The 288,358-nt window shown below is 43.0% G+C and overlaps 10 protein-coding genes, 1 long non-coding RNA gene, 1 other non-coding gene and 4 pseudogenes across 42 annotated transcripts; 1 reads left to right on the top strand and 15 right to left on the bottom strand.

The window, feature by feature from the left end:
• Positions 1-13,133: 13,133 nt before the first annotated feature.
• Positions 13,134-15,108, top strand: LOC106568124 (complement C1q-like protein 2). Its single transcript, XM_014138153.2, has 5 exons — positions 13,134-13,440; positions 13,540-13,602; positions 14,135-14,212; positions 14,363-14,491; positions 14,753-15,108. Exons 1-5 carry the CDS (start codon positions 13,191-13,193, stop codon positions 15,034-15,036), a joined length of 804 nt encoding a protein of 267 aa, XP_013993628.2. The 5' UTR covers positions 13,134-13,190; the 3' UTR covers positions 15,037-15,108.
• Positions 15,109-46,441: 31,333 nt separating this feature from the next.
• LOC123726250 (U7 small nuclear RNA) lies at positions 46,442-46,498 on the bottom strand. The gene has a single exon (XR_006758642.1). It is a non-coding gene; the product is annotated as a U7 small nuclear RNA (small nuclear RNA).
• Positions 46,499-62,001: 15,503 nt separating this feature from the next.
• On the bottom strand, positions 62,002-143,730 carry LOC106594404 (protocadherin gamma-C5). Of its 28 annotated transcripts, none has more exons than XM_045692385.1 (5): positions 143,112-143,730; positions 76,031-76,092; positions 74,999-75,055; positions 73,832-73,941; positions 62,002-64,339 (listed from the first exon to the last, which is right to left on the bottom strand). In XM_045692385.1, the coding sequence occupies exons 1-5, from the start codon at positions 143,187-143,189 to the stop codon at positions 64,092-64,094; spliced, it is 555 nt and encodes a 184-aa protein (XP_045548341.1). In that variant the 5' UTR covers positions 143,190-143,730; the 3' UTR covers positions 62,002-64,091. The 28 variants fall into 28 exon arrangements, 27 of the variants coding, with proteins under 27 accessions (XP_045548341.1, XP_045548340.1, XP_045548321.1 ...); XM_045692384.1 differs by lacking the exon at positions 143,112-143,730 and adding an exon at positions 137,622-139,381; XM_045692365.1 differs by lacking the exon at positions 143,112-143,730 and adding an exon at positions 134,435-137,512.
• LOC123726093 (protocadherin gamma-A10-like) lies at positions 76,706-81,453 on the bottom strand. Its single transcript, XM_045692397.1, has one exon. It carries the CDS (start codon positions 79,577-79,579, stop codon positions 79,064-79,066), a length of 516 nt encoding a protein of 171 aa, XP_045548353.1. The 5' UTR covers positions 79,580-81,453; the 3' UTR covers positions 76,706-79,063.
• Positions 93,612-96,202, bottom strand: LOC106568129 (protocadherin gamma-C5). The gene is given in 2 exon segments (XM_045692713.1): positions 93,612-94,970; positions 94,972-96,202. Coding segments are annotated over 2 exon segments (2,421 nt in total). The 5' UTR covers positions 96,034-96,202.
• LOC106594405 (protocadherin gamma-C5-like) lies at positions 96,972-99,627 on the bottom strand. Its single transcript, XM_014185771.2, has one exon. The coding sequence runs from the start codon at positions 99,447-99,449 to the stop codon at positions 96,987-96,989; it is 2,463 nt and encodes an 820-aa protein (XP_014041246.2). The 5' UTR covers positions 99,450-99,627; the 3' UTR covers positions 96,972-96,986.
• On the bottom strand, positions 126,657-128,777 carry LOC106568104 (protocadherin gamma-C3-like; annotated as a pseudogene).
• On the bottom strand, positions 139,556-142,139 carry LOC106568114 (protocadherin beta-1-like; annotated as a pseudogene).
• A 4,631-nt stretch (positions 143,731-148,361) lies between the features above and the next one.
• On the bottom strand, positions 148,362-148,924 carry LOC123726094 (uncharacterized). Its single transcript, XR_006758388.1, has 2 exons — positions 148,597-148,924; positions 148,362-148,434 (listed from the first exon to the last, which is right to left on the bottom strand). It is a non-coding gene; the product is annotated as an uncharacterized lncRNA (long non-coding RNA).
• A 20,461-nt stretch (positions 148,925-169,385) lies between these two features.
• Positions 169,386-231,780, bottom strand: LOC106568101 (protocadherin alpha-C2). Of its 4 annotated transcripts, none has more exons than XM_045692362.1 (4): positions 229,228-231,780; positions 191,283-191,341; positions 181,479-181,564; positions 169,386-172,339 (listed from the first exon to the last, which is right to left on the bottom strand). In XM_045692362.1, the coding sequence occupies exons 1-4, from the start codon at positions 231,598-231,600 to the stop codon at positions 172,032-172,034; spliced, it is 2,826 nt and encodes a 941-aa protein (XP_045548318.1). In that variant the 5' UTR covers positions 231,601-231,780; the 3' UTR covers positions 169,386-172,031. The 4 variants fall into 4 exon arrangements, with proteins under 4 accessions (XP_045548318.1, XP_045548319.1, XP_045548317.1 ...); XM_045692363.1 differs by lacking the exon at positions 229,228-231,780 and adding an exon at positions 226,194-228,162; XM_045692361.1 differs by lacking the exon at positions 229,228-231,780 and adding an exon at positions 212,120-214,734.
• On the bottom strand, positions 217,948-221,233 carry LOC106568103 (protocadherin alpha-8). Its single transcript, XM_014138137.2, has one exon. The coding sequence runs from the start codon at positions 220,925-220,927 to the stop codon at positions 218,531-218,533; it is 2,397 nt and encodes a 798-aa protein (XP_013993612.2). The 5' UTR covers positions 220,928-221,233; the 3' UTR covers positions 217,948-218,530.
• A 786-nt stretch (positions 231,781-232,566) lies between the features above and the next one.
• LOC106568113 (protocadherin alpha-3-like) lies at positions 232,567-234,715 on the bottom strand. The gene has a single exon (XM_045692395.1). The coding sequence runs from the start codon at positions 233,931-233,933 to the stop codon at positions 233,103-233,105; it is 831 nt and encodes a 276-aa protein (XP_045548351.1). The 5' UTR covers positions 233,934-234,715; the 3' UTR covers positions 232,567-233,102.
• Positions 234,716-238,768: 4,053 nt separating this feature from the next.
• LOC123726170 (protocadherin alpha-7) lies at positions 238,769-239,807 on the bottom strand. The gene is given in 1 exon segment (XM_074112231.1): positions 238,769-239,807. A coding segment is annotated over 1 exon segment (864 nt). The 5' UTR covers positions 239,633-239,807.
• A 904-nt stretch (positions 239,808-240,711) lies between these two features.
• LOC123726169 (protocadherin alpha-3-like) lies at positions 240,712-243,862 on the bottom strand (annotated as a pseudogene).
• A 13,212-nt stretch (positions 243,863-257,074) lies between these two features.
• On the bottom strand, positions 257,075-259,716 carry LOC123726168 (protocadherin alpha-3-like; annotated as a pseudogene).
• A 5,987-nt stretch (positions 259,717-265,703) lies between these two features.
• Positions 265,704-269,918, bottom strand: LOC123726092 (protocadherin alpha-8). The gene has a single exon (XM_045692394.1). The coding sequence runs from the start codon at positions 268,128-268,130 to the stop codon at positions 265,719-265,721; it is 2,412 nt and encodes an 803-aa protein (XP_045548350.1). The 5' UTR covers positions 268,131-269,918; the 3' UTR covers positions 265,704-265,718.
• Positions 269,919-288,358: the final 18,440 nt, after the last annotated feature.

Genomic DNA, 288,358 nt, shown 5'->3' with positions numbered 1-288,358 from the left:
GGTATGATGCTACAAGCTTGGCACACCTGTATTTGGGGAGTTTCTCCCATTCTTCTCTGCAGATCCTCACAAGCTCTGTCAGGTTGGATGGAGAGTGTCAATGCACAGCTATTTTCAGATCTCTCCAGAGATGTTCGATCGGGTTAAAGTCCGGGCTCTGGCTGGGCCACTCAAGAACATTCAGAGACTTGTCCCAAAGCCACTACTGTGTCGTGTTGGCTGTGTGCTTAGGGTCGTTGTCCTGTTGGAAGGTGAACCTTCGCCCCAGTCTGAGGTCCTGAGCGCACTGGAGCAGGTTTTCATCAAGGATCTCTCTGTACTTTGCTCCGTTCATCTTTCCCTGGATCCTGACTAGTCTCCCAGTCTCTGCCGCTGAAAAACATCCCCACAGCATGATGCGGCCACCACCATGCTTCACTATAGGGATGGTGCTAGGTTTCCTCCACACGTGATGCTTGGGCCAAAGAGTTCAATCTTAGTTTTATCAGACCAGAGAATCTTGTTTCTCATGGTCTGAGAGTCCTTTAGATGCCTTTTGGCAAATTCCAAGCGGACTGTCATGTGCCTTTTATCGAGGAGTGGCTTCCGTCTGGCCACTGTGTTCTTTGGGACCTTCAATGCTGCAGAAACGTTTTGGTACCCCTCCCCCGATCTGTGCCTCGACACAATCCTGTCTCAAAGCTATGGACAATTCCTTTGACCTCATGGCTTGGTTTTTGCTCTGGCAAGCACAGTCAACTGTGGGACCTTTTATCACAGGTGGACTCCAATCAAGTTGTAGAAACATCTCAAGGATGATCAATGGAAACAGGATGCATCTGAGCTCAATTTCAAGTCTCATAACAAAGGGTCTGAACATTTCTAAAGACCTGTTTTCACTTTGTCATTGTGGGGTATTTTGTGTAGATTGATGAGGAACATTTTTTTTATCCATTTTAGAATAAGGCTGTAACGTAACAAAATGTGGAAAAAGTCAAGGGGTCTGAACACTTTCCGAATGCACTGTATATCTGTTGTTACAATGCACATTCCCTGTTTTGTATTTCATGATGATTTTGTGGTAATAGCTTCCACCAGGGTAGAGTAAGACTTTCATTAAGTTTCACTTTAGCACGGACCTATTCAGTTATAACCGTGAAGGACTGTGACCTGTCATGGAACACCATCTTCATAAAGGCAGGGGTAGTCTTGTGGAAGCCTTATGTTCCACATTTGAATAAAGAGGACTAAGTAAGTCAGTAGGTTTTCAGTTATACAGTACCAGTCACAAGTTTGAACACACCTACTCATTCAAGGGTTTTTATTTTATTTTGACTATTTTCTACATTGTAGAATATTAGTGAAGACATCAAAACTGAGTAACAAAAAAAGTGTTAAACAAATCAAAACATGTTTTATATTTGAGAGTCTTCAAAGTAGCCACCTTTGCCATGATGGCAGCTTTGCTCACTCTCACCTGGGATACTTTTCCAACAGTCTTGAAGGATTTCCCACACATGCTGAGCACTTTTTTGGTTACAACATGATTCCATGTGTGTTATTTTATAGTTTTGATGTCTTCACTATTATTCTATAATGTAAAAAATAGTAAAAAAGAAAGAAAAACCCTGGAATGAGTAGTTGTGTCCAAACTTTTGACTGGTACTGTACATGCTTTCCTAATTCCTAGTTGCTCGTTATACAGGTGTGTAATCGCACTGATATGGAGAGAATGTGATTTAGAAATCATCCTAACATAAAAAATTATTATATTTGTGACAAGTAATGGACCTAACCTTATTATCCCAAATTATGCAAATAACTGTTGATAAGGTTTTGAATGTATTGTGGTTTTGGGGATGAGCCGCATCCTTTTTTATTTTTTACATGAGTTGTCCCTTTTCAGATAGTCCACTTCCTTCTCAATAGCTATCAACCTGGCCTCCACAGCAGATACAATGGGGAGAACAAGTATTTGATACACTGACGATTTTGCAGGTTTTCCTACTTACAAAGCATGTAGAGGTCTGTCATTTTTATCATAGGTACACTTCAACTGTGAGAGACGGAATCTAAAGCAAAAATCCAGAAAATCCCATTGTATGATTTTTAAGTAATTAATTTGCATTTTATTGCATGACATAAGTATTTGATACATCAGAAAAGCAGAACTTAATATTTGGTACAGAAACCTTTGTTTGCAATTACAGAGATCATACGTCTCCTGTAGTTCTTGACCAGGTTTGCACACACTGCAGCAGGGATTTTGGCCCACTCCTCCATACAGACCATCTCCAGATCCTTCAGGTTTCGGGGCTGTCGCTGGGCAATATGGACTTTCAGGTCCCTCCAAAGATTTTGTATTGGGTTCAGGTCTGGAGACTGGGTAGGCCACTCCAGGACCTTGAGATGCTTCTTACAGAGCCACTCCTTAGTTGCCCTGGCTGTGTGTTTCGGGTCGTTGTCATGCTGGAAGACCCAGCCACGACCCATCTTCAATGCTCTTACTGAGGGAAGGAGGTTGTTGGCCAAGATCTCGCGATACATGGGAAAACCACACTACAGGCTGATCCAACCTTGATGTAATGTCCTTAAAACAAGTCAAAATGAGGCTCAAAATGAGTGTGTGTGGCCTCCACGTGCCTGTATGACCTCCCTACAACGCCTGGGCATGCTCCTGATGAGGTGGCAGATGGTCTCCTGAGGGATCTCCTCCCAGACCTGGACTAAAGCATCCGCCAACTCCTGGGCAGTCTGTGGTGCAACGATGGCGTTGGATGGAGCGAGACATGATGTCCCAGATGTGCTCAATTGGATTCAGGTCTGGGGAACGGGCGGGCCAGTCCATAGCATCAATGCCTTCCTCTTGCAGGAACTGCTGACACACTCCAGCCACATGAGGTCTAGCATTGTCTTGCATTAGGAGGAACCCAGGGCCAACCGCACCAGCATATGGTCTCACAAGGGGTCTGAGGATCTCATCTCGGTACCTAATGGCAGTCAGGCTACCTCTGGCGAGCACATGGAGGGCTGTGCGGCCCCCCAAAGAAATGCCACCCCACACCATGACTGACCCACCGCCAAACCGGTCATGCTGGAGGATGTTGCAGGCAGCAGAACATTCTCCACGGCGTCTCCAGACTCTGTCACGTCTGTCACGTGCTCAGTGTGAACCTGCTTTCATCTGTGAACAGCACAGGGCGCCAGTGGCGAATTTGCCAATTTTGGTGTTCTCTGGCAAATGCCAAACGTCCTGCACGGTGTTGGGCTGTAAGCACAACCCCCACCTGTGGACGTCGGGCCCTCATACCACCCTCATGGAGTCTGTTTCTGACCGTTTGAGCAGACACATGCACATTTGTGGCCTGCTGGAGGTCATTTTGCAGGGCTCTGGCAGTGCTTCTCCTGCTCCTCCTTGCACAAAGGCGGAGGTAGCGGTCCTGCTGCTGGGTTGTTGCCCTCCTACGGCCTCCTCCACGTCTCCTGATGTACTGGCCTGTCTCCTGGTAGCGCCTCCATGCTCTGGACACTACGCTGACAGACACAGAAAACCTTCTTGCCACAGCTCGCATTGATGTGCCATCCTGGATGAGCTGCACTACCTGAGCCACTTGTGTGGGTTGTAGACTCCGTCTCATGCTACCACTAGAGTGAAAGCACCACCAGCATTCAAAAGTGACCAAAACATCAGCCAGGAAGCATAGGAACTGAGAAGTGGTCTGTGGTCCCCACCTGCAGAACCACTCCTTTATTGGGGGTGTCTTGCTAATTGCCTATAATTTCCACCTGTTGTCTATTCCATTTGCACAACAGCATGTGAAATGTATGAGTTACATTGTGTTGTTTAAGTGTTCCCTTTATTTTTTTGAGCAGTGTACTTATGTCATGCAATAAAATGCAAATTAATTACTTAAAAATCATACAATGTGATTTTCTGGATTTTTGTTTTAGATTCTGTCTCTCACAGTTGAAGTGTACCTATGATAAAAATGACAGACCTCTACATGCTTTGTAAGTAGGAAAACCTGCAAAATCGGCAGTGTATCAAATACTTGTTCTCCCCACTGTATATGCATTGATTGTGCTGAAATGAATTACATTACTGTCTGAGTATAGACAATTGCCAAGGGATAGGCTAAGAAGAATAGTCATCAGCAGCCTATTTCAGCTTCTTTCTTTCTCTTTTGATCTTCCACCTGGCACTCACTGCTTCTCAGCCTAGCCTCCATGGCTGAGAGTAAACATACATTGTAATAATATCTTGAGGTTATGTTGACAAAGAAAAGCATCATCACAAAATCATACACTTCTGGAAAGTGGAAAGTATTATTTATTTGCACCTGCTTTGTCTTTCTCCAGCTTCTCTAAGTAACCCTCCGTGGCTCTTATTTTGGTCTCGATCACTATAAGATACATAAATGAAAATGAATAATAAAACAACACCACCAACGTCATAAATAGAATAAGAATAAAATGTGAGGTTGGGTTGAATATTCATGCAAGAGCACCTGACAATAATTTTTCACTACGCAGTTCCTCTAATTTACCATCACTGGCACTGAGTCTGGTCTTCAGCAACATATATGGTATTGTTGTGAATTCATGTGATCATTGATTTCGGAATTGTTCATCAAAGTGATCTTTATATTTTACCTGCATTGCTAGTCCTCAGTTCTTGTCACGACGTCTACTGAGGGTGACTCCTCTCCCTGTTCGGGCGGCGCTCGGCGGTCGTCGGCCTACTAGCTGCCACCGATCCCTTTTTCCTTTTCGTTTGGTTTTGTCTGTCTTGTGTTACACCTGTTTTGAGTTGAGTTCATTAGAGGGGTATTTAGTCTTGCTTTCTAGGTTGAGGTTTTGTGTGGGATTGTTTGTTGTTTCCTGTCGTGGGGTTTTGGGGTAGTTTTGTTTTTCTTGTGTATTTTCTGGAAGGACGTTTTTCCTGGACTGTGTCCCGACCCTGTTGAGGTGGACTTTATGGTCTGTTTGTTTTCCTTGTTTCATGCCTGGGTATGGTATTTTTGGACTCAAGAAATAAAATGTTCTACTATGCATATTTGGTCTCCTGCGCCTGACTTCACCCCATCACTACTAGTGAGTTCTGACAGTTCTACCACTCAGCTCTCACTGTTTTTCAGTCTGGCCTCTGTATCTAAATCTAAATCGACAGTTAAATTATAGCAAAACATGCATACATTTTCCCTAAAAATAAATCACATTGGATACAATAATTAATATTGGCTACAGTAATTCATAATAATTCATATGCCAAATACGGATGCTTATATTTGTCCTGTTTACAAAAGTGTGTTACCTGTACAAGTGTGAAATGGAAATACAGTCGCAAGTTTACAAACACTTACGTTTTTCAACCACTCCACAAATTTCTTGTTAACAAACTATAGTTTTGGCAAGTCGGTTAGGACACCTACTTTGTGCATGACACAAGTAATTTTTCAAACAATTGTTAACAGACAGATTTTTTCACTTATAACTCACTCTATCACAATTCCAGTGGGTCAGAAGTTTACATACACTAAGTTGACTGTGCCTTTAAACAAATTCCAGAAAATGATGTCATGGCTTTAGAAGCTTCTGATGGGCTAATTGACATCATTTGAGACAATTGGAGGTGTACCTGTGGATACATTTCAAGGCCTACCTTCAAACTCAGTGCCTCATGGGAAAATCTAAAGAAATCAGCCAAGACCTCAGAAAATAAATTGTAGACCTCCACAAGTCTGTTTCATCATTGGGAGCAATTTCCAAATGCCTGAAGGTACCACGTTCATCTGTACAAAAAATTGTACACAAGTATAAACACCATGGGACCACGCAACCGGCATACTGCTCAGGAAGGAGACGCATTCTGTCTCCTAGAGATGAACGTACTTTGGTGTGAAAAGTGCAAATCAATCCCAGAACAACAGCAAAGGACCTTGTGAAGATGCTAGAGGAAACAGGTACAAAAGTATCTATATCCACAGTAAAACAAGTCCTATATCGTCTTAACCTTAAAGGCCGCTCAGCAAGGAAGAAGCCACTGCTCCAAAACCGCAATAAAAAAGCCAGACTACGGTTTGCAACTTCACATGGGGACAAAGATCATACTTTTTGGAGAATTGTCCTCTGGTCTGATGAAACAAAAATAGAACTGTTTGGCCATAATGACCATTGTTATGTTTGGAGGAAAAAGGAGGATGCTTGCAAGCCGAAGAACACCATCCCAACCGTGAAGCACGGGGGTGGCAGCATCATGTTGTGGGGGTGCTTTGCTGCAGGAGGGACTGGTGCACGTCACAAAATAGATGGCATCATGAGGAAGGGAAATCATGTGGATATATTGAAGCAGAATCTCAAGACAGCAGTCAGGAAGTTAGGTCGCAAATGGGTCTCCCAAATGAACAATGACCCCAAGCATGCTTCCAAAGTTGTGGCAAAATGACTTAAGGACAACAAAGTCAAGGTATTGGAGTGGCCATCACAAAGCCCTGACCTCAATCCTATAGAAAATGTGTGAGCAGAGCTGAAAAAGCATGTGCAAGCAAGGAGTCCTACGAACCTGACTCAGTTATACCAACTCAGGTTTGTTTTATTACCTTTTTTTAACCCGGTAGGCAAGTTGAGAACAAGTTCTCATTTACAATTGCGACCTTGCCAAGATAAAGCAAGCAGTTTGACACATACAACAACACAGAGTTACACATGGAGTAAAACAAACATACAGTCAATAATATAGTAGAAAAGTAAGTCTATATACAAAGTGAGCAAATGAAGTGAGATAAGGGAGTTAAAGGCAAAAAAGACCATGGTGGCGAAGTAAATACAATATAGCAAGTAAAACACTGGAATGGTAGATTTGCAGTGGAAGAAAGTGCAAAGAAGAAATAGAAATAATGGGGTGCAAAGGAGCAAAATAAATAAATAAATACAGTAGGGGAAGAGGTAGTTGTTTGGGCTAAATTATAGATGGGCTATGTACAGGTGCAGTAATCTGTGAGCTGCTCTGACAGCTGGTGCTTAAAGATAGTGAGGGAGATAAGTGTTTCTAGTTTTAGAGATTTTTGTAGTTCGTTCCAGTCATTGGCAGCAGAGAACTGGAAGGAGTGGCGGCCGACGGAGGAATTGGCTTTGGGGGTGACCAGAGAGATATACCTGCTGGAGCGCGTGCTACAGGTGGGTGCTGCTATGGTGACCAGCGAGCTGAGATAAGGGGGAACTTTACCTAGCAGGGTCTTGTAGATGACCTGGAGCCAGTGGGATTGGCGACGAGTATGAAGCGAGGGCCAGCCAACGAGAGCCTACAGGTCGCAGTGGTGGGTAGTATATGGGGCTTTGGTGACAAAACGGATGGCACTGTGATAGACTGCATCCATTTTATTGAGTAGGGTATTGGAGGCTATTTTGGAAATGACATCGCCGAAGTCGAGGATCGGTAGAATGGTCAGTTTTACGAGGGTATGTTTGGCAGCATGAGTGAAAGATGCTTTGTTGCGAAATAGGAAGCTGATTCTAGATTTAACTTTGGATTGAAGATGTTTGATGTGAGTCTGGAAGGAGAGTTTACAGTCTAACCAGACACCTAGGTATTTGTAGTTGTCCACATATTCTAAGTCAGAACCATCCAGAGTAGTGATGCTGGGCGGGCGGGCAGTTGCGGTCAGCGATCGGTTGAAGAGCATACAATTAGTTTTACTTGCATTTAAGAGCAGTTGGAGGCCACAGAAGGAGAGTTGTATGGCATTGAAGCTCATCTGGAGGGTAGTTAGCACAGTGTCCAAAGAAGGGCCAGAAGTATACAGAATGGTGTCATCTGCGTAGAGGTGGATCAGAGACTCACCAGCAGCAAGAGCAACATCATTGATGTATACAGAGAAAAGAGTCGGCCCAAGAATTGAACCCTGTGGCACCCCCATAGAGACTGCCAGAGGCCCGGACAACAGGCCCTCCGATTTGACACACTGAACTCTATCAGAGACGTAGTTGGTGAACCAGGCGAGGCAATCCTTAGAAAAACCAAGGCTATTGAGTCTGCCGATGAGGATGTGGTGATTGACAGAGTCAAAAGCCTTGGCCAGGTCAATGAATACGGCTGCACAGTATTGTTTCTTATCGATGGCGGTTAAGATATCGTTTAGGACCTTGAGCGTGGCTGAGGTGCACCCATGACCAGCTCTGAAACCAAATTGCATAGCGGAGAAGGTGCGGTGGGATTCGAAAAGGTCGGTAATCTGTTTGTTGACTTGGCTTTCGAAGACTTTAGAGAGGCAGGGTAGGATAGATATAGGTCTTTAGCAGTTTGGGTCAAGAGTGTCCCCCCCTTTGAAGAGGGGGATGACCGCAGCTGCTTTCCAATCTTTGGGAATCTCAGATGACACAAAAGAGAGGTTGAACAGGCTAGTAATAGGGGTTGCAACAATTTCGGCAGATAATTTTAGAAAGAAAGGTCCAGATTGTCTAGCCCGGCTGATTTGTAGGGGTCCAGATTTTGCAGCTCTTTCAGAACATCAGCTGACTGGATTTGGGAGAAGGAGAAAGGTTGGAAGGCTTGGGCGAGTTGCTGTGGGGGGTGCAGTGCTGTTGACTGCGGTAGGGGTAGCCAGGTGGAAAGCATGGCCAGCCGTAGAAAAATGCTTATTGAAAATCTTAGTTATAGTGGATTTATCGGTGGTGACAGAGTTTCCTATCCTCAGTGCAGTGGGCAGCTGGGAGGAGGTGCTCTTATTCTCCAAGGACTTTACAGTGTCCCAGAACTTTTTTGAGTTTGTGTTGCAGGAAGCAAATTTCTGCTTGAAAAATCTAGCTTTGGCTTTTCTAACTGCCTGTGTATATTGGTTTCTAACTTCCCTGAAAATTTGCATATCACGGGGGCTGTTCGATGCTAATGCAGAACGCCACAGGATGTTTTTGTGTTGGTTAAGGGCAGTCAGGTCTGGAGAGAACCAAGGGCTATATTTGTTCCTGGTTTTACATTTCTTGAATGAGGCATGCTTATTTAAGATGGTGAGGAAGGCATTTAAAAAAAATAACCAGGCGTCCTCTACTGAAGGGATGAGGTCAATATCCTTCCAGGATAACCTGGCCAGGTCGATTAGAAAGGCCTGCTCGCTGAAGTGTTTCAGGGAGCGTTTGACAGTGATGAGTGGAGGTCGTTTGACCGCTGACCCATTACGGATGCAGGCAATGAGGCAATGATCGATGAGATCTTGGTCGAAAACAGCAGAGGTGTATTTAGAGGGCAAGTTGGTTAGGATGATATCTATGAGTTTGCCCGTGTTTACAGCTATGGGGTGGTACCTCTTTTCCTCTTTTCCTCTTTAAGGAATACCTAGGATAGGATAAAGTAATCCTTCTAACCCCCCCCCCCCCCTTAAAATATTTAGATGCACTATTGTAAAGTGGTTGTTCCACTGGATATCATAAGGTGAATGCACCAATTTGTAAGTCGCTCTGGATAAGAGCGTCTGCTAAATGACTTAAATGTAATGTAAATGTACCTGGTAGGTTCATTGATCATTTGTGTGAGATTGAGGGTATCACGCTTAGATTGTAGGATGGCTGGGGTGTTAAGCATGTCCCAGTTTAGGTCACCTAGCAGCATGAGCTCTGAAGATAGATGGGGGGCAATCCGTTCACATATGGTGTCCAGAGCACAGCTGGGGGCAGAGGGTGGTCTATAGCAGGCGGCAACGGTGAGAGACTTATTTTTAGAGAGGTGGATTTTTAAAAGAAGAAGTTCAAATTGTTTGGGTACAGACCTGGATAGTAGGACAGAACTCTGCAGGCTATCTCTGCAGTAGATTGCAACACCGGCCCCTTTGGCTGTTCTATCTTGTCTGAAAATGTTGTAGTTAGGTATGGAGATTTCAGAGTTTTTGGTGGTCTTCCTAAGCCAGGATTCAGACATGGCTAGGACATCCGGGTTGGCAGAGTGTGCTAAAGCAGTGAATAAAACAATCTTAGGGAGGAGTCTTCTAATGTTACCATGCATGAAACCAAGGCTATTACGGTTACAGAAGTCATCAAGAGCGCCTGGGGAATAGGAGTAGATCTAGGCACTGCAGGGCCTGGATTCACCTCTACATCGCCAGAGGAGGAGTAGGATAAGGGTACGGCTAAAAGCTATGAGTATTGGTTGTCTAGGACGTCCGGAACAGAGAGTAAAAGGAGCAGGTTTCTGGGGTTGCTAAAATAGCTTCAAGGTATAATGTACAGACAAAGGTATGGTAGGATGTGAATACAGTGGAGGTAAACGTAGGCATTGAGTGATGATGAGAGAGATATTGTCTCTAGAAACATCATTGAAACCAGGTGATGTCATCGCATGTGTGGGTGGTGGAACTGAGAAGTTGGATGAGGTATAATGAGCAGGGCTAGAGGCTCTACAGTGAAATAAGCCAATAAACACTAACCAGAACAGCAATGGACAAGGCATATTGACATTAAGGAGACGCATGCTTAGCCAAGTGATCAAAGGGGTCCAGTGAGTAGTGAGGTTGGTTGCGGTCACGGCGATTCAGACAGCTAGCCGGGCCATGGGCAGCAAGTTGGCAGAAGATGGTCTGCTACTAGCCACCTCGTGCGTTTCCGTCGGTAGACCAGTGGGGCTCCGTGTGGTAGAGGGGACCAATCCAACTGGCAAAATAGTTATAGTTATAGTGGCCCAAGAAAATTGGCCGATAGACCCATTCAGATAGCAGCCGATAAGACAGCTAACGATTAGCTGGCAGATGATGGGCGTTCAGGTTACGTCGCGACAGAGGGGCCAGTTGGATAACTCCCTCGGGCAGATAATGTTGGTAGTCTAGTCGTGAAGGCCCGATAGGGCTCCGCATCGGCAGTAAAACGGGTCCGGATAGGTGATTGTAGCCCAGGAGTGGCTGATGGCTCCGGAATAATTGATGTTAGCTCCGGGACCAACGTTTGCCAATAGTCACTCGGAAAGCAGCTAGCTAGCTGCAAGATCCAGGTGTAAATGTCCAGAGCTTGCGGTAGAAATACGGGGATATGGAGAGAAAATAGGTCCGGTATGCTCTGGTCTGAGTCGCATTGTACAAAACTGGGGATAGCTTTTCGAGCTAAGGGATAGCTGATGACCGCCAACCGTGGTTAGCTGAATTCTAACGTTAGCTAGTGAACTGGCTAACGTCTGGCTAGCTTCTGTTGTGGATTTCAGATTTGAGGTAAATAATACTTTTTTTTTTAATTGGTGAGGCGGGTTGCAGGAGAGCATTTTGAAGTTGAGTTTTCAGAAGAAAAAAAAAAAATATATATATATATATAAAAAGATATGCGAAGAAAAGATGTAAATATATACACTGCTCAAAAAAATAAAGGGAACACTTAAACAACACAATGTAACTCCAAGTTAATCACACTTCTGTGAAATCAAACTGTCCACTTAGGAAGCAACACTGATTGACAATACATTTCACATGCTGTTGTGCAAATGGAATAGACAACAGGTGGAAATTATAGGCAATTAGCAAGACACCCCCAATAAAGGAGTGGTTCAGCAGGTGGGGACCACAGACTACTTCTCAGTTCCTATGCTTCCTGGCTGATGTTTTGGTCACTTTTGAATGCTGGCGGTGCTTTCACTCTAGTGGTAGCATGAGACGGAGTCTACAACTCACACAAGTGGCTCAGGTAGTGCAGCTCATCCAGGATGGCACATCATTGGGAGCTGTGGCAAGAAGGTTTGCTGTGTCTGTCAGCGTAGTGTCCAGAGCATGGAGGCGCTACCAGGAGACAGGCCAGTACATCAGGAGACGTGGAGGAGGCTGTAGAAGGGCAACAACCCAGCAGCAGGACCGCTACCTCCGCCTTTGTGCAAGGAGGAGCAGGAGGAGCACTGCCAGAGCCCTGCAAAATAACCTCCAGCAGGACACAAATGTGCATGTGTCTGCTCAAACGGTCAGAAACAGACTCCATGAGGGTGGTATGAGGGCCCGGCGTCCACAGGTGGGGGTTGTGCTTACAGCCCAACACCGTGCAGGACGTTTGGCATTTGCCAGAGAACACCAAGATTGGCAAATTCGCCACTGGCACCCTGTGCTCTTCACAGATGAAAGCAGGTTCACACTGAGCATGTGACAGACGTGACCGAGTCTGGAGACGCCGTGGAGAACGTTCTGCTGCCTGCAACATCCTCCAGCATGACCGGTTTGGCGGTGGGTCAGTCATGGTGTGGGGTGGCATTTCTTTGGGGGGCCGCACAGCCCTCCATGTGCTCGCCAGAGGTAGCCTGACTGCCATTAGGTACCGAGATGAGATCTTCAGACCCCTTGTGAGACCATATGCTGGTGCGGTTGGCCCTGGGTTCCTCCTATTGCAAGACAATGCTAGACCTCATGTGGCTGGAGTGTGTCAGCAGTTCCTGCAAGAGGAAGGCATTGATGCTATGGACTGGCCCGCCCGTTCCCCAGACCTGAATCCAATCGAGCACATCTGGGACATCATGTCTCGCTCCATCCACCAACGCCACGTTGCACCACAGACTGCCCAGGAGTTGGCGGATGCTTTAGTCCAGGTCTGGGAGGAGATCCCTCAGGAGACCATCCGCCACCTCATCAGGAGCATGCCCAGGCGTTGTAGGGAGGTCATACAGGCACGTGGAGGCCACACACACTACTGAGCCTCATTTTGACTTGTTTTAAGGACATTACATCAAGGTTGGATCAGCCTGTAGTGTGGTTTTCCACTTTAATTTTGAGTTTGACTCCAAATCCAGACCTCCATGGGTTGATAAATTGGATTTCCATTGATTATTTTTGTGTGATTTTGTTGTCAGCACATTCAACTATGTAAAGAAAAAAGTATTTAATAACATTATTTCTTTCATTCAGATCTAGGATGTGTTGTTTAAGTGTTCCCTTTATTTTTTTGAGCAGTATATTTGATCACCTATCAACCATGATGTAACCACCACTGGGCTTTTAACCCAGTTTAAACCTTACAGAAAGATAACAGGTGGACAAAGGGCTAATGACCGAGTTTAAATCTTACAGAAAAATAACAGGTGGACGAAGGGCTAATGACCTAGTTTAAATCTTACAGAAAGATAACAGGTTGACAAAGGGCTTACGGCCCAGTTGAATCCTTTTATGGGTGTACCAGAAGATTGCTAAATACTCCAAGTTAATGGTTAAGCACAAGGTGATTTTAAAAGAGACTGATGTTTGGAGTATATTGTATTCTGAACTAGCTCCATGCATGTTTTCCCAATGAGAGCTTTTCTAGTTCCACTGGTGTTGCTGATCTGTCATTTGGGAGAAGCTAAGAACATTCCAAGTGAAGATGAATCCTCTCACTTACAGACAGCCCTTCACTTTGACATCAAGTCTGAGCTGAGAGATCTGAGAGACATGATGGTGCTGCAAAGAGCAGAGCTGAGCCACACCATGACTGAACTACGAGACACTAAGACTGAGGTGGAGGGGCTGAAAACAGAGATCTCAGGTGATAGCAGAATACTAAGCCCACTATCAGTTGACTGAGTAATGTTATACTCTGGTTCATTTCCATTGTTGACATGAAAATTATTTAATTTTGTTTTAGTCATGGAGTCCAGGCTGATGAGTTCTGAAAGACAACTTGAGGCAATGAAGACAGAGAATGCAGGTAAAATGTACAGTTAAATATCAGTTTGTTTAGTTGTAACGCTCGTCGTTAGAAGGAGACGTGGACCAAGGCGCACCGTGGTAAGTGTTCATGATACTTTATTCCAAGAAACACTCAAACAAGAATAACCAAAAGCAACAAACCGAAAGCGAACAGTTCCGTCAGGCATAGACAATAAACAGAAAATAACCTCCCACAAACACAGGTGGAAAACAGGCTGCCTAAGTATGATTCACAATCAGAGACAACGATAGACAGCTGCCTGTGATTGGGAACCACACTCACCCAAAAACAAAGAAACAAAAAACATTGACTTTCCCACCCGAGTCACACCCTGACCTAACCAAACATAGAGAATAATAAGGATCTCTACGGTCAGGGCGTGACATTGGTCATCAAATTAACTATTGTTAATGTAGCCATAGAAACCAGGCAGAATATACGTACCTAATTATCTTGTCATTATGATTGCTATTGATAAAGACACTAATTTCGTGTTCTCCGGGGTATTTTCCTGTAAATGTTTGTGTAGTTTTTGTAACTCCAGCCGTACTGAGCAGGGTAACATCCACTGAGAGGGAGGTTGAGAAACTGCAGAGGGAGAATGCAGGTAAAACATAAATGGAATTATGGTACTTTTAAATAACATGTAATGTAATTTGGGAATAATTCCTTCCCCTTCCATTTCTGAGTCTGAAAAAGGTAAAATGTTAATCATTGTCATCATCAAATCATTCTCTTTATTCTCCTGCACTCACAGAGAGACCCAAGGTGGCATTTTCAACCTCTTTGGGAAAAACTGGACACCTAGGACAATTCAACACTGCCACCACCGTAGTCTACAAGAACATCTTCACAAACACTGGTGGCCACTACAACCAAGCTACAGGTACTGTACTGTCTTCATCAACATCAGTCAACGGTTAGTGTAGACTATAGCCTACCTAGTCAAATACAAGTGCATCAGAGGTTTTTTAAAAAGCAGCACAACTAGTAAAAACTGCTTGATGTTGGTGGCAGGTTGCGTTTGATGCCCCATGATTTTGTTTAGTGCAATCAAGATCATACATTTATGTCAATGTGCTACAGGTACGGTCATGTACTGTGCAGCACAAGTCTTGATGATCTCTATGATTTCCCTCACATCCAGGTATCTTCACAGCACCTGTGAGAGGGGTCTACCACTTCAGCTTCACAATCGGTGATTTTCTCCAGTCAACTGTTATGGGCCTATCCCTGTTCAAGAATGAACAACAAATAATTCATTCAGGGGAAGTAGGTGACCATCAGCAGTTTAGGTATGCATCCAATGCAGTCATACTACAGCTGGAAGTGGGAGATGTCATTTTTATGCAACTCCCTGCAAACTACAGGATTTATGATGATTCAAATCACCGTAACACTTTTAATGGCATTCTACTCTTCCCTGTTTGAGAAAGTTTTAAATGTGTTGTGATGATGAACATCAATGAAGTGCTTTTGATCAATGAAGTGCTTTTTGACCAATCTTGTTTCATTTAATTATTGCTGCACAGAGACATTATACACAAGCACCTGCACTCCCACGTGCACACAAACCCACACTTCTGATCCACAACACATGCTGCATTATTCACTTAGACCAGTAGGAGGTAGTAAATGCCTATATTTGGTTGTGTGGTCTTTCAAGTGAGATGGAGACAGACAACACAGACCTCTTATGTGAATGGATTGATGGATGGAAATTATTCAACCTCTCCATGACAACACATGCATTTGCTATGTATGGAGGTCAGTAAGGATATCTTATTGCAAGGTGTACATTTATATACAATGTGCAATATGATATGCAACTTTTCAGGGAAGTTAGGAACAGGGAAGGTAGGGAAGTTAGGGAAGTTAGCAACTTGCCCAAGCCTCCCTCATTTCTCCTTCACCCCTATCCAGATAGCTGATGTTCTGAAAGAGCTACAAAATCTGGACCCCTACAAATCAGCTGGGCTAGACAATCTGGACCCTCTCCTTCTAAAATTATAAAAATGTTAAATTAAAATTACCCCTATTACTAGCCTGTTCAACCTCTCTTTTGTACCGTCTGAGATTGGAAAGCTGCCGCGATCATCACCCTCTTCAAAGGGGGAGACAATCTACACCCAAACTGTTACAGACCTATATCTATCCTACCCTGCCTTTCTAAAGTCTTCGACAGCCAAGTTAACAAACAGATCACCGACCATTTCGAATCCCACCGTACCTTCTCCGCTATGCAATCTGGTTTCCGAGCTGGTCATGGGTGCACCTCAGCCACGTTCAAGGTCCTAAACCCTATCATAACCGCATCGATAAAAGACAATACTGTGCAGCCGTCTTCATCGACCTGGCCAGGCTTTCGACTCTGTCAATCACTGCATTCTTATCGGCAGACTCAACAGCCTTGCTTTCTCAAATGACTGCCTCGCCTGATTCACCAACTAGTTCTCAAATAGAGTTCAGTGTGTCAAATCGGAGGGCCTGTTGTCCGGACCTCTGGCAGTCTCTATGGGGGTGCCACAGGGTTCAATTCTCGGGCCGACTCTTTTCTCTGTATATATCAATGATGTCGCTCTTGCTGCTGGTGATTCTCTGATCCACCTCTATGCAGATGACACCATTCTGTATTCATCTGGCCCCTCTTTGGACACTGTTAACAATCCTTCAGACGATCTTCAATGCCATACAACACTCCTCCCGTGGCCTCCAACTGCTCTTAAATGCAAGTAAAACTAAACGCATGCTCTTCAACCGATCGCTTGAAGAGCACGCACCCGCCCGCACATCTAGCATCACTACTCTGGACAGTTCTGACTTAGAATATGTGAACAACTACAAATACCTAGGTGTCCGGTTAGACTGTAAACTCTCCTTACAGACTCACATTAAGCATCTCCAAACCAAAATTAAATCTAGAATTGACTTCCTATTTTGCAACAAAGCATCCTCCACTCATGCTGCCAAACATACCCTCGTAAAACTGACTATCCTACCGATCCTTGACTTCGTCAATGTCATTTACAAAATAGCCTCCAACACTCTACTCAGCAAATTGGATGTAGTCTATCACAGTGCCATCCGTTTTGTCACCAAAGCCCCATATACTACCCACCACTGCGACCTGTACGCTCTCGTTGGCTGGCCCTCGCTTCTTATTCGTCACCAAACCCACTGGCTCCAGGTCATCTATCAGTCTTTGCTAGGTAAAGCCCCGCCTTATCTCAGCTCACTGGTCACCATAGCAGCACACACCCGTAGCACGCGCTCCAGCAGGTATATTTCACTGGTCATCCCCAAAGCCAACTCCTCTTTGGCTGCCTTTCCTTCCAGTTCTCTGCTGCCAATGATTGGAACAAATTGCAAAAATCACTGAAGCTGGAGTCTTATATCTCCCTCACTAACTTTAAGCATCAGCTGTCAGAGCAGCTTACCGATCATTGCACCTGTACACAGCCCATCTGTAAATAGCCCACCCAACTACCTCATCCCCATATTGTTATTTATTTTTTGTTTCTTTGCACCTCAGTATCTCTACTTGCACATTCATCTTTTGCACATCTATCACTCCAGTGTTCAATTGCTAAATTGTAATTATTTTGCCTCTATGGACTATTTTGTGCTTTACCTCCCTAATCTTACTACATTTGCACACACTGTATATAGATTTTTCTATTGTGTTATTGACTGTACATTTGTTTATCCCATGTGTAACTCTGTGTTGTTTGTGTTGCACTGGTTTGCTTTATCTTGGCCAGGTCGCAGTGGTAAATGAGAACTTGTTCTCAACTAGCCTGCCCACCTGGTTAGATAAAGGTGAAATTAAAAAATATAAAATTAGTTATGATATAGCCTCTCACAACAAAATAACATCACTCAGTTTCACAGTTTCACTTGCACACTAAAACCACAATTTCAAAATGTTTAGGCTTATACCTTATTCTATATTTTCCTATGTCCAAACTAGAAGTCTACAAACAAATTAAAGACATACATTTTTTGCATCCAAACCAGATCTATTTTTAGATAATAATTACATTTTTTTTATTTGTATCTTAACATGAATATATCTGACTTTAAAGTTTAAAAATATAATTTTGAAGGATTCCAGCCTGCAGTTGCATCAAACAGACACCAGATGTGCGCAAGTGAGCAGCTCCTAAATCCCGCCCCTAACCCCTCCCCTCCCACCTGGCCCTCCCATTTCCTGTCAGAACCCGCCCATGCTGCTAGTCCCCCTCTCCCTGGCCTCACCCAGCCATCTGCCAGTGAGTCAGACATTTCCTGCTTCCAAGCTGCCTCCATTTTATTCCTGCCTTTCTCTAGAAAACAGAGACAAGAGGCCATTCAGTGACTCAGCCCCAACCCCTTATTTTCCTTTGTGCAGTCATCCCTAGTAATCAGCACCATAGTACCCTGTAAACATGACAACCTCCAACTGAAAAAGACAAAAACCCCCACCGACCCCCAAATACGCCAAGCCCCCGCATGCACTTTGTTATTGTGAGGGGTTTTAAAGTTTAAAGGGACAGGGCGGCACAGATTTAGAGATGAACAGGTTAAACTTAGAGTATGAACAATAAGCATTCACATCTGCTGTCTCACACAAGCATTCATAGTCCCTCACACACAGTGGATAAGAATAACAACTTCTGTTCAATATCTCCATTATATTACTGAAGTAAAAAAAGGCATCTGTGCTGTTTTACATTTGTTTAACTCTTGTCTAATTGTTCATAGTTAAAATTCTACAGAGTATAATTTGATGTGAGGGGCAGCCCTGCAGTTCTTCTTTGTGGCCAATAGAGAACACTCTTGAGTCATGCTTGGCTGCTGTGGGAACAATGGAGGGAGCACACGTGGTGTCCCTCTACTCAGAGAGAGATCTAACCACATGAGAGGAGAGCAGTGGTAGGATTCAGAGAGAGAGAGGAGAAGACCCTTAAGAGTTATCTCTGTATGTGTAGTCAGAGAACATGTGGAGATGAGGTTAAACATAGCAGCATTGCAAAAAACATTCATTTGGTCATAAAATGCAAGTCAGTCCAGGACAACTCCCCCTCACTCCGTCGCTCCCTCCCTCCCTCCCTCTCCTCCCTCTCCACCCTTGGCTCACTGTCCTGGCTCACTGCTTCAGGCCTTTTAAGGAAAGAACCAAGGACGGAGGGAATCAAGGGAGGAGCAAGGGAGGAGGGATCGGTCTAACGTTGTCTGAATGTGGAATGTGTGAGTGTTCAGCATATGAGTTATTGTGTGACTGTTTTATCTCATAGCACAGCTGTGTTGTGCGTACAAGTGTGTTTGTCTGTGTGCGCATATGTGTATGTGTGTCCATGCATGTTTGTTTGTTTGTGTGTTAAATGTTTTTTTTACTTTGTGAAACTCAGTTACAGTGATTATGTCGACTAAACTAGAATAGAAGACTAATCCTGGTTAGGGACTAGTCCTGGTCAGAGGCAGATTTACACTAACACATAGAGAATCAGACAAAGGATTCTCACATTCTTGATCCATTGGATTCATTAGCAGAAGTTTTATCATAGACCTTGTGTCTATCCTTCTGTCTGAGATCTGAGCCAGTCACACAGAGGCCCATTCAGTGAGTGCATCTAGGAGCAGAGAGCAGAGGATCAGCTTAGTGGTCATCACGAGGACCATCATGGGTCTCGTCTGCCCCTAGCATGACTGAATATAACCTCTCTGTTTCTCTCTGGTCGGTGTCAGTTCCAGAAGAATGCAGTAGGGGGTAATGTTGAACCATAAATGACAGAGTCTACCGCTGAGAGAGTGGCCATTTTACCACCCCCATACCAAACCCATTTTATGACTTATGATTTACTACAGTTTGTTTTTAAGCATCTACACATGCAAGTATCTACTACATCTATAAAGGAATTAATGCACATACTCACACAAACGCTCTCTCTCGCTCTCTCAATTCAATTTAAGTGCTTTATTGGCATGGGAAACATATGTTAACATTGCCAAAGCAAGTGAAGTAGAAATGAAACAAAAGTGAAATACAATAAAATAACCAGAAAACATTACACTCACAAAAGTTCCAAAATAATAAAGACATTTCAAATGTCATATAAATGTCAATTACAAAAGGGAAAATAAATAAATATAAATATGGGTTGTATTTACAATGGTGTTTGTTCTTCACCGGTTGCCCTTTTTTTGTGGCAACAGGTCACAAACAGGTCTCACACACACACACACACACACACACACACACACACACACACACACACACACACACACACACACACACACACACACACACACACACACACACACACACGCACAAACACACAGAGATTGCGGTCAGGCGAGGAGGGGGGATGGGAAGATTTAAAGGGCCGGCCCTGCTCTTTGACTCAGAGTGGGGAGAGCAACTCTGGATCAATGAAATCTCCCATCTGTCTCTCCTCTCCCTGTGTGAGCTCTCTCCACTTCCTTCCATTGCAGGGCAAAGACATTTGCACCACAGTTAGCCCTCTCATTTTTTTATTTTTTTTATTTCACCTTTATTTAACCAGGTAGGCTAGTTGAGAACAAGTTCTCATTTACAACTGCGACATGGCCAAGATAAAGCAAAGCAGTTCAACACATACAACAACACAGAGTTACACAGGGAATAAACAAACAAATCATACTTACTGTATCATCAATCCACAGGCAAATGATGCTCCTGACTTTTTCTGTGCTGAGGATGTCATACCATCACGCAACACGCAACACAAACATAGACATGTTCACAGTGTATGTAACACTGTAACCAAAAATATAATACTTTTTGGCTTAGCTTTCGGTATTTAAACCGACACTGCTTGCACCATTGCAAACACTGCTCACATGTATACACACATGCAAGCCCCTCCATGCACATACAGTACACACACCAAAACACATGGACGCACACACACACACACACACACACACACACACACACACACACACACACACACACACACACACACACACACACACACACACACACACACACACACACATAAATAGACAGTCTCATCCAAGGCCAGGAGGGAGCTGCATCAGTCACATGGTTTCATGAGGGTGCACAGGCCTGAGGTTTTGACCTTGATTCTCATAAAGGATGCTGTCATACACAACAAACATGTGATATATACTAGCCCACAAGAGTTTATTACTATCACAATAATAGTAATAAACTCAGTACAGCCTACAGTGCAACAACACAATTATAAATTGCAGCATACACAGCCACTTGTTTTTAGCCTTCACTATGCTAATATGAAGGACACAGCTCTTTACAGGGTCCTGTAGTCTGAGCAACAGCTGCTCCCTCCATTCAGGGCATTCCAATGCTCTCAGATAATTGAGTGCTCTCTGTGTCTGTCTGTGGACCCATTAAAGAGTCCCAGCTGCAGGTGTCACCCCCGCTCACCAACATGATAAAACCCTGGCCAGCTGCCAGAGAGTATGCATATCCATAAGAAACTGAGAAGACATGTTGCGCTGAGATGAGGAGTTTAAACTTAATAGTGTAGTTACAATGAGTGCACAAAATATTAGGAACATAACGAAAGCATTCCATAAGGATGCTGGCCCATGTTGACTCCAATGCTTCCCACACTTGTGGCAAGTTGGCTGGATGTCCTTTGGGTGGTTGCAGATCTTGATACAAACTAGGTGCGCCTGGCAGAAGATACTCTTCCTAGGGTCCAGCAAAATGAAGGCAGTTATACTTTTATTGTGTGTTTGTATGCATGTGTCTGTGCTTATATTTATGTTTCTGTTCCATAAGGTGTATTTTTATCTGTTTTTTTATCTAATTTTACTGCTCGCTTGAGTTACTTGATGTGGAATAGAGTTCCGTGTAGTCATGGCTCTATGTAGTACTGTGCGCCTCTCATAGTCTGGACTTAGGGACTGTGAAGAGACCTCTGGTGGCATGTCTTGTGGGGTATGCATGGGTGTCCGAGCTGTGTGCTAGTAGTTCAAACAGACAGCTCGGTGCATTCAACAGGTTAAAACCTCTCACAAATACAAGTAGTGATGAAGTCAATCTCTCCTTCACTTTGAGCCAGGAGAGATTGACATATTACAGTTTTTCTCGATTGTTTACACACATTTTCTGAAAGCATGCCTCATATTCTCAGAACTCTACACATAAATCAAAAAACACACACACAATGGGTAAAACCCCTCAATTCTCCAGCAAAATTAAACTTTACATTCAAAACAAAGTTATTTCTTATCAAAATGGTATTTTGTTTTCAATGACACACACAAACCATCATATGAATAGACATTTATAAGAACCAGTTGAACACTGATGTGCTCAATGTAAAACACTATGATGAATGGAAAACACTTCTTCTCCATTCATCATAATGACTTAGGCCTTTTTTTGGTTCAGTGTTGCCATTACTACAGACAGTACATACATAAGTGTGTTGTAAAATATTTCAGAATATTGTTTTTATACTCAGAACACACAAATACACGGTAACAAATATATTTGATTTTTCCCACAAAAACAATGTACACAGTGTACATCCCATTCCCAACCAACACAAAGTTGCACATACAGTGGTCTACATACAAAACAGAAGAATTTAATGTATACAGTTACAGTAAAAAAAAATTTTTTAAAGTAAAACCTTGGGAGACCTTGGGAGACCTTGGTTAATCCTTTGACGTCATCTGTTGACCTCTGTTGACCTCTGACCTAACGTGAGGGTAATTCTGTAGCTTCTAATACCTTTGTATGTTTACACAAACAAATCCTTATTTTCTAAGTGTTTATTTTCTGCATTTTCTGCAACCACACTCTAACCTTGATTGATTTTAGAGCTGTAATTTAATGTATTTACTGTTGCGGTCTGGCCACAGCACCTCATCCACATCACAAGCAATGTTTTCCCTGGCCAAGCAGCGGGGGAAATATGGCCTAGCATGGCGATTCCAGCCATGAAAAGCATCAGCTGCTATATCTCCACATGCGTCTTCCATAGCTTGGAGAAGAGGTATACGCGTTTGTGGATTTCGGTCATACACTTTCCATCTCCAGGCAGAAACAAATGTCTCAATAGGATTGAGGACTGGAGAATATGGAGGGAGATAAACAACTAAAAAGCGTGGGTGGGCAGTGAACCAGTTACGAACCAGAGCAGCTTACGTTGTCCCAAATGACAACGTACCTGAGCTGCTCTGGGCCATCTACCTGATCTGGTGGAATGAGTGTGTTGTGTAGGGTGTCCAGGAATGTGATCAGATGGGCGGTGTTGTAGGGGCCAAGGGTAGCATGGTGATGGATGACGCCGTGGTGGGTAATCGCTGCACACATTGTGATGTTCCCTCCGCGCTGGCCAGGGACTTGAACAATGGCACGCTGGCCGATGATATTCCTTCCCCTCTTTCGTCTTTTTGCGAGGTTGTCACGTCCTGACCAGCAGAGGGAGCAATTGTATTAGTTTTGGTCAGGACGTGGCAGAGATTTTGTGTTATGTGTGAGTTGGTTGTTGGACTCCCAATTGAAGGCAGGTGTGTTGAGTTGCCTTTGATTGGGAGTCCTATATAGTAGTGTGTGTTTCTCCTTGTGGCTGTGGGTAATTGTTTCTGTTCAGTTGTGCTGCAGCTGTCAGTGCTGTTGAGCTGTCGAGCTGTCAGTGTTTTCTTGTTTTGTAGTGTTCCAGTGTTCTTTTTGAATTAAATCATGAACACTAACTCCACTGCACCTTGGACTTCTTCTCTCCATGACGACAGCCCTTACAGAGGTTGAATCCAACCTCTTCAATGAAGATGAACTTGTGCTCCACTGCAGCCACCTCTAGCTCAAGGACTCTCTGAAACACACATGGCAATATCAGAAATAGACATGGAGTGGTCACTATTGTGAAGCACAATCATTATGATTACAATACTGAAATATGTATAATTTATACAGTGTTGAGAGTATGCATCAATTGTGGGATTGTATAGGACTCACTTGAACATAGTTATATCGCAATTCTTTGACTCTTTCTGAATTGCGTTCAAATGGCACCCTGTAGACCTGCTTCACCCTGAGATTATTTCTGTGCAAGACACGTTCCAGTGTTGATAAGCTTACCCTATCAATATTTTGAAATATCTCATTGTTTTCTATTATTTTTCTTTGTATTTGCCGTAATGTTATGGCGTTATTTTCTAGGACTATGTTCATGATTTCAGTTTCCTGTTCAGGAGACAGAACACGTCCCCGACCACCTTGTGTTGGTAATCTTTCAGTTCTGCCAAACAAATAGTAAAATACTGTAAATACAAAGTAGGAATACATTTCCCAAATACTTGAAACATACTTTATTTTTACAGTCCTACAGAACAGTCCACAGGCAATACTGTACTACTGTACTCATTGAGTACTGTATTGATATGCAGTACTGCAATTTTCTAGTGAGAGTAGATTTCTTACCTATTATCATTTCGGAATGTCCGGATGATGGATGCTACAGTGTACCTGCTCAAATTTGGCTGTACTCTTTGCCCAGCCTCCCTCATTGTTAGACCATGGTTGACCACATGACAACCAAAGTGGCTCGGATCTCATCAGAGATTACGGTCCTTGGCCTTCCTCGTCCTCATCCTCGTCCTCGTCCTCGTCCTCGTCCTCCCCGTCCTCCTCCTCTTACTCTCACTCCTCTGGCTCTGCCTCTGTTTCCAATGTTGGCATCCACTGCTCCAAAACAGAAGAGCTCACCTGTTGCCCTTTTATGCTAAAGCTCTGATTGCAAATTGTAAAACTGTGTGACGGGTGTTTGCCCATGTGATGAGTCAGTGTGCATATTTGAATGGCAGTGTGTTCATTGTGAAAACAAGAGATTTTCTGCATGAAAATTGTGCCAAATGCATAGAATTGTGTGTAGTGTTTTGAAAAAAGTGTGTTTTAGAACTGCCATTTGAGTGTAAAGCAGGAATTGTGCTTGTAGTTTAGCAGAATTGGTTCAGGGGGTTGGTGCATGAGTTACATGTTGTGGTCATTGTGTCTCAAGTACCAGTATTTGTGTGCAAACAATTGAGAAAAACTGTAATAATGTTCCTGCTCTGTGTACATCCAAGGGCCAGCTGTGCTGCCTTGTTTTGAGCCAATTGCAAGTCCCTCTTTGTGGCACCTGACCACACGACTGAACAGTAGTCCAGGTGCGACAAAACTAGGGCCTGTAGGACCTGCCTTGTTGATAGTGTTGTTAAGAATGCAGAGGAGCACTTTATTATGGACAGACTTTTCCCCATCCTAGCTACTGTTGTATCAATATGTTTTGGCCATGACAGTTTACAATACAGGGTTACTTCAAGCAGTTTAGTCTCCTTAACTTGCTCAATTACCACATTATTCATTACAAGATTTAGTTGAGACTTAGTTTTTAGTGAATGATTTGTCCCAAATACAATGCTTTTAGTTTTTTCTCTATATATTTAAGACTATTTTATTCCTTGCCGCCTATTCTGAAACTAACTACAGCTCTTTGTTAAGTGTTGCAGTCATTTCAGTCGCTGTGGTAGCTGACTTGTATAGTGTTGAGTCATCCGCATACATAGACACACTGGCTTTACTCAAAGCCGGTGGCATGTCGTTAGTAAAGATTGAAAAAAGTAAGAGGCCTAGACAGCTGCCCTGGGGAATTCCTGATTCGACCTGGATTTTCATTCAAAGGCACTTACATTTTTTGTCTTACCCATTCACCCTCTGAATGGCACACACACAATCCATGTCTCAATTGTCTCAAGGCTTAGAAATCATTCTTTAACTACTTGTTACTTTTATTTCTTATTCTTATTCATATTTTTTTAACTGCATTGTTGGATAGGGTTTTGTAAGTAAGCATTTCACTGTAAGGTTGTTGTATTGTTGTATTCGGCGCATGTGACTAATACAATTTGATTTGATTTGTGACGTTCATAATGTTTTGTGCACTCAGTGTATAGTGTTATCTGAAGACAAATTGAAGGGGTCATTTGGACAGAAAATAGCTCAATGGCCCAGAATCATGTTTCTATGGAGATGGATGACTGAGGTAACAGGTGGTAGCTCCATTAAAGCGGAAGTGTGTAATTTGATTATGGAAGTACTTTACAATTTCACGGTACAATTTTGTAATTTGTAGCCCCACGAGAGTATCAGACCTGGAATAAAATACAAGTGCCTGTACATTGAAAAAGTATTTGTAGGTGTGTGTTCTCTCACACTGTTTCCCTGTCTACTCTGCCACCGTTGGTAACAACACTGAGTCACCTAGCTATGTCTATTCATGGAGTTCTCCCTGCGCGCTCTCTCTCCCACTGTTCACCAGACATAACCTAACACTAGGGTTTCCTCTCTTTCCTCTCTCACTCCCCAACCAGGGATACTGTAGCTGTCAGTCCTGTCCCTGCATCCTTACACCCCCTCCCTCCCCCTCTCCCACACTCCATGTTCTGAACCTTATGGAGTGATTACTTCACATACAAACCAGCCTGTGTATGGCAGATGATAAACAAATGTTGAGGTGGCTTCACACAACTATATATCTCACTCATTACTTCACTTCACACAACTATATATCTCACTCATTACTTCACTTCACACAACTATATACTTCACTTCACACAACTATATATCTCACTCATTACTTCACTTCACACAACTATATATCTCACTCATTACTTCACTTCACACAACTATATATCTCACTCATTACTTCACTTCACACAACTATATATCTCACTCATTACTTCACCTCACACAACTATATAGCTCACTCATTACTTCACTTCACACAACTATATATCTCACTCATTACTTCACTTCACAGAACTATATAGCTCACTCATTACTTCACTTCACACAACTATATATCTCACTCATGAGTCCCGTGTGGCTCAGTTGGTAGAGCATGGTGTTTGCAATGCCAGGGTTGTGGGTTTGATTCCCATGGGGGACCAGCATGGAAGAAAAAAAATGTATCATATGTATGCATTCACTACTGTAAGTTGCTCTGGATAAGATTGTCTGCTAAATGACTAAAATCTATTTGAATTACTTCACACAACTATATATCTCACTCTTCACTTCACAAAACTTTATAGCTCACTCATTACTTCACTTCACACACATTCTACTCTACTTAACCTTTAAAATATGGTAACTCTCGTTTGAGATTAGAAGGGACATACTCTTTGTAAACTTCAGGTCTAATTCTCTGTCCACTGTACTCAGTGTGTGACTCGCATGCTCAGTGATCATGGGAAAGTCACTGGGGGACAATCAGGGACATCCACTCTGTTGACTTCATTGACAAATGTCAAAGACAAGGTCACTCTTGTATCCTGAGATAACAAAGACTAAATTGTAGCCCAGAGTCTATTTTAGCCATCCAGCAGTCTGAGTCATATACCAGAGTCTGACCCCTGTATTCAACATCACACACACATACTGCACAGAGCACACAACACACACACACACACACACACACACACACACACACACACACACACACACACACACACACACACACACACACACACACACACACACACACACACACACACACACACACACACACACCTCCCCTTTCCTTTTGTCTCAACCCTTTCATGTGGGAGTGCATCATTTCCATTAGAGATGAGACACTTTACCAAGTTGCAAATCAAAAGGGAATATATTTGTTTATACTTTAAACAGCCCTTTGTCTGCGTGTTTTGAATCTGTGTAAGTAAGGTGTGTGTTTGTTATTCATTGTCAGCAAAAACCTGTGCTTTTTATGAAAGTATTTAACCTGGTTTCTAATGGGCCTTTCCTCAGGCCTGCATGGTCTCTGTAGAAGCCAGTTGGGGGAGCTCCAAGCCCACATTACACCTCCTCTACCCACACTGCAGGCTTACTGATGGAATGCAGCATGCTGGGAAGAGCCTTGAAGTAAGCTGATTCCTTATCTTCAACAGTACTCATTCAACACAGTTTCCACACAAATACCAGCACACTGGCCACAATCCACATGATAAGAAACATCTTTAGACACAAAAATACGTACGTGTCATCTGTGGAAGGGTTTTATGGAGAGCTAAGTGATGTGGGGTTTATAAAGAGAGAGCTAGAGAGAGAAATTAAGGGAGAGAGAGAGGGAGGGAGATAGTAAATCCTCTTATCAGAGTAGGAGACAGTGGTGAGGACAGGGATGTAAGGTTTGGGGATGTTGAGGCTGGGGGTCCCCCTGCGATTACAACCCTCGTACTGCTGCTCTGCTGGGATAGTGGGCACACACCAAGGAGGGGTTAATCTGCTCTCATCCTCATGCACCGTTCAGTGTGTGTGTGTGTGTGGATTGGGGGGTGGGGGGTATTTTGGGCGTATGGGGAGATAATCTTCGGGACATGGTCTCTGAGTACTAGCTATAAACCCGGGAGTGAAAGGAAGGTTATTTCTGTGAAATCTCTTCAGAGGGATGAAAAAGAGAGTGGAAACTCTGTCCCCCAAGGGAGGTGGTATAAAGTGAGAATTTAAACACATTAGTGAGCTGGGGGACATGTAACCAAGGAGAGACGGTAGTAGCACATGAGTGAGTTGAAAGGTAGGAAGAGAGGGAGATGACTCCTGTTCCTCTGTGTAACCCTGTAATCCTGAAGGAGTGGTAGGACTACACACCGAATCTGACACTAACTGTCTGGCCTCTTGAGGCCCCCGCAACATCACACCATCATACTGGTCCTGACTGTATATTTACATATCTGTGTAGTAGAGAGACAGAGAGCGAGAGCAGTTTAAGGTTGGTCTCATTATGCAGCCTATCAGAGAGCCTGCTCCATTTTGACTCCAGTTGCATGACACTGCACATTTGTTTCTAATCATAGGCTACTACATTCAACTCAACTCAGTTCAGTCTCCCCTGCTGCTGCCTCTCCCTGGGATGGACAATCAGCTTTTGTCTGTGTGTGTATGAGTGTGTATACATGAGCTCACCGTGTTTACTATGTTGAGACAATGAATATAAGAAGAATAACACACTTATTCACCCAATCTCTCTCTCTCTCCCGCTGCCTGTAACCCACTCCTCCACATCCCCCAAATTCCAGAATCCATGTCATTTGACACCCTCATCTTGAGTAGCCTCTGTATGTGTACTATGGAGAGAAAAGCAAAGGTGGGGGAGGGTCGTATTTCTCTTCCAGTAGTGAAGTAGGGGTCTTTTTCACAGAGTACTATTTGGTCTCTGGTTACAGAAAAACAAGGGGAGGGGGGAAGTGGATTGTTAGTGTTTCAGTACATGAAAAGCCTGGATTGCAACCCATAACATGGAAAAGATAACCATGTGAGGAGAAGAAGAGAAAGAGAGTTGAGAAATGATAAAAAGAGGAACGGGGTTGATGGATAGAGTAAGCTAAAGGGGTTGTTGGATAGAGAAAGCTAAAGGGGTTGTTGGATAGAGTAAGCTAAAGGGGTTGATGGATAGAGTAAGGTAAGGGGGTTGTTGGATAGAGTAAGGTAAAGGGGTTGATGGATAGAGTAAGGTAAGGAGGTTGTTGGATAGAGTAAGGTAAGGGGGTTGTTGGATAGAGAAAGCTAAAGGGGTTGTTGGATAGAGTAAGCTAAAGGGGATGTTGGATAGAGTAAGCTAAAGGGGTTGATGGATAGAGTAAGGTAAGGGGGTTGTTGGATAGAGTAAGGTAAAGGGGTTGATGGATAGAGTAAGGTAAGGGGGTTGTTGGATAGAGAAAGCTAAAGGGGTTGTTGGATAGAGTAAGCTAAAGGGGTTGATGGATAGAGTAAGGTAAAGGGGTTGTTGGATAGAGTAAGGTAAGGGGGTTGTTGGATAGAGAAAGCTAAAGGGGTTGTTGGATAAAGCTAAAGGAGTTGTTGGATAGAGAAAGCTAAAGGGGTTGATGGATAGAGTAAGGTAAGGGGGTTGTTGGATAGAGAAAGCTAAAAGTGTTGTTGGATAGAGTAAGCTAAAGGGGTTGATGGATAGAGTAAGGTAAGGGGGTTGTTGGATAGAGTAAGGTAAAGGGGTTGTTGGATAGAGTAAGCTAAAGGGGTTGTTGGATAGAGTAATTAAAAGGGTTGTTGGATAGAGTAAGCTAAAGGGGTTGTTGGATAGAGAAAGCTAAAGGGGTTGTTGGATAAAGCTAAAGGAGTTGTTGGATAGAGTAAGCTAAAGGGGTTGTTGGATAGAGTAAGGTAAGGGGGTTGTTGGATAGAGAAAGCTAAAGGGGTTGTTGGATAAAGCTAAAGGAGTTGTTGGATAGAGTAAGCTAAAGGGGTTGTTGGATAGAGTAAGCTAAAGGGGTTGTTGGATAGAGTAAGCTAAAGGGGTTGTTGGATAGAGTAAGCTAAAGGGGTTGTTGGATAGAGTAAGCTAAAGGGGTTGTTGGATAGAGTAAGCTAAAGGAGTTGTTGGATAGAGTAAGCTAAAGGGGTTGTTGGATAAAGCTAAAGGAGTTGTTGGATAGAGTAAGCTAAAGGGGTTGTTGGATAGAGTAAGCTAAAGGGGTTGTTGGATAGAGTAAGCTAAAGGAGTTGTTGGATAGAGTAAGCTAAAGGGGTTGTTGGATAGAGTAAGCTAAAGGGGTTGTTGGATAGAGTAAGGTAAGGGGGTTGTTGGATAGAGAAAGCTAAAGGGGTTGTTGGATAAAGCTAAAGGAGTTGTTGGATAGAGTAAGCTAAAGGGGTTGTTAGATAGAGTAAGGTAAGGGGGTTGTTGGATAGAGAAAGCTAAAGGGGTTGTTGGATAAAGCTAAAGGAGTTGTTGGATAGAGTAAGCTAAAGGGGTTGTTGGATAGAGTAAGGTAAGGGGGTTGTTGGATAGAGTAAGCTAAAGGGGTTGTTGGATAGAGTAAGGTAAAGGGGTTGATGGATAGAGTAAGGTAAAGGGGTTGATGGATAGAGTAAGCTAAAGGGGTTGTTGGATAGAGTAAGGTAAGGGGGTTGTTGGATAGAGTAAGCTAAAGGGGTTGATGGATAGAGTAAGGTAAGGGGGTTGTTGGATAGAGTAAGGTAAAGGGGTTGATGGATAGAGTAAGGTAAGGGGGTTGTTGGATAGAGTAAGGTAAGGGGGTTGTTGGATAGAGTAAGGTAAGGGGGTTGTTGGATAGAGAAAGCTAAAGGGGTTGTTGGATAAAGCTAAAGGAGTTGTTGGATAGAGTAAGCTAAAGGGGTTGTTGGATAGAGTAAGGTAAGGGGGTTGTTGGATAGAGAAAGCTAAAGGGGTTGTTGGATAAAGCTAAAGGAGTTGTTGGATAGAGTAAGCTAAAGGGGTTGTTGGATAGAGTAAGGTAAGGGGGTTGTTGGATAGAGTAAGCTAAAGGGGTTGTTGGATAGAGTAAGGTAAAGGGGTTGATGGATAGAGTAAGGTAAAGGGGTTGATGGATAGAGTAAGCTAAAGGGGTTGTTGGATAGAGTAAGGTAAGGGGGTTGTTGGATAGAGTAAGCTAAAGGGGTTGTTGGATAGAGTAAGGTAAGGGGGTTGTTGGATAGAGTAAGGTAAGGGGGTTGTTGGATAGAGTAAGGTAAGGGGGTTGTTGGATAGAGTAAGGTAAGGGGGTTGTTGGATAGAGTAAGGTAAAGGGGTTGATGGATAGAGTAAGGTAAAGGGGTTGTTGGATAGAGTAAGCTAAAGGGGTTGTTAGATAGAGTAAGGTAAAGGGGTTGTTGGATAGAGAAAGCTAATTGCATGATAATCATAATTTTCATAATCTTTCTTCTTCTCCTTCCTCCAACTCCTTCTACTCATCGTCATCATCATCACATTCACATTCAGATAGATTAGAAAATAATACCTTTGCTCTATGTTGAGTAGTTGAACAGTTCTTTGAAGTGCCATAAACAGATAGAGACACTCTGTTTCGGCTCACAACACAGCTGTGTGATGTGTATGTGAATTGGGTGTGAAGCTGTACCCAACCATAATAAAGTCAAATTGTTTGTGATGTCATACTCCTATCAAAGCATCCCAGTATTACATGCATCCATCTCCTGCAGTACTCTGTCTTAGACAGCAGGGAACACTGTTGTGAATGTGTGTGTCTTTGTTTGAGGGAGTTTGTGCGCAAGTGTGTGGATGTGACGCAGAACTCTGACTTAAAGGGATATTACATCTCTTTTTGGCAAATTTGGGTCTGATGCAGCTCCTGTCCTGGGCCTGCAGGGGGCAGTGTTGCTGGAGGGGGAGGCTGTCTGTCAGAGAGGAGAGAGGGTAGGGGACTGACGTCTGAATAGGATTATCAGGCTGTTACTCTCCCACCAGATGGAGCCGTGACTCAGGAGAAGAGCTGAAGGCACAGACACACTGACCCAGTCAGCTCTGCTTGGGGAAAACAACACATCACAACTGTGTGTGTGTGTGTGTGTGTGTGTGTGTGTGTGTGTGTGTGTGTGTGTCAACTGATGTTTTTTTGTGGAACTGGTCATTGTATTGATCCAGTCATACAATGCCTCGTGGTTCACAAACACACATGTTCTACAGACAGTAGAGTAGCAGTAGTTCATAGTCAGTACAGGGGATATTTGGGGGGGGTTGATCTTTAGCAGTGGGTCATCTCTGAAATGTAAATATATAGATAATATAACAGTATACCTGTTTCCTCAGGTATTTTAAATGCCAAAGTTGTTTTCATGAAATGTTCAACACAAATGTTCAATTTCACACTGCAGTGAGAAGGAATCAGCTGCAGTTTCATAGTTCAGCCATAGTGTGGCATAGTTCAGCCATAGTTCAGTCATAGTTCAGCCATAGTTCAGTCATAGTGTGGCATAGTTCAGCCATAGTGTGGCATAGTTCAGTCATAATGTGGCACAGTTAAGCCATAGTGTGGCATTGTTCAGCCATAGTGTGGTATAGCTCAGCCATAGTGTGGCATAGTTCAGCCATAGTTCAGTCATAGTTCAGCCTTAGTTCAGTCATAGTTCAGCCATAGCTCAGCCATAGTGTGGCATAGTTCAGTCATAATGTGGCACAGTTAAGCCATAGTGTGGCATTGTTCAGCCATAATGTGGCATAGTTCAGCCATAGTTCAGCCATAGTGTGTCATAGTTCAGCCATAGTTCAGTCATAGTGTGGCATAGTTCAGCCATAGTTCAGCCATTGTGTGGCATAGTTCAGCCATAGTGTGGCATAGTTCAGCCATAGTTCAGCCATAGTGTGGCATAGTTCAGCCATAGTTCAGTCATAGTGTGGCATAGTTCAGCCATAGTTCAGTCATAGTGTGGCATAGTTCAGCCATAGTTCAGTCATAGTGTGGCATAGTTCAGCCATAGTTCAGCCATAGTGTGGCATAGTTCAGCCATAGTTCAGTCATAGTGTGGCATAGTTCAGTCATAGTGTGGCATTGTTCAGCCATAGTGTGGCATAGTTCAGCCACAGTGTGGCATAGTTCAGCCATAGTGTGGCATTGTTCTGCCATAGCTCAGCCATAGCGTGGCATAGTTCAGCCATAGTTCAGCCATAGTGTGGCATAGTTCAGCCATAGTTCAGTCATAGTGTGGCATAGTTCAGCCATAGTGTGGCATAGTTCAGCCATAGTGTGGCATAGTTCAGCCATAGCAGTGGTGTAAAGTACTTAAGTAAAAATACTTTGAAGTGCTACTTAAGTAGTTTTCTGGGGGTATCTGTACTTTACTATTTATATTTTTGACTACTTTTACTTTTACTTCACTACATTCCTAAAGAAAATCATGTACTTTTTACTCCATACATTTTCCCTGACACCCAAAAGTACTCGTTACATTTTGAACGCTAAGCAGGATAGAAAAGGGTCCGATTCACACACTTATCAGGAGAACATCCCTGGTCGTCCCTACTGCCTCTAATCTGGCGGACTCACTAAACACAAATGCTTTTTTGTAAATGATGTCTGAGTGTTGGAGTGTGACCCTGGCTAAACCGTCTGGTTTGCTTAATTAATATAAGGAATTTTTAATTATTCATACTTTTACTTTGATACTTAAGTATATTTTAGCAACTTCATTTACTTTTGATACTTAAGTATATTTAAAACCAAATACTCTTAGACTTTTACTCAAGTAGTATTTTACTGGGTGACTTTCACTTTTACTTGAGTCATTTTCTCTTAAGGTATCTTTACTTTTACACAAGTATGACAATTTAATACTTTTTCCACCACTGAGCCATAGTGTGGCATAGTTCAGCCATAGTGTGGCATAGTTCAGCCATAGTGTGGCATAGTTCAGCCATAGGGTGGCATAGTTCAGCCATAGTGTGGCATAGTTCAGCCATAGTGTGGCATAGTTCAGCCATAGTGTGGCATAGTTCAGCCATAGTGTGGCATAGTTCCGCCATAGTGTGGCATAGTTCAGCCATAGTGTGGCATAGTTCAGCCATAGTGTGGCATAGTTCAGCCATAGTGTGGCATAGTTCAGCCATAGTGTGGCATAGTTCAGCCATAGTGTGGCATAGTTCAGCCATAGTGTGGCATATGAGGGCCAAAGGAATGTGTGTGTGTCTGTGAGATCAGTAGGCTCTATGACAAAGGCGATCTTCTATGTACCAAGGCACATAGGATAGAATGGTGTCAGTGGAGGGAGGGGATTGACTGACTGATAGAGTTAAAGGGATGTGTTGACTACAGTAAGCACCTGACCCTTTAATCTGATGGATTATTAGACATAGCCACTTGCCTGGGTTATGCCTGATGCCAATCATCAGTAGCCTACGTTTGAATACATTTTTTTTCGTGACTTTAGAGGTTGTAATCTTTATAACATTGTTGAAGACTCACAAGAGATGTACAGAAGATGGTATGTATGTGTTGTGTGTCTCTGTGAGAAAAAGAACAGCTAGTCCTTTCCTTCTGGACAGGGGAGGCGCTATCATTTCTGTGGTCTATCTCATATTGTGGAAAAGGCTAAATGTTTACTAACCTTCAACAGAGAAAGCATGATCTCAGGATGAAGTGTAATTCAGTGCTTTAATTCTATCAGCAACCCCCTGTGTGTGTGGGAGCGTGTGTGTGTGCATCCGTGCTTGTGAGTGCATAAACAGGAAGTATCCATTTCCTTGTTTATCTGTCATGCTACATGTTGTTGTGTTTTATGTGTAATAGGCTCTATGCATTATACCGCCTCCCACATTCTATTTTGCTTCCTACCAGGTTGCTGACTTCCGGAGTGATTTCCGCTGTTGTTTTTATCATTAGCTTACTAGCTAGCTAACTGTCGTCGATGCATTTCTGACTGAAATAGTTCACAATGACTATGTTTAAATTACAGCCCGCTGTTAAGGGAATTTTTAATCCCAACAATGCATTTAAACTTTAACCAATTCAACAAGGTTTGTAAGACCCTTGATTCACTAATAATTGGGCGAAGTCTCAGATTTTATAAAAAAGGTTCAAAGATTTATTCATGAGTGCTCTAAAGTGAAAAATGAGGACTCAGTCCTTTTATAATACACACATACATTCCTATCTTTAGACCACTCCCTTCTCAAACAACCAGTACTTTTCCACTAACCACAAAGAACCATAAAAGTTGTCACATTCTTCAAGGCTTTCACCTCCCCTCCCCTGTTGGGACCCTCTTGGTTTGAAACCCTCTAATGATTTTCTATTATCTACTCTACAACTTCACTCGGTTTACATCCCTACTAAAGAATATACTAACAGATCTACCCCATCCTGGTTTTATCTTCTCATAATTATCAAACTTTTCCCCCTATCCTACAATTTCAGAGTGGAACACTTAAGTCATTATCCTAACACATACAAATTATTCTAACACCCGCGAAGGAGGTGCTAATGAACATTGTTCATTGCCTCTGTGTTCAGTTACTTCCAAATGTAATGGTTTTGTGAGCTTCCATAGCTTCCCAGTCAATGTAGAGCTCAGAAAAAAGTGGTTGGTGGCAGTACTTCGTGATAACTTTACTGTCACCAAACACACAAAGGTGTGTAGTACACATTTTGTCGAGAGTGACTTTGTTGAGGGGAAAATTGGGGGGCGACAATACCTAAAAAGAGGTGTGGTTCCTACAGTCTTTGCGTGGAACTGGAACATTCAAAAGAGACCTGGTGTTTGGGAAAGAAGACTGAAACCTCCTGCCCTGACTGAGGAGGATGAAGAACAAGGTGTGCCTATGGACTGTGCCGTCTCTGATCCGGTCCAGACACATGATTACTGTGAAATCCCTGAATCCGCAGCCCTGGACATGGCCCTAATGGCAAATCATGAACACGTAAGAGAAATTGAGGAGCTTCGAGCCAAGCTGGAGAAACTGACCACACAACACGGCGTTGGTCTACAGCGATTTGCTGGTTCTGACGAGGATATACGTTTTTACACAAGGTACAGTAATTATTTATTATTATCCAGCATTACTATTGTTTATTATTTACTATGAATTATTATTATTATTATCACAAAGTCCATCTTACCTTTAAGAACATGTTCATTGTTATTTCAAATCAAATCAAATCACATTGTATTAATCACGTGCTGAATACAACAGGTGAAAATGCTTACTTACGAGCCCCTAACCAACTGTGCAGTTTAAAAAAATAATCCCCAAAAATGCTCCCAGATTGTTGCTGCAATAATATTTGGTTCTTAGTCCACTTCCCAGGATAAATAACAGAACATTTTAAACAAATCCACTGCTGTGATGATAGTTGTTGTGAATTACAATACGAATTTCAGTAACAAAACAAAACAGGCTACAATAGCAGCTAGGTCATGTCTAGTGCTATTTGATGCTTAGAGAAGATGAGCAATAAGAGTAATGAGCTTTTTTGGTATTCAAATACTCTAAGTCCATCTTTAGATTTTCAAGCTACACCCACCTGATGGCCTTCTGGCACTTGATGATACCACAAAACTTGACACCCATGCAGGGGATCCTTTCAGGTGTGAGATAGACACTTCTGCAAGTAGTGGTAAAATGAGTGGTCAACCTTCTCTCATAGTTTTTGAAACCTGTAGATCTTTATATATCCTTTCAACTAGGATGTCCTCCTGTGCACAGATGACAATGCCACACCAGTTACAACCTGTGAGAAGGATTTGACGTTGCACCTGCCAGTAGTAAGCATGAGATCTCTTCAACTTCAGCTCTCCGTTCTGTATTTTCAGGTAAGGGCAGTCATCACAACTTGGTACATTTGGGCACTTGACCTCTAAGAGTCCAAAGTGTGATCTCACACTGGGATCAAATATGATGCAATCTGGAGAGCATCATAACCATGGGGCATCTGGGTGCACTACGAAGCCACACAGAAAGAAGTTAACATTTTTCAGTGTGCAGTACTGCTGTACAGCCACTGGCTCCATGGCTAGCCCCCTCTTCATATCCATGCTCTGCATACCAGATCCCTTGAACATCCGCTCAGCTAGGTGGTCAGCTGAAGTCTCTCCCTGGACATGGCAAACCTCTCAGAAACGAGAGGATGTTATTCTCATTTTCCTGAGCTGATGCCATTCCGGGCTGCTGCTCTGCTCCCTTGTAGCAACCTTGACTTTGTGTGACATCTCGTAGGTTGTCTCTAATGCCTTGACGTGGAACTGCTCCTGATGGTTAAGGACGTCAGCATACTGAGAAGACTGAAGCCTGTAGCCATCTAATGGAAGGATTGGTAAAGAAGGGCCACCAGATGATTAGACATAGCACTTCCTGCAACACAGGAGCAGTGGCTTTGGACCTCTATCACTGGTACGGAGTGCTTTAACACCATCTGCGAAGTGAAGAAAAGATAAGACTGAAGTGAGAAATAAGAATGATGTGGCCAATAAATAACAATAAACATAGTCTTCTTAACTAGGGGCTGATTTAACTATACAGGAATACATTGTGTCTCGGTAACACAATTATCGAACACCGCATCAACAGATCTTTACCAAATAACCTGTTAAGTGGACAATTCTAAATTGGGATTGATCATTAATATCTATTTTTTGATAAGATTAAACCATGATGACAGTGTCTCACAGGAGATGTTTAACAAGGTCCCTAGTAGCTATCTATAACCTTTCCCTACTCTCATGCTGTGCAGCTTTTCACTCTTCCTCATGAACCTGTGACAGGCAGCCCTCACCGTGATATAACCTTTATTTATTTAACTAGGCAATTCAATTAAGAACAAATTCTTATTTGCAATGACAGCCTACCGGGGAACAGTGGGTTAACTGCCTTGTTCAGGGGCAGAACGACAGATTTTTACCTTGTCAGCTCAGGGATTAAAACGAGCAACCTTTCGGTTACTGGAACAATGCTCTAACCACTAGGCTACCTGCCGCCTCAAAGTGTTATGTGTGATCTCCCCTGTCAATGTATCTTTGTTACATACTGTGTAGAAGACATGAATAACAATTATTTTTAGCAAATATATCTAGCAAGCATAATTTTTAAGTAAGCTAACGAAAATACACACATTCTCAGGTAGAGTCTGTCAACGTTACATAATTTTACGAAGTAACTACGAAGTAACTAGAAACTAGTAACTAGCTACAGTTACTAGTTAAATTAGCTAGCTAGCTAATATGATTGTAGCTAGCTAACATTATATCTGTCACTGACTTGGTACTCCCCTTCATAGTTGTCTATGTAGCTTCCTATATCTTGAACGCCTTTTCGTTCTTGCTAGCTGGAGTCTTAGAGGCAGGTTTAACAATTCGATGTACATCATTAATATTAATTTGAGGCAATTCCTGAAGACACCTAGTGAAAAACTGTGACATAGTGGTAGTAATGTTATACCATCGATAACAACTAGACTCACTTCCGTTATATACTATGCGCCACCGGAAATTGCCTGTCACGACTTCCGCCGAAGTCGGTCCCTCTCCTTGTTCGGGCGGCATTCGGCGGTCGACGTCACCGGCCTTCTAGCCATCGCCGATCCACTTTTCATTTTCCATTTGTTTTGTCTTTGTCTTACACACCTGGTTTCAATCCCCCAATTACTTGTTCATTACTTAACCCTCTGTTCCCCCATGTTTGTTTGTGAGTAATTGTTCGTTCTATATCGGTCCGTTTTTGTGGGCTCGCTATCTTGCTTTGTATTTGTGTATTTTGAGTAAAATAAGTTGATTACCGTAAATTCCGGACTATAAGCCGCAACTTTTTTCCCAGCTTTGAACCTCGCGGCTTAAACATTGACGCGGCTAATATATGGATTTTTCCCGCTTTCAATTTTTTTTTCTCCAAAAAAACACATTCTGTGACGTGTTCAGTTTTTTGGCGGCATGAAGCTTTCATTAGACCAATGAAATTGCCAAACGGGTTAAGGTCAAACAACTTTTTGGTTTACTGTTTAGATTAAATCGAGCGCTCTCAAACTTCCCATCATTCTGATTACGGTAGTCATTTTGTCACCCTCATCATGGCAAAGACACGGAGAAATGCATATGCTGCAGCTTTCAAGTTGAAGGCGATTGATCTGGCTGTTGGAAAAGAAATAGAGCTGCTGCACGGGAGCTTGGTCTTAATGAGTCGATGATAAGACATTGGAAACAGCAGCGTGAGGAATTGACTCAGTGCAAAAAGACAACTAAAGCTTACTGCTAATTTTTTATTTTTTGTTACAAGCCCGGTTTCGTTAAAGCCTGTGTAAAGTTCATTTGTTTCAATGTACCGGTAGGCACCTGCGGCTTATAGACATGTGCGGCTTATTTATGTTCAAAATAAAAAAAAAATTTAATTCAGTGGGTGCGGCTTATATTCAGGTGCGCTTAATAGTCTGGAAATTACGGTACTCATATCTGCTGTCCTGCGCCTGACTCTCTACACCAGCTATACACAGGACCATTACATTGCCAGACCGGTAGGAAGTGTGCTTAGAATGTTCGTTCATGGAATGTGCATAAGGGCTATTAGTCTTACTGTATCTTTCCACTGTCCCCTGGCCCTAGGTCTGTGTGTATCCGATAAAAGTAACAGACCACTTAAACTGAGTGTATGGTAATATTCCCTGTGGGAGGGACATAGTCTCTGCGGAAATGTTACAGCCATTCTAGAAGCATTGTGCCTACTCTTATTTAATTGTTTGAGTTCAGTGGATCCTGGGGTTGTCAGTGAACTGCGTGTACAGTAAGTCAACAGGTGTAACTTCTACTTTGCTGGTAGAGTTTTCTGTGTAACCATCTGATTCTCTTTACTGTCCTCGTTGATATAATCTAGGGATTTCATGTCCTTCCTCTGAGGTTGTTTCTCACATCAGCTTGATTCTTTGGTTGGGTAATCCCTTAGTCGGCCACCATTGTACCATTATATACCAGGCAGTAGTGTATCTGTACTTTCTGTCTGTACTCTTCAGTCTCAAGTGTATAAACAGATATTTATATCTTTAGTGTGAGGTTTCAAAATCAGCACGCACAGTCTCACTGAGAGGTCTGTAACTTCCAACAAGAGATGGGGATTGCTTCTGTATCATGCACGTGTACAGCGCGTGATGGCATAAGCGTGTTGGAAAGTGATACTATCTGTCTATTTGATTACAGAGACTCTGTCACAGTGTAATGAAGTCTTGTTAAATGTCTCAGTATGAACATCGATTGGGGACTAATTGTCTCCTGAGAAAGAGAGAGAGAGGAGATGGAGAGAAAAAGAGAGAGTAAGAGAGATAGAGAAACAGTGTATATGTGTGTGTGTGAGAGAGAGTAGTGAAAGAGAATGCTAACCCCAATCAACCCTAACCCTAAACCTAGCTTGTCCGCACCCCAGCTCAACCCTAATGGGAATGATAGCTTTGTAGTTAACAGTCTCAACAGCAAATTATTCCTGGATATCCGAGGACCCTGGATTCACTGCCAGGGCCGTGTGTTGGCATCCAGGGCACTGCCATCTGTCCCTCCACCTCCTCCTCCTTCTCCTCTTCCTCCCCCTTCTTCTCCTCCTCTTCCTATTCCTCCTCCTCTTCCTCCTCCCCCTCCTCCTTCTCCTCCTCCTCTTCCTCCTTCTCCTCCTTTTTCTTCTTCTCCTCCTCCTCCTCATCTTCTTTTTGATCCTCCTCCTTTCGTTGGCGTTGGGTCATGTCAAAGTTAATCACTGTGTTTGTGTGCAGCAGCGGGTGGCTGCGTACCCTCCTGTAGCATCTGGACCACAGGCCCAGCTAAACGATTCAACATGCATAAGCCAGTTTACAGCCTGTTTATGTGATTAATAGAGCAGGCCAAATGATTGGCAAGATTGGAGTGCTTGGGGGATAACTGACCCAGCTAGGCAATTACACTGTTTGACCTGAATGGGATTGGCTGACAGACTCGGAGAAGAGTACTGATCAGGGTCTGTTGGATCTGTGTCATGGCCTATTGATAAATGAGCGCAGATATTTGAGGGGAAAAAAATTAATTGTAGAGGGATTTATGAACAACTATCTCAGATTCACCATGATTCTAACCTTTATGAATAAAACCCATTAATCAGTCATCCACAAACCCCAAACACACACACATACACGCATTCATGCAAGCGCACACACACACACACACACGCACACATGTACACACTTCTAAGATCAATGTTACCTTCAAGTAGGTTTCAGTTTTGCTAGGGCGTTGTGGACGGGGCTGGCGGATGGGCGCAAGCATCCAGCGATAGAAAGTTGTTTTTGAGATTTTTGTTTTACGCCTATCCCAACCTCAACCATTACCTTAACCATTCGGAGTTAATGCCTAACCTTAAAAAATCTGAGTTAATACCTAAACGTTACCTTACACACTTGAAATTTGACATTTGGAACAACTTTGATATTTGATGTTTGTGAAACATGGATAAAAACGTCTAATTCTGGTGTGAGATTGTGAGAGCTGGTAGCCCAGCCCCTCGGCCCATCCTTCGTGTCCCCAGCCTCCTCGGCCCTCCCTACTGCCCCCAGCCTCTAGGCCCTCGGCTCTCATCCTGCCCCCAGCCTCCTCGGCCCTCCATCCTACCACCAGCCTCTAGCCTCTCGGCCCTCCCTCCTGCCCCCAGCCTCTGGCCCCTCAGCCCTCCCTCCTGCCCCTCGCCTCTAGCCTCTCGGCCCTCCCTCCTGCCCCTCGCGTCTAGGCCCTTGGCGTGTATGTGCCTGCTTGTGTGTTTGAGGACACATGCTGCTGCTACTACCTCCTCCTCCATTCCAACACATCAGCAGGACTGGCTTTCTTCTGCCCCCAGCCTCTAACTCCTCGAACCTCCCCCCTGCCCCAGCCTCTAGCCCCGCGGACATCGCTCCTGCCCCCAGCCCCCTTGGCCCTTCTTCCTTAGCCTTTGAGCAGGGGGACAATGGAGGAGCGTGTAGTGCATGCAGAAGAAAGCCAGTCCTGCTGATGTGTTGGAATGGAGGAGGAGGTAGTAGCAGCAGCATGTGTCCTCAAACACACAAGCAGGCACATACACGCAAGCACATTCATTTTAGTTTAGGCTCATATGCAACAAAGGCCCCATCTGCAGGCTCATAGTTAGTCAATAAAAGGTCATAGTTACTCAATCAGTAAGGGGTCATAGTTACTCAGTCAGTAAGGGGTCATAGTTACTCAGTCAGTAAGGGGTCATAGTTATTCAGTCAGTAAGGGGTCATAGTTATTCAGTCAGTAAGGGGTCATAGTTACTCAGTCAGTAAGGGGGTCATAGTTACTCAGTCAGTAAGGGGTCATAGTTATTCAGTCAGTAAGGGGTCATAGTTATTCAGTCAGTAAGGGGTCATAGTTACTCAGTCAGTAAGGGGTCATAGTTATTCAGTCAGTAAGGGGTCATAGTTACTCAGTCAGTAAGGGGTCATAGTTATTCAGTCAGTAAGGGGTCATAGTTACTCAGTCAGTAAGGGGTCATAGTTACTCAGTCAGTAAGGGGTCATAGTTATTCAGTCAGTAAGGGGTCATAGTTATTCAGTCAGTAAGGGGGTCATAGTTACTCAGTCAGTAAGGGGTCATAGTTATTCAGTCAGTAAGGGGTCATAGTTACTCAGTCAGTAAGGGGTCATAGTTACTCAGTCAATAAAGGGTCATAGTTACTCAGTCAGTAAGGGGTCATAGTTATTCAGTCAGTAAGGGGTCATAGTTATTCAGTCAGTAAGGGGTCATAGTTACTCAGTCAGTAAGGGGTCATAGTTACTCAGTCAGTAAGGGGTCATAGTTACTCAGTCAGTAAGGGGTCATAGTTATTCAGTCAGTAAGGGGTCATAGTTACTCAGTCAGTAAGGGGTCATAGTTACTCAGTCAATAAAGGGTCATAGTTACTCAGTCAGTAAGGGGTCATAGTTACTCAGTCAGTAAGGGGTCATAGTTACTCAGTCAGTAAGGGGTCATAGTTACTCAATCAGTAAGGGGTCATAGTAATTCAATCAGTAAGGGGTCATAGTTACTCAGTCAGTAAGGGGTCATAGTTACTCAGTCAGTAAGGGGTCATAGTTACTCAGTCAGTAAGGGGTCATAGTTACTCAGTCAGTAAGGGGTCATAGTTACTCAGTCAGTAAGGGGTCATAGTTATTCAGTCAGTAAGGGGTCATAGTTACTCAGTCAGTAAGGGGTCATAGTTACTCAGTCAATAAAGGGTCATAGTTACTCAGTCAGTAAGGGGTCATAGTTATTCAGTCAGTAAAGGGTCATAGTTATTCAGTCAGTAAAGTGTCATATTGCCTTTTTTCCCCACTTTATTCCACGTTTCCAAGCTGTGATTCTCTTTTGCAATCCTCCTTTTCTCATTTTGTTTGTATATTTTCATCTGCATGGGCGTGAGTCTGTGTTTGTCTGGTGAAGCCCCTAAATCAATGTAGGAAAGTTGACTTGATCTCAGCTAAAGTCAGGTTGGCCTTTGACTCGGCTGTGTGGGTGTGTAATGGATGTTATATACATATATTTTTTATTTCACCTTTATTTAACCAGGTAGGCCAGTTGAGAAAATGTTCTCATTTACAACTGCGACCTGGCCAAGATAGAGAAATGCAGTGCGACACAAACAACACGTACAGTCAACACGGATAAACAAACGTACAGTTAATAACACAAGAGAAAAATCAATATACCATTTTTTACCTTTATTTAACTAGGCAAGTCAGTTAAGAACAAATTCTCTTTTTCAATTTTGGCCTAGGAACAGTGGGTTAACTGCCTTGTTCAGGAGCAGAACAACAGATTTTTACCTTGTCAGCTCGGGGATTCAATCTTGCAACCATTCGGTTACAAGTCCAATGCTCTAACCACTAGGCTACCTGCCATGTGTGCAATTGTTGTAAGATTAGAGAGGTAAGGCAATAAATAGGCCATAGTGGCGAAATTACAATTTAGCATTAACACTGGAGTGATAGATGTGCAGAAGATGAATGTGCAAGTTGAGATACAGGGGTGCAAAGGAGCAAAAACAGAAATAACAATATGGGGATGAGGTAGTTGGGGGGGTTAGTTACAGATGGGCTATGTACAGGTGCAGTGATTGGTAAGTTAAAGTTAGTGAGGGAGGTATAAGACTCCAGCTTCAGTGATTTTTGCAATTCGTTCCAGTCATTGGCAGCAGAGAACTAGAAGGAAAGGCGAAGAAATGAGGAATTGGCTTTGGGGGTGACCAGTGAAATATACCTGCTGGAGTGCGTGCTACGGGTGTGTGCTGCTATGGTGACCAGTGAGTTGAGATAAGGCGGGGCTTTACCTAGCAAAGACTTATAGATGACCTGGAGCCAGTGGGTTTAGCGACGAATATGAAGCGAGGGCCAGCCAATGAGAGCATACAGGATGCAGTGGTGGGTAGTATATGGGGCTTTGGTGACAAAACGGATGGCACTGTGATAGACTACATCCAATTTGCTGAGTAGACTCCTGCTGAGTCTGGCAGGAGAGTTTACAGTCTAACCAGACACCTAGGTATTTGTAGTTGTCCACATATTCTAAGACAGAACCGTCCAGAGTAGTGATGCTAGTCGGGCAGGCGGGTGTGGGCAGTGATTGGTTGAAGAGCATGCATTTAGTTTTGCTTGCATTTAAGAGCAGTTGGAGGCCATGGAAGGAGTGTTGCATGGCATGGAAGCTCGTCTGGAGGTTTGTTAACACAGTGTCCAAAGAAGGGCCAGAAGAAAACGGAATGGTGTCGTCTGCGTAGAGGTGGATCAGATAATCACCAGCAGCAAGAGCGACATCATTGATTTATACAGAGAAAAGAGTCGGCCCGAGAATTGAACCCTGTGGCACCCCCATAGAGACTGCCACAGGTCCGGACAACAGGCCCTCCGATTTGACACACTGAACTCTATCTGTGAAGTAGTTGGTGAACCAGGCGAGGCAGTCATTTTGAAACCAATTCTGTTGAGTCTGTTGATAAGAATGCGGTGATTGACAGAGTTGAAAGCCTTCAGGTCCTCCCAGTCCACCCAGTAAAAACATCTTAAACCAGTTTAATTAAAGCGCTTACACCCCCAGCGGGACCGACATCTGGCCTGATGGTAATTATCATTAAAGCACAACGCAGCTCTTCAGCAGGAAGAGGTACATATGCCTCCTCCCTCCCAACAAGACTCTTCATTAAAACCAGTCCAGATTCCAACACTCCTCACTGACAGTTCAGGACCAGGGATGAACACTGTTCCCACTTCACTGGTAGCTCTCTGCTCTTAATACAGTCGACGAACAAATAGTACATGATCCATCATGAAATTAGATTATTACCAAGACACATACGCAAAAATGCACACACCCACACACCTGTATTCCAATTACAGGTCAATGTCATACATAACTACAGTAGTGTGTCAGTGTGTTTGTCTATGTATACTGTACATCTATATGAGCAATACACTGAGTGTACAAAGCATTAAGAACACCTTCTCTTTCCATGACATAGATTGACCAGGTGAATCCAGGTGAAAGCTATTATCTCTTATTGATGTCTCTTGTTAAATCCACTTCAGTCAGTTTAGATGAAGGGGAGGAGACAGATTAAAGAGGGATTTTTAAGCCTTGAGACAATTGAGATATGGATTGTGCATGTGTGCCATTCAGAGGATGAATGGGCAAGACAACATATTTTTACGTACCTTTGCATGGGGTATGGTAGTAGGTGCCAGGCGCTCCGGTTTGTGTCAAGAACTTCAGCGCTGCTTGGTTTTTCACGCTCAACAGTTTCCCGTGTGTATCAAGAAAGGTCCACCACCCAAATGGCATCCAGCCAACTTGACACAACTGTTGGAAGCATTTGAGTCAACATGTGCGAGCATCCCTGTGGGATGCCTTCGACACCTTGTATAGTCTATGCCCCAAAGAATTGACGCTGTTTGAAATGATCAGTATAGCCACACTTGTTCTAAAGGGGTTAGGCCCCACCCTCTCAGAATCTCCCAGTGACCTACATAATCCAACATGGCTGTCATAATGCTACAACACACTGGGTGGAGACTCCTCTCTCATTTTCTCCCTCTCGTCTTCTTGTGCCCTCACTCTCTGAGAAAATACTGTTAGATATATACATTTACAGCTATGTTTGTAGATGTATACAGGATATCATGGAATATAAAGGATTTTTGCAATGAGACCCATTGACAATATTTTATCGAAAATACATTTCTATTTGTTATATGGGTCTATGGAGCAACAGTTCTACTGTAAGTGAGATCCAGTGTGTGTGTAGCTGTGAGTGAGCGTATTATAAAGTAGCTGTTATCAGTGACTTATTATGTGTTGCTATGTCCATATCTGCAATGTGTGAACTTTGAGTGTGTAGAGCTGCCTGTCATCACCCACATGAAAAAATATTATAGTATACCATGGTATAAATTCTGTAGTATTACTGCGTTTATATACTGTACTATTCACTGTATTGTTTTTGTGCACTTTACTGTACTGTTTATTGTAGTGTGTTTGCAGACATTACTGTAGTATATTGAAGTTTTAACTATAGTGTTTTAGTTATATTATCTTTGACAGAGAAGTGAAGGCTTTCTCCTTGAGGAAACCTACTGGACAAATACTGAAAGAGCAAATGATCCATAACCTGAATGTAGGTAGGACTAGCATCTGAATGGATAGTACAGAGCTTTTCTATAACATGTAGGGAACACAACATATGGTCTATACATGGCATGTAGGTTTCTCACTCATGGGTGGCACAAATTGGGTTATGGGACACCCATTCAAAGGAGTGGATTCGGCTATTTCAGCCACACCCGTTGCTGACAGGTGTATAATATCGAGCACACGGCCATGCAATCTCCATAGACAAACACTGGCTGTAGAATGGCCTTACTGAAGAGCTCAGTGACTTTCAACGTGGCACAGTCATAAGATGCCACCTTTCCAACAAGTCAGTTTGTACAATTTCTGACCTGCTAGAAACATAAGCTACACAAGTTCACAGAATGAAGTTCACAAGTTCACAGGACTCTGGAGCAGTGGAAACGCGTTCTCTGGAGTGATGAATCACACTGGCAGTCCGACGGAATCGCCCAACATCAGCTTCCGACCTCACTAATGCTCTTGTGGCTGAAAGGAAGCAAGTCCCCACAGCAATGTTCTAACATCTAGTGGAAAGCCTTCCCAGAAGAGTGGAGGCTATTATAGTAGCAATGGGGGGACCAACTGCATATTAATGCCCATGATTTTGGAGTGAGATATTTGACGAGGAGGTGTCCACATACTTTTGGTCATGTAATGTATGCAAGTATGCATACATTATGCAAGTATGCAAGTCACGGAGGCTCTCCGCACTGCTAAAGCTAACTCTCTCTCCTCTCATCCTTCTAGACCTATCTGCTGCCTTTGATACTGTGAACCATCAGATCCTCCTCTCCACCCTCTCCGAGTTGGGCATCTCCGGCGCGGCTCACTCTTGGATTGCGTCTTACCTGACAGGTCGCTCCTACCAGGTGGCGTGGCGAGAATCCGTCTCCGCACCACGTGCTCTCACCACTGGTGTCCCCCAGGGCTCAGTTCTAGTCCCTCTCCTATTCTCGCTACACAACAAGTCACTTGGCTCTGTCATATCCTCACATGGTCTCTCCTATCATTGCTACGCAGACGAGACACAATTAATCTTCTCCTTTCCCCCTTCGAGTAACCAGGTGGCAAATCGCATCTCTGCATGTCTGGCAGACATATCAGTGTGGATGACGGATCACCACCTCAAGCTGAACCTCGGCAAGACGGAGCTGCTCTTCCTCCCGGGGAAGGACTGCCCGTTCAATGATCTCGCCATCACGGTTGACAACTCCCTTGTGTCCTCCTCCCAGAGTGCTAAGAACCTTGGCGTGATCCACTAACATCAAGGCGGTGACCCGATCCTGTAGGTTCATGCTCCACAACATTCGCAGAGTACAACCCTGCCTTACACAGGAAGCGGCGCAGGTCCTAATCCAGGCACTTGTCATCTCCCGTCTGGATTACTGCAACTCGCTGTTGGCGGGGCTCCCTGCCTGTGCCATTAAACCCCTACAACTCATCCAGAACGCCGCAGCCCGTCTGGTGTTCAACCTTCCCAAGTTCTCTCACGTCACCCCGCTCCTCCGCACACTCCACTGGCTTCCAGTTGAAGCTCGCATCTGCTACAAGACCATGGTGCTTGCCTACGGAGCTGTGAGGGGAACGGCACTTCCATACCCGCAGGCTCTGATCAGTCCCTACACCCAAAAAAGGGCACTGCATTCATCCACCTCTGGCCTGCTCACCTCCCTACCTCTGCAGAAGCACAGTTCCCGCTCAGCCCAGTCAAAACTGTTCGCTGCTCTGGCACCCCAATGGTGGAACAAGCTCCCTCACGACGCCAGGACAGCGGAGTCAATCACCACCTTCCGGAGACACCTGAAACCCCACCTCTTTAAGGAATACCTGGGATAGGATTAAGTAATCCTTCTAACCCTCCCCCCTACCCTCCCCCCCCAAAAAAGATATAGATGTACTATTGTAAAGTGGTTGTTCCACTGGATATCATAAGGTGAATGCACCAATTTGTAAGTCGCTCTGGATAAGAGCGTCTGCTAAATGACGTAAATGTAAATGTAAATGGAAGTTAAATACTGTAGTATTACTATTGTTAAAAACTGGAGTGTTTTTGCGGTCATTAATGTAATATTTACAACAGTGTGTTTTGGTGGATATTACTGTAGTATTCTACAGTATACTATAAAACTCTATCGTAATTGCTACACATGATCGAGGGATACTACAATATGTAGTGCAGGGGTATGCAACTAGATTCAGAGACGGGCTGATTTTTGTCAGAGAGGATGGTTAGGGTCCGGAACATAATTATAATAGAATTTGTACACTGCAAATTGACCACAACTATGCCCAAAAATAAATATTTGTATTTGAAAATAACAATAATTTGTTATCTTGATTACACTGAGAAAGAAACTGGTCTATTTTTTATTTGTGGGAATACTTGGGAACAAATTTCCAAAATAAACTAATTTTAAGATGAATTCCTGGTGATTTTACAGTCTTTTTTGACAGATGTGTACCATGCAGACCCAGACCTCCAGTTCTCTACCACACAGACCTCCAGTTCTCTACCCTGTGCTACCCAGCCAGCATGACCCTGACACACTCAATCCTCTCAGCTTCATGGACTCACTGGGCATCATTATGATAATGCAATATAAAAGTCACTTCAGGCAAAACAGACTGCATTGCAGGGGTGGCGCCAATTCGAATTGAAGTTAGTCAAGTCAGTTAGTAAACTTAAATAACAATTAAAAATGTGAAAAAAAAACATTTTTCAATGACTTCTCAATAAACTGAGTAGAAACATTTTTTTTAATCACTGCCTTCTATTCAATTTGACTCCAGCCCTGCTGCCTTGCTCCCAATATGTGTAGTGGCTTTAATGTATCATATTTTTCCCTTGTTTATTTATCTTTCTCTCAGATGATCCTAGATACTGTATGTATAGTATTACATTGCCTATGTTTCCCATCTCCGTTTACAATAATAAGACAGGTAATATTCAAACTTGCACTAATTTACATGTAATGTAATTTCCAGAGCCTGTTGAAATCATTTGGAGGCTGTTCACCAGACAATAGCATGCCTGGAACTGAAACAGGGTCAGTGGCCACATACTCTCTTTATGACATCCTGAGGTCAGTAGGAGCATGGTGCCTGCCTGTCCCTGATCCAAGACCCAGTGAAGATGTTCTATTAAATACATTGATGCGTCTATATTTAGGCATCATTCAGTTATGGCTGAATAAAGCTCTCTGATGGACCCATCTGTTCCAACAGGGATGGAGTGGTGAGTAACAGAGCCCAGCAAAAGAATGGAGAGGGAGAAGGAGCTAAAATGGATCCTTGTTCACAGAAGGGATAGAGAGAATAGTTTTTTTTGCTAAGTGCCATATTTTAATTATTGAATAGATATTGCTTAAACTTCTCTTATAGATTTTTTTGTCTGTGACTGTCTATGTGCAGGTGTTCGTGAGTGTGTGTGTCTGACCCTGTGCCTGGTAGATGAGAGGCAGGGCCAGCTCTAGTCTTTTGGGAGCCTTAAGTGAGATTTGGTTGGGGGGCCCCCCCACAACGGGGCAAAACATTTTAGTGGCCCCCCTCTTGACAGCGTAGAGAAAATTTTACGGAGAGAACATTTTGCAATTAGATGATATCTGTGGAAGAATGATTAACAAAATCATTCGGGGCCCCCTGGAGATTAGGGCCCATGGGCACGTGCCCTGCATGCCCTGCCGGTATTTGGCCATGATTACTACAAGTTTAGATAGCTGGCTAACTACCAATCTAAACATTGACATGGCTAATTGTCAGCTAATTGAGTGACTGACATAGCAAGAGAAAAACTGCTGATGCACAACAAAAGTTTGAAATTGCACCTGGTGTATTCTATTATTCTTGCTATCAATAGTAGACTGCTTATGTCGCTTAGGCATGCGAGCTGACCCTGCTGGAAGGTCACTGAGGTGTGACATTGTGTCAGTGTGATTTGGAAGATGTCGCTGCTTCTCTGAGATGAACATGATTTACTCCGACAGGGGGAGTGCTACATTCCGTTCTGCTTGGTACCTGGGTTCCGTTGGAAACCCTGGGGGGATGAGGCGGGGTGGGTCCCAGGTGTCAGGTGCATACATAAAGACCATGATGTGAAATTAAATGGTAAAACTCTGAAAATGTTGAATCGGATAACTCACATCCCTGGCCGGGCAGAGAGAGAGAGGGCTGATTGAAAATCACTGCGACAGACAGACAGACAGACAGACAGACAGACAGACAGACAGACAGACAGACAGACAGACAGACAGACAGACAGACAGACAGACAGACAGACAGACAGACAGACAGACAGACAGACAGACAGACAGACAGACAGACAGACAGACAGACAGACAGACAGACAGACAGACAGAATTGTATTGAGTCCATCATATTCAACAAAAAAGTTTTCACAGACAAAAAATAGGACTTGTTTTATTGAGTCAGTTATATTCTGTTGAACAGTCTGCATAAAGACTTCTCTCCATCTGTCTGCTGGGTTACAGTAGGCTGCTCAAGTGTCTGTAGAGGAGGCAATATGCCTGAAATGGTTTGTAGCCCTCTCTGAATACAGACCAGACCCAGAACCAATCATGCTGGAGGCTATTGTCTAGCTATTGTATCAGTAAATAACAAGTTAACTATTGTCTAGCTATTGTATCAGTAAATAACAAGTTAACTATTGTCTAGCTATTGTATCAGTAAATAACAAGTTAACTATTGTCTAGCTATTGTATCAGTAAATAACAAGTTAACTATTGTCTAGCTATTGTATCAGTAAATAACAAGTTAACTATTGTCTAGCTATTGTATCAGTAAATAACAAGTTAATTGGTTCTTATTACTAAAAGACAGGTCAGATTCGAATCAGACAGACAGCTACCCACCTACCCCCACCCTCTGTCCCCCAAACAGACACACACATACGCTCCTTCCCTCCACCCCTGCCCCCATCGCTAACCCACCCATCAATACTGTAATGAGCCAGGGGGCTGTGTGGACCTATCGGGGAAGGGCTGCATTCCATTGTCCTCTGATTGGAGGAGGGTGTGTTATGTCTCCAGGTAGAACAAGTTACCCCTGAAGGAGTCACAATCTACATTTTACCCCTCTGTCTGTAAGATAGCCTCAATTAAAGGAAGTCAATAGAAAACAATGACAACCCTAGACTGAAAGAGCCTGAGCAGGGCGATGCTGTGCTAATATGGAGGACAACACCTACCAGTTAACCTTCATCCCCGTTTCCCGAAATAAAACATAATAATCATAACAATCTTTATCAAATATAATCTTGTAACTATTGTACAGGATATTTTTGCATGTTTTTAATATTGATAGGAGCACAGTAACCTTTCAGATAGCACAGCCTCTCTCCTCAGCTATCCCTGAGTATAGTTCTGATGCTCTGAGGATGCCCTCACCTCAAACCCAGACAACTGTCAGTCTCTGTCTCCTGCTCATTAGTGGCGGAGACTGTAATCGTGTACATATGCTAGTGATGAGAGATTTCACGGTAGCATGTAAAACACACCGCGTGGAATCACAGGGCCACGCTCATTAACACGGAGACTTACCAGGGTGCCAGCTAATCTTAGCAAGCTGTCACTCTCCTGTCAGCATGACACCTCAATTACGCCATTGGCTGATCCTGAGAACACACCGTACAGCACCATCAGAACCCTCAACACCTCACAGACACATCTCCAGATAAGCAACATATCTTTATTTTATTTATTTAACCTTTATTTCACTTGGCAAGTCAGTTGAGAACAAATTCTTATGTACAATGACGGCCTACCAAAAGGCAAAAGGCCTCCTGCGGGGACGGGGTCCTGGGATTAAAAATAGAAAATAAAGAGAAAATAAATATAGGACAAAACACACATCACAACATGAGAGACAACACAACAATACATAAAGAGAGACCTAAGACAACAACATAGCAAGCCAGCAACACATAACACAGCATGGTAGCAACACAACATGACAACAACATGGTAGCAACACAACATGATAGCAGCACAAAACATGGTACAAACATTTTTTGGGCACCGACAACAGCACAAAGGGCAAGAAGGTAGAGATAACAATACATCACACAAAGCAGCCACAACTGTCAGTAAGAGTACCTAGTGGATACAGTTGTTTACCTGTATCCTGGATATGTGTGCATATGTGTCTGTCTGTCTGTATTTTGTATTTACTCATTGTGTCTCTTTTTTGTCTGCATGTGTGTTTAACAAGAATGTGTCTACTTATCTGTTTTCTTTTTCTCATGTGCTCTGTCCCCTCAACCCTCCCTCCATCCCTCATCCCTCCCTACCCCCCTCTCTCTACCTCTAGGAATCCAGCTGTCACGGCTGTTTAAAGGATCGGACCAAAGTGCAGAATGGTTGTAGTTTCACATATTTATTATACCGTGAAACGTTGCAATAACCAAATACTTGAAACAACAAAACAACAAAACCGTGACGCAGAGAGAAATACACACTACTCAAATTTAACAACCCACACCCACAAGTGGAAAAACACCCTACTTAAATATGATCTCCAAATGGAGACAACGAGGACCGGCTGCCTCTAATTGGAGATCATCCCAACAACCCCAACATAGAAATAGAAACCTAGAAAACCCACATAGAAACAGAATAACAACAAAACCACCCAAAAACACCCCCTGTCACGCCGTGGCCACTCTACTATAGAAAATGACATCTTACAAGGGTCAGGACGTGACACCAGCTCTGTCAACTCTATATGCATGTGCGTATTTGGGGCATTTCTCATGTCTCTCTGATGCCCTGGTTGATGTTATTGATGTGACAGACACTGGCATGGGTCACAGTGCTGCCTGGACTACAGACTCCCCTCAGACCTCCAGGCAGTGAGTCTCCCTGCCTCACTGGAAATGTGTGTCTGTATGTTTACTACACTGTACAGTGTCTGCATGCACGTATGTGAGAGCCCAGGGCAGTGATCATGTCTTCCCCTGCATCACTCTGTCTGCCCTGGCTGAGCCCCTACCAGTCAGCCCACCCTGATGAGTGGAGATGGATCTGAAGCTTTAAAGACAGGGTGGGAATCCGGTGAGGGTGGAGATAAACAGGACTGGAGCCTGGGACAAACAACAGCTCATTTCTCCTGGGACTGAATGATTATCTAGTAAATTACTGACTACTCATCCTCTTACTGACCCCCACCCTGCCAACCTACATCTGTTCAGTTCAGAGAAAACACTGCACAACCTATATAAAACAAACTCACAAATTGCTCATGCACATTGACCTAATACACAGCTCACAGAATTTACTAAAATTACTAAAGAAGCAAACAACAAAATGCTCATAATATAAACAACACTACATAATATAGAATAGTGAAAAAATATGTAAAAATGGAAAAAGAAACAGCATAATTTACTCTAAAGCTTAAGGACGTACGGTCTGCATTGTTAATGGGAGATGACCTTAACCTGAGTTACAATCTGCTCATTGAACCCCTAGAAATAAAACAGCCTGTTTGTGATGTATTACTTCATTAGTATTTTATTCATCTTGAGGCTTAACCCCCATGAGATGCAGAGGAAAAGCATGGTGGACATATTGTTTTTTCAATGTGGTTCCATCAAAGAGCAAAACAAAATGTATGTTTGTAAAATACCAACACTATTTGCACAGTGAATTTGCAGAAACCCCCTTCCCCCATTTACCCTGCAAATGGTTTAATAGGCCATCAGGAAGCATGACATCTCCTCACTGTGTCTGTTGCTATAGTTACCTGGCTCTGACTAGTCTAGCCTCCCCAGCGCACTGTGCTTCAGGGCGTGTGCTTGTGTTCACGTTCATGACTATGAATACAAACACAACGAGTGATTCATGGCTCTCATTGTGAGTTGTATGTGTCTGTGTGTCTGTGTGTTCATGTAAGTGTGAATGTATGCTTGTGTGTGGAGTCCACTGATTCAAATAAAATGACGGAATCATAGGACAAAGACAGCGGGGAGAAGACAGAGGCAGAGTGGACCTAGACAATAGAGCAGGGTCATGAAGAAAGGTGAAGAAGCCAAGTGAGGCAGTAATCTTCTTACTGTGTGAGACGTTGCACTGTTGTGATGTATTCCTTCCTGGGGAACAGGGAAAAGAATGCTAGACAGCAGGGTTAAAGAAGAGGGAGAGACGGATGGAATTTGACAATCTTTATTCATTTAGATGAAGAGGGAGTTGGTAGGTGATCAGGATGATAGCGGAGGGTTTTTCAGATGCAGAGGCATGTTGTTTCACAGGTGGAGCTTACACAACAGGTCAACCCTTCTTTCCTCCCTCTCTCCTCCGTAGCTGTATCGTTCAGAACAAAGGCAGCACACAGTCTAGGTCATTGATAACAAATCCGAATGTAGGTTGAGGAATGATGGGGTTGCCGTGGCAACGGTGGAGCGGGAGTGGGGGGATGCGGATGTTGGATGAACTACATCTTTCCCCCTTCTTTCTGCAGAACCACCATGCTTCATAAATATTAGAGGGGGATGAAGACTCAGACCAGGGAGAAGGAGAAAGGGGAAGGAAATGAAGAGAGAGAATGGTAGAGGAGAGGTAGTAACGATTACGTATAAAGCAATGACACAGTGAGCAGGAGGAGGTGGTAACGACAGAAAAGGGTTAAATCGAGGTATAGAGAGTGGGAGGCTGTTTGGTTTACTTAGGCCAAGAGAGCTGGTGGTACTGGTAGGCAACAGCATTCTAGTGTGAAGCAGAGCTGATGTAACACTGACACAATTATTACACTTTCTGTGTACACTCACACAAACACAGCCTCGGTGTAGGATTTTGTTGGTCTGTGTTTAAACTCTGACCCGGATTCTGCAGGATGATCAATCCTGTTATCCTCAGCTGGTGGGAGACCTAAGTCGACAGCCCTGTTTCCATGACAACTGCAGCTGCAGTGGGGTTTTTCACATCCTTGCAGGGAAGGCTGTGCTTCTGTGTTTACTGTGTGACTGGGGCTAGAAGGGAAGGGGGGGGGGGGGGGCTGCCTCCCTCCCAGAACAAGGAGCCACAGCAACACTGTGTGTGTTGGCAAACACTGCTTCTATTCCAGCACCAGGAGCGTACACAAGCCCATGCCTCAGTCTGTCTAATGGGATAGACCTCAGGCATTCTAGGTGTCAACCTGTGTTTGTGCATTACGATGCTTTTTGTCCCATGCTTTCACGGACCAGTCTCTTTCTAATATTATAGTCATTGAGACTGGATGCAAAACAACAGTATATGAAGCCTGATATATAACGTATACCATTGAATAATCTTTTGGTGAAAGTGGAGGTATATAAATGCATTGTCTATTAAGACAGAAATAAAACTAGTCCATAGTTTGTTGGGGACAGATGAAGATTGTATTGTGGATATGGCAGGACTGTCCTCTGGAGCATGGTCATTCTAAACCAATGACCACACCAAGTGTTATTGGTCAGCTGGCCTTTCCTCACCATAATGACCAGAGGAAACGGAATAGTTTACCTTTTCTAAGGAGGGTGACCAATGGCACGAGACTGTGGTCTGAACAGGACATCTGCCCTGTGAAATTTGTATGGGTGTTGCCGGGTTGGGGAAGACATTACTAAGCTGTTGCCAAGGACACCAGGCAATGACCAATGAAGTCACACGACTTTGTTGACAAAAGAAGTGTAAGTCTGCCTGGTAACAGACAGATTACTGGGCACACTCCTAAATGAGGGGTGGAAGAGGGGGGAGCCCCATGATAGAAAGGAAGGGTAAAATGAAGGGCATTGGGAGTGGCTCTTCCTCTCAATGTTTGTCAGTGACTGATGTAACCACCACATGGAAACTCTTTAGAAGCATGCACCAAAATATCCACGAGGGGGTTCTTCAGTGAGGAATTAGACTACGCATACTAAATTACAGTTGTTGTGGAGATGGGTGGAGGGTGTTGTAGTGTGCATTATAGACAACCCCCCATCTAAACCCCTCAACAAAAAGATGTCCTTCATTATCCATACATTTTATCAGAGCATCAGCATATTTGATTGCCAGATTAATGGCCCCGACAGTGTGTAAATGGAAGGATTAGCACTGCAGCAGCTGCTGGCTGTGTTAATTATCTGTCTGCCCTGATCCTTTAATGCAGTCCCAGTCTCAGTCTCAGTCTTACTCTCTGTAAGGTGCTTAGGAGGAGCAGGGAATGGGATTTTCCCTGGGAGAGGGTGACCTCCCAGCAGGGTGCTTAGGAGGAGCAGGGAATGGGATTTTCCCTGGGAGAGGGTGACCTCCCAGCAGGGTGCTTAGGAGGAGCAGGGAATAGGATTTTCCCTGGGAGAGGGTGACCTCCCAGCAGGGTTGTCACGTTCTGACCAGTAAAGGGGTCATTTGTTATTGTAGTTTGGTCAGGACGTGGCAGGGGGGTATTTGTTTTATGTGGTTCGGGGTGTGTGTTTATGTAGAGGGGTATTTGGTTAGAGTATTCCGGGGTTTTTGGGTTATGTTCTATGTGTCGTATTCTAGGTTCTATCTATGTTGTGTATTTCTTTGTGTTGGCCTGGTATGGCTCTCAATCAGGAACAGCTGTGCACCGTTGTTGCTGATTGAGAGTCATACTTAGGTAGCTTGTTTTCACCTGTCCCTTTGTGGGAAGTTGTATTCGTGCACAGCTATGTCTAGCCTGCAGAACTGTTAGCTGTCGTTCGTTTTTTTGTTTTGTTGTTTTTGTGTGGTGTTTGTAATAAAATAAATATAAGCATTCACGTACCCGCTGCATTTTGGTCCACTTCCTACGACAACCGTTACAAGGGTGCATAGGAGGTGCAGGGAATGGGATTTTCCCTGGGAGAGGGTGACCTCCCAGCAGGGTGCGTTGGCCTTCCCTGTGGCTCAGTTGGTAGAGCATGGTGTGTGCAACGCCAGGGTTGTGGGTTTGATTCCCACGGGAGGCCAGTACAAAAAATCAACAACAACAAAAAAAAATGCATGAAATGAAAATGAAATGTATGTACTCACTACTGTAAGTCGCTCTGGATAAGAGCGTCTGCTAAATGACATGTAATGTAGGAGGAGCAGGGAATGGGATTTTCCCTGGGAGAGGGTGACCTCCCAGCAGGGTGCGTAGGAGGAGCAGGGGATGGGATTTTTCCTGGGAGAGGGTGACCTCCCAGCAGGGTGCTTAGGAGGAGCAGGGAATGGGATTTTTCCTGGGAGAGGGTGACCTCCCAGCAGGGTGCTTAGGAGGAGCAGGGGATGGGATTTTCCCTGGGAGAGGGTGACCTCCCAGCAGCAGCACCAGTAGTCCTCATTCAGGCCTTAACACCCTCCCCTCACTGACCACTCATGTTAAAGCTGCTTAAGGGATGTACTCTTGAATGCTGCTGCTGAAAGACTTGCCAGAAACAGGAACAACTTAGGGATAGTTCAACTTCTTTGTTTAATTTACTTAAGCATATGTAGAGTACTGCAATCAAAATAATTGCTACGGTGTTTTTTCACAACCTAGTAATTATCATACCAAAGCCTTGCAATGATTAACTTTTGTCTTTTGTACTTTCCCTTGATCTTTTTTACAGTCACTACAGTATCTTCAATATACTGATGCAACTTTCCTTCTGTCTGTCTCTTGTTGACTCAACCATATTATTACCACGTCATTTCACTCATAAGCCCTTTGTAGTCCACAAGAGTAGCTCCTATCTCTCATATATGCATAGTCACTTTAACCATATCTACATGTACATACTACCTCAATCAGCCTGTCTGTATGTAGCCTTGCTACTTTTATAGCCTCGCTACTGTATATAGCCTCGCTACTGTTTTTCACTGTCTTTTTACCGTTGTTTTTATTTCTTTACTTACCTATTGTTCACCTAATACCTTTTTTGCACTATTTTTTTAGAACCTGTAAGTAAGCATTTCACTGTAAGGTCTACCTACACCTGTTGTATTCGGCGCACGTGACAAATAAACTTTGATTTGATTAACTTCACCCCACTGTGTTTGTGGGGTTGGTTCACTCAGCCCCTACAACAACAACCCCTCCAGTCCTCCGATGAGGGGAATGTTTCTCAATTTGTATACACGGGACCCGGATTTAAGGGTTTCTGGGGAAAGAACACCGTCCTGCTGTTTGACATTGCTTTTCTGTGGTGTTTATGGTGAGACTGTGGAGGAGGAAGAGAGAGAGAGGAACAAAGATGACTGCAAACTCTATTCTATTAGTCTATAACTGTAGTTCAGTTTGGTTCTGAGTTGATAGAGATAGACTTTCCCTCATCTATGGTACATATAGTTGCAAGGAACTTAACATTAGTTTAGCCTACTATACAGTCTTACATTCATATAAAAAATAAATTGCAGATGTTTTTCTCGATTTACCTTATTGTGTTCTTCTCTCCATTAAACCATTCAATCCCCTTACTTTCCATAGAAACTCTGATTTAACCCCTGTGCATGTATTTAGGGCTGATGTCAACACAGTCTTTCATGTGCTCTACCCCCTCTCTATTCCCAGCCTCATGAGCAGCTGAGGAAATAGTGATCTGCATCATCAAATCCCAGTCTTTCTCTCATTACCTTGGCAACCACTGCAGCACTGAAGTGATTGTAGTGTGTCAGGTGGCAGACATTTTGTGTCCGCAGCAGGAGAGTCAGGAACATCTGATTTAAGAACATGGAGGCATTCTTTTCTTCAAGGTATAGAATATTCAAAATATAGTTTTTTGTAGGATTATTGCTAATTTTATGTCGTACAACTGTAATAAAAATGTTGTTGAAATATCACGTGGTATTCATCCTTGTTGTTGTATTAAGATAGATGTGCTCTGCTTACTTCATCGGCCAGATAAAGTGGAATAGTATGGGAATTGATGACTTGCATGAAAGCAATGCTCTGAAATTAATGTTACTGCTTTACTAAAGACAGAGGTGTATTGCATTGTTTTCTAAATAATATTTCACAATAGTTGAAAATAATATAATAATAATAAAAATTGCTTTTATAAGAGCATGTTTGTATCTAATTGTGTATCACCAACCTGTGTTAAATAATTGTTAACACCTTCCCATACTGTATATCGTTGGGAGAGTGGGTTCTGTTATGTCAGTGACTCAGTGAGTGTGTGTCTGCCATTGCAGCAGTTCCTGTAGCTATATATAGACAGGCCAGTGTTAATGTGGGACCTACAGTGAGATGCCTGCGTCCTCTGTGTCCACTGATGTAGAATTCATTACACAATGAAAGTTTATAGGTTGTGCTGTAAAGGAGGTTGCCATTGTCATAAAATGTGTCCTTAAGAAGTCCTTAATCTCACGTCTTTATGATAGAATCAAATTACCTGATTGGATTAGCTTGCTGGCTGAGCACCCAAAACAAGGTCACTGTATTTGATCCTAAATCAAGCAACATATTATTGTATATATCAAGGCATTATGTATGTATCTCATATTTTAAAAGCATATGTAAGTTGTTGAAAGATGTCATTAGGATATAATTCATTATAATTGCATTATAAAGTGTCCACAGTTTAGGGTATGTCCTTCCCCTGCAGGTCTTCTGAAGACAAAATAACTATAAATGGCTTTGAGTTTATATCCTACTTCCAAACTCTCTGTAGAGCCCTGTTCTGTTCCATGTCTCTCTGACGTTTTTCTGCCTTCACATTCCCCAGTTGACTAAATGTGGGCTGAAAATGGGTCAGGTCTGATTCAGAGCGCTATGGATTTAAAGAGCCCACAGAACTGCTGATCTGGGTGGAACAGTGATTTCTGAGTATAGAGGGGGAAATTGACTAGGATCCATCACTCAGACAGCAGTTCATCCACACACGTGTCATTCTATGCTGTTGATATGTGAGCTGCAGAGACACACTTACTTTGATGGTCTTGCTACATGCTGAGTTTGCAAGGTACCTTATTAACTCTAATGGTATGTGAGAGGTTTAGAATGTTATAAAGGGGGAAAGACAAGGCACTTGAGGTTAAGAATGTTATAAAAGGGGGAAAGACAAGGCACTTGAGGTTAAGAATGTTATAAAAGTGGAAAGACAAGGCACTTGAGGTTAAGAATGTTATAAAAGGGGAAAGACTAGGCACTTGAGGTTAAGAATGTTATAAAGGGGAAAGACAAGGCACTTGAGGTTAAGAATGTTTTTTTTCCTGAAAAATATTCGAAGTATTCCAGTACTAGCCAGCTGTGTGGCTGTGGTGAGAAAGTGATGTCTCTCTCTCTCAGATTGGCTATGTGTCTTATTTACATGGGGGTAGAGTGTCACAGGACTCTATGAGCCTTAGAGAGGGCCACAGTGCAGAGCCAATCACACTGGGCCAGCTCGGCATAACACTAATACAACGTTACAACAACGCTGATACAATATAGAAATAATGCTGGTTCTAAGTTTATAAAACACTGATCCATCACCTTTACACTGTTACATTATTTAAACAAAGTTTTAACGCAGTACAGGATTCTACCAATAATGATGGAAAAAGGTTACAATCATGTATAAAATTATTTAAGTTACCACAGAGGTTTAGAATGTTATAAAAAGGGAAAAACTAGGTATTTGAGGTTTAGAATGTTATAAAGAGGGAAAGACTAGGCGTTTCAGGTTTAGACTGTTATAAAGAGGGAAAAACTAGGTATTTGAGGTTTAGAATGTTATAAAGGGGGAAAGACTAGGCGTTTCAGGTTTAGACTGTTATAAAGGGGGAAAAACTAGGTATTTGAGGTTTAGAATGTTATACAGGGGGAAAGACTAGGCGTTTCAGGTTTAGACTGTTATAAAGAGGGAAAAACTAGGTATTTGAGGTTTAGAATGTTATAAAGAGGGAAAGACTAGGTATTTGAGGTTTAGAATGTTATAAAGGGGGAAAGACTAGGCGTTTCAGGATTAGAATGTTATAAAGAGGGAAAAACTAGGCATTTGAGGTTTAGAATGTTATAAAGGGGGAAAGACTAGGCGTTTCAGGATTAGAATGTTATAAAGAGGGAAAAACTAGGCATTTGAGGTTTAGAATGTTATAAAGAGGGGAAAAACTAGGCATTTGAGGTTTAGAATGTTATAAAGGGGGAAAGACTAGGCGTTTCAGGTTTAGAATGTTATAAAGAGGGAAAGACTAGGCATTTGAGGTTTAGAATGTTATAAAGGGGGAGAGACTAGGCGTTTCAGGTTTAGAATGTTATAAAGAGGGAAAGACTAGGCGTTTGAGGTTTAGAATGTTATAAAGGGGGAAAGACTAGGCGTTTCAGGTTTAGAATGTTATAAAGGGGGAAAGACTAGGCGTGTGTGAGGTACAGGATTAGGGTCCCGCTCCACTCCATCATTTCTGGCTGAACTGTGCTGAACAAAGAGCGGATTACTTCTAACAGAGCCTTGGCTCCAGTTCAGTCAACTCCAACAGACAGGCTCCAATAAGGACGCTGCTATTAGCTATGATAATCCCTTGCCTCTTACCAGCTACCAAAGCATCATTCATCAGTAAAAAAAACACCAATACTAAAGAGACGGCCACACACAGACATCATTTCAGAAGAGATTTTTATTTGGAAATGTCAGTGAACAGAGAATAAACAAAAACCATAAAGAAATAAACAGCGATATAAATTTTAGCATATAAAATAAGAGTGTAACAGGGAGAAGCGCTAAGCATTTTAATACGGAGGATAATACAATAGAATAAAAAGGATTAGAAGACACACATTTATATTCATATGAGCAAGGGTGGCATTCCAGTAGCATAAACAATTGATCAAAATCACAAACACAGGAGGTGCAGGGAAATGGAATCACACTTTAAAAGGCATGTAGGTGTTGTGTGTTAAGATTTAAAGTTTGGTGTGACCAAAGAAAGAAAGTGATACAGAGAAAACACCAAAATATGTACGAAAAATTTCACAAGCCACTAACTACGACTGTCTTTTGAAAGTTTTAGTTTTATTTACAGCTTGGTAGAGTCAATTTGCTCAACTCTTAGTCACTACACCAATACATTTCATATGAATCACTTCTTTTTTTTCTTCTCTTTTTTCATCAGATTTTTTCCCTGAAAAATATTCAAAACATTCCAGTACTAGCCAGCTGTGTGGCTGTGGTGAGAGAGTGATGTCTCTCTCTCAGATTGGCTGTGTCTTATTTACATGGGGGCAGAGTGTCAGTGCAGCTGAGGATTTGGCAGGGTAAAGAATGGGCTGGAAACATTCTATGTGCCCCAGACTGCTTCTAAGAGAGGAGAGGGAGGTGGTCTCTGTCCATGGTCCTGATATTGCCCTGGACTCACAACAAGGCTTCTACAGAGGCTCCTGTAAACTGTCCATTACAGAACGTCCTACAGTGCCTGGAGTTGTAGTGTACTGAACCTGTGGTCTAGGCTGAAGAAGTGATTAGAGCACATTTACAGGCTGTCATAGCCGGAGAGATACTGTACATGTGGCAAGAGGACAGAGACTGTCCACCCTTTCCCCTCTTTATGCCTTTACCACACACCCAAACCTGGGGTCACAGGACTCTGTCTAACCCTAACACTAACCCTAACCCACAACCCTGGGGTCGTGGTCACAGGACTCTGTCTATGAGCCTTAGAGAGGGCCACAGTGCAGAGCCAATCACACTGGGCCAGCTCGGCATAACCCTAATACAACGTTACAACAACGCTGATACAATATCGAAATAATGCTGGTTCTAAGTTTATAAAACACTGATCCATCACCTTTACACTGTTACATTATTTAAACAAAAGTTTTAACGCAGTACAGGATTCTACCAATAATGATGGAAAAAGGTTACAATCGTGGATAAATGATCTAAGTTACCACAGAATCCTGCTTGGACAAGATTTTAAAAAGCAGCTGGATATACATTGATGGTGACCATTATAAGTAACACAAAATCAGAATCTGTTCGTATGCTTACTGGTCGTATAACTACAATGAACCTTACATTTTAAAATGTTAATGCCACGGTATGCATTCTCACATTAAATTTGTATTTTTGTGACGAAGTTGAGCTAGCCTCTTTCTTCAAATGTATATTAGTGTAGGCTTATCTTCAGTGGTTCTTCATCTTTAGGATGAATCATGCAACACGTCTTGTCTACTTCATTCCTTAAAGAGCTAAAGCAAGTTCTCTAAATAAACAAGAAGGTAGTGTAATTCATGTCATCATAAGAAGCAACTACTTGGCATTTTAGAGAAACATTAAAAGTTTCAATGAAAACAAACAATCAGATGTTTTTTTCTTTAGAATGCTATAATGCAGAGCTAGATCACATTATGAATTCCAGGTACCTGAAATCCATCTGAATCCAAAATACATCTCATGCCCTCTTCTTTTCTCTGCTCTTCCTCCCCCTACCACCCCACATACACCACAAACCAATAACCTCTGCTGAAGTGAGCTGTGATGACCATAGGAGTAAGAAGTACAGCAATAGCCCACTACCAACATTTTGACATATGCTCACTACATCCACAACGCTGGGACTATCAGATTGAACTATCAGATTGAATGGCATAAGAAAAAGAAAGATCAAGGCTTCTATTGAGGGAGGATGCTCTGCAGTATGGGGGTAAAGGGTCTTGGTGTCGTGGCGATTGGGTTTGGTGTTAGTTTGGCTTACTTCTTGTCCTTCTTGGTGGACTTCTTCTTACTGGCGGGGGTCTGGGCAGCGTTGTGGATATCGACCTGGGGCATGGCCTGTGGCGGGCCCTGCAGGGCCTGCTGGGGCATCATCTGCTGGGGGTTGGCTGTCAGGGTGGCCGTGCTGCCGGGGATGTAGACATTCTGGCGGTAGTCGGGCACATGCTGCATGGGGAACTGGGCGTTGTAGCGGGGGCCAAGGGTCGCAGTCGCCTCGCTCACCTCTGAGAGAGAGACGGGAGGGAGGGAGAAAGGGTTATAGCTGGGTGTGTTGTGCTGCTGTGAAGAGAGAGTGACTCGTAACTCACTGAGAGTCATTGCTGCACTGCATTGCAGCTCCAGCTCAGCACTCTGTTCTGAGCCAGCCAGCCCCTCCCCTCCCCACAACATATAGAACCTCCGCTCTCTCACACAGAGAGCAGATGTAAATAACTTCAAACAGCACAATCAGATATAATCAAATATCATTTAGAATTGAGGATTAGCTACACTGACTAATCACACAGTAATAGAGAGAGAGGCAGTGCACAGGTTTCTGAGTGACTGCAGCTGGGAAGCATTGAAACAAAGAGCTCTGTGTCCCATAGCCCTCTGTGTTGCTTCATTCATACACAGGGACTGTAGAGAATCACACTGTGCTCTACACATGTGTAATTGGCACATGTGTAATTGGCAGCATTTCTCTCAGTGTGTCCTAATGGAGGCAAACACAGGAAGGATGTGTTGTTTCCTTATCAACTGACATGTAACAAAGTCGTATGCACTTAGAATCTAGTGCCTGAGATGTTGCTCTCCAACAGGGCTCTCTCTGTAGCTCTACCCAGTGGCAGAGAGATCTCTATCTCACCATCTGTATGCAGTGTCAGTCCTCAGAGGAGAACAGAGATACTTCAGTGTTCTCTCTCTCTCTCTCTCTCTCTGTCTCTCTCTCCATCTTGCGCTCTCTCTCTCTCTCTCTCTCTCTCTCTCTCTCGTTCTTTTGGAATTTGAGAGTTTGTTGTGGAGGGCTCTGTCCTACATTTTCTTGATTCTGTCCTTGGTCTTTTCTTTCAATTTTTGTTTTCTGTGGTGGAGGGTTAATGCACTATTTGTTTTAGCGGTATCCACAGGTTTTTTCAAAGTTAGGGTGGAAGAGGACAGAGTTTTAGTTTCCTGGGGTTTGGAAGGTGTGGTGTGTGCGATGGCTTCTCAGCTTAGTGCGGAGCAGGGGCGGAAATCCCGGGGGGGACGGGGGGGACACAACCCCCCCATCCTGGGAAAAATATGATTTGTCCCCCCCAATATATCACTGAAACATAACTATGTGATTTAAATAATATTAATAATACGCAATGAAAGCAATTGTGCTGATTATAGACACTTAATAGCGCGTTTTTAAGTTTCAAAAGGTTGCGACCCCCCCGCCCTTTGCCTCACAATGGTTTGATCCACTGCCAGTTCCTTAGTTTGCACGTAACTGCCGTGAGGTTCATCCAGTCAATCGCGCACACACACACTAGCTGAATATGCAGAGCTAGCGCAGAAAAATTAACTATTAAGCTAGCTAGTACCTATTCCATTTATGTGGCGTCGTCAAAGATGGAATCAGCATGCAGATGATGTAAGTTAGTGCTTCAAAGTCCCTGTGATAAGGTTAGCGATAAACTGAAGTCCAAACTGAACAGAACTACACTCTCTTCTACCATTGTCTTAAATATATTTAATGGTCTCGTTGCAAAAGCTAAATTGTCGCAAGGGAACTTTATTTATTTATTTTATTTCACCTTTATTTAACCCGGGTAGCAAAGATTATAGCAAACACCACTGAAACTGAATTGGTGCTCGTTAGCTTTGCAAATTCAGCTATTGTTGGAAGCCAGACAATATGAAACAAACTATTAAAATTACAAAAGGTTGCAGCATATGACGTGTTAATGGTGAACTCATACAGCTGTCAACTCTTGTCACTGCAATCCGTTTCACATTTGCTAGCTACCTTTTAGATCGAAGCCCTAGAAAAATGGCAGAAAAATAAAAGACGGACATCAGAGTATTTTTCAATACACCAAAACGCATAGTAAGAACCCTAGTAGCCTAATATCTCAAAGACTAGTTGATAAAATGTTCATAAGAAAGAAATGAAATTCTAATGGAAATGTTTCACAATGATGTCATTAGGCAGAGCAGGCAACAGATGGCACACAGACAGCAGAGTTGGGGACAGATATGCAGGGACAGACTGGCAGAGACAGGGAGTCTCAGGTAAGTTTGTTGAGTCTTTGTTTGGCAACATTATGAAAGGTTCTCAATTTTTTTGACTTGTAAAATAGGAACATAATTGGAAAATGCCATGGATACCCCCACTCTCAACTTAAACTGGTGACTGAACTAAGATTTGTTAAAGGCAATGGTATTGCTGTTGTGATTAGTTGTGTAGTTTTGGGTACCGGTAGTTAGGAGTACGGCAAACACCTTATTTCTTTGGTTCCTCAATATACATTTACCATATTACAATGTAGGCTATGTGTTACAGCACTACTTTTGGTGTCCCCCTCAGGAATTGCTCTTGAGACAATTTCATGTAATTGTCCCCTCCAAAGTGGATATCAGATTTTCGCCCCTGGTGCGGAGGAGAGGCTGTCGTTACGGCATGGTTTCAGGTGTGTTCCTGAGAATGGAGTTAACCTGTTGGGGCTACAGGTTAGCAATGAACCCCGAGTCGGGATTGCTAACAAGGCTGGAAATTCAAAACATCAAAAATCTAATAATTTCAATTTCTCAAACAATCAACTATTTTACACAATTTAAAAGATAAACATCTCCTTAATCTAACCACATTGTTCGATTTTCAAAGAGGCTTTACGGCAAAAGCATAAAGTTAGATTATGTTAGGACAGTACACAGCCACAAAAGTACAAACATCCATTTTCAATTCAAGGTCAGGCGTCACCAAAAGCAGAAACCAGCTAGAATTATGCACTAACCTTTGTCAATCTCCATCAGATGACACTCCTAGGACATTATGTTATACAATACATGCATTTTTTGTTCCATCAAGTTCATATTTATATCCAAAAACAGCATTTTACAGTAGCGTGAAATTCAGATTTTTTCTTCTCTGAAATGCTTCCGGTGAACATAACAAAATTACTATTCAAAGAATTGTCATTCAAAGAATATTGTCATTCAAAGAATAATATATTATCATCTCGTAATTGCTACCGAATGGCCAGATCTCAAAATAACTTTACTGGGAAATCACATTTTGCAATAAACGGGGTGCTATGCTAAGAACAATAAGCTATGCTATACAGTTAGCATCATCTAATATCGATAATAACATTGTAAATATCCCCTTACCTTTGATTATCTCCATCAGAAGGCACTGCCAGGAATCCCAGGTCCGGAACAAATGTGGTTTCTTTTGACAAATAACACCAAGTAGTTAGCGTTCATTATGCTCCCACAAAACGTGGTGGGGGGTTGTAAAATCACGCCGAAAAGCTAAAAAAACCTAGTAAATAATCTATTTACGTTCGTTCAAACATGTCAAACGTTGTTTAGCATTAATCTTTTGGTCCATTTTTAACGTTAAACATCAGTAATATTTTCACACAACCTATCCTATGTCTAGATAAACAATAATGACAAACTCACGCTTCTCAGATTTATGCGCAGGCGCAAAAAAATGAAGTGACGACATGTCAACTTCCTTGCATTCTAATTTGCTCTCTGTTTATCATAGATGCTTCAAACAACTTTATAAAGATCGTTGACATCTAGTGGAAGCCGTAGGTGTTGCGAAATGAATCCTTTCTCACTATGGTATCTATAAAACAATGACACTAAATAGTACAGTCACAAAATTCAATTTTTTTAAAATCTATTTTTCACAGGTTTTTGCCTGCAATATGAGTTTTGTTATACTTACAGACACCATTCAAACTGTTTTAGAAAATTCAGAGTGTTTTCTATCCGAATGTGTTAATAATATGCATATCCTAGCTTCTGAGTTGGTGTAGGAGGCAGTTAAAAATGGGCACATATTTTTTTCAAAATTTCTCAATACTGCCCCCGAGCCCCAACAGGTTTAAGGTGGAAAAGGTTCTGCTCGCGGTCGGTGAACAGGTAGGAGCTGAATTTATACATTCCACTTCCAGAATGAACAAAGCTGTGGTTGTGTTCAAGAAAAGAGCAAATTTGGTTGGTAGGCTCATTGCTAGTGGAATATTGGTACGGGGTGTGTTGGTGCCAATTTCGCCAATTTCGCCTCTTTTTACCCCTTCGACCAGGGTGATAGTTGCAAATTTGCCTCCGTTTATTACGGATGATCAAATCATCCATAATAAACGGATGGGTTCTACGCAGGGTTTGTCAGCACAGTTAGTCTATGGGGGTTTTGAGTGTGGGGATTTGGGGCATAAGAGCTTTGCGTGCCCACATAAAGGCTGTAGATAAGGTGAGGGTACAAGCGCCAGTGGGGGAAATCGAGGTCAACGTGCAGGGGGCAATGAGATGCAGGCAGCAGAGGCTGGGTCTAGTCATGCCAGTGGTGGTGGTGTAGATGAGGCTGAGCCTAGTCAGGCTAGAGATGGTAGTCTAGATGAGGCTGAGCCTAGTCAGGCTAGAGATGGTGACGTAGCTGAGGCTCAGCTTTGTCATGCTATGGATGGTGGTGTAGATGAGGCTGGGCCCAGTCAGGTTATGGATGGTGGTGTAGATGAGGCTGGTCTAGTCAGGTTATGCTAGTGGATGAGGAGAGTATAGTGGTGAAGTGTAAGAGACTAGGGGGATGAGGGTGTCACGTGGAAAAGGAAAAAGGGGGAGAAGAAAGAAGTTGGGAGGGGAGAGGCTGGTGTGGTCCAAGACACCAAGGAACCTTTGCCTGGTGCTCAGGGGGAGGCCCTGACCAGAGAGGAAGGGCAAGTGGTCAGGATGGGAGATGGAGATGAGGAGGAGGAGGAAAGTGAGTCTGAGGAAGAGGATGACGAGGCTTTTTTTCAGGCTCCTCCTCAATGGGTCCGGAGCTGACAGCCAGTCAAGCAGAGGGGTCAAAGTATACGGTGAAGGAACTGACAAGGTTCCTGAATGAGACCAAGGGGGAAAAAGTTCATCTTGAGGCTTTTTCTTCTGATTCGAGAAAGTTTGTAAGATCAGTACAACATGCTATGAAAAAAGAGGGGCATGGTGTCCTCTCACCCAGGAAACGGTTTAGGTTGAGGAAGTGGGTCACAACAGTACATAAGGTCTACCTTCAGACACTGTTTAGATTAATAGTTTCTTTCTGGCACTGTGGCTTTTTGAGCTTTGCTATTGGTCTCTTTCTCTGCTGGCTTTTCTCCCACTTCTTATGGAGACTCTTTGGGTAGGCTTGCTTAATATAAATGGCACCAGAGATGCGGGAAAGAGGAGTGTGCTGGGTGAATATGTAAAACAAAAAAAGGTACAGGTGTTGTATCTGCAGGAGATGCATAGTGATGTGGTGAATGAAGTCAATTTGGGGATCTGGTGGAAAGGGGCAAGTGTGTTGAGCCATGGGACAAATTTTAGTGCAGGGGTGACAGTCCTTTTTGTACCGGGTCTGTCTGTAAAAATTTGCCCCTCAGAGGAGGTGTGTAGGGGTAGGCTGCTTGTTGTAAAAGCAGAAATTAACAACATGGGTTTTGTCTTTATAAATGTGTATGCGCCTAACACAGGGAGAGAGAGGGGGGTTCTCTTTGGGTGTCTTAGACAGGAACTCTCACAGGTAGCGCCTGAGGAAACGCTGGTGGTCGGCGGGGACTGGAACTGTACAATGGATTTTATGAAAGACAGATATGGGGAAGAGCCTCATTTAGGGTCAGTGGGAGTGTTAAGTGCCATCCTTAATCAGTTCGACCTAGTGGATGTTTGTAGAACTAAACATCCTGACAAAAGACAGTATGCATGGGTGAAGGTATTTGGGGCAAGGGTGAGTGCAGCCCGACTTGATCGTTTTTACATGTCCAGGAATCAGAGCAATAGGCTGTTGGGTGCTACCATTCTCCCGATGGGTTTTTCGGATCACCACATAACCATGGCTCGGATGTCTATTTCACCAGGGCCTCGGCATTCATCCTATTGGAAGTTAATGTAAAGCTCTTACAAGATGCCACTTTTTGCTCAGGTTTGCAGATTTTTTGGGAAAGGTGGAGGCAGAAAAGAGAGGAGTATGAGTCTCTGAATCAATGGTGGGAAGTGGGGAAAGTTAATTTGGCTGATCTGTCAACAGTATACAGCTTTCTCATCCTCAGAGGCTAGGAGAGTATTGGGGGAACTCGAGCATCGTATTAGTGAGATGGAGATAGAGATGGTGGGGCAAGGCAATGTAGGCCTCCAGGCTAATTTAGCTGAATTATGTAGAGACCTGGGCAGTTTTTTCCAGGTTAAAGCAAAGGGAGCACTTGTAAGAGCAAGGTTCTCCATGCTCAAAGAGATGGAAGCTCCCAGCTCTTTCTTCTTAGGTTTGGAAAAACAGAGCAGTGAAGCCAAGGGTATGCATTGTCTACGGCTGTCTGATGGGTGGGTGACCTCTGTGGTGGGGGAGATGCGGGAGCGGACTGTGGAGTTGTATATTGAGTTGTATAGGGCAGAACTGTGTGATCCTATGTTTGCTCAGGTCTTGTTTGCAGAACTCCCTAAGCTCTCTCTGGCACAGAGGGATGAAATGGACATTCCTCTGTTGTCCCATGAACTGGCAGAGGCCGTAACCCAGATGTCCTCTGGCCGTGCACCGGGGGTCGATGGATTCCCAGTGGAGTTTTCTAAAAGATTCTGGGGAATAATTGGACTGGACTTCTTTTGCGTGTTGCGTGAATGCGTCGGGGTATCAGAGTTGCCGATGAGCTGCCGTCGGGCGGCTCTGACTCTCCTGCCCAAAAAAGGGGGCTTGTGTGAACTTAAAGAACTGGAGGCCTGTGGCGTTGCTCTGTGCGGACTACAAGATATTTGCCAAGGTCCTCTCTAACAGAATGAAGTCCCATCTGGATTCTATAGTACACAAGGACCAAACATATTGTGTACCGGGACGGTCAATCACGGCCAACTTGTTCTTAATCAGGGACATGTTGGACATGTTGAGAGGTTCTAACGTGAACTTTGGACTGGTCTCTTTAGATCAAGAGAAGGCTTTTGATAGAGTGGACCATGAGTATCTGTTTAATGTGATGTCTGTTTTGGGGTTTGGGAAAAGTTTTTTGACCAGTGTGAAGATGTTGTATGCTGGGGCGTCATGTATGGACAAGTTGGGGAGGGGGGCTCTTGTAGGCCAGTCTGGATGAGACGGGGCATTAGACAAGGATGCCCTCTATCCGGCCGTTATATACACTAGCCATTGAGCCTTTTTTTGTAGGAGAATGCAGGGAGTGTGCTGGACAGGCATGGGTGTGTTGACAGGCATAGCTGTGTCAGCATATGCAGATGATGTTTCTGTGACGGTCAGGGATGGTCAGGATATGCAGGCACTAGATATTAGTTTGAAGGTGTACAAGGGAGCTTCATCAGCTAAGGCAAATTGGGGCAAGAGCAAAGCTCTGTTATGTTGGGCATGGGGGGATAGGGCCCCTTCTCTGCTTCCAGGGGGTTTGTAGTGGGGTTGTGAAGGGCTTAAAATGTTGGGGGTATACCTGGGCTCGGAGAGATGGAAAGGGCTGTCACAGGCAGTGGTGTCAAGACTGGCCAGGTGGAGGTGGCTCCTGTCCCAAGTGTCATATAGAGGGAGGGTGCTTATAATCAACAACCTGGTGGCATCTTCCCTTTGGCATAAACTGGCATCCTGGCACAACAAACAGGAATAATGTCTCTTAGGCTGCTCGAGAGATTCCTGGAGGAGGTCCAGGATGCACTGTCTGAGCCGGTAAGTGGGGGTGTTTGAGCAGCCAAAGGGGGAGGAGCTATCAGTGTTTCCACCACTGCAGGTGATGGCAGAGACTGGGGACAGGCAAGGGGGTCTGGAGGACTTGTTAGATCTTAACACTCTGAGCCTGGGGGAGTTTGAAGGGGTGGGAGGTAAAGCCATCTACAACCTCTGCATTAAGGTAAGGAACATTAGGAGACTAACAGGAGTGAAGGCACATCAGTGGCAGGGGCTGTGTGGGGCTGAGAGTATGGTGGATTTTAGATGGAGAGGGCTCTACAAACCCCCAGTACCAAAGAGGTTAGGGGACCTCCAGTGGAGGGTTCGACATGGAGCCCTGGCCACTAATAGCTGGTTGGCACAGATTGAACCGGGAGTCGGGCAGGGGTGTACTTTCTGTGTTATGAGAAAAACTGTGATTCATGTGTTTTCTGTGTGCGCCAGGTTAATGCCATTAACCTCACTAGGGTAGGGGGCACTATTTTCACCTCCGGATGAAAAGCGTGCCCAAAGTAAACTGCCTGCTACTCAGGCCTAGAAGCTAGGATATGCATATAATTAGTAGATATGGATATAAAACACTCCAAAGTTTCTAAAACTGTTAAAATAATGTCTGTGAGTATAACAGAACTGAAATGACAGGTGAAAACTTGAGGAAAATCCATCCAGGAAGTACCATTATTTTGAAATAATTTGTTTTTCCAATGAAAGCCTATCCACCATTTAAAGGGATAGGACCCAGATTCTGTTCCCTATGGCTTCCACTAGTTGTGAACCGTCTTTAGACATTGTTTCAGGCTTTTATTCTGAAAAATGAGGGAGAATGACAACTTTGAGTGAGTGGATAGTGGGATGTCCCCAGAGCTGTTTCCTGCGCACGACCGAGAGCGCGCCTTTCTTGTTTTTCTTTTATATTTTGACGACGCTATTGTCCGGTTGAAATATTATCGATTATTTAGGCTAAAAACAACCTGAGGATTGATAATAAACATCGTTTGACATGTTTGTACAAACTTTACGGATACTATTTGGAATTTTCGTCTGCCTGTTGTGACCACATTTGAGCCATTGGATTACTGAACAAAACGCGCCAACAAAATTGAGGTTTTTGGATATAAAGAGGGACTTTATCGAACAAAACAAACATTTATTGTGTAACTGGGAGTCTTGTGAGTGCAACCATATGAAGATCATCAAAGGTAAGTGATTAATTTTATTGCTATTTCTGACTTTTGTGACTAATTTACTTGGCTGGTAACTGTATGTAATGTTTTGTGTGCTGAGCGCTGTCCTCAGATAATTGCATGGTTTGCTTTCGCCGTAAAGCCTTTTTGAAATCTGACATGGCGGCTGGATTAACAACAAGTTAAGCTTTATTTTTGATGTATTACACTTGTGATTTCATGAAAGTTAAATATTTATAGTAATTTAATTTGAATTTGGTGCTCTGCAATTTCACGGGTTGTTGGCCTGGTGGGACGCTACCATCCCTCACCCCCTAGAGAGGTTAATGTCTCTGTTGAAATGTCTGTGAGAGGTTGGGGGTGGTTTTTACTGTTGGGGTGTTCATAATGGGGTATAGGTATTCAAATAAAGAAAAGGCCAAATGTGTTTTGTTGAATTTTCTGTTTGCTCAGGCAAAGTTGGCTATTTGGCTAACAAGGAGGAACAGGGTCGAAGGTGGAGGGATAACAGACCCTTTACTATTATTTAATGGGATGGTGGTGAGGTTTTAATGACATAAGAATGTTTCATTAAAGAAAGACAAAGTCTCTCTCTCTCTCGTATATTGAGGTAACATTGTGAGGTAGCTAAAGACAGAGAAGGCAAGGGGATTTCTGGGAGATGTAGGCAGCAGACTAACCATTGGCAGCAGCCATCAGAGCCTGGATCTGCTCAGCCTCGGTGGGGGGGTTGGGCCAGGGTCCTGTTCCAGGTACGACACCACCTGCCCCCTCAGGATGGGGGCCAGCTCTGGAGGAGAGGAAGGGGAGGAGTTAGTATAACAGATACACACAAATCTCTCTCATCCACTGTGTCTCGCACTCTCTCATGAACACACACACTCTCATTTAATGTGAACCTCTCTCTCTCGCTCGCTCTTTCACACAGACACAAAATAGAGGACACTCTCTTCCCATCATGGTTGTCAGCATGGCAACACTCAGCCTCCAGCAGCCATTTTGAGTGAGCAGTGCTCCCGGAGCATCACAGAGCACAGACAATATGGAGGCTGGGAGAAGACATTAGAGCAGGACGTGCTATAGATGTTATTAGGTAGCACAGATCCACAATACGCAAGCTGACACACACACACTCAAACACACAGAGTAAGGACTAACTGAGCTGTTTGGATGCTGCCCGGATGCTATGTGTCTTGTACACATGCTGTGTGTTACTGTGTGGGTGGGAGAGTGAGAGACAGAGAGAGAAAGGAAAAAAGAGGGGGACGACGAGAGAATGTGTGCATGTTTTTATATTGTAGAGTGGCTGAAGATGATCAGATATTATATGGTTCTTCTCAATCCCTTAATTTACCCATCAAATATGTTCAAATTTTAAATGCAGGATTGGGGAGATATGTTGAATTTAGTTTGCTGGGTTCATTACAGCCATAGGGGAGTCAGTAACACACACACGCTAGCATAACCACATACACTCACACACAAACAGACAGATAGACAGAGACAGACCGACAGAACCACAGGAACATGTACATTTACACTACGAATAAAAGGAAAAACTACACAGTTCAGCGAAGCCTACAAACCCAAAGTATAAAACAAAAGACTACGGAACAGTGCTGAGCTAAGCACATCTACAAACACCACAAAGCCTCGACCCATTTCAGATACACAGGTTAGACCGCAAGAGCATGTACAGATTATCACACACTCAAAAGCCAGAAGCCAGGCTTGACTACACACAGCTGCACCAAGCCTACAGCCAGTCAGACAGCATCACGTAGAAGACCAGGAGGCCACCTTGCACACTCAGCACAGCTCACTCTGCTCTACCTACTCCACTCTACCTCGCCTTCCCGTACGGTGTCCATCTCTGCTGGGTGCTGGTGCTGTACCTGTATGTGCTGAAACACAGACAGGGGAAACAGTTCTGGCCGTCACTCCTTCAGCCCCATGCAATCAGATGGACTCCTTCATTAGCCAACAAGGTTCCTTTTCAGTTTCTAGAAAAGGAACTACAATACAATGGTGTGTCACATTCTATTTTGTGCCGCCACAAAATAGAAATTGCGCAATGACTATTTACAAGTCATTGTCCATATGTTAAGGAATCTACTGTCTCACTTTCTTTGAATGATACAGTATACAATCAGTGGCTAATAACTCCAAGACACTCAGATGCTCAATATTTGCTCCACCAATAGAGCCACAACCTGTTAATCAAGATGCATCAGATAATCCAAGCATCTTCTACAAAAGCAAATGAGGCAGCAAGTCACATTACTGTCTGAAATGACAATACAGTGTGAAAGACATTGCTAATCTAAAGCAGGCTTTATACTCACAACACTACCACAACCAGAGGGCTGCCCCTACCTCTACTCTGGTATACTTCTAACCTCACCCACACAACAGACATCCGATCTCTATTGATTGATTTCTTCTGGAAGCACACTGACAACTAAACAATCATCACACTGTCTATAAATCACTTCTACTCCAACTACTACCGAAGGACTCACAACTTCTATCACAACTACCATATAACAACCATTAGATGACCCGTTACTCAGTGTTATTGGATCTGTGTGGAGAGTAGTGGGGCACCAATGTGTACTTTCTGTTCAAACACACATCTGCCTTAAGTCTTCATGTCTTTCAATGGAACACATATCTTAGGCACAAATTGTTCATTCACATTGTGGAAATTAAATTCAATTGTGAATGCGTATAGGAATGAGGGACGTGTGTGTGTGTGTGTGTGTGTGTGTGTGTGTGTGTGTGTGTGTGTGTGTGTGTGTGTGTGTGTGTGTGTGTGTGTGTGTGTGTGTGTGTGTGTGTGTGTGTGATGTATATATTCAAAGAAGCTGAACACCTACCCACTGGGTCCAGGTCTCTGTCCCTGCTGGTTTAAGCGCCAGTCATTGTTGGGTGGATTTTGCTGGAGAGAGAGGAGATACTGTTACAAAATGCCACTGATGGCATGTCATCTTCAGTCATCAGCACTGGAAGCCATTTTGTCCTTCAGTGGGCCAAGAAGAGAGAAGATGTCACATGGGGATAGAAGACAAGAGGGAAAGAGACAGTGCTAGAGAGAGCGATAGAGAAAGCAGTGTGAGAGAACGTGTGAATTATTGAACTATTTTGCCAGTGATGTGCTTGAGCGAGTCCGCTGAGAGGAAGGATCAAACATACTCCTGTTACAAGCAACTTCAAAACAAGCTTAATAATGCTAAATATTTAACCACAGTTCTCCCAATGTATTGACAAAGGAGCTTTCCACTCAAGCTATATCTGCTATAGATGAGGGAATATCTCATTCCAAACCCTGGATCATTAGCCAAAGCCAGGCTGAGAGAGAGAGACACTGTATATATACATAATATTTTACTCTTTTGGAACTTTTGTGAGTTTAATGTTTACTCTTCATTTTTATTGTTTATTTCACTATTGTTTATTATCTACTCCACTTGCTTTGCAAATGTTAACATATGTTTCCCATGCCAATAAAGCCCCTTGAATTGAACTGAGAGCGAGAGAGAGGAGAGAGAGAGAGAGAGAGAGAGAGAGAGAGAGAGAGAGAGAGAGAGTCAGTCAGTCAGTCAGTCAGTCAGTCAGTAATCTGCAGCCCTGCCCTGCCCCACTGATCCTCTAAACCCTGGGCTGGATTACACAGACAGAGCCCTGCCAGGCCTGCAGCCTAGAGAAGCCCTATGCAGGCCTGTAATACTCTCATACACTGGAATACTCTCTATGAATGGGTGATGTGCCATGCAGGAGTAATTACTGTACTTTCATATGAAGCAACAAGGAATCATGAAGTTCAATAAACAGATATGCTCAGCAATATATGACAAATATAGTTCTGATTAAAAGCAGGTCAAATATGTGATAAGTATACAGCAAAAAACAATCCTCTCTATGAAGGTCTATTTCCATTTATTTATGACTGAGGCTTGACTCAGGGAGTTGCCAATTAAAGGGATGAGTCACATAAAAGTCAGACAGAGAGAAAGTCAGGCACTCTGTTTGGTGAGGTCATGAGAGGTGGCTACTGGCTATAGGTTCAATTCAACAACCCCAATCTATTAGCTTTACCTCATTCAATAAGCAGTCAAAGGTCAACAGCTGACCTCGATATCTTCATTATTATGACCCGTACTGCCACATACCTCCACATCCTACTCACCATGTCCCTCCCCATCCCTGTCACTGTGCAAATGAACACATGTTGAGTGAGAACACCCTCAGTGTAATAGCATGTCTAGTACAGAGAGCGTTCCTCCGCAGTCATATGAAATATTCAGTCTCCCCCTGGCAGACAAGAGGATACAACACTGGGATTTAAGCACTTAATCACAAACAAAACATTCTGTACTTCCCTGAGATTTCACAAGTGTCTTTAAATCACTAAGTATTTTCCTGAGAGGTAACCACAAGTGGTTTAACATCTAAACACCCACACACATATACAGATGCACTCTTACGTTTAAGTCTTGACACGGTCTTATCTCATTAGTTTTAGAGAGCCCTCACATAGGCTACATTCCTAGTGTATTTGTTGAAGAGGGTTACACTCAGTGTTCTGGTTCATCATGGGAGCTTTAACAAACACAATGTCTCTGTCACTGCTGGGGGGCCCCCCTCCACATCACGCAGCGACCTGTCCATGTTGAGCTGCAGGTGGAGGTCTTTATGAGAGTAGGAGTGCAGGGCCCGCTTGGGGCCCAGGCCCAACCAAGTCAGGTAGCCTCTGTGTCTCATCCAGCGCATCACCACGCCAATGCTTGTCACCAAACACACAACCGAGACACAGGCCAGATAGCCAATCAGAGCCAGGGTAAGGCCAGAGCCCTGCTGAGCTGGGAGGACGTGTCTACATTTTAGTCATTTAGCAGACACTCTTATCCAGAGCGACTTACACTAGTGAATGCATACATTTGATACATTTTTTCTCCGTACTGGTCCCCCGTGGGAATTGAACCCACAACCCTGGTGTTGCAAACACCATGCTCTACCAACTGAGCCACACGGGACCACATGTCTGCACCCTTCTCAGACACAGTGATATTGACTGGCACACTGGTGGAGAGAGCAGGCTTACCACTGTCCTGCACCAGCACTGAATGTAGCATCTTCCTCCTCAAATCTATGGGCCGTGCGCATGGAAGAGCCCTGCGTCCCTCCCAGAGAGGCTGTAGAAGAGCCAGGCATTGTGCCCACTGTCTGGGTCCCCACACACCACCCTGTTGACCAGGGGCCTCATTTATAAAAATGTTCTTAGATTTATATTTGAACTTAGTCGTAAGATCATTTCAGACGGTGTGCTTACGTTGGATTCATAAAAGATACTGAGCATAAACAACCTTGCTTACGCAGGTTCTAAGAAGTCCATTTGTAACTTATGCACCTGTGATCTGTAAATCTCAAATTAACTTCAAATTGACGACACCTGAACGTGCCTTACAATCCGCAATTTCCCTTTATAGAATGCTAGCACAAATGAGGGTTTAGTCAGGATTAGCCATGGATCAAAAGAGAAAAGCAAACTTTTTGGAAGACGAGATCACGGCGATGGTAGAGGAGATTGAAGACAGGCAACACATATTATTCAGTGGACTAAATAGTGGGTTGACAAACAAAGCCAAACAGGTAGCTTGGGAGTGTGTCGCCACTCGAGTGAACGAGGTGGGGCAGCAAGACAGAACTGTGGCTGATGTGAAAAAGAAAGTGTCTGACCTTAAACTGCAAGGGAAAAAAAGAATATCCCTACATAACCAGCAGGAAAATCACTTACGTCAAGTCTAGACTTTGCGTAGAGATAAGATAATTCCCACGTCAAAGTAAGGTTTTATAAATAACTACTTACACGTGGTTTTCTGCGTAAGTCATACTTAAGATCAAAATAGATCCTAAGTCCATTTTATAAATGAGGCCCCAGGTGTCCTAAACCAGCCCGAGAGGGGTACAGACAGCTGCAGCACACCGTCTGGGGGCGGAGCGGGATAGATCAGGGCAGGTGCGTGGTCATTCTCATCGATCACAAACACATGCATGGTCACAATGGAGCTCTGTACGGTTATCCCCGCCTCCTTAACCTGCACCTGGAACACATTCCCCTGCTCATGGTCGAGGGCACGAATGGCATGCAGGTCGCCGTTCTCAGAGTTTACGTAGACCAAAGAGGACACGGCCGAGCCTTGCACCTCACGATCCAGGATGGAGAAGGAGAGGCGGGCGTTCTGGCCGAGGTCCTGGTCGAACACAGTCACAGTCAGGAGGAGAGCACCATGGGCATTGTTCTCCGCTATATCAACAGAGTAGGAGGACTGGGAGAAGAGGGGGGCATTGTCATTTACACCTGGAAGAGCGACCACAATGGGCTGTAGTGCAGAGCGAGGGGGAGAGCCGGAGTCTGTGGCTGTCATGGTGATGGTGTATTCAGTCACAGCCTCTCGGTCCAAAGGGCCGTCTGTAACCAGGGCATAAATTAAAACCCAGAGGGAATGCGGACGTCAACCTCCCCATTTCTACAAGTGATCAAGGCTATGACAGTGTCTGATTATACGTCCTCCTGGACCATGCATTTATGATTATCTTTGGCTTGTTGTCATTCATGTCATTGATTTTGACTTGAATGTGACAGGAGCCTCCCATGGCGGGGGCCCTGGCATTCACAGTGATGTCATAACTGTCAGCCATTTCATAATCCACCTCTCCTTTCACTCGGATTTCACCCGAAGACAGGTGAAATCCGTACTTACTAAAGAGTTAAGATATATTACTAAAGAGTTAAGATATCTCCCCATTAAGACCAGAATCAGAGCCAGATGCCCTGAGTTTAGTCAATAATGTGCTTGGTGGAGAGTTTTCCATTAAACTAGCTGTTTTCATTAGCTGGTCAAGTACTGGAGCATTGCCATTGACATCTAGTATATTAATAAGAACAGAAGTAGTCCCTGATTTCTCAGGTTGTCTACCATCTACAGCAGCAAGCAGCAGGTGGAATACTGACTGCTTTTCACTGTCCAGAGGTTTCTCCAGTAATAACTCGGGGGATTTCCTGCCATCACTTTTTGATTCAACTTTCAATACGACTGAGGATGAATGTGCGTAATGAGTTGATGTCTACATCTAGATCCGGTGTACTGTCCAAACAAAACCCGGTGCCCGGTACGGTAGCCTCAGATACTTCAAGATAAATCTTTTTTTATGACAAAACGGTGGAATTCCTGAGGGTTTTGAAAAACAATTTGAACAGTAAGAGAACATGGCAAAGTTAATGCACAAAGACGTTCTCTGTCCATAGTTTGTTTGATTACTAAAACTCGCGTTCACGTCAAAATACTTGGCAAAAGATTCAGACACAACTTGTGGGTTTCAGTTCACATGAATTAGTACGCCGAGGCCCAAGTCCTTCACTGTGTCCCGACAAAGGACCTCGGTTTTAAATCCTCCAATACGGAATAAGAAAGTTCAGCGGAAGATGATGCGCTGTATAAAGCGGAGAGGAGAGCCAGAGCACCGGCCATCCCAAGGCCTTTCTTCTTGTCTCCAAAACTCAGATTGTTCAACTCCTCATATCGGGGAAATATCCTATTTTATCATTGAACCACACAGTAACAAAAATAACGCTCCAAGAGCTTCAATAACTTTCAAATATGATAATTTAGAGAAAATAAATAAGAAGTTAACACCGACTCCCTTCCACGCGCAAAGTTCCTTTAGCTTCTGAAGGAACACTTTTTCAGAGGAGGTGCCTGGGTCTCCAAACAAAAGCAGGAAACTCTCCAATTGTAGGACAATATCAGCGGCTCTCATTAGTTTGCCACATCCGCTACACAGCGCGTGCAGGCGAACACACACGCGCAAGTACACACGGACACACACACTCACACACCAAAACGAGTTATGTACACCGAAATAAAAGATGAACAGGTCCAAATAAAAATGAAAGGATGAGGGAGGTAATAATAATAGACAATACAACTTTATCTTCGTTTTCTCTTGGTTTTACGGGAGAAAAAATGTACAAAAGCTTTAATAAATCTGGAGACAAATTCTATGAGTCCTCCCAACTAGAAACCTAAACAATATAGATATTATTATAGAATTGCCACGAAAGTAACAGTTTTCGTCAATTGAGTCATTCAATAAATATTTGAAATTTACGCAAACATATCCGCAACGTAGCCTACCACATTCATCGTCTAATAATGAAATAACATTGCACTGTCCAAATTCCTATGAAAAACTTGAGGGTTGAGTACTGACTGGATGTCTGGTACTTCGTTCAGTCTATGCTCACCTGTTGGCTCTCGAATGTCCACGTACTATCAGGTAAAGATGCGTCAAGCACGTTTATCATTTCCTTAAAGTCAGTGGTGCTGCTGGGCTTAACGAGGGTGAAATCACTGAACTCTGACATTGGAGAGAGATACGACCTGAACGACTGGCTCTGAGACAACATGTCCCCTCCCAGGACCTCCACATACTTAATAGGGCCGTCAGTATTCAGCTGGATCTGCAGGTTTCTGTTGGGATTCTTGTATCCATCAGATTCAGCCCGTCTGATACAGCAACTCGAGCTGCTCCTACTGTTTCTAACGCACTTCACCACTAAGATGACAAAAGTTAACAAAGACAAGACGGACACTGAGGCCAGAGAGATGATCAAATAAAAGGTGGTTTTACTGTTTCTCTTGCTGGGCTCTGTTGTTTTCTGGCGGTATTCCGAGATGGGTTCGTGTAGCCCGTCCTCTAACAGTATATTGACTGTGACTGTGGTGGACTGGACCGGATCCCCATTGTCCTTTATCTCTATAAGCAGCCTCTGAGAGGAGTCATCCTGCTCTGAAACAGCGCGTTTTGTCCTCACCTCACCTGTGTAAAGACTAACACTGAACAGAGACGAGTCTGTGGCCTCCGTCAGCCTATAGGAAATCAAGGCGTTGTGGCCCGAGTCTGCGTCCACTGCCGATATCTTAGTTGCGAGGTGGCCTGCTTTAGCGGACCGGGGCATCTTCTGATGGGAGACAGAGCCCATGACAGCGGAGGGGTAAATAACAGCGGGGACATTGTCGTTCTGGTCCAGGATAAAAACATGAACCGTGGTGTTGCTGCTCAGAGACGGAGAGCCGTGGTCCTTTGCCTGCACCTGAATCTGAAGCACCTTTAGTTTCTCATAGTCAAACGAGTGCATGCTGTAGATGCTGCCGTTATCTGAGTTGATGTAAATATAGGAGGAGACTGACACGTCTTGTACTGTACAGTCTAATATAGAATAGGAGATCTTTGCATTCTCTCCTATATCCTGGTCTGTAGCGGACACGGAACAGATAATAGATCCAGGTCAGCATTGTTCTCACTGATATAGACAGTGTAAGATGTTTGCTGGAGAAAATTGGAGGGTTGTCATTGACATCAAGGAACGTACTGACATGAATCATCTTTTTGGATGAGAGGGGAGGGAGCCAGCATCAGTAGCTGCCATTATCTCAATGGTGTAATCCGGATATGATTCTCGATCCAAAATGAGTCGGTAACTAAAGCATAATTATTGGAAACTGATTGTTTTAGTTTAAAAGGATAGCCTGGTGGGAAACTTAGAGTGACTTTTCCATTTGTCCAAAGTCTAGGTCCTTTGCGCTTATCAGAGCCACAACAGTTCCATTGGGTGAGTCCTCACGCACTGGGCTTGGTATGCTCACCTGTTGGCTCTCGAATGTCCACGTACTATCAGGTAAAGATGCGTCAAGCACGTTTATCATTTCCTTAAAGTCAGTGGTGCTGCTGGGCTTAACGAGGGTGAAATCACTGAACTCTGACATTGGAGAGAGATACGACCTGAACGACTGGCTCTGAGACAACATGTCCCCTCCCAGGACCTCCACATACTTAATAGGGCCGTCAGTATTCAGCTGGATCTGCAGGTTTCTGTTGGGATTCTTGTATCCATCAGATTCAGCCCGTCTGATACAGCAACTCGAGCTGCTCCTACTGTTTCTAACGCACTTCACCACTAAGATGACAAAAGTTAACAAAGACAAGACGGACACTGAGGCCAGAGAGATGATCAAATAAAAGGTGGTTTTACTGTTTCTCTTGCTGGGCTCTGTTGTTTTCTGGCGGTATTCCGAGATGGGTTCGTGTAGCCCGTCCTCTAACAGTATATTGACTGTGACTGTGGTGGACTGGACCGGATCCCCATTGTCCTTTATCTCTATAAGCAGCCTCTGAGAGGAGTCATCCTGCTCTGAAACAGCGCAGTTTGTCCTCACCTCACCTGTGTAAAGACTAACACTGAACAGAGACGAGTCTGTGGCCTCCGTCAGCCTATAGGAAATCAAGGCGTTGTGGCCCGAGTCTGCGTCCACTGCCGATATCTTAGTTGCGAGGTGGCCTGCTTTAGCGGACCGGGACATCTTCTGATGGGAGACAGAGCCCATGACAGCGGAGGGGTAAATAACAGCGGGGACATTGTCGTTCTGGTCCAGGATAAAAACATGAACCGTGGTGTTGCTGCTCAGAGACGGAGAGCCGTGGTCCTTTGCCTGCACCTGAATCTGAAACACCTTTAGTTTCTCATAGTCAAACGAGTGCATGCTGTAGATGCTGCCGTTATCTGAGTTGATGTAAATATAGGAGGAGACTGACACGTCTTGTACTGTACAGTCTAATATAGAATAGGAGATCTTAGCATTATCTCCAAAATCCATGTCCGATGCAGACACGGAACAGATAATAGAACCAGGTGAGTTATTCTCATTGACATACACGGTATACGCATTGCCTGGAAACCTGGGTGGATTATCATTGACATCAAGGATACGTACTGGGATAGTTTTCCTGCTGCTCAGAGGGGAGAAGCCAGAATCAGTAGCTGTTATCTCTATGCTGTACTCTGGGAACGTCTCTCTGTCTAGAACACCATTGGTGACTAACGTGTAATGATCGGAAAAAGAAGGTTCTAGTGTAAAAGGATATCCTGGTGGGATTTGTAATGTCACTTTTCCATTTTCCCCAGAGTCAGGATCCCATGCACTAATCAAAGCCACTACAGTCCCCTTGGGTGAGTCCTCACGCACTGGGCTTGGTGTAGAAGTGAGGGTAATTTGGGGAGGGTTGTCATTGACGTCTATGATATCAATCTGGACGCTGCACTGTCCCTCCATTTCAGGCATGCCTTTATCTTTAGCAATAATCTCGATTCTGTGTGAGGGAGTGTTTTCGTAATCCAGGATACCATTTAAATACATCTCCCCCGTTTTTGGATTGATGTCAAATAAATTCTTTATGGACTGTGCAGTATGATCACTGAAAGAATATTCAATCTCACCATTTGGGCCATCGTCCAAATCCTTTGCCTCAACCGTTAAGAAAGATGTGCCTTGTTGACTATTTTCCTTTAGAGACACTTCATATGACGATTTTTCGAATACGGGGTTGTTATCATTTATATCAAGGACAACAACGGTTATCTGCGAGGTCCCAGATCTGGCTGGAGAGCCACCATCCAAGGCTGTCAACAACAGTTGGTATGCTACCTTATTTTCTCGGTCCAGTGCGTTCTCCAATACTAATTCAGGCACTTTTCTTCCATCGCCAACCTCCTTTACTTTCAAGCTGAAATGTTCGTTTTTGCTGAGAGTGTAAGATTTTAAGGAATTATCGCCAACGTCAGGATCCTGCGCGCTCTCCAAAGAAAAGCGCATACCAGGAGCCGTAGATTCTGCGATTTTCAATGTCCGCTCTGTTGATTGAAATTGTGGAGCATTGTCATTTATATCCTTAATTTCAACTTCCACTCTGTGGAGCTTTAGAGGATTCTCAACGATGACTTCTAATGGCAAGAGACAACTGACGCTTTGTCCGCACAGACTTTCTCTGTCAATTCTATCGCTCACAACCAGGTCGCCCTTACCCAAATTCACACGGAAATACTGCTTACCAGCCACGGAGGCTATCCTCAACTTACGATCAGAAATCTCAGTTACATCCAAATCTAGATCTTTAGCTATATTGCCAAGCACGGATCCCACGCTAAATTCCTCTGGAACAGTGTAACGAATCTGTGCTCCTGTTGTATTCCAAGACAAAAAGAAACTGAACAGCCATAGCACTTGTCCTCTCCAATCGCTCAGGCGCGACCTCTCTTTCAATTTGAATTTCCTCATATTGCTGTACTCGGAAAAAAATAACGCGTGAAAAACATGTTTAGAATAAAATATTCCATGGAAATTGTTATTGATCACATGTCCTTTTTAGCCAGGTATCTAATTCCACGGTGAATGAATGGGTGAGCACAGCTCCGTCTCTCCCAGCTCTATGCATTGTATGGGCTGCGATGCTGACGATGGGGGAGGGAGTAGATCTTTTTGTACAGTTAAGCATGCTATTGGGGCAGAGCACAGCAACGTTTAAACCAATTAAAAACCGAGTGGCTGTTAAAGTCATAGCCATCTTTCTGGCATAGGAGTCAGCGTTTCAAACCTGTTAACACACCAGAGCATTCATGAAGAAATGGAGATGGTATTCATGAGGGAATGCAAAATGACCGCTTTCCCTTGACAGCAATGATTGTGAAATATTGACAGTGAGGATAATCATCGCAATAGCCCTTTATCTGAAGGTCAAAGTAAATCATTTAAAACTAATTGAAAGTGGACCTATGTCTAGCAGACGTGTGGTACAAACGGCAGAAACAATACAGCAAGCAAAGTGTTTCCTGGCCAGTAAAGAGCGATTGTCGCTGTCCATGGTGATGAAATGTAAAAACCGCTCTCTGCTGGCAATGAGGTAAACAAATAATCCCATTCCTGAAAGCATATACATGCTCATTTCTTACTGCTCATTTATGTCACAGATATCATTTATATCACAGATATAATTTGAGTATCATTTCATTTGAGTGTAACACTTCTCAATTGCGTTCATAAAAATAAAAAATAAACGTCATTTCAGTGAACCTGTTAAAACCTGTTGGGGATAGGGAGCAGTATTTGCACGGCAGGATAAAAAACGTACCCGATTTAATCTGGTTAGTACTCCTGGCCAGTAACTAGAATATGCATATAATTAGTAGATTTTGATAGAAAACACTCTAAAGTTTCTAAAACTGTTTGAATGGTGTCTGTGAGTTTAACAGAACTCATATGGCAGTCAAACCCTGAGACAAATCCTAACAGGAAGTGGAAATCTGATGTGTGGAATCACTTCAAGCCTTTGCCATTGAAACACACAGGGACTTATTAATCATTTAGAACTTCCTAAGGCTTCCACTAGATGTCAACAGTCTTTACAAAGTGGTTTGAGTCTTCTATGGTAGAAACTGACCCAAAGAGAGGCTTGGGAAGTTGGTCACAGGGGGAGGGCCATTACTACTATGACGCGGACGCCCATGGGAACCCTTTTGTTCCGAAACGTTTAGTAAGACAATGCAATTTTCCGCCTTGAATATTATTGAAGCTCTGGTTGAAAAAGGCCCTAAAGATTTATGTTATACAACGTTTGGCATGTTTGAACGAACATAAATATATATTTTTTTCACATTCGTGACGACAAGTCCCGCGCGCTTCAGTATGAGTAACCTTCGGAACGTGGTAACAAGAAGGAGCTATTGGGACATAAATTATTAACTTTTTCGAACAAAACTACATTTGTTGTGGACCTGGGATTCCTGGAAGTGCTTTCTGATGAAGATAATCAAAGGTAAGGGAATATTTACAATAGTATATTTGATTTTAGATGGTTCCAAGATGCCGCTAACATGTATCGCCTAGCTTATTTTTCTGAGCATACCACATCGTTTATTGCAAAGTGTGATTTCCCAGTAAAGTTATTTTTAAATCTGGCAATGCGGTTGTATTCACGAGATGTTAATCTATAATTCTTTGAATGACAATATTACATTTTAACAATGTTTCGAATAGTAATTTTGTAAATTGTAGCGCTGATTCACTGGAAGCATTTGAGGGAAAATATTTTCTGAACGTCACGCGCCGATGTAAAATGCTGTTTTTATATATAAATATGAACTTTATCGAACAAAAAATGCATGTATTGTGTAACATGATGTCCTAGGAGTGTCATCTGATGAAGATTGTCAAAGGTTAGTGCTGCATTTAGCGGTGTTTTGGGTATTTGTGATGCATGTAGTTGCTTTGAAAATGGCAGTGTGATTTTTTTTGGTAGGGTACTCTCCTAACATAATCTAATGTTTTGCTTTTGCTGTAAAGCCTTTTTGAAATCGTACAACGTGGTTCGATTCAGGAGAGGTGTATCTATAAAATGGTGTAAAATAGTTATATGTTTGAAAAATTGAAGTTATAGCATTTATGAAGTTTTGTATTTCGCACGACGCGATTCCACTGGCTGTTGACTAGGGTGGGACCAAGCTTCCCACGTTCCCAGACAGGTTAACTTGTGAAGTTCTTTAAAACTCTGGGTTTTACATATCCTGTCTGTTTTGATAACATTCAAGTGAAGAAATATGCTAAAGAAAAAATGTTATTTTCGAATAAGGAAATAGCATGTTGGCCTCGTTCAAAACATAATATGCGGTTAAAGAAGGGAAAAGACAAGTATGAAGTGAAAAAAGCTTGGATCAAGTTATTTTAACTTAAAATTGTGCTTCACATTTAAGATGAGTAAAAATAACATTTAAGTCATTCCATTCCTATATTCACATTATTTTTCACTGATATTACCTCACTGAAGTAAATTCTTTTACTATGAGCTCACCTGTTGGCTCTCGAACGTCCACGCACTGTCTGGTAAAGATGCGTCAAGCACGTTTATCATTTCCTTAAAGTCAGTGGTGCTGCTGGGCTTAACGAGGGTGAAATCACTGAACTCTGACATTGGAGAGAGATACGACCTGAACGACTGGCTCTGAGACAACATGTCCCCTCCCAGGACCTCCACATACTTAATAGGGCCGTCAGTATTCAGCTGGATCTGCAGGTTTCTGTTGGGATTCTTGTATCCATCAGATTCAGCCCGTCTGATACAGCAACTCGAGCTGCTCCTACTGTTTCTAACGCACTTCACCACTAAGATGAGGAAAGTTAACAAAGACAAGACGGACACTGAGGCCAGAGAGATGATCAAATAAAAGGTGGTTTTACTGTTTCTCTTGCTGGGCTCTGTTGTTTTCTGGCGGTATTCCGAGATGGGTTCGTGTAGCCCGTCCTCTAACAGTATATTGACTGTGACTGTGGTGGACTGGACCGGATCCCCATTGTCCTTTATCTCTATAAGCAGCCTCTGAGAGGAGTCATCCTGCTCTGAAACAGCGCGTTTTGTCCTCACCTCACCTGTGTAAAGACTAACACTGAACAGAGACGAGTCTGTGGCCTCCGTCAGCCTATAGGAAATCAAGGCGTTGTGGCCCGAGTCTGCGTCCACTGCCGATATCTTAGTTGTGAGGTGGCCTGCTTTAGCGGACCGGGGCATCTTCTGATGGGAGACAGAGCCCATGACAGCGGAGGGGTAAATAACAGCGGGGACATTGTCGTTCTGGTCCAGGATAAAAACATGAACCGTGGTGTTGCTGCTCAGAGACGGAGAGCCGTGGTCCTTTGCCTGCACCTGAATCTGAAGCACCTTTAGTTTCTCATAGTCAAACGAGTGCATGCTGTAGATGCTGCCGTTATCTGAGTTGATGTAAATATAGGAGGAGACTGACACGTCTTGTATTTTAGAGTCTAATATAGAATAGGAGATCTTTGCATTCTCACCTATATCTGGATCTGTAGCGGACACTGAACACATTATTGATCCAGCAGCATTGTTCTCTCTGATATAGACAGTGTAAGATGTTTGGGAGAAAATTGGAGGGTTGTCATTGACGTCAAGAACACTGACATGAATCATCTTTTTGGATGAGAGAGGAGGTGATCCAGCATCAACTGCCATTATCTCAATGGTGTAATCCGGATATGATTCTCGATCCAAAATGGAGTCGGTAACTAAAGCATAATTATTGGACACTGATTGTTTTAATTTAAAAGGTACGCCTGGTGGTAAACTTAGAGTGACTTTCCCATTATGTCCAAAGTCTATGTCCTTGGCGCTTAGCAGAGCCACAACAGTTCCAATAGGTGCGTCCTCCCTAACCGGGGTAGGTTCCGATTTCAAAATAACATCAGGAACATTGTCATTCACATCCACGACATCTACCTCAACAGTGCACAGTCCCTGCATAGTTAGCGGGCCATTGTCTGTAGCAAGAACATCAAATTTCAAATAGCGTCCTGTTTCAAAATCTAATTCACCCTTAATTGCGAGATCTCCCGTTTGTGAGTCAATAGAAAACAGATTCTGAAGTGATTCAGGATTATGTGGTTCAAATGAATAAGTTATTTCGCCATTGCCACCTTCGTCAAGATCTACAGCTTTGACAGTCAAAACTACAGTGCCGATAAGAGTGTTTTCCAGCAATTTCAAGCCATATAAAGATTTTTCAAAAACAGGTGCATTGTCGTTTTGGTCCAACACCCGAACAGTGATTTTTGTTGTGCCTGACCGGGCTGGAGTTCCACAATCTATTGCTGTCAGAATTAGACTGTGTGCTGGTATGTGTTCTCTGTCCAACATTTTTTCCAAAGCCAACTCGGGGACTTTGGTTCCATCCTTGCTAATTTTTACTTTTAAAACAAAATTGTCGTTTTTACTTAGCGTGTAGGAACATATGGAATTTGAGCCCACGTCGGGGTCTTGTGCCGATTCTAAACGAAATTTTACACCTGTCAATGTAGATTCGGCAATATTTAGAAAATTTTGATTATTTTGAAAAACTGGAAAATTGTCATTTATATCCTGTAACTCAATTTCAACACGATGGAGCTGTAGTGGGTTTTGTACTATAGCCTCTAAAGGCAACATACAGCTGGCGCTTTGTCCGCACAGATTCTCTCTGTCTATTCTCTCATTGACAACGAGCTCGCCTTTTCCCAAATCCACGCTGAAATACTGCTTACCACCCTCCGAGGCTATCCTCAGTTTTCGTTCAGATATCTCAGAGATTCCCAAACCCAGATCCATCGCTATGTTCCCAACCACGGATCCCACATTTAGTTCCTCAGGAATGGTATATCGTGTCTGTGCCTCTATTGTATTCCACAAGAGAAATAACATCCAAAGCGTCCGCAAAGGAAAAAACATAATTCCGATAGGAATCCCCATTTTTTCACAAAACGTAGACTGGGTAGACAAGGTGGTTTGCTATACATTGCCAGAAAATGTTGGATTATAAATTATCCAGGTATCATTTTGGTTAACATCTGAAAATGGTTTGTCATCACCGTCCTAGTGATATTGCAGCTCCCTCTCTCCCAGCTCATCTGTGCGTTGTTAGGGTTATGGTTCTGTGGCTCGGGGAGGGACTAGATCTATTTGCACAGTTCAGCACATGATTGGTGCACAGCGCTCCAATGGATTATGGTTGTGATCAGCAGCACTGCTCCCTAAAGAAACAGTGCATACCATGAAGCAAGAGTGAGAGGAGCTGTTATGAATAGCCCTCCTAATTATCATGAGTAGATTTAACAGCCACATGTTAAATGATTCATGGTTAGATCTATTACATTAGCTAGTCCTGTTATTGTCCTTATGCTTGACTTCAGGTGTATTCTAAGTCGTAATTATGAATATCACACAATGCCAGAGCGGCAAAATATCACAATGTAACAAACACATAACTTCAGAGGCAGTCTAGAACGTCATAATGGATATGACACAAAGCTACTTTTGAAGACAAAGATACATCCTGACCTCAAAGGCAGTCAAGCAGGTAAACAATCTGTTTCAACAAATGTGAGCACCAAATTCATGGTGTGGAACGAAATAAATATAATACACATAAGAGTCGTTTTGAAAGCTGAAAATTAAATGTATTTCGATGAAATCCAGAATATATTTAACACGTTGGCAATGTTATGCTAGGTTGCCAATTTAAAACACCATTGTTAAAATAATGGTGGATTTCCCATTTCAGGCCCAAAGCGGTGGACAGTGTCACACACAAGAATGCGGCAGGCGCATTTCTGATTAAAGACAGTACAATAAACCTCTAAACACAATACACAACGTTATGATTAAAATTAGATCGAATCAAGAGAAGAAATATATTAAACTAATTACTTTTTTATTCTCACCTGTTGACTCTCGAAAGTCCACGCACTGTCTGGTAAAGATGCATCAAGCACGTTTATCATTTCCTTAAAGTCAGTGGTGCTGCTGGGCTTAACGAGGGTGAAATCACTGAACTCTGACATTGGAGAGAGATACGACCTGAACGACTGGCTCTGAGACAACATGTCCCCTCCCAGGACCTCCACATACTTAATAGGGCCGTCAGTATTCAGCTGGATCTGCAGGTTTCTGTTGGGATTCTTGTATCCATCAGAGTCAGCCCGTCTGATACAGCAACTCGAGCTGCTCCTACTGTTTCTAACGCACTTCACCACTAAGATGACAAAAGTTAACAAAGACAAGACGGACACTGAGGCCAGAGAGACGATCAAATAAAAGGTGGTTTTACTGTTTCTCTTGCTGGGCTCTGCTGTTTTCTGTCGGTATTCCGAGATGGGTTCGTGTAGCCCGTCCTCTAACAGTATATTGACTGTGACTGTGGTGGACTGGACCGGATCCCCATTGTCCTTTATCTCTATAAGCAGCCTCTGAGAGGAGTCATCCTGCTCTGAAACAGCGCGTTTTGTCCTCACCTCACCTGTGTAAAGACTAACACTGAACAGAGACGAGTCTGTGGCCTCCGTCAGCCTATAGGAAATCAAGGCGTTGTGGCCCGAGTCTGCGTCCACTGCCGATATCTTAGTTGCGAGGTGGCCTGCTTTAGCGGACCGGGACATCTTCTGATGGGAGACAGAGCCCATGACAGCGGAGGGGTAAATAACAGCGGGGACATTGTCGTTCTGGTCCAGGATAAAAACATGAACCGTGGTGTTGCTGCTCAGAGTCGGAGAGCCGTGGTCCTTTGCCTGCACCTGAATCTGAAGCACCTTTAGTTTCTCATAGTCAAACGAGTGCATGCTGTAGATGCTGCCGTTATCTGAGTTGATATAAATATAGGAGGAGACTGACACGTCTTGTATTTTAGAGTCTAATATAGAATAGGAGATCTTTGCATTCTCACCTATATCTGGATCTGTAGCGGACACTGAACACATTTTTGATCCAGCAGCATTGTTCTCTCTGACATAGACACTGTAAGATGTTTGGGAGAAAATTGGAGGGTTGTCATTAACGTCTAAAATATTCACTGTTATTATTTTATTTGATGTGAGAGGTGGGGACCCTGAATCCGATGCTTCAAGCTCAAATGGTATTCAGGGAATGTTTCTCGGTCTAATGTTGAATCTGTTACTAGTGTGTAATGGTTAGAAAACGAGGGTTTAATTTGAAAGGATAATCAAAAAGACATACGAAGGGGAGACCTTACCATTGTCCCCAGAGTCTAAATCCTTGGCACTAATCAGAGCTACCATAGTTCCTACTGGGGCATCCTCTCTAACGGGTTTGGGTATGGAGGTGATGCTGATCTCGGGTGGGTTATCATTAACATCGACTACAGTCACTTGAACGCTGCTGTGGCTCTCCATAGATGGCGTACCTTTGTCTGCAGCGCATACATCAAATTTAAACGAAGGACTTATCTCGTAATCTAATGACTGTGATAAAGTAATTTCTCCAGTGTCTTGATTTATAACAAATTGCGTTTGAATGGAGTCTGCTGTATGTGATTCGAATGAATACTCTATTTTACTGTTTGTGCCTTCATCCAAGTCGTTGGCTCTAACCGTCAATACTAATGTCCCGGGAGCTGTACTTTCGCTCATTTGGATTTCGTATAAGTCTTGCTCAAAAATGGGCGCATTGTCATTTATGTCTAGCACCAGCACTGCAATTTGCGTAGTTCCAGATCTTGCTGGAGTACCTCCATCAAACCGGTAAGAATTAGATTGTGCACGGGTTGCTGTTCCCGGTCTACAGCCTTTTCAGAATTAGCTCAGGAACTTTTTGTGCCGTCTTTATTGTTTTTAACTTTCAAAGCAAATAAGTAATTTTTATTCAGAGCATAGGAGCGTAAAGCATTCACTCCAACGTCAAGGTCCTGTGCCGTTTCCAAAAGAAACCGAACGCCAGGGAGAGTTGAGTTCGGACACTTTTATAGTGTTCTCGTCTGACATGAAACGTGGAGAATTGTCATTTAAATCCTGTATTTCCACCTCGATCCGATAAAATTGCAGGGGATCCTCAATGATAAGCTCCAGGGTAACAAACAACTGGCGCTTAGTCCGCATAGGCTCTCTCTGTCTATTCTCTCATTAACAATGAGGTCGCCCTTTCCCAAATCCACACTGAAATACTGCTTAGCACCCTCCAAGGCTATCCTCAATTTTACGATCAGAGATCTTTGAGATTTCCAAGCCCAAGTCTTTAGCTATATTCCCAACAACAGAGCACGTTTATCATTTCCTTAAAGTCAGTGGTGCTGCTGGGCTTAACGAGGGTGAAATCACTGAACTCTGACATTGGAGAGAGATACGACCTGAACGACTGGCTCTGAGACAACATGTCCCCTCCCAGGACCTCCACATACTTAATAGGGCCGTCAGTATTCAGCTGGATCTGCAGGTTTCTGTTGGGATTCTTGTATCCATCAGATTCAGCCCGTCTGATACAGCAACTCGAGCTGCTCCTACTGTTTCTAACGCACTTCACCACTAAGATGAGGAAAGTTAACAAAGACAAGACGGACACTGAGGCCAGAGAGATGATCAAATAAAAGGTGGTTTTACTGTTTCTCTTGCTGGGCTCTGTTGTTTTCTGGCGGTATTCCGAGATGGGTTCGTGTAGCCCGTCCTCTAACAGTATATTGACTGTGACTGTGGTGGACTGGACCGGATCCCCATTGTCCTTTATCTCTATAAGCAGCCTCTGAGAGGAGTCATCCTGCTCTGAAACAGCGCGTTTTGTCCTCACCTCACCTGTGTAAAGACTAACACTGAACAGAGACGAGTCTGTGGCCTCCGTCAGCCTATAGGAAATCAAGGCGTTGTGGCCCGAGTCTGCGTCCACTGCCGATATCTTAGTTGTGAGGTGGCCTGCTTTAGCGGACCGGGGCATCTTCTGATGGGAGACAGAGCCCATGACAGCGGAGGGGTAAATAACAGCGGGGACATTGTCGTTCTGGTCCAGGATAAAAACATGAACCGTGGTGTTGCTGCTCAGAGACGGAGAGCCGTGGTCCTTTGCCTGCACCTGAATCTGAAGCACCTTTAGTTTCTCATAGTCAAACGAGTGCATGCTGTAGATGCTGCCGTTATCTGAGTTGATGTAAATATAGGAGGAGACTGACACGTCTTGTATTTTAGAGTCTAATATAGAATAGGAGATCTTTGCATTCTCACCTATATCTGGATCTGTAGCGGACACTGAACACATTATTGATCCAGCAGCATTGTTCTCTCTGATATAGACAGTGTAAGATGTTTGGGAGAAAATTGGAGGGTTGTCATTGACGTCAAGAACACTGACATGAATCATCTTTTTGGATGAGAGAGGAGGTGATCCAGCATCAACTGCCATTATCTCAATGGTGTAATCCGGATATGATTCTCGATCCAAAATGGAGTCGGTAACTAAAGCATAATTATTGGACACTGATTGTTTTAATTTAAAAGGTACGCCTGGTGGTAAACTTAGAGTGACTTTCCCATTATGTCCAAAGTCTATGTCCTTGGCGCTTAGCAGAGCCACAACAGTTCCAATAGGTGCGTCCTCCCTAACCGGGGGTAGGTTCCGATTTCAAAATAACATCAGGAACATTGTCATTCACATCCACGACATCTACCTCAACAGTGCACAGTCCCTGCATAGTTAGCGGGCCATTGTCTGTAGCAAGAACATCAAATTTCAAATAGCGTCCTGTTTCAAAATCTAATTCACCCTTAATTGCGAGATCTCCCGTTTGTGAGTCAATAGAAAACAGATTCTGAAGTGATTCAGGATTATGTGGTTCAAATGAATAAGTTATTTCGCCATTGCCACCTTCGTCAAGATCTACAGCTTTGACAGTCAAAACTACAGTGCCGATAAGAGTGTTTTCCAGCAATTTCAAGCCATATAAAGATTTTTCAAAAACAGGTGCATTGTCGTTTTGGTCCAACACCCGAACAGTGATTTTTGTTGTGCCTGACCGGGCTGGAGTTCCACAATCTATTGCTGTCAGAATTAGACTGTGTGCTGGTATGTGTTCTCTGTCCAACATTTTTTCCAAAGCCAACTCGGGGACTTTGGTTCCATCCTTGCTAATTTTTACTTTTAAAACAAAATTGTCGTTTTTACTTAGCGTGTAGGAACATATGGAATTTGAGCCCACGTCGGGGTCTTGTGCCGATTCTAAACGAAATTTTACACCTGTCAATGTAGATTCGGCAATATTTAGAAAATTTTGATTATTTTGAAAAACTGGAAAATTGTCATTTATATCCTGTAACTCAATTTCAACACGATGGAGCTGTAGTGGGTTTTGTACTATAGCCTCTAAAGGCAACATACAGCTGGCGCTTTGTCCGCACAGATTCTCTCTGTCTATTCTCTCATTGACAACGAGCTCGCCTTTTCCCAAATCCACGCTGAAATACTGCTTACCACCCTCCGAGGCTATCCTCAGTTTTCGTTCAGATATCTCAGAGATTCCCAAACCCAGATCCATCGCTATGTTCCCAACCACGGATCCCACATTTAGTTCCTCAGGAATGGTATATCGTGTCTGTGCCTCTATTGTATTCCACAAGAGAAATAACATCCAAAGCGTCCGCAAAGGAAAAAACATAATTCCGATAGGAATCCCCATTTTTTCACAAAACGTAGACTGGGTAGACAAGGTGGTTTGCTATACATTGCCAGAAAATGTTGGATTATAAATTATCCAGGTATCATTTTGGTTAACATCTGAAAATGGTTTGTCATCACCGTCCTAGTGATATTGCAGCTCCCTCTCTCCCAGCTCATCTGTGCGTTGTTAGGGTTATGGTTCTGTGGCTCGGGGAGGGACTAGATCTATTTGCACAGTTCAGCACATGATTGGTGCACAGCGCTCCAATGGATTATGGTTGTGATCAGCAGCACTGCTCCCTAAAGAAACAGTGCATACCATGAAGCAAGAGTGAGAGGAGCTGTTATGAATAGCCCTCCTAATTATCATGAGTAGATTTAACAGCCACATGTTAAATGATTCATGGTTAGATCTATTACATTAGCTAGTCCTGTTATTGTCCTTATGCTTGACTTCAGGTGTATTCTAAGTCGTAATTATGAATATCACACAATGCCAGAGCGGCAAAATATCACAATGTAACAAACACATAACTTCAGAGGCAGTCTAGAACGTCATAATGGATATGACACAAAGCTACTTTTGAAGACAAAGATACATCCTGACCTCAAAGGCAGTCAAGCAGGTAAACAATCTGTTTCAACAAATGTGAGCACCAAATTCATGGTGTGGAACGAAATAAATATAATACACATAAGAGTCGTTTTGAAAGCTGAAAATTAAATGTATTTCGATGAAATCCAGAATATATTTAACACGTTGGCAATGTTATGCTAGGTTGCCAATTTAAAACACCATTGTTAAAATAATGGTGGATTTCCCATTTCAGGCCCAAAGCGGTGGACAGTGTCACACACAAGAATGCGGCAGGCGCATTTCTGATTAAAGACAGTACAATAAACCTCTAAACACAATACACAACGTTATGATTAAAATTAGATCGAATCAAGAGAAGAAATATATTAAACTAATTACTTTTTTATTCTCACCTGTTGACTCTCGAAAGTCCACGCACTGTCTGGTAAAGATGCATCAAGCACGTTTATCATTTCCTTAAAGTCAGTGGTGCTGCTGGGCTTAACGAGGGTGAAATCACTGAACTCTGACATTGGAGAGAGATACGACCTGAACGACTGGCTCTGAGACAACATGTCCCCTCCCAGGACCTCCACATACTTAATAGGGCCGTCAGTATTCAGCTGGATCTGCAGGTTTCTGTTGGGATTCTTGTATCCATCAGAGTCAGCCCGTCTGATACAGCAACTCGAGCTGCTCCTACTGTTTCTAACGCACTTCACCACTAAGATGACAAAAGTTAACAAAGACAAGACGGACACTGAGGCCAGAGAGACGATCAAATAAAAGGTGGTTTTACTGTTTCTCTTGCTGGGCTCTGCTGTTTTCTGTCGGTATTCCGAGATGGGTTCGTGTAGCCCGTCCTCTAACAGTATATTGACTGTGACTGTGGTGGACTGGACCGGATCCCCATTGTCCTTTATCTCTATAAGCAGCCTCTGAGAGGAGTCATCCTGCTCTGAAACAGCGCGTTTTGTCCTCACCTCACCTGTGTAAAGACTAACACTGAACAGAGACGAGTCTGTGGCCTCCGTCAGCCTATAGGAAATCAAGGCGTTGTGGCCCGAGTCTGCGTCCACTGCCGATATCTTAGTTGCGAGGTGGCCTGCTTTAGCGGACCGGGACATCTTCTGATGGGAGACAGAGCCCATGACAGCGGAGGGGTAAATAACAGCGGGGACATTGTCGTTCTGGTCCAGGATAAAAACATGAACCGTGGTGTTGCTGCTCAGAGTCGGAGAGCCGTGGTCCTTTGCCTGCACCTGAATCTGAAGCACCTTTAGTTTCTCATAGTCAAACGAGTGCATGCTGTAGATGCTGCCGTTATCTGAGTTGATATAAATATAGGAGGAGACTGACACGTCTTGTATTTTAGAGTCTAATATAGAATAGGAGATCTTTGCATTCTCACCTATATCTGGATCTGTAGCGGACACTGAACACATTTTTGATCCAGCAGCATTGTTCTCTCTGACATAGACACTGTAAGATGTTTGGGAGAAAATTGGAGGGTTGTCATTAACGTCTAAAATATTCACTGTTATTATTTTATTTGAGGTGAGAGGTGGGGACCCTGAATCCGATGCTTCAAGCTCAATATGGTATTCAGGGAATGTTTCTCGGTCTAATGTTGAATCTGTTACTAGTGTGTAATGGTTAGAAAACGAGGGGTTTAATTTGAAAGGATAATCAAAAGACATACGAAGGGAGACCTTACCATTGTCCCCAGAGTCTAAATCCTTGGCACTAATCAGAGCTACCATAGTTCCTACTGGGGCATCCTCTCTAACGGGTTTGGGTATGGAGGTGATGCTGATCTCGGGTGGGTTATCATTAACATCGACTACAGTCACTTGAACGCTGCTGTGGCTCTCCATAGATGGCGTACCTTTGTCTGCAGCGCATACATCAAATTTAAACGAAGGACTTATCTCGTAATCTAATGACTGTGATAAAGTAATTTCTCCAGTGTCTTGATTTATAACAAATTGCGTTTGAATGGAGTCTGCTGTATGTGATTCGAATGAATACTCTATTTTACTGTTTGTGCCTTCATCCAAGTCGTTGGCTCTAACCGTCAATACTAATGTCCCGGGAGCTGTACTTTCGCTCATTTGGATTTCGTATAAGTCTTGCTCAAAAATGGGCGCATTGTCATTTATGTCTAGCACCAGCACTGCAATTTGCGTAGTTCCAGATCTTGCTGGAGTACCTCCATCAAACGCGGTAAGAATTAGATTGTGCACGGGTTGCTGTTCCCGGTCTACAGCCTTTTCCAGAATTAGCTCAGGAACTTTTGTGCCGTCTTTATTGTTTTTAACTTTCAAAGCAAATAAGTAATTTTTATTCAGAGCATAGGAGCGTAAAGCATTCACTCCAACGTCAAGGTCCTGTGCCGTTTCCAAACGAAACCGAACGCCAGGGAGAGTTGATTCGGACACTTTTATAGTGTTCTCGTCTGACATGAAACGTGGAGAATTGTCATTTAAATCCTGTATTTCCACCTCGATCCGATAAAATTGCAGGGGATCCTCAATGATAAGCTCCAGGGGTAACAAACAACTGGCGCTTAGTCCGCATAGGCTCTCTCTGTCTATTCTCTCATTAACAATGAGGTCGCCCTTTCCCAAATCCACACTGAAATACTGCTTAGCACCCTCCAAGGCTATCCTCAATTTACGATCAGAGATCTTTGAGATTTCCAAGCCCAAGTCTTTAGCTATATTCCCAACAACAGAGCCCGCTTTCAATTCCTCAGGAATGGTGTATCGAGTCTGCGCCTCTATTGTACTCCACAAGAGAAAGAACATCCACAGCGCCAGCCATGGCAAAACCTTAGTCTTTACTAGCGTCCACATCTCCACAAAGTGTGTGCAATAGACAAAGGACTTGATTCGTCACACATCGCAAGAGAACGCAACGCAATTGCAAATATCCCGTAAATTATTAAATTAACAATGTAAAAACGGGAATAAATCCAATAGGCTACATGTACATCGATGTGCGCCCAGATTTGTCTCTCCCAGCTCTGTGCATGGTAAGGGATGCAGCGGTGTGGTTGGGGTGGGACTAGATCTCTTTGTACAGTTCAGTTTATGATTGGATTACAGAGGTCCAATAATTACCACCAGAAGCAGTCCTGAATTAAAGAAACAGTGCAACAGAAGATAGAGGATGAGAGTTAATGCTATACGTCAGTGTTTCTCCAGTCCTCCAGTATCCCCAGTCCTCCAGTATCCCGAACAGCACACATGTTTGTTGTGTCCCCAGACAAGCACACCTGATTCAACTTGTCAACTAATCATCAAGCCCTGAATGAGTTGGATCAGGTGAGTTTGTCTGGGGCTACAACAACAATGCGAGCTGATGCGGTACTCAAAAACTGGAGCTGGGAAACACTGTAATAGGAAGCAGTACATACTGACTGGCTTGACTAGATTGCATTTTCGTGGACATAAAAATCATAGGCTAATTATTTGGTCTGAATGCCATGAAGTGTTTTTTTTTTTAAGTTCTAAAACATTTAATCATCAATGGAATCTGTGATAAAACAGGAAGAGTGTAATTCATGACAATAGAATTTCACAAATTGACTGTGAGACGCACATGGAACCCTTCATTTTTAGGAGTAAATGGCGACTATTTTGATCCCTTACAATGTTTAATTATAGCGTTATCTTCATGCATTTTGAACAATGGGTGAATAATACTGTCAAAATAGCATATTGACGTTCATGTGAAAACTACAGTACAACAATTGTATGTACTGTGTATTATTGAAAAACACAGTTCTAAAATAGAACAAAACCTCCTATATGTATGAAAATGTATCCAAAATCATAAACACTATATACTGACAGAACATACATGATCAGAATCAATGTGAGGAAAAATACTGGCGTTCGTTTTTGTTTTCAGTACCAAGAAGGTGGACAGCGCCAAACTGAAAAACAAAGACAAACTGAACAACTGTGTAAAAACCAATTCAAGACATGAACAGTTGAAATAATGGCTAGAGAACACGTGCATAACGTAAGTCAAAAACAAAAGTACAAGTAAAATGTAAAGAAAAGGCAGGAGAACTATTTATGAAACAGCGCAGCCATCTCAGCTGTAAAAATCTACCAATTAAACAGGCCATCAACGTGACGAAGAATTCATGCATTTGCTTTCAGTTCAGCGCCACGGTAGTGGACAACACCAAAATGCAACAGTGAAGATAAACAGAATAGCACAAACTAATTCAAGACATGGACAATTCAAATAATTAATTAATTTGTTAACGATTTCCAAAGGATACAAAAAATGGTAGGACATTGCAGGAAACATGTTTATGAAACCACACGGAGGTATTATGCATAGGGCGTAGACATCTACCAATGGGAGCTAAAATGACGAATCCAAACAATATCCTCACCTGTTGGCTCTCGAATGTCCACGTACTATCAGGTAAAGATGCGTCAATCACGTTTATCGTTTCCTTAAAGTCAGTGGTGCTGCTGGGCTTAACGAGGGTGAAATCACTGAACTCTGACATTGGAGAGAGATACGACCTGAACGACTGGCTCTGAGACAACATGTCCCCTCCCAGGACCTCCACATACTTAATAGGGCCGTCAGTATTCAGCTGGATCTGCAGGTTTCTGTTGGGATTCTTGTATCCATCAGATTCAGCCCGTCTGATACAGCAACTCGAGCTGCTCCTACTGTTTCTAACGCACTTCACCACTAAGATGACAAAAGTTAACAAAGACAAGACGGACACTGAGGCCAGAGAGATGATCAAATAAAAGGTGGTTTTACTGTTTCTCTTGCTGGGCTCTGTTGTTTTCTGGCGGTATTCCGATATGGGCTCGTGTAGCCCGTCCTCTAACAGTATATTGACTGTGACTGTGGCGGACTGGACCGGATCCCCATTGTCCTTTATCTCTATAAGCAGCCTCTGAGAGGAGTCATCCTGCTCTGAAACAGCGCGGTTTGTCCTCACCTCACCTGTGTAAAGACTAACACTGAACAGAGACGAGTCTGTGGCCTCCGTCAGCCTATAGGAAATCAAGGCGTTGTGGCCCGAGTCTGCGTCCACTGCCGATATCTTAGTTGTGAGGTGGCCTGCTTTAGCGGACCGGGACATCTTCTGATGGGAGACAGAGCCCATGACAGCGGAGGGGTAAATAACAGCGGGGACATTGTCGTTCTGGTCCAGGATAAAAACATGAACCGTGGTGTTGCTGCTCAGAGACGGAGAGCCGTGGTCCTTTGCCTGCACCTGAATCTGAAACACCTTCAGTGTCTCATAGTCAAACGAGTGCATGCTGTAGATGCTGCCGTTATCTGAGTTGATGTACATATAGGAGGAGACTGACACGTCTTGTACTTTAGAGTCTAATATAGAATAGGAGATCTTTGCATTCTCACCTATATCTGGATCTGTAGCGGACACTGAACACATTATTGACCCAGCAGCATTGTTCTCTCTGACATAGACAGTGTAAGATAGCTGAGAGAAAATTGGAGGATTGTCATTCACGTCTAAAACTCGTACAATAACGTCCTTTTGTGAAGTAAGGGGAGGAGAGCCCGAATCAGAGGCGAGAATTTTCAGCTTATATTCAGAAAGTTCCTCTCTGTCGAGTTTAGAGTCTGTAACTATTGCATAATTGTCAGCAAACGACGTTTTCAGTTTAAATGGATATGTACCTAGTAAACTCACACGGACCTTCCCATTACCCACTGAATCTAGATCTTTCGAGCCTATCAAAGCAACAACTGTTCCTAAAGGAGCATCTTCTTTCACAGGGTTAGGTAAAGAGGTCAGGACTATTTCAGGTGCGTTATCGTTCACATCTAATACATCTATCTGAACAGAGCAGTGCCCTTCCAAAGAGGCGACGGCTTTGTCTGTTGCGCGGATATTCAATTCATAAGTGTGACTCTCTTCGTAATCCAGACTGCCAGTCACAGTGATCTGTCCAGTCTCAGAGTCAATAGAAAACATTTCATGTATGAAGTCTGGCGTCTGCTCAGCAAAAGAGTATTGTACCACTCCATTAACACCATCGTCAGCATCAGTGGCTTTAACGATTATCACCACTGTACTTTCCGGTGAATTTTCTCGTAAAGAAGATTCATAAAGCGATTTCTCAAAGATTGGGGCATTGTCATTGATATCTACAACTTGAACAGTGACCTCCGTAGTCCCTGAACGGGCAGGGCTACCCCCATCTAATGCTGTCAGCACAAGCTGATGAACGGCCTGTTTCTCTCTGTCTAGTGCTTTTTGTAAAACTAACTCTGGTATTTTCGTCCCATCTCTACTTGTCTTAACATTTATAACAAACAAGTCATTTTGATTTAATTTGTATGAGCTGAGGGAATTGGAGCCCACATCAGGATCTTTTGCACCTGTAAGTGGAAATCGTGCCCCAGTCGCTGTAGATTCTGCAATATTAAGAACACGTTCGGTAGAAAGAAAGACTGGGCCATTATCATTGATATCCTGGACTTCCACCTCAACTCGGTAAAGCTGGAGGGGTTCCTCAATAACAACCTGCAGTGGTAACAGACAACTGGCGCTTTGTCCGCACAGACTCTCTCTGTCTATCCTCTCAGTGACAACCAACTCGCCTTTTCCCAAATCCACACTGAAATACTGCTTATCAGCCTCGGAGGCTATCCTTAATTTTCGCACAAACATCTCAAATGCTTCCAAACCAAGATCCTTTGCAATATTACCAACTATAGATCCTTCTTTCAATTCCTCTGGAATAGTGTAGCGGATCTGCGCTTCTATTGTATTCCACAGCAGAAAAAACAACCAGAACGCCCCTTTAGGCAGAATATGTATCCTTACAATCTCCATTTCCAAAGAAGATGTACATTTGATGCAAACGAAGTTCTTGGATTGCAATACATCGCAATATTAAACAATTAGATCATGAACATTCCAGTATCATTCAAGCACGAAATATTGCAAAAATATTCCCATTCACTGTATCGATGTGAGCGTAGCTCCGTCTCTCCCAGCTCTGTGCATTGCATGGGTTACTGTGCTGTGGGCTGGGGGAGGGAGTAGATCTCTTTGTACAAAGCTGCATGGTATTGGTGCTCAGAGCTCCAATAGATTATGACTGGGACCAGTGCTGCATTAAAGCAGCAGTACAGGCCCAGGCTAAGGTAAATGACAAAAACCATGTAGTATGCTCTAAAATCAGAAAAAAATAAATCAACTGTTTTTCCTTGGACGCTAATAAAAAAAATGGAAGGCACAATTAGAAGTAGAATGCAACAAAATTCGTTCTGTTAGGTCTACTACTTTAAAAACAAAACATTCAAGCATAACAGTTGGTCCCCAATATTTTGTGACGTATCCTATTGATGCAATAATGGCGTTTATTATCGTATTAAAACTGTAAATAAAGATAAACAATTATCTAATGGTTTGTTTACAGACACAAAACAAACGAGGTGTTTTACTAGCTGATGTTTTAATGAGGGGCTGTATACAATGATGAAGTGGACAAATATTCACTCAGTGGTCTTCCTGAAGCAAACCAGACAGCAACAAAACAATCACATCTCAGCCCGTCAGCAGAACTATTGACTTCCGTTTCAGGACCTTGGACAGCACCAAGTCAGAGCTGCTACATGCTGACAGACCGCGCGCATGTTGGTTTTGTCCCCCCACACCAGACGCGATCAGGACACGCAGGTTGAAATATCAAAACAAACTCTAAACCAACTATTTTAATTTTTGGGACAGGTCGAAAACGTTAAACATTTATGGAAATGTAATTAGCTAGCTTGGGCTGCTCAAATACTATAACAGTTTTTTATAGGGCAGCTCTGACCAACATCTCCAATATCGTCTCATTGATTGGACTCCAGGTTAGCTGACTCCCGACTCCAATTAGCTTTTGGAAAAGTCATTAGCCTAGGGGTTCACATACTTTTTCCAACCTACACTGTGAATTTTTAAATTATCTATTCAATATAGACAAGTAAAATACAATAATTTGTGTCACTAGTTTAAGCACACTGTGTTTGTCTATTGTTGTGACTAAGATGAAGATCAGATCAAATGTGATGACTATGCAGAAATCCAGGTAATTCCGAAGTGTTCACATACTTTTTATTGCCACTGTATTTTGTAACAATATGTGTAATTAGTTTTTTTAAACCCATGTTTTGATTCATCTAAAACAGTTTGAATGAGGTATTTGAGCTAAAGTTCATAGTGCGCTTTGTGTAAAGTTCTAATCCCAAACGATCACCTAAACCTTATGCAGTTGTGAAGCTCTGAAATGATTTGTAGTCAGGTACCATCTATCTGGATGTGACTTTGCCTCAGGAGGCAAGGTGGAGTTATACCCAGACTGCTTACAGATTACATAATAATGAGCTCTCCAAAAGTGCCCAAGGAGTAGGGTTTAAAGGGCAATTTGAGTTTGAAGAAATTATAAAATGATAACATTTATTTTATTCTAAATAAAGGTTTGGAAGTTGAACACTGTTGTTTCTTTTTGCATATTCCTTTGTATAGAAATAATAATTTGGAGTAAATTATCCCGAGTATGTTGAGGTAACTATTTGCATCAGCTTTTTAAGTATAGTTGTGAGTATATATTTGAGTAGTAGGAACCCAATTTAAATACATTTTACTAACCTGAGTACCATAAGAAACTGAGCAAAAACATTTGTAGATATAACATAGAATATCAGTTATGATACTGAGAAAATCCAGCAAATTAAACTTACAATATTAGTTTGTAACTGATTACAGTAAGTATATCAAACTTCTAACATTAGTTCTGGGACTTGAAGGACTTAAGCAGGTCAAACAAAAAAAGAACTGTTCTGAACCTGATAAAATTAAAATTGAAAGGAATTTTTGAGATCCAGTTAGTTGTTTGAACTTAATATATTTGAGTTTGTAATACACTAAAAGCGAAGCCTATTATACTTAAATTATCCTCCTTTACTTAAACAGCTGATGCAAATAGTTACCAAAACATTTTTAAGTAAAAGGGGCACAATATTTTTTACAGTGTGGACCCCACTTGATCTTTCAATCACCCACGTAGGAATATGCTCCTAAAAAACAATGATGAGATGGCAGATGATGGACTTGCAGAGCGTTGAGCGTCACGAACCATGTCCTATTTTAGTGCCTGGCTACATAGATGCTCGTTGAGCGTCACAAAGCAAGTTCTATTTTAGTGCCTGGCTACATAGTCGCTCGCTGAGCGTCACAAACCAAGTTCTATTTTAGTGCCTGGCTACATAGTCGCTCGCTGAGCGTCACAAACCAAGTCCTATTTTAGTGCCTGGCTACATAGACGCTCGCTGAGCGTCACAAACCAAGTCCTATTTTAGTGCCTGGCTACATAGATGCTCGTTGAGCGTCACAAAGCAAGTTCTATTTTAGTGCCTGGCTACATAGTCGCTCGCTGAGCGTGTGGGTGTAATGATTGAATAACATGTATGTGTACATTTATTTTGTAATGGGAGCGGTGTGGTCAGCATGTTAGGCTATGGGCAATTCCATAGTAGCATAGTTATGTTGAGACTCAGATTTTTCACTTTAAAATGTGTGCCAAACAAAAACCAATGATTGCAAAGTTAAACAAACCATAGAACTCTATGCACAATGAACACTTTTAACAATTTACACAGAAAATGTGACAAAAACATATTTACTTGAAGAGCAGTGCAGATGCAAAGTTTGGTAAGAGAATGAAAAACAAATCAACTTGTTTTTTTAAGTAAATGTGTTTTTGTAAAATGTTCTGTGGAAATTGTTAAAAGTCGTCCTTGTCGTCCTTGTGCATAAGATATGGTTTGTGGCATCTTCTGTGATGCCGTGTCGAGACGTTGCGTCACTCGGGATGCCGTCTTCTTCTTCTTCTCCTTCTTTTTAAGCCCATAACCATGTGTGTGAGGTGTATAGTTTTGCTTCAAAGTAGATTTGCTTAAGAATACCAAGAAACACTCTGTGTGACCCTGATTTAGCCGACAGCAGTAGAAGGTTAAAGTGTTAAAAACCAAGATATGGTCACTATGGCAGGGTTCCCCTCAAATAAGAAGGGCACTACGCCACCTTGTTGGTTTGGCTGTGGCACTATGGAAACTGAAATGTAGTAATGATAGAGTAACTATCTTTGTTGGCCAATGAGATTGTTATGAATTGCGAAATAGGTCGTTCATCAAGTCCTAGCAGTATCATGTTCCTCAATGAATTCAGAGCATTTCAGCAGTAGGTTATCTCGACACAGAGCGCACCCAAAGCATACAATTGTCAAATCATACAAACTTTGCAATGGCAGTCAAACAAAAGTTAAATGACCAAAGTTGCTAAACTTGCTAGATAATCTCCTTCAACGCATGACAGAATATCTCCTATATTTGATGAAGAGTGGAAATAGTTTAAATATCAAGGTATCTTAACGGGGACCAACTCTGTTATAAAAATATCGATATATACTATCAGATCGTTTGTTGATCATACATTCTCTACCGAAGCTATCATTTGTACGAAACAGCGCAGAGAAGCGGAGGAAATGTTATACAAGTATTTTGACATGCATATGCGAGAGACGTGCTGTGATAATGCAACCTATGAAATGAAATAGGAATTTTCATGCGAGACAGGAGTAGGATTTTGCGTTTCATTGGGTTTGGGCCTGGATAGGAAAATAGCCTAGGCTTCAGGACAGAAGAAGATATAGCATTTTCCCCTCATCCTTCTCTGAATTGTTAACAGACTTAATGACTGTGACAGAGATGTAGTGAATTATGCATAGGCCTGTCAAATTTGTGACTGTCTAAAGCAGGCCTGGGCAATTCCAGTTCTCGGGGGGTGGTCGGGGTCACACGTTCCGCCCATCCCTAGCAAACACACCTGAGTTAAACTAATTGTATTTTGAACTGAATATCATGATTATTTGATTATTTGATTATTGGAGTCCGGCGTTTTAGCTGGGGCTGGGGAAAAGTGTGAGTTGCCCAGGCCTGGTCGAAAGAGTCAAAATGACAGCTCAACGAGACACACATTATTTTATATTCTAGGGGTTTCCAGTAGGATTTATTAACTGCATTCGGGTTGTGTGTGCAGTTCTGCAGTGTCAATTATGCGTGTGCTTTGAATTTATGGCGAGTTTGTGAGGTAAATACGGTAAAGGCTATGCTTCTATGCGACAACCGGTTGTGCTATTTATTTTTGGTAATCTTCTGGTGCGCATTTTGGGTATTTTGTGGAATTCCATCAGTGCGACATTGGGGACATTTTTAGTAATTTCCTGGGTCTTGTCATTTTATTTTTGGGGGGAAATGTGAAGAATTTTCCCAGGACAGTCCCGGGATCCCGGTTACCCATATTAATCCCTATTACCATGGAATTGCCTGTATGCAGTTTAAACAGCCTCATAATGGTTGACAAAATAACTACTCAAACGAGCGGGGAAAACTGTCATTAACTTGCTTGAAACCTACTATTAACATCAACATATATCAAATGGAAGTATACAAAATGTGTTCTAATGTTTGTTCTAATCTAATGTAGTGGAAAATGCATAGCAATATATTACAAAAACTGGACATGTCATAACCCTCATTTAAGCAGGAATTGTGCTCACCTGTTGGCTCTCGAACGTCCACGCACTATCAGGTAAAGATGCATCAAGCACGTTTATCATTTCCTTAAAGTCAGTGGTGCTGCTGGGCTTAACGAGGGTGAAATCACTGAACTCTGACATTGGAGAGAGATACGACCTGAACGACTGGCTCTGAGACAACATGTCCCCTCCCAGGACCTCCACATACTTAATAGGGCCGTCAGTATTCAGCTGGATCTGCAGGTTTCTGTTGGGATTCTTGTATCCATCAGATTCAGCCCGTCTGATACAGCAACTCGAGCTGCTCCTACTGTTTCTAACGCACTTCACCACTAAGATGACAAAAGTTAACAAAGACAAGACGGACACTGAGGCCAGAGAGATGATCAAATAAAAGGTGGTTTTACTGTTTCTCTTGCTGGGCTCTGCTGTTTTCTGGCGGTATTCCGAGATGGGCTCGTGTAGCCCGTCCTGTAACAGTATATTGACTGTGACTGTGGCGGACTGGACCGGATCCCCATTGTCCTTTATCTCTATAAGCAGCCTCTGAGAGGAGTCATCCTGCTCTGAAACAGCGCGGTTTGTCCTCACCTCACCTGTGTAAAGACTAACACTGAACAGAGACGAGTCTGTGGCCTCCGTCAGCCTATAGGAAATCAAGGCGTTGTGGCCCGAGTCTGCGTCCACTGCCGATATCTTAGTTGTGAGGTGGCCTGCTTTAGCGGACCGGGACATCTTCTGATGGGAGACAGAGCCCATGACAGCGGAGGGGTAAATAACAGCGGGGACATTGTCGTTCTGGTCCAGGATAAAAACATGAACCGTGGTGTTGCTGCTCAGAGACGGAGAGCCGTGGTCCTTTGCCTGCACCTGAATCTGAAACACCTTCAGTGTCTCATAGTCAAACGAGTGCATGCTGTAGATGCTGCCGTTATCTGAGTTGATGTACATATAGGAGGAGACTGACACGTCTTGAACTGTACAGTCTAATATAGAATAGGAGATCTTAGCATTCTCACCCATGTCTGTATCAGAGGCGGACACTGAGCTCAGGAAAGATCCCGGGGTGCCATTTTCTTTAACATAAACAGTATACGAGGGCTGGGAAAACACTGGAGGGTTATCATTTACATCTAAGATTTCCACAGTCACGGTTTTCTTTGTAGATAAAGGTGGGTACCCTGAATCAACTGCAGTTATGACCACATCATACTCCGGGAACGTCTCTCGGTCTAATGGGCCGTTGGTCACCAGTGCGTAATGGTTGGAGACGGAGGGCTTCAGGGTGAACGGTGAGCCCGGTGTCATGTTTAACTTTACTTTGCCATTCTCACCACCATCTAAGTCTTTAGCGCTAATCAATGCAATAACCATCCCAGGGGATGAATTCTCCGGTATTGGACTGGTGAGTGAGGTTATAATAATTTCAGGGGCATTATCATTAACATCAGCAATCTTTATCTTTATACTGCATTGTCCCTCCATTTGTGGATTGCCTTTATCTTTTGCCATTATGTCGAATTTATGCAAATGTGTTACTTCATAATCAAGCTTCCCTTTGATAGTTACATCTCCAGTATTAGAACCAACGTCAAGTAATGACAATATTGTATCGGGGGTTTGGTCTGCAAAGAAATACTCGATCACTCCATTTAGTCCTTCGTCAGAATCAGTTGCTTTGACGTTTAGAACCGTAGTGCCAACTGGTGTATTCTCAGCGACAGATACTTCATAAAATTGTCTTTCAAATTGGGGAGAATTATCGTTAATATCTAACACTATGACCGTGATTTCAGAGGTGCCAGATCGCGCAGGATTCCCTCCGTCTACAGCGGTGAGCACGAGCTTATGAACTGCCTTCTTCTCTCTGTCTAATGAAGTCTTTAGTACAAGCTCTGGTATTTGTGTGCCATCTTGGGTCTTCACATTTAACAAGAAATGATCATTATCACTGACACTATAGGACCGTAAGGAGTTTGAGGTTACGTCAGGGTCATATGCGCTTTCGATTGTGAACTTCGCACCTGCAGTGATAGACTCAGCTATTTTCAAAACCCTTTCATTTGTAAGGAAACTCGGAGAATGATCATTTATATCCTGTATGTCGATTTCAATGCGATGCAGCTGTAGGGGATTTTCAACTATAACCTCCAATGGTAACAGACAAGGGACGCTCTCTCCACATAACTCCTCTCTGTCTATCCTCTCATTGACAACCAGTTCACCATTTTCCAAATCCACACTGAAATACTGCTTACCAGCATCAGAGGCTATCCTTAGTTTACGGTCATAAAGCTCAGATATTCCCAAACCAAAGTCCTTAGCTATATTCCCAACAACAGAGCCCACGTTCAATTCCTCAGGTATGGTGTATCGAATCTGTGCCTCTATTGTATTCCACAGGAGAACAAATTGATAAATCCAGAACACTTGCCACTTCAAAAGAACATGAATACTCATTGTCCTTTGTTCCATTGAGTCAGTCTCCTGTTCGCAGGAAATACCATCCCACAATATGGAAATAAAAGGTATTCCCCGTACACATTTCCACGAAGTTCAAACAGACTGTGTTTTGTTTCCAGTCAGTGCAAGAGTAGCTCCCAGATCTGAGCATTGTAGGCTAAAGGATGAGATGCTGAGGCTGAGGGGAGGGAGTAGATCCCTTTGTATGGCTCTACACAGTATTGGTGCAAAGAACACTCTGCTACAGCCCAATCACTGATTCACTTGATCTTAAAGGCACACTATGTTTACACTGGAGAAGAACGCTTAAAACACAGAAACAGATGAGCAGCACAATGTATTCACTCACAATAAAATATGTTACTTTGATTCAGAAGTAATAAATGTGCTACTTTACTAAACAGATGTGGTAATTCTATAAATTCTGAATTAAATAATAAATGATGAATGCAAACATAGGCCTATATTATGTTTATTATTATTACTAGTATTATTATTAATATTATTATTATAGCAGAACTGTATCCTTTGAAGCCCTCCGTTTACTGTACTCTTTCTGCCGTCGTGTGGCAATGAGAGTGAAGCACAGCCTAGTGGTGTTCTCATAGCGCGTCATAAGGAGCAGGAAGCCAGTCTCTCTCATCCTCACACACGTCTAATCCCAGTAGCCTGCTCAATCTGAACGGGAGGGGGAGTAACGGGCTGGGAATGAAAGGATCGTGAGAGAGGGGAGTGAAAAGGAGGATAGAGGTTTCACTCACACATACACGCACACATGCACACACACGAACACACACACACACGATTTAGTAGTGTGTTTTTACATAGCGGTAGTACATACACTGAGTGTACAAAATATTAAGAAAACATACACTTTCCATGACATAAACTGACCAGCTGAATCCAGGTGAAACCTATGATCTCTTATTGATGTCACCTGTTAACTCCACTTCAGTCAGTGTAGATGAAGGGGAGGAGACAGGTTAAATAAGGATTTTTAAGCCTTGAGACAGTTAAGACATGGATTGTGTATGTGTGCCATTCAGAGGGTGAATGGGCAAAACAAAATATTGAAGTGCCTTTGAACGGGATATGGTAGTAGGTGCCAGGCACACCGGTTTGAGTGTGTCAAGAACTGCAACACTGCTGGGTTTTTCACACTCAACAGTTTCCCGTGTGTATCAAGAATGGTCCACCACCCAAAGGACATCCAGCCAACTTGACACAACTGTGAGAAGCATTGGAGTCAACATGGTCCAGCACTCCTGTGGAAGGCTTTCGACACCTTGTAGAATCCATGCCCCAGACGAATGGAGGCTGTTCTGAGGGCAAAGAGGGGTGCAACTCAATATTAGGAAGGTGCTCCTAATGTTTTGAACACTAAGTGTATTTCATTATTTTACTAATTTGCCTATCTAACTGATTGAGGAAGTATTTAGCAAAGATAGTTTAAATCTGTGTCTTTAGGCTATAACGATTTGTCCTATCTATGTCTTTAGGCTATATAGATTTGTCCTATCTATGTCTTTAGGCTATATAGATTTGTCCTATCTATGTCTTTAGGCTATATAGATTTGTCCTATCTGTGTCTTTAGACTATAGAGATTTGTCCTATCTGTGTCTTTAGGCTATAGAGATTTGTCCTATCTGTGTCTTTAGACTATAGAGATTTGTCCTATCTGTGTCTTTAGGCTATAGAGATTTGTCCTATCTGTGTCTTTAGGCTATAGAGATTTGTCCTATCTGTGTCTTTAAACTATGTGTCTAACCACCACAATATCAATTCGTCCACACTGATTTTTTAACGACAATAGGCTACGACCAGGGGACATAGATTATGTAATCTCACTGGAAACTGCGGGAGCTCGAATTACAGCTTTAGATGAAAATAACGTTTTAATTATGAATCATGCTCATAAACCATATCACAGTGTCATGTAATATGGGCCAGGTCGACAAAACATAAATATAGTCGTATTTCATCACGATGATCAGTGGCAGAATAAGACCCACTTCTGCAGCACCACATTATTCAATCCCTGAAAATAGGTGCGCTGAGGCAGAAAGGAGACCCAAACGCGCTGCACAGACCGAGCGGAGCATTTCAGCACCACGCGGGTGGACAGCGCCACACAGGCGGACAGCTGACGCTGGTGCATGCGGCAGACAATAGGCAGTACGAGAGTTGCATAAACAATGCGCGCCTGTTTCCTCTCACTGGAATGGAAAACACGAGCAAACTGAAAAGATACTTCCTTAGATAAACAGCTTGGTAGCATTTCCTGAGGAAGAATACTAATTTAAATGGCCCCAAACCGCTATGTTCATGCCACTATTTGTCACGTGACCAGATACTTCTTTATCATTCATGAGTGGGTCCTCAATAGCTGAATACATAAACAAGATGTAAAGCCCCTTCTAAGGTACATAACAATAATGATTGAATGGTCCTTTACCCAAAGGAAGATGTTATGGATACAGGTACCGACACATTCATTCCATATTTTTTAATTTCTCTCATACACTGCTCAGATAGATAGAGAGATAGATAGATAGATAGATAGATAGATAGATAGATAGATAGATAGATAGATAGATAGATAGATATGTATGAAATGTATGCATTCACTACTGTAAGTCGCTCTGGATAAGAGCGTCTGCTAAATGACTAAAATGTAAAATGTAGAGAGAGAGAGAGAGAGAGAGAGAGAGAGAGAGAGAGAGAGAGAGAGAGAGAGAGAGAGAGAGAGAGAGAGAGAGAGAGAGAGAGAGAGAGAGAGAGAGAGAGAGAGAGAGAGAGAGAGAGAGAGAGAGAGAGAGAGAGAGAGAGGTAGATACAAGTTTGCTCTTACCTTGTTTGGAGAAACACAGATGGAGCAGATGCAGCGACAACATGAAAAAGAGAATTGAATAAAATCAGATTCATTAGGTCAGGACAGTGACTGTACCCACGGCACACAGAGACATACTTACCAAAACAGAAGAAGAGTTCAGACATAGACCCATCTGACACGTTATCCACCACAGTCACTTAGTATGACCACTGTGTTGTAGAGCAATGAATGATGCTGAATATTAGCATGAAATATCACACTCTGCATGTGTAGTGTGGGTTCCATGTGTGGAACGACCATAGTATTATACTAGTGTTAACTTCATGTTCCCCTTATGCTTCATGAGTAGGGCCTTGAGGTTTCCTGGTCAGGTCCCTTGGTCAGGGAAAATTCAGGGGCCTATAATCATGAGGTCGGTGCCTGAACGTCATTCAGGGAAACACAAGCATGTTTACCATAACCAAAGAGACATGTTTGCTATTACTAAACACAAAATATACTGTATCTTATAATATGTCAGTAGTTATGCATGTTATTTGTATTGTTTTACTGTGTTTGGTCCTTACAATAGCTAACAGAACATGGTTAGATATGCAAGGGTGTGAATATCTCTGTAGTGAACAGAGGAGAGTATGTTTTTGTAATAAATATCACAATCGTCACAAACACCTGCACCAGGAACAACACCATCTTCACTGAGGATAATATAACCGCAGACAAAACGATAGAGAGTTTCAGACACACATTATCCCCTTCTGCTGACCTTGCCCTGCCTCACTGCAGCTTAGGGCTGGCCCATGGCAGGGGTCGCTTCCCAGTGCCTTTTTACCAAACACCCCACAGACATTTAGCTGCAACCCCCCCCCAACTTCTTAAGGAATGGTGCAGTCTTCACCATGAGTCGTCATGGCAACACATCCCACCTCTCCTCATGAAAACTGCAAGCTGCAAGCTGTCTGAGAACCACGCACAGAGAAACACATTCAATTCGAAGGTTTTCACCAAAGGGAAAGGCTACAGTGCAAATGAAGTGTTGATGGGCTGTGTGCAGTGTATGTTCATAGTTAAAGATGAGCATAGCACACTTTCATTGCATTCTAACTCTCTGTTATTACATATAGCTCAGGAAAATCCAAAGCTATAAGAGTAAAGCCAGAGGTCTACTGTCAAACACAGTCTCTGTAAGGACAGGGTTTACTGTGGACAAGTGTTCTATAAAAACACATCTGGTCTATAGCTCACTGTATTAAGCTGTGGTTTTGAACCAAGCTAGAGGGCTATGGGGAGTAGAAATGGATACTGATGTGACATAGTGAAAAGCTTTTTGTTACAGGGAGAGAGATGGAGAAAGACAAAAGAGAGAAACAGATTGAGTGTGTTAGTGAGAGAGAAAGAGAGAGTGAGAGGGGGGGAAGAGAGCGAGAAAGACTTTCTAAATGAATAGACCCTGTGACTCTGTGTATGTAGGTGTATGTGAGCGTATACAGTACAGTACATCTCATCTGAAGACAATACTTTGATTGAACTGAAGAGGAACAGAAGCTAGTGCTGCAGTGAAACCTGCCTCCCACAGCCTTCCTCCTGCTGCTGCATGATGAACAACAACACCTCCCTCCCTCCCTCTGCCTCCACACAGTGGGTTCAGCACCACTAATATACAACCCAGTCACTGGCTGGTAAACAGACAAAGACTCACACACTGAGGACCCCCAGGTCCGATATGGGAAAGTGAGTGCTTGTGATGATGTGATGGTCTGAGAGGAGGAAAAGACTAAGATTGTATGTAATTAAAGGTGTATGGTTGTATAAGTACAGTGGAATATTAAATAAGTGCAACAGTGTAATGGAGTTAGGACAGATTGGTTGATGGATAGTTACAGAGGAAACAAAATGGAACACAACTTAGCTGTTTCATCACTCACAAACATTCAAGGACAGGGACCCTAACATGAACATAACCACAAACACTCAACCACACAACCATAAAAAAAGTCCTACGTTTTTCTAACACATCTAATACCTCAGTATCTATGCAGGATTCTGTGGTTAAAACAGGAGACAAAGATGTGAAGCTGTTGCTGGCGGATGCCAGGCAGATGAGAAATCTCTCTACCTGTCACTAACATGCTCTAATCTAAAAACCCTTACAACCTGTCAGCCATTACTACTGTGACTGACAAGTAGTGACCTAGGTTACAGACAGACAGACAGACAGACAGACAGACAGACAGACAGACAGACAGACAGACAGACAGACAGACAGACAGACAGACAGACAGACAGACAGACAGACAGACAGACAGACAGACAGACAGACAGACAGACAGACAGACAGACAGACAGACAGACAGACAGACATTGGTTACAGACAGAAAGATGGACAGATGGACAGACAGACATGCATACTCATTCTGAATACAGAGCAGATGCAGTGTTCATACAGGCATGAGTGTAACACTGCTGTGGAATGAAGCCCAGAGCCTGATAGAAGAGACATATAAGCCCATTACTGCAGTACAGCAGCACAGATTATTAGAGTAGTGTGTGAGCGGGAAAGTGGGTCAGTGTGCCCAAGCGTTATGGTGTTTTATAGAGAGAGAGAGAGATAGAAGGAGAAGGCTCCTCAGAACATAGATTTGATAGTATTAGCAGAGTGAGGTCAGTCAATCAGTCAGTCAGTCAGTCAGAAGAGACCTAAGGAAACTGATACAGTGAGTTTAGAACATGCTCTTTTAAATCCACACCTGCAGGGTAAATGAGAAGAGTAATCAACTGAGGATCATAGTCACAGTTCATTATACCAGGTTAACACAGAATCATGACATCACAGGATGCCTGATGATGAGCCATCTGGCCTCACTAATGCCTCTACATTTAACATGTTTAGTCATTTTCAGACACTCTTATCCAGAAAAACTTACAGGAGCAATTAGGGTTACATGCCTTGCTCAAGGGCATGATGGCAGATTTTTCACCTAGCTGGTTCGGAGATTCAAACCAGCAACCTTTCTGTTACTGGCACAACACTCTTAACCACTAGGCTACCTGCTGCCCAAATGCACTTTAGTTACTGATACGCCAGCTGAGATGAACACAGAAACGGATAACACTAGTCAGCACCATGTAGTGCCTTCACTGATGTATAGTAGGAGAACCCTTTACACATTATAAAGGTAAAGTCCTATGAAGATACATTGCATGTATGTGCACCCGTTCATATAGATAGACAGACATTACACAGATTGGAAGAGGGTCAAAGTATGTTTGGCTGTAGTCCAGCCACCAATACAACATACCACAGTTTGGACCATGCTACTAACATGTTTCAGTTGTAACATCTGAATAGAGAACAGAATGGAGCGGGGTCTCACCTCTCCATTGACATCCTCCTGCTCTCTCTCTTCTCTCTGCATTGTCCCCATGCAACTCACATCCACCAGTGTGTTCTGGCTATAAGGCCTCACAATCTTCACATTACTCATCCTAGAGTCAGTGGTTCCACACACCTCATAGTTGTATACACGCTGTAGGGTTCCCAGGGTTCCATCAGGGTAAACGGGAGGGTAATATGGGATAACGGGGAGGTTTGCTGCAGATTTATAGAATAATCGATTCTGTCTCCATCTGTAGATTTTTACCGTGACAATGGCAATGATGGAGAATATGAACAGAACCGAGACCACAGCCAAGGCCAACACCAGATAAAAAGTCAGCTTGTTGTCATATTCCCTGTCCACTGTGAAGTCACTGAATTCTGAAAGCAGTTCAGGGAAGCTGTCCGCCACCGCCACGTTCACGTTGACTGTAGCTGATCGAGAGGGCTGCCCGTTGTCCTCCACTATAACAGTGAGCTTTTGTTTCACAGCATCTTTATCAGTGACCTGGCGTATGGTTCTTATTTCTCCATTCTGTAGGCCTACTTCAAACAGCGCCCTGTCTGTCGCTTTCTGCAGTTTATATGAGAGCCAGGCATTCTGTCCAGAGTCCACATCAACAGCCACCACTTTAGTGACAAGATAGCCCACATCTGCTGAACGAGGCACCATTTCAGCCACCAGAGAGTTACTCGTCTGTACTGGGTAGAGAACCTGAGGCACATTGTCGTTCTCATCTTTTATAAATATGTTTATAGTCACATTGCCACTCAATGGGGGTGAGCCTCCATCTTGTGCTTTGACATTGATTTTGAAAGATTTGATTTGCTCATAATCAAAGGGCTTCACCGCATAAAGCACCCCACTGTCGGAATTTACTGTCAAATATGCGGAGAGTGGAGCCCCGTTTAAACTACCATCCTCAAGGAAGTATGATACCTTAGCATTTGGTCCTAGGTCTGCATCTGTTGCGCTCACAGAAAAGAAAGACCGGGAAGGGACATTGTTTTCAAACACATAGGCATCATAGCTTTCTTGTTGGAATTGGGGTGAATGGTCGTTCACATCCGATATCTTTAAACTGAGCGTCTTTTTACTTGAGAGCGGCGGACTGCCTCCATCTACCGCCGTGATTGTTATGTTATACTCTGCTGTCTGCTCTCTGTCCAATACAGATTCTGTCACCAGATTGTAGTAATTTGATAAAGATGATTCCATCTTGAAATGAAGGTTGTTATGAATGGAACATGTTATCTCTGCATTTTCCGCGGAATCAAGATCCTGGATGTTAATCATGGCTACAATAGTGCCAGGAACTGAGTCCTCGGGTAGGGCACTAGAAAATGACATGACGGTTATTTTCGGAATGTTATCATTAACATCAATAACATCAATAACGATGCCACACGAGTCTGTTAAGCCACCATGATCTTTGGCTTTTACTTTTATTTGGAATAGTTTGTTCTTTTCATAATCTATATCTCCTACTACTCTTACCTCGCCTGAAATCGGGTCGATTGTGAATAGCTCTTGAATACTTTTGGTGGCATGCTCAAAATAATACTCTATATTGACGCTAGATCCCTCGTCTGCATCTGTCGCACTTACTGTGGTAATCAATGTGCCTTTCACTGCATTTTCTGGAACAAATGCTTTATATGTAGCTTGGCTAAATGCAGGCGCATTATCATTAACATCGAGAACGACGATGTGAATTTTAACTGTTCCAGACCGCTGAGGGTCTCCACCATCGACAGCAGTTAAAGTCAAATAGTGATGCTTTGTCTTTTCTCTGTCCAGAGGTTTTTGAAGTACCATCTCTATGTGTTTACTGTCATCTATGCGACCTTGAATATTAAGATTAAAATGGTCTGTGGGGTTTAATATGTATTTCTGAAGTGCATTTTCCCCCACGTCTTGGTCTACCGCGCTTTCGATAGAGAAACGCGCACCAGGTACGGCTAACTCGCTGATTTCCAATTCAATTTCTCTCTTCGGAAAGACGGGGCTATTATCGTTGATATCTAGTACTTCAACTGTAACTCGAAACAGTTCCATTGGATTCTCTAATATCACATCGAAACTGAAGCTACAGGCGGGCATCTCCGCACATAGCTGTTCCCGGTCCATTCTCTCTTTCACTAACAATTGTCCTTTCTCTCGGTCCAGCCCTACGTACTCACTGTCGCCCGCGATGAAAATCCGAGCTGTCCCGGCTACAAGCCGTTGCGGCTCCAGTCCCAGATCTTTTGCTATATCTCCAACAAAGGATCCCAATGTCATCTCCTCCGGGATGGAGTAGCGGACCTGCCCGGCCACAGGGTAAACTGAGAACGCGCAAACCACGAACACGCACAACGGCCACTCGAAGAGTCTGTTCTTTCTCATTGCCATTTCACGAAAAAAATCTGAAGCCAAATCACAATATTAAGGCTGAAAATGCATCCTAGAATGTATTTGACAAGAATCCAGTCAATGTGGCGTCCATTAACAGAACAAAGAGCCTCTGGACACCTAATGTACAATCCAGACAAGGGTCTTTATTCTCTCATCTGGAGCTCCAGTTTAGTGTGCTTCTGTGCGTTTCTAAACGCATTATTATGGGAGGAACCACAGTGTGATTGTGTTTTATATTACATGCGATCCACAGCGGCACTTAGGGTTCAAACAAAGTATTGCAATACTACAGAAATTAAGGCTTTGGCATGTTAATGTATCACACTTAAAAATACCGAATAAATGTTGACATAAAACATTTAGATATTTCGTAATGCAAAATTCACCTCCATAGTGTCATAAAATATTGGATAAGAATGTGTTACAGGAATAGTTTTTAAGAGAAATAAGACAAAGATGCAGCGGAGTGCATACAAAGACATGCGTAATGACAACGCTTGTGCTCACACGAACGCAGAGCGATAAAGAAAGAGAGAAAGAGCAATTGAGCGAAAAGAGAGGGAGACGATGGTGAAAGAGATGCATCAACACCCAACAAAGCCTATAAAACAACCCTGATCAGGAGTAAATATTAATTTCAATATGCCCTCACCTCTCCATCGATATCAGCATCAGCCTGATCTCTCCTTTCACTCTGAATTGTCCCCATGTGACTCACGTCCACCAGTGTGTTCTGGCTATAAGGCCTCGCAAAGTTCACACCACTCTTCCTAGAGTCAGTGGTTCCACACACCTCATAGTTGTATACACGCTGTAGGGTTCCCAGGGTTCCGTCTGGGTAAACGGGCGGGTAATACGGGATAACGGGGAGGTTTGCTGCAGATTTATAGAATAATTGATTCTGTTTCCACCGGTAGATTTTCACAGAAATTATAGCAATAATCGAAAAAATAAAAAGCAGTGAAACCACAGCAAGTGCCAAAATTAAATAAAAAGTCAGGTTATCATTGTATTCTTTGTCGTGCGTAAAGTCAGTGAATTCTGAGAGCACTTCGGGGAAGCTGTCCGCCACCGCCACGTTCACGTTGACTGTAGCTGATCGAGAGGGCTGCCCGTTGTCCTCCACTATAACAGTGAGCTTTTGTTTCACAGCATCTTTATCAGTGACCTGGCGTATGGTTCTTATTTCTCCATTCTGTAGGCCTACTTCAAACAGCGCCCTGTCTGTCGCTTTCTGCAGTTTATATGAGAGCCAGGCATTCTGTCCAGAGTCCACATCAACAGCCACCACTTTAGTGACAAGATAGCCCACATCTGCTGAACGAGGCACCATTTCAGCCACCAGAGAGTTACTAGTCTGTACTGGGTAGAGAACCTGAGGGGCGTTGTCGTTCTCATCTGTTATGAAAACAGTTAAAGTCACATTGGTGCTCAGAGGCGGTGAGCCTCCATCTTGCGCTTTAATGCAGATCTTAAATTCTTTGATTTGTTCATAATCAAAGGCACGCACTGCATGTATAACGCCACTTTCTGAATTGACAGATATATATGGGAATACTGAAAGTCCATCTTTGTATGAATCATCTATACAATATGAAATCCGTGCGCTGTTGCCGGTGTCCTTATCACTGGCTGTTAGTGAAAATATGGAAACACCTGGAGAGTTGTTCTCCATCACAGAAGCAGTGTATGAGTGCCTCTCAAATAATGGTGCATTATCATTCACATCGGATATTCTCAATGTCAGAGTCTTGTTTGTAGATCGCGGAGGAAACCCCTCATCCCTTGCTATTATTGTAATATTGTACTCAGAAATCATTTCACGGTCTAACATCTGATCTGTGACTAAACTGTAGATGTTGAAGGAGGATGCCTTAATGTGGAATGGTAAATCCTGGTTGAGGGAACATTTGATATGTCCATTTCTATCGGAGTCTAAATCTTTCACGTTCAACATTGCTATAACAGTCTCTAAAGGTGCGTCTTCGGGTATCGGGTTAGAAAAGGTCATTAGTGTAATTAGAGGGTCGTTGTCATTGACATCTAAAACGTCGATCAGTACTTTACTTGTATCTGATAGACGCCCCCGATCCATTGCTTGCACAATTAGTGTATGCTGTTTACTACGCTCAAAATCTAATTGTCCAGTAAGTATAATTTCCCCTGTAAGGGGATCTACACTAAACAGATCTGACGCGCCACCGGCATGTGAAAACGAATACATAACTTGCCCATGTGTCCCTTTATCTGAATCGGTAGAACTGACTCTCAGAATCACGGTGTTTTTTGGAGAATCTTCGGAGACAGAGGATTTATAAAGGCCAGCACTGAAAACAGGTGCATTATCATTTATATCTAATACTTCTATATATATTTTAACAGTACCGGACTTCTGTGGATTACCACCGTCCACAGCAGTTAACACCAAGGTATGTTGCTCATTCGTTTCCCTGTCAAGCATCGTTTCAAGCACCAACTCTACATATGTTCTTCCCTCTGCGTGTGAATGCTGTTTCAGAGTGAAATGATCACTCGGTAGGAGAGAATATGTTTGAATGGAATTAATTCCGACGTCAGGATCCATAGCATTCTCTAGCGGAAACCGGGCTCCAGACAGAGACCCCTCACTAATCTCTATTCGAATATCTTTATTAGAAAATACTGGAGTATTGTCGTTAATATCTAATATCTCTACGTCAATACGGTGAAGTTCAACGGGATTTTCAAGAATTATCTGGAAATGTAATGAACATGGAGCCACTTGGGCGCACAGCTCCTCTCTATCAATCCTCTCTTTCACAACCAGAGTCCCTTTGTCCACATTGAGACCGATATACTCACGGTTATCCTCCGTAAAAATACGCGCTCGACCTGATTTGAGTCTTTTAACTTCCAACCCTAGGTCCTGAACGATATTCCCCACGAACGAACCAGTCGTCATCTCCTCACGAATTGAATAGCGGAACTGGCAGTCCACATACATTGAAAAACAGACTGAGAAAAGGAGAAGATGCAATTGCCATTTCCGAATGGCGGATCCCCTTTTACCTCCTCCCCTTGTTCCACAAAAACAAAGAAAATGCATGTTTTTCTTAATATGCGTTGCACAACTATCTAATGTTAAAATCCAATAACACTCATATGTAGGCAAGGCAGCAAATCAAAATATATATGCTACCTCTGTTATTCCAGTGACATCCGTTTTAGACAGTGTCCTCACTCTCCCAAAGCAAAGGGGATTGTGCACATGTCACTGCGACTTTAATATCATCCACACTATATAGGCAGGGACAAAATTACACTCGTGTATGCCTACTGCTCTACCGGTCAACAGCGGCACTAAGCGCATAGCGGAGATATTACATGTGTATAGAAAAACGTTTTTCACAATCTACACAGCTTCTATCAGAAATCACAATTTCCGAAAAAAACAAATTATTTTGCCAGCTTCATGGCCTGTTCCACATAGTTGCTCTAAAAGTGAACACATCTTGAAAAGTATCTAACACCATAAAATATCACAAATAAACTGTGAATTTGACCTTGCTTATTTTACAAAAACCTACTCAAGTGATGCAAATTGTAGTATAGTACATATGGACAATTCATTATAAATGTAGGTTCCAGCTGTAAACTTTGAATTGATCATATAGAGGCCAGAGCATACATGATTATAAACATCACCCAGTCATTCTCCTCCAGTCCCTCTCCTCGCCCCAACCTGGGCTTGAACCAGGGACCCTCTGCGAACATCAACAACTGACACCCACGAAGCATCGTTACCCATCGCGCCACAAAAGCCGCGGCCCTTGCAGAGCAAGGGGAACAACTACTTCAGGTCTCAGAGCGAGTGACGTCAGCAATTGAAACGCTATTAGCGCGCACCACCACTAACTAACTAGCCATTTCACTTCGGTTACACACACACAGCAACATCTGAATAGAGGACGGGATAGGGGGAGGGTGGGTGTCTCACCTCTCCATCGACATCAGCGTCTTCCTGCTTTCGCTCTTCTCGCTGCATTGTCCCCATTCGACTCACATCCACCAGTGTGTTCTGGCTATAAGGCCTCGCAAACTTCACATCACTCTTCCTAGAGTCAGTGGTTCCACACACCTCATAGTTGTATACACGCTGTAGGGTTCCCAGGGTTCCATCTTGGTAAACGGGAGGGTAATATGGGATAACGGGGAGGTTTGCTGCAGATTTATAGAATAATTGATTCTGTTTCCACCGGTAGATTTTCACTGACATTATAGCAATAATCGAAAAAATAAAAAGCAGTGAAACCACAGCAAGTGCCAAAATTAAATAAAAAGTCAGGTTATCATTGTATTCTTTGTCGTGCGTAAAGTCAGGGTATTCTGAGAGCACTTCGGGGAAGCTATTAGCCACCGCCACGTTCACGTTGACTGTAGCTGATCGAGAGGGCTGCCCGTTGTCCTCCACGACAATAGTGAGCTTTTGTTTAAGAGCATCTTTATCAGTAACCTGACGTACAGTTCTTATTTCTCCATTCTGTAGGCCTACTTCAAACAGCTCCCTGTCTGTCGCTTTCTGCAGTTTATATGAGAGCCAGGCATTCTGTCCAGAGTCCACATCAACAGCCACCACTTTAGTGACAAGATAGCCCACATCTGCTGAACGAGGCACCATTTCAGCCACCAGAGAGCTACTAGTCTGTACTGGGTAAAGAACCTGAGGAGCGTTGTCGTTCTGGTCTTGGACAAGTACATGCACACTTGCGTTGCCACTGAGAGTTGGAGAACCACCATCATGCGCTCTAATATTGATTTTGAATGCTTTAAGTTGTTCGTAATCGAATGATCTCACCGCATATATAACACCAGTTTCAGCATTAATTGAAACTAAGGAGGAAGATGGTTCCCCGTTAACCACAGAATCCTCGAGGATGTAGGAGACGCGTGCGTTCTGGCAACAATCAGCGTCTGATGCTCTTACGGTAAATAATGATACACCTGGTGAATTATTTTCCACTATATTTGTGATATAAGATTCCTTTTCAAATATTGGTGTGTTATCATTGACGTCAGACACTCGTAAGTTAATAGTCTTGTTACTAGAGAGAGGGGACGAGCCTTCATCTGTGGCAGTTATAGTGACGTTATATTCTGATACCATTTCCCTGTTTAATTCTTCCTCTGTCAATAACGTATAGTAATTCCGTAATGATGACCTAATGACAAAGGGGGAATCTTTTGATATGCTACAACGCACCTGTCCATTTTCTCCCGAATCTATGTCTTTAACATTAATCACTGCAATTGTTGTGCCAGGTGGAGAGTTTTCAGAAACAGGATTCGTGAATGATGTCAAAGATATGACAGGCATGTTATCATTCACATCAATTATGTCAATAATCATGGCACAAGAATCAGTGAAGCCGCCATGATCTTTGGCTTCGATGTTTAACTCGTACTTTTTAGCTTTTTCAAAATCTAGATGTCCAAAAACGAAAATCTCACCTGACTGTGCATCGATTCTGAAAAGCCCGTTGTTACTGTCTGCGCTGTACCTGAAAGCAAACGTCACCTCTCCGTTTATGCCTTTATCTGCATCAGTTGCGCTTACTTTAGCCACAGGGCTTCCCTTAGGCGCATTTTCTGGAACTGACGCCCTATACAGCTTTTTGGAAAATACGGGAGTGTTATCGTTTACGTCTAAAACGTGGATATTTATTTTCATCATGCCTGATTTCGGTGGATGGCAACCATCAATTGCGGTTAAAACGAGGGTTAATTCCTCATGGCTCTCCCTGTCTACTGGCGACAGCAACATCATGTCTATGTATTTGTTTCCGTCTGCACGAGTTTCCTGTTTCAGAATGAAATTATCAGTAGGTTTCAGAGTGTAGCTCTGTATTGTATTTTCTCCAACATCTGGATCAAATGCGCTATCTAGTAAGAAACGCGCTCCCGGGAGGGCTGACTCGCTAATCTCGATATAAATTTCATCTTTGGGAAATGTAGGAGCGTGGTCATTGACATCCATGATTTCTACGGTAACTTCATAAAGCTGAATAGGGTTTTCTAAGATTAGCTCGAAGCTGAAACTACACGGAGAAGTTTGTTTACACAAGAGCTCTCGGTCTATCCTCTCACTCACTGCCAGTGTTCCTTTGTCTGTGTTCAGCTCCACATAGGGACTATTGTCCCCGGCTATGATACGAGCTCGGCCGCTCCTCAGCCTTTTCAGAGCAATGCCCAAGTCCTCTGCGACATTACCCACGACCGAGCCTTTCGCCATCTCCTCAGGAATAGAATATCTCACTTGTCCATGGACTATACATCCAAATAAAACGAGGATAAGCCATAGTGACGCATGGCTGTCAAAAGCGCATACCAGATTCCTAGCAGACATTTGATAAAATCCAGTTCATATACTACATAAATGTCCAGACCAACAGAAAAACCAATCTACACAGACCAAAGACAACGAAGTAAAAGTATCCAAACGATCGTCAATTAATCACAAAACATGTCGTTCCGCCTGCTTCGGGCGTGTAACTCTAGCGAGTCTGTTTTCAAATATGGCTGAAGCAACTAGCAACCTTCAGATAGAAAGAGCTCACAGATATGGGAGGTGCTTTTTACATTTCACAGTCTGAACCAACAGCGGCACTCACAGACCATTGCAAGGAGCGCACTTCTACTGTACAAAATGACACTACAAACCATTAATTATTTCAATTGTATGGCCTACTATATCTTCTAGTGTGACACATTTGCTCAAAAACATGTCAATGTAAGACAAAACTGAGATAGATACACATTAAGGCCTATATGTTGTCATCCCCAGACAGAACTACTTCTCACTTAAAATAAGTTAAATGTAAAAAAATACACCTAACGTTAAAAAAATATTCATTAAGGTTTAGTATCGTTCTGTTATAATAAAACCTGTAAACAGACTTACGGTGCCCTATAAAATAATACGTGAAAGAGGCTGCGGGACTGTGTCCGACAGTGTCGCTGTCCACAAGTGGTGGTGCTGAAATGAACAGGACTAGAGGCTCTCTTGGAAAAACATTAGTAAATCAGTTGATAATACACATACAAAGTCCCAATCTAATCTAATTTAAATAAAACTATTTAATTAATGCAATTATTAAGCAACATAACACATTGGGCAATGATTATCTCACCATCTCAGGAGAATGTGGGAAACTTTTCTCTCTTTGTGCATTTTGGAAAGTATCTGTAGAGATCGAGTCCATTATTACCACGTTCTGACTAAAAGGTCTGGCAAATTTACAGTCACTCTTCCTTGAGTCAGTAGTCATGCACACCTCATATTTGTACATATGTTGCAGAGTCGCTGTCCCTCCGGTGTCTGCGTAACGGGGTGAATAGTATGGAATAACTGGGAGACTAGACTGATACATGCGTGATTGTCTCCACGTGTAGATCTTAACTGATATTATAACTAATACACATGATATGAAGAGGAAAGAGACCACAGCCAAGGCCAAAACGAGATAAAAAGTCAGGTTCTCATTGTAATCTGTTTCATGCGTTAAGTCAGTGAATTCTGAAAGCACTTCAGGGAAGCTGTCCGCCACTGCCACGTTCACAATGACTGTAGCTGATCGAGAGGGCTGCCCGTTGTCCTCCACTATAACAGTGAGCCTTTGTTTCACAGCATCTTTATCGTGACCTGGCGTATGGTTCTTATTTCTCCATTCTAAATACAGTTAAAGTCACATTGGTGCTCAGGGGCGGTGAGCCTCCATCTTGTGCTTTGACATGAACTCTAAACTCTTTAATTCGTTCATAATCAAAGGACAGTACAGCATACAACACTCCGGTCTCAGAATAAACAGAAATGGACGATGACACAACTATCTAGGTCTCTTCCAAAAGATAAGATATCCGCGTATTGTGAAATCCAATAAGAGTCAGCGGCGCTCACTGTACATATAGATATCCCCGGAGAGTTGTTTTCCATGATGAATGTGGAGTATTCACTCTGATCAAACCCACGGGCGTTGTCATTAACATCAGAAATCTTATGAGCAACTGTTTTGTTACTTGAGAGGGGTGGGAAGCCAGAATCGGTCGCTTTTATTGTGATATTATATTTCTCGGTCGAAAGCAGAATCGGTTACCAAGGTGTAGTAATTAGTAAGAGAAGACACGATCTTAAACTGACGTTTGTGATTGATGTTACATGTCACCTGACCGTTCAACTCTGAGTCTACGTCCTTGACATTGATAACTGCTATTGTCGTACCGACTGGTGCGTCTTCAGTCACAGGATATGAGAAAGACATAACATTTATCACAGGTGCATTATCATTAACATCAACTACTTCATCTTACTAGAATCTGCTAGACCCCCTTGGTCTTTGGCCTCGACGCCAACGTCATACTTTTTAGTTTTTTCGTGATCTAGCTGCCCAACAACATATATAATTCCAGTGTTCTCAACCACACTAAACACATCGGCCACTTTACCGTTCATGTTGGAAAATGAATATGTTATCAGTCCATTCGATCCACTATCTGAGTCACTGGCATTAACGGTAGTGATGTATGTGCCTATGGACGCATTTTCCATAACAGTTGCTCTATAGACTGACTGTTTAAACACAGGTGTATTATCATTAGCATCTAAAATAGTGCCCTCAATATTTACAGAGCCAGATCGCTGTGGATTTCCACCATCGACTGCAGTTAAGGTAAGAGAGATACGGGGCTCTTGCTCTCTGTCCAACGGCTTCTGAAGCACCATCTCTGCCCATTTCAGCCCGTCAGGTCGAATATGTTGTTTCAGGATGAAGTTATCATTAGGAGTTAATATGTAATTCTGAAGAGCGTTTATTCAAACATCAGGGTCCTCCGCGATCCCTAAAACAAAGCGTGCTCCCGGTGCAACAGACTCACTGAATTCCAATTTGATCTCTTGTTTTTTAAATATCGGTGAGTGATCATTGACATCCACAATTTCCACAGTGACACTGTGAGTTCAATCGGGTTCTTTAAGATTATTTCGAAAGTAAAGCTACGTGGAGTAAAATCACCACAGAGCTGCTCTCGGTCAATCCTCTCGCTGACGACCAATACCCCTTTGTCTGTCTTTAGCTCTGTGTACTGAATGCTGTCTCCGGTGACGATACGAGCCCTCCCTGCTCTCAGTCGTCCCACATTTAACCCTAAATCCTGCGCAATATTCCCAACAAAATATCATTTCTTCAATTCCTCGGGAATAGAATAGCGAATTTGACCACAAACGGTCTGGATTAGGCACGCAATGAAACACAACCGTAGTTGCCAATGCAGACGGCAAAACAGTTGCCATCTCATGATGTTAAATATGATAAATCCTCCCTCCATTATTAACAACAGAGGCTTATCTCAATATAAATCCGGAAGGCCACTTTCTTGTAGCAGCAAAACACAAAATCCTCGGAAGAATTCTCAAAATTCCAGTCGGACTGCAATTAAAACCTGTATTTATTAGACGTGAAGAGATATGTGAATCTCTCTCTCCGCCTTCTGTTATACATCACAGTTGTTTGGGAGGGACCTCTACACGTTAGATAATTACTTTTTTCTACTGACCAACAGCGGCAATCAGAGCCCAAAGACTAAATAAACGAGAAATGGGAACATAAGCATTCAAAGCTGTAAAAAAGACTGCATTAAAATATTCACTCACACGTGCACATTATTATATTATATTGATTACCACACGGTGGAATATACACACAAAACGTAAACAGTGCATGTGTGTTAATTACTGTGTGGTAAAATAGAACAGCATCCTGATAAAAAACAGCAAATACCAGCTCTATAGTGAACGTGGTAGAGCAAGGCCCTGTCGCTTTCCAAGGTGCTGGAATTGTGGATGAAGTCTACTGAAGGCAAGGCAGCAGCCACTCAGGCCTAGTACAATTATACAACGTGTAGGCTACAAAATATATACAGTATACCATTACATAAACGGCATATCAATATAACAAGCAGATGGATATGATCATTAGGATATATACTGAGTAGACTATCACCAGCCCCACGTTGGCTAAAAGTGAACAAAACAAACATACCAGTGAAAACTAATAGCTACACGAAATGAGGTGTAGGATAACCATGAAGTATGAGAGACACAAAATAATTTATCAAATTAACTAACCTCCAATGGGAAATCTGGCTCATCCAGGAAGTTTTTTTCATGCAAACGTTCTGATTAAAAGGTCTTGCGAATTTAGGTTCACTTCTCCTCGAGTCAGTCATCATGCACACCTCATAGTTGGACACGTGTTGCAGAGTCCCTGTCCCTCCGGCGTCTGCGTAACGGGGTGGATAATATGGAATAAGTGGGAGATTGGAATGGACGTTACTTGATTGTCTCCACCTGAATCCAAATTAAAATATTTTTTATCGTGTCCTATCCTGCTCTCTCGACTCTCTCTTTGCCCTCTTTCTCTCTAACTGTATACAGAGGGGAGGTATCATTGCGATGTATTTTTTTGGTTCTTATTTCCCTTCCGTGATCAACAGCGGCCCTTGCAGTCCAAATCCAGGAAAGGCACCCATGAAACACCATGAATAACATTTTAGTTCCGTGTGTCCAATAGAGCAACATAGCGCAATGATCTATAAAATAATGATGACAACCATGCTAAATCCCTGATGATGAGACAGAGGTACAAAATCAACCCTGAAACGTATATCATGAATGTAATGTAAATGTATGAAGCTACGAAGCTATTTCTATAACGTCATCGGCATAATTTACTGTGCAGAGAAGGATCATGTTTTGTAGAATATTTTTTTTAAATAAATACAAAAGCAAATGAATGGTTTTTGGCCTCAAAGGCTCGTTCCACAACGCAGTAAATAAAACCTTCAAAATTAAACGGCAGCTGCCTGCTTCGTGGCGGAACAGCCTAGTATGACTGGGCCAATGTCCACTAAGCGTGGTGCTGAAACGCCTTACACGTTAAGACACTGCTACTATCATGTAAACTCAGCAAAAAAAGAAACGTCCTATCACTGTCAACTGCGTTTATTTTCAGCAAACGTAACATGTGTAAATATGTATATTTACATAACAAGATTCAACAACTGAGACAAACTGAACAAGTTCCACAGACATGTGACTAACATAAATTGAATCATGTACCCTGAATAAGGGGGGGGTCAAAATCAAAAGTAACAGTCAATATCTGGTGTGGCCACCAGCTGCATTAAGTACTGCAGTGCATCTCCTCCTTATGCACTTCACCAGATTTGCCAGGCACGTTCACGCTGATGAGCAGGGACCCTGGACATCTTTCTTTTGGTGTTTTTCAGAGTCAGTAGCTGTTAGTGTAAGCTGTTAGTGTCTCGACGACCGTTCCACAGGTGCAAGTTCATTGATTGTTTATGGTTCATTGAACAAGCATGGGAAACAGTGTTTAAACCCTTTACAATGAAGATCTGTGAAGTTATTTGGATTTTTACGAATAATCTTTTGAAAGACAGGGTCCTGAAAAAGGACGTTTCCATTTTTTCTGAGTTTAGTAGGCCCATACTTCTTCACGAAACAGCACCCTGTAAGTGCTGTCTTTTTTCAAGACTAACTAGGTCTACTTAATAAACTACATCATGAAACAAATACATCATTTGATTGGCCTGACGAATGTGCTGACAATACACATACCCCCCCCCCCCCATCCCCATCAGGGCCCCACAAAGGATTTACAGAATGTACTGATAAGAAATGCATCCAAACATATTGCAAGCTCATCAGTCTACTTTCACTAAACAAATCATGTAATATTTCTGTACAGCCGTCTCACCTGCTCAGGAGAATCCGGCTCATCCAGAAAGCTTTTCTCATTCGGAGAACGTTGCAAGGTCGCATTGTCTCTAGTCATAGTAGAGCTCGGGTCCATTATTAAAACGTTCTGACTAAAAGGTCTGGCGAATTTACAGTCACTTTTTCTCGAGTCAGTCGTCATGCACACCTCATAGTTGTACACGTGTTGCAGAGTCCCTGTCCCTCCGGCGTCTGCGTAACGGGGTGGATAATATGGAATAACTGGGAGATTGGAGTGGTGGAAGTTGCGAAATTGTCTCCATCTGTAGATCTTAACTGATATTATAACCATTACACACGAGATGAAGAGAAAAGTCACGACGGCCAAGGCCAAAATTAAATAAAAAGTCAAGTTATCGTTGGATTCTTTGTCGTGCGTAAAGTCAGTGAATTCTGAAAGCACTTCAGGGAAGCTGTCCGCCACTGCCACGTTCACAATGACTGTAGCTGATCGAGAGGGCTGCCCTTTGTCCTCCACTATAACAGTGAGCTTTTGTTTCACAGCATCTTTATCATTGACTTGGCGTATGGTTCTTATTTCTCCATTCTGTAGGCCTACTTCAAACAGCGCCCTGTCTGTCGCTTTCTGCAGTTTATATGAGAGCCAGGCATTCTGTCCAGAGTCCACATCAACAGCCACCACTTTAGTGACAAGATAGCCCACATCTGCTGAACGAGGCACCATTTCAGCCACCAGAGAGCTACTAGTCTGTACTGGGTAGAGAACCTGAGGAGGGTTGTCATTCTGGTCTTGGATAGAAATGTGCACAGTAACAGTAGCACTGAGGGGAGGGGACCCTCCGTCTTGCGCAGTTATATTACAATGAAACTCTTTTAGTTGCTCGTAATCAAATGAGCGCACAGCATGAATAATCCCATTCTCTGAATTAACCGAGACCAGTGAAGAGACCTGTGCCCCATTTATCTCACTGTTCTCCAGGTAGTAGGACAAGCGCGCATTTTGACCAGAGTCAGCGTCACTCGCCCTGATCGTAAATATGGAGACCCCCGGCGAATTGTTCTCTGTTAGAAATGCCTCATAGACACAGCGGTCAAAGGCAGGTGGGTTGTCATTGACGTCTGTCACTTTCACTGTCACTGTTTTATTACTGAAGAGAATCGGTGTCCCGTCGTCTGATACATTTATGGTGACGTTGTATTCTGAAATCGATTCTCGGTCGAGGATGCCATCAGTTACTAAGCTATAATAGTCGGTCATTGACGACTCCATTTTGAAAGGGATATCTGGGTTTATAGAACAGTGCACCACGCCGTTCTTTCCAGCATCTGCATCCTCTGCATTTATCACGGCTACTGTAGTTCCAGGAGGGGAATTCTCTGCTATGGTATTGGAAAAAGACATCAGTTGTATTGTTGGAGAATTATCATTCTCGTCAATAATTTCAATAACAACTCTACATGTATTGGTAAGACCACCATGGTCTCTTGCTTTTACATTTAATTGGTAGTTTTTCACCTTTTCATAATCTAACTGGGCTGACACTGTTATCTCCCCCGTTTCCGCATTCATCTGAAATAGACCATTCGCTTCTCTGCTTACATGGGCAATAGAATATGACACTTTCCCGTACGACCCACTATCAGCATCAGCAGCGCTTACATTTGTTATCAAGGTTCCTATTGGGGAATTTTCTTTGATATCTGCTTTATAAACAGACAGGCTGCAAACGGGGGCATTATCATTGGCATCTATTACAATTACATGGATATGAAGAGTGCCAGATTTTTGAGGATCACCCCCATCGGTTGCTATAAGCAACAGCGTAAATTCCTCCTGTCTCTCTCTATCTAACGGATTTTGCAAAATCATCTCGACATATTTCCCGCCGTCGGGTTGGCTATGTAACTCTAGGTTGAAATGATCTACTGGTTTCAGGGTATAGTTTTGAATGCTATTAACGCCCACGTCCCGGTCCTCTGCACTGTCTAACGAGAAGCGAGCTCCAGACAGCGCAGACTCGCTAATTTCCAGGTTAACACTATCTCTCGGAAAGGAAGGGGCATTGTCGTTAATATCCCGGACCTCGACTGTTATCCGATACAATTGGATGGGATTTTCGATTATAACCTCAAAACTAAAGCTGCAAGGCGTAGTCTGCTTGCAGAGCTCCTCTCTGTCTATTCTCTCTTTAACAACCAGAGTGCCTTTGTCTCTGTTGAGATCAACATACTGACGACTCCCCTTTGTTACAATGCGAGCTCTACCAGTAACAAGCCGACTGACCTCCAAACCCAAGTCCTTCGCAATATTACCGACAAAAGACCCCTCGCTCATTTCCTCTAGGATAGAATACCGTGCTTGTCCTGTCACATTGTCTACCCAGTTCACGCAACAAACGATGCACAGTACTTGCCATCTGTAACCAAAGCCTTTCCTCCGCAGGCTGAGTGGAACATCGAACAAACGCCAAATATCCATTGTATGTCTATATAAATTGTAAAGTTGTAATCCAAAGCACATTAGGAATTCCAAAAGATAATATCTGGAGATATTGCCAATGCCTGCATTTATCCTTCTCGGCTGCAAATGGAGTCGAGTCTATCTAGTGGTATATCTGTGAAGGAGTATAGCAATACTGAGGTAGGGATACTGCTCAATCACTCTTGAGCCAATATACTATTGTCTTGTTAACCAACAGCGGCGCTCACAGTTAGAAAAGGGTAAATGCACCGAATTAATACGGTATATGCTTCTACATAGCTGATCACTCCTCTTTAGACACGAACTCCCATAGGACTCTGATTTTGATCCAGCCCACGAATGCACCAATGACGCATTTCTATTTTACACGGACGCACCAATTATGCATTTCTATTTTACGCAGATGCACGGCACACTGAGGCTCACTATGGATACCCAGCACTGCAAATTCACAAGTACAACCTCAACAGAAAAGACTTACATGTTTTTGCCAACAAATAAAGGGGTGCTATGTGACAGTCTGAATAGAACCGCTATACGGATTGCAATACACCCACTTCGACAAGAATAACAATTTTCTACAACAACTTTCTGAAAACCGAAACATTGTGGATAAAAGCAAACCATGTGGGTTTAATTCCGAATGACAAGATGATTAAAAAAGCACCTAAACTGATAGGACATCTAAATAACTTTTACCCGACCTGGGTTCTGCTGCATGCCTATTTTAAATGTCTTCTTATCTTCTGTTTATTTGACTATTTTCAAAAAGAAATCCCGAATCAACTACTTCTATTTGAAGTATTTTAAAATAGCCTAGCTACTTGTTTTCAAATACATTTAAATACCTCTAGGACCAAACCGTAAACAACTGATGTAAAATGTCAGCTTCTCACCTGCTCAGGAGAATCCGGCTCATCCAGAAATCTTTTCTCATTCTGAGAGCGATGCAAGGTCACTTGGTCTCTGGTCATAGTAGAACCCGGGTCCATTATTAAAACGTTCTGACTAAAAGGTCTGCCGAATTTACAGTCACTTTTTCTCGAGTCAGTCGTCATGCACACCTCATAGTTGTACACGTGTTGCAGAGTCCCTGTCCCTCCGGCGTCTGCGTAACGGGGTGGATAATATGGAATAACTGGAAGATTGGAGTGGTGGAAGTTGCGAAATTGTCTCCATCTGTAGATCTTAACTGATATTATAACCATTACACACGAGATGAAGAGAAAAGTCACGACAGCCAAGGCCAAAACAAGATAAAAAGTCAAGTTATCGTTGTAATCCTTGTCATGCATAAAGTCACTGAATTCTGAGAGCACTTCAGGGAAGCTGTCCGTCACTGCCACGTTCACGTTGACTGTAGCTGATCGAGAGGGCTGTCCGTTGTCCTCCACTACAACAGCGAGCCTTTGTTTCACAGCATCTTTATCAGTGACCTGGCGTACAGTTCTTATTTCTCCATTCTGTAGGCCTACTTCAAACAGCGCCCTGTCAGTCGCTTTCTGCAGTTTATATGAGAGCCAGGCATTCTGTCCAGAGTCCACATCAACAGCCACCACTTTAGTGACAAGATAGCCCACATCTGCTGAACGAGGCACCATTTCAGCCACCAGAGAGCTACTAGTCTGTACTGGATAGAGAACCTGAGGAGCGTTGTCGTTCTGGTCTTGGATAGAAATGTGCACAGTAACAGTAGCACTGAGGGGAGGGGACCCTCCGTCTCGCGCAGTTATATTACAATGAAACTCTTTTAGTTGCTCATAATCAAATGAGCGCACAGCATGAATAATCCCATTCTCTGAATTTACCGAGACCAGTGAAGAGACCTGTGCCCCATTTATCTCACTGTTCTCCAGGTAGTAGGACAAGCGCGCATTTTGACCAGAGTCAGCGTCACTCGCCCTGATAGTAAATATGGAGACCCCCGGCGAATTGTTCTCTGTTAGAAATGCCTCATAGACACAGCGGTCAAAGGCGGGTGGGTTGTCATTGACGTCTGTCACTTTCACTGTCACTGTTTTATTACTGAAGAGAATCGGTGTCCCGTCGTCTGATACATTTATGGTGACGTTGTATTCTGAAATCGATTCTCGGTCGAGGATGCCATCAGTTACTAAGCTATAATAGTCGGTCATTGACGACTCCATTTTGAAAGGGATATCTGGGTTTATAGAACAGTGCACCACGCCGTTCTTTCCAGCATCTGCATCCTCTGCATTTATCACGGCTACTGTAGTTCCAGGAGGGGAATTCTCTGCTATGGTATTGGAAAAAGACATCAGTTGTATTGTTGGAGAATTATCATTCTCGTCAATAATTTCAATAACAACTTTACATGTATCGGAAAGACCACCGTGGTCTTTTGCTTTCACATTCAACTGATAATTGTTTTCCTCTTCGTAATCTAATTTGTCTGATACTCTGATCTCTCCTGTTTCCGCATTTATCTGAAACAACTCCTTTGCATCTCTTGAGGCCATGGAATACGATACTTTTCCATATGACCCATTATCAGCATCCGCAGCGTTGACTGTTGTTATCAGTGTGCCTTTTGGGGAGTTTTCTCTCACTACAGCCTTGTAAATAGATTGACTGCAAACTGGAGCGTTATCGTTCGCATCTAGCACTGTAATGTGGATGCGAACAGTTCCGGATTTTTGCGGATCCCCCCCATCGGTTGCTATAAGGAGCAACGTAAGATCTTCCTGACTCTCTCTGTCTAATGGGTTCTGCAGAATCATTTCCACGTATTTACTATCACTGTTCCTATGTACTGCTAATTTAAAATGATCTGATGGCTTGAGTGCATAGTTTTGTAAGCTATTCATGCCCACGTCCGAGTCCATTGCGTTATCTAACGAGAAGCGAGCTCCAGACACCGCAGACTCGCTAATTTCCAGGTTAACACTATCTCTCGGAAAGGAAGGGGCATTGTCGTTAATATCCCGGACCTCGACTATTATTCGATACAATTGGATGGGATTTTCGATTATAACCTCAAAACTAAAGCTGCAAGGCGTAGTCTGCTTGCAGAGCTCCTCTCTGTCTATTCTCTCTTTAACAACCAGAGTGCCTTTGTCTCTGTTGAGATCAACATACTGACGACTCCCCTTTGTTACAATGCGAGCTCTACCAGTAACAAGCCGACTGACCTCCAAACCCAAGTCCTTAGCAATATTACCGACAAAAGATCCCTCTGCCATCTCCTCTAGGATAGAATACCGTGCTTGTCCTGTCACATTGTCTACCCAGTTCACGCAAAAAACAATGCACAGTACTTGCCATCTGTAACCAAAGCCTTTCCTCCGCAGGCTGAGTGAAACATCGAACAAACGCCAAATATCCATTGTAATGATTATTTAAGTGGTAAAGTCGTAATCCAAATGACAACCGATGAATTCCAAAATAAAATATCGCGAGGTATTGCCAATGCCTGCATTTATCCTTCTCGGCTGCAGAGTACAGCAATACTGAGGTGGGGATCACTGCGCAGCCACCCATGAGCCAATAGAAGAACGTCTTGTTAACCAACAGCGGCCCTCACAGTTAAAAACATGAAAATGCACCGAGTTAATACTGATCATGCCTCTACAGACCTGATCATTCCTCTAGAGACACAACCTCCCATAGGACTCTAGTTTAGATCCAGCCGAATGAACAAATTAGACATTTCTATTTTACAAGAATGCATGACATACAGTGTCTCAACATGGATATCCAAACACTGCAAACTCACAAGTACAACCGCAACAGAAACGACGTTTATTTGATTTCTGTCCACGAAGGTGTGCTGTGACAGTCTGAATATGACATTTTATACGAATTGCAATACACACACTTTGACATGCATGTCATTTTTCTACAACACGATTCGAAAAGCCCAAACATTGTGGATAAGAGCAAACCGCGTAGGTTTAAATCAGGATGAAGACAGGCAAACAAGATGATAAAAAATGATCTCAATAACCTAGAACCGACCTGGGTTCATGCCTATTTAAATACTTATGTTCTGTGTATTTCAGTATTTTCAAATATTGTGGCCGAAATACTTATATTTGATGTTGTAAAATGTCAGCTTCTCACCTGCTCAGGAGAATCCGGGTCATCCAGAAAGCTTTTCTCATTCTGAGAACGTTGCAAGGTCACTTGGTCTCTGGTCATAGTAGAGCCCTGGTCCATTATTAAAACGTTCTGACTAAAAGGTCTGGCGAATTTACAGTCACTCTTCCTTGTGTCAGTAGTCATGCACACCTCATAGTTGTACAGGTGTTGCAGAGTCCCTGTCCCTCCGGCGTCTGCGTAACGGGGTGGATAATATGGAATAACTGGGAGATTGGAAGGGAAGTTAAGTGATTGTCTCCATCTGTAGATCTTAACTGATATTATAACCATTACACACGAGATGAAGAGGAAAGACACCACAGCCAAGGCCAAAACAAGATAAAAAGTCAGATTGTCACTGTAATCCGTGTCATGCGTAAAGTCAGTGAATTCTGAGATCACTTCGGGGAAGCTGTCCGCCACCGCCACGTTCACGATGACTGTAGCTGATCGAGAGGGCTGCCCGTTGTCCTCCACTATAACAGTGAGCTTTTGTTTCACAGCATCTTTATCAGTGACCTGGCGTATGGTTCTTATTTCTCCATTCTGTAGGCCTACTTCAAACAGCGCCCTGTCTGTCGCTTTCTGCAGTTTATATGAGAGCCAGGCATTCTGTCCAGAGTCCACATCAACAGCCACCACTTTAGTGACAAGATAGCCCACATCTGCTGAACGAGGCACAATTTCAGCCACCAGAGAGCTACTAGTCTGTACTGGGTAGAGAACCTGAGGAGGGTTGTCATTCTGATCTTGAATTAGTAACTTCATAGTCACGTTAAGTGGAGGGGAGCCTCTATCTTGCGCTTTAACGTGGAATTCAAAAGCTTTGATTTGTTCGTAATCAAAGGATCTCACTGCATAAATCACTCCTGTTTCAGAATTAATCGATATTAAAGATGAAATAGAATTTCCTCCCACCTGCGATTCCTCCAAGAAATAGGAGACCCTGGCGTTCTAACCCCAGTCTTCATCTTTGGCGTGGACCAAACCAATTGACACACCTGGGGAGTTGTTTTCTAATATCCGAGCTGTGTACTCGCTTTTATCGAACACTGGCACATTGTCGTTCACATCAGAGATTCTTATGCGAAGGGTCTTATTGTGACGTAATGAGGGAAGACCTTTGTCAACCGCTGTCACTGTGACGTTATACTCAGGCACAACCTCACGGTCTAAAACACTGTTTGTTAGTAAAGTGTAATAGTTCGCTAATGAAGATTTTATCTTAAAGGGAAGAGAATGGTCGATGGAACAATTAACATGACCATTTTGTCCAGAGTCCAAGTCTTTCACGTTAACAATAAGGTAAGTAAAACAGTAAGGCCCGCTGCATGAAGTCTGACTGTCTGCACTTCACAGTTAGACTATTAGTGTTTCCTTTGCCTTTAGTTATTTTTTTCTGGTTACTTTTCCTCCAGTACCAAGTCTGCCTACTCTCGCAGTAGGCTACTGCTTCCACTAATCCGACCTGGTGCAATCCCACAGGGTAAAGGCCACGTGCAATCTTTCAAGTTCCAAAAAGTCTCGTCGAACTTGGGCAATCAGTTGCACGATTAGAACTTTATATACTACTTCCCACATTTGTAACCATTGTTTGTGTGGTTACTTCATTGTTTGTGTATGTTTGATTTGGCGCTGTGTGTGTCGTGTTTCTGTGCTGTCTGGGCTTGTCAGATTCACTGTAATTAAGTTTTTTTGGCCCACAAAACCTCATAATAATACATGTCTTGTTCAAGTATCAAATCAAATCAAATGTTATCGGTCACATACACGTATTTAGCAGATGTTATTGCGGGTGTAGCGAAATGCTTGTATTCCTAGCTCCAACAGTGCGGTAGTATCTAACAATTCACAACAATACACTCTAAAAGTCAAAGAATGGAATTAAGAAATATTAAGAAATTAGGACGAGCAATGTCGGAGGGGCATTGACTAAAATACAGTAGCCTAGAATACAGTATATACATATGAGCAGAGTAAAGCAGTATGTGAACAAGTTCGACAGCTCAATATCAACAGTGAAATCAGAGTTTGTTTTCTTTTACAATTCTTTCACCTTGGAATAATGTTTGCCTTTCATTTAAGACATCCAGCCTGAGGGTTGCTCATCAAGCCATACAGGTCTACTTACAAACAGAAAGCATGTCGCACCAGATTGCACTGTCAGATGTAGGTCAACAGACAGCATAGATGAAAATATCAGCATATGTTTTCCTCTCGGATCCAGCATCTGGGAAAAGTTTTGATGGATGTGTGCATACCACTATTCTACACCTTCACATGTACATTTTCCATGGATTCATGTCTGTGTCTCCACGTGCTTGCTCAACCAATTCACATACTTGGGTATTTGCATGCTGCTTGTGAATACATGTGCTTTTCTTGGGTGTGTGTTTGCTTGTATGGGTGTGTGTGATAGACTTGTCCCTCTCTTTCAAACATAAACTTTGTCTCTTACTTTGAAAACGTGCCTTTTCAAATCCATATTAATGGATATGAGGCCCCTGCAAAAAAAAAGAAGAGAAAAAAAAGATATAGATGTACTATTGTAAAGTGGTTGTTCCACTGGATATCATAAGGTGAATGCACCAATTTGTAAGTCGCTCTGGATAAGAGCGTCTGCTAAATGACGTAAATGTAAATGTAAACAATGGCGACAGTTGTCCCCGGGGGAGAGTGCTCGGGGATGGTATTGGAAAAAGATGTCAACGCTATAATGGGGGGATTGTCATTCACATCTATCACTTCAATTACTACTTTGCAAGATTTTGAGAGACCACCTATGTCCTTGGCAATTACATTAATTTGAAACTGCTTAGTTTTCTCATAGTCGATTAAACCTGATACTCGTATTTCTCCACTGCTTGGATTTAGTGTGAACACCATAGCATTTTGTTGTGTAAGGTGGTCAATGTAATATTCTAACTGACCATTACTGCCCACATCTGCGTCGGTCGCAATCACTGTTGCTACTAAAGTCCCTTTAGGGGAATTCTCCAAAACAGAGGCTTTGTATACGGCTTGACTAAAAACCGGAGCATTATCATTGGCATCCAAAACATTCCCTTTTATGCTCACAGTCCCTGTTCTCCGCGGATTTCCTCCGTCGGCAGCTGTCAATGTTAGAAACATTTCACCTTCCTTCTCTCTATATAAAGGACTTTGCAAAACCATCTCCACATATTTACCACCATCAGCAAACATTTGTTCTTTTAAAGTAAAATGATTCGAAGGTTTAAGACTGTAGCTTTGCAGGGCATTTAAACCTACATCAGGATCCACGGCACTGCCTAAAATAAATTGAGCTCCAGGCGACGCTACTTCACTGATATTCAAGGTAATTTCCTTATTCGCAAAGGCGGGTGAATTATCGTTGATATCGAGTATTTCCACAGTTATACTAAATAATTCCATTGGATTTTCTAGAACCATTTCGAAGTTGAAGCTACAGGGGGATGTGTCCACACAGCTCCTCTCCGTCTATGCGCTGTTTGACCATCAGAATCCCTTTGTCCGCGTTTAGCTCTACACAATCCTTTTCTTCAGAAACAATGCGGGCCCGGCCATATTTTAGTCTTCGGATATCTAGTCCCAAATTCTTTGAGATCCCCAATCAAAGACCCTCGTACCATTTCCTCTGGAATCGAAAATCGCACCTGGCATTGAACCATATGCGACAAGAGGGCACACACAATAATCAACCGTGCTTGCCATTGTGGCGTTCGATTTTGCTTTCCCTCAAACATTTCAGAAAAAAACTGCAAAAATATACATTTCTGAACAGAAATATTGAGTAGCCTTCTGATGCACAAGTCTCTCTTAGTCCACTTAAATCAGCTATATTGGTAATCATTCAGTGTTGATTTTCATTCCTGTTTGATTCTAGATATCTTCCCCCGAATGTTGTATCAGCTCATATGAATCCATCAGTCAGGAGGTTCTGTGAATTTGAAGCTTATAACTCGTCTTACTGTCCAACAGCGGCACTCAGAGTCCAGAGCGCAGACTAACCTCATGTCGAAATGATACACAGGCAACTAAAGACAGACTGTTTTGTTACACAGCCCATAACTAAGCCTAGATCAGCAAATGGAAGATTATTGCACTGTGTATTTTCAGTAAACACCTTTTATAACACTTTCTTTTTAAAAAACGAATTTGGAGCACTTACAATGACAAGCCCAAGACTGGTCTTTGAATGCAGCACGTTTGATATTTCAGCACCATGGAGAGCGACAGCCCCAAGCTGATAGGCCATGTGGCAAACCAACTAAATTAGATCTTCTTTCAGACCAATACTAAACACGAATACTGTTTCAGGACTTAAAAATGTGTATGCTATAACTGTTTCACCATATACCAATAATAAACAATTGAACACCAGCAAATCTATGTGGCTTCATGTGTTTAACCCTGACTGCAACATTTCATAATTCACAGCACCAACCAATATACCCAAGTCTGAAATATATCCCTCTATTTCCATGTAACTAGGGGTGAAACTGAGAGGCCAATCGGCCTCCCACAGAGCGAGGTCAGAGGTCATCACAGGATGAGGCAGACAGTGTGTCGAAGCAGTGAAGCATGAAGCCCTCTATCCACCGCACAACTTCCACATGTTCCGCAAAACAACCTACACATGTCCTGCTGCAGGCTTACACATCCATGAGACATCAAGGCTTGTCTTTACCACAGTCTAACAATCACTGGCAGGCATGATAGTCTAGGGTCCTCTGCACTAGAATATCACTGCCACATTCATACACCTCTTCCAATATCACAATTGAAATTGTATTACCAGATCTTTATACAAAATATGTAATGGCATTCATTGTTATATAACATAGGCCAATGGGTTAGATAGTTTTGCACACAGAGAGAGATCAGATGCCACATAATTCAATTAATTAGAAATATATTTGAGCAGGGATGGAAGGCTGGGGATCTACAAAAATAAGAATTCTCCTGACCTACTTTAGAATTGTGTGGCAGTGCTGAGCAGAGTTGTCATACTGCAGTATGTGTGTATGTGTGTCTGCAGTGCTGAGCTGTGTGAAGTTCAGCATGAAGTATACTTTGTGTTACTGGTCAATTCTGTGTGAGTGATTTTGCTTTGTGGGCCACTACTGGGATGTCTTTTCAGTACAGTGTTCTGTGTGTAACTGTTGAGAAATACGATGGACTGCTGTGTTGTGTGCTAATGACAAGTTGTGTTCGTACTGCTTTGTGTGTTACCGTGTGAGCAGTGTGCTTGAGATGGTCAATGGTCAATGTTGAAGGAACTGAGGGAACCACTGAGTTTAACATCAGATAGACATGTAATCATGAAAAGGGTTACACTGTAAGGCCTTTACAATGACCTGCTATTGTGTCGGCCTACATGGCAACTGCACGAGCCACCCATTTCAGTGGGAGACCCTAATTTGCATCTGTATCTACAAGTAAAGAAGAAGAAAATATGTTTTTTTTTACCTTCAGATGTCCAAATGATGGTTCAATGGGAGAGAGTAAAAAGACAAGAAACAAATGAAAGAAGAGTGTTAAAAACATAATACAGGTTTATATACACTTACAAGAAGAATGAGCTATAGCAGAATTGTGTTATACATCTATGGTCATCTCTTTCAGACCCCTATAAGCAGCCACTTTACTACTGTAAAAAAAGCCATTAGAAAAGCATGTGTTCCTGACAAATAATATAAATAGCAGCTTCCTTCTCTCCATTGGGCCTAAAGCTGTAGTCTTCAGCCACTTTTAAGCCATACTTTCACTTTTCTGCTTATGCTTTACACAGGAGTGCAAGAGAAGGCTGGTTCTGACTGGCATATAGAATTGAATGGAACATGTTCTTCATTAGAGACTTGTATGACCCTGGGGTGACCTCAGGGAAAACATGCTGGCCTCTTTTCACTAGCTTTATCTTGCTGTGATGCCAGGGCTAACAGTCTAGTCTCTTCACATAGCCCCAAAACACAGGCTAGCCTCTTCACATTGCCATTTCCACCTCTGGGTGAGACATTAAACTCTGGGTGATTCTGCTCAAGACCAGAGTTGAAAAGTCTGCCCTTGGTTGACAAATTCAGGTTTTCTTAAAGACCATAGAAATGTGCACAGCTATCATCAGCAAGATTTTCCTGAAAATAATAGGCATTAACACAGTTAGATGTTAAAGATTTCTTCAGCATTTAGCTTCCTTTATAATGTTTCTGACATAGCCTAGTCCCTAATGTTTTCATGGCAGAACAAATTCTGCTGCATAAGTACAAAAATGTCTCCTGATTTGCATTCTTCAATTGTTTAAAAATCTAAATGTGAAACAATTGTGTCCATCTCCAGAATGAGTTAACTTTACCCTAAAGGTTTTGAGCCTCTTCTGACCCAAGGCCAAAGTGACAATCGGGTAATATGGAACGACGGGATGACCCAGGTGTCCAATGATGGGTCAAAGGATGCAACAGCCAAGGAGCATGAATGTGAACAATATTTTTATTTTACTTTCAGTGATCATTGACCTGTGTTTCACCGCTCATCCTCCCCACTGCCACAAGCCAAGAGCCTTGTCTACCTCTACCTGGGAGCATGGTTCTATTTGACCCAATTCTCATGGTGTTATACCTGTGATCCCACCTCTTGGTCCTGGATGAAGGAATTCTAGTATGGATCATCACACACAGTTGAAACTACTGGAAGGAGACCAAACAAATACATTTATCTACACCAGTATCACACATGTCATTTGCATAACTTTTTTCATTGCCATTGTCAAATATTTTGATCCAATGTCAATTGCTTCACAAGTTTCATCTGGACTCCTCTTTAGTGCAAGACCAGCCAGCAGTGCACTGTCATTGTAAGATCTGACAAATTTGAAGTCACTGTTGCGTGAGCCCGTTGTCAGCGATGCGTAATAATTATTACTACGTCGGGTTCCTTCTCCGTCCACCTCTGAATAGTTGGAAGGGAAATACGCACTGGGAACAGAAACTGCTCCACCAAACAACATTCTAGGCTTTCTACTACGGCAGAACCTCACGGCCAGAATGACAATAATGAAAGTCAGGAAAAAGGTGGAAACAGAGACCAGTGCGATGATCAAATAGAAAGTTAGTTTGGAACTATCTTCATAAGCCATGTCTTTCAGTTCTTGAACTTCAGCCAAGTTGTCTGATATTAGTAAATATACATCACAGGTTGTAGAGAGAGAGGGCTGTCCGTTATCATTCACTGATATCACAAGGTTCTGCTTCATACTGTCAGATTCAGAAATGTCCCACTGTGCCCTGATCTCTCCACTGTGGAGACCAATAGTGAAAAGTCCCGTATCAGTTGACTTCACTATCTGATATGAAAGCCACGCGTTTTGTCCAGAGTCAGCATCCACAGCTATCACCTTAGAAACCAGGGACCCCGCCAGAGCAGCTTTGGGGACCATCTCAGTCATCAAGGAGTTCCCTGCTGGAGCAGGGTATAATATCTGGGGAGAGTTATCAATCTCATCTGTTATGAAGACACTCACAGTCACGTTACTGCTGAGTGGAGGAGAATCATTGTCTCTGGCTGCAACGTGGACTTTGAAGATCCCAAACTGCTCCTAATCAAATGATCTAACAGCTTGGATCCCCCCGTGTCTCCGTTGATGGAAAAAAATGAGGACACCGGAACACCGTTGATCTCACTGGGCAATAGAGAATAGACCACTGCACCGTTCTGTCTCCAGTCTGGGTCTCTGGCTGTAACAGAACACATAGAGGAGCCAGGCTTGTTATTTTCAGTCACATAGGCGCTGTAGGATTGTTCTTCAAACACAGGTGGGTTGTCATTCACGTCTGACATAAATACATTAATAGTCTTTGAGGGGGATAAGGGTGGAGACCCCTCGTCAGTGGCAGTGATAGTTAAATTATAATCTGATATATTATAATCTGATATAATCTCGCGGTCTAGTTCACTGGTTGTTACCAGAGAGTAATAGTTTTTAATCAAAGATTTTAGTTTAAAAGAAACATTCTGTTGAATGGAGCAGCGGAACTGTCTATTTCCCTCAGAGTCTTCATCCTGTATATTAATGATGCCACCTCTGTGCCAGGTAACACGTTCTCAGGGATGGGATTTTTCAAAGATTTTATGAATATCACAGGTGCATTGTCATTTATATCTGTGATTTCGACAATTACTTTTGTCATGGAAACTAAAGCAGATCCATCTTTCGCCTGGATAGGCATTTCATAATATGTTTCCAATTCAAAATCTATTAGTCCAATTACTCTGATATCTCCAGTATCCTTTTGAATAGAAAACAGCTTCACTGCTTTATCAGATACACGACAGAAATCAGAGCTCACTTCCCCATTTTGTCCCGCGTCAGCATCCGTGGCACTAACTGTAGCAACCATGGTACCCAAAGGACAATTTTCCAGAATACTGACTTTACAGGCGTCTTGACTAAATACTGGAATATTATCGTTTGCATCCAACACAGTGACGTGTATCACTACAGTTCCAGATCTCTGTGGAGTCCCACCATCAACCGCAGTAAGTAACAATGTCACCTTCTGCTGTTGTTCTCTATCCAATCCCTTCTCTCACACCATCTCGCCATATTTACCACCGTCTGTATCTGTACGAACAGCCAAAACAAAATGTGCATTCCTCTCGAGCGTATAGCTTTGAACTGCGTTTAATCCTATGTTCTCATCATGGGCTTCATCTAGGAAAAAAACCTTGCCCTTTATCCGCTGATTGTCTAATTTCTAATTCTATGTGGTCACTACAAAATACCGGTGAATTGTCATTTAAATTCTGATTTTGAACAGTAATACGGTGTAACTCTAAAGGATTTTCAAGTGCGAGCTCGTATTTCAAAGTACACGAAACCCTTGGACCGCACAGCTCTATCTATTGTTTCAGCGATAATCAAACCCCCCGAGTTAGCATTGATATCACAGTAGCGTGTTCTGCTGCCATCCGTGTCTAAACGAGCCAACGCGCCGACAGCCTCTTAGCATCCAACCCGAAATCCTTTGCTATATTTCCGACCACAGATCCACGTTTCATCTCCTCCGGAATAGAATAGCTCATATCTCCGTGTCTCGTGTTCAGTTTTAACAGAGAAAGGAGAGTCACACAGAGTATTGAGTCAGAGAAAAGGTTGTGTCCCGTCTTCGAGGTAAGCCTACTGAAATGCTGCACAGTCTGGTTGTTCTTGCTGAAAACATATTTAAATAAAATAATATAGGTTTACAGCAGTAGGCTAAACGAAGAGAAGAGACGCAGCGCCTACAACCAGATTATCCAGCGAAATGATTATGTCACGCAGAGGGTGTTTTCTTGCTTTGAATATTACCGTTGTGGAAGGAGAGGCATATCTCTTCACAGCTGGTGTATAGCGACACACTGAGTATTTATATCAACACTGCCGTTACTGACTGTAAAAAAGGGTGTGGATTTGAGGTCCAAAATGCTTAGAGACCCATTTTTCTATGTCTGGCAGTTTATGAAATAAGCGATACTCTACACTTCACATGCTTTAGGCTATACTAAAGTAAACAATCGAAGTCAGAGGTAGCCTATACGGTAGTCTGCTATCATAAGGTCCGATATTGAACTACAGAAGACGTTGGAAAACGTCACAAAGAATTGCAAAAACAGCAGCAGAGTATAAACAAACAAACAAACATCATACTAAATCAAACCCGTATTCACTGTATTCTCAAGTAAATCCTCCATTTTAGAAACGGATGTATGCTAGAATTCAAATAATTAGATTCGTTTTCCTGAAGCACCATTACATGACACTTTTATTTAAATCTAAAATAACGAATAATCATATGAAATAATGATTTCAAATGGTCGTAAAAATCCCTGATGAGGTTCCTTAGAAAAAGGTAAGACCAGAAAAAGTTAAACTATCGATATCTTTAACCTTCCTGCTGTGTTCCGGTCGAATTGGACCGATTTACAAGTTTTCTCTCTGAAAAATGTAGTTCATTTAATCTGATTGCATAAGGTTCCATGACTTTGTCCACACAGGGCATCTGAACACACAATATACATTTTGATGATTGTCATTACATTTTGGGTGTTTTATTTAACTTTTGTGCACCTGTGGTGTTCCCGGTCAAAAAATGACTTGTCATTAGAAATGAATGGGTGAGACTAAAATTAGTGTAGAAAATTGAGTTCAGGCACATGCCCATTCATCAGATGCACACACTTCCTCTCCCAGACCCCACATGCATGTGTGTTTGAGCACACACACCTCACTCCTATTCTTGTCTTCCACTGCAACCCCCACGGGAACCTTTCCCCAATAGAATCTTTCCTCCACGGGAACCACACCTGTGGCATTCTCACAAACAATCACAACATTGTTTCAATAATCTATAGAACTTTTCTCGCAGCTCTGGTATATAAAGGTTTTTTGATGCCTGTGGCAGCACAATGGCCAAACGATATATTGTATGTGAGGCTCTTGATCATATCTTTGATCATGACACTGGTGAGGAGGAGAGAGTCCTTGTTAAACTTTGACACAAAGTAGCCTGTGATAAATAGCACAATATGTTTCATCTGAGTATTTGTTATAGTCAAAATAATCCATACATTATGCTTTTTTTACTCAAAAACCAGTTGTATGAGCTCAGGTCAACGAGGCCTACAGGCCAGAAAAAGCAAATAGAAGTTCAAAACTTGTGTAGCTCTCTTCACGACAACAGACACAGGTTGGTTCTTTGAAACGGGCGTTTATTGCATTGCACGTCTTTTTCTCCGATGCATCCACGTCACGCCGTGAGAACTATATGTTTGAATGAACACAGTAACGTTGATAAATTATACAGTACTGAAACAAAGAAATACAAATGGCGCTCGGCGCAACAATACAAATGGCGCTTGGCGCGACAATACAAATGGAACTTGGCGCGACTATAAACAAAGTTCTATAGGTTGAACAAAATACCTCGTTGGCTGCTTGTCCTGAAAAGAGGTTCTTGAATTCTTAAAGTCCCTTGAAAGTCCCTTTACTGTCTTTCTTAGCCTCTGCCATCAACAATTATGACTCAGACTAAGATCTGCTTAAGTTAGATTGCACACAGTCAATTAACAAATTCCGTAGCAGTAACACAACAGAGAACCTTAGTTCCGGGATGGAACATAAAAACACAAACAATGGCCTAACGTTAATTTACCTGTTACATCACATTTAAATTCTTATCTATACATCAATAAATCATTTATTTATTTACTACATCAAATACACCTTGAATTATGTATTAATCGTGCATAGTGAACACAGCATCTATGTAACAACACTTACAACTTGTAATGTTCACAATAACTTAAGTTGATAAAAGATCTAACACAACATTAGGTGATAATATATGTATTATTATGGATTTATAATCAGCTATAATGGGGCGGTCATTTTAGACACAGGAAAACAGAATTAATTAACATGAAACGAACACAACAGGAGGGTTAATGGAGCCTCATAGTAAATCTGTCGTCTGTATTGGCCATGCCGCATTTATGGTGACATGGCCTCTGCAGAAGTCAGGGCAGTCATACTTCTTGCGATTCACGGAGCAGCGCAGAGCTGTTGAGCAGGATTGTTGTGAAGGAAGTTGTCAAGGAAGTGAGTTTGTGTTTATACGGGACCTCCCGCCCCCACCTACCGTCAATCAATCATGTCAATGCGGAGCTATACGGAGCCCGCCGCATTGTTACGACATTTGGGAGCCGCACGGCTTCGCGGTACAGAGCTCAAATTGTCCTCTGCATGCCTCTGGAGGCTACGCAATGGCTACACATTTTCCGATCAAGCATAATTGTCTTTTAGTCATTCCATTGCGGAAGCCTGCAGAGTTTTGGTCGCTGTCCATAATAGTGGTGCTGAAATTCCAACGACCTCGAATAGGCGAACGGCTGCCATAGGATCTCTTCAACCTTGCGTCGACACTACACGAAAAAAGACAGAAAGACACTTTTGGCAAATATTTAGAGCCTGTGGCTACCCATTTCAAGTTTCACTGTGTCCAGAAATGGTTTAAAAACATTAAAAAGTGGGTGCTGAATCAAAATATTTTCATGGACAAAGTTATCATAAGAGCGAGGAGCAAAACCAATGGCAGAAAGTAAGCACACTGGAAACGTTTACTACATTTACTGAATTAAGTCAAGGCTAAACAAGCCTACCATGCTTTAAACGCTTATGAGTCTTAAGTGGATATTCAAACTGCACATTTCACTTTGGTAACTCAGTAAATTATATCAGGCCACTGTTATCTTACCTCATCTTACCGCATTTGTCGAGCTAGGTTGAGAATCCAGCCAGGACGGGTTGTGCCAGCTCTAAGCTTGAGATCTCCAGTGCGCCTCCACGGACCAGTATATCCTGTGCCTGCTCCTCGCACTTGCCCTGAGGTACGTGTTACCAGTCTGGCGCCACCTGTGCCAGCCCCACGCATCAGGCCTCCAGTGCGCCTGCCCCGTCCGGGGTGTCCTGTTCCTGCTTCCCGCACTCGCCCTGAGGTGCGTGTTACCAGTCTGGCGCCACCTGTGCCAGCCCCACGCATCAGGACTCCAGTGCGCATTCCCAGTCCGGTGTTTCCTGTTCCGGTTCCCCGCACTTGCCCTGAGGTGCGTGTCACCAGTCTGGCGCCAGCTGTGCCAGCCCCACGCATCAGGCCTCCAGTGCACCTGCCCAGTCCGGGGTGTCCTGTTCTTGCTTCCCGCACTCGCCCTGAGGTGCGTGTTACCAGTCTGGCGCCACCTGTGCCAGCCCCACGCATCAGGCCTCCAGTGCGCCTGCCCCGTCCGGGGTGTCCTGTTCCTGCTTCCCGCACTCGCCCTGAGGTGCGTGTTACCAGTCTGGCGCCACCTGTGCCAGCCCCACGCATCAGGACTCCAGTGCGCATTCCCAGTCCGGTGTGTCTTGTTCCGGTTCCCTGCACTTGCCCTGAGGTGCGTGTAACCAGTCTGGCGCCAGCTGTGCCAGCCCCACGCATCAGGCCTCCAGTGCACCTGCCCAGTCCGGGGTGTCCTGTTCTTGCTTCCCGCACTCGCCCTGAGGTGCGTGTTACCAGTCTGGTGCCAAATGTGCCAGCCCCACCCATCAGGCCTCCAGTGCGCCTACCCAGTCCGGGGTGTCTTGTTCCTGCTTCCCGCACTCGCCCTGAGGTGCCTGTTACCAGTCTGGCGCCACCTGTGCCAGCCCCACGCATCAGGCCTCCAGTGCGCATTCCCAGTCCAGAGCTTCCGGCGACAGTTCCCAGTCCAGAGCATCCGGCGACAGTTCCCAGTCCTGAGCTTCCGGCGATAGTTCCCAGTCCAGAGCTTCCGGCGAAATTCCCAGTCCATAGCTTCCGGCGACATTTTACAGTCCGGAACCTCCTGAGACGGCCTACAGTCCGGAACCTCCTGAGATGGCCTACAGTCGGGAACCTCCTGAGACGGCCTACAGTTTCTGGAGAGATTAAAAATGAATCTCTCCAGACATAAGTCTCTCATTGTTGCCGCCTGTTATAGACCCCCCTCAGCTCCCAGCTGTGCCCTGGACACCATATGTGAATTGATTCCCCCCATCTATCTTCAGAGTTTGTTCTGTTATGTGACCTAAACTGGGATATGCTTAACACCCCAGCAGTCCTACAATCTAAGGTAGATGCCCTCAATCTCACACAAATTATCAAGGAAACCACCAGGTACAACCCTAAATCTGTAAACATGGGCACCCTCATAGATATTATCCTGACCTACTTGCCCTCCAAATACACCTCTGCTGTTTTCAATCAGGGTCTCAGCAATTACTGCCTCATTGCCTGCATCTGCTATGGGTACACGGTCAAATGACCACCCCTCATCACTGTCAAATGCTCCCTAAAACACTTCTGCGAGCAGGCCTTTCTAATCGACCTGGCCCGGGTATCCTGGAACGATATTGACCTCATCCCGTCAGCGAGGATGCCCGGTCATTCTTTAAAAGTAATTTTCTCGCCATCTTAAATAAGCATGCCCCTTTCAAAAAATGTAGAACTAAGAACAGATATAGCCCTTGGATTACTCCAGACCTGACTGCCCTTGACCAGCACAAAAACATCCTGGGTCGGACTGCAATAGCATCGAATAGTCCCCGCGATATGCAACTGTTCAGGGAAGTCAGGAACCAATACATACAGTCAATCAGGAAAGCAAAAGCTAGCTTTTTCAAACAGAAATTTGCATCCTGTAGCTCTAACTCCAAAAAGTTTTGGGACACTGTAAAGTCCATGTAGAACAAGAGCACCTCCTCCCAGCTGCCCACTGCACTGAGGCTAGGTAACACGGTCACCACCAATAAATCCATGATAATCAAACATTTTAATAAGCATTTATCTACGGCTGGCCATGTTTTTCTCCTGGCTACCCCAACCCCAGCCAACAACTCCGCACCCCCCGCAGCTACTTGCCCGAGCCTCCCCAGCTTCCCCTTCACCCAAATCCAGATGCCAGATATTCTGAAAGAGCTGCAAAACCTGGACCCGTACAAATCAGCTGGGCTAGACAATCTGGACCCTCTCTTTTTTAAATTATCCACCGCCATTGTTGCAACCCCTATTACCAGTCTGTTCAACCTGTCTTTCGTATCGTCCGAGATCCCTAAAGATTGGAAAGCTGCCGCGGACAGCCCCCTCTTCAAAGGGGGTGACACTCTAGACCCAAACTGTTATAGACCTATATCCATTCTGCCCTGCCTTTCTAAAGTCTTTGAAAGCCAAGTTAATAAACAGATCACTGACCATTTCGAATCCCACCGTACCTTCTCCGCTGTGCAATCCGGTTTCCGAGCTGGTCATGGGTGCACCTCAGCCACGCTCAAGGTACTAAACGATATCATAACTGCCATCGATAAAAGACAGTATTGTGCAGCCGTCTTCATCGACCTGGCCAAGGTTTTTGACTCTGTCAATCACCGTATTCTTATCGGCAGACTCAATAGCCTTGGTTTCTCAAATGACTGCCTCGCCTGGTTCACCAACTAGTTCTCAAATAGAGTTCAGTGTGTCAAATCGGAGGGCCTGTTGTCCGGAGCTCTGGCAGTCTCTTCCACAGGGTTCAATTTTCTGGCCGACTCTTTTCTCTGTATATATTGATGATGTCGCTCTTGCTACTGGTGATTCTCTGATCCACCTCTATGCAGACGACACTATTCTGTATACATCTGACCCTTCTTTGGACACTGTGTTAACTTACCTCCAAACGAGCTTCAATGCCATACAACACTCCTTCCGTGGCCTCCAACTGCTCTTAAACGCTAGTAAAACCAAATGCATGCTTTTCAACCGTTCACTGCCCGCCCGACTAGCATCACTACTCTGAACGGTTCTGACCTAGAATACGTTGACAACTACAAATACCTAGGTGTCTGGCTAAACTGTAAACTCAATGGGTTAAAGCACAAGTTCTCAATGGGTTTAAGGTCTGGGGAGTTTCCTGGCCATGGACCCAAAATATCAATGTTTTGTTCCCCGAGCCACTTAGTTATCACTTTTGCCTTATGGCAAGGTGCTCCATCATGCTGGAAAAGGCATTGTTCATCACCAAACTGTTCCTGGATGGTTGGGAGAAGTTGCTCTCTGAGGATGTGTTGGTACCATTCTTTATTCATGGATGTGTTCTTAGGCAAAATTGTGAGTGAGCCCACTCCCTTGGCTGAGGAGCAACCCCACACATGAATGGTCTCAGGATGCTTTACTGTTGGCATGACACAGGACTGATGGTATCACTCACCTTGTCTTCTCCGGACAAGCTTTTTTCCGGATGCCCCAAACAATCGGAAAGGGGATTCATCAGAGAAAATGACTTTACCCGAGTCCTCAGCAGTCCAATCCCGGTACCTTTTGCAGAATATCAGTCTGTCCCTGATGTTTTTCCTGGAGAGAAGTGGCTTCTTTGCTGCCCTTCTTGACACCAGGCCATCCTCCAAAAGTCTTTGCCTCACTGTGTGTGGAGATGCACTCACACCTGCCTGCTGCCATTCCTGAGCAAGCTCTGTACTGGTGGTGCCCTGATCCCGCAGCTGAATCAACTTTAGGAGACGGTCCTGGCGCTTGCTGGACTTTCTTGGGCGCCCTGAAGCCTTCTTCACAACAATTGAACCGCTCTCCTTGAAGTTCTTGATTATCCAATAAATGGTTGATTTAGGTGCCATCTTACTGGCAGCAATATCCTTGCCTGTGAAGCCCTTTTTGTTCAAAGCAATGATGACGGCACGTGTTTCCTTGCAGGTTACCATGGCTGACAGAGGAAGAACAATGATTCCAAGTACCACCCTCCTTTTGAAGCTTCCAGTCTGTTATTCGAACTCAATCAGCATGACAGAGTGATCTCCAGCCTTGTCCTCGTCAACACTCACACCTGTGTTAACGAGAGAATCACTGACATGATGTCAGCTGGTCCTTTTGTGGCAGGGCTGAAATGCAGTGGAAATGCTTTGGGGGGATTCAGTTCATTTCCAAGGCAAAGAGGGACTTTAAAAAATATTTTTTTATTTTTATTTCACCTTTATTTAACCAGGTAGGCAAGTTGAGAACAAGTTCTCATTTACAATTGCGACCTGGCCAAGATAAAGCAAAGCAGTTCGACACATACAACAACAGAGTTACACATGGAGTAAAACAAACATACAGTCAATAATACAGTAGAAAAATAAGTCTATATACAATGTGAGCAAATGAGGTGAGATAAGGGAGGTACAGGCAAAAAAGGCCATGGTGGCAAAGTAAATACAATATACCAAGTAAAACCCTGGAATGGTAGATTTGTAGTGGAAGAAAGAGCAAAGTAGAAATAGAAATAATGGGGTGCAAAGGAGCACTTTGCAATTCATTGCAATTCATCTGATCACTCTTCATACCATTCTGGAGTATTTGCAAATTGCCATCATACAAACTGAGGCAGCAGACTTTGTGAAAATTAATATTTGTGTCATTCTCAAAACTTTTGGCCACAACTGTAGAGCCTATACCTAGACTCTCAGACTATCAAGGGTGAATGCAACTGAATAGTCGTCGTGAAATAATACCGTTAGAGGCGTCATATTTAATTCACTTTGAGGGGGTTTTACAGTCTGGTGTTTAAATGGAAGAAACGGAGCAACCATTCGGAGTACCAACATCATAGACTAATCTGCCTTAGCCGTATTTTGCATATTGGGGGCTCCCAAGTGGCGCAGCGGTCTAAGGCCCTTCATCACAGTGATAGAGGCGTCACTAAAGACCCTGGTTTGATTCCAGGCGGTATCACAACTGGGCTTGATTGGGAGTCCCATAAGACGGTGCACAACTGGCCCAGTGTCGTCCGGGTTTGGCCAGTGTAGGCCATCATTGTAAATAAGAATTTGTTCTTAACTGACTTGCCTAGTGAAATAAAGGTTAAATAAAATAATACAAAATTGAAAACTATTGTATATGTCTCCGCTTTCAGTGCAGCAGAGCCTGGACCATTTCAGCACCATGGACAGAGATGACTGCTGCATCAAGGAAGGGAAAGAAAGGGTTGACCCAAGCAACACAGGGAGCAGTGACAAGAAAAAAACATAACCACATAGAAAGCATTAACAAAAACAAAAAACAACAACAACAACATTAGCTAGAAGTACGACATGAAAGCAAGTTTTTTTACAAACATCCCAATTCCTTTATAACATCTGTAAATTTGTATAATTTGTGTTCATGCAGGGCTCCATTGCAAAAGAGCCATTGGTCTCAATGGGATTTCCCTGTTTAAATAAAGGTTAAATAAAAGCCATAAATAAATACTAGGCCTACTGCATGTTGTTCAGGGGATCTAATTGTAATTATAAATCGAGTGGTTTAAGTACTGGATGCTGATAGGCTAAAAAATAGTGGTGTTTCAGACAAAATACCACGGTATGACGCAAAATTACTTGTTTACTTTTCTAATGACTTGGTAACCAGTTTATAATATCAATAAGGCACCTCGGGGGTTTGTGGTATATGGCCAATATACCACGGCTAACGGCTGTATCCAGACACTCTGCATTGCATCGTGTCTAAGAACAGCCCTAAACCGTGGTATATTGGCCATATTAAGCAATAAGGTGCCTTATTGCTTAATTATGCATCCCCAGCTATGTTCATATCTGATTTGGTAAGGATATGCAGGTTGTATAAATCGGACCGCTCTAAAGGGATTGGTGTATACTCTAAAACCCATCACATAAAGAGATGAGCCGGAAGCAGAATCTCTCTTCAGCCGCATCACTGCCACATACAGGCATACAGGCATACAGGCATTTAGACAGGCAGCACAATTCTGATATTTTTTTCTTCTAATTGGTCTTTTCAAATAATCACATCAGATCTTACTAAGAGCTGATCTAATTGGTCAAAAAAGATCAGAATTGGGCTGCCTATCTAAATGCAGCCTCTGAGCCACGTGCTAGACAACGGCACAGCCAGCCAGCATCTCTCAATAACTGCAATGTGCAATATAAATCACAAAGGATCTGCTGATAGACCAGATTTACAGTAATGAAATGAGTGTGCAAAGACCTGCAGCTTATTAGTGTAATATCTGTAGGCCTAGTCAATGTCCAGCAATGTTTTGATTCAAATCTCATTGGCTGCTGCTGGAGACCGGGAGCTTTAGCAAGCCACTGTTCCCATCTCAAAAGTATGTATTCTTAATAACTAAAGCTCACCACATATGCTATACAGCAAGATAAGACAAAAGCAACACATTTGATTGCAACTTAAATTCATGCCACTTGCGGGCGATTCCTCATTGACAAACCCTGTCAGGCCCAGCCAGGGCAGGACTATTCCCAACGCTAGTGAAACGTTTATATCTTCATGGTCATAACACAATTATTTTGAAGAGTAACAATTCCTGTAATAGCTGAATCCATATTCTGTTTTTGGTTGAATTGAATATATTTTAATTTATTTTGGGTAACAGACATACAACAAAATGTATATTTTGGACCCAAAGGATATCACTTGAAAGTATTAATTAAAACGCTTGTTTCCAGTGGTCCTCGAGCTCCAATGGTAAGTTGACACACAAAAGAAAGCACAAATCAATCTCCATACCAGATGTTGTGTGGCCTTGTGATACAGACAAATCATTACTGTGAGTAACCCATCACTTCATGAATATTTTGGTGAATGCAATAACAGACTGGAATGAGGGTTTCTTACCTGTATAGCCTATATCATGTCCTCTGAAACAGTGGCCACACAAGCAGCAAAGATCTGTATAACTGTTGCCTTACTAGAACATAAACCATTATACAGAATTGCCAAACATGTAAGTCAGTGCAGATACATAGGGTTGTGTGTTGGTTTAGCACAACACACTTTGTTTTATACACAGTGCAATGTTAAAAGATGCATGCACCTACACTCTTAGAAAACAAGGTGCAATCTAGAACCTTTTTGGTTCCAGGTAGAACCCTTTTGTGTTCCATGTAGAACCCTGTGTGGAAAGGGTTCTACATGGAACCAAAAAGGGTTCTCCTATGGGGACAGCCAAATAACCCTTTTTGCACCCCTTTATCTAAAAGTGTTGTGTGTATGATCACCCAGGCCAGTACATAATACTAGTAGTCTAGGGCAGGCTGCTATATTGTATGTCAAATTAACCATACTACTTTGAGATGGTCGTGTTTCCGTATATATGAAGCCATATTCCAAGTCGGCCTAGGCCTATTCTGGAATATATCGATAGAAGGGTCACAGTGAGATGGCCGCCTCGCTTTGCGTTCCTAGGAAACTATGCAGTATTTTGTTTTTTTATGTGTTATTTCTTACATTGTTACCCCAGATAATCTTAGGTTTTATTACATACAGTCGGGAGGAACTATTGTATATAAGAGCAACGTCAACTCACCAACATTACAACCAGGAATACGACTTTCCCGAAGCGGATCCTCTGTTTTGCCCACCACCCAGGACAATGGATCGGATCCCAGCCGGCGACCCAAAACAACGACGCCGTAGAAGGGGCAGACGGAGCTGTCTTCTGGTCAGGCTCCGTAGACGGGAACATCGCGCACTGCTCCCGAGCATACTACTCACCAATGTCCAGTCTCTTGACAACAAGGTAGACGAAATTTGTGCAAGGGTAGCCTTCCAGAGAGACATCAGAGACTGTAACGTTCTTTGTTTCACGAAAACATGGCTCACTCGAGACACGCTATCGGAGTCGGTACAGCCAGCTAGTTTCTTCACGCATCACGCCGACAGAAACAAGTATCTTTCTGGTAAGAAGAAGGGCGGGGCTGTATGCCTTATGATTAACGAGACGTGGTGTGATCATAACAACATACAGGAAGTCCTTCTGATCACCTGACTTAGAATTCCTCACAATCAAATGCCGCCTGCGTTATCTACCTAGATAATTATCTTTGATTATAATCACAGCCGCATATATCCCCCCCAAGCAGACACATCGATGGCCCTGAACGAACTTCATTTGACTCTATGTAAACTGGAAACCACATATCATGAGGCTGCATTTATTGTAGCTGGGGTTTTAACAAGGCTAATCTGAAAACAAGGCTCCCTAAATTCTATCAGCATATCGATTGCGCTACCAGGGCTGGCAAAACCCTAGATCATTGTTATTTTAACTTCCGCGATGCATATAAGGCCCTCCCCCATCCTCCTTTCGGAAAAGCTGACCACGACTCCATTTTGTTGCTTCAAGCCTATAGACAGAAACTAAAACAGGAAGCTCCCGCGCTCAATTCTGTTCAGCGCTGGTCCGACCAATCGGATTCCACGCTTCAAGATTGCTTCGATCACGTGGACTGGGATATGTTCCGCATTGCGGCAAACAACAACATTGACAAATATGCTGATTCGGTGAGCGGGTTTATTAGCAAGTGCATCAGCAATGTCGTACCCACAGCATCTATTAAAACATTCCCAAACCAGAAACCGTGGATTGATGGCCACATTCGTGCAAAACTGAAAGCGTGAACCACTGCTTTTAATCAGGGCAAGGTGACCGGAAACATGATCGAATACAAACAGGGTAGCTATTCCCTCCACACGGCAATCAAACAAGCTAAGCGTCAGTATAGAGACAAAGTAGAGTCGCAATTCAATGGCTCAGACACGAGAGGTATGTGGCAGGGTCTACAGTCAATCACGGACTATACAAGGAAAACCAGACCTGGATGTCTTGCTCCCAGACAGACTAAACAACTTCTTTGCTCGCTTTGAGGACAATACAGTGCCACTGACACGGCCCGCTACCAAAACCTGCGGGCTCTCCTTCACTGCAGCTGACGTGAGCAAAACATTTAAACGTGACAACCCTCGCAAGGCTGCAGGTCCAGACGGCATCCCCAGCCGCATCCTCAGAGCATGTGCAGACCAGCTGGCTGTGTGTTTACGGACATATTCAATCAATCCTTATCCCAGTCTGCTGTTCCCACATGCTTCAAGAGGGCCACCATTGTTCCTGTTCCCAAGAAAGCTAAGGTAACTGAGCTAAATGACTACCGCCCTGTAGCATTCACTTCCGTCATCATGAAGTGCTTTGAGAGACTAGTCAAGGACCATATCACCTCCACCCTATCTGACACCCTAGACCCACTCCAATTTGCTTACTGCCCCAATAGGTCCACAGACAACGCAATCACAGTCACACTGCACACTGCCCTAACCCATCTGGACAAGATTAATACCTATGTGAGAATGCTGTTCATCGAGTACAGCTCAGCATTTAACACCATAGTACTCTCCAAACTCATCATCAAGCTCGAGACCTTGGGTCTCAACCCCGCCCTGTGCAACTGGGTCCTGGACTTCCTGACGGGTCGCTCCCAGGTGGTGAGGGTAGGTAACAACATCTCCACCCCGCTGATCCTCAACACTGGGGCCCCACAAGGGTGCGATCTCAGTCCTCTCCTGTACTCCCTGTTCACCCATGACTGTGTGGCCATGCACGCCATCAACTCAATCATCAAGTTTGCAGACGACACTACAGTGGTAGGCTTGATTACCAACAACAACAAGACGGCCTACAGGGAGGAGGTGAGGGCCCTCAGAGTGTTGTGTCCGGAAAATAACCTCACACTCAACGTCAACCAAACAAAGGAGATGATCGTGGACTTCAGGAAACAGCAGAGGGAGCACCCCCCTATCCACATCGACGGGACAGTAGTGGAAAGGGTAGAAAGTTTTAAGTTCCTCGGCGTACACATCATGGACAAACTGAAATGGTCCAACCACACAGACAGCGTGGTGAAGAAGGCGCAGCAGCGCCTCTTCAACCTCAGGAGGCTGAAGAAATTCGGCTTGTAACCAAAAACACTCACAAACTTTTACAGATGCACAATCGAGAGCATCCTGACGGGCTGTATCACCGCCTGGTACGGCAACTGCTCCGCCCATAACCGGAAGGCTGTCCAGAGGGTAGTGAGGTCTGCACAACGCATCACCGGGTGCAAACTACCTGCCCTCCAGGACACCTACACCACCCGATGTCACAAGAAGGCCAAAAAGTTCATCAAGGACAACAACCACCCGAGCCACTGCCTGTTCACCCCGCTATCATCATTTTTTTAATGTACATATTCTTATTAATTCCTTTACACTTGCGTGTGTATAAGGTAATTGTTGTGAAATTGTTAGGTTAGATTACTCGTTGGATATTACTGCATTCTCGAAACTAGAAGCACAAGCATTTCGCTACCCTCGCATTAACATCTGCTAACCATGTGTATGTGACAAATAACATTTTATTTTATTTGAAAGTTAGGCCTATGCTAGTCAGTCATCACCAAAGAAAGTAAATCCCAATCACCACATAATCAATCTGGCCCCGCCTTCTCACCTAGAACACAAAATAGGCCAGTAGGACCTTGGACCCACAGTCTGTGCAGCACACAACCACTATAACACACACACACATACACACACACGCGCAAGCACACGCACGCACGCGCACGCGCACGCACGCACGCACACACACACACACACACACACACACACACACACACACACACACACACACACACACACACACACACACACACACACACAATCAGTAGCACTGACAGTAAACACTCCCAATTGCATGATACATGAGGTTGCATATCATATAATTTCAGCTTGTTAGTGAACACAGACACGCTCTGCCACATTTCAGCTAATTGACTGCAAAATGCAAATCCCAACAAGTTGATGATGGAATGTTTCAAAAATACTCTGACACCTAACCAGTCTCTGACTTCAGCGCTGATGTCTTTGATGTCCATCATTACTTGATGGCTCCTCTCCTGGCCTCTTCCCATATGAACAGATTGATTGACAAATACAAGGATAGTGCAGTGAATTTGACTCCATCTTCCTCATCTGCCTTGGCATCGCAGCTGGAGCCACTGGATGCCTTAACTCCTCCATCAGTCTTATACTTCCTTCCTTCCTTCCTTCCTTCCTTCCTTCCTTCCTTCCTTCCTTCCTTCCTTCCTTCCTTCCTTCCTTCCTTCCTTCCTTCCTTCCTTCCTTCCTTCCTTCCTTCCTTCCTTCCTTCCTTCCTTCCTTCCTACAGACAGTCTTAAACAACACACCCTAGATATCCAGTGGCCTGTTTTAAAGGATGCTCTCTAGAGTGATCTGTTTTTAATGATGCCCTCCTCCCTTAAGGACACTTTAGGTATCTTGGGTGTGTTTATTGAAGGTCAAACAGCAGCTGATGTATGGTGGTGCATTATAAATGTATATCATTTGAGTCTGTGGGGTTGAGAGAGGTCAACATCAGGAGTGGTGGAAAAAGTACTTGATTGTCATACTTGAGTAAAAGTAAAGACACTTTAATAGAAAATAACTCAAGTAAAAGAGAAAGTCACCCATTAAAATACTACTTGAGTAAAAGTCTAAAAGTATCGGGCTTTAAATGTACTTAAGTTCCATGGGAGGAGAATGTACTCAACTGTCATACTTGAATAAAAGTAAAATGTAAAAGTAATTGCTATCAAATTCCTTATATTAAGCAAAGCAGATGGCATGAATGTCTTGTTTTTAAAATTTACGGACAGCCAGGGGCACACTACAACACTCAGACATAATTTACAAACACAGCATTTATGTTTAGTGAGTCCACCAGATCAGAGGCAGTAGGAATGACAAGGCATTATATTGATAGGTGCATGAATTGGACCTATCAATTGCTCCTAACTGAAGTCTGCATTTGTAAGTTTAGCGATGTTTGCTCAAAGTAGACCAAACTCTAACAGTAAAGTGGCTTAAACCCAAAACACTGCACAACATACTGATGTTGTAGATACTGTATATGTATTGCATTCCCCACACGTGGGACCTATGCTTGGTGCTGCCCCTTGTGAGTGATTGCCCCAGTTTAGCCTCTGTGAGGGAAGCAGCCAATATGAATGAAGCAGCTTGTGAATGATTTTACTCCCAGACTCCCAGATGACATGGCTGGGTACTCAGCCAGACAAGCCCAGGGGGAAGAGGAAAACATATCTTCACTGCTTCAGCTCATTCAGGCCCTGGTTAACCTTTAACCCAGGCCAACAGTCGGCCTGTTTCCTTCAATCAAGCCCCCTTATAATGAAATGTCCTCTTCTTACCTTTCTGACCTTCTACTGCCAGTCTATTGTTCACTTCTTTTTACTGTTTTTGTTGACTAGATTACCGTTGCCGTTGGGATGAAAATGGTAACATGTCTTTGAACAAATAAGAGATGACATTGATACCCTGATGACACTACAAGACAGATCGTCCTCCTAGTGCTTATTACATTTTATCTGTCTGTATGCCATGTCTCTTTCTGTCAATCATATTCTAACACTTACTCATTCTCAACGTCGATATTCAGAATCAAAGGAGACTACCCCGGTGCCCCGGTGCCATGTCATACCTCTGTATCCATGGAAACCATCCCCTGTATCACGCAAAGGACGTGGGAATCCTCTCTCTGAGTATGTGGGCCCTTGAAGTCTTGCCAGCTTCAGTCAGACTGCAGTACAGGTCTACAGAGCAGAGGGTGGCAACAGAGAAGAACGTAACTGCTTCAGAGTGCCATCAGCGGAGCACTGGGACTGGCAGCACAGGGCCTTCTGAATAAACTCAATCAGTCCTCTGGAATAACCAGGAATACTTCTGCCATACTTCCACATCACGCACACACAAGGACCATTTAAATCATGTGTGCTATGAAGGTTTATGGGTCTATGTAATCAGAGAAGAGTAACCCGAGACATAGTTTATCCATTTGCCTTAATTCATTAAATGAGCTGGACATGGAAATGAATTAACCCTTGTCTGGTGTTTGGGTCTGAGGGACCAATTATCAATGTTTAATAAAAGAAAAATGATACAATCAATAATTTTTTTAACCTGAGACTCATTGTCCTTGGCTCGTTTTCTGTAAAGAACATGTAAAAGAACACAGTTTAATTGAGTGACACTGTGCACCCCCCTACACATTTATAGTTCATGTGTGGTGTTCGGGTCAAATCAATTCAAATCAAATCAAACTTTATTTGTCACATTGCCAAATACAAGTGAACACTTTACTGTGAAATGCTGACTTACAAGACCTTAACCAACAGTGCAGTTCAAGAAGAGTAAAGAAAATATTTACCAAGTAGACTAAAATAAAAAGTCATAATAAAAAGTAACACAATAAGAATAACAATAACGAGCCTATTGTTATGGGAATTTTCGAATCCCAATGATAATAATTAACAATCAATAAGCCTTGACTAATTCCCAAGGTTTGTAAGACACTGGGTAAAGAATAATTAGGCAAGGACTCAGCTTTCTGCAAAAGGTGTGTACAGTTTATTCAGAGAGCGTTCTACAGTCAAAAATTAGGACTCAGTCCTTTTATAATACAAACATATTCTTATCTTTAGACCACTCCCTTCTCAAACAACCAGTACTTTTCCACTCACCACAAAGAACCATAAAAACTTGCCACATTCTTCAGGGCTTTCACCTCCCCTCCCCCTTTATGACCCTCTTGGTTTGAAACCTCTCCAATGTTTTTCTTTTACCTAATCTACAACTTCACTCAGTTTACATCCCTACTAAAGAATATACAAGGTTTTACAATCCTAACCGATCTCCCCATATCCTGATTTTATCTTCCCATTATTCTTAAACATATCACCCTATTCTATAATAACAGAGTGGAACAGTTAAGTCATTTTCCTAACACATACAAATTATTCTAACAGCTATATACAGGGGGCACCGATACCGAGTCAGTGTGCGGGAGTACAGGTTAGTTGAGGTAATTTGTACATGTAGGTAGGGGTGAAGTGACTATGCATAGATAATAAACAGCGTGTAGCAGCAGTGTACAAAAATAGGGGGGGTGGGGGGTCAATGTAAATTGTCCGGTGGTGATTTTATTAATTGTTCAACAGTATTATGGCTTGGGGGTAGAAGCTGTTGAGGAGCCTTTTGGTCCTAGACTTGGTGCTCTGGTACCGCTTGCCATGCGGTAGCAGAGAAAACAGACTATAACTTGGGTGACTAGAGTCTCTGACAATTGTATGGGCTTTCCTCTGACACTGCCTATTTTATAGGTCTTGGATGGCAGGAAGCTTGGCCCCAGTGATGTACTGGGCAGTTCGCACTACCCTCTGTAGTGCCTTATGGTCAGATGCCGAGCAGTTGCCATACCAGGTGGTGATGCAACCGGTCAGGATGCTCTCGATGGCGCAGCTGTAGAACCTTTTGAGGATCTGGGGACCCATGCCAAATCTTTTCAGTCTATTGAGGGGGAAAAAGTTTTGTTGTGCCCTCTTCACAACTGTCTTGGTATGTTAGTACAATGATAGTTCGTTGGTGATGTGGACACCAAGGAACTTGAAACTCTCGACCCGCTCCACTACAGACCCGTCGATGTAAATGGGGGCCTATTCGGCCCGCCTTCTCCTGTATTCCACGATCGGCTCCTTTGTCTTGCTCACATTAAGGGAGAGGTTGTTGTCCTGGCACCACACTGCCAGTTCTCTGACCTCCTCCCTATAGGCCGTCCCATCGTTGTCGGTGATCAGGCCTACCACTGTTGTGTCGTCAGCAAACTTAATGATGGTGTTAGAGTCATGTTTGGCCACACAGTTGTGGGTGAACAGGGAATACAGGAGGGGAGTAAGTACACACCCCTGAGGGGCCCCAGTGTTGACGATCAGCGTGGCAGATGTGTTGTTGCCTACTCTTACCACCTCTTACCGCCCGTCAGAAAGTCCAGGATCCAGTTGCAGAGGGAGGTGTTTAGTCCCAGAGTCCTTAGCTTAGTGATGAGCTTTGTGGGCACTGTGGTGTTGAACGTTGAGCTGTAGTCAATGAACAGCATTCTCACATAGGTGTTCCTTTTGTCCAGGTGAGAAAGGGCAGTGTGGATTGCGATTGAGATTGTGTCATTTGTGGATCTGTTGGAGTGGTATGCAAATTGGAGTGGGTCTAGGGTGTCCAGGAGGATGTTGTTGATGTGAGCCATGACCAGCCTTTCAAAGCACTTTATGGCTACCGATGTGAGTGCCAAGGGGTGGTAATCATTTTGGCAGGTTACCTTCGCTTCCTTGGTCACAGGGACTATGGTGGTCTGCTTGAAACATAGGTATTACAGACTCGGTCAGGGAGAGGTTGAAAATGTCAGTGAAGACACTTGACAGTTGGTCCGCGCATGCTTTGAGTACATGTCCTGGTAATCCGTCGGGCCCAGCGGCTTTGTGAATGTTGACTTGTTTAAATGTTTTGTTCACATCGGCTACCGAGAGCGTTATCACACAGTCATCCAGAACAGCTGGTGCTCTCGTGCATGCTTCAGTGTTGCTTGCCACGAAGCGAGCATAAAAGGCATTAAGCTCGTCTGCTTGGCTCGTGTCACTGGGCAGTTCGCGTCTGGGTTTCCCTTTGTAATCTGTAATAGTTTTTAGGCCCTGCAACATTCGAAGAGCGTCAGGGCCGGTGTAGTAGGATTCAATCTTAATTCTGTATTGACGCTTTGCTTGTTTGATGGTTCGTCTGAGGGCATAGCGGGATTTCTTATAACCGTCTGGATTAGTCTCCCACTCTACGGATTCTCAGAAGGCTGCCCGATCTGCTAGCCCCTTTTCCTGCATCTTTTCTTCATGCAAAAGGCGTGGATCTGGGCCTGTTCCAGTGAAAGCAGAATATCCTTCTCGTCAGACTCGTTAAAGGAAAAAGTTTCTTCCAGTCCACGGTGAGTGATCGCTGTTCTCATGTCCAGAAGTTATTTTCGGTCATAAGAGATGGTAGCCGCAACAATAAGTTAAAAAAAAGTACACAAAAGGCAAAAAAACGACCAAAATAGAGCAGTTGGTTGGGAGAATGTAAAACGTCAGCCATGTTCTTCGGTGCTATCTTCTAATACGAGACTGGACCCACTAGACCCGAGGGTCATAAAAGTGTGGAAAAGTGTGTGTGTAGGTGAGCACAAGTAAAAATGAAACTAAAAGGTTTGCTGTGTGACTTCAGTCTGTCTTCCTCCTCCCCGGGCCTTCTGTTTCAACATAGCACCAAGAACGTGTCTGTCTCCCTGTCTGTCTTCCTGTCTCCCACTTTTCTTGCACTCTATGCCCTTTGTAGAGTGTGAAACTACACAATGTCTTGCGCGAACCTGCACAATGTTATTACAATACATTATTTAGATACCTCATTTCGACACATTGTAAAAATGCTGTACTTTCCCACATTCTACCCCAGCCAGGTGCAAATTGGGGGAGAAAAGGAGCGTCTTCCACTTTGGACCCCCAGACAGCCACAGGACCAGGCCATCAGCAGCCATCCCCAGGACTAGCCCGTCAGCATCCAACTCATTTTTATTTATTTATTTATTTTACCTTTATTTAACCAGGTAGGCAAGTTGAGAACAAGTTCTCATTTACAATTGCGACCTGGCCAAGATAAAGCAAAGCAGATTCGACACATACAACAACACAGAGTTACACATGGAGTAAAACAAACATACAGTCAATAATACAGTAGAAAAATAAGTCTATATACAATGTGAGCAAATGAGGTGAGATAAGGGAGGTAAAGGCAATAAATAGGCCATCAGCAGCCTGCAGGAGGAGAAATATGGATGTACATTTATTTTTAAAATGAATGGTCTTCTTGTCCAAGGAATGAGCCACCTGCATGGCTGTCAATGTTATAAGGATGCAACCAGGGCCGACGCGGATGGTGGTTCCTCATGTGCAGGACATAAAGTCTATTTTTGAACTGTTCATCCCAGACACCATCCAGAAAATCATTCTGGACTACACTAATTGAGAGGGAAGGTGTGTTTTTGGAGAGAGATGGAAGGAGATAGACCAAACTCATTTACATGCATACTTTCGGGTTCTTATCCTTGTTGGTATTTTCAGATCCAATGGGGAATTCACAGTATCCCTGTGGGATGCAGAAACTGGCAGATAACTTTTCCCTGCAACAATGTCTCTGGAAAACTGTTTTACAACCCTGGGCCCAACGTTACTGTTTATGAGCAGCTTATGCCATTTAGGGGCCGCTGCCTCTTCAGGCAGTACATATCATCTAAACACGCAAAATATAGAATCAAAATCTGGTCTGACTGTGATGCTGCTTCATCATATGCATGGAACTTGGAAGTGTAGATGGGGAAGCCAGATGGAGGAGCCTCTGAGAAAAATCAAGGGATGTGAGTTGTCCTGGACGTGACACAGGGACTCCGTGGCCACAACATCACATGCGATAAATCTTTAAATTTGCACAAGCTGGGATAGGAGCTCCTCAAGAGGAAGCTGACGATGGTAGGAACAGTATGAAAAAACAAGCCAGAGCTCCCACCTCAGCTGTTGAATACACGGAGGAGGTCTATTAGTTCCTCTAAGTTTGTGTTCACGGCCGACATGTCCCTAGTGTCCTACATGCCAAAGAAAGGCAAAAAATGTGGTACTCATGAGTACGCTGCATAGGGATGGGAGAATATGTGGCCAGGAACATCAAAAAACAGAAATCATAATAGATTACAATGCCACAAAAGGAGGAGTGGACAATTTAGACAAGCTGGTGACTGGCTACAGCTGCAAAATAAAAACCCTACGCTGGTCACTTCTTCAACACACATTCTTCAACATCTTGGACATCTCGGCGTACAACGTGTTTGTCATCTGGATGGCGTTGAACCCAGATTGGAACAGCAGTCGAGCAGCTGGGCAAGGCATTGGTAAGACCTCAAATCCAGAGGAGGCAACATATCCGAAGGACCCCAGCTTCTGCAGCCATCGTGAGGAGGATTCAGGAGGAGGATGCTGGTGCCCCATCCGCCCGACCCACAGAACCAACAACTCCAGTACCGGACGTAAGTGTGAGTGATGTTGTTGCGTGTGTGTGTCTGACTCTCCTACCTGGGCCTGCTGTAGCTATATATGTGGGTGAGTCAGATGTTAGTAAAATTCCTGAACTAAGTGTTTTCATCATTCTAGATTGCGGCCGGTAGCAACAAGAAGTGCTGTGATGTGTGTGGACCCAAAAAGGACAGGAAGACACAGTACACGTGCATCAAGGGCAAGAAATACATTTGCAATAAACATTATTTATTCCACCCATGTCTTGATTATAATTGTTTTTTGTTTAAAAAAAAAACCAATTTTATAAATAAAAAGCGAATAGCGCTTTAATTGATACATGTGATCTAGCAGAGGTAAATGGCAAATATTAACCATGTATACTGTCTATATTGCTTGTAATTGATATGTCAACATCTAAGTATTAAGTATTTTATGTACATTGTTATGGCTGTATTGTTTAAAACCCCAATAATGTCGTGGGTCCATCAGACCCGCAAACATTGGTTGAATAACAAAAACATGAACACCACACAAGGGTTAAGTTCTTCTTGCTCTGACTGGGAGAGCCCTGTCAGCCACAGATAAATCATTTATCATAGAGCAGAGCTGTCTCTCCCTCCAGTGACAAACTCAATGAGATGTGTTATCTAACCCAGATGAGAGTCCTTGTTGGGTCCTGCTCTCTCAGATTTGCCCCTAGCACTAATAGCAGGTTAGGATAACTAATATAACAGGTTAGGATAATTAACGTAGCAGGTTAGGGGAATGAGGTTGCTTTAGCGCTCAGGTATTAGACTCAGGGGTGTTTGTGTGGGTCTTTCTGCACTTTTTGAGCGTTTTTCTCTTGTAGCCGTTAGGTTGCTACAGAACTTAAATAATTATTTTGTCAATTGTAGCCAAAATGTGTAAATATATGTAATTATCAATTTTGCAGTGGGCCTACAACACTAAATAAAACCACTGCTGTCACGCCCTGACCTGCGAGAGATGTTTTTCTGTTTGGTTAGGTCAGGGTGTGACATGGGGTGGGCATTCTATGTGTTGTATGTCTATGTTGTTTTTTTCTTTGATTGGCCGAGTATGGTTTCCAATCAGAGGCAGCTGTCATTCGTTGTCTCTGATTGGGAATCATACTTAGGCAGCCCTTTTGCCCACAGTCAGTTGTGGGATCTTGTCTTGGTGTTGCATGTCTTTGCATGCCTAGCATTTCGTTTGTTGTATTGTTTATTGTTGGTTCACATTGAGAAATAAATATGATGAACCCAAACCACGCTGCACCTCGGTCTACCGTTAATGATGAACGTCACAACTGCTTTGATCCCGCTACTCCGTCTACTGTTCAACCTTGTGCCCAAAACCCAACTAACCAGGCTGCTGGGCTTAACAGTAGACATTAGTTGAAATCAAGGCACAGACAATTTTTTCCCAATATTTAAGAAATAACATTTTATTTGTGATTTATAAACAAAACACAATACCAGATCCATCAAATAATAAAAAAAGAAAAATCACTATATCACCATTACACTGATGAGCAGGTGTACAAAAAGGTTATTAACAGATCTGCAATGTCGCAGTCGACTGCTTAGTGCCACCCAGGCACCAGATGACTGAAGAAACATTCACTACACACAAGCAGAGAGTACATCAAGATTAGCATCTTTTTTTGGACAATTCTGTTTGAGTTTTCTTTTCTCAACATTATAAAAACATTTTCAAAGGTGTTCGGGATATATATCCAAGGTGAATAAATGATTCAGTATTACATTACAGTGTTTCTTTGATCATCAGTTCATAGCTTAACACAAGGTAAAGGACTCGTTTTGTAATCCTCAAAAATCATAAGAGCATGAACAAAAATAGCATTTCATAGCATAACTACAGCATTACTTATATTTAGAAGGTTATTTTAATTGAACTTCAACAGAATAAAAACAAGTGATTCCTGTTTGTCTAGGAATACATAGTATGTGTGTATTTGTGTTCATGTGTGTTTTCGAGAGTGAGTATGTATACATATTTTAGCAGAGATGATATTCATATCTCTGAGTTTGTGATAAATGGTTGAAGGAAATGAAACATATCTATCTATATAGATCTATATATATATATATATCTTTCCCCTGCTTATAACATGCAAACAGTCACTTAGTGATCTGACAGCACAGATTCACACCTGAAGGGGGAGCATGTGTATAATATGGGAGGATTCAGTCCAATAGCAGCGCTAGCATCATCCCTCTGTCCCCTCTGATTGGTCAGATATCAGCCAGGAAGAGGAAACAGAGAGGTGAGTAGGAGATGCTGTGGAATTAGCCCTCACACATACTGAGTTCATTCTGGGGATGCTCTATTCTGGAAAAGACTCAATGCTGTTGATGCTTCCTTTTCATCACAAAATATGAGCAATGAGTTTAACACAGCAACAAAGCTCTCCAGGGAATGTCTGTGGACTGGAGTGCCCATCACTACAAATCCACTTCTCTCTCCTTGCCTCTACGTCCTTCCATCCCTCTTTTTCTCTCCATCTGGACAGAAGGAAGCCAGTCCATATTTCTGCTAAACTCCTTATGTTTGCCCCACTACCCTGCGTGTAACTGGTGGAAGAGACGGTAACTTGTCCCCAAAACAGTGCTAGGAACGTTGATATTTCAGTAGCAAGGCTCGGTTAAAGCTAACAGAAAGTGTGTGAGTGTGTTAAACAGGTTCATTCTGTTGCTGGGTTTGCAGAGGAACAAGTTATCAGAAGTTAAGAGTGTTTTTGAGAGAGGCCTCCTGAACATGGTGATCGGAGGACGGAGGAGTCAAGGGTCAACAGATGAGGCGTGCGAGTGAATCCTACTAGCACCAAAGCGGGCAAGGTAAGGGGGCGGGGCTTTAAGAACTACTGAACACTGACTATTGAACATTGACTGACAGAAGCGGGGGGGGGGTCAGGCTTGAACAGAAATGAAACAACAAGCAAGAGTTCCTGTCATATATTACACTCCCATAGAAAAGAGGCCACTGAAATAGGCCTCAGTCTTTTAGGTGAGTTAGAGCTGTACACTATCCAGAGAGGTGTGTGCATGTCCACCCTGACTGTCTAATATATGTGTGTGTGTGTGTGTTATAGTGGTTGTGTGCTGCACAGACTGTGGGTCCAAGGTCCCACTGGCCTATTTTGTGTTCTAGGTGAGAAGGCGGGGCCAGGTCTTTAGCCCCTGCCCTATGCTGCCAACAGTGTCAACAGTACCAGGCATGAAACAACCCACGGGCAGCCTAATCCAGAACACGGGCAACCTAATCCAGCCTTCAATCCCAGCCAGCACTAATCTCAACCCATTCCAATCTCACACAGCTCACTGTACTGTACATATACACGTCAGGTGTCTTGTTTGCACCACTTTTTCTTTTTTTATATTTTGTAGGAAAAAAAAAGACTTTTTTTTTTTTGCACAAGGCTTCCATTTTACTGTAGATGAGAGCCTCTGTGTCAATCTTTGTCAGATTGAGTTCCTCCTCTCCAATCAGGAGAGCAGAGGAGGCAAGGGGCAGAGTAAAGACAGATGCCAACAAGGGGCCAGAAGGGCCAGGAAGGAGGCTCCCATTTCAAGCCAGGTTGGGGAGGCGGGCTGGCTGGCAGGACTATAGCACCACCATTAATAGGATATGTGAGGTTTCTCTCACATACTGTATGGCATTTTATACATGAAACGTCTGGGCATCAGTAGTTGATTGCATTATCATCTTTATAGAAAGGTTATTCTAATCAAATAGATTTTTGTGGAATTTTCAGCAAATGTCTGGTAAATGAGAGCCTATTAAATATATTTAAAAATACTGTTTTATAGCCAGAGGTATGGAAGCTTCAGAGGGCCAATCTGGCAGAGGCTACTATTGGCTGCTTACATGTTTTATAGAGATAGGCCTCTGCTAATGGGGACTTGGCTGGGCAGACTTAACTATGCAAACACAACACATGGAGACTCTCCTGATTCTAAAATATACATTTGGCTTTTTGTCTTGCAGCTGTTATTCGGACTTTAGTTGGTAGCTCTGTTTTCATATCTCCCCTTTCTTCTCTACTCGTCCACATCCTCCTTCCCCTTTTCTTTCTTGTCTTTCTTCTCCTTCTTCTTCTTTTTCTTCTTCTTGGCTTCTTCCTTCTTGCTGAAGGAAATGAAATCACTCTTGTCCTCCTCTCCTCCCGGGCCCTGGCGGATAGAGATGATGGCGGGGGAGCCGGGGATGATGAAGGCTTCAGGGGGAATGTCTCCAGGCCTCAGGACCTGAGGGGGGCCGTAGCCAGGGCCAGGCCCGTAACGGAAGTGCCAGCTGTTACTGTCGATGCCAGCTCCAACCGGAGGGGACAGCTCACCCCCCTCACCATCTACAAGAGAGAAAGAGAAGAAACAGAGAGAGATAGAAGAGCTATGTCTTATTCATGATCATCTTCATCACTATTATTCATCACCACAGTGAGATTCTGAACATACCAGCACATTCATACATTTATTCAGTCTCCTATTTCCGGCTGAGGTAAAGTGTTACTTCACTACATTTCTAAAGAAATATTGTAATATATACACTTCTCAAAAAAATTAAGGGAACACTTAAACAACACAATGTAACTCCAAGTCAATCACACTTCTGTGAAATCAAACTGTCCACTTAGGAAGCAACACTGATTGACAATAAATTTCACATGCTGTTGTGCAAATGGAATAGACAACAGATGGAAATTATAGGCAATTAGCAAGACACCCCCAATAAAGGAGTGGTTTTGCAGGTGGGGACCACAGACCACTTCTCAGTTCCTATGCTTCCTGGCTGATGTTTTGGTCACTTTTGAATGCTGGCGGTGCTTTCACTCTAGTGGTAGCATGAGACAGTCTACAACCCACACAAGTGGCTCAGGTAGTGCAGCTCATCCAGGATGGCACATCAATGCGAGCTGTGGCAAGAAGGTTTGCTGTGTCTGTCAGCGTAGTGTCCAGAGCATGGAGGCGTTACCAGGAGACAGGCCAGTACATCAGGAGACGTGGAGGAGGCCGTAGGAGGGCAACAACCCAGCAGCAGGACCGCTACCTCCGCCTTTGTGCAAGGAGGAGCTGGAGAAGCACTGCCAGAGCCCTGCAAAATGACCTCCAGCAGGCCACAAATGTGCATGTGTCTGCTCAAACGGTCAGAAACAGACTCCATGAGGGTGGTATGAGGGCCCGACGTCCACAGGTGGGGGTTGTGCTTACAGCCCAACACCGTGCAGGACGTTTGGCATTTGCCAGAGAACACCAAGTTTGGCAAATTCGCCACTGGCTGGCTGATGGCTGATGTTTTGGTCACTTTTGAATGCTGGCGGTGCTTTCACTCTAGTGGTAGCATGAGACGGAGTCTACAACCCACACAAGTGGCTCAGCTAGTGCAGCTTATCCAGGATGGCACATCAATGCGAGCTGTGGCAAGAAGGTTTGCTGTGTCTGTCAGCGTAGTGTCCAGAGCATGCAGGCGCTACCAGGAGACAGGCCAGTACATCAGGAGACGTGGAGGAGGCCGTAGGAGGGCAACAACCCAGCAGCAGGACCGCTACCTCCGCCTTTGTGCAAGGAGGAGCTGGAGAAGCACTGCCAGAGCCCTGCAAAATGACCTCCAGCAGGCCACAAATGTGCATGTGTCTGCTCAAACGGTCAGAAACAGACTCCATGAGGGTGGTATGAGGGCCCGACGTCCACAGGTGGGGGTTGTGCTTACAGCCCAACACCGTGCAGGACGTTTGGCATTTGCCAGAGAACACCAAGTTTGGCAAATTCGCCACTGGCTGGCTGATGGCTGATGTTTTGGTCACTTTTGAATGCTGGCGGTGCTTTCACTCTAGTGGTAGCATGAGACGGAGTCTACAACCCACACAAGTGGCTCAGCTAGTGCAGCTTATCCAGGATGGCACATCAATGCGAGCTGTGGCAAGAAGGTTTGCTGTGTCTGTCAGCGTAGTGTCCAGAGCATGCAGGCGCTACCAGGAGACAGGCCAGTACATCAGGAGATGTGGAGGAGGCAGTAGGAGGGCAACAACCCAGCAGCAGGACCGCTACCTCTGCCTTTGTGCAAGGAGGAGCTGGAGAAGCACTGCCAGAGCCCTGCAAAATGACCTCCAGCAGGCCACAAATGTGCATGTGTCTGCTCAAACGGTCAGAAACAGACTCCATGAGGGTGGTATGAGGGCCCGACGTCCACAGGTGGGGGTTGTGTTTACAGCCCAACACCGTGCAGGACGTTTGGCATTTGCCAGAGAACACCAAGATTGGCAAATTCGCCACTGGCGCCCTGTGCTCTTCACAGATGAAAGCAGGTTCACACTGAGCACGTGACAGACGTGACAGAGTCTGGAGACTCCGTGGAGAACGTTCTGCTGCCTACAACATCCTCCAGCATGACCGGTTTGGCGGTGGGTCAGTCATGGTGTGGGGTGGCATTTCTTTGGGGGGCCGCACAGCCCTCCATGTGCTCGCCAGAGGTAGCCTGACTGCCATTAGGTACCGAGATGAGATCCTCAGACCCCTTGTGAGACCATATGCTGGTGCGGTTGGCCCTGGGTTCCTCCTAATGCAAGACAATGCTAGACCTCATGTGGCTGGAGTGTGTCAGCAGTTCCTGCAAGAGGAAGGCATTGATGCTATGGACTGGCCCGCCCGTTCCCCAGACCTGAATCCAATTGAGCACATCTGGGACATCATATCTCGCTCCATCCACCAACGCCACGTTGCACCACAGACTGTCCAGGAGTTGGCGGATGCTTTAGTCCAGGTCTGGGAGGAGATCCCTCAGGAGACCATCCGCCACCTCATCAGGAGCATGCCCAGGCATTGTAGGGAGGTCATACAGGCACGTGGAGGCCACACACACTACTGAGCCTCATTTTGACTTGTTTTAAGGACATTACATCAAAGTTGGATCAGCCTGTAGTGTGGTTTTCCACTTTAATTTTGAGTGTGACTCCAAATCCAGACCTCCATGGGTTGATAAATTGGATTTCCATTGATTATTTTTGTGTGATTTTGTTGTCAGCACATTCAACTATGTAAAGAAAAAAGTATTTAATAAGATTATTTCTTTCATTCAGATCTAGGATGTGTTGTTTAAGTGTTCCCTTTATTTTTTTGAGCAGTATATTTTCCCTGACACCCCGATACATTTTGATATGCTTAGCAGGACAGGAAAATGGTCCAATTCACACATTCATCAAAAGAACATCCCTGGTCATCCCTACTGCCTCTGATCTGGCGGACTCACGAAACACAAATGCTTAATTTGTAAATGATGTCTGAGTGTTGGAGATGGTTTGGTTTGCTTAATTTAAGGCATTTGAAATGATTTATACTTTTACTTTTGATACTTAAGTATATTTCAGCAATTACATTTACTATTTATATTTAAGTATATTTCAAACCAAATACTTTTAGATTTTTTACTCAAGTAGTATTTTACTGGGCGACTTTCATTTTTACTTGAGTCATTTTCTATTAAGGAATCTTTACTTTTACTCAAGTATGACAACTGGATACAGCATAGATAAGCAAAAGAATTAAAGCCAGAGGCACACTGATAAACTAAAGAAGGGGAAAGTGATTGCAGGGAGTATAACTTTATCAGCTAGTGGTGCAGCTGAGAACACAAGGTTAGACTAAACAGACGTGACCTTTAACGGCAGAGAGGTACTGGGATGTTTAACACTTGTGATGTGACAAGAATTAGCACGTAAAGATGACAGGAACTGTGAAAACCCAGCACTAAACTAATCCCACAAGGGCTCGACACAGCAGTGGAAAGAGAGAGAGAATCTCATATAATATGCAATCACGAATATGACAGAGAGAGAGAGAAGCAGGGCGAGCGGAAGAGACAATGAAAGAAAAAGACCAAGAGAGCCTAGAGAGGGTGAACTGAAGTACTAAGAGAATGAGACCCTATTCTCCTTTCATTTAGCATACAGTATAATGCAAGATATGAAAGAAATGTAATTATAACCAGCAGGCAAGAGACAGAGGCATACGAAGGGAGACAGCGATTGAGGTGAAGAACGATGCAGAAAAAGAAGAGGGGAAATGAGAGGGCGTTAGTAAGGGAAAGAAAGAGTGAGGTGATGTTCTCTGGGCTTGGCAGACACAGTGCTCTCAGTCCCACACCAGCTTCTCTGGGCTCGACAGACACAGTGCTCTCAGTCCCACACCAGCTTCTCTGGGCTCGACAGACACAGTGCTCTCAGTCCCACACCAGCTTCTCTGGGCTCGACAGACACAGTGCTCTCAGTCCCACACCAGCTTCTCTGGGCTCGACAGACACAGTACTCTCAGTCCCACGCCAGCTTCTCTGGGCTCGACAGACACAGCGCTCTCAGTCCCACAACAGCTTCTCTGGGCTCGACAGACACAGTACTCTCAGTCCCACGCCAGCTTCTCTGGGCTTGACAGACACAGTGCTCTCAGTCCCACACCAGCTTATCTGGGCTCGGCAGACACAGTGCTCTCAGTCCCACACCAGCTTATCTGGGCTCGACAGACACAGTGCTCTCAGTCCCACACCAGCTTCTCTGGGCTCGACAGACACAGTGCTCTCAGTCCCACACTAGCTTCTTTGGGCTCGACAGACACAGTGCTCTCAGTCCCACACTAGCTTCTTTGGGCTTGACAGACACAGTACTCTCAGTCCCACGCCAGCTTCTCTGGGCTTGACAGGCACAGTGCTCTCAGTCCCACACCAGCTTATCTGGGCTTGACAGACACAGTGCTCTCAGTCCCACACTAGCTTCACTGGCCTCTGACCTACTTTCTGCCTGTGTTTTATTTAGATCCAACTAAGGCACTGCAAAGAGATTATTTTAGTTTTTCATTTGTAGGTTAATTATGAAATGGCAGGAGTGCCTAATTGAATTCATGCATGGTCCCACAGGGACGTTGTACTCGAATATAGCCTACTATTCTGACAAGATCCTTAAAGTGAAACAGTGTGTGTGTGTGTGTGTGTGTGTGTGTGTGTGTGTGTGTGTGTGTGTGTGTGTGTGTGTATGCCTGCAATGACTGTAGAATACAATGCAAGAGCTCCCAGAAATAAATTAAAGTAAATAAAATGAAACAAACACATAGATCCACTCTGACTCCCTCTTCAGTACTTTAGGTTCCCTAGGGCTTGATGGAGCTAGTATGACTCCCTCTTCAGTACTTTAGGTTCCCTAGGGCTTGATGGAGCTAGTATGACTCCCTCTTCAGTACTTTAGGTTCCCTAGTGCTTGGTAGAACCAATTTTACTCTCTCTTCAGTACTTTAGGTTGCCTAGGGCTTGATGGAGCTAGTATGACATCCTCTTCAGTACTTTTCCCTAGGGCTTGATAAAGCCAGTATGACTGAAGAGCTCAGCTAATTGTGGCATGCAGCTATATCAATTACTTTACAGTAGAAACTAAATTAAACCTCTGTCCCTGGTTAGTGTGGGGAAGTTATTACAGTACAACACCATTACCACACCTAAAGTACATCACTTCCCTCAAGCTCACTGTGATTGTGTTAATGGGGGTAGCCTATACTGATCAACAACATTTTGAGTGCATTGATTATTTGTCAAAGCAGGTCAGTTGAGCTTGCCATTGGTTTGGAGAGGGCATGTGTAGATGGAATAATCTAATGTATTTATCAAATGTGCACCTATTGAAAGAAACCAACAAACAGTTCTACACCTGTACTTCCTCTTCTCTTTCTGTTTTTATCTCCCCCTCTCTTCATCTCTTTTGCGTGTCTACATGAGAGAGTTGTATCAATTTGTAGAATGTTACTCTGTGGAAGATGTGGCAGAGCCTTCTGTGAGTCTAATTCTCGGCGGGGGCTATGCGGGAGCAGGTGTGACATGCTCTGCACACACAGTGCCTTTGTATCTCCAGGAATATGGAGGCTTATTTGGAGCTCTGCTCCACCCTGACCATTGGCTATTTCCCCCCCTCCGCAAACATCATATTAAAATGAACCTGCTGTGGCTGCTGATTTGCAGGTTACTATAGCTTTCTGTAAGGAGGTTACCATGGTACCCAGCTGTCTGGGGTGGTTCTAGCCTCATCTCAGCACCCAGTGTTCTACATTCAAGTCCATTATTCCTGGTCCAATCTGGGTTACTCCTCAACCCATTCTTCTTCTTTGTTCTACACAACCCAATTTAAAGATCATGCGTTAGATTAAGGTTTCTGAATATGAGTTTGGGTTTATGTTATTTGTGAGTGTGTGTTTTATTTTTATTATTCTGCGCTATTTATTCTGTGTGTGTGTGTGCACATGCTGTATCCACATTCTTTATGAATCAATTTCTCTCTTAAAAGCTCACTGTATATATGTCTTACTTTTCCACCTCCATTTTCATTCTTCCCCATGTCTGACTGTTCACTCTTTCCTCTTAACACCTATCCATCTCTTCTCTTCTCTCTGTCTCTCTCTCCCCCATTCCTCTTTGTTTCTCTCTCATCCTCTAAATCTTCCATTCAGGTTTTGAATGGTTGCCGTGGAAACTGCCTTCACCCACTCCCTGTTGATGTAGGCTGGTGCAGCTGCAGCAATCTCTCAGTTAGACAGCGTTGCCTAGAAACAAGTCACATAGCTTTCCCTAGCAAGTACTGCAGGGCCCTGACAATCCTAAACCTTTCTCTTTCTCCAAACCCCCATACCTCTCTTTCCTTTACCATCCTTGTCATTTGTGTCTCTCTTTTGTCCTCTCCCAATAGTACTCTAAAAAAGATGGCTGTCTTGCCATGCCTTATTCAACACCCTCTCTATCTAACTCTGTGTCTGGTCTTAATCCAACCGTGCCCCCTTCCCCTTTCTCTGCAGGTAACTCAAATGAAGCACATTGAGGAAGTATACTCTCTCTTTGAGGTGCAATAGCTCTACTATGCAGTATGTGAATTCTTTCCTTTACACTTCCAACCCTACTTGATACAACATTTAGAAACAAAGCCAATCCTGCTATATTACATCATATATATATATATACTGTATAAGCCATAAGGCTTTGCTTACTTCCCTTCCCCTATTATGAAAACTGTCTCACCCTGCAGCATACCAGGATGTAGCACTAAGCCCCTATTAACCCTGCATGACATTTCTGATAAGCCTGCAGTACACTCTGCATGTCCTCTGCCTCCACAGAGTATTGGATTCTCTACAAGACCACAGAGTGTAGGTTTTCCATAAGCTCAAAAAAACATCAGTCAGTAAGAAAAACAATCTATAGCTTGATACACTCTCTCCCTCTCTCAATCGTTACCCCTACTCTCTCTCTCCCTCTCATTAACCCTACTCTCTCTCTCTCCCTCCCTCTCGTTAACCCTACTCTCTCTCTCCCTCCCTCTCGTTAACCCTACTCTCTCTCTCCCTCCCTCTCGTTAACCCTACTCTCTCTCTCCCTCCCTCTCGTTAACCCTACTCTCTCTCTCCCTCCCTCTCGTTAACCCTACTCTCTCTATCCCTCCCTCTCGTTAACCCTACTCTCTCTCTCCCTCCCTCTCGTTAACCCTACTCTCTCTCTCTCTCCCTCTCGTTAACCCTACTCTCTCTCTCCCTCTTGTTAACCCTACTCTCTCTCTCCCTCTCGTTAACCCTACTCTCTCTCTCCCTCCCTCTCGTTAACCCTACTCTCTCTCTCCCTCCCTCTCGTTAACCCTACTCTCTCTATCCCTCCCTCTCGTTAACCCTACTCTCTCTATCCCTCCCTCTCGTTAACCCTACTCTCTCTCTCCCTCCCTCTCGTTAACCCTACTCTCTCTCTCTCTCTCCCTCTCGTTAACCCTACTCTCTCTCTCCCTCTCGTTAACCCTACTCTCGCTCTCCCTCTCGTTAACCCCACTCTCTCTCTCCCTCCCTCTCGTTAACCCTACTCTCTCTCTCCCTCCCTCTCGTTAACCCTACTCTCTCTCTCCCTCCCTCTCGTTAACCCTACTCTCTCTCTCCCTCCCTCTCGTTAACCCTACTCTCTCTATCCCTCCCTCTCATTAACCCTACTCTCTCTCTCTCCCTCCCTCTCGTTAACCCTACTCTCTCTCTCCCTCCCTCTCGTTAACCCTACTCTCTCTCTCCCTCCCTCTCGTTAACCCTACTCTCTCTCTCCCTCCCTCTCGTTAACCCTACTCTCTCTATCCCTCCCTCTCGTTAACCCTACTCTCTCTCTCCCTCCCTCTCGTTAACCCTACTCTCTCTATCCCTCCCTCTCGTTAACCCTACTCTCTCTCTCCCTCCCTCTCGTTAACCCTACTCTCTCTATCCCTCCCTCTCGTTAACCCTACTCTCTCTCTCCTCCCTCTCGTTAACCCTACTCTCTCTCTCCCTCTCGTTAACCCTACTCTCTCTCTCCCTCTCGTTAACCCTACTCTCTCTCTCCCTCTCGTTAACCCTACTCTCTCTCTCCCTCTCGTTAACCCTACTCTCTCTCTCCCTCCCTCTCGTTAACCCTACTCTCTCTCTCCCTCTCGTTAACCCTACTCTCTCTCTCCCTCTCGTTAACCCTACTCTCTCTCTCCCTCTTGTTAACCCTACTCTCTCTCTCCCTCTCGTTAACCCTACTCTCTCTCTCCCTCTCGTTAACCCTACTCTCGCTCTCCCTCTCGTTAACCCCACTCTCTCTCTCCCTCAATCTCCCAACTCAATTTCAGCTTGTGCAGACACACACACATAAACAGACACACTTCAGTCCATCACCGTGATGATACCTCAACCACCTTAGGGTCCTACACCTGTGTTCTAACTCCTGTCACTGGACAGTAAATCGATGAGTCCTCAGCCTGGGCTGGCAGGCATTAGAGCGGAGGCAGGCAGCTGACAGGAACACCAAACCAGCGCCTAGGCATTCTGACAACCCCTCAGAATACAACCACAGGAGCGAACCAGTCAACTGTGATGAAGTCAGCCCTCTCTGTCTCTCTCACTCGCTGTCTAGTTATCCCTCTCTTCACTACCAGACAGATTCCTAAAATAGTCTTCAAAGGCAATTGTTTTCGCTCCGTTTTATCTAAGATACTGAGTATATGGACAAATGAATGCCTTGATTTCTCTCTTCTTTTGTCAGTGGCAATGGCTTCAAATGTACCACTCCCAGCAGCACCCCATCACAACTGTTAAGTCGGACATGGTGCAGTGTCACACTTCACGTCACCTATCAAAGTCTGTCCCAATTTCCCCTACCTGACCAACAGACAGATATAAGCCCACATTTGCTTGTCTTGTAACAGCTTCTCATTGGCTCTTTTATTTTGGCAGATTGTGTTGCTGTCTGTCATTGGCTTTCCTCTAGTCTTTCCAGCATGCTCCCTCTGGAGTCTCAGCGCTAATGCTTACTATTCATCTGGCAGGGATTCTAAAAGGTCACCTGCATGTTTCCCATCTGACTTCCTTATTTCTATTTATCTTCTGTCATTTCACATCACTATGTGTGCAGGGTGCCTCCATTACAGGAGCAGGCAGCAGATAAACACTGTGTGCTTTTGACCCCCACCCAGCCAGCCATTTCACCTGCAGCACTGGACACTGTGGGCCAGTTCTGGACCAGCATCCCCTGGGCTCCCTGCATCACTGACGACTCCTCCATATGGACCGAGCTGGAACACAAAACACACATTCACATATGCTCATTAGATACATCCTTATCCACTGCCGTATCAACACATTAATGAGCTGAAAGTAAAGTACAGCTTTGGTCATAGCCTATCAAAACCAGCCAGATGTGTGTGCTGGCCCACCAGGTTGTTTAGAAAACCTCAAACATTGTGATTGATGGCATCACAATAGGCTACCAACTCAGTCCTTGGTCAGTTTTGCTGCCTGATGTCATAACTCAAGCCTGTACATTCTGATTGATGACATCACCATAAGCTACCAACTCAGTTCTTTGTCATAGTTTTCCCATACGATGTCATAATTCAGGACTGAATATTCCGATTCATGACATCACAAATAGCTGCCAGTTAAGTTCATATTCAAATATTTTTCCGGGTGATGTCATAACTTGAGTTCAGGTCACAATTTATATTTTGACCATCATTCTCTGAGTATGGATCACGTAAAGGCTATGAATTGTTTTTTTGCAACACTCAAGCTACCAACATATTTTACATATACCTAAGAAGAAACTATTGGAAAAAACAACAATAATAAAAAAATATCAACTTATGTCTTATCAAAACACCATTAGACATGTAATAAATAAATAAAGACTAAAACAGACTTATTTTAGCAAAATTATTATTCATTTGCATATTCTGGAAAATGAAAATATGATTTTTTCTTTTATATAAATGTGTAGTTTTACAAAGTACAATCCACATTAGTAATAAAAAGCTAATTTACCATCATATAGCATCATGTATTTTCAGATTTTTTTAATCAATATTACTTTTGTCATATGTATGTGGTAAAAACTACTTCCATTTAAAAAAATTAAAATAAAATTGCAAAAGGGGATTCTATTCAATTCAAAAAGTAATCCTTTGAGACATTGAACAACAAATATGGCTTAGTTTTCTTTATCTAATTATCCCACAGCCAGCATCGCTGTTAGTGAAAGAATGGAAGTGGTAGGGGCTTTGGCAGCATGCTTTAAAAAGTAAGCCAACATGTTTTAAGTCACTTCCACGCAAATGATATAGCAACCAAATCATAAGTTGCACATATAGAATATTGGAGGATATTATAGGAATGCTGGTATTTATATCACATTTTCAGTAGAATAAAGAATTTTTGGAGAATAACTTTGGTTTTGTACACAGTCATATGATGTGGTATTGAAAAGTACAATCTTAGGCAAGTACATGGGGAGCTAGCTGCAGTGTATCTCTGCAGGTGATCTGTCTATCTGGTCAAAATGAATGATACAGGTCCCCTTCCACCCTCTGATGATGTGTACTACTTAATAGTATGTATCCAGAGAAACCTAGATTAAAATAAAGGTCCAATTTATCAAATTACTATAGGGCAGGATTTTCCAAACTCAGTCCTCAGGACCCCAAGGGGTGCTCTTTTGGGTTTTTGTCATAGCACTACACAGCTGATTCAAATAATAACCTAATCATCAAGCTTTGATCATTTGAATCACCTGTGTAATGTTATAGCAAAAACCAAAACGAGCACCCTTTGGGGTCCCGAGGACAGAGTTTGGGAAGTGCTGGTATAGGGGGAATTAGGTGTTTTTGGCTAGAGTCAAAATGACCCCAAAGGACTAGAAATGAGATTTTGAAAGTCCATATAGATACAGAAAAACTAAACAATGATTTAGATTTGTTAAGAACAACTTGACTGACAAAGTCTAGGCTGTGCGGAGTGACCAGAAAACACCACCATCCGTTTTTCAGGGATACAGTATTTTCAACATAACTTCCAATTACCCTGAAAAACGGAAGTGGAACCTCCGCTCAGGCGTCTTTTTACGCTTACTAAATTAGGTTAGACAAAGTCATGAACATTTTGAAGAATTGAATAAACTACTTTTGTGATATGATAAAAAATACCCCTCTGGGGTCAAAATAACCCCAGTCGGTAAGCTTAAGGGTTAAAAGTTTAAATACATGTCAAGAAAGTGACTCCCATAGTCCAGCCAATACTACATTCATTAAAAATACTCTCCAAAAAGGAAATGGAAACAGACGATACACTTTCAATATCAAAATAACTATACAATCAGACACCCACAGACCCACTCTCATACACACTTCCTCCTCTAATGCTCTAATTATCCCTTCAAGGTTGACACCATGCTTTTAATCAGTCCTGTTTAGGTAAGCCCGGCAGCATTTCATTTGGTGGATGTTTCCAGTGTGCCAATATAATCGCAGTTTGATGTGTATCTGGGAACTTGTGTGTGTGTGTGTGTGTGTGTGTGTGTGTGTGTGTGTGTGTGTGTGTGTGTGTGTGCGTGTGTGTGCCTGTGTGTCTGTTAATTAAGGTGCGTGCAAATATCTTTGCACACTGGTCTGTGTAAGTTGACAATCTGGCTTCCCTTGGGTTATCATGGTCTGTCGTGTATCACTTCACCTCCCATCAGATGTGTTGACTGAGAGGCAGAGCGACAGAGGAAACATTGCATAAACATGCTGCTGCGGCTATGGAACCCTGACCTGTTCACCGGACGTGCTTGTTGCACCCTCGACAACTACTATGATTATTATTATTTGACCATGCTGGTCATTTATGAACATTTTAACATCTTGACCATGTTCTGTTATAATATCCACCCAGCACAGCCAGAAGAGGACTGGCCACCCCTCATAGCCTGGTTCCTCTCTAGGTTTCTTCCTAGGTTTTTGGCCTTTCTAGGGAGTTTTTCCTAGGGAGTTTTTCCTAGCCACCGTGCTTCTTTCACATGCATTGCTTGCTGTTTGGGGTTTTAGGCTGGGTTTCTGTACAGCACTTTGAGATATCAGCTGATGTACGAAGGGCTATATAAATAAATTTGATTTGATTTGATTTGATAAACATGCTGCTACTCTCTGTTTATTGTCTATACATGGTCGCTTTAACTCTACCTGCATGGGCGTATTACCTCAATTGCCTCGACTGATCGGTGCCCCCCACATTGACTCTGTGCCGGTACCCCATGTATATAGCCTCGCTATTGTTATTTTACTGCTGCTGTTTAATTATTTGTTCATTTTAATTTTATTATACATTTTTTGATTATCTATTTTTTATTTAACACTTTTGTTTTCTTAAAACTTAAAGCATTGTTGGTTAAGGGCTTGTAAGTAAGCATTTCACTGTATTCGGCGCATGTGACAAATGCAATTTGATTTGATTTGAGGAGGAGGAGAGAAGGACAGGAAACGTATTACAAAAAAAAAACTGAAATACCTTATTTATATGTATTCAGACCCTTCGCTACGAGACTCAAAATTGAGCTCAGGTGCATTGAGCATCCTTGAAAGCTCCTGTTTCCATTTATCATCCTTGAAATGTTTCTACAACTTATTTGGAGTCCACCTGTGGTAAATCCAATTGATTGGACATGATTTTTGAAAGGCACACACCTGTCTATATAATGTCCCACAGTTGACAGTGCATGTCAGAGCAAAAACCAAGCCATGAGGGCGAAGGAATTGTCTGTAGAGCTCAGAGACAGGATTGTGTCAAGGCACAGATCTGGATTAGGCTACCAAAAACATTATGCAGCATTGAAGGTCCCCAAGAACACAGTGGCCTCCATTTCTTAAATGGAAGAAATTTGGAACCACCAAGACTCTTCCTAGAGCTGGCTGCCTGGCCAAACTGAACAATCGGGGTAGAAGGGCCTTGGTCAGGGAGGTGACCAAGAAATCGATGGTCCCTCTGACAGTGCTCCAGAGTTCCTCTGTGGAGATGGGTGAATCTTCCAGAAGGACAACCATCTCTACAGCACTCTACCAATCAGGCATCTAAAGACTCTCAGACCATGAGAAACAAGATTCTCTGGTCTGATGAAACCAAGATTGAACTCTTTGGCCTGAATGCCAAGCGTCAAGTCTGGATGAAATGTGGCACCATCCCTACAGTGAAGCATGGTGGTGGCAGCATCAGTCACGTCCTGACCAGCAGATGGAGCTATTGTATTAGTTTTGGGGTCAGGACGTGGCAGTTTTGTGTGTGTGAATGTTTGTATTGGTGATTGGGACTTCCAATTGAAGGCAGGTGTGTTGAGTTGCCTTTGATTGGGAGTCCTATATAGGTGTGTGTGTTTTTCTTTGGGGTTGTGGATAGTTGTTCTTGCACTGCGTTTTGTATGCCTGTAAGACTGTTCCTGTCGTGTGTGTTGTTTTCCAGTGGATGCTTTATTCCTTGTTTTGAATTAAAATATGAGCATCCATATTCCCGCTGCAGTTTGGTCTATTCAACACGGCTCTTTTTGTGACAATCATGCTGTGGGGATGTGTTTCAGCGGCAGGTACTGACGGACTAATCAGGATTGAGGGAAAGATGAACAGAGCAAAGTACAGAGAGATCCTTGATGAAAACATGCTCCAGAGCACTCAGGACCTCAGACTGGGGCGAAGGTTCAACTTCCAACAGGACAACAACCCTAAGCACACAGCCAAGACAATGCAGGAGTGGCTTTGGGACAAGTCTCTAAATGTCCTTGAGTGGCCCAGCCAGAACCCGGACTTGAACCCGATCGAACATCTCTAGAGAGCATGAAAATAGCTGTGCAGCGACGCTCCCCATCCAACCTGACAGAGCTTGAGAGGATCTGCAGAGAAGAATGGGAGAAAGTCCCCAAATACAGGTGTGCCAAGCTTGTAGCGTCATACCCAAGAAGACTCAAGGCTGTAATCGCTGCCAAAGGTGCTTCAGCAAAGTACTGAGTAAAGGGTCTGAATACTTATGTAAATGTGATATATAAAAACCTGTTTTTGCTTTGTCCTTATGGGGTGTTGTGTGTAGATTTATGAAGAAAAAAATATTTAATCAATTTTAGAATAAGGCTGTAACATAAGAAAATGTGGAAAAAGTCAAGAGATCTGAATACTTTCCGAGTGCATTGTACGTCAACTCTTATCCACTGTTTGTCACAACTAACCATGCTACTCCAACATTCACAATCACTACCACATCTAATGCACACACAAACCTGAGGGCATGTATGAGTCACAGATGCATTCAGGACTGCATTATTTGTCTTGGCAACCACACATACGAAAAAAGGCCATACGCATAAAAACACAGACCCACACAAACACGCACCCTTTTTCCTAAACATGCATAATACATGTAAAGCATGTAGGCCTGCAGAGGAGCAGCTAGCCCTGGATGTAGCCTCTGCAATGCAGCTCGCAGTGTCTATTCTCCCTCTGCTTTATGAACTATATGCCATCCTGCCCTCTGCTGCAATACACATCACTCAGAGAGAGATGTGGCTATTTATAGTGGGTTTCCCATTGGGTGATGTTGAGTGAGGGATATGAACTGAGGGGTGTGGGTGGGGGTGTGTCAGAATGGGGTGTCTGGAGGATGTGTGTGGGTGGAGAATATGGAAGCAAGGGTTTGGATTGGCTGTGTGCAGAAAGAGGTATAGGGAGTGTACCATTTGAAACTGCTGCAGCAATGCCAAGATGGTGGATGAGAGTCTATGAGATTGGTGAGAGTTCATGAGAGTTCATGAGACTCTATGTCACCATGATATGATACACAATCTCTCTGCATACCAGATCATCAATCCAATATATCAAAATATCCTACTCAAATGCATTAAAACCAAACCGGAAAATCAGACTCCATTTAGATACTACACAAAAGGAGGACCTGCACTCTTAGCAGATGATTGCGTAATTCTTGTAGAATGGCTAAATTGTATGCAGGGGAGAAGCATTGCCCCTGGAGGAGTATATTAATGTGTTTGTATAGCAGTGCTGTTATTAATCTAAAATGTCTTCTGCCGTCTGTGTTCACACCCTCTCCCCTTCCCTTCCCTTTCCCTTCCCTTCCCTCAACACACATAAACACACACACACAACACACTAGGGTTGAATGGCGGGAACCCGGTTACCAAGATTTACCGGCCAAAACCACTTCCTTTTCCCGTGATAAATAACTGCAAGAAACCAGAAATTATAATACATTATTTATATGAAGATCATTGGGTGAGAAGGAACTGTTAAATTATATGCGTTATCTAAATCTGGCTTCTCTAAAGCCTCTGCATGATGAATCAACGCTCAGGGTGGGGACAGACAGCCCATCTCAGTATGGAGCGCAGTTCACAATGCATGAAGACCCATCATCTCATCATGGGAACTCTTTTTGTGAAAGGTAGGCCTACATTTTCTGCAGCATAGCCTATGCTACAGTAAAATAAACACAGAATGAGCGACTAATTTACCATCTCCATCTGGCTTTCAGGGGTCACCTTGTTTTTTCATTGGAAATATTATAATTGTTTTAATTGTAGCTCCAGAGTTTTAAAACAGCCTATCACTCGAATATTATTGCTTTAAATCAGTGCACGCGCGAGCAGTCTCTCTCTCTCTCTCCATCACCCCCATTCAAATTGAATCCAAAATAGATCATCCTTTTCTAGATTGATATATAGCCCTATATATAGATGTCCTAGCCTACCTCTTTGAAGTAATACATTCAATGCAGTATTAGCCTTATATTTAGCTAATTAATGATGGGTTATGCATAATAAGCTTCTAACTTGCAGCCTCTATCTCTTGCGCAATACGCAAGCACCTGTGCTCTGCTGGCCTCTCCTTAAAAACTACTCCTTAGCTTTTGGTGTCCCATGCAGAAAAAGTTAGACTGGAATAGCTTGTTGGACATAATTATTTTAGCATTTCTTATAACAATAGACTATTTGAAGAGGTACACAAGCTCTTGTTTGCTGAATGTTAAATACAGCAGCCAATATAACTCACGGGTAGTTTGAAAGAAGAGTGAAAGTGCGATGGCGGTAGGCTATAGCAGTTATCTATTCAGACCCATAACCATCAGTCTTCGTGAATAGAAGTGAAAGCAGTCTGCATCTAATTATAGTCCTATATTATTCAAGGATGTCATTAGAATGATGAAGATGAGGACAACAAAACGTATTACATTTATCTGTTGAAAGGGAAGGAGGAATGAAGCAACAATAGAGAGAGAAAGAGGAGGTATAGGCTACTAACATTAGGGGAAATATTATGAAAGGTAGACTATACAGTACAGGTCAAAATATTGGACACACCTACTCTTTCAAGGGTTTTTCTTTATGTTTACTATTTTCTACATTGTAGAATAATAGTGAAGACATCAAAACTATGAAATAACACATGGAATCATGTAGTAACCAAAAAAGTGTTAAACAAATCAAAATATATTTTAGATTCTTCAAAGTAGCCACCCTTTGCCTTGATGACAGCTTTGCACAGTCTTAGCATTCTCTCAACCAGCTTCATGAGGTAGTCACCTGGAATGCATTTCAATTAACATGTGTGCCTTGTTAAAAGTTAATTTGTGGAATTTCTTTCCTTCTTAGTGCATTTGAGCCAATTAGTTGTGTTGTGACAAGGACGCGTTGGTATACAGAAGATAGCCCTATTTGGTAAAAGACCAAGTCCATATTATGGCAAGAACAACTCAAATAAGCAAAGAGAAACAACACTCCATCATTACTTTAAGACATGAAGGTCAGTCAATCCGGAAGATTTCAAGAACTTTCAAAGTTTCTTCAAGTGCAGTCGGAAAAACCATCAAGCGCTATGACGAAACTGGCTCACATGAGGACCGCCACAGGAAAGGAAGACCCAGAGTTACCTCTGCTGCAGAGGATAAGTTCATTTGACTTGCCAGCCTCAGAAATTGTAGCACAAATAAATGCTTCACGGAGTTCAAGTAACAGACACATCTCAACATCAACTGGGCACAACCCCTTGGGCACAAACCCACCGTCGCTGGACCAGACAGGACTGGCAAAAAGTTCTCTTCACTGCCGAGTCGCGGTTTTGTCTCACCAGGGGTGATGGTCGGATTTGCGTTTATCGTCAAAGGAATGAGTGTTACACCGAGGCCTGTACTCTGGAGCGGGAACGATTTGGTGGTGGAGGGTCCGTCATGGTCTGGGGCGGTGTATCACAGCATCATCGAATTGAGTTTGTTGTCATTGCAGACAAGCTCAACGCTGTGCGTTACAGGGAACACATCCTCCTCCCTCATGTGGTACCCTTCCTGCAGGCTCATCCTGACATGACCCTCCAGCATGACAATGCCACCAGCCATACTGCTCGTTCTGTGCGTGATTTCCTGCAAGACAGGAATGTCGGTGTTCTGCCATGGCCAGCGTAGAGCCCAGATCTCAACCCCATTGAGCACTTCTGGGATCTGTTGGATCGGAAGTTGAGGGCTAGGGCCATTCCCCACAGAAATGTCCGGGAACTTGCAGGTGCCTTGGTGGAAGAGTGGGGTAACATCTCACAGCAAGAACTGGCAAATCTGGTGCAGTCCATGAGGAGGAGATGCACTGCAGTACTTAATGCAGCTGGTGGCCATACCGGATACTGACTGTTACTTTTGATTTTGACCCCCCCTTTGTTCAGGGACACATTATTCCATTTCTGTTAGTCACATGTCTGTGGAGCTTGTACAGTTTATGTCTCAGTTGTTGAATCTTGTTATGTTCATACAAATATTTACACATGTTAAGTTTGCTGAAAATAAACGCAGTTGACTGTGAGAGGACGTTTCTTTTTTTGCCGAGTTTAGATTGTGTGTATTAGTTTTGTTGTGGAATTGTTAGATATTACCTGTTATATTATTACCTGTTAGATACTATCAAATTCGCTAGCCTATACTTGTAACTTTGTAGGCCGCATGTGCTGCACTAGAATTGCATGTTCTCTTCTGCTTTATCATGGTTTGAACGATGTGTGTAAATACTGTCCATATAATACAGTATAATACAATACAGTAACACAGTTAACACTCAAAAAGATTATTCCTACTGTTTTGTTTATTTACCCAAGATAGCATACACACCCCCCCAACCGCCCCACCACCAGGGGCTACTGATTAACACATTCATGTAAATAACGAAACAGTCTGCAGCCCTTTATAGTGTGTGTGTGTGCATGCATGCATTTGTGTGTGTGTGTGTGTGTGTGTGTGTGTATGTGTGTGTGTTTGTGTACATGTGTGTGTGCATGTGCGTACGTGCATGTGCATGCATGTATTAGTGTGTGTGATTATCTGAGGCTGAGAAAGCTCTCAGTCAGTTCATCAGCTCATTTGTCCTTCACGGTTCCTTCTGAAAGACTGTGTATCTGGGAAGAGCGGCGCTCGGAATGTAGATGACCTATATACACTATGGCAGAGCAGAGGAGCAGAGCTACTGGGGCCTGGCTGGAACAGCATGGCTCTGCCCGACTGTCTGTGTGTGTGTGTGTACCCCTCTGGGGTGGCTGACAGGACAGCCAGGGCACAGCTGGCCCAAACAGGGCAACAAGGGGCTGAGTGGGGTCAGACACATGTTGAGGAGCCACTAGTTGTTATGGAGGCTGTTGCTAATCTGATCTGAGACCTGTCTGTGGTCATGTTATGCTATCTGCAGGCAGGTGCTTCTGCAGAGTGCAGTAGTCAGAGTGGGTGCCTCCCAGTCTTTGTTGTGCAGACAAGCATGGCGACTCTGGACTGTAAAATGGGTTCAACATTTCCTTGGCTACACACTTCAACAATATTCCTCCAAGCAATTGATAGTGTTTCACTGAGATGCTCTCTTCAAGCAATATACTGTAATTCTAAGAGCTAAAAGTGGTAAGGGGCTTGGGAATCTTTTTAATTGAGGGCAGAATTTACAAGAGGGCAAAAGAGTAAAGTGCTTACCTCTGCATCCCTGTCCTCAGAGAAGTGGAGTATTGCCAGTCAGCATTCGGGGCCTTCGGCTGAGAGAGAGAGAGAGAGAGAGAGAGAGAGAGTGGGGGGGCAGATATGGTCTCATTAATTAATCATGGTGCACATCCCAGCTCTGCATCCTGATTGGAACACTGCAGTTCTGGAAGACAGTGTGCCACTGCCATCAGATACACACACACACGTGCCCTTTACCAAAGCAATGACTTTGGGAGACACACTGATACATTCTTAGATTACCTGTATCCCTGTGTGTGTGAGAGTTCTTCTGTGAGAGGTTGAGGAGTTTGTGTATGAGTCAGTTTGTCGTATTGTGTGTGTGTGTATGTGTGTGTGTGTGTGTGGTCCTGATGAAGTTTGCTTGAGTGCCGTGAGCTCAGAGCTCCAGGCAGCCCTTTTAAATTATTGCCTCATCAGTCACACTGCAGCTGGGCTTTGAGCTAATCCAATCAGGATGAGCCCCTCTATCACCAGGCCAACCACATCCTCCATCCCTGCTCATGTTGGGCTGGGGTTAAGAGGTTTTAAGGGCGGCTCTCCTAGGGCAGTTACACATTACTCAAGTTCATTGATGTTCTCCTCCAGAAGGCTGCTCCATGTTGATGTGTATTTTTTCAATTCATGTAGTTTGGTTCCACAAGGTTTACACATTGCATGAAGGTTCATAATGGAGCTTCAGAGATTTGAATATGTACATCTTGAAAACACAAATCATAACCACTGACATCATCAGAAGCCCTAGACATCAGATCTGTGGGTAGGGGTGAGTACTGTAGTAGTTTAAGACTCATACCTGTTTAGGCTTCAGTAGATAAAGAGGGTACATAATGTTCTTTAATTAGTTTCATTCTGAAGGGAGTATTTCCTGCTCTGAGACACAACCTCTCTGAGTCAATCTAATTTGTGGGGCTGGAGGTTAATTTCATTTCCACCACCATTCTTATCTTGGCCAGATGCTGCCTCTGCTCATTGCTCCATCTTGACCCATCCACGACCACAACCTAAACCCCAAAACATTCCAATCAACCCCATGTGGCCTCCGAACTATATTCTGACAATGTTTTGTCAGCCTATGCAATCCCGAGAGCAGAGCGCTGAAACAGCAGAGCATCAGATCGTACGACAGCCAGCCCATTAGAGGACACAACCCAGATCTCTGCTCGTTAGAGTAAACATGAGTTCACGCCAATTAAACAGACAAAAATACAGCAAATCAACCTTAAAACATGGCTAATGTAAGCAGAGAGCCCGTGGATTTCAATAGACATATCTGCTGAATACAGCACACTCTCCAGGAACGTTAATTCCTTGAGCTCTAGTCTGTAATGAAGCACCCCTATTGGGAGTTTTACTGAGGTTAAACGAAAACGAAACTTGTGGTTCCTCGTTAGAGAACATGTTTATCATGAGTGCTGCTGCAATACTTAACATTCCAGCCCTGTTGTGGTAAACATATGCAGGGCTGTTTATTTTTCATTTCCTGTAGCACTCAGCCTTGACTCCTAAGCCATGCTCGACCACGAATGCCAACACTTTCCCGACGGCAGCATAGTGCTGCAGTGGAATAGGTTCTAGAGAGGAGAGACAGCAGGAAAGACTGCTAGAGAGAACTCTGAGTGAGGAGTCAATGTGGCAGACTGGAGAGGAAGGAATACAGGAGTAAAGTTATGAGAGGATCTTTCAGTTACTGTAATTTAACACAGACGTTGTTGTGACTAAAGAAAAAACAGACACAAATAACACACACACACACATGCACACAGACAGACAGACAGATACACAATACAATGTGCAGCCACATTTAAACTGGTGAAATCACAGGCACACACAAAGCCTGACACTGTGAGATATGATGAAGTCAAACACACTTGGATAGAGAATGAGCCAGTGGTAGAGTCAAAATGACCTGCACTGACTGAATATGTGATGACAACATCAAAGTGAACTACAAACCCCTGAATAATCAGAAATACAGCAGGACTGGGTGGAGGAAGTAGCTACACTGTGCAACTAGAGAGAGGAACTAAGAGACACACGGACACACAACCATACACACACACACACACACACACAAAGAAACATGTCATATCTGACGCAGTCTCAAGATGTACTGGCAAATAAAATGAATATGACAACAAAGCAAACAATATGACAATGAAGGACTTCAGCTAGCATGTAAAACCACTGAGCCTCTACAGCCCTTCATGTAACAGACAGTTCAAAGAACAGTGGTAGGATGGAATGTGTTCTACAACACTCATCTAAAGACAACCAGCACCAACATAGCCAATACATATAAAGCCTAGTACAGGGCTGTCAAACTCGTTGAGCAATCTGGGGGCCGCATTCGGTCTTCAACATGGTCCAGAGAGCCGCTCTGAAAATGTGTAATATTTCCTCACTGTCGAAATTTGCAAAAGACAGTCCTCTATCCTTCGTTTTTAACATTTTTGATTCTCCTAGACTGTCTAGCTTTCATTTCTGTGATTATTAGCGAGCTGGACACAGTCAAGAAAGTTTATAAATGTAGGTCCATTATAATTTCTACACAATTTGAATTTGGTTTTAGTCATTTTAAAGTATATTGAGAAAAGCATATCGTTTTTAAATAATTTCTGTACTCAAACCACCCGCAGGCTGTATGCTTGACACCTCTGGCCTAGTATGTCATCTGGAGAGGCTGAAGATTGTGAGGCTATACTTCTGTTATGCCATGCATGACCTGTTAGTCATTTGGCTTAATAGAAGAGGAAAAATATGACGCACCTCTGGGCAGACTTGCAGTGAAGCGTCGGGCATGCTTAGTCTCCGTACAAACCCACTACCTCCTGTGAAGAAGCGCTCAGAACCCCAGGTGCCGCTAATGGGCCGGCCTGTGTTGTAGAACATGAAGGTGTCGCTGCCTGAGGTGGCCGTCAGACAGGTCTTGTAGCAGTAGGTCTTGGTCATAGAGCCATTCCCACGCACCTCAATGTAGTGAGGCTCCACCTTGAGGTCTCGCCGCAGCGCCACATTGTTATTGGGTTGTCCCCCACCACCACCCCCAGCACCACCTACTATGCTGCTGCTCCCGCCGTCAGGGGGGGTCTTTTGGGATACGCAGCAGGGGGAGCAGGAGCCAGGCTGGGTGCAGTAGGCATGGCACCGCACGATGGCCAGCACCACCACAGTTACCAGGAACACAAAGGTGGTGGCGCTCAGAGCCACGATCAGATAGAGGGTCAAATTAGAAAAGAGCAGGGTGCTGTGGGGCCGGATGACCCTCTTAGGGTCAGGGGTCACCTTGGGTGGCACCTCCATGACAGCCACATTGACAGTGGCGGTGGAGGAGAGAGGCGGCTGGCCGTGGTCCCTCACCAGCACCGTCATGCTGAAGGAGGTGGAGTTGTCCTCCAAGACCCTGCGTGTGGTGCGGATCTCCCCCGTGTGTTCATGCACCTTGAACAGTTCCAAGTCTGTGCACTGATCCAACACATAGATCAGCCAGGCGTTGGGACCTGCGTCTGCGTCATACGCCACCACCTTAGTCACCAGGGCGCCAGCCTCAGCGTTCTTCAGGACTGTCTCTGTGGAGCGCGAACCGTTGCCTGGGGGATTGACGATCTCAGGCACGTGGTCGTTCTGGTCCATGATGTAGATGTAGACAGTGGCCACCCGGCTGAGGGGCGGAATGCCCCCATCCTGAGCTTTGACCTGGAAGTGGAACTCCCTGAGTGACTCATAGTCAAAGGCGCGCAGGGCGTAGGCCTCTCCCGTTTCGGCCTTCACAGAGACGTAAGAAGTGACAGGGATCCCGTGGTTGTTGTCATTGAGGACAGTGTAGGTGATGCGTCCGTTCTCGTTGACATCTGAGTCCTGAGCCTTCACAGTGCACAGCGAGGCCCCGGGGGCGTTGTTCTCCGTCACATAGACCGTGTAGGAGGTCTGCTCGAAGCGTGGCGGGTTGTCATTCACATCAGCCACATCCACCTGTATGGTCTTTTGGGAGGAGAGGGGTGGGGTGCCGCCGTCAGTGGCGCTGAGGGTGACATTGTAGGCAGCGGTGGTTTCACGGTCCAGGAACGCGGAGGTGACCAGGGTGTAGTAGTTTCTAAAGGACTTAATCTTGAAGGGGAGGCCCGGAGGTATTTCCAGGCTCACCTGTTTGTTAGCACCAGAGTCCCGGTCTGTGACACTGATCAGGGCCACCACGGTGTCAGCCCGGGCATCCTCCCTCACTGGGCTGGAGAGAGAGGACAGGACTATCTCTGGGACGTTGTCATTCACATCCACCACCTCCACCACCACCTTACAGTGGGCTGCCACAGCACCAGGGCCTTTATCCATGGCCTGGATATACATCTCATAAGAGTTGGTTTCTTCATAGTCCACATTGCTCCTCACTCTGATCTCTCCCGTGTTGCTGTCCATGCTGAACATCTGTCTGACTCTCTCAGGAGTGTAGCTGCTGAAAGAATAATACACCTCACCATTGGTACCCTCGTCAAGGTCTGTGGCATTCAATTTGATGACCAGTGTGTCTTTTGGGGAGTTTTCTAACAATTTTACTTTGTACACTGAGCTGTCAAATACTGGGACATTGTCATTGGTGTCCAGGACTCGCACATTAATTTTAGCTGAACCGGTTTTTGCTTGTGTTCCGCCATCTGCAGCAGTCAGAATTAATTGGTGGTAAGGCGCCAGCTCGCGGTCAAGGGGCTTTTTGAGCACGAGCTCAATGTGCTTGCTGTTGATGGAGGGTTTGTTGGAATCCAGCGCGAAGTGTTCGTTTGGGCTTAGTCGATATTGACGAACGGAGTTGGATCCCACGTCCGGATCCAGGGCATTCTCAATGGGGAAACGAGACCCTGGTAAAGCCGATTCTGTAATTTCCAATTGATACTCATCTCTAATGAACTTCGGCGCATTGTCATTAGCATCCACAATCTCCACCTCAACACTGTGCACCTCAGATGGGTTTTCAACAAGCACCTCTAAATTTATAAGACAGGTGCTGCTTAAATCACACAACGTCTCTCTGTCGATTCTTTCATTGACAATTAATTTTCCATTTTTGGGATTGACATCCACATACCGTTTTCCAGTGGTGGAGGTTACCTTTATCTTTCGATTGGAGAGCTTTCGGATATCCAACCCCAAATCCTGCACAAGATCCCCCACCTCCGCTCCATTTTCTAATTCCTCAGGAATAGAGTACCGTAGTTGTCCAAGTGAAAGGCCACAAAATAAGAAAAATACAACAAAAGAATGAGCCACATTGTTTCCTATACAGTTACATATCCCCGTAACAGCCATTGCCAGCTCATGGGATCCGCAGACGGATTAAATACAGCTTTCCGCCTTTTTAGCTTGCAGTACCTCGCCTCCCACCACCGCATTAAAATAAGATAATTGGTTCCCCGTTAAGTGCAGGAGGAACGGCACATCCATTCCGTTATCTGTTTGAACGGATACTTCTCCAATGCATCCATGTTGCCTTTGTCCGTGATGTCTTTTTTCTCTCCTCGGCGCGCGGCAGACGGGTGTGTTTCCCTGCCACTGGTGCTGCGTATCTCGCTCTCGCGCGCTCACGGTCTCTCTCCTTCTCCTCTTCTCCTTCCCTACTGGTGCAACCTCCCCCGCCTCCCCATCAATTTCTCCATGTGTCTCTCTCTACCTCCAGTGCTCAATGTTATGGTGTCGGTGCAGAGCAGCGGGGGAGGGTCCGTGTGCTCAAAGACGGTTGGCTGCATTTCACATATCAGAACCTTAATTAAGAAAAATAACAGAACTGAATACAAATCCACCGCCTTAGATTGGTTTCATTTATGGCCATTTACCGTGTCTGTGCACATGATAAATTGAGTCAACACTGCAATACATCACTCGTTTAAATGGATATGGAAAACCAGCACAGCGGTATGGTTGAAAATTAAATTGTTAATTTGGGTTGTCCCACCAATTATTCTCTAGCCTTTTTTAAAATCATTATATCAAAATGTGCAATTAGCCTGCCTCATGCTGCGACGCAAAACCCTGCAGTCAAATTTTACAACAGGTAGCCGATCTCAAACATGGCACGTTTTGGGGACTGGAATTGCCCTGATTTGTTTGAACCTGAACCGCTGCATGGCGGCTTCCCCTAAAGCAGCTCTGATAGCTATGTCCTCTGCTATAGCGCACCCTGCACCTCCACATTTGGGAAAGGCATTTAACGATGCAGATCACTGGCATTGCCCTTACATCCACAACCTCTAACACAGGGATCTCTGTCAGTGCTAGACTTCAGAGTGTCAGTTCAAATAATCACATCTAACATGCCCGTTGTCCCCAATAAGCCCTACGTCTCATTCCCTCTCTGTATCACGACTGTGCACGCGGTACCCGCTTATTTTCTTCACCATCTACCTAACTATCAGCACCATCACTTTCCACATCACCATCACAATAATAATCGTCATCTTCATTATCATCAAGATTATTATAATCATCCTCATCATTGTCAAAATGTTAACAGATTTACACGAGACAGTCCAGACCATACTGGCCAGCATGCCCCAGGCACGCTCTCTGTGCATCCATCAACAAAATTGGAGTACATGAATCTGTCACTCTGAGACTACTGTCTATTCAGAGTGACAATTGAGTCCTGTGCACAAGAGTTGGCGAATGGGGAACATGTGGTAGGCCTAGGCCTATTACTGGGAAGACACTTTAAAACATCTGTCTTTATAACATCTGTAGGCATACATTGTTTATGGCACTGGCAGAATTCACTGTAATTTTATGGATTTTAATGCAGTTCTCATTGAGCAAGTTAACACAAAGTCAGTCGTATACTGTCCGTTTTGGACTAGAAATATCTTGAAGTTGGTAAATCGCCAACACAAACTTGCTCCAGCATATAATTAACATATAATTAATGAACCTTGCCATCCAAGAAAACAAATACAGATGTAGCATCTTAATTTGAGCCAGTTTGCTACAGCAGGAATATAATCCTGCAGCAACAGGAAATGTGAATTATTATATGGATTATAATTAATGTACATTTTTCTTGGGGTTGATAATTACAAAGTGGAAATTACAAACTTCAGAAGCCTTTTTAAACTTCAAATACACTACAAGTTGTTTTCCTGCAACCAGGAAAGTTTCCCTTGAAACAGGGTGATCAAATTAAGATCCTACATCTGTAGATCAAGTTTTTCCTACAGAAAAGAAAGAAGCTTCTTTCTGTGGTTAAAAGCAGGAGTGCACAAGACTTCAAGATGATATTGTGTTGCCAATGTCATGTATTTGCTGAGAAACACTTTGCTTGGGGCGCTGACTTCAGTGAAATAAATTCAGGTGACACATTAAATCACAACTTGAGTACCAAAGTTAATGACGCTCAATACATTTTGTACCGAGAGCAGTGAAGTCAGTGTGTCAATAGCTTTAGCTATATCTAACAGGCCGTTGAATGGAACGATTTGCTTGTGTTACACACTCTATGAGCTTATAACGTAAACGCAAATGTGAAAGGTAGTGTTTACTTACTTTTGATGTTGCGACGTGTGTGTGTGTGTGTGTGTGTGTGTGTGTGTGTGTGTGTGTGTGTGTGTGTGTGTGTGTGTATGTGTTTGAGAGAAAGAGAGAACGGCTCTGACTCATTCCTGAAAAGCCCATTATCTCCAACACAGGCCCATGGACTTGTAAGTCTAAACCCAAGCAAGGCTATGTGTCAGTGTGAGGACAGATCATTCAGAGCGAACCAGGGGATCTTGGGATCTGGGTGAATTATTCCAGCAGTAAGCAGCGGACTACAGACCAGCCCATATCCGCAGTCCTCGCCACATGCAAGGGATAACCCACATCCGAACAACTCTGGCTGACCAAGACACCCTGACCCCATCACAAGAAGAGGAAACGAGAACTCTGAGCTGGACTCGCAAAGGAATACTGGGTGGAAAGGTCACATAGACATATCTAACATAGCCAATCTATTCTAGAGATTCTGTTGATGCACACCAGTAATAAACGTTTATCAATCATGCCATGTTATGGTGTTGGATACTGAAGAACCAAAGGGACAAATGACATCTGGAATGGTTCCACTTAGACAGTTTGCATCATTTCCCAACTTTACACTAACAAATAAGGGTAGCAGTAACTAAATCATTTAAAGAATTAGTCATCTCCTGGTTTTATATCCTGATTTTCATCTGTTGACATGAGATTAGAGAACAACATGACATTTAGTCTTTCAGCTGGAGGGAATGGTTATCACTGCCTGAAAAACAACACAATCCTATCAATTACACACACGGCAGAACAATCCTGGCTCATATCTTAAATCTTGTCTATCTAATTGTCTCTTTTAAGGAGCTTGTCAGGCAGCTGCCTCATCTGTTTTCCACGTTGTAAATAAGAGCCTTTTCCTGTTGTAGACTCTGAGATATATCATCCTCACTGTGTATATAAAACACAACCCTTCCTAGTGAGTCAAGAACGGCAGGTCCAGAACAGATTTCACAGGAACACTAAGTGACACTGTGTACTAATGACCTGGGTCTGCTTTTCATCAACAAGACCAGGAAGATATCTGACACAGACAGGAAGAAAGATGGAAAGACAGAAACACAATAAAGAGTACACAGATACTGTAGATACAGTGTGTGAAAGAGATCTCAAAAGTGTGAGTTGAAGAGATAGGTACATTTCTCCTGTTCTATAAAAATAGCAAATTCCAAAACTCAACATACAAAAAGTTACTGCAAAACTGTCAGGGGGTTGTCTTTGCGTCCCAGAACTGTGCCTCTTAGAAAGTTCAAAATGATTCTGTGCAAACACAAAGTGAAAATATAAATACTTCTTCGAGTGAGAATGAAAGAAAGAGAGAGACACAGAGAGAGAGAGAGAGAAACAGAGACAGAGAGAGAGAGAGAGAGAGAGAGAGAGAGAGAGAGAGAGATAGAAGAGAGAGTACGAGCATAGAGTTGGGAATGAACATCCATTTCCAGTCCAATCTTTTATTCTGTGTGGTATTTTGATTACTTGTGCAATGTCTTGTGTGTTATTTCTGTGTACTATAAATGGCTTTTTGCAACATTGGATGGTACCTCTCCTGTCAATAATATTTATAATAATATTTGAATTTCAACTAGAGAGATACATATAGATAGAGCGAGATGGACAGGGGAGGACACAGGACAGTGAGTAGGGGGAGAGGGGTCTGTCTAAGTGGATTAAAGGCTGATGGCGTCGCTCCATTCCCCTTCATGTTGACACAACATAATGATGATCTATGAACTCCAGAAAGTGATACATTCTTTTTAGCATCTGACCTCACACCCAAAGTGGTCGAGACACCAGAGTTCAGACATGCCCTCCATCTCTCTCTGAGGATCCTTGTTTCACTTTTGCCCTGACCTCCTCGCTTATGTAAGTGTACTGGATTTCAGCGAGGTGCACACATCTGAAAGAGTAGACAGACAGCCCCCACCACAGCAGAACAGCTCCCTCAGCAACAACAGACAGACAGCCCCCACCACAGCAGAACAGCTCCCTCACCAACGACAGACAGACAGCCCCCACCACAGCAGAACAGCTCCCTCACCAACGGCAGACAGACAGCCCCTCCCACAGCAGAACAGCACCCTCACCAACGACAGACAGACAGCCCCACCACAGCAGAACAGCACCCTCACCAACGGCAGACAGACAGCCCCTCCCACAGCAGAACAGCTCCCTCAGCAACGGCAGACAGACAGCCCCCACCACAGCAGAACAGCTCCCTCACCAACGGCAGACAGACAGCCCCACCACAGCAGAATATTACCCTCATCAAGAGCAACTGGGGACACACAACTCTCTCTCTCTCTCTCTCTCTCTCTCTCTCTCTCTCTCTCTCTCTCTCTCTCTCTCTCTCTCTCTCTCTCTCTCTCTCTCTCTCTCTCTCTCTCTCTCTCTCTCTCTCTCTCTCTCTCTCTCTCTCTCTCTCTCTCTCTCTCTCTCTCTCTCTCTCTCTCTCTCTCTCTCTCTCTCTCTCTCTCTCTCTCTCTCTCTCTCTCTCTCTCTCTCTCTCTCTCTCTCTCTCTCTCTCTCTCTCTCTCTCTCTCTCTCTCTCTCTCTCTCTCTATCTATCTATCTATCTATCAAACTCCTTTCTCCCACTTGTTCCATTTATTTATCCAGCTCTTTCTCTCCCCCCTCTCTTGTTCTCAAGCTGAGACTGGACACTGCCGCAGCCTGCAGCTGAAGGGTGTGATCACAGACTAGATCTGACAGTGGGTGCCCTCTAGTGTCCATTACTCACTGCAGTATTGTATGAGGTCCCAACATAGTGCCCATTTCACAGTGCCTGATGAATTCTGCCCTGTCTATCTGAACACCTCAATATATCTAGCTATCAGAGGAGCAATTCAGGTATATTAGTTCCTAAGTCTGTGTTATTATACAGAACCAGCCAAAAGTTTGGACACACCTACTCATTCCAGGGTTTTTCTTTATTTGTACTATTTTCTACATTGTCATCAAGGTAAAGGGTGGCTACTTTGAAGAATCTCAAATATAAAAAGTATTTGGATTTGTTTAACACTTTTTTGTTTACTACATGATTCCATATGTGTTATTTCATAGTTTTGAGGTCTTCACTATTATTCTACAATGTAGAAAATAGTAAAAATAAAGAAAAACCCTGGAATGAGTAGGTGTGTCCAAACTTTTGACTGGTACTGTATATCTACGTCAAGCACGTAACAATGAATATTACATTTAACCAACAACTACACCTGTATTCATTCTCCTATGGATTGAGAGATTGGTTTGTCTTAGTACAATAACCGGAACAGTACCTTACTCATACAAAACTAGCTGCTAGTGAACTTTATACAAGGAGATAAATCCTGACTTGCACAGAATGTGGCAGCAGATGAATGAAATCTGCATCATATACATAACCTCCAAGGTCAACTGGATTTATTATGACATAGTAATATAAACCAGCCTGCCTTGAGTCAGTGTTTATTTTTGTCTGTGTCTCTGCTGATGCATAACATGGTAAAGAGAACATCCCATCACACAGAAATTGTGGGGGATCAGTGACACGTAAAAAAGGTAGACCTCTACAAACAATTTCAAGCACTGAGGAGTTCTAATGGATAAATCTCTTGGCTGAGTAAGACATCTAAAATTGGAGCCTTCTAAAGACACTTCCAGAGACAACTCCCATCCTTCCCCCTTCCATCACCACCACTACACAGACAGAGGGCGCCAGTGAACTTGCTAGCAGCCAATGCACCCAGCTCGGCTTAGCTTGGTCTGCCACCTGCAGCCCTCGACAGAAACATACCAGCCAAGCCATGCAAAGACTGACTGATCGAAACACTAGATTATCATGACCTGGGCCTTGCAGCTATAGAAATGCATAATAAAGAACATACTGCACATCTTAGAGAAGACAATGAAATGACTAGAAACACATCACGTACTTACAGCCGTGATATACTACAGATAAAGGGATATCTAGGTGTAGCTCTGTGTGTGTTCTCTCTCTATCCATCCATCTTTCAGTCAGTCACTCTCTCTCTCTCGTACTGATCTGTAATGATGTTATGCCCTTGGCTCTGACCCATGACCTTTTGATGTGAGCAGACTAATGGATGAGGGTGGACTAATGATGGTTGTATAACGGTAGATAGATGGCTACGGATGACCATTTTTGTAAGAGGGATGCTGCTGCCTCCCCACTGGCCCTGCTGAATAATACATAAAGAGATGCATGACCGATAGAAGAGTTGACATTTGTGAATCATCTGTCCAAGCAACACACAGGTGTTGTGGCACGGAGTGGAGAGAGATGGCGAAAAGAGAGAGAAAAAAGGGAAATAGGAAGAGAATGAGGTAGGGAAGGACACAATAAAAGAAGGTGGGGGATGAGAAAAGAGAGAGAGACCTGCATGTGACAGTGTGTGTATCTGAAGCCACACCTTTCCCCCAGCATAGCCCTATATCTGGCTTCAGTGGTGCAGTGGAGAAATACAGAGTGGAATATTACTGGCAGGCATCCTACACAGCCTGCAAGCCAATGTGTGTGAGAATTCGTGTGTGTGACTCTGCATATTACATTACACACCCTCCTTAATGCAGTACTCAGCATAAATTAAACACAGATGTTTCCAAATATATCAGTCTATTAATATGATTGTAAAATTCTTCCTGAATTCCCTTGGGCATTTGGAGCAGGCTTGCTTAAGGTACAAACAAAAGAAGAAGGCATGAAAGGATATCCTCTCCTCTCCTCTCCTCTCCTCTCCTCTCCTCTCCTCTCCTCTCCTCTCCTCTCCTCTCCTCTCCTCTCCTCTGTCTTTGCTGCACTGCAGGGACTTGATTATCTCTCTTCCTTTGACAGCCTTACAGCACTACTAACTAAAGACAGACAAAGTTTAGAAACTCACTATTTTCGTGGATGCTATCTGAACAATAGTGTTAATATAGCATGGGTAATTGTCCCTGTGGTGCCCCAGAGCACCAGCAGTACGACTCCCAGAGAAATGTAATCTATCAGCTCAGGGAGTGGACTGGGGAAATCAAATCACACAATAGGAATGTACCATACACTCTCAATTTCAACTAATACGGGATAAAAAGTAAATTAAATATTGTCATATACAGCCACTTTGTGAGATGTGTCATCTCCGTGTGAGACACACTTCATCTGTAAGGTCAACAAGTGAAAAAATGCCTTTATCATAATCCTCATCCCAGCCACCCAACATAGAAGTGGGCTCTGTGTAATCTCCTGCTCTCAGGGAGGAGGTGATTAAGGAGGAGCACAATTTGATTCAATCTCCTCAATTGGTTCAGAATGACTCTAGAAGTACTTACAAAGAGTTAGAGAAAAAAAGTGTAGAACACATTTAACGAGATCCTGCTTCTATATGGTGATAGAAGACACTGTGAAATCTGTGAAAACAGAGAGAAAAGAAAGGGAAAGAGACAGAGCGAGAGAGAGACAGAGACAAAGAGAGAGAGCAAGACGGAGAGAGAGACAGAGAGAGAGAGACAGAGAGAGAGAGAGCAAGACGGAGAGAGAGAGAGCGAAGGAGAGAGAGACAGGGAGACAGAGAAAGACAGAGAGAGAGAAAGAGAGAGAGAGAGAGAGAAGGAGAGAAACAGGGAGACAGAGAGAGAGAGCAAGATGGAGAGAGAGAGAGAGAGACAGAGAAAGACAGAGAAAGAGGAGCAGGGCTCTAGCCCAGGCGTGTCTCTGGGGAGCGAGGCTGCAGTATCGCTCTGAATGCAGCAGTGAGAGTGAATCCTACTGCCTTCCACACATAATGCAAGTGGGATTGCTCCAGTGCTCCGGCTTGCAGACCCAAGACCCTCTAATCCATGTATCTCTCTCTGCCAGATGGGCCAGGCGGAACCACAGGCCTGACCCACTTACAGCTGGAGTCATCCATGTCCTCTGTCAAGGACTCATGCACAACTGACCCATGGGATGGCATTACAGAAACATGCTATCATTACCTATCCTCAGTGAGAACCACAACACACAGTCAGAGCTGAGCTCAGTGGCATAGAGTATAGGCAATTATAGGGAAATAATGCACTCTCTAGAATGCCCTTCATGCCAATCAGAAGGGAGTATTCAACAATGCCATGGTATAAGCTGAAATCATGCATCGATGTCAATGGGAAGTTTACATGTAAGTTTGAATGAATTGGATCAGTATACATTGTCACAGTCCCCTCTGGACCTTAGAATGACGGCTATATTATCTTTGTTCCCTGAGAGGCCATGACAGAATGGCTACACAAGCTGTGACAAACACAGACACAGAACAAATACAGAGCAGGCAAAGAAAGGTTAACATGATTATATGGAGGTTGACTTGTGAGGTGAACAGGCAGGCCGCACATCTGTGGCTGTCTCTAAACACAGACCCATCCACAGTGGCCATGCACAGAGATGGATAATGAGCACGGTATACCATAAGACTGAATCTATGTCGATTAACATGCATGATTAACTGACACACTGACATTGAGATTGTACTGTACTTACGGTACTCGAGCTAATAAGAATAATTATTATATATTCACATTAATACCAATTACAGTAGTTAAATGTGAAAGTCCATTTGAAGCTTTAGGGTGGAGGTGTAAAGGGCATCACTACCATTAGGAGCCTCTGTGAACTGCAGTAATGCACTGCCCTAGTTCATAATCACACAGCTAAATAAGTGACATACTAACCAAGTTTCCATCCAACCTTTTTATGCTGTAAAGTTCATGTCGGATAAAAATGTCATGACAGGCCTGACAGAAACACAACATTATTCGGTAAACATTTCAAATGTAGACAAGACAGAATACACTAGACAAGCTGGGATCTTTTTGTGTCAGTAAAATTAATTATGCGAGAAATGGCTTTGGAAACGTTTTTATGCGCAAATATTGATATAATAACTATCATACTGAAATAAACTTGGAGTCATGAAAAGTCTGTGTGGTCCTCCCAATACTACTCGGGAAAGCATGCAGTTTGTTAGGGTATAGAGTAAATACATCTCAGATACAGGTAGGCTGTGCAGTATAGTCTATATTATGAGATTATTATGGATAAGAGATAGAACATTTTTATTTGTCAAACGCAGTCAAGCATCGATCATCAGAATAAGACCCTCAAAATGTATTGGAAAGGAGCATCAAGATCACAGTTCACTTTCACCACCCTGTGAAGTTTCATCTGTAGCCTAATAAATTGTATGGTTTCCTAAGTCGTAGTGGGAGGACCACCCGCCATATAATAACGTGACTCCAAGTTACTTAGATATGATGGTTATTATACTGTATCAATATTTGCGCATAAAGGCACAAATTTCGCGCATTATTAATTTTACCGACAGAAAAAGATCCCACCATGTCAAACCAACAAATTATCCGTTGGGATTTATAAAACTGTACCGAAACTTCCTGTTTCCATCACAGCTGTCATAAAAAAAATTGTATATATGGTATGACTTTACTCGCATAAAAACTGTGGATGGAAACTTGGTTAAAGACGATATTCCCATCCATCTGGAACCAAACTGATTAAAGTTCAGTTCAGTAAAGTTGTGCAATATAATCTTCAATATAATCTTAAAGCCTATATAAATATGGTAAGAATGGAAAGGCTGAGTTTTGTGTTGATCTATGTTTGACAAACAACAGTAAATTAGGAGAGTGCAGAATGCTGATGTGGACTTGTAGACTTGTTTACGTGCTGCTGTGCGGTTTGATGCTAACTTTTCTTTGCTACCTGACAACTTTACGGTTTTTACTTTTTAATTACGGTTTTATTTTTTTATTTTTTCCCTCGCTCAACTTTTTCAGCCCGGACGCTTTATCTGGACATGGTTCTACACGACCTCCACCAGGTGTTGCTAACATTTACGATAGCATATTTCAATTTACAAAAAAAAAAGAATGACTGCGTTTTCGTCTTTTGAGCTTCTAGTCACGAAATCTATGCAGCCTACTCACTCACTTATAACTACTGTTTACAGGCCTCCTGGTCCGTATACAGCGTTCCTCACTGAGTTCCCTGAATTCCTATCAGACCTTGTATTCATGGCAGATAATATTCACATTTTTGGTGACTTAAATATTCACATGGAAAAGTCCACAGACTCACTCCAAAAGGCTTTCGGAGCCATCATCAACTCAATGGGTTTTGTCCAACATGTCTCCGGACCTATTCACTGCCACAGTCATACTCTGGACCTAGTTTTGTCCCGTGGAATAAATATTGTGGATCTAATGTTTTTCCTCATAATCCTGGACTATCGGACCACCATTTTATTACGTTTGCAATCGCAACAAATAATCTGCTCAGACCCCAACCAATGATCATCAAAAGTCGTGCTATAAATTCTCGGACAACACAAATATTCCTAGATGCCCTTCTAGACTCCCTCCAACTACCCAAGGACGTAAGAGTACAAAAGTCGGTTGACCACCTAACTGAGGAACTAAATGTAACCTTGCATAATACCATAGATGCAGTCGCACCCCTAAAAACAAAAACAGTTGTCATAAGTAACTAGCTCCCTGGTATACAGAAAATACCCGAGCCCTGAAGCAAGCTTCCAGAAAATTTGAACGGAAATGGCACTACACCAAACTGGAAGTCTTGCGACTAGCTTGGAAAGACAGTGCCGTTGTTGCGGTTGTGTGGAGAGACAGACCAAGGCGCAGCGTGCTCGGAGTTCCACATCTTTATTTTTTGTGAAACTTACAAAACAAAAAGGAAACAAACAACGAACCATAACATAAGAGGTGCAGCATACTCAAAATAAGATCCCACAAAAACCAGTGGGGAAATGGCTGCCTAAATATGATCCCCGATATACAGCTGCCTCTGATTGGGAACCATACCAGGCCAACATAGACATAAAACAACCTAGATAACCCACCCTAGTCACACCCTGACCTAACCAACATAGAGAATAAAAGGCTCTCTATGGTCAGGGCGTGACAGCTGTACAGTATCGAAGAGCCCTCCATGCTGCTCGATCATCCTATTTTCCAACTTAATTGAGGAGACTAAGAACAATCCAACATTTACTTTTGATACTGCCATAAAGTTAACTGACACGCAGCATTCCCAAGAGAGGATGGCGTTCACTTCAGCAGTGATAAATTCATGAACTTCTTTGACGAAAAGATCATGATCATTAGAAAGCAAATTACGGACTCCTCTTTAAATATGCGTATTTCTCCAAAGCTCAGTTGTCCTGAGTTTGCACAACACTGCCAGGACCTAGGATCAAGGGAGACACTCAAGTGTTTTAATACTCTATCTCTTGACACACACATTGATGAAAATTGTCTTGGCCTCTAAACCTTCAAGCTGGATACTGGACCCTATTCCAACTAAACTACTGAAAGAGCTGCTTCCTGTGCTTGACCCTCCTATGTTGAATATAACAAATGGCTCCCTATCCACCGGATGTGTACCACTCACTAAACTCACTAAAAGTTGCAGTAATAAAGCCTCTCTTGAAAAAGCCAAACCTTGACCCAGAAAATATTTTTAAAAACTATCGGCCTATAGCGAATCTCCCATTCCTCTCAAAAAGTTTAGAGAAGCTGTTGCACAGCATCTCACTGCCTTCCTGAAGATAAACAATGTATACGAAATGCTTGTCTGGTTTTAGACCCCATCATAGCACTGAGACTGCACTGGTGAAGGTGGTAAATTACCTTTTAATGGCGTCAGACCAAGGCTCTGCATCTGTCCTCGTGCTCCTAGACCTTAGTGCTGCTTTTGATATCATTGATCACCACATTCTTTTGGAGAGATTGGAAACCCAAATTGGTCTACACGGACAAGTTCTGGCCTGGTTTAGATCTTATCTGTCAGAAAGATATCAGTTTGTCTCTGTGGATGGTTTGTCTTTTGACAAATCAACTATACATTTCGGTGTACCTCAAGGTTCCGTTTTAGGACCACTATTGTTTTCACTATACATTTGACCTCTTGGTGATGTCATTTGGAAACATGTTAACGCTCACTGCTATGCGGACGATACACAGCTGTACATTTCGATGAAACATGCTGAAGCCCCAAAATTGCCCTCTCTGGAAGTCTGTGATCCAGACATAAGGAAGTGGATGGCGGCAAATGTTTTACTTTTAAACTCAGACAAAACAGAGATGCAAGGTCTAGGTCCCAAGAAACAAAGAGATCTTGTGTTGGATCTGACAATTAATCTTGATGGTTGTACAGTCATCTCAAATAAAACTGTGAAGGACCTCTCTTTTGACGAACATATCAAGACTGTTTCAAGGACAGCTTTTTTTCCATCTTCGTAACATTGCAAAAATCAGAAACCTTCTGTCCAAAAACGACGCAGAAAAATGTATCAATGCTTTCGTCACTTCCAGATTAGCCTACTGCAATGCTTTACTTTCCGGTTACCCAGATAAAGCACTAAATAAACTTCAGTCAGTGCTAAACACGGCTGCAAGAATCTTGACTAGAACCAAAAGATTTGATCATATTACTCCAGTGCTAGCCTCTCTACACTGGCTTCCTGTTTAGGCTAGGGCTGATTTCAAGGTTTTACTAACCTACAAAGCATTACATGGGCTTGCTCCTACCTATATTTCCGCTTTGGTCCTGCCGTACATACCTATACCTACGCTACGGTCATAAGACTCAGGCCTCCTTACTGTCCCTAGAATTTCTAAGCAAACAGCTGGAGGCAGGGCTTTCTCCTATAGAGATCCATTTTTATGGAATGGTCCACCTATCCATGTGAGAGACGCAGACTCGGTCTCGAACTTTAAGTCTTTATTGAAGACTCATGTCTTCGGTAGGTCCTATGATTGAGTGTAGTCTGGCCCAGGGGTGTGAAGGTGAACTGAAAGGCACTGGAGTGACGAATCTCCCTTCTTTCTCTTCCTGGCCGGTTCCCCTCTCTCCACTGGGATTCTCTGCCTCTAACCTTATTGCGGGAGCTGAGTCACTGGCTTACTGGTGCTCTTCCATGCCGTCCCTAGGAGGGGTGCATCACTTGAGTGGGTTGAGTCATTGACGTGATCTTCCTGTCCGGGTTGGCGCCCCCCTCGGGTTCGTGCAGTCGGGGAGATCTTGGTGGGCTACACTCGGCCTTGTCTCAGGGTAGTAGGTTGGTGGTTGGAGATATCCCTCAAGTGGTGTGGAGGCTGTGCTTATACAAAGTGGGTGGGGTTATATCCTGCCTGTTTGGCCCTGTCCGTGGGTATCATCAGAACAGGGCCACAGTGTCTCCCGACCCCTCGTCTCAGCCTCCAGTGTATTTCTCCTGTCTTATCCGGTGTCCTGTGTGAATTTAACTATGCTCCCTCTAATTATTTCTCTCTCTTTCTCATTCTCTCTCTCTCTCTCTCTCTTTCTCTCTCTCTCTCTCTCTCTTCTCTTGGATGACCTGAGCCATAGGACCATGCCTCAGGACTACCTGGCCTGATGACTCCTTGCTGTCCCCAGTCCACCTGGTCATGCTGCTGCTCCAGTTTCAACTGTTCTGCCTGCGGCTATGGAACCCTGACCTGTTCACTGGACGTGCTACCTTGTCCTGGACCTGCTGTTTTGGACTCTCTCTCTACCACACCTGCTGTCTCTAACTGAATGATCGGCTATGAAAAGCCAACAGACATTTTCTCCTGAGGTGCTGACCTGTTGCACCCTCTACAACCACTGTGATTATTATTATCTGACCCTGCTGGTCATCTATGAATGTTTGAACATCTTGGCCATGTTCTCTTATAATCTCCACCCGGCACAGCCAGAAGAGGACTGGCCACCCCTCATAGCCTGGTTCCTCTCTAGGTTTCTTCCTAGGATCCGGCCTTTCTAGGGAGTTTTTCCTAGCCACTGTGCTTCTAAATCTGCATTGCTTGCTGTTTGCGGTTTTAGGCTGGGTTTCTGTACAACACTTTTGGACATCAGCTGATGTAAAAAGGGCTTTATAAATAAATTTGATTGATTGATTGATGTTTTGCTATAGCTTGGTGGTGCTGAAATAGACCTATACTATACCTCAGTACTGATGCTGCTGTCCACACTGGTGGTGCTGAAATAGGACTATACTATATATCAGTACTGATGCTGCTATCCACACCGGTGGTGCTGAAATAGGACTATACATCAGTACTGATGCTGCTGTCCACACCGGTGGTGCTGAAATAGGACTATACTATACATCAGTACTGATGCTGCTGTCCACCCCGGGGTGCTGAAATAGGCCTATACAAAACTATGCTGGTTTTCGCTCCCCCCTTGTACTTGATTGATGAATTAAGGTCAATAATTTGTAAGGTCAGTAATTTGTAAGGTCAGTAACTAGTAAGGTCAGTAATTTCCTAGCCACCGTGCTTTTACATCTACATTGCTTGATGTTTGGGGTTTTAGGCTGGGTTTCTGTTCAGCACTTTGTAACATCTGCCGATGTAAAGCTTTATAAATACATTTAATTTGGAGAACTCCCTTCACCTAGGTCTAAATTGAAATGAAAAAACTAAACCCCGCAGACACTATGCCCTCCGTGGAATGAGTTTGACAGCCCTGCTCTAAAGGTCTAACACCACGTATGATGAAGCAGCAGTAGCTGTTATGTGAAATCTTCACAATCGAAGACAATGTATAGGCTTATATTTACATGCACACTAATAATTCGATATTAAACGGATTGTGCCATTAGCCAGATTATGCAATAGTCATGTAAACACTTTACTCTGTTTATCTTAATCAGCGTAAGGTCAAAATAGAAGTAAGCATGCGCCGATTAAAACATCTGATTTTCTAAGGAATCTGTAGAATTATTAGGACATGTAAACACCTTTATCGGCGTTCCAGCTGTGTGTTTGATCTGCGCATGTGCTAGCACCAGCCGAGCGAGCCTCCCTCTTTATCACGAGTGAAGTGAGTTTGGAACAACTGAATGTACGCGTCTTAGAAGTTTTTTTTTCACATACAAACGTTATGTCGATCTTAGAATCAAATATGTTTCCCAAAAATAACATGGTCGATGTGGTAGAACGTATATTTTGATTGGGGATTTTCTGCATTCATCAGAGTGCCATCAGGTAGCCTGATTGTAAAGATTATTCGGGAAATTGTTCTTCTTGCAAAGCATGCAAAAGTTTTAATTTAACTATTATATTAATCTGACTATCCACAATAATCGTACTATTGTGTGCATGTAACCATACTCAATGTCACTGTCAATAATCATCCAACAACATTTTTATATAAGCCAAATCCATAAACAGTGAATGAATTAAATAGGGGGTCATTAAAGAAAACAATAGCTCACCTTCTCACTACTAGGAAGCGTTCTTGTCCTTTGAAAAGTATCCCCGCCATTAATGCTGATCAGCTCGCCATCAGCAGATGAAAACGGCGTGGGGAAAACTACTACGTCACTCTTCATTGTGTCAGAGCTGAAACACACGTCATACTGCTGAGTAGATTTGGAGTAAGACCAGCTCCCGTCAGGGTGGGTGGTGATCATGGGGGCGCTGTACCTGCTGAAACTGCCGTCTGTCCTGTGGCATTTTACAACTATTAAACTGATGAGGCTCAGTAGAAATATCACTGATACTGACACAATGGCGACGAGCAGATACAGATTTAAATCTGAGAAACTCTCCTCTTTTACAGGCAGTTGTCTGAAAGTTGTCTGCATGTCATCTGTACTTTCAACGACCACAACATCAATAGACACAGTCGCAGACAGGGAAGGTTCTCCATTATCAGACACCAGAATGACCAACGGGTGAGTTTTCAAGTCATTGTCACTCATGCGTCTCTTAGTCTGTATTTCTCCGTTGTTGGTTCCTATTCTGAATAGATTGGTCCCCTTTGGTTCAGAGATGTGATAAGAAAGCAGCGCATTATAACCAGAGTCGGCGTCTACAGCCCTGATCTTGGCCACAAAGTATCCCGCTTCAGCAGAATAAGGAATGTTCTCAGAATGAACGGAGCCTTGGTCAGAATAGGGCGGGAGAATCACAGGACTGTTGTCATTCTCATCCAAGATAAAAACGTTGACAGTGACGTTGCTGCTTAGAGGAGGAACACCAGAGTCTGTAGCCTGAACTTGAAATTCAAACTTTTTCAACTCCTCGTAGTTAAAAGATTGCAAGCTGTAAAGTTCACCATTTAATGAGTTAATACTGACTAAATGAGAACCTACAGCTCCCTTTGAGTGGCTGTTCAAGTCTGAATACCTCACCTGGGCGTTTTCATTAGCGTCTGGATCATATGCGGACACAGTGTACATGAGCGCTCCAGTGGGTGCATTTTCCTTGACGTACACATTGAGGGTTCTGTCTGCGAAACGTGGTGCATTATCATTTACATCAGAAATATAAACCGTGGTAACGCTTGTGCTAGACAGAGGAGGAGTCCCTTCATCTGTTGCTATGATGGTGACATTGTATTGTGAGTCACTCTCTCTATCCAATGCGCCGTTGAGAACGAGAGAGTAATAATTACGATACGAAGTTTGAAGATTGAAAGGTGATTCGCCGACTAATGTACAGTTCACCTTCCCATTGTTTCCTCCATCTTTATCTATTACAGTAACGAGTGCTATAACAGTGCCAGATGTAACATTTTCCCTCACCGTGGGCAACAATGACGTAACACTTATCTCTGGCACGTTGTCATTAACATCAACTACTTCAACCAACACTTTACAATGAGTGTTGGTTGGAGATTGTCCCTTATCCTGTGCCTCAGCCCTTATTTCATAAAAAGCAGTTTCTTCAAAATCTATGACTCCTTTGATGGTGATGTCACCGGAAATGGGATTAATCGCAAATGTATGCAGGTTTTTTTCCTGACCATGTCGGCTGAATAGATATAAAACCTCGCCATTTGGACCGTCATCTAAATCAGTGGCATTCAGTGTTAAAATCTTAGTTCCTGGAGCTGCATTTTCATTCACACGTATTTTGTAAAGAGGGCTGCTAAAAACAGGTGTATTGTCATTGTTATCCAACACATTAACTACAATTGCCATTGTCCCGGATCGAGCAGGGTTTCCCCCATCAGTTGCAGTCACTAAAAGATTGATAACCGCCTGTCTCTCTCGGTCTAATGCTTTCTGTAACACCAACTCAGCAGACAAACGTTGCTCTCCACCGCTCTGTACATCCAAAGAAAAGTGCTCATTTGGGCTCAACGTGAAGGTTTTTACCCCATTCGAGCCAACATCAGGATCCAATGCGCTCATCAACGAGAACCTAACACCAGGAGGCACCGATTCAGATATATTAAAGACGTGTGCTTTCACAGGGAAAGTGGGTGGATTGTCATTGATGTCCACAACATGTATCTCCACCCGATGCAGGCTCAATGGATGATTAACAATGGCCTCTAGATGTAAAGCGCACGAACGAGCATTTGGACAAAGCTCCTCCCGGTCGATTCTCTCGGTCACATACAAGACTCCCGTTTTCAGATTTACATCGAAGTACCTCTTATTTGAGGCAGAGACGAGCTGAAACATTTGTGACTCCATATCTTGTACGTTCAGATTCAAATCCTTAGCCAAATTCCCAACGAACGTACCCTGGTTTACTTCCTCGGAAATATAATACACAATTTCTTCGGAGGACACTTGCATGAAGGAACACATGAGTAACAAGTACAAATAAATCCGCGAGTGGATGTAAATTGTAGAAGTAGTCATTGTCTCCACAAACAGTAACAATGCAACCCAGTAGTCATTAAAATTCAAACCACTTATTGCTAAACATAGCTTCACAGATTAAAGCAAAACAATATCCTTCACAACTCGTTCGCTCCAAGTCCCTGTTTCATTTCACAGAGGAGGCTTCTGTCCTGGTCACATGAGATTCTGTGAGAGGCGGAGTCCACTAAAATAAGTTTTTTTTATACATGATTCATGGTCTGTAGTGCCACCGTGTGGAACATTTTTTAAAGACAAAATAATGCACATCTCTGCTGTTTAACGACGAGTAGCCAAAATTATATGCATTCTATATATACAGTACTAGTCAAAAGTTTGGACACACCTACTCATTCAAGGGTTTTTCTTTATTTTTACTACAAAAGATGTGTGAAACAAATCAAAATATATTTGAGAGTCTTCAAAGTAGCCACCCTTTGCCTTGATGACAACTTTGCACACTCTTGGCATTCTCTCAACCAGCTTCACCTGGAAAGCTTTTCCAACAGTCTTGAAGGAGTTCCCACATTTGCTGAGCACTTGTTGGCTGCTGTTTATTCACTCTGCGTACCAACTCATCCCAAACCATCTCAAATGGGTTGAGGTCTGGTGATTGTGGAGGCCAGGTCATCTGATGCAGCACTACATCACTCTCCTTCTTGGTCAAATAGCCTTTACACAGCCTGGAGGTGTGTTGGGTCATTGTTCTGTTGAAAAACAAATTATAGTCCCACTAAGCGCAAACCAAGTGGGATGGAGTATCGCTGCAGAATGCTGTGGTAGCCATGCTGGTTAAGTATGCCTTGAATTCTAAATAAATCACAGACAGTGTCACCAGCAATGCAGCCCCACACCATCACACCTCCTCCTCCTCCATGCTTCAAGATGGGAACCACATATGCAGAGATCATCCATTCGCCTACTCTGCATCTCACAAAGACACGGTGGTTGGAACCAAAAGTCTCGAATTTGGACTCATCAGACCAAAGTACAGATTTCCACCGGTCTAATGTTCATTGCTCATGCTTCTTGGCCAAAGCAGTCTCTTCTTCTTATTAGTGCCCTTTAGTATTGGTTTCTTTGCAGCAATCCAACCATGAAGGCCTGATTCAAGCCGTCAGCTCTGAACAGTTGATGTTGAGATGTGTCTGTTACTTGAACTCTGTGAAGCATTTATTTGGGCTCCAATTTCTCAGGCTGGTAACTCTAAAGAACGTATCCTCTGCAGCAGAGGTAACTCTGGGTCTTCCTTTCCTGTGGCAGTCCTCATGTGAGCCAGTTTTATCATAGAACTTGATGGTTTTTGCAACTGCACTTGAAGAAACTTTCAAAGTTCTTGACATTTTCCAAATTGACTGACCTACATGTCTTAAAGTAATGATGGGCTGTCATTTCTCTTTGCTTCTTTGAGCTGTTCTTGCCATAATATGGACTTGGTCTTTTACCAAATAGGGCTATCTTCTGTATACCACCCCTACCTTGTCAAAACACAACTGATTGGCTCAAACGCATTAAGAAGGAAAGACATTCCACAAATTAACTTTTAACAAGGCACACCTGTTAAATGAAATGCATTCCAGGTGACTACCTCATGAAGCTGGTTGAGAGGAATCTAAGCGTTTGCAAAGCTGTCATCAAGGCAAAGGGTGGCTACTTTGAAGAATCTAAAATCTAAAATATATTTTCATTTGTTTAACACTTTTTTTCTTACTATATGATTCAATATGTGTTATTTCACAGTTTTGATGTCTTTGCTATTATTCTAATAACTTCTAAATGTGGACACACTGATGTGTTGTGGAATGTCTGTGTAGATTTTGTATACAAACATGATGCTGTGGGTCATTTTGACCCAGAGGCTTTCATGTGTATAGATATTTGCACAGGTCCAAAATAAACAAGTCTCTTTGATGTATACTGCTCAAAAAAATAAAGGGAACAGTAAAATAACACATCCTAGATCTGAATGAAAGAAATAATCTTATTAAATATTTTTTTCTTTACATAGTTGAATGTGCTGACAACAAAATCACACAAAAATAATCAATGGAAATCCAATTTATCAACCCATGGAGGTCTGGATTTAGAGTCACACTCAAAATTAAAGTGTAAAAACACACTACAGGCTGATCCAACTTTGATGTAATGTCCTTAAAACAAGTCAAAATGAGGCTCAGTAGTGTGTGTTGCCTCCACGTGCCTGTATGACCTCCCTAGAACGCCTGGGCATGCTCCTGATGAGGTGGCGGATGGTCTCCTGAGGGATCTCCTCCCAGACCTGGACTAAAGCATCCGCCAACTCCTGGACAGTCTGTGGTGCAACGTGGCGTTGGTGGATGGAGCGAGACATGATGTCCCAGATGTGCTCAATTGGATTCAGGTCTGGGGAACGGGCGGGCCAGTCCATAGCATCAATGCCTTCCTCTTGCAGGAACTGCTGACACACTCCAGCCACATGAGGTCTAGCATTGTCTTGCATTAGGAGGAACCCAGGGCCAACCGCAACAGCATATGGTCTCACAAGGGGTCTGAGGATCTCATCTCGGTACCTAATGGCAGTCAGGCTACCTCTGGCGAGCACATGGAGGGCTGTGCGGCCCCCCAAAGAAATGCCACCCCACACCATGACTGACCCACCACCAACCCGGTCATGCTGGAGGATGTTGCAGGCAGCAGAACGTTCTCCACGGCGTCTCCAGACTCTGTCACGTCTGTCACATGTGCTCAGAGTGAACCTGCTTCATCTGTGAAGAGCACAGGGCGCCAGTGGCGAATTTGCCAATCTTGGTGTTCTCTGGCAAATGCCAAACGTCCTGCACGGTGTTGGGCTGTAAGCACAACCCCCACCTGTGGACGTCGGGCCCTCATACCACCCTCATGGAGTCTGTTTCTGACCGTTTGAGCAGACACATGCACATTTGTGGCCTGCTGGAGGTCATTTTGCAGGGCTCTGGCAGTGCTCCTCCTGCTCCTCCTTGCACAAAGGCGGAGATAGCGGTCCTGCTGCTGGGTTGTTGCCCTCCTACGGCCTCCTCCACGTCTTCTGATATACTGGCCTGTCTCCTGGTAGTGCCTCCATGCTCTGGACACTACTCTGACAGACACAGCAACCTTCTTGGCACAGCTCGCATTGATGTGCCATCCTGAATGAGCTGCACTACCTGAGCCACTTGTGTGGGTTGTAGACTCCGTCTCATGCTACCGCTAGAGTGAAAGCACCGCCAGCATTCAAAAGTGACCAAAACATCAGCCAGGAAGCATAAGAACTGAGAAGTGGTCTGTGGTAACCACCTGCCGAACCACTCCTTTATTGGGGGTGTCTTGCTAATTGCCTATAATTTCCACCTGTTGTCTATTCCATTTGCACAACAGGATGTGAAATGTATTGTCAATCAGTGTTGCTTCCTAAGTGGACAGTTTGATTTCACAGAAGTGTGATTGACTTGGAGTTACATTGTGTTGTTTAAGCGTTCCCTTTATTTTTTTGAGCAGTGTATTTTGTTTTTACTGGTTCTGGATCAACTATTATAACTATGTTTGGGTGACAATGACCATTCCCAAGCTTCTCTTTCTCAGTGTGAAGCAGCAGATCTCTGACACAGACACTCAAAAATGAGCTCCAAACACAAAATGCTTGTTTGTGAGAAAGGAAATATGTTTAACAAATAGTTAAATATAGAGTTTTGAAATGAAATATTCTTGTATTTCTTATTTCTGAAAGGTCTGACAAGACAAAATCAAGTTTTGTCTGTTTTTACTTTGACTGTCTTGAGTGTGTTTAAACTGTGCCTGGCTCAATGTGACCCATACCAAAATGTACGTATTTTTTTCTTCAGCAAAGCACAAGGGTTAAATACATATAACTTCCTAGTACTGGCAAGTCACATTTCATTACCTAAAAGGCTAATATAAGCCAACAATCAAGAAAATTTAAGTTAGGCCTAAATAGAATATAGGGAAATCCAAAACGAAAACACAACCATAACAGTAGGTTAAAATCATGGTTTTGAATAGAATAGGGGGTCATTAAAGAAAACAATAGCTCACCTTCTCACTACTAGGAAGCGTTCTTGTCCTTTGAAAAGTATCCCCGCCATTAATGCTGATCAGCTCGCCATCAGCAGATGAAAACGGCGTGGGGAAAACTACTACGTCACTCTTCATTGTGTCAGAGCTGAAACACACGTCATACTGCTGAGTAGATTTGGAGTAAGACCAGCTCCCGTCAGGGTGGGTGGTGATCATGGGGGCGCTGTACCTGCTGAAACTGCCGTCTGACCTGTGGCATTTTACAACTATTAAACTGATGAGGCTCAGTAGAAATATCACTGATACTGACACAATGGCGACGAGCAGATACAGATTTAAATCTGAGAAACTCTCCTCCTTTACAGGCAGTTGTCTGAAAGTTGTCTGCATGTCATCTGTACTTTCAACGACCACAACATCAATAGACACAGTCGCAGACATGGAAGGTTCTCCATTATCGGACACCAGAATGACCAACGGGTGAGTTTTTAAGTCATTGTCACTCATGCGTCTCTTAGTCCGTATTTCTCCGTTGTTGGTTCCTATTCTGAATAGATTGGTCCCCTTTGGTTCAGAGATGTGATAAGAAAGCAGCGCATTATAACCAGAGTCGGCGTCTACAACCCTGATCTTGGCCACAAAGTATCCCGCTTCAGCAGAATAGGGAATGTTCTCAGAATGAACGGAGCCTTGGTCAGAATAGGGCGGGAGAATCACAGGACTGTTGTCATTCTCATCCAGGATAAAAACGTTGACAGTGACGTTGCTGCTTAGTGGAGGAACACCAGAGTCTGTAGCCTGAACTTGGAACTGGAATGTTTTAATTTCTTCGAAGTTAAATGACAGTAAGCTGAATATTTCACCAGTTAGAGAATTTAAGTTTAGAAATGTTGACAAACGGGCGAATGTTTTGTTTTTTGATAGTGTATACGTCAATTGAGAGTTTTCATTGATATCCGGGTCATTCGCTGTCACGCTGCCAACACGAACCCCCACGGGACTGTTCTCCTCTATATAAAAGTTCAATATGGGCTGCGGAAAGAGTGGGGCGTTGTCATTCACATCAGAAATGTGTACAGTAATAACACTAGTACTGGAGAGAGGTGGGGTCCCTTCATCAATCGCTTTAATAGTTACGTTATGAAGAGAGGCACTCTCTCTGTCTAGAGGCCCGTCTACCACTAAAGAATAATAGTTCTTATACGACGACTGTAATTTAAAAGGAAAATCTCCTATAATAAATGCGTTGATGAGTCCATTTTTACTCCCATCTTTGTCTCCAATACTCAATGAAGCCACTGCTGTACCTTTTTCGGCATCTTCTTTGACTGCAGTGGTCAGTGATGTTATTTCTATCTCGGGTGTATTATCATTGATATCAAGTATTTCAATTAGGACTTTTGAATGGGCACTCCTTGGTGGATTACCCTTGTCTTTTGCTTGTACACGGATTTCAAACGCAGGGTTCTCCTCGTGATCTAAACCTCCTTTAATGGTTATTTCACCTGTGTGCTGATTGACTGCAAACAGCCTATGAAGATCCATTTCTCTGTTACCAATGAATGAGTATTCAATCTCACCGTTTGCAGCTTCGTCTATGTCTGTTGCGTTGATGATTAGAACTAAAGTTCCAAATGTAACATTTTCTAAGACTTGGACTTTATACAGAGATTTAGTGAAAATCGGGCTGTTGTCGTTCACATCTATCACATTAATTATTATCTCTAAAGTCCCGGATCGTGGAGGTTTTCCTCCGTCAACAGCTATCAGTACCAGCTTAATCACAGCTTGTTTCTCTCGGTCTAAAGCTTTCTGCAGCACTAACTCAGCAGTCACACTCTGCTCTCCACCGCTCTGTACATCCAGAGAGAAGTATTCATTCGGGCTGAGGTTGTAGGTTTTTATCGATTTACTGCCAACGTCCGCATCACCGGCAAGTGGTAATGGAAATCTTTCACCTGGAGAGGCATATTCGGTCATATTGATAACGTGAATGCGCTCTTGAAATGATGGCGCGTTGTCATTTATGTCCAAAATGTTTACTTCAATACGATGGATTCGCATGGGATGATTCATTATAGCTTCTACATCTATGGAGCATTTTATGGAGTTGGGGCAGATGGCATCTCTGTCAATTATCTCATTGACAAAAAGAACGCCAGTCTTCACGTCGATATCAAAATACCTCCGTCTGGATCCGGTTACTATCTGAATCTCTCTAGATTCTAGTTCCCTCACGTTAAGATTTAGGTCTTTGGCGATATTTCCAACAAATGTTCCTTTATCCACCTCCTCTGAGACTGAATACACGAACTGTCCGGAACACAATCCCCATGAACAAAGCAGCAGAAGACATTGTATCCCAACACGTCTTCTGTGGTCACACAGGCCCATCGCTGTACAAGTAAACGCTTGTCCAAAATATACTAAAAGGGAAAAAATGAAAATAATACAAGCTCTGCTAATCCGTGTTGATACAACCCAAGTAATCCAGGACGCACAAGCATTTTCCTCTCATCCCAAAACACACTACTGGTTTCAACTCCATTCCTTTTTTAGTATTCACATGACTAGTCCAGCATTACTCCTCCTAGAAATAATGTTCATGGTCAACAGCGACATCCTGTGTTTGTTGTATATACACAGCACAAATACTATTCACATAGCAGTTTATTTATTTTACCTTTATTTAACTAGGCAAGTCAGTTAAGAACAAACTCTTATTTTCAATGACAGCCTAAGAACAGTAGGTTAACTGCCTTGTTCAGGGGCAGAATAGCAGATTTTTATCTTGTCAGTTCGGGATTTGATATTGCAACCTTTCGTTTACTAGTCCAACGCTCTAGCCACTAGGCTCCCTGCTGCCCCTGTAAGTTTGCTATGTCTCTATTACACTACCGTGGTTCTTAATGATAAAAATAAAAAATAAACAACCCTTTACAGAGTTCAAGTTCAAATATAAGGATGAAACTGTAACAATAGTGTATCTTCGACCTGTAAACAAGCTGGTTTGGTCATGTGTGTAACAGTTTTGCTTCCGTCCCTCTCCTCGCCTCGCACCAGGGACCGTCTGAACACAGCAACAACTGCCTCCCACAAAGCACCGTTACCTAACGCTCCACAAAAGCCAAGGGAAACAACTACTTCAGTGTGTCAGAGCGAGTGACGTCACCGATTGAAACGCTTTTAGCGCGCTCCCGCTAACTAGCGATTTCACACCAGTTAAATGTGATTACACATGGGAATCGAAAACAATTAACAATTCTGAGACATTGCAAACATGACCAAGTAGGCTACATTATGTAGATTGAGAGACTTGCTAGCACTGCTGGTAATGATTTAACATAAATGATGCGCAGATAATAACTTTACCGGTTGTTGCTTCTACAATAAACAACCCAAAACTACAATATGTTGACAGGTTCACAAATGAATCTGATAGAAAGGAATAACATACGAAAAAAACATAACAGGTCCTGAATTGAAGAGCCAAACACCTCATCAATTTAGAGCTGGATTTTTCCTGACCAAAACCGTACCAGACAACTTCAGCTGTCTCATCAAGTTAGAAGGGATGAACTCCAACAAATTATGTAGAATTTGCGCCGCAAGATAATAATTAGTCAGTTAAACAAAAAACGATAACAACGCAATGACAAAAAAGCAGATACCTTATGAAAAGTTATCCTTCCTTACGTTCTCAATATTTGGCAGGGTGGAGTCCTTTGAAAAGTGTACCTTCCATTAATACTTATCAGCTTCCAATCAGCATCAGCAGGCGGAAACAGCGTGGGGAAAACTACTACGTCACTCTTCAGTGCTTCAGAACTAAACACACATTTTTCTGCTGAGTAGATTTGGAGTAAGACCAGCTCCCATCTATTCTCCTTGAAATCCGTGTTAATAAGACGTTCTGGATAACGGGGTGGGTTGTCTTTTACATCAGAAAAGTGTACAGTAACAACACTGGGGATGGAGAGAGCTGGGGTCCCCTCGTCCATAGCAACAATACTGATGTTGTACTGAGAACATTTCTCTCTGTCCAGAGGCCCGTCCACAACTAGAGTAGTGATTTTTATAAGAACACTGCAGTTTGAAAGGAACAGTATCACTTATCTGACAATTCACAATTCCATTTTTACCCCCATCTTTATCTGAGAGCATTACTAAAGCAACAGCAGCGCCAGACTTGTCATCCTCTCTTACTGTGCTCATGAGTGATGTTATTGCTATCTCTGGAGCATTGTCATTTATATCGACTACTTCCACCAACACTTTACAATGTGTCGTTTTTGGAGGTTGGCCTTGGTCTGCAGCCTGGACTCGTAACTCAGTCCCAACGTTTTCTTCATAGTCGACATTACCTTTCACTGATACATCCCCAGTATATGGGTCAATAGCAAATATACTAGATCCTTTTTCATTACTGTTACCAACAAAATAGTAAACAATGTCACTGTTGATATCCTCATCCAAATATAATGAAGTGAGATATATTATTTTGGTTCCAATCGGAACTTTCACTTTGTAGAGAGGTTTGCTGCCAAATTGATTGTTGTCATGTATTTCCATTACATGTACAATGATCTATAATGTCTCGGATCGAAGGAGAAAATAGTCTTGCCGAAATCCCCCCCTACCTTTTAATTTTCTTAATTTTGTGGCTAGAGTCAAATACTCTATGTGGCACACATCAGAGTCAAATAATTTCTATAGAACAAACTTCACGTCAGGATAGGCAACCAAAATGAATAGTTATATAATTACATAGAGGAGGGAGTAAACTGTAGGCAAGCAATAAACATTTCAGAACAACTACTAGTCAAATAAGATATGGGAGAGATGACGAATTTTGGTAAAGAGATTTATTAATAGACTAATACACTTGAAACAAATAGCCAAACCGAAACCTGCAGACATTACTAGTGCCTCTCCCCGCGACCAAACCGACATATAAAATCTAATGAAAAGCAGCCTAACGTGATCAGAAATCTCAACTAGCAAGCAAGTCGCAGCAATTAAGAATTGAGTGCGTGCACTTTCACAAGAAGGTGTGGGGGATTCAGGCAAGGGAGGGGGTTCTGCACTACCGGAAAGGCCCATCACTATCCACGGACCTCCCGATTCTTATGTAGGCTGAAGTTGTTTATGATAGTTTCATTATATTGCAAAGTATCGTTAAGAATAATCTCTCGACTAGTATACCGCGGTTCTTTTTACATACAGTACATCTCGAGTGCATTCTCCTCTCACCAAACTTGCTTGACTGTGCCTTCAGCAGGGGAAGTGCGGGAAGGAAGGAGGAACCTGATCAACACAATATAATCACGGTTGACAGCAACACCAAGTGTTTTTACTGTATTTTTAACATTTTTATAATAAAGATGTATTATTTTAGTTATTCAAAATATTGGTATCAACAGAATTGCAGAAATGGAAGCAGATTGATTTGTTTGGTTTGCTAAGCTAGCTAGCTAACTAGCTATAGCTGTGTACTGTTTGCATTCAAAAAATGCATTCAGCACCACTCACTTCTAGTTTCCCCCACTTCTAGTTTCCCCCTATATATATATATATATATATATATATATATATATATATATATATATATATATATATATATATATATATATACAGTTGAAGTCGGAAGTTTACATACACTTAGGTTGGAGTCATTATAACTTCTTTTTCAACCACTCCACAAACGTCTTGTTAACAAACTAAAGTTTTGGCATGTCGGTTAGGACATCTACTTTGTGCATGACACAAATCATTTTTCCAACAATTGCTTACAGACAGATTATTTAATTTATAATTCACTGTATCACAATTCCAGTGGGTCAGAAGTTTACATACACTAAGTTGACTGTGCCTTTAAACAGCTTGGAAAATTCCCGAAAATGATGTCATGGCTTTAGAAGCTTCTGATAGGCTACTTGACATAATTTGAGTCAATTGGAGGTGTACCTGTGGATGTATTTCAAGGCCTACCTTCAAACTCAGTGCCTCTTTGCTTGACATCATGGGAAAATCAAAAGATATCATCCAAGACCTCAGAAAAACAATTGTAGACCTCCACAAGTCTGGTTCATTCTTGAAGCAATTTCCAAACGCCTGAAGATACCACGTTCATCTGTACAAACAATAGTACGCAAGTATAAACACCATGGGACCACGCACCCATCATACTGCTCAGGAAGGAGACGCATTCTGTCTCCTAGAGATGAACGTACTTTGGTACGAAAAGTGCAAATCAATCCCAGAACAACAGCAAAGGACCTTGTGAAGATGCTGGAGGAAACAGGTACAAAAGTATCTATATCCACAGTAAAACGAGTCCTATATCGACATAACCTGAAAAGCCGCTCAGCAAGGAAGAAGCCACTGCTCCAAAACCGCCATAAAAAAGCCAGACTACTGTTTGCAACTGCACATTGGGACAAAGATTGTACTTTTTGGAGAAATGTCCTCTGGTCTGATGAAAAAAAAATAGAACTGTTTGACCATAATGACCATTGTTATGTTTGGAGGAAAAAGGGGGAGGCTTGCAAGCCGAAGAACATCATCCCAACCGTGAAGGACAGGGGTGGCAGCATCATGTTGTGAGGGTGCTTTGCTGCAGGAGGGACTGGGGCACTTCACAAACTAGATGGCATCATGAGGCAGGAAAATTATGTGAATGTATTGAAGCAACATCTCAAGGCATCAGTCAGGAAGTTAAAGCTTGGTCGCAAATGGGTCTTCCAAATGGACAATGACCCCAAGCATACTTCCGAAGTTGTGGCAAAATGGCTTAAGGAAAAGAAAGTCAAGGTATTGGAGTGGCCATCACAAAGCCCTGACCTCGATCCTATAGAAAATTTGTGGGCTGAACTGAAAAAGCGTGTGCGAGCAGGTTTGACCCAAGTTAAACAATTTAAAGGCAATGCTACCAAATACTAATTGACTGTATGTAAACGTCTGACCCACTGGGAATGTGATGAAAGAAATAAAAGCTGAAATAAATCATTCTCTCAACTATTATTCTGACATTTCACATTCTTAAAATAAAGTGGTGACCTAAAACAGGGAATTTATACTAGGATTAAACGTCAGGAATTGTGAAAAACTGAGTTTAAATGTATATGGCTAAGGTGTATGTAAACTTCCGATTTCAACTGTAAATAACATAAGGAACGCCTAAAGAAAAAAACTAACAAATGTATCCAATGAACAACACTTTCTTCCTAAATTTAAGGTATTGCGTACCTTACCTTAGTGGTGTAAACTAGGGCCTACATCTAAATGTCATTTCAGTTTTCAATTTTACATTAAACAACTAAATACTACAATATTATGACAGGTTCATACCTTTATCTGTTAGAGGAGAATACGACACAACTTTGCTGCAGTTTTATCTAGAAAAAGTGAGCAAGAATGAGACTGACTAACCAAAGTAGCCACAGGTTGCTGTCCATGGTGTTGAATTGAAAAGCTGCATGCTGCATCAATTTGGAGCAAAATTTCACCCAAACTATACCGTACCCATGACATTTGTCAAGTTAAAACGGAACTTAACCAAGTTTTTCGGGAACTTGAAAAAATATAATGTGCACATAAGACAATGTCAATTTAAAAAAAGCAATTACAAAGCAAAATCCTTAGAAAAAGTGATCCTTACCTTCTCTGAGCTCGGAAGCGTTCTTGTTCTTTGAAAAGTGTCTCCTCCATTAATACTGATCAGTTCATCATCAGCAGGTGGAAACGGCGTGGGGAAAACTACAACGTCACTCTTCATTGTGTCAGAGCTGAAACACACGTCATACTGCTGAGTAGATTTGGAGTAAGACCAGCTCCCGTCAGGGTGGGTGGTGATCATGGGGGCGCTGTACCTGCTGAAACTGCCGTCTGACCTGTGGCATTTTACAACTATTAAACTGATGAGGCTCAGTAGAAATATCACTGATACTGACACAATGGCGACGAGCAGATACAGATTTAAATCTGAGAAACTCTCCTCCTTTACAGGCAGTTGTCTGAAAGTTGTCTGCATGTCATCTGTACTTTCAACGACCACAACATCAATAGACACAGTCGCAAACAGGGAAGGTTCTCCATTATCAGACACCAGAATGACCAACGGGTGAGTTTTTAAGTCATTGTCACTCATGTGTCTCTTAGTCCTTATTTCTCCGTTGTTGGTTCCAATTCTGAATAGATTGGTCCCCTTTGGTGCAGAGATGTGATAAGAAAGCAGCGCATTATAACCAGAGTCGGCGTCTACAGCCCTGATCTTGGCCACAAAGTATCCCGCTTCAGCAGAATAAGGAATGTTCTCAGAATGAACGGAGCCGTGGTCAGAATAGGGCGGGAGAATCACAGGACTGTTGTCATTCTCATCCAGGATAAAAACCTTGACAGTGACGTTGCTGCTTAGTGGAGGAACACCAGAGTCTGTAGCCTGAACTTGAAACTGGAACTGTTTTACTTCTTCATAGTTAAATGACTGCATGCTATATATCTCACCAGTTAAAGAGTTTATGTTTATCATTGTAGACAAGGGTATTGCATTATTGCCTTCTAAAAATGAATAAGACATCTGAGCATTTTCATTTATGTCTAAATCATTCGCAGTCAAGCTGGCAATATGACCTCCAACTGGACTGTTTTCTTTTAACTGCACCATGATGGGCTCTGAGAAGCGAGGTGCGTTGTCATTCACATCAGAAATGTGCACACTAATAACTCTAGTGCTGGAGAGAGGTGGGGATCCTTCATCTGTTGCAACAATGGTTACATTATACATTGAAACAAGTTCTCTGTCTAGTGGCCCATCAACTAATACAGAATAGTAATTATTATATGAAGACTGCAACTTGAAAGGACCAGAACCTGCAATGTTACACTGAACTATTCCATTCTTACCCCCATCTTTGTCAGTGACTGTGACTAAGGCAACAGCTGTGCCTGTTTTCACATCCTCGCGAACAGTGTCAATGAGTGACGTCACTGATATTTCTGGAGTGTTATCGTTCTCATCAATAACTTCAACTAAGACTTTACAACGTGTACTCCTAGGTGGAATACCCTTGTCTTTTGCTTGGACTCTTAACTCAATCGCAGCATTTTGTTCATGGTCAATCACTCCCTTTACCTCAATCACCCCTGTCTCAGGAACGATAGAGAATAGAGCTTCGTTTTCAGGCCCATATCCAACTAGAGAATATATTACTTCACCATTTACTCCTTCATCTATATCCGAAGCAAGAAGAGAAGTTACTTTTTTTCCTACCGGTGAATTTTCATTCACTTTCACTTTGTAAAGAGGTTTGCTGAAAATTGGATTGTTGTCATTTATATCCATAACGTTTACCACTATCTGTAACGTCCCTGATCGAGGAGGGTTTCCTCCATCAACAGCAGTCAGTGTCAGCTGGATCACAGCCTGTTTCTCTCGGTCTAAAGCTTTCTGCAGCACTAATTCCGCAGACACACTCTGCTCTCCACCGCTCTGTACATCAAGAGAGAAGTGTTCATTTGGACTCAGCTTGTAGCTGTTTACCGAGTTACTACCAACATCTTGATCTTTTGCAGTGGGTAATAGGAATTTGTCTCCTAAAATAGCTATCTCTGTAATATTCATTGTAAGTGTATTACCTGAGAAAAATGGTGCGTTGTCATTTGTATCCAAAATCTCTATCTCGATCCGATAAAGACTATGCGGGTTTTGTGCTAGGGCCTCTAAATTTAAGGCACAAGTCTTGCTCGTCACACATAGGTCTTCTCGATCGATTCTCTCGATAACAAACAGAGCACCAGTCTTAACATTTACATCAAAATACTTTTTGTTAGATCCGGCTACAATCTGAAACATACGAGACTCCAATTCCTGAACGTTGAGATTGAGGTCCTTGGCTATATTCCCAACTACGGTTCCCTTGTTCACCTCCTCTAAAACAGAATAGACAATCTGACTGGATGATACATTCCAGAAACAAAGAAGAAGCAGAATCCGAATCAAAATACATGCATGGAGAAAGAGGCCCATCGTTATCCACGGTTCAGTTGTTAGTTCCAAACATCGATAATTAGATTCTGAAACTAGTGTTATCTAGCATAAAAACATAAGACATAAAACGCCCAAAACGCAGTGAGAATGCTTTCTTGGATAAAACACAAACAGAGTGCGATGTATCCTGGACCTGTACAAAGCCCTCCCAGCTCATGACAAACCATAGAGGGAGGGGCACCAGACTGAGCAACAACCTTCATATCCATGGTCTGCAGCGACACGGTGTGACATGAAACGTGTGTTTTTAAAAACGACCAGCGACCCAGTTATGTCGCTGTCCACCCCAGTGGTGCTGAAGTCGAAAGAAAAGTGCTTCTTAAACGAGCTGTCTTTTTTGACCTACAAATAACCATAACATTTACACCATATGAACCCCAAATTATGAAAATATTGTTTGAACAAAGTGATTAATATCCAGAAGGCAGAAAAGTTAAACAAGGTAGACCTAACTCTATTCAACAACATAAGGTACCCCTACATGACCTTTTCAAAAGGCGCATTAAACGAAACAACAACATGCTGAGACATAAGGATTTCCTGCTAAAAACTAATGATATAAAACAAGAGACATATTATCGACTTAGAAATAGCATTTTGGTCAATAGATGGTACATAGTATGCTTTTATAATGAAGGGTAATTACCTTCTCGCTATTGGGAAGAGTTCGTGTCCGTTGAAAAGTGTCTTCTCCATGAATGCTGATCAACTCGCCATCAGCAGATGAAAACGGCGTGGGGAAAACTACTACATCACTCTTCATTGTGTCAGAGCTGAAACACACGTCATACTGCTGAGTAGATTTGGAGTAAGACCAGCTCCCGTCAGGGTGGGTGGTGATCATGGGGGCGCTGTACCTGCTGAAACTGCCGTCTGTCCTGTGGCATTTTACAACTATTAAACTGATGAGGCTCAGTAGAAATATCACTGATACTGACACAATGGCGACGAGCAGATACAGATTTAAATCTGAGAAACTCTCCTCCTTTACAGGCAGTTGTCTGAAAGTTGTCTGTATGTCATCTGTACTTTCAACGACCACAACATCAATAGACACAATCGCAGACAGGGAAGGTTCTCCATTATCAGACACCAGAATGACCAACGGGTGAGTTTTTAAGTCATTGTCACTCATGCGTCTCTTAGTCCGTATTTCTCCGTTGTTGGTTCCTATTCTGAATAGATTGGTCCCCTTTGGTTCAGAGATGTGATAAGAAAGCAGCGCATTATAACCAGAGTCGGCGTCTACAGCCCTGATCTTGGCCACAAAGTATCCCGCTTCAGCAGAATAGGGAATGTTCTCAGAATGAACAGAGCCGTGGTCAGAATAGGGCGGGAGAATCACAGGACTGTTGTCATTCTCATCCAGGATAAAAACGTTGACAGTGACGTTGCTGCTTAGTGGAGGAACACCAGAGTCTGTAGCCTGAACTTGGAACTCGAACTTCTTCACCTCCTCGTAGTTCAATGACTGTAGGCTGAATATTTCACCAGTTAAAGAGTTTATGTTTATCATTGTAGACAAGGGTATTGCATTATTGCTTTCTAAAAACAAATAAGACATCTGGGCATTTTCATTCATATCTGGATCATGCGCAGTCAAGCTGGCAATAAGCCCTCCAACGGGACTATTCTCCTTCAGATATACATTAATTATGGGTTCTGAAAAATGAGGCGCGTTGTCGTTCACATCAGCGACATACACATTAATGACACTGGTACTGGAGAGAGGTGGGATGCCTTCATCTGTAGCTGTAACAGTCACATTGTACTGGGAACCACTCTCTCTATCTAGAGATCCATCTACTACTAATGAGTAATAGTTATTATAGGAGGATTGCAATTTGAATGGAACAGAGCCTACTATTTGACAGTGTACTTTTCCATTTACACCCTTGTCTTTATCAGATACTGTTATTAGACCAACAGCTGAACCTGATTTTGCATCCTCTCTAACTGCATTCATCATTGAAGTCACTAATATTTCTGGGGAATTGTCATTGACATCCATCACTTCTATTAGGACTTTACAGTGTGTTGCACGGGGACTAGAACTACTGTCTTTAGCCTGTACGTGTAACTCAAACGCAGCATGCTCTTCGTAGTCAATTGTTCCTTTAACTGTAATTTCACCAGTGACTGGGTTTATTTGAAAAAAGTCCAGTGCGTTTTCCTCCCCATGGCCTATCAAAGAATAAATAATTTCCCCATATACTCCTGAGTCCACATCAGTTGCGTTCATTTTTATTATAGGTGTGCCAGTAGGGACGTTCTCAAATATACTTATTTTATACAAATGTTTGCTAAAGGCTGGGCTATTATCGTTTACATCTATCACATTAATAAATATATTTAATGTCCCGGATCGTGGAGGTTTTCCTCCGTCAACACCAGTCAGAAGGAGCACGATAACAGCTTGTTTCTCTCGGTCTAAAGCTTTGTGAAGCACTAAGTCAGCAGACACCGTTTTCTCACCGCTCTGTACATCCAGAGAGAAGTGCTCATTTGGGCTCAGTTTGTAGGTTTTAACAGAGTTACTGCCTATATCAGGATCATTAGCTCTTGGTAGGGGATATCTTTCACCTAGAGAGGTAGATTCTGTGATATTTAATGTATGATCACTTGTACGAAATGAAGGTGCGTAATCATTTATATCTAATACTTGGATCTCTAAACGGTACATGTTGAGAGGGTTCTGTGCAATGGCCTCCAAGTTTAGAGAGCATTTTTGACTGGTCATACAAAGCTCCTCTCGATCGATTCTTTCTTTCACAAACAGAGCACCGGTCTTTAAATTCACATCAAAATACTTCTTGTTAGATCCGGATACAATCTGAAACATACGAGACTCCAGTTCCTGAACATTGAGATTGAGGTCCTTGGCTATATTCCCAACTACGGTTCCCTTGTTCACCTCCTCTGAGACAGAATAGACAATCTGACCGGAAGATAAATCCCAGAAACAAAGAAGCTGCACAACCGTAATCCAACAATATCCACAATGCATGGAAGGACCCATCTTTAAATCCACGGGAATCCCAGACTTTCCGTATTCTATGAGAAAATCATGAAGATAATAAGGCAAATATTCCAGAAAAGAACCACATCATATCCTCTCACGAAAGAGCTGTCGTTTCAAAAGGAATCTGGCTCTGTTATTCTGACAAAAGCCTGCACAACACTGACTGCTAGGCTCAGAAGGAGGGGCCCTATAAAATTAAATCAAGGGTTCATATCCACGGTCTACAGCGACACCCTGTGTTTTTCTTACTAAATGGACATGACACTGCTCAATTAGAAATAAGCACATGACCTATGTATGCATCATGTCTTTGCCTGAAATAAAACGGTTTAATAGTCTAAGTAAAACATTCCGCTTCATTGCAAGAAGAGGCAAATAGTACCCCAACTTATTTCACTTGTGGTTTACTCTATATAATTTAGAGACCACCTACCACTTTGACTCATCAATAGCACAACACTTGGGATAGTTATGATACAGGCTTCCGCTATAGTTATTAGTCGTTGAAAAGAAACAGAGAAACTGAAGGTTATATGGTTGAATACATTGCAAAAGGAGATGGGTCACAACATTTAGGCAGTTCACAAAACGAAGCACTAAAGAAGTTAAAGAAAAAGAAAAATACTTAATTTAATAATGTGGAAGAAAGACTATGAGAAAACTGATGCTTAATATGTGGTGCCGGTTAATTCCAGTTCTAAAAGAGAAAGGTGTCACAATTTAAGGGTCATTGAAAGTCGAGATATGTTAACACAACCCCTCAAAGATGAAGCATTTAAAGAAAGAACAACATTGTATACTGCTCGTCATTCACCAATCCACTGATGGAGATGGTTTCTGTCGCGGCTTCGCGGTCCACAAGCGTGGTGCTGAAATCACCACTGCTCGAATCTCGGCAGGTTTCACGAGCTCTGCACTAAAACTTTAATGAAAAATTCGAATATTGGTAATATAAAAAGATGTTCTTACCTTTTCAGTGTTGGACAGCGTCCGTGTCCTTTGGAAGGTATCACCTCCATTGATACTGATCAGCTCACCGTCAGCAGGTGGACAAGGGCGTGGGAAAAACGACTGGGTCACTCTTCAGTGTGTCAGAGATACAACACACGTCAAACTGCTGTGTAGATTTGGAGTAAGACCAGCTCCCGAACGAGAGTCGGCGTCTACAGCCCTGATCTTGGCCACAAAGTATCCCGTGTCAGCAGAATAAGGAATGTTCTCAGAATTAACGGAGCCGTGGTCAGAATAGGGCGGGAGAATCACAGGACTGTTGTCATTCTCATCCAGGATAAAAACGTTGACAGTGACGTTGCTGCTTAGTGGAAGAACACCAGAATCTGTGGCCTGAACTTGACATTGTAACTTTTTGACTTCTTCATAGTTAAAAGACTGCATGCTGTTATTTCACCAGTTATAGAGTTAATGTTGACAATTGGCGAGGGCGATATATTATCACTTTTACTTTCCGATAGAGAATATGATACAGGCGCCTTTTCCATTTAATCTGGATCATACGCACTTACACTAACTATCAGACCTCCCACTGGACTATTCTCCTTGAAATCCGTGTTAATAAGACGTTCTGGATAACGGGGTGGGTTGTCTTTTACATCAGAAAAGTGTACAGTAACAACACTGGGGATGGAGAGAGCTGGGGTCCCCTCGTCCATAGCAACAATACTGATGTTGTACTGAGAACATTTCTCTCTGTCCAGAGGCCCGTCCACAACTAAAGAGTAGTGATTTTTATAAGAACACTGCAGTTTGAAAGGAACAGTATCACTTATCTGACAATTCACAATTCCATTTTTACCCCCATCTTTATCTGAGAGCATTACTAAAGCAACAGCAGCGCCAGACTTGTCATCCTCTCTTACTGTGCTCATGAGTGATGTTATTGCTATCTCTGGAGCATTGTCATTTATATCGACTACTTCCACCAACACTTTACAATGTGTCGTTTTTGGAGGTTGGCCTTGGTCTGCAGCCTGGACTCGTAACTCAGTCCCAACGTTTTCTTCATAGTCGACATTACCTTTCACTGATACATCCCCAGTATATGGGTCAATAGCAAATATACTAGATCCTTTTTCATTACTGTTACCAACAAAATAGTAAACAATGTCACTGTTGATACCCTCATCCAAGTCTGATGCCGTGAGAGTTATTATTTTGGTTCCATTTGAAACATTCTCCTCAACTTTTACTTTGTAAAGAGGTTTGCTGAAAATTGGAGTATTGTCATTAGTATCGAATACATGTACAGTGATCTGTAATGTCCCAGATCTGGGAGGTTTTCCTCCATCAACAGCAGTTAGTAAGAGCTTCATCACAGCCTGTTTCTCTCTGTCTAAAGCCTTCTGTAACACTAACTCAGCAGACAAACTCTGCTCTCCACCGCTCTAAACATCCAAATAAAAATGTTCATTTGGACTTAGCTTGTAGGTTTTCATAGAGTTACTGCCCCCATCCGCATCCTCAGCCACTGGCAGAAGAAATCGCTCTCCCGCAGCAGCGTTTTCAGAAATATTTAATGTCAGAGAATTTTCTATGAAACAAGGTACATTGTCATTTGTATCCAAAATCTCTATTTCAACACGAAAAACATTTAAAGGATTGTGCGCAATGGCCTGCACATTCAAAGAACACTTCACATTGGTCTCACAAAGCTCCTCACGGTCGATTATCTCATTCACGAACAGAACACCAGTTTTTGGATTTACATCAAAATACTTCTTGTTGGATCCGGATACAATCTGAAATATACGTCACTCCAATTCCTGAACATTGAGATTGAGGTCCTTTGCTATATTCCCAGCAACGGTTCCCTTGTTCACCTCCTCTAAAACAGAATAGACAATCTGACCGGAAGATATATCCCATAAGCAAAGAAACAGCACAATCCGAATCCAAATATATCCACAATGCACGGAATGGTCCATCCTTATACACAGACCTTCTGATTCTTCTGATTGTTTATGATAGATTTCTAATATTGCTAAGCAACGTTTTATATAAGAACAATCTCTCTATTAGTATACAACGGTTGTGTCTATGTAACAGTGTAGGTTCCGTCCCAACCTGGGCTCGAATAAGGGACCCTTGCACACATCAACAACTGACACCCCACGAAGCATCGTTACCCATCGCGCCATAAAAGCCGCGGCCCTTGCAACGCAAGGGGAAACCCTACTTCAAGTCTCAGAGCGAGTGACGTCACTGATTGAAACGCTATTAGCGCGCACCACCGCTAACTAACTAGCCATTTCACATCGGTTACATCTACATACAGGCCTATCTCGAGTGCTTCTCGTCTCAACAACTCGCTTGACTGTACCTGCCTCATCAGTGGAAGTGAGGAGAGGAAGGAGGAGCCCCATATAGTTATCAACTGAACATAATCACGGTCTACAGCGACACCAAGTGCTTTTACTCTGCTCTTAAAATGAATACAGATGTGATTGCTTTAGTTATTCAAGATGTTGGTATCTCTCAGAAGAGTTCATATAAAAAAAAGATCATCCAATGAACAACGCTTTGCATGATCCTCTCAAATGTAATTTATTGCTTAGCCCTAAATCTGACAAACAGCTGATGACCAGTAGTCGAACTCAATGGCTAAATCTTCTGTGGTGTGCATATACATTTAAATAACTTTACCAGTTACTGCGTCAACCATAAACCATTAAAAACTACACTAATTTGACAGATCCACAAGATTATCTGATATAGGAGAACATGAAACAACTTTCCTGCAATCTAATTGAGAAAACGTGAGCAAGAATGAGACTGACACAAATCAAAGCAAGAAGCCATATGTCGCTCTCCCTGGTGCTGAATTGTAACGCTACACTCTGCATCGATTTAGAGGATAATTCAAAAACAAAAAACTATCCTAAACCGTACCCATACAATTGGAACCGTCTATGTAAATTACAACAAATCTCGGGAATTAAAAAAATGTAATGACAAGATAATAATGCTAATAAAATAAATCAAGACGTGACAAAAACATCCCATATCATGAACAGTCCTCCTTACCTTCTCTGAGCTCGGAAGCGTTCCTGTTCTTTGAAAAGTATCCCCGCCATTAATGCTGATCAGCTCGCCATCAGCAGGTGGAAACGGCGTGGGGAAAACTACTACGTCACTCTTCATTGTGTCAGAGCTGAAACACACGTCATACTGCTGAGTAGATTTGGAGTAAGACCAGCTCCCGTCAGGGTGGGTGGTGATCATGGGGGCGCTGTACCTGCTGAAACTGCCGTCTGACCTGTGGCATTTTACAACTATTAAACTGATGAGGCTCAGTAGAAATATCACTGATACTGACACAATGGCGACGAGCAGATACAGATTTAAATCTGAGAAACTCTCCTCCTTTACAGGCAGTTGTCTGAAAGTTGTCTGCATGTCATCTGTACTTTCAACGACCACAACATCAACAGACACAGTCGCAGACAGGGAAGGTTCTCCATTATCAGACACCAGAATGACCAACGGGTGAGTTTTTAAGTCATTGTCACTCATGCGTCTCTTAGTCCGTATATCTCCGTTGCTAGTTCCAATTCTGAATAGATTGGTCCCCTTTGGTTCAGAGATGTGATAAGAAAGCAGTGCATTATAACCAGAGTCGGTGTCTACAGCCCTGATCTTGGCCACAAAGTATCCCGCTTCAGCAGAATAAGGAATGTTCTCAGAATTAACGGAGCCGTGGTCAGAATAGGGCGGGAGAATCACAGGACTGTTGTCATTCTCATCCAAGATAAAAACGTTGACAGTGACGTTGCTGCTTAGTGGAGGAACACCAGAGTCTGTAGCCTGAACTTGAAACTGAAACTGTTTTACTTCTTCATAGTTAAATGACTGCATGCTATATATCTCACCAGTTAAAGAGTTTATGTTTATCATCGTAGACATTGGAAGGTTGTTGATAGTTTCTGCCAATGAATATTTAACTTGAGCATTCCCATTGACGTCGGGGTCAATTGCAGTCAAGCTTGCAATTAAATCTCCCGCAGGACCATTCTCCTTTAGAAACATGTTTATTGTGGGTTCTGAAAAGTGAGGTGGGTTGTCATTCACATCAGAGATGTCTACTGTTATAACACTGGTACTGGAGCGAGGAGGTGTTCCCTCATCTTTAGCAATGATGGTGACATTGAACTGCGATGCGCTCTCTCTGTCCAGAGGTCCGCCCACTACTACAGAATAATAGTTCTTATAAGTAGAGATAAGTTTAAAGGGAACTTCTCCGACTATGGCACACAAAACACGTCCATTTTTACCTCCATCTTTATCTAATGCATTTATAGATGCGACAACAGTGCCAATTGGAGAGTCCTCTTTCACTGCGCCCATGTGTGATGTTACAGCTATCTCAGGGGCATTGTCATTCTCATCAAGCACTTCAACTAAGACTTTACACTGCGTGCTTCGAGGAGGGACGCCTCTGTCCTTAGCCTGTACACGGATCTCAAATGCTGAACTTTCCTCGTAGTCTATTTTGCCTTTAGAAGTGATAACTCCCGACTGCGGATCAATGGAGAATATTTCAGCATGTTTTGCATCTCCCTTGGCCGTTAAGGAATACATTATATCTCCGTTTACACCCTCATCAAAATCAGTCGCATTTAAAATAAGAATTGTCGTTCCACTTGGGACATTCTCAGGAATCTGAACTTTGTAGAGTTGTTTGCTGAAAGATGGGGAATTATCGTTTACATCAATAATGTTGACAATAATCTGTAATGTCCCGGATCTAGGTGGTTTTCCTCCATCAATGGCAGTCAGCACAAGCTTGATAACAGCCTGTTTCTCTCGGTCTAAAGCTTTCCGTAGCACCAACTCAGCAGACACCTGCTCTCCCCGCTCTGTACATCCAGAGAGAAGTGTTCATTTGGGCTCAGCTTGTAGGCTTTCACCAAGTTACTGCCAACATCCATGTCCTGGGCTTCAGGCAGAGAAAATCTCTCTCCTGGAGAGGCATACTCAGTAATATTAAAAATATGAACTGGCTCTAGGAATGATGGTGCATTGTCGTTTATGTCTAAAATATTGATTTCTATTCGGTGGAGATGTGTTGGATCTTTCAAAATGGCTTCAACGTTTACAAAACATTTTACTGAATTCTGACACAGCATCTCCCTGTCGATTATTTCATTAACATACAGAAGCCCAGTCTTCCGGTTTACGTCAAAATACCTCTTATTCGATCCAGTTACAATCTCAACTCCTCTCGATTCCAGATCTTGGCACAAAGTATCCCGTGTCAGCAGAATAAGGAATGTTCTCAGAATGAACGGAGCCGTGGTCAGAATAGGGCGGGAGAATCACAGGACTGTTGTCATTCTCATCCAGGATAAAAACGTTGACAGTGACGTTGCTGCTTAGTGGAGGAACACCAGAGTCTGTGGCCTGAACTTGACATTGTAACTTTTGACTTCTTCATAGTTAAAAGACTGCATGCTGTTATTTCACCAGTTATAGAGTTAATGTTGACAATTGGCGAGGCGATATATTATCACTTTTACTTTCCGATAGAGAATATGATACAGGCGCCTTTTGCTTTTAATCTGGATCATACGCAGTTACAGTAGCTATCAGACCTCCCACTGGACTATTCTCCTTGAAATCGTGTTAATAGTAGACGTTCTGGATAACGGGGTGGCGTATTGTCATTTACATCAGAAAAGTGGACAGTAACAACACTGGGGATGGAGAGAGCTGGGGTCCCCTCGTCCATAGCAACAATACTGATGGGACATTGTACTGAGAGTACATTTCTCTCTGTCCAGCGTCCAAGACTAAGGAGTAGTGATTTTTATAAGAACACTGCAGTTTGAAAGGAACGAGTATCACTTATCTGGTACAATTCACAATTCCGTTTTTACCACCATCTTTATCTGAGAGCATTACTAAAGCAACAGCAGCGCCAGACTTGTCATCCTCTCTTACTGTGCTCATGAGTGATGTTATTTGCTATCTCTGGAGCATTGTCGTTTATATCGACTACTTCCACCAACACTTTGCAATGTGTCGTTTTTGGAGGTGTGGCCTTGGTCTGCAGCCTGGACTCGTAACTCAGTCCCAACGTTTTCTTCATAGTCGACATTACCTTTCACTGATACATCCCCAGTTCTGATATGGGTCAATAGCAAATATACTAGATCCCTTTTTCATTACTGTTACCAACAAAATAGTAAACAATGTCACTGTTGATACCCTCATCCAAGTCTGATGCCGTGAGAGTTATTATTTTGGTTCCATTTGAAACATTCTCCTCAACTTTTACTTTGTAAAGAGGTTTGCTGAAAATTGGAGTATTGTCATTAGTATCGAATACATGTACAGTGATCTGTAATGTCCCAGATCTGGGAGGTTTTCCTCCATCAACAGCAGTTAGTAAGAGCTTCATCACAGCCTGTTTCTCTCTGTCTAAAGCCTTCTGTAACACTAACTCAGCAGACAAACTCTGCTCTCCACCGCTCTAAACATCCAAATAAAAATGTTCATTTGGACTTAGCTTGTAGGTTTTCATAGAGTTACTGCCCCCATCCGCATCCTCAGCCACTGGCAGAAGAAATCGCTCTCCCGCAGCAGCGTTTTCAGAAATATTTAATGTCAGAGAATTTTCTATGAAACAAGGTACATTGTCATTTGTATCCAAAATCTCTATTTCAACACGAAAAACATTTAAAGGATTGTGCGCAATGGCCTGCACATTCAAAGAACACTTCACATTGGTCTCACAAAGCTCCTCACGGTCGATTATCTCATTCACGAACAGAACACCAGTTTTTGGATTTACATCAAAATACTTCTTGTTGGATCCGGATACAATCTGAAATATACGTCACTCCAATTCCTGAACATTGAGATTGAGGTCCTTTGCTATATTCCCAGCAACGGTTCCCTTGTTCACCTCCTCTAAAACAGAATAGACAATCTGACCGGAAGATATATCCCATAAGCAAAGAAACAGCACAATCCGAATCCAAATATATCCACAATGCACGGAATGGTCCATCCTTATACACAGACCTTCTGATTCTTCTGATTGTTTATGATAGATTTCTAATATTGCTAAGCAACGTTTTATATAAGAACAATCTCTCTATTAGTATACAACGGTTGTGTCTATGTAACAGTGTAGGTTCCGTCCCAACCTGGGCTCGAATAAGGGACCCTTGCACACATCAACAACTGACACCCCACGAAGCATCGTTACCCATCGCGCCATAAAAGCCGCGGCCCTTGCAACGCAAGGGGAAACCCTACTTCAAGTCTCAGAGCGAGTGACGTCACTGATTGAAACGCTATTAGCGCGCACCACCGCTAACTAACTAGCCATTTCACATCGGTTACATCTACATACAGGCCTATCTCGAGTGCTTCTCGTCTCAACAACTCGCTTGACTGTACCTGCCTCATCAGTGGAAGTGAGGAGAGGAAGGAGGAGCCCCATATAGTTATCAACTGAACATAATCACGGTCTACAGCGACACCAAGTGCTTTTACTCTGCTCTTAAAATGAATACAGATGTGATTGCTTTAGTTATTCAAGATGTTGGTATCTCTCAGAAGAGTTCATATAAAAAAAAGATCATCCAATGAACAACGCTTTGCATGATCCTCTCAAATGTAATTTATTGCTTAGCCCTAAATCTGACAAACAGCTGATGACCAGTAGTCGAACTCAATGGCTAAATCTTCTGTGGTGTGCATATACATTTAAATAACTTTACCAGTTACTGCGTCAACCATAAACCATTAAAAACTACACTAATTTGACAGATCCACAAGATTATCTGATATAGGAGAACATGAAACAACTTTCCTGCAATCTAATTGAGAAAACGTGAGCAAGAATGAGACTGACACAAATCAAAGCAAGAAGCCATATGTCGCTCTCCCTGGTGCTGAATTGTAACGCTACACTCTGCATCGATTTAGAGGATAATTCAAAAACAAAAAACTATCCTAAACCGTACCCATACAATTGGAACCGTCTATGTAAATTACAACAAATCTCGGGAATTAAAAAAATGTAATGACAAGATAATAATGCTAATAAAATAAATCAAGACGTGACAAAAACATCCCATATCATGAACAGTCCTCCTTACCTTCTCTGAGCTCGGGAAGCGTTCCTGTTCTTTGAAAAGTATCCCCGCCATTAATGCTGATCAGCTCGCCATCAGCAGGTGGAAACGGCGTGGGGAAAACTACTACGTCACTCTTCATTGTGTCAGAGCTGAAACACACGTCATACTGCTGAGTAGATTTGGAGTAAGACCAGCTCCCGTCAGGGTGGGTGGTGATCATGGGGGCGCTGTACCTGCTGAAACTGCCGTCTGACCTGTGGCATTTTACAACTATTAAACTGATGAGGCTCAGTAGAAATATCACTGATACTGACACAATGGCGACGAGCAGATACAGATTTAAATCTGAGAAACTCTCCTCCTTTACAGGCAGTTGTCTGAAAGTTGTCTGCATGTCATCTGTACTTTCAACGACCACAACATCAACAGACACAGTCGCAGACAGGGAAGGTTCTCCATTATCAGACACCAGAATGACCAACGGGTGAGTTTTTAAGTCATTGTCACTCATGCGTCTCTTAGTCCGTATATCTCCGTTGCTAGTTCCAATTCTGAATAGATTGGTCCCCTTTGGTTCAGAGATGTGATAAGAAAGCAGTGCATTATAACCAGAGTCGGTGTCTACAGCCCTGATCTTGGCCACAAAGTATCCCGCGTCAGCAGAATAGGGAACGTTCTCAGAATTAACGGAGCCGTGGTCAGAATAGGGCGGAGAATCACAGGACTGTTGTCATTCTCATCCAAGATAAAAACGTTGACAGTGACGTTGCTGCTTAGTGGAGGAACACCAGAGTCTGTAGCCTGAACTTGAAACTGAAACTGTTTTACTTCTTCATAGTTAAATGACTGCATGCTATATATCTCACCAGTTAAAGAGTTTATGTTTATCATCGTAGACATTGGAAGGTTGTTGATAGTTTCTGCCAATGAATATTTAACTTGAGCATTCCCATTGACGTCGGGGTCAATTGCAGTCAAGCTTGCAATTAAATCTCCCGCAGGACCATTCTCCTTTAGAAACATGTTTATTGTGGGTTCTGAAAAAGTGAGGTGGGTTGTCATTCACATCAGAGATGTCTACTGTTATAACACTGGTACTGGAGCGAGGAGGTGTTCCCTCATCTTTAGCAATGATGGTGACATTGAACTGCGATGCGCTCTCTCTGTCCAGAGGTCCGCCCACTACTACAGAATAATAGTTCTTATAAGTAGAGATAAGTTTAAAGGGAACTTCTCCGACTATGGCACACAAAACACGTCCATTTTTACCTCCATCTTTATCTAATGCATTTATAGATGCGACAACAGTGCCAATTGGAGAGTCCTCTTTCACTGCGCCCATGTGTGATGTTACAGCTATCTCAGGGGCATTGTCATTCTCATCAAGCACTTCAACTAAGACTTTACACTGCGTGCTTCGAGGAGGGACGCCTCTGTCCTTAGCCTGTACACGGATCTCAAATGCTGAACTTTCCTCGTAGTCTATTTTGCCTTTAGAAGTGATAACTCCCGACTGCGGATCAATGGAGAATATTTCAGCATGTTTTGCATCTCCCTTTGCCGTTAAGGAATACATTATATCTCCGTTTACACCCTCATCAAAATCAGTCGCATTTAAAATAAGAATTGTCGTTCCACTTGGGACATTCTCAGGAATCTGAACTTTGTAGAGTTGTTTGCTGAAAGATGGGGAATTATCGTTTACATCAATAATGTTGACAATAATCTGTAATGTCCCGGATCTAGGTGGTTTTCCTCCATCAATGGCAGTCAGCACAAGCTTGATAACAGCCTGTTTCTCTCGGTCTAAAGCTTTCCGTAGCACCAACTCAGCAGACACCTGCTCTCCCCCGCTCTGTACATCCAGAGAGAAGTGTTCATTTGGGCTCAGCTTGTAGGCTTTCACCAAGTTACTGCCAACATCCATGTCCTGGGCTTCAGGCAGAGAAAATCTCTCTCCTGGAGAGGCATACTCAGTAATATTAAAAATATGAACTGGCTCTAGGAATGATGGTGCATTGTCGTTTATGTCTAAAATATTGATTTCTATTCGGTGGAGATGTGTTGGATCTTTCAAAATGGCTTCAACGTTTACAAAACATTTTACTGAATTCTGACACAGCATCTCCCTGTCGATTATTTCATTAACATACAGAAGCCCAGTCTTCCGGTTTACGTCAAAATACCTCTTATTCGATCCAGTTACAATCTCAACTCCTCTCGATTCCAGATCTTGCACATTTAGATTGAGATCTTTGGCGATATTTCCAACAACTGTGCCTTTATCCACCTCCTCTGACACCATGTAGACGATCTGTCCCGAAGACAATCCCCATGAACAAAGCAATACAAAACACTGTATCCAAACATGTATTCTACGGTCACACAAATCCATCGCTGCTCAGTAACTTGACACTGTAATCCAGATTAATCCCAAACTGTTCAAATTGGTAGGCCTACGATAAATCCGCGACATTCCACCCAGCCGATGTATCTGTGCAGCAAGGTATTCCAATGTGTTTTTAAACAAAGCCTCACTACTATGCTAGCCTAGATCTACACACCCTGTAGCAATGGATAGGAGGAGCCCGGGCTTTCTAAATCAGGTGCATTTCTATCGTGGTCAATAGCGTCTCCCAGCGTCGAAACACAATAATAGTAACCCATTGCTGAACAGAAAAAAATGTAAAAACACTTCAATGTGAAAATAATAGTTACAGCCTGTGGGTCTTTCTATGTCCCTCTATGTGCCCTCTGTGACTTCTAGGAAGATTTGAAATCACTTAAGCCCTAAAAGTCCTTTTCACCATCATTGTAAAGCATTAGTTATTTTGTTGCTTTGACAAAGTCATTTCTGGAGATTGTTATTTATTTCATGTGATTAGTGATTCAGTTTATGGAGAAATCAACCTGTGTCTCATTTTAAGATCAACCCTGTTACGTGAACTGAACTCGTATTTTAATATGGTGAAACTGTCCTTTTTTAACCTTCACACTACCAACATATCTTACATACATGGATTACCAACTGGGGTCATTTTGACCCCAAGAAGAAACAAATAAAAAAAGCAACAATCAGTCAAATATAAACTTCATTCTTTTCAAAACATCATTAGACGTGTAAATAAAGTTATCATAAATAAATAAAAAATAACCAAAACAGACAGTTATTTTAGCAAAATTACAGTTAATTTGCATATTTTGCAACACAAAAATATAAATGTTTCATAAAGTGCAGCTTTTTCCAAAGTACAATAAAACCCATATAATGATTGACCATCATTGATTGTAGTATCACTTCGTTTTTCGAATTTTTAAGTAAATACTAATTCATGTGGTAAAAACGACTGCCATTTAAAGGGGTGGTACACAAAAATGTGAAATATACTTAATTTTATTGACAAAAAGTGATTTATTAATTGATTCTGAGAGGCAATGACCAAAAATATGGCTTAGTTTTCTTTATTTACTTACCCCACAGCAAGCATTACCATTGCTGCTAGCGAAACAATTGGAGTGGTAGGGCCTAAGGCAGTTCGCAAAAGAATGCCCAAATACTGAAAGTCACTTCAAACCAAATGTTATATCAACCCAAATGCCCTAAGTTCCACATATATAATATTGTAGGATATTGTAGGAACACTGATATTTACAGTGCCTTCAGAAAGTATTCAGACCCCTTGACTTTTCCACATTTTGTTACGTTACAGCCTTATTCTAAAATTGATTAAATAAAATATTTTGTCAGAAATCTACACACAACACCCCATAATGACAAAGCGAATACAGGTTTTTGGACATTTTTGCAAATGTATTCAGAAAAAAAACAGTATTCAGAAACAGGTGCATCCTGTTTCCATTGACCATCCATAAGATGTTTCTACAACCGATTGGAGTCCACCTGTGGACTCAATGGATTGGACATTCAACTGATTGGACATGATTTGGAAAAGCACACACCTGTCTCTATTAAGTCCCACAGTTGACAGTGCATGATAGAGCAAAAAACCAAGCCGAGGTCGAAGGAATTGTCCGTAGAGCTCCAAGACTGGATTGTGTCGAGGCACAGATCTTGGGAAGGGTACCAAAACATTTATGCAGCATTTACTGTCCCCAAGAACACATCATTCTTAAATGGAAGAAGTTTGGAACCACAAAGACTCTTCATAGAGCTGGCCGCCCGGCCAAAATGAGCAATCGGGGAGAAGGGCCTTGGCCAGGGAGGTGATCAAGAACCCGATAGTCACTCTGACAGAGCTCCAGATTTCCTCTGTGGAGATGGGAGAACCTTCCAGAAGGACATCTCTGCAGAACTCCACCAATTAGGCCTTTATGGTAGTGGTCAGACGGAAGCCACTCCTCAGTAAAAGGCACATGCATGACAGCCCGCTTGGAGTTTGCCAAAAGGCACCTAAAGACTCTCAGACCATGAGAAACAAGATTCTCTGGACTGGTAAAGCCAAGATTTAACTAGCGTCACGTCTGGAGGCAACCTGGCACCATCCCTACGGTGAAGCATAGTTGTGGCAGCATCATGCTGTGGGGATGTTTTTCAGCGGCAGGGACTGGGTGACTAGTCAGGATCGAGGCAAAGAGGAACGGAGCAAAGTACAGAGAGATCCTTGATGAAAACCTGCTCCAGATTGTTCAGGACCTCAGACTGGGGCCTTCGAACAACACAACGACCCTAAGCACACAGCCAAGACAATGCAGGAGTGGCTTCAGGGCAAATGTCTCTGAATGTCCTTGAGTGGCCCAGCCAGAGCGCGGACCTTAACCCAATCAAACATCTCTGGAGAGACCTGAAAATAGCTGTGCAGCGATGCTCCCCATCCAACCTGACAGTGCTTGAGAAGAGAAGAATGGGAGAAACTCCCCAAATACAGATGTGCCAAGCTTGTAGCGTCATACCCAAGAAGACTCCAAGCTGTAGTCACTGCCAAAGGTGTTTCAACAAAGTACTGAGTAAAGGCTCTGAATACTTATGTAAATGTAATATTTCCTTTTTTTTTTTAAATATATATTAGCAAACATTTCTAAAAAACAGTTTTTGCTTCGTCATTATGGGGTATTGTGTGTAGATTGATGAGGGAAAAACTATTTTAGAATAAGGCTGTAACCTAACAAAATGTGGAAAAAGTCAAGGGGTCTGAATACTTTCCAAAGGCACTGTATATAACATTTCTTGTAGAATAACTACTTACGTAGAATACATACCAATACAGCACTATGTGTACATTTAGAAGGTAGCTGGTTTCTGCATTACAGTAATACCAGGTATTCATCCCACTGACAGACTTTTATGAGCTGTTTTGACTGCAACTGAGCATATATGTAAGGTAATTTTGTACACGGTCATACCTAGTTATAACCAGTTATAACCATAGGCGAGTACATAAGGTGCTCCATCTCTGCAGGTGGTCTGTCTGTCTAGTGAAATCCATGATACAGGTCACCCTCCACCCTCTGAGGATGGGTATAACTTAATATTATGTCTCCAGAGATACCTGTATTCAATCATTTTTTAGATTAGCCATAGAATAACACATTTTCAGGGAATACACACCAATACCTTTTAGTAGACACTCTTTTGCAGTGCGACTACAAAGAGCAATTAAGGTTAAGTGCCTTGCTCAAGTGCACATTGATAGATTTTTCACCTAGTCGGCTCTGGGATTCAAACCAGCAACCTTTCAGTTACTGGCCCAACGCTCTTACCCATTAAGCTAACTGCAGCCCCATACAGCTTCCTGTGTAGATTCAGAGAGTATCTGAGTTCTGTGTTGCAGTTTTATAAAATATTTATACCATTGGCAGACTTTTTATATGCACGAAAATAAGGTAATTTTGGTTTTGCACACAGTCATATGATACGTGGTATAAAAAAGTACAATCATAGGCAAATACATGGGGAGCTATATCTCTGCATGTGATCTGTCTGTCTGGTCAAAACCACTGATACAGGTCCCCTTCCACCCTCTGATGATGTGTAAAACTTAATATTATGTCTCCAGAGAAACCTGGATTCAAATAAAGATCCATCTACCAAATTACAATAGACGGAATTAGTCGTTTTTGGCTGGGGTCAAAATGACCGCAAATGACTTAATAAAAAAAATCCATATTGATACAGAAACACTAAACAATGATTTCATTTATTAAGAAAAATTTGATTCACAAAGAAATGAAGATTATGAAGAATTTAATAAACCACCTTTAGGCTATGATACCCCAGTTGGTAGTATGAGGGTTAAATAATGTTTTCAAAAGAAACCCCAGCCAAAAACCCCTACCCTGGTTAGTTTGTCATGACCCCACTGATTCTTGGCCACAGAGGGCTCTCACGGGGTGGTCACGAGAGTGCTCAGGGAGGTGTTTAGGGGTTTCCGTTGGTGCTAGTACGGTGGAAAGTCCAGACCAGGACTCCACCGTGCGCATTCCCCCTGAATATGCCGATTTGGCTCTCGCCCTCTCCAAAAGAAGGCGACTCAATTACCACCCCATCGTCAGGGCGATTGCGCGATAAATCTCCTGGTAGACACTGCACTTCCCAGGAATCACGTGTATCCCCTCTCACAGGCGGAGATGGAGTCTGTGGAAACATATGTCTCCGAATACCTGCGTGAGGGGTACATTCGGTCCTCCACCCGCCTCCTCAAGTTTATTTTTTGTGAAGAAGAAGGAGGGAGGTCTGCGCCCGTGTATTGACTATCGGGGTCTGAACCAGATCACTGTGAGGTATAGTTACCCGCTACCGCTCATAGCCACAGTGATTGAGTCAATGCAAGGGGCGCGCTTCTTCACTAAACTAGATCTCAGGAGCGCTTACAACCTGGTGCATATCCGGGAGGGAGACGAGTGGAAGACGGCTTTCAGTACCACCTCAGGGCATTATGAGTATATCGTCATGACGTACGGGTTGATGAATGCGCCATCAGTCTTCCAGGCCTTTGTAGATGAGATTTTCGGGTAGGGGCAGGGTGTAGTGATGTATATTGATGACATTCTGATATACTCCGCTACACGCGCCGAGCATGTGTCCCTGGTGCGCAGGGTGCTTGGTCGCCTGTTGTAGCTGACCTGTACGTCAAGGCTGAGAAATGCCTGTTCTTCCAGCAGTCCGTCTCCTTCCTAGGGTACCGCATTTCCACCTCAGGGGTGGAGATGGAGAGTGACCGCGTTTCAGCTGTGCGTAATTGGCCGACTCCACCACGGTAAAGGAGGTGCAGCGGTTCTTAGGGTTTGCCAACTACTACCGGAGGTTTATCCGGGGTTTTGGTCAGGTAGAGGCTCCCATTACCTCACTGCTGAAAGGGGGCCCGGTGCATTTGCAGTGGCCAGCTGAGGCAGACAGGGCTTTGGTCACCTGAGGGCTCTGTTTACCTCGGCTCCCTTGCTGGCCTATCCGGGTCCAAGGCTGGGATAGGAGCTGTGCTCTCTCAGCACTCGGGTATGCCACCTCCGTACTCCATTCGCTCCATACTGGATTTGAGGCGTCGGGCGAGGGGCCTTCAGTATCTCGTGGAGTGGGAGGGATACGGTCCGGAGGAGAGGTGCTGGGTTCCGGGTCAACGTCACCGGTCTTCTAGCCATCGCCGATCCACTTTTCATTTTCCATTTGTTCCATCAATTACATGTGTATTTAACCCTCTGTTCCCCCATGTCCTTGTCCGGTATTGTTTATTGTAAGTGCTTGTGCACGTTATGTCTGGTGTGCGTCGGGTTTTGTACCTATTTATTGATTGTTCAGTTTTCCGGTGGGATTTTATTATTAAACTACGCCGTTGAAACACCGTTTTTGCTCTCCTGCTTCTGACTTCTCTGCCGCCAGTACGCAACCCCTTACAGAGGTGGGAAACTGAGCGGTCAAGCATAACACGTCAAGCCTGTTACCCACAGCTAGACAAGCTAGAAATGTTTCAACAATTTCAATATTTTTGTGAAGCTTGCATTTAATTGCGCCTCCCTGTTCCACACAGAAACCTTCCATTCCCCCTGTCACAAGGGGGATTTATGGCTGATTTGGTTGAAATCGCCAACCCTGTTACTTTATTTGGCACTTAGTAGGCACTTACTAGTCTTTTTTCCCTTATGTTTTTTACCCCTTGAGAAGGAAAACGTGTTTTTTTATGAAGTTGACCATGTGGTATTCATACCAAAATGTTAATAATGTCTGAAATAAACGTTTTATTTTCACCAAAAGGGACTAATTTCTCGGAAGTCAATAGTTCCTGATAGCCACTTTGGCACAGGTGGGATTGCAAAAGTTAATATACACGTGCAAAAAACCACTTCCCAAAATTGGATCTTGGGTTGGATCATTTGCTCATTAATTAGCAGTAAAGATATAACATACCATTAATCCTTACAGGCAAACTAACGTAGTTGCAATCCATAGCTCCAACGCGTAAACGACGAGCACGGTAGTATGCTCTCCATTCCTACATCCATACTCACTGGTCACCTGTCCGCATATATAGCCTACAAGTTACGTGACCCATGACCCGACATACAGTGCCCTCTAATGTACAAATTAAGTGGAATATACAAAGACAGACAACCACAACACAACAACCACATTGTCTATCGAAATGGAATTTAAACTGTTTCAAAACAACATTAGTAGAAAATATTCAATAGGCTAATATAGAATTAGACATAATAAAGATATCGGCATACCTTATCTGTGTTGGGAAGCGTCTGTGTCCTTTGAAAAGTGTCTCCTCCATTAATACTGATCAACTCATCATCAGCAGGTGGAAATGGCGTGGGGAAAACTACCACGTCACTCTTCATTGTGTCAGAGCTGAAACACACGTCATACTGCTGAGTAGATTTGGAGTAAGACCAGCTCCCGTCAGGGGTGGGTGGTGATCATGGGGGCGCTGCACCTGCTGAAACTGCCGTCTGTCCTGTGGCATTTTACAACTATTAAACTGATGAGGCTCAGTAGAAATATCACTGATACTGACACAATGGCGACGAGCAGATACAGATTTAAATCTGAGAAACTCTCCCTCCTTTACAGGCAGTTGTCTGAAAGTTGTCTGCATGTCATCTGTACTTTCAACGACCACAACATCAATAGACACAGTCGCAGACGGGGAAGGTTCTCCATTATCAGACACCAGAATGACCAACGGGTGAGTTTTTAAGTCATTGTCACTCATGCGTCTCTTAGTCCGTATTTCTCCGTTGTTGGTTCCAATTCTGAATAGATTGGTCCCCTTTGGTTCAGAGATGTGATAAGAAAGCAACGCATTGATAACCAGAGTTCCAGAAGCGTCTGCAGCCCCTGATCTTGGCCACAAAGTATCCGCTTCCGAATAAGCGGAATGTTCTCAGAATGAAACGGAGCCGTGGTCAGAATAGGGCGGAGAATCCAGGACTGTTGTCCATTCTCATCCAGGATAAAAACGTTGACAGTGACGTTGCTGCTTAGTGGAGGAACACCAGAGTCTGTAGCCTGAACTTGGAACTGGAACTTTTTCACTTCTTCTTCATGAGTTCACTGACTGCATGCTGTATATTTCACCTGTGGCATAATTTACATTGACAGGTGTACTGCAAACAGGCCTATTTTCTGGGCTCTCGAGTAAAATATATGTGTTATCTGAGCGTTTGCTTTTGAATCTGGATCCAGGCGCAGTCACAGAAGATCACAGATCTTGCCGGACTATTTTCTTTTAAGAACACGTTAAAATAGTGGGTTCTGGAAAGCGTGGCGTATTGTCATTGACATCAGAAACGTGGACAGTAATAATGCTAGTACTGGACCAAGAGGAGGGGTCCCTTCATCTCTGGCTATGATGGTGACATTATACTGAGAGTTGATTTCCCTGTCCAGCGTTTCTCAAGGACCAAGAGTAGACACCCTGAGATGACTCCAATAGAAACGGCGCGACACCAGATATGGTACAATGCACATTGCCGTTTTACCACCATCCTTATCAATAATCGTGATTAGCGCAATTGCCGTAAACTTTGCGTCCTCTCTCACACTCTCCAAAAGCCGGAGAGAGTTTGATGTCCGGGTTATCGTTTACGTCCACTACCTCTACCAACACTTTGCAATGTGTGAAGCCAGAGGTGAGTGGCCTCGGTCCTGGGCTTCTACACCCGAATCTCATGTATCGCACTGGTCACTTCATAATCTAAAGGTCCCGCTACTGTCATTTCCCCATTGCTCTGATTGATTACCGATATACCATAACTCCCCGCTGTCCTTGTTTGCTGAACAAATACATTGTTCACCATTCAGAAGCCTTAATCTAGGTCTGTTTGCATTTAAGCCTTAGAAAAGCAGTGCCAATTGGCGCAGTCTCAGACGTTTTTGCATATACAGGGCTTTGGTAAAAACACTGGCGCATTATCGATTTTGCATCGAGTATGTTGACAATGATTCTTGTGCTCCCTGAAGTCTGGGAGGCTCCTCCATCAATAGCAGTCAGCGTGCCGCTGATCACAGGCTGTTTCTCTCGGTCTAAAGCTTTTATTTAGAATTAACTCTGCTGATGGACCACTATCAGCTACTCCCAGTTATGTACGTCTAGATTGAAAAAGGCATTTGTGGAGAGTTTATATGCGTCGATAGGTTGCTCCCTACATCCATATCGTCAGCTGTAGACGGAAATCTTGCTCCAGGTGAAGTATGCTCAAATACGAATAATCTGTGATTTCACGAAATTGTTGGTGCGTTATCGTTTATGTCTAGTATATTGCTTCAACATTTGTACATTCGTAAAGGATTATTAACAGCGCCTCCAAGCTTTCAGTACAAAGAGGCTGTTGGGACAGAAAGCTTTCTCGGTCTTAGCAAGCTATTAACGAAGAGAACTGTTTTCAAATTTACCTCAAAATAAAAACATCATTAGACGTGTAAATAAAGTTGTCATAAATAAATAAAAATAACCAAAACAGACAGTTATTTTAGCAAAATTACAGTTAATTTGCATATTTTGCAACACAAAAATATAAATGTTTCATAAAGTGCAGCTTTTTTTCCAAAAGTACAAATAAAAACCCATATAATGATTGACCATCATTGATTGTAGTATCACTTCGTTTTCGAATTTTAAGTAAATACTAATTCATGTGGTAAAAGCGACTGCCATTTAAAGGGGGTGGTACACAAATGTGAAATCATCTGCTTAATTTTATTGACAAAAGTGATTTATTAATTGATTCTGAGAGGCAATGACTAAAATATACAGCTTAGTTTTCTTTGTTTACTTACCCACAAACCAAGCATTACCATTGCTGCTAAGCACTGAAACAATTGGAGTGGTAGAGACCCTAGAACAGTTCAAACTTAAAAAGAATGCCCAAATACTGAAAGTCACTTCAAACTAAATATTATGTCAGCCCAAATGCCCTAAGTTCCACATATATATTGTAGGATATTTGTAGGAACACTGATATTTACAGTGCCTTCAGAAAGTATTCAGACCCCTTGACTTTTCCACATTTTGTTACGTTACGACCTTATTTCTTAAATTGATTAAATAAAATATTTTGTCGAAATCTACACACAGCACCCCCCATAATGGCCCAGCAGATATTCTGGGTTTGAACGTTTTGCAAATGTATTCAGAAAAAAACGGTATTCAGAAACAGAGTGCATCCTTATTCCATTGACCATCCATAAGATGTTTCTACAACTTGATTGAAGTCCACCTGTGGACTCAATGGATGGACATTCAACTGATTGGACATGATTTTGCGGAAAAGCACTGTCTCTGTTAAAGTCCCACAGTTGACGAGTGCAGCAGTGACAAAGCAAGCGAGGAATTCGAGGAAGGTGTCGTGAGCTCAAGACTAGTTGTGTCGAGAGGCACAGATCTTGGGAAGGTGCATTTATTGGCATTGCTGTCCCAAAGAACATCATTCCCAAATGGGGTTTGATTACGACTCTTCATGAAAGCTGGCCGCTTCCGACCAAAATGAAAATAATCACGGGAGGAACGTGGCCGGGGTGATCAAGAACCCGATGGTAACTCTGGCAGGCTCTGATTTCTCGCTGGAGATGGGGAGAACCTTCCAGAAGGACATCGCAAGAACTTCACCTGAAACAGAGCGCTTTATGGTAGTGGTCAGGCGGAAGCCTCCGCAGTAAAAGGCACATGCATGACAGCCAACAGGTTTGCCAAAAGGCACCACAAGAACTCTCAGACCGCGAGAAACAAGGTTTTATGGTTTTAGTAAAACCGGGATAACTGGCGTCCGTGCGAGCAGCCTGGCACCATCTCTGGTGGCTTATGATTGTGGCTTAGCATCATCTTTGGCGAGATGTTTTCATGACGAGGACTGGGTGACTAGTCAGGATGAGGCAAAGAAGGGAGCAGGAGCAAAAGTACAGAGATCTTGATGGCTCTGCTCCAATTGTTCAGGACCTCAGACTGGGGCCTTGAACAACACAACGACCCTAAACACACAGGCCAATTCAGAAAATACGGGTAACTTCAGACAATCATCTCCTGAATGTACATGGTGACCCCAGCGGAGGCGTAGGACGCCCAGCCCCAAATCAAACATCTGGAGACACAAAAGAAATAGCCATGCTGGCGATGCTCCCATATCCAACTTAAACGGGGTGGCAGGAAGAGAAGGAATGGGAGAAAGCTCCCAAATACGAGATAGCCTTGGCTTTGCTTGGCGTCATACCAGAAGACTCCAATATATGTGATCGCCTGCAAGGTGTTTCAACAAAAGTACTGAGTAAAGGCTCTGAATACTTATGTAAATGTAATATTTCCTTTTTTTTTTTAATATATATTGGCAAACATTTCAAAAACAGTTTTTGCTTCGTCATTATTGGGAGTGTTAATGTGTGGGTGAGTGAGGAAAAAACTATTTTGAGAATAAGGCTGTAACCTAACAAAATGTGGAAAAAAATCAAGAAGTCTTAATCTCCAAGGCTTACTATACTCAACTGCTATTCTTGTGAGAATAACTACTTGCGTAAAAAAGCCGCCACACCAATACAGCACTAATAACACATTTAAGTGGCTGGTTTCAACGTTACAGTAATACCAGGTATTCATCCACTGACAGACTTTTATGAGCTGTTTTGGCTAAGCTGAGCATATATGAAAGATAATTTTGTTACGGTCAGCCTGATTGTAACCCAGTTATAACCATAGGCGAAGTACATAAGGTGCTCCATCTCTGCTGCAGGTGGTCTGTCATACAGTGATCCACGATACAGTCACCTCACCCTCTGAGGATGGGTATAACTTAATATTATGTCTTTCCCAGAGATACTTATGTATTCAATCATTTTTTGAGATTAGCCATAGAGCCCAACACATTTTCAGGAATACACACCAATACCTTTTAGTAGACACTCTTTTACAGTGCGACTACAAGAAGAAACAATTTAAGGTTAAGTGCCTTGCTCAAGTGCACGATGATAGATTTTCACCTAGTAGGCTCTTGAGTTCAAACCAGCAAACCTTTTGATTGGCCCGGCAGCTCTTACCCATTAAGCTAACTACGGCCGCCTTGTGGCTTTACGCAAGCTGTAGATTCAAAATTGTCTGAGTTCTGTGTTGCAGTTTTTGCAAAATATTTATACCATTGGCAGACTTTTCACCTTCTTTTTTTGTAAGGTAATTTGGTTTTGGCACAGTTGTAGCGATCCGGCGTGGTATAAAAAAGTGCAATCATGAAGCTGTCCACAACACGGAGCTATATCTCTGCGTGGCGATCTGTCTGTCTGGTCAAAACCACTGATACAGGTCGCTTACCCTCTGATGATGTGTGTAAAAACTTAATATTATGTCTCCAGAGAAACCTGGATTCAAATAAAGATCCCATCTACCAAATTACAATAGACGGAATTAGTCGTTTTGGCTGGGTCAAAGCGACCGCAAATGACAAATAAAAAAAAATCCATATTGATAGAGAAACACTAGCAATGATGATTTCATTTATTAAGAAAAATTTGAGTTTACAAAGAAAATGAAAGATTATGAGAGAGATTTAATAAACCACCTTTAGGCTATGATACCCCAGTTGATAGTATACTAGCATGAGGGTTAAATAATGTTTTCAAAAGAAACCCCAGCCAAAAGCCTACACCTGGTTGGTTACATCACTTTGGCCCCACTGATTCTTGGAGAGGAATCTCCGGGGGTGGTCACGAGAATTAACTCCGGGGAGGTGTTTAGGGGTTTCCGTTGGTGCTGAGTACAGTTGGAAAGTCCGAGACCAGGACTCCACCGTGCATTCCCTGAATATGCCGATTTGGCTCTCGCCCTCTCCCAAAGAGGTGAAGCTCAATTAACACTACATCGTCAGGGCGATTGCGCGATACGTCTCAGTGAACCACTGCGCTTTCCCAGGAATCACGTGTATCCTCACAGGCGGAGATGGAGTCTATGGAAACATATGTCTCGAATACCTGCGTGAGGGTACATTCGATCCTCCACCCCGCCTCCTCCAAGTTTATTTTTGTGAAGAAAGAAGGAGGGAGGTCTGCGCCCGTGTGACTATCGAGGTCTGAACCAGATCACTGTGGGTATAGTTACCCGCTACCGCTCATAGCCACAGTGATTGTTGAGTCAATGCAAAAGGCGCGCCTTCACTAAACTAGATCTCAGGAGGCGCTTACAACCCCTGGTGCATATCCGGGAGGAGACAGTGGAAGACGGCTTTCAGTTACCTGGAGCATTTATGGGTATATCGTCATGACGTACGGGTTGATGAATGCGCCATCAGTCTTCCAGGCCTTTGTAGATGAGATTTTCGGGTAGGGGCAGGGTGTAGTGATGTATATTGATGACATTCTGATATACTCCGCTACACGCGCCGAGCATGTGTCCCCTGGTGCGCAGGGTGCTTGGTCGCCTGTTGTAGCTGACCTGTACGTCAGGCTGAGAAATGCCTGTTCTTCCAGCTTGGTCGTCTCAACTGCTGGTTTTCCGCGTTTCCTCGGGGGTGGGGTGGAGAGAATGGTTGCGTTTCATTGTGCGTAATTGGCCGACTCCACCACAGTAAAGGAGGTGCAGCAGTTCTTAGGGTTGCCTTCTTCTGGGAGAAAATTTATCTGGGTGTTTGATCAGATAGAGGAGTCCATCCACCTCCACTGCTGAAAGAGACAGGTGCATTGCAGTAGGCTGAACCGGGGGGCTTTGGTGCCTGGGGGCTCTGTTTACCTCGGCTCCTTGCTGGCCTATCCGGGTCCAAGGCTGGGATAGGAGCTGTGCTCTCAGCACTCGGGTATACCCTCCGTACTCCATTCGCTCCATACTGGATTTGAGGCGTCGGGCGAGGGCCTTGGTATCTCGTGGAGTGGGAGGGATTACGGTCGGAGGAGAGGTGCACGGGTTCCAGGGTCAACGTCACCGGTCTTCAAGCCATCGCCGATCCTTTTTCATTTCCATTTGTTCCATCAATTACATGTGTATTTAACCCTCTGTTTTTCCCCCATGTCCTTGTCCGGTATTGTTTATTGTAAGTGCTTGTGCACGTTATGTCACAATTTTATGCGTCGGGTTTGCTATTTGTTGATTGTTCCAGTTTTCCGGTGGGATTTTATTATTAAACTACGCCGTTGGAAACACCGTTTTGCTCTCCTGCTTCTGACTTCTCTGCCGCCAGTACGCACCCCTTACAGAGGTGGGAAACTGAGCAGTCCAAGCACTTCTTTACGTCAGAAGCCTGTTACCCACAGCTAGACAAGCTAGAAATGTTTCAACAATTTTCAATATTTTTGTGAAGCTTGCATTTAATTGCCCTCCCTGTTCCACACAGAAACCTTCCATTCCCCCTGTCACAAGGGGATTTATGGCTGATTTAAGTTGAAATCGCCAACCTGTTAACTTTATTTGGCACTTGGTAGGCCTTACTAGTCTTTTTTTCCTTATGTTTTTACCCCTTGAAGAAAGGAAAACGTGTTTTTTTATGAAGTTGACCATGTGGTATTCATACCAAAATGTTAATAATGTCTGAAATAAACGTTTTATTTTCACCAAAAAGGGACTAATTTCTGGAAGTCAATAGTTCCTGGTAGCCACTTTGGCACAGGTAAGGATTACCAAAGTTAATATACACGTGCAAAAAAACCACTTCCAAAATTGGATCTTGGGTTGGATCATTTGCCCATTAATTAGCATTGAGAAACCATAACATACCATTAATCCTTACAGGCAAAACTACCGTAGTTGCAATCCATAAGCTCCAACGCGTAAACGACGAGCACGGTAGTATGCTCTCATTCCTACATCCATACTCATAGTTCACCTGTCCGCATATATAGCCTACAAGTTACGTGACCCATGACCCCGACACGAGTGCCCTCTAATGTACAAATTAAGTGGAATATACAAAGACAGACAACCACAACACAACAACCACATTGTCTATACCTTCTCTGAGCTCGGAAGCGTTCCTGTTCTTTGAAAAGTATCCCCGCCATTAATGCTGATCAGCTCGCCATCAGCAGGTGGAAACGGCGTGGGGAAAACTACTACGTCACTCTTCATTGTGTCAGAGCTGAAACACACGTCATACTGCTGAGTAGATTTGGAGTAAGACCAGCTCCCGTCAGGGTGGGTGGTGATCATGGGGGCGCTGTACCTGCTGAAACTGCCGTCTGACCTGTGGCATTTTACAACTATTAAACTGATGAGGCTCAGTAGAAATATCACTGATACTGACACAATGGCGACGAGCAGATACAGATTTAAATCTGAGAAACTCTCCTCCTTTACAGGCAGTTGTCTGAAAGTTGTCTGCATGTCATCTGTACTTTCAACGACCACAACATCAACAGACACAGTCGCAGACAGGGAAGGTTCTCCATTATCAGACACCAGAATGACCAACGGGTGAGTTTTTAAGTCATTGTCACTCATGCGTCTCTTAGTCCGTATATCTCCGTTGCTAGTTCCAATTCTGAATAGATTGGTCCCCTTTGGTTCAGAGATGTGATAAGAAAGCAGTGCATTATAACCAGAGTCGGTGTCTACAGCCCTGATCTTGGCCACAAAGTATCCCGCGTCAGCAGAATAGGGAACGTTCTCAGAATTAACGGAGCCGTGGTCAGAATAGGGCGGGAGAATCACAGGACTGTTGTCATTCTCATCCAAGATAAAAACGTTGACAGTGACGTTGCTGCTTAGTGGAGGAACACCAGAGTCTGTAGCCTGAACTTGAAACTGAAACTGTTTTACTTCTTCATAGTTAAATGACTGCATGCTATATATCTCACCAGTTAAAGAGTTTATGTTTATCATCGTAGACATTGGAAGGTTGTTGATAGTTTCTGCCAATGAATATTTAACTTGAGCATTCCCATTGACGTCGGGGTCAATTGCAGTCAAGCTTGCAATTAAATCTCCCGCAGGACCATTCTCCTTTAGAAACATGTTTATTGTGGGTTCTGAAAAGTGAGGTGGGTTGTCATTCACATCAGAGATGTCTACTGTTATAACACTGGTACTGGAGCGAGGAGGTGTTCCCTCATCTTTAGCAATGATGGTGACATTGAACTGCGATGCGCTCTCTCTGTCCAGAGGTCCGCCCACTACTACAGAATAATAGTTCTTATAAGTAGAGATAAGTTTAAAGGGAACTTCTCCGACTATGGCACACAAAACACGTCCATTTTTACCTCCATCTTTATCTAATGCATTTATAGATGCGACAACAGTGCCAATTGGAGAGTCCTCTTTCACTGCGCCCATGTGTGATGTTACAGCTATCTCAGGGGCATTGTCATTCTCATCAAGCACTTCAACTAAGACTTTACACTGCGTGCTTCGAGGAGGGACGCCTCTGTCCTTAGCCTGTACACGGATCTCAAATGCTGAACTTTCCTCGTAGTCTATTTTGCCTTTAGAAGTGATAACTCCCGACTGCGGATCAATGGAGAATATTTCAGCATGTTTTGCATCTCCCTTTGCCGTTAAGGAATACATTATATCTCCGTTTACACCCTCATCAAAATCAGTCGCATTTAAAATAAGAATTGTCGTTCCACTTGGGACATTCTCAGGAATCTGAACTTTGTAGAGTTGTTTGCTGAAAGATGGGGAATTATCGTTTACATCAATAATGTTGACAATAATCTGTAATGTCCCGGATCTAGGTGGTTTTCCTCCATCAATGGCAGTCAGCACAAGCTTGATAACAGCCTGTTTCTCTCGGTCTAAAGCTTTCCGTAGCACCAACTCAGCAGACACCTGCTCTCCCCGCTCTGTACATCCAGAGAGAAGTGTTCATTTGGGCTCAGCTTGTAGGCTTTCACCAAGTTACTGCCAACATCCATGTCCTGGGCTTCAGGCAGAGAAAATCTCTCTCCTGGAGAGGCATACTCAGTAATATTAAAAATATGAACTGGCTCTAGGAATGATGGTGCATTGTCGTTTATGTCTAAAATATTGATTTCTATTCGGTGGAGATGTGTTGGATCTTTCAAAATGGCTTCAACGTTTACAAAACATTTTACTGAATTCTGACACAGCATCTCCCTGTCGATTATTTCATTAACATACAGAAGCCCAGTCTTCCGGTTTACGTCAAAATACCTCTTATTCGATCCAGTTACAATCTCAACTCCTCTCGATTCCAGATCTTGCACATTTAGATTGAGATCTTTGGCGATATTTCCAACAACTGTGCCTTTATCCACCTCCTCTGACACCATGTAGACGATCTGTCCCGAAGACAATCCCCATGAACAAAGCAATACAAAACACTGTATCCAAACATGTATTCTACGGTCACACAAATCCATCGCTGCTCAGTAACTTGACACTGTAATCCAGATTAATCCCAAACTGTTCAAATTGGTAGGCCTACGATAAATCCGCGACATTCCACCCAGCCGATGTATCTGTGCAGCAAGGTATTCCAATGTGTTTTTAAACAAAGCCTCACTACTATGCTAGCCTAGATCTACACACCCTGTAGCAATGGATAGGAGGAGCCCGGGCTTTCTAAATCAGGTGCATTTCTATCGTGGTCAATAGCGTCTCCCAGCGTCGAAACACAATAATAGTAACCCATTGCTGAACAGAAAAAATGTAAAAACACTTCAATGTGAAAATAATAGTTACAGCCTGTGGGTCTTTCTATGTCCCTCTATGTGCCCTCTGTGACTTCTAGGAAGATTTGAAATCACTTAAGCCCTAAAAGTCCTTTTCACCATCATTGTAAAGCATTAGTTATTTTGTTGCTTTGACAAAGTCATTTCTGGAGATTGTTATTTATTTCATGTGATTAGTGATTCAGTTTATGGAGAAATCAACCTGTGTCTCATTTTAAGATCAACCCTGTTACGTGAACTGAACTCGTATTTTAATATGGTGAAACTGTCCTTTTTTAACCTTCACACTACCAACATATCTTACATACATGGATTACCAACTGGGGTCATTTTGACCCCAAGAAGAAACAAATAAAAAAAGCAACAATCAGTCAAATATAAACTTCATTCTTTTCAAAACATCATTAGACGTGTAAATAAAGTTATCATAAATAAATAAAAAATAACCAAAACAGACAGTTATTTTAGCAAAATTACAGTTAATTTGCATATTTTGCAACACAAAAATATAAATGTTTCATAAAGTGCAGCTTTTTTCCAAAGTACAATAAAACCCATATAATGATTGACCATCATTGATTGTAGTATCACTTCGTTTTTCGAATTTTTAAGTAAATACTAATTCATGTGGTAAAAACGACTGCCATTTAAAGGGGTGGTACACAAAAATGTGAAATATACTTAATTTTATTGACAAAAAGTGATTTATTAATTGATTCTGAGAGGCAATGACCAAAAATATGGCTTAGTTTTCTTTATTTACTTACCCCACAGCAAGCATTACCATTGCTGCTAGCGAAACAATTGGAGTGGTAGGGCCTAAGGCAGTTCGCTTAAAAAAGAATGCCCAAATACTGAAAGTCACTTCAAACCAAATGTTATATCAACCCAAATGCCCTAAGTTCCACATATATAATATTGTAGGATATTGTAGGAACACTGATATTTACAGTGCCTTCAGAAAGTATTCAGACCCCTTGACTTTTCCACATTTTGTTACGTTACAGCCTTATTCTAAAATTGATTAAATAAAATATTTTGTCAGAAATCTACACACAACACCCCATAATGACAAAGCGAATACAGGTTTTTAGACATTTTTGCAAATGTATTCAGAAAAAAAACAGTATTCAGAAACAGGTGCATCCTGTTTCCATTGACCATCCATAAGATGTTTCTACAACTTGATTGGAGTCCACCTGTGGACTCAATGGATTGGACATTCAACTGATTGGACATGATTTGGAAAAGCACACACCTGTCTCTATTAAGTCCCACAGTTGACAGTGCATGATAGAGCAAAAACCAAGCCGAGGTCGAAGGAATTGTCCGTAGAGCTCCAAGACTGGATTGTGTCGAGGCACAGATCTTGGGAAGGGTACCAAAACATTTATGCAGCATTTACTGTCCCCAAGAACACATCATTCTTAAATGGAAGAAGTTTGGAACCACAAAGACTCTTCATAGAGCTGGCCGCCCGGCCAAAATGAGCAATCGGGGAGAAGGGCCTTGGCCAGGGAGGTGATCAAGAACCCGATAGTCACTCTGACAGAGCTCCAGATTTCCTCTGTGGAGATGGGAGAACCTTCCAGAAGGACATCTCTGCAGAACTCCACCAATTAGGCCTTTATGGTAGTGGTCAGACGGAAGCCACTCCTCAGTAAAAGGCACATGCATGACAGCCCGCTTGGAGTTTGCCAAAAGGCACCTAAAGACTCTCAGACCATGAGAAACAAGATTCTCTGGACTGGTAAAGCCAAGATTTAACTAGCGTCACGTCTGGAGGCAACCTGGCACCATCCCTACGGTGAAGCATAGTTGTGGCAGCATCATGCTGTGGGGATGTTTTTCAGCGGCAGGGACTGGGTGACTAGTCAGGATCGAGGCAAAGAGGAACGGAGCAAAGTACAGAGAGATCCTTGATGAAAACCTGCTCCAGATTGTTCAGGACCTCAGACTGGGGCCTTCGAACAACACAACGACCCTAAGCACACAGCCAAGACAATGCAGGAGTGGCTTCAGGGCAAATGTCTCTGAATGTCCTTGAGTGGCCCAGCCAGAGCGCGGACCTTAACCCAATCAAACATCTCTGGAGAGACCTGAAAATAGCTGTGCAGCGATGCTCCCCATCCAACCTGACAGTGCTTGAGAAGAGAAGAATGGGAGAAACTCCCCAAATACAGATGTGCCAAGCTTGTAGCGTCATACCCAAGAAGACTCCAAGCTGTAGTCACTGCCAAAGGTGTTTCAACAAAGTACTGAGTAAAGGCTCTGAATACTTATGTAAATGTAATATTTCCTTTTTTTTTTTAAATATATATTAGCAAACATTTCTAAAAAACAGTTTTTGCTTCGTCATTATGGGGTATTGTGTGTAGATTGATGAGGGAAAAAACTATTTTAGAATAAGGCTGTAACCTAACAAAATGTGGAAAAAGTCAAGGGGTCTGAATACTTTCCAAAGGCACTGTATATAACATTTCTTGTAGAATAACTACTTACGTAGAATACATACCAATACAGCACTATGTGTACATTTAGAAGGTAGCTGGTTTCTGCATTACAGTAATACCAGGTATTCATCCCACTGACAGACTTTTATGAGCTGTTTTGACTGCAACTGAGCATATATGTAAGGTAATTTTGTACACGGTCATACCTAGTTATAACCAGTTATAACCATAGGCGAGTACATAAGGTGCTCCATCTCTGCAGGTGGTCTGTCTGTCTAGTGAAATCCATGATACAGGTCACCCTCCACCCTCTGAGGATGGGTATAACTTAATATTATGTCTCCAGAGATACCTGTATTCAATCATTTTTTAGATTAGCCATAGAATAACACATTTTCAGGGAATACACACCAATACCTTTTAGTAGACACTCTTTTGCAGTGCGACTACAAAGAGCAATTAAGGTTAAGTGCCTTGCTCAAGTGCACATTGATAGATTTTTCACCTAGTCGGCTCTGGGATTCAAACCAGCAACCTTTCAGTTACTGGCCCAACGCTCTTACCCATTAAGCTAACTGCAGCCCCATACAGCTTCCTGTGTAGATTCAGAGAGTATCTGAGTTCTGTGTTGCAGTTTTATAAAATATTTATACCATTGGCAGACTTTTATATGCACGAAAATAAGGTAATTTTGGTTTTGCACACAGTCATATGATACGTGGTATAAAAAGTACAATCATAGGCAAATACATGGGGAGCTATATCTCTGCATGTGATCTGTCTGTCTGGTCAAAACCACTGATACAGGTCCCCTTCCACCCTCTGATGATGTGTAAAACTTAATATTATGTCTCCAGAGAAACCTGGATTCAAATAAAGATCCATCTACCAAATTACAATAGACGGAATTAGTCGTTTTTGGCTGGGGTCAAAATGACCGCAAATGACTTAATAAAAAAAATCCATATTGATACAGAAACACTAAACAATGATTTCATTTATTAAGAAAAATTTGATTCACAAAGAAATGAAGATTATGAAGAATTTAATAAACCACCTTTAGGCTATGATACCCCAGTTGGTAGTATGAGGGTTAAATAATGTTTTCAAAAGAAACCCCAGCCAAAAACCCCTACCCTGGTTAGTTTGTCATGACCCCACTGATTCTTGGCCACAGAGGGCTCTCACGGGGTGGTCACGAGAGTGCTCAGGGAGGTGTTTAGGGGTTTCCGTTGGTGCTAGTACGGTGGAAAGTCCAGACCAGGACTCCACCGTGCGCATTCCCCCTGAATATGCCGATTTGGCTCTCGCCCTCTCCAAAAAGAAGGCGACTCAATTACCACCCCATCGTCAGGGCGATTGCGCGATAAATCTCCTGGTAGACACTGCACTTCCCAGGAATCACGTGTATCCCCTCTCACAGGCGGAGATGGAGTCTATGGAAACATATGTCTCCGAATACCTGCGTGAGGGGTACATTCGGTCCTCCACCCGCCTCCTCAAGTTTATTTTTTGTGAAGAAGAAGGAGGGAGGTCTGCGCCCGTGTATTGACTATCGGGGTCTGAACCAGATCACTGTGAGGTATAGTTACCCGCTACCGCTCATAGCCACAGTGATTGAGTCAATGCAAGGGGCGCGCTTCTTCACTAAACTAGATCTCAGGAGCGCTTACAACCTGGTGCATATCCGGGAGGGAGACGAGTGGAAGACGGCTTTCAGTACCACCTCAGGGCATTATGAGTATATCGTCATGACGTACGGGTTGATGAATGCGCCATCAGTCTTCCAGGCCTTTGTAGATGAGATTTTCGGGTAGGGGCAGGGTGTAGTGATGTATATTGATGACATTCTGATATACTCCGCTACACGCGCCGAGCATGTGTCCCTGGTGCGCAGGGTGCTTGGTCGCCTGTTGTAGCTGACCTGTACGTCAAGGCTGAGAAATGCCTGTTCTTCCAGCAGTCCGTCTCCTTCCTAGGGTACCGCATTTCCACCTCAGGGGTGGAGATGGAGAGTGACCGCGTTTCAGCTGTGCGTAATTGGCCGACTCCCACCACGGTAAAGGAGGTGCAGCGGTTCTTAGGGTTTGCCAACTACTACCGGAGGTTTATCCGGGGTTTTGGTCAGGTAGAGGCTCCCATTACCTCACTGCTGAAAGGGGGCCCGGTGCATTTGCAGTGGCCAGCTGAGGCAGACAGGGCTTTTGGTCACCTGAGGGCTCTGTTTACCTCGGCTCCCTTGCTGGCCTATCCGGGTCCAAGGCTGGGATAGGAGCTGTGCTCTCTCAGCACTCGGGTATGCCACCTCCGTACTCCATTCGCTCCATACTGGATTTGAGGCGTCGGGCGAGGGGCCTTCAGTATCTCGTGGAGTGGGAGGGATACGGTCCGGAGGAGAGGTGCTGGGTTCCGGGTCAACGTCACCGGTCTTCTAGCCATCGCCGATCCACTTTTCATTTTCCATTTGTTCCATCAATTACATGTGTATTTAACCCTCTGTTCCCCCCATGTCCTTGTCCGGTATTGTTTATTGTAAGTGCTTGTGCACGTTATGTCTGGTGTGCGTCGGGTTTTGTACCTATTTATTGATTGTTCAGTTTTCCGGTGGGATTTTATTATTAAACTACGCCGTTGGAAACACCGTTTTTGCTCTCCTGCTTCTGACTTCTCTGCCGCCAGTACGCACCCCTTACAGAGGTGGGAAACTGAGCGGTCAAGCATAACACGTCAAGCCTGTTACCCACAGCTAGACAAGCTAGAAATGTTTCAACAATTTCAATATTTTTGTGAAGCTTGCATTTAATTGCGCCTCCCTGTTCCACACAGAAACCTTCCATTCCCCCTGTCACAAGGGGATTTATGGCTGATTTAAGTTGAAATCGCCAACCCTGTTACTTTATTTGGCACTTAGTAGGCACTTACTAGTCTTTTTTTCCCTTATGTTTTTTACCCCTTGAGAAGGAAAACGTGTTTTTTATGAAGTTGACCATGTGGTATTCATACCAAAATGTTAATAATGTCTGAAATAAACGTTTTATTTTCACCAAAAGGGACTAATTTCTCGGAAGTCAATAGTTCCTGATAGCCACTTTGGCACAGGTGGGATTGCAAAAGTTAATATACACGTGCAAAAAAACCACTTCCCAAAATTGGATCTTGGGTTGGATCATTTGCCCATTAATTAGCAGTAAAGATATAACATACCATTAATCCTTACAGGCAAACTACCGTAGTTGCAATCCATAGCTCCAACGCGTAAACGACGAGCACGGTAGTATGCTCTCCATTCCTACATCCATACTCACTGGTCACCTGTCCGCATATATAGCCTACAAGTTACGTGACCCATGACCCGACATACAGTGCCCTCTAATGTACAAATTAAGTGGAATATACAAAGACAGACAACCACAACACAACAACCACATTGTCTATCGAAATGGAATTTAAACTGTTTCAAAACAACATTAGTAGAAAAATATTCAATAGGCTAATATAGAATTAGACATAATAAAGATATCGGCATACCTTATCTGTGTTGGGAAGCGTCTGTGTCCTTTGAAAAGTGTCTCCTCCATTAATACTGATCAACTCATCATCAGCAGGTGGAAATGGCGTGGGGAAAACTACCACGTCACTCTTCATTGTGTCAGAGCTGAAACACACGTCATACTGCTGAGTAGATTTGGAGTAAGACCAGCTCCCGTCAGGGTGGGTGGTGATCATGGGGGCGCTGCACCTGCTGAAACTGCCGTCTGTCCTGTGGCATTTTACAACTATTAAACTGATGAGGCTCAGTAGAAATATCACTGATACTGACACAATGGCGACGAGCAGATACAGATTTAAATCTGAGAAACTCTCCTCCTTTACAGGCAGTTGTCTGAAAGTTGTCTGCATGTCATCTGTACTTTCAACGACCACAACATCAATAGACACAGTCGCAGACAGGGAAGGTTCTCCATTATCAGACACCAGAATGACCAACGGGTGAGTTTTTAAGTCATTGTCACTCATGCGTCTCTTAGTCCGTATTTCTCCGTTGTTGGTTCCAATTCTGAATAGATTGGTCCCCTTTGGTTCAGAGATGTGATAAGAAAGCAGCGCATTATAACCAGAGTCGGCGTCTACAGCCCTGATCTTGGCCACAAAGTATCCCGCTTCAGCAGAATAAGGAATGTTCTCAGAATGAACGGAGCCGTGGTCAGAATAGGGCGGGAGAATCACAGGACTGTTGTCATTCTCATCCAGGATAAAAACGTTGACAGTGACGTTGCTGCTTAGTGGAGGAACACCAGAGTCTGTAGCCTGAACTTGGAACTGGAACTTTTTCACTTCTTCATAGTTCACTGACTGCATGCTGTATATTTCACCTGTGGCATAATTTACATTGACAGGTGTCTGCGAAGCTGTAGGCCTATTTCTGGGCTCTAGTAAAATATATGTTATCTGAGCGTTTGCTTTTGAATCTGGATCCAGCGCAGTCACAGAAGATATCACAGATCTTGCCGGACTATTTTCTTTTAAGAACACGTTAACAGTGGGTTCTGGAAAGCGTGGCGTATTGTCATTGACATCAGAAACGTGGACAGTAATAATGCTAGTACTGGACAGAGGAGGGGTCCCTTCATCTCTGGCTATGATGGTGACATTATACTGAGAGTTGATTTCCCTGTCCAGCGTTTCTCCAAGGACCATGGAGTAGTATTTACCCTGAGATGACTCCAATAGAAACGGCGAGACACCAGATATGGTACAATGCACATTGCCGTTTTTACCACCATCCTTATCAATAATCGTGATTAGCGCAATTGCCGTACCCTTCTTTGCGTCCTCTCTCACACTCTCCAAAAGCGAGGAGAGTTTGATGTCCGGGGCATTATCGTTTACGTCCACTACCTCTACCAACACTTTGCAATGTGAAGCCAGAGGTGAGTGGCCTCGGTCCTGGGCTTCTACACGAATCTCATACGCACTGGTCACTTCATAATCTAAAGGTCCCGCTACTGTCATTTCCCCATTGCTCTGATTGATTGCAAATATACCATAACTCCCCCTTTGTCCTTGTTTGCTGAACAAATACATTATTTCACCGTTCAAGCCTTCGTCTAGGTCTGTTGCATTAAGCCTTAGAAAAGCAGTGCCAATTGGCGCAGTCTCTAAGACTTTTGCCTTATACAGGGCTTTGGAAAACACTGGCGCATTATCGTTTGCATCGAGTATGTTGACAATGATTTCTGTGCTCCCTGATCTGGGAGGCTTTCCTCCATCAATAGCAGTCAGCGTTAGCTTGATCACAGGCTGTTTCTCTCGGTCTAAAGCTTTATTTAGAATTAACTCTGCTGATGGACCACTATCAGCCTCAGTATGTACGTCTAGATTGAAAAAGGCATTTGTGGAGAGTTTATATGCGTCGATAGAGTTGCTCCCTACATCCATATCGTCAGCTGTAGACAGAGGAAATCTTGCTCCAGGTGAAGTATGCTCAGAAATACGAATAATCTGTGATTTCACAGGAAATTGTGGTGCGTTGTCGTTTATGTCTAGTATATTTACTTCAACATTGTACATTCGTAAAGGATTATTAACAATAACCTCCAAGCTTTCAGTACAAAGAAGGCTGTTGGGACAAAGCTTCTCTCGGTCTATGGCTTCGCTAACGAAGAGAACGCCAGTTTTCAAATTTACCTCAAAATATTTCTTATATGATCCAGATTCAATCTGAATCCTGCGTGCCTCCAGTTCAATCACTTTTAGATTTAAATCCTTAGCCAAATTCCCAACAAATGTCCCCGGTTTTACCTCCTCGGAAATTGAATAGGTCATTTGTCTAGAAACAGAATCCCGAAAACAAAGCAACAGCCAAAATATATTCACAATCCAACCCCACTCACGGTTCTCGAGTACAGCCATTGTTATATAATCCTTTTTAGAATGTAATCCATAGAGTGTGACGGAGAACAAAGAGAACCCAAGTAACGCAATGGAAGATGTTCATTTTTTTCTTTTAAGAAAGAGAAACATAATCCTCATATGTCCGTGCGCCACCTCATTAAGATTTCACTGACAGTCAACGATGAGTGGGATTTTTGCTATTGTACAAGGACCTAGGTGGAGTTCAAGAGTAAATTGGTCTTGCTGGTAGACACTGACACCGTGTGGATAAGAACTGGTCCGACATAAGAGCTACATGCAAGAAAACCGTAAACTCAAAAACTGGCATAGACTAGAAAGGGAGGGTAGGGAGGGAGGGAAGACAGAAAAACATTTCTGCACAACAAATCATTGTAAATTCGCATTAAGGGGGAAATTATGAGGTATAATAAACTAATTGGCACATAGCCTAGTGAAAGATAAGTGTCCAGGGCTGAAACAGATTTCTATAACTCTCAGGTAAATATAGGCTACAGTAAAATGTGTTATGCAATGATTGTACCCTAACACAATTCACTTGATATTTGAGACGTTCCCCCTTTAAGGTCCTAAATAAATGTCTAGTGGTTATGAACTGTAAAAAAAAATCTGTGGAAGAGAAAGGGGAAATAAAATATGACTAATGAAAATGAAGAACCCCCCCAGAAAATGTTGTAAATAAAGAAGCCACTGAGTTACGCGGGAATCGGAATTCAGAACCATAGACAGCTCCTGATTCCAGAGATCTGTAAATAACGACGAGATGTCTCCGCCCTAACAATGGGAGTCGTTGTCCCAAAGACGGGAAGCTAGACGATAGGCGTAGGTCCAAAATAAGCCCATAGAAACGCATTGGATTTATTTTGGAAAGACTTTGTCGAGAGTGAAACCTCTCGCTTCGTCTGTTCCTCTCTGCTGATACACAGTCAGATTGGTGGTTAAACCAGGACACAGGAGCGGCGCTCAGAGGCCAGATAAGTAAATGATCCCGCCATAGAACAAGCACACAGTTCTATATAGAGAATATTCCCCCATTCAGTAGAATCCACACCGCAAACAGCAATGTAAGCACACATAGCCATCATAAATCCCGTATTGCGTTATATAGCTTATACATGCAATGTTAATACTGTAGTCGCACAAACATGCAGACACAGGATAGAGCGCACGTACCACGGGTTTTTACTCATACTAACCTTTAATTACTCAGTAAATTTCATCAATCATAGGATATCTCTTTCAAATCTAGAATTCTCACATAGGAAAGAACAATGTAACATGATCACTGTCGAAGTATCACCAAGGTAGCCAACTCCTAATTATTGTTTATGTTTTCAATTAACTCCTTCCTTTTGCTAGTCAGATGTGTTCTAAATATCTACCATGAGGATGGGCTTCCTCTCTAGTCTGAGGAGCATATTTCACTCTATGAGTGTTTCTGGAGTCTCTTTTCTGAAAGGTTCAAGTCAGTATGATCATGTAGTGAAGCAGAGTATCAGTAGTGTTCAGATTTTCCTCAGGGCAGACTATACCCAGGCTGCTGCCTGCTCACTTTATGTAGGCCAGGCATCAGCCAGAGCCTCATCAGCAGAAGATAAAGAGAGAGGAAGAGGGAGAGAGAGAGAGGGGGAGGGAGAGAGCTGAGCCATAGACCCAGAGAGGGCAGCATTCAGATAAAACAGAGAGCTGAGCCACAGACCCAGTAACAGTCTGCCTATCAGCTATACAATGGAATGAATAATCAATGGTGCACTGTAAAAGCTTAGGGGTATATTTAAGCAATATGGCCTGAGGAGGTGTGGTATATGGCCAATAAGGTACCTCGGGTTTGTGATATATGGCCAATATACCACAGGTGAGGGCTGTTCTTATGCACGACGCTATGCGAGTGCCTGGACACAGCCCTTAGCCGTGGTATATTGACCATATATCACAAACCCGAGGTGCCTTATTGCGATTATAAACTGGTTACCAACGTAATTAGAGCAGTAAAAATAAATGTTTTGTCATACCCATGGTATACGGTCTGTTAGCTAATACCATCGCTGTCAGCTAATCAGCATTCAGGGCTCGAACCACCCAGTTTATAATTATACTTAGTGCAGCATGCACAAGACTCCAGTATAAAAATAAAGAAAAACCCTTGAATGAGTAGGTGTTCTAAAACTTTTGACCAGGTTAGTGTAGGTACGGTAGGACGGGACAGGCCCCCTAAGACCCACCCATAAACCCAGCCCTGAAGAGGAAGGGGAGGACCATCCCAGGGCTGGGGAGGACCATCCCAGGCCTGGGGTTATGGGTGGGTCTTAGGGGGCCTGTCCCCCTAAGACTTTATTCTTACAATTTTCTACATTGTAGAATAATAGTGAAGACATCAAAACTATGAAATAGCACATATGGAATCATGTGGTAACCAAAAAACTGTTAAACAAATCAAAATATATTTTATATTTGAGATTCTTCAAAGTAGCCACCCTTTGCCTTGATAACAGCTTTGTACACTCTTGGCATTCTCTCAACCGCTACATGGAGTAGTCACCTGGAATGCATTTCAATTAACAGGTGTGCCTTCTTAAAAGTTAATTTGTAGAATTTCTTTCCTTCTTAAAACCTCTCTAGGACATATGGGATGGTAGCGTCCCACCTCACCAACAGCCAGTGAAATAGCCAAATTCAAGACAACAAAAATCTCATAATTCAAATTTCTCACACATACAAGTATTATACACCATTTTAAAGATAATCTTCTCGTTAATCCAACCACATTGTCCGATTTCAAAAAGGCTTTATGGAGAAAGCATAGCATTAGATTATGTTAGGACAGTGCCTAGAAAAGAAAAACCACACAGCCATTTTCCAAGCAAGGAGAGGTGTCACAAAAACTAGAAATACAGCTAAAATTAATCACTAACCTTTGATGATCTTCATCAGATGGCACTCATAGGACTTCATGTTACACAATACATGTATGTTTTGCTCGATAAAGTTCATATTTATATCCAAAAATCCCATTTTACATTGGCGTGTAATGTTCAGAAATGTTTTGCCTCCAAAACTTCCGGTGAATGAGCACATCAATTTACAGAAATACTCATCATAAACTTTGACAAAAGATACAAGTGTTATGCACAGAATTATAGATAAACTTCTCCTTAATGCAACCGCTGTGTCAGATTTCAAAAAAGCTTTTCGGCAAAAGCAAACTTTGCAATAATCTGAGTACAGCGCTCAGATATCAAAACAAGCCATACAGATACCCGCCATTTTGGAGTCAACAGAATTCACAAATAACATTATAAATATTCACTTACCTTTGATGATCTTCATCAGAATGCACTCCCAGGAATCCCAGTTCCACTACAAATGTTCGTTTTGTTCGATAAAGTTCATATTTATGTCCAAATACCTCCATTTTGTTCGCGCGTTTAGTCCAGCACTCCAAATTCACTAAGCGCGAGAGTTTAGTCCAGACGAAAAGTCAAAATAGTTCCATTACAGTTCATAGAAACATGTCAAATGATGTATAGAATCAATCTTTAGGATGTTTTTATCATAAATCTGCAATAATATTCCAGCCGGACAATTCCATTATCTTTAGAATTGAAAGGAAAGGCAGCTCGCTCTCACGGCTGCGCGCATGATTGAGCTCATGCCAATTTTCCAGACACACGACTGAATCAGCTCTTATTCTCTTCCCATTCACAGTAGAAGCCTGAAACAAGGTTCTAAAGACTGTTGTGCAAAATGACCCCCCAGACACTGTGTATTCGATAGGGAATCACTTGAAAAACTACAAACCTCAGAATTCCCACTTCCTGCTTGGATTTTTCACAGGTTTCTGCCTGCCATATGAGTTCTGTTATACTCATAGACATCATTCAAACAGTTTTAGAAACTTCAGAGTGTTTTCTATCCAAATCTACTAATTATGTGCATATTCTAGCTTTTGTGTCTGAGTAGCAGGCCTTTTACTTTGGGCATGTTTTTCATCCAAGCTACTCAATACTAGAGGTCGACCGATTATGATTTTTCAACGCCGATACCGATACCGATTATTGGAGAGCCCCCAAAAAACCGCCGGTAGCGATTAATCGGCCGATTTAAAAAAACCATATTTGGAATAATGACAATTACAACAATACTGAATGAACACTTATTTTAACTTAATATAATACATCAATAAAATAAATTTAGCCTCAAAATAAATAATGAAACATGTTCAATTTGGTTTAAATAATGCAAAAACAAAGTGTTGGAGAAGAAATAAAAAGTGCATTATGTGCCATGTAAGAAAGCTAACGTTTAAGTTCCTTGCTCAGAACATGAGAACATATGAAAGCTGGTGGTTCCTTTTAACATGAGTCTTCAATATTGCCAGGTAAGAAGTTTTAGGTTGTAGTTATTATAGGAATTATAGGACTATTTCTCTCTATACGATTTGTATTTCATATACCTTTGAGTATTGGATGTTCTTATAGGCACTTTAGTATTGCCAGTGTAACAGTATAGCTTCTGTCCCTCTCCTCGCTCCTACCTGGGCTCAAACCAGGAACACATCGACAAAAATCAAATCAAAATCAAATCAAATGTATTTATATAGCCCTTCGTACATCAGCTGATATCTCAAAGTGCTGTACAGAAACCCAGCCTAAAACCCCAAACAGCAAGCAATGCATGTGAAAGAAGCACGGTGGCTAGGAAAAACTCCCTAGGAAAAACTCCCTAGAAAGGCCAAAAACCTAGGAAGAAACCTAGAGAGGAACCAGGCTATGAGGGGTGGCCAGTCCTCTTCTGGCTGTGCAGGGTGGATATTATAACAGAACATGGTCAAGATGTTAAAATGTTCATAAATGACCAGCATGGTCAAATAATAATAATCATAGTAGTTGTCGAGGGTGCAACAAGCACGTCCGGTGAACAGGTCAGGGTTCCATAGCCGCAGGCAGAACAGTTGAAACTGGAGCAGCAGCACGGCCAGGTGGACTGGGGACAGCAAGGAGTCATCATACCAGGTAGTCCTGAGGCATGGTCCTAGGGCTCAGGTCCTCCGAGAGAAAGACAGAAAGAGAGAAAGAGAGAATTAGAGAGAGCATATTTAAATTCACACAGGACACCGGATAAGACAAGAGAAATACTCCAGATGTAACAGACTGACCCTAGCCCCCCGACACATAAACTACTGCAGCATAAATACTGGAGGCTGAGACAGGAGGGATCAGAAGACACTGTGGCCCCATCCGATGATACCCCCGGACAGGGCCAAACAGGCAGGATATAACCCCACCCACTTTGCCAAAGCACAGCCCCCACACCACTAGAGGGATGTCTCCAACCACCAACTTACCGTCCTAAGACAAGGCCGAGTATAGCCCACAATGATCTCCGCCATGGCACAACCCAAGGGGGGGCGCCAACCCAGACAGGAAGACCACGTCAGTGACTCAACCCACTCAAGTGACGCACCCCTCCCATGGACGGCATGGAAGAACACCAGTAAGCCAGTGACTCAGCCCCTGTAAAAGGGTTAGAGGCAGAGAATCCCAGTGGAAAGAGGGGAACCGTCAAGGCAGAGACAGCAAGGGCGGTTCGTTGCTCCAGCCTTTCCGTTCACCTTCACACTCCTGGGCCAGACTATACTTAATCATAGGACCTACTGAAGAGATAAGTCTTCAGTAAAGACTTAAAGGTTGAGACTGAGTCTGCGTCTCTCACATTGGTAGGCAGACCATTCCATAAAAATTGAGCTCTATAGGAGAAAGCCCTACCTCCAGCCATTTGCTTAGAAATTCTAGGGACAATTAGGAGGCCTGCGTCTTGTGACCGTAGCGTACGTGTAGGTATGTACGGCAGGACCAAATCGGAAAGATAGGTAGGAGCAAGCCCATGTAATGCTTTGTAGGTTAGCAGTAAAACCTTGAAATCAGCCCTTGCCTTAACAGGAAGCCAGTGTAGGGAGGCTAGCACTAGAGTAATATGATCAAATTTTTTGGTTCTAGTCAGGATTCTAGCAGCCGTATTTAGCACTAACTGAAGTTTGTTTAGTGCTTTATCCAGGTAGCCGGAAAGTAGAGCATTGCAGTAGTCCAGCCTAGAAGTAACAAAAGCATGGATTAATTTTTCTGCGTCATTTTTGGACAGAAAGTTTCTGATTTTTGCAATGTTACGTAGATGGAAAAAAGCTGTCCTTGAAACAGTCTTGATATGTTCTTCAAAAGAGAGATCAGGGTCCAGAGTAACGCCGAGGTCCTTCACAGTTTTATTTGAGACGACTGTACAACCATCAAGATTAGTGGTCAGATTCAACAGAAGATCTCTTTGTTTCTTGGGACCTAGAACAAGCATCTCTGTTTTGTCCGAGTTTAAAAGTAGAAAGTTTGCAGCCATCCACTTCTTTATGTCTGAAACACAGGCTTCTAGCGAGGGCAATTTTGGGGCTTCACCATGTTTCATTGAAATGTACAGCTGTGTGTCGTCCACATAGCAGTGAAATTTAACATTATGTTTTCGAATGACATCCCCAAGAGGTAAAATATATAGTGAAAACAATAGTGGTCCTAAAACGGAACCTTGAGGAACACCGAAATTTACAATTGATTTGTCAGAGGACAAACCATTCACAGAGACAAACTGATATCTTTCCGACAGATAAGATCTAAACCAGGCCAGAACTTGTCCATGTAGACCAATTTGGGTTTCCAATCTCTCCAAAAGAATGTGGTGATCGATGGTATCAAAAGCGGCACTAAGATCTAGGAGCACGAGGACAGATGCAGAGCCTCGGTCTGACGTCATTAAAAGGTAATTTACCACCTTCACAAGTGCAGTATCAGTGCTATGATGGGGTCTAAAACCAGACTGAAGCGTTTCGTATACATTGTTTGTCTTCAGGAAGGCAGTGAGTTGCTGTGCAACAGCTTTTTCTAAAATTTTGGAGAGGAATGGAAGATTCGATATAGGCCGATAGTTTTTTATAATTTCTGGGTCAAGATTCGGCTTTTTCAAGAGAGGCTTTATTACTGCCACTTTTAGTGAGCTTGGTACACATCCGGTGGATAGAGAGCCGTTTATTATGTTCAACATAGGAGGGCCAAGCACAGGAAGCAGCTCTTTCAGTAGTTTAGTTGGAATATGGTCCAGTATGCAGCTTGAGGGTTTGGAGGCCATGATTATTTTCATCATTGTGTCAAGAGATATAGTACTAAAACACTTTAGTATCTCCCTTGATCCTAGGTCCTGGCAGAGTTGTGTAGACTCAGGACAATGGAGCTTTGGAGGAATACCCAGATTTAAAGAGGAGTCCGTAATTTGCTTTCTAATGATCATGATCTTTTCCTCAAAGAAGTTCATAAATGTATTACTGCTGAAGTGAAAGCCATCCTCCATTTGCGAAGGCTGCTTTTTAGTTAGCTTTGCGACAGTATCAAAAAGACATTTCGGATTGTTCTTATTTTCCTCAATTAAGTTGGAAAAATAGGATAATCGAGCAGCAGTGAGGGCTCTTCGATACTGCACGGTACTGTCTTTCCAAGCTAGTCGGAAGACTTCCAGTTTGGTGTGGCGCCATTTCCGTTCCAATTTTCTGGAAGCTTGCTTCAGAGCTCGTGTATTTTCTGTATACCAGGGAGCTAGTTTCTTATGACAGATGTTTTTAATTTTTAGGAGTGCAACTGCATCTAGGGTATTGCGCCAGGTTAAATTGAGTTCCTCGGTTAGGTGGTTAACTGATTTTTGTCCTCTGACGTCCTTGGGTAGGCAGAGGGAGTCTGGAAGGGCATCAAGGAATCTTTGGGTTGTCTGAGAATTTATAGCACGACTTTTAATGCTCCTTGGTTGGGGTCTGAGCAGATTATTTGTTGCGATTGCAAACGCAATAAAATGGTGGTCCGATAATCCAGGATTATGAGGAAAAACATTAAGATCCACAACATTTATTCCATAGGACAAAACTAGGTCCAGAGTATGACTGTGGCAGTGAGTAGGTCCAGAGACTTGTTGGACAAAACCCACTGAGTCGATGATGGCTCCGAAAGCCTTTTGGAGTGGGTCTGTGGACTTTTCCATGTGAATGTTAAAGTCACCAAAAATTAGAATATTATCTGCTATGACTACAAGATCCGATAGGAATTCAGGGAACTCAGTGAGGAACACTGCATATGGCCCAGGAGGCCTGTAAACAGTAGCTATAAAAAGTGAGTGAGTAGGCTGCATAGATTTCATGACTAGAAGCTCAAAAGACGAAACCGTCATTTTTTTTTTTGTAAATTGAAATTTGCTATCGTAAATGTTAGCAACACCTCCGCCTTTGCGCGGAGGCACGGGGGATGTGCAGGTAACCAGGGGGTGAGGCCTCATTTAACACAGTAAATTCATCAGGCTTAAGCCATGTTTCAGTCAGGCCAATCACATCAAGATTATGATCAGTGATTAGTTCATTGACTATAACTGCCTTGGAGGGATCTAACATTAAGTAACCCAATTTTGAGATGTGAGGTATCACAATCTCTTTCAATAATGGCAGGAATGGAGGAGGTCTTTATACTAGTGAGATTGCTAAAGCGAACACCGCCATTTTTAATTTTGCCCAACCTAGATCGAGGCACAGACACGGTCTCAATGGGGAAAGCTGAGCTGACTACGCTGACTGTGCTAGTGGCAGACTCCACTAAGCTGGCAGGCTGGCTAACAGCCTGCTGCCTGGCCTTCACCCTATTTCATTGTGGAGCTAGAGGAGTTAGAGCCCTGTCTATGTTCGTAGATAAGATGAGAGCACCCCTCCAGCTAGGATGGAGTCCGTCACTCCTCAACAGGCCAGGCTTGGTCCTGTTTGTGGGTGAGTCCCAGAAAGAGGGCCAATTATCTACAAATTCTATCTTTTGGGAGGGGCAGAAAACTGTTTTCAACCAGCGATTGAGTTGTGAGACTCTGCTGTAGAGCTCATCACTCCCCCTAACTGGGAGGGGGCCAGAGACAATTAATCGATGCCGACACATCTTTCTAGCTGATTTACACGCTGAAGCTATGTTGCGCTTGGTGACCTCTGACTGTTTCATCCTAACATCCTAACAACAGCCACCCTCGAAGCAGCGTTACCCATGCAGAGGAAGGGAAACAACTACTCTAAGTCTCAGAGCGAGTGACGTTTGAAACGCTATTAGCGCGCACCCGCTAACTAGCTAGCCATTTCATATCGGTTACACCAGCCTAATCTTGGGAGTTGATAGGCTTGAAGTCATAAACAGTGCAATGCATTGCGAAGAGCTGCTGGCAAAATGCACGAAAGTGCTGTTTTGAATGAATGCTTACGAGCCTGCTGGGACCTACCACCGCTCAGTCAGACTGCTCTATCAAATCAGACTTAATTATAACATAATAACACACAGAAACACGAGCCGTAGGTCATTAATATGGTCGAATCCGGAAACTATCACGTTTATTCTTTCAGTGAAATACGGAACCGTTCTGTATTTTATTTAACGGGTGGCATCCATAAGTCTAAATATTCCTGTTACATTGCACAACCTTCAATGTTATGACATAATTACGTAAAATTCTGGCAAATTAGTTCGCAACGAGCCAGGCGGCCCAAACTGTTGCATATACCCTGACTCTGCGTGCAATGAACGGAAGAGAAGTGACACAATTTTACCTGGTTAATATTGCCTGCTAACCTGGATTTCTTTTAGCTAAATATGCAGGTTTAAAAATATATACTTCTGTGTATTGATTTTAAGAAACTCATTGATGTTTATGGTTAGGTACAGTTGTGCAACGATTGTGCTTTTTTCACAAATGCGCTTTTGTTAAATCATCCCCCGTTTGGCGAAGTTGGCTGTCTTTGTTAGGAAGAAATAGTATTCACACAGTTTGCAACGAGCCAGGTGGTCCAAACTGCTGCATATATCCTGACTCTGTTGCAGAGGTGACACATTTTTCCTAGTTAAAATAAATTCATGTTAGCAGGCAATATTAACTAAATATGCAGGTTTAAAAATATATACTTGTGTATTGATTTTAAGAAAGACATTGATGTTTATGGTTAGGTACAAGTTGGAGCAATGACAGTCCTTTTTTGCAAATGCGCACCGCATCGATTATATCCAACACAGGACAGGCTAGATAAACTAGTAATATCATCAACCATGTGTAGTTAACTAGAGATTATGATTGATTGATTGTTTTTTATAAGATAAGTTTACCTTGGCTTCTTACTGCATTCGCGTAACAGGCAGGCTCCTCGTGGAGTGCAATGTAAAGCAGGTGGTTAGAGCATTGGACTAGTTAACCGTAAGGTTGCAAGATTGAATCCCCAAGCTGACAAGGTAAAAATCAGTCGTTCTGCCCCTGAACAAGGCAGTTAACCCACCGTTCCTAGGCCGTCATTGAAAATAAGAATGTGTTCTTAACTGACTTGCCTAGTTAAAATATATTTATTAAAAAATTATAATAATAATAATAATAATTTTAAATCGGCAAATCGGTGGCCATAAATACTGATTACCGATTGTTATGAAAACTTGAAATCGGCCCTAATTAATCGGCCATTCCGATTAATCGGTCGACCTCTACTCAATACTGCCCCCCCTTTCCTCAAAAAGTTAATACGTTTGAGCCAATCGTGACAAGGTAGGGGGGTATACAGAAGATAGCCCTATTTGGTAAAATACCAAGTCCATATTATGCCAAGAACAGCTCAAATAAGCAAAGAGAAACGACAGTCCATCATTACTTTAAGACATGAAGGTCAGTCCATATGCAAAATTTCAAGAACTTTGAACGTTTCTTCAAGTGCAGTCGCAAGAACCATCAAGCGCTATGATGAAACTGGCTCTCATGAGGACCACCACAGGAATGGAAGACCCAGAGTTACCTCTGCTGCAGAAGATACGTTCATTAGAGTTAACAGCCTCAGAAATTGCAGCCCAAATAAATGCTTCACAGAGTTAAGGTAACAGACACATCTCAACATCAACTGTTTAGAGGAGACTGCGTGAATCAGGCCTTCATGGTAGAATTGCTGCAAAGAAACCACTAGTAAAGGACACTAATAAGAAGAGACTTGCTTGGGCCAAGAAACACGAGCAATGGACATTAGACCGGTGGAAATTTGTCCATTGGTCTGGAGTCCAAATTTGAGATTTTTGGTTCCAACCGCCGTGTCTTTGTGAGACACGGTGTGGGTGTACGGATGATCTCCGCATGTGTATTTCCCACCATAAAGAATGGAGGAAGAGGTGTTACGGTGTCAGGTGCTTTGCTGGTGACACTGTCTGTGATTTATTTACAATTCAAGGCACACTTAACCAGCATGGCTACCACAGCATTCTGCAATGATACACCATCCCACTTGGTTTGGGCTTAGTGGGACTATCATTTGTTTTTCAACAGGACAATGACCCAACACACCTCCAGGCTGTGTAAGGGCTATTTTACCAAGAAAGAGTGATGGAGTGCTGCATCAGATGACCTGGCCTCCACAATCCCTCGACCTCATCCAAATTGAGATGGTTTGGGATGAGTTGGACCGCAGAGTAAAGGAAAAGCAGCCAACAAGTGCTCAGCATATGTGGGAACTCCTTCAAGACTGTTGGAAAAGCATTCCAGGTGAAGCTGGTTGAGAGAATTCCAAGAGTGTGCAAAGCTGTCATCAAGGCAAATAATGGCTATTTGAAGAATCTCAAATATAATATATATTTTGATTTGTTTAACACTTTTTTGGTTACTATATGATTCCATATGTGTTATTTAATAGTTTTGATGTTTTCAATATTATTCTACAATGTAAAAAATAGTATCACCGGGGTCAGAGCACTCTCTAATGTTTTTTTTTTGCCATCATTGTAAGCCTGGCACATACATTATATTTATTAAACATAAGAATGTGTGTGAGTTTTTGTCACAACCAGGCACATGGGAAGTGACAAAGAGCTCTTATAGGACCAGGGTACAAATAATAATATAATAATAATCAATAATTGTTCTCTATTTAGCCATCTTACAATTAAAACTTTATTTGTTAATCGAAAATTGCTTAAAAACTCACCACAGGTTAATGAGAAGGGTGTGCTTGAAAGGATGCACATAACTCTGCAATGTTGGGTTGTACTGGAGATAGTCTCAGTCCTAAATCATTTTCCACACACAATCTGTGCCTGTATTTAGTTTTCATGCAAGTGAGGGCCAAGAATCCACTCTCACATAGGTACGTGGTTGCAAAGGGCATCAGTGTCTTAGCAGCACGATTTGCCAAGGCAAAACTCTTTCTGAATCCAGAAATCTGGCAGTGGCTTCTGATTAAATTAAATTTTCACAGAACTGCTTGTTGCAATTTCGATGAGGCTCTCTTGTTCAGATATCGGTAAGTGGACTAGAGGCAGGGCATGAAAGGGCATAACAAATCCAGTTGTTTGTGCCAACCGTTTCGGGAAAGTACCTGCGTAATTCGGCACCCAACTCACTCAGGTGCTTCACTATATCACATTTGACATAGTCCATAAGCTTGAGTTCATTTGCTCACAAAAATCTTACATTGATGGAAATACCTGTGTGTTGTCCTTGTTAATGCAGACAGAGAAGAGTTCCAATTTCTTAATCATAGCCTCAATTTTGTCCCGCACATTGAATATGGTTGCGGAGAGTCCCTGTAATCCTAGATTCAGATAATTCAAGCGAGAAAAAACATCACCCAGATAGGCCAGTCGTGTGAGAAACTCGTCATCATGCAAGCGGTCAGACAAGTGAAAATTATGGTCAGTAAAGAAAACTTTAAGCTCATCTCTCAATTAAAAAAAATATGTCAACACTTTTCCCCTTGGTAACCAGCGCTGTTGTAAAAGTGTTACATGGTCGCTGCCCATATCATTGCATAGTGCAGAAAATACACAAGAGTTCAGGGGCCTTGCTTTAACAAAGTTAACCATCTTCACTGTAGTGTCCACGTTGTCAGGCTGTCAGGCCTCCTTTGGCAGCAAGAGCCAAAGGTGCGTCAGGAGCAACTGCTTTCATGCGCGTTACCACTCCACCATGTCTTTTCGCCATCAGTACAGATACCAACACATCTTGACCACCAAAGTCCATTTGATGTCACATAGCTGTCCAGTACTTTAAAAATATCCTCTCCTGTTTTCCTGGTTTCCAGAAGAGGATGTCTTCCTTAATTGACCCCCCATAAACGTAACAGACAGATACCAGGAGCTGTGCCAGAACCGCCACGTCCGCTGACTCATCCAGCTGTAACGCATAGAATTCACTGGCTTGTATGCAAAGCAGTAATTGTTTCAAAACATCTCCTGCCATGTCACTGATGTGTCGTGAAACAGTGTTGTTTGATGAAGTGTCACAGGCGTCGTAAGGAGTGGACCAAAATGCAACGGGTATATTGATCATCTTCTTTACTTTATTAACGAGAAGACACTTAAACAAAACAAATGACGAAAACAGTCCAATAAGGTGCACAGACTATACTGGAAACAACCACCCACAAAACACAAGTGAAAAACGAACACACTTAAATATGGCCTCCAATTAGGGACAACGACAACCAGCTGGAGGTCATTGAAAAACACAACATAGAAATAGAAAACTAGAATAAACATAGAAATAGAAAATATAGAACATAAATCAAAAATCCCGAAACACACAAAACACACACCCCCTGCCACGCCCTGACCAAACTGCAATAACAAATAACCCCTTTTACTGGTCAGGACGTGACATGAAGGCATTGTCTGTAGTTTTTTGGTGCATTTTCCCTCTGCATTGTCCCAGCCATAACCGCGGCAGCAGGAAGAATTAAATACTCCACAATAGTATGGGGCTTGCCTGTCCGAGCCACTCGGTAGCTCACCATATAAGACGCTTCTAGCCACTTATTATTAATTGCATCTGTTGCTTTTCTACTTGTCTTACTACTCAAAAGTCTTCATAATTGTCGCTCAAAAAACTCCCGTGGCTTATTTTTCAAATTGGCATGTTTTGTTTCTAAATGTCTGCGCAAGAGTGAAGGTTTCATTGAGTTGTCAGATAGTACTTCAGCACATATAACACACTGTGGCTGAGGAAAGGCACTACTACCAATATAAGTGAACCCCAAATCAATGTAGTTCTAATCATATTTGCGCCTCTTCGATGGTGCAACGTCCCTGTCTGTTGTTCGGTGCTTTCCCGGATAAGGGGGCAGTAGCTCTTCGGCTGCATCAGATTCACAACTGTCAGTGTCCATGCTAGCTGGGCTAACAACAAATGTACAATTACTGATGCTATCATTGGATGTGCTCGTGAAAGCAGAACATCTTGTATCGTCGACAGGTGCGTAGTACTGCTGGTAGTAGCAGTACTACCAGTAGAGCTGGTATGTGTCTTTATGGACGCGGGCCTTAAGTTTTTTAACTATTTATCTATTTTCGAGCAAACGGAATGAGCAGCAGCTACGTTTGGCTACATACGGAGCGTTAGTGGAATTCCCGCAAGAGAGAAACGGTTAATGTGATCGGATGTTAATTATTTGACTAGGCTACCTGTATTTGACATTGTGTTGTTATTTTGCTAAACACTAGATGGTTTAATTTCTTGGGGGGCAGTGAAACGAGGCTACTCAGGCGAGAAAAAAACCTCACCCAAATGTAAAGTCCTGTTGGAAAATATAAATGGACTATTTGTAAATACGAATAATATTATTATTATTATTATTTTATGTGAATTACATTTTTATTTGTCGTACCCCCGACGGCATTGCGTGTACCCTTGGGGGTACGCGTACCTGTCACGCCCTGACCTTAAGAGATCCTTTTATGTCTCTATTTTGGTTGGTCAGGGCGTGAGTTGGGGTGGGCATTCTATGTCCTTTTTTCTATGCTTTGTGTTTCTTTGTTTTGGCCTGGTGTGGCTCTCAATCAGGGACAGCTGTACTTCGTTGTCGCTGATTGGGAGTCATACTTAGGCAGCCTGTTTTCCTTTGGGGTTTGTGGGTAGATCATTTCTGTTTAGTACCTGACGGGACTGTTCGGTTGTTCTTTTGTTTTGCTTGTCGGATTAAGTGTTCAGTTTTATCATTAAAAATGACGAACACTTACCACGCTGCATTTTGGTTTGATTTCTCTTCCCCTTCATCTGAGGACGACGAAGACCGTTACAGTACCCCAGTTTGGGAATACCTGCCTTAAAGTAAATTGATGTCTTGCCCACATTATATAATTACTCCTGTCTAAATAAAAACATTAAAAATACTTCAACAGAGAGCATGACTTAGTCACATAGGATCATTATCTTATTTTCTTTTAAATAGCTGTGGATTGTTTCAAATCACAAGTGCCTATTTGGAAATCCCGTCATTTGGTTACATAGATTTCTGTTAATGCATGTATTAATTAAATTAATTTACCTGGCTTGCTGCGTGCAAACGTAGGAAAGTGACCATTTGTCAATGTCTGTTTTCTGATTGTCTTAACTCACCACGTCCACCACTAACTTCTCAGTAATTTTTTGTTCACCTCACACGTTGTAAACAAAGTCTGTTTTTTTTTACATCCATTGCAAATGATAGTTCCTCAGTATTTGAAAAATCTTTCCAACACTCTCGGCCTCGATAATCATCAAGCCTTTGTGTGAAAGAGCAAAATATCATGATCTGATGATCCCATATATCCAGTGGAAACAGCTGTCTGTCCTGAGCTCACTGGCGTGGGAAACTCTAAGGGCCCGATATAGGCTAGTTGATACAATGTTGTAAGTTCGCTAGCAACAGCTTCTGGCCAGACCCAGTTGATGATTTGATACAATGCTGCTCTTCACTAGCAATTGCTCAATTTAAAGGGAGGCAGGAAGGTGGAGTAGAGAGATTAATGTGATTGAAAGAACCAGAATTTTCATCAAGATATTTTCTGATGTTTTTATTTGTCGGTTTTAGGCCTATGTATTTTATTTAGTTGACCATGGAAGTTATAGGCCTACAGCTGCATTGGCCTATAGGCTATCTCTGAGTTCTATGCGCTCATTTCTTTAGCCGCCAATGGACCACAGTGTATCTTGTATCCATATGGCAAAGGCTTATTATTTTACTTCAGATGTGTATGATTAACCACATGACAATGACTTTGACAAACTAAACTGTTATTATTGAAATTAAACTTTTCCACGAAAATGCAAATTTAAAAATAATCATAACTGTCACGCAGATCAGTAGAAACGGTAGTATAAATTGTAAGCTTCCCCAAACTTGAAACTCACAAGCTGCCTATGGTCTTTACTATAACACAAATTAAAATAAATTGTGAACACGCATGCGCAAGCACAAATAGGAGGTCCCGTGAAAAAAAACGTGCCCGCCTATGGATATCAAAGGCCAATCCAACTGATTCGTTCTGGCGCTGGCCCTGGACCATCCTACTCAGTGAATTTTATAAAAATAGTCAAACATTAGAAACATTATCCTTTTCAGGTATAATGAATTTAATACTCAAAGCATAAGCTACAGTTAACTAACACTGTGGTGCATAATGTGTGGTGAGTAGTTGACTCAAAGAGAAGAAACACAATAGTTGAACAGTTTTGAACAAATACAATTCTTAAGGAGAAGTAGCTGAAAGAGAGCTAGCTATATTTTGTTGTATTTTTTTTTCTTCTGAGAGTAATGATATTTATGTTAGTTAGCTGGCTAAGGCTATCCAACACTGCAACTCTTCCAAGTCAAGGTAAGCTCTTGGTTTTGTTAATTCTTTGCCACCGGGGCCCACTGGTATAACTGCTAAACTGCTTGCTGCACTGTATTGCGTGATTGTACACATGGATTGGATTGAGGGTTTACTCACGCGTTAGTTGTAGTTTGTTGATTATGACGTTAATATGGTGACAACGATGTAGGCTGTGTAGTGGTTAGTGGTAATGGGATGAAGGTTTGTCTTGTAGAGGTTTTTTTGCCTGGTCACAGACAGCTGTTGTGTTGTGCTCTGAAGTCCACATGCGAAGGGAAAAGGTGAGAGAAGGAGAGAGCTTTGATGCAATGTGGCTGCTATGAAAGTGAACCGTGTGTGTGGGTGATGAGGGTTGTAGTCATTCAGCCGATTCTGTTGCAAAACCTTTCTTAAACAGAAGCAAACGGAAGGAAACGGGGAGGGTCCTTCCTGAATTTGTCCAATAGATATTCTCGTTTTAGTTTCGACTAATGATTACACCCCAGATCAGCTAGATGCAGGCAAGAGTGTGCAAGGCAGTATTGAATGTGCCACTGTCTCTCACCTTGACTACTCCAATTTGTCTCTCGACTTGTGCACTTGTAGGCTAGGTAGGCTAGGTTGTAGCAACCTCATGATGGGAGTAGTGCAAATTAGAGTATCATGTAGTAGCCTAAACCTATCAATGTTACATTGAGCTGGGTGAAGGGAATATGAAGTCATCCAATATGTTGTAATATAAGAACAAAAATATGTCCTCCCTAATCTTAAAAGGCACCAACCGCCCGACACTGAACTAATGCTCCATGATCACACACGGGGAGAGGCAGACAACGGATCAAGAGCTCCCCCTAGTGGCTCATTGTTTGCATAGACACAAACAGTACATGATGAAGGCATTTACACTGAGTGAACATACCATTAGGAACACCTGCTCTTTCATGACATAGAGTGACCAGCTGAATCCAGGTGAAAGCTATGATCCCTTATTGAGGTCACTTGTTGAATCCACTTCAATCAGTGTAGATGAAGTGGAGGAGACAGGTTAAAGAAGGGTTTTTTAAGCCTTGAGACAATTGAGACATGGATTGTGTATGTGTGCCATTCAGAGTGTGGATGGGCATGACAAAAGATGTAAGTGCATTTGAACAGGGTATGGTAGTAGCTGCCATGCATACTGGTTTGAGTGTGTGAAGAACTGCAGCGCTGCTGGGTTTTTCACGGTCAACAGTTTCCCGTGTGTATCAAGAATGGTCCACCACCCAAAATACATCCAGCCAACTTGACACAACTGTGGGAAGCATTGGACTCAGCATGGGCCAGCATCCCTATGGAACGCTTTCGACACCTTGTAGAGTCCATGCCCTGACAAATTGAGGCTGTTCTGAGGTCAAAAGGGGGTGCAACTCAATATTAGGAAGGTGTTCCTAATGTTTTATACCCACAGTGTACATTTTAAAGCATGCATGGTTAGCTTGATGAACAATTTAATGAGTAAACATCCAGGTGATGAAGAGCATATGTCTGGGTCTGAGTCAGACAGAGGAAATTACCTATAGAAAGAGAGGGGGGGAGAAGAGAGGGTGGAGGAAGGTAGACAAAAAGAAGAGAGCGGAAAATAGAGTGTGTGGAAAGTTAGGGGAAGAGAAACTGTAGAAAAAGATATGTGCAGACCCTAGTCCACATACTTCACCACAATCCCCATCCACTTTTTTTGCTTCAACTTCTCAGATGCTGAATGCAAATCAATACGGGAGTTTCAAACATCCAAAACCCAGAAAAATATACAAGTCAGTGGGCATGTCATATGCAACTTTTGTCATTTTAATATGTGGCTACTTAAATTATGAACAACGAGCCGCAACCTGTCAGGTCATAAATTATTGGTTCAATACAATAACTGGTAGGCTTCAATTTAGACAATTAAGATATGACAAAGTAGCTTTACGAATGTGTAGGCTTACCCCCACAAAGAGGAAGCTATTATAGACAGTGAGTGCTGGGCAAACTATTGGAGTTCTTGATATACAATGGGTTGCGAAAGTATTCACCCTCCTTTGCAGTTTTCTATTTTGTTGCCTTACAACCTGGAATTAAAATTGATATTTTGGGGGTTTGTGTCACTTGATTTACACAACATGCCTACCACTTTGAAGATGCTAAATATTTTTTATTGTGAAACAAACAAGAAATAAGACAAAAAAACTGAAACCTTGAGCATGCATACCTATTCACCCCCCCCAAAAAGTCAATACATTGTAGAGCCACCTTTTGTAGCAATTACAGCTGCAAGTCTCTTAGGGTATGTCTCTATAAGCTTGTAACATGTAGCCACTGGGATTGTTGCCCATTCTTCAAGGCAAAACTGCTCCAGCTCCTTCAAGTTGGATGGGTTCCGCTGGTGAACAGCTGTCTTTAAGTTATACCACAGAGTCTCAATTGGATTGAGGTCTGGGCTTTGACTAGGTCATTCCAAGACATTTAAATGTTTCCCCTTAATTAAACCACTCGAGTGTTGCTTTAGCAGTATTCTCTGCTAAATCTAATCTCTGGAAGATTGAAACAGGTTTCCCTCAAGAATTTCCCTGTATTTAGCGTCATCCATCATTCCTTCAATTCTGACCAATTTCCCAGTCCCTGCCGATGGAAAAACATCCCCACAGCATGATGCTGCCACCACCATGTTTCACTGTGGGGATGGTGTTCTCAGGGTACTGAGAGCTGTTGGGTTTGCGCCAGACATAGAATTTTCCTTGATGCCCAAAAAGCTACATTTTTTGTCTCATCTGACCATAGTACCTTCTTCCATATGTTTGGGGAGTCTCCCACATGCCTTTTGGCGAACACCAAATGTGTTTGCTTATTTTTTTCTTTAAGCAGTGTTTTTTTTCTGCCCACTCTTCCGTAAAGCCCAGCCCAGCTCTTTGCAGCTCCTTCAGGGTTATCTTTGGTCTCTTTGTTGCCTCTGATTAATGCCCTCCTTGCCTGGTCTGTGAGTTTTGGTGGGCGGCCCTCTCTTGGCAGGTTTGTTGTGGTGCCATATTCTTTCCGATTTTTAATAATGGATTTAATGGTGCTCCATGGGATGTTCAAAGTTTTGGATATTTTTTTATAACCCAACCTTGATCTCTACTTCTCCACAACTTTGTCCCTGACCTGTTTGGAGCGCTCTTTGGTCTTCATGGTGCCACTTGCTTGGTGGTGTCCCTTGCTAAGTGGTGTTGCAGACTCTGGGCCCTTTCAGAACAGGTATATATATAATGAGATCATGTGACAGATCATGTCACACTTATATTGCACACAGGTGGACTTTATTTAACTAATTATGTGACTTCTGAAGGTAATTGGTTGCACCAGATCTTATTTAGGGGGTTCATAGTAAAGGGGTGAATACATATGCACACACCACTTATCCGTTTTTTTTTTTTTTAAACAAGTTATATTTTTCATTTCACTTTACCAATTTGGACAATTTTGTGTATGTCCATTACATGAAATCCAAATAAAAATCAATTTCAATTACAGGTTGTAATGCAACAAAATAGGAAAAACGCCAAAGGTAAT

Source organism: Salmo salar, chromosome ssa13 (assembly GCF_905237065.1).
Source record: "Salmo salar chromosome ssa13, Ssal_v3.1, whole genome shotgun sequence".
In the NCBI taxonomy this organism is placed as follows: domain Eukaryota; kingdom Metazoa; phylum Chordata; class Actinopteri; order Salmoniformes; family Salmonidae; genus Salmo; species Salmo salar.
The sequence above is the reverse complement of the archived record's forward strand: the minus strand, read 5'-3'. Positions and strand labels throughout refer to the sequence as shown.

Excerpts from the sequence above, each read along its gene's own strand:
- LOC106568101 (XM_014138131.2), bottom strand. The coding sequence starts at position 196,604 with ATGGCTGTTACGGGGATATGTAACTGTATAGGAAACAATGTGGCTCAT. Across the intron at positions 191,342-194,075 it reads CACTGCAAGTCTGCCCAGAG|CCGAAGGCCCCGAATGCTGA; the intron begins GTGCGTCATATT and ends TCTCTCTCTCAG. Across the intron at positions 181,565-191,282 it reads CTGAGGACAGGGATGCAGAG|CTCGGTCCATATGGAGGAGT; the intron begins GTAAGCACTTTA and ends TTTGTGTTCCAG.
- LOC106568113 (XM_045692395.1), bottom strand. The coding sequence starts at position 233,933 with ATGAAGCTCTTACTAACTGCTGTTGATGGAGGAAAACCTCCCAGATCT.
- LOC106568124 (XM_014138153.2), top strand. The coding sequence starts at position 13,191 with ATGCATGTTTTCCCAATGAGAGCTTTTCTAGTTCCACTGGTGTTGCTG. Across the intron at positions 13,603-14,134 it reads AATGAAGACAGAGAATGCAG|TTTTTGTAACTCCAGCCGTA; the intron begins GTAAAATGTACA and ends ATGTTTGTGTAG. Across the intron at positions 14,492-14,752 it reads CCACTACAACCAAGCTACAG|GTATCTTCACAGCACCTGTG; the intron begins GTACTGTACTGT and ends CCTCACATCCAG.
- LOC106568103 (XM_014138137.2), bottom strand. The coding sequence starts at position 220,927 with ATGGGCCTGTGTGACCACAGAAGACGTGTTGGGATACAATGTCTTCTG.
- LOC123726092 (XM_045692394.1), bottom strand. The coding sequence starts at position 268,130 with ATGGCTGTACTCGAGAACCGTGAGTGGGGTTGGATTGTGAATATATTT.
- LOC106594405 (XM_014185771.2), bottom strand. The coding sequence starts at position 99,449 with ATGTGGACGCTAGTAAAGACTAAGGTTTTGCCATGGCTGGCGCTGTGG.
- LOC123726093 (XM_045692397.1), bottom strand. The coding sequence starts at position 79,579 with ATGACAGCCACAGACTCCGGCTCTCCCCCTCGCTCTGCACTACAGCCC.
- LOC106594404 (XM_045692364.1), bottom strand. The coding sequence starts at position 133,577 with ATGTGCTTTGGATTACAACTTTACAATTTATATAGACATACAATGGAT. Across the intron at positions 75,056-76,030 it reads CAGAGACCTGGACCCAGTGG|CACATACAGGTACAGCACCA; the intron begins GTAGGTGTTCAG and ends TCTGTGTTTCAG. Across the intron at positions 64,340-73,831 it reads TCTGATGGCTGCTGCCAATG|AGGTGAGCGAGGCGACTGCG; the intron begins GTTAGTCTGCTG and ends TCTCTCTCTCAG.